The 277,675-nt window shown below is 40.3% G+C and overlaps 3 protein-coding genes and 1 long non-coding RNA gene across 18 annotated transcripts; 3 read left to right on the top strand and 1 right to left on the bottom strand.

Moving 5' to 3' along the window:
- Positions 1 to 11,813: 11,813 nt before the first annotated feature.
- ZNG1A (Zn regulated GTPase metalloprotein activator 1A) lies at positions 11,814 to 30,272 on the bottom strand. Of its 4 annotated transcripts, none has more exons than XR_001331462.2 (15): positions 30,094 to 30,271; positions 28,933 to 29,019; positions 27,967 to 28,063; positions 26,731 to 26,822; positions 25,598 to 25,657; positions 24,505 to 24,542; positions 21,208 to 21,254; positions 20,387 to 20,473; positions 19,534 to 19,578; positions 17,861 to 17,917; positions 16,984 to 17,035; positions 15,080 to 15,148; positions 14,914 to 14,979; positions 12,986 to 13,093; positions 11,814 to 12,322 (listed from the first exon to the last, which is right to left on the bottom strand). XR_001331462.2 is itself a non-coding variant. In XM_005522707.3 (15 exons), exons 1-15 carry the CDS (start codon positions 30,203 to 30,205, stop codon positions 12,249 to 12,251), a joined length of 1,110 nt encoding a protein of 369 aa, XP_005522764.1. In that variant the 5' UTR covers positions 30,206 to 30,270; the 3' UTR covers positions 11,814 to 12,248. The 4 variants fall into 4 exon arrangements, 3 of the variants coding, with proteins under 3 accessions (XP_005522764.1, XP_014107865.1, XP_014107866.1); XM_005522707.3 differs by having other exon boundaries at positions 12,986 to 13,112; positions 30,094 to 30,270; XM_014252390.2 differs by lacking the exon at positions 12,986 to 13,093 and having other exon boundaries at positions 30,094 to 30,272.
- A 177-nt stretch (positions 30,273 to 30,449) lies between these two features.
- Positions 30,450 to 31,958, top strand: LOC148184505 (uncharacterized). Its single transcript, XR_015772436.1, has 3 exons — positions 30,450 to 30,689; positions 31,344 to 31,426; positions 31,849 to 31,958. It is a non-coding gene; the product is annotated as an uncharacterized LOC148184505 (long non-coding RNA).
- A 6,275-nt stretch (positions 31,959 to 38,233) lies between these two features.
- Positions 38,234 to 126,456, top strand: DOCK8 (dedicator of cytokinesis 8). 5 transcript variants are annotated; one of them, XR_001331457.2, is made up of 48 exons: positions 38,234 to 38,421; positions 56,257 to 56,359; positions 60,487 to 60,662; positions 63,676 to 63,747; positions 67,131 to 67,254; positions 67,978 to 68,187; positions 68,586 to 68,671; positions 69,911 to 69,977; positions 70,230 to 70,379; positions 70,998 to 71,078; positions 71,797 to 71,956; positions 72,576 to 72,715; positions 72,958 to 73,051; positions 74,210 to 74,372; positions 80,653 to 80,770; positions 82,455 to 82,525; positions 83,198 to 83,336; positions 84,905 to 85,006; positions 85,746 to 85,841; positions 86,893 to 87,127; positions 88,064 to 88,228; positions 89,932 to 90,107; positions 91,797 to 91,892; positions 92,853 to 92,948; positions 93,791 to 93,940; positions 96,261 to 96,374; positions 97,341 to 97,496; positions 100,186 to 100,325; positions 100,908 to 101,077; positions 102,387 to 102,532; positions 103,249 to 103,431; positions 104,042 to 104,177; positions 104,781 to 104,868; positions 106,547 to 106,643; positions 108,768 to 108,902; positions 110,854 to 111,006; positions 112,105 to 112,263; positions 113,034 to 113,134; positions 113,571 to 113,763; positions 116,743 to 116,886; positions 117,729 to 117,860; positions 119,370 to 119,504; positions 120,026 to 120,115; positions 120,547 to 120,783; positions 121,450 to 121,593; positions 122,348 to 122,519; positions 122,647 to 122,753; positions 123,619 to 123,637. XR_001331457.2 is itself a non-coding variant. In XM_005522706.3 (48 exons), exons 1-48 carry the CDS (start codon positions 38,369 to 38,371, stop codon positions 124,258 to 124,260), a joined length of 6,315 nt encoding a protein of 2,104 aa, XP_005522763.3. In that variant the 5' UTR covers positions 38,234 to 38,368; the 3' UTR covers positions 124,261 to 126,456. The 5 variants fall into 5 exon arrangements, 4 of the variants coding, with proteins under 4 accessions (XP_005522763.3, XP_014107768.2, XP_014107766.2 ...); XM_005522706.3 differs by lacking the exon at positions 122,348 to 122,519 and adding an exon at positions 124,197 to 126,456 and having other exon boundaries at positions 123,619 to 123,786; XM_014252293.2 differs by lacking the exons at positions 38,234 to 38,421; positions 122,348 to 122,519 and adding exons at positions 49,719 to 49,783; positions 124,197 to 126,456 and having other exon boundaries at positions 60,506 to 60,662; positions 123,619 to 123,786.
- Positions 126,457 to 137,244: 10,788 nt separating this feature from the next.
- KANK1 (KN motif and ankyrin repeat domains 1) lies at positions 137,245 to 264,500 on the top strand. 8 transcript variants are annotated; one of them, XM_014252309.2, is made up of 13 exons: positions 137,245 to 137,364; positions 169,253 to 169,327; positions 214,885 to 215,001; positions 238,049 to 240,700; positions 249,775 to 249,993; positions 250,828 to 250,936; positions 251,947 to 252,156; positions 254,087 to 254,174; positions 256,842 to 257,061; positions 259,728 to 259,870; positions 260,423 to 260,623; positions 262,787 to 262,885; positions 263,508 to 264,500. In XM_014252309.2, the coding sequence occupies exons 3-13, from the start codon at positions 214,965 to 214,967 to the stop codon at positions 263,568 to 263,570; spliced, it is 4,041 nt and encodes a 1,346-aa protein (XP_014107784.1). In that variant the 5' UTR covers positions 137,245 to 137,364; positions 169,253 to 169,327; positions 214,885 to 214,964; the 3' UTR covers positions 263,571 to 264,500. The 8 variants fall into 8 exon arrangements, with proteins under 8 accessions (XP_014107784.1, XP_014107782.1, XP_087910258.1 ...); XM_014252307.2 differs by having other exon boundaries at positions 169,253 to 169,385; XM_088054132.1 differs by lacking the exon at positions 137,245 to 137,364 and adding an exon at positions 160,218 to 160,238 and having other exon boundaries at positions 169,253 to 169,385.
- The last annotated feature ends 13,175 nt before the right edge of the window (positions 264,501 to 277,675 follow it).

The raw sequence follows: 277,675 nt of genomic DNA, 5'->3' as shown, positions 1-277,675 counted from the left end.
GGTACCCTGGACACGGCGGCAGCACCCTCCGGCCGAGGGCAGCACCCGCACGGAGCGGAGAATCCAGGCTGGGGTGAGGCCGAACAGTGGTACTGTCCCAGGCGAGGAAACGGGAGCAGGCAACTAAAGAACGAACAAAGAGAATCGATTTTTTTTTTTCTTTTCTTTTTTTACTGTATGGCTCAAAACCAAGGTTTTGTATAGTAAGTAAACTTAAAAAAGGGCTTACTGACTCTGGTGTTTCTCTCCAGGCTCACTCTTTGTAAAGTCAACCGTGAAGGTGTCTTTCCATTCGATAAACAAAGGCATTTCATAGAGATGCAAGGTGAAGCTTAGTTCATGGGCATTCTGCTTCATTCTTGTTCATCCAGCTTAAATCAAATGCAGAGGTGGTGGCGCTAACGACTGTGAAAGATTCCTGACATTTACCAATATAAAGGCTGTGTTTATAGATGCCTGTGACTGTCAAACATCAGCTGAAATGTTCCATCCAAATGCTCTTTTTACACAGGGCCCACACAGCATTATTTTTCCCAGGACAAACTCTCTTGGTAGGAGAGCTGGGAAAAATAGTCATGTAACCTCGACGTGATTCTTGTGCTTAGGAAACCCCTGGTGTAGGCCTGCATTTAAGCAGGCAAAAAGAATTTTGTAAGGCATTTATCTCGTTTCTATGAAAGTCTGCTCATACAGCTCTTAGAAGGCCAGTGGAGTGTTATGGTTCAACAAAGCAAGGTGTTAACTGCAACGATAGGAGGTGGTCAGGCAAACGGGATAAAATCTTTTTGTCTTCTACAGCGTTCTAAGAGTTCATTCAGTAGTTCATTCACTAGGCCAGTAAGAGTCAGTGAGAGTCACCTGCTGAATGGTTACCAAAGAAACTCAGTCATGGTTTTGAGCCCTATTTCTGCAGGCTTTTTAGTCGTTCATAGCAGATAGAGTTTCTACAGATACATTTGTTTGGCAGGGATGACTGCAATCACAGTAAAACACTCTACATGCTATGGTAGGCAAGGCCCAACAGTTTAGTTTAAACAAAGTAATCTGTTTAAGCAGATAAAAGACTTCTAGCTCTGTTGGCAGAATACCTTTATAGTGGGCCATGTACTGCATTAGACAGTCAGAGCATGTACAGGAAAACAGTAATCTCATCTCTTAAGTTAGACCTCCTAGTCTGTAGTCATGATTGTGGCTTCCTATACTGATTCAGAATGTATTTTAAACAGCAAAAGGGAAAAATCTGCCCTGTTGAAACGCCAGTTCTCCTATCCCTGATATAAACAAGTTAAGCACAATTTAAATGAGGTAGCTGTATCTTAAATAATTTTGGGCACTGCCAGCAATGAAACCATGACATTGCATAGTGTGCATTAGTGAGAGTTGAAATAAAATCAGATAACTGCTATTTACCAGAGCAAGTACCCAACAAGGAAACAGCAACAAAGATGGAAAGCATTAGAAAGAACAGATAAGATCCAAGTAAAGGAAAACACATGACCAAAGTAAGAAGAAATGTGATAATCTTTGAAAAAAAGAATTGACTGCATTTTTCATATGGATAGAGGAATTGCATTGAGCATTTGGAAGAAAAATATATCAATTTTAATCAATTTTTAACACTCTGCAAACACTGACATTCTCAGAATGTATATCTTAAGAGCAACGATCAATGACAATTTTTCAGAGTTGCTTGTCTCCACCTGTGTAATTTATGTACAGTAATGAAAAACTGTGTTTTACAGTTTTTCAGGCTTTGCCCTGACAAAGGCACTACCAGAAGTGTAATGAGTTGTACTGAGCACTGAAAATTTTTTAGTTCAAACTCAAGCGCTGCTTCAGGTAAGTCCATCCAAAAGTTTATGTAACCCCTCTTTCATTATGATTCTTGTTATATTTTCCAAAACTGTGCCATAAAATCATGCTATTTCAGGTTTTGTTTAAAAAAGTAAAATACCAGCCATCACAGGAGCAGTGCAGAGGATGAGGAAATTAATGTATACAGCCTGAACATTTTAGTACAGAAGCTGAAGAAAAGGAACATTTTTTTTTTACTTTTTTAATTCAGTTCTTCAGTTTTCCAGCACCCTGATTAGCATTATGTTGATGCATTTATCCGTGGGTAAGTGCTTCAATTTCTGTTTTATAGCAACACAAGTTCCATATAAGCAGTCAGATGTCACTGAGAAGTGGAGATTTGTGTAAATGGCCATTACTGCAGTGCCTTAACTGCTGTGTATCTTCAACAAATGAATAATTATCAATTTGGGATGATATTAAAAGTCTGGAATGTCTTCTTGGGAAACAACAGCTAAATATATTCTTAGTATTACCAAACTGTGTTGTGAGTGAGTTTTTTAAAGGTTGTTAAAATAAAAACCAGCTTAATGGAGTGACAGGATACATGTTAAATTCATTCTGTTTCCAACTAAAACAATTAGCTTTCTGAAATGCCAATTTTAGAAACTTGGTTTGACATATGCAGTCTAGTTAAGGAACATTTTCACCCCCTACTTGGGTTCTTATTTGATTCTTAAAGCTTTTTAATTCCTGAGCCTTAAAATGTTTATCATAACTCATTTGTCTTGTGACAACATGGCAGTGTTAATTACTTTAAGAGCTGTATTTTTGTGTTTGCCCATCTTCTTTTTTTTTTTTCTTTTTTTAACCAGCATTGTACTGACACCTTTGTCCCTTTAGGTCCACTTTATTCATGCACTGAACTGGTAATTGGGTTGTTGCCTGTGTGGACTTGAAGGAAAGAAGTGTGTCCTATTGCAACAGAACCTTATAGCCCCAGTTACTTCTAATTCAGTTGACCTGGTGACCTGAAGTGTCCCCTCTACAGGATGGCAGAAAATACTAATGGATTTTCTTGAAGGTAGATTATGGAAGCCCAGCCCAGTTCTGATTTGATGCCAACACACAGGAAATTGCTGTGCTCATGACATTTCCTTTCTGTTAAGGAAAAGTATTTTGTATTGGTTTACAAATGTTGCAGAGGAATTGAACCAGTGCCATTAATTAAACAAGTTTTTGCCTTTAAGCTTACAATTCATCACTAGTATAATAACCTGAATTTCAGATGGAAATATATTTTTACAGTTGTTTCATGCAATATGTGTTCCAGATAGAAATGCAGTTCTCAAAATTAATTCAGCCATTCCCCATGGTGCCATGTTTTGAAGTTCAAATTCTCATCCTGCCAATGAGCTGGATACTCCAGTTCCTCTTATAGTTCAGTTACCATATGAAGAATAGCATGCACTTACTCTAAGTTGTTAACCTGAGCTATTGAAACAAAAGAATGTTGTAAAAATAAGATTTTAATTTATTTAAACTGCTCCAAAAAATACAATTCAGTTAATATATTGTTTTGCAGGTAAGAACAAAACCACTTTTAAACCACAGTGTTTCCAAATGAGGTATTTTCTGCTTCTTCTTCTTCTTAAACTTGCAATGATTTTGTTTGTTTTGAAATTAACTTAGGAGTTAAAAGACATTAAAAGAGAAAATAAAATTGAAAAATTGGTGAATATTTTGACTGATTTTATCTGTCTTCACAGATCTTTCAGTTCACAAATTAAATTTTTTCTATGTAAGCATTTCTGATACATTATAAAAGGCAGAGAAAATGTATATTTTTATAGGAAAGTTAGTTCCCTCATTGCAGAGTTTTATTGAGAAGTAGTATTAATGATCTCATTAATACCTGTCAAGTTCTTTTCTGGAAATTTTACTTAATCCCCAGAAAGGCTATATTTCACTACAGCTGCAAGTCTGTAATTACTGTAAAACAGAGTGATTGTTTTAAGGAACATTTTCACACAAACTTACATGCAAATTGATTTACAAATCCCCAACAAGAAAAATTGCCTGAAAACATATTTCTCATCATTTATAACTGATTTAGTGCTATGCCAGCAACTTATGATGTTGTGTAAGTCAAGTCTGACTTACAAAGTTGCCTGTTACTATCCATCTAATTAGGAAAAACAGGAAGGATGAAAAGGATTGAGAAAAGGAACCAGGGCAATCATCAATCATTAACCTAAAAGAGAAAGCAACTCTTATAAAAGGAACATCCTTCAAAATGTCCAAAGGATGCAGAAAGTTTATTCAAATAGTTTTGCCCACTCTCAAGTGAGTGATACTCTCTTTCTAACTGAAAATAGGTTAGTTAATCTTACTTTATGTAAAATTAAGTGTGCAGTCACCACAATCTTGCTAGACTGTATGACGGAGATAAATATGTTCTGCTTAACAAGCTGTTTGTACTGCCAAGTAAGCACCGTGTTGTCAGGGCCTAATTTAGCAGGAACTTATTTCATATACACTGTGGAAGCCTTACACTTCCATTTATGGTTATTTACCAGTTATGTCACCAGTTAAGAGTGGAAAATTTATCCATATGACTGTCATTTCAGCACATAATAAGCAAAGAATGAAACACAACTTTCCTACAGTTCCTACTGCTGCAGATCTGCACATTCCTGGTCTGATTTTCAGAGGTGCAAGAAATAGCTACTTCCACTGCATCCAATGAGAGGATATTGATCCTCTCAATATTACAAGGCCTTCTGGGCTGTAATGCTCGAATGACATCATGTTCTACAGTGATATACATCTTGCAGATATAGGTAGCAAAGGTTGTAGAAATACTGCTGTTTTTCTTGCTGTTCTAACAGATTAGTACATGAAAGAGACACTGAATTTATAGTAAAGATTTATTTTTCATCTATTTTAAAAGCCCATGATTTTAAACATTAAGTCAAAGCATATGGAAAGTTTAAAAACACAGAGAAAGAAGTGTTCCCACAACACCTCTTCACCAACATATCTGAAGGAAGATATGCAGTCAGCATAATGATTGCTAGAGGGATTCCTTACCTTATGTATAGTATAGTCTTCTACAGCAATAAAGCAAGGTAATAAAAGCAAAATGCCATCACTCTGCTTTGAGTTGTAGTATTCCTGAAAAGAAGTCAAAGCTAACTACTCAGGAGCACAACCACAGAAACATAAGCAAACAAACAAATAAAAAAGGAAGAATAAAGCAGCATAGAAATACAGCTCCTTCAAATGGAGGAGGATTTTAATAGCAGCTTTATTTCTGAGTATTTGGGAAAGACAGTATGTTTAGTCTCAGTTCAATGTACAAATTCACTGGCCTTTTAAAAAGCACTTTGAGACTTAAGGATTAAAAAGCCCTGTTTTAAGGAAGAGTCCCAGACAGAATTCCAGTGATTATTTAGTAAATGTCAACATCATGGTATTGATCACTTTGCACAGTTGCTTAATGGTATGCTTTGCAATTTTTTTGCACACACTGAAAAATATAGTTAGCTTCACCATGCCAGCTGTTTCTAACTCTGCCATTTAAGGGAATAATATTGGACAAAACACTTGAGATTTTTCTCTTTTTAAGAATTCTCTCTCTCATGTTAAGGGTCAAGTAATTTTTCAGCATACATAGTCTAAATTCTACCTGACAAATTTATTTTTCCAGGTAACTCTTTTTATCTTCTGACAATAGCTGATGAAGAAAATTTTTCTCAGCAGCATACTGTGTCTGTTAAGCAAGCTTTCCATAGTCAAATGAATCTGATTGTTTCTTCTGAAAGATTAGACAGATGTAAGAACAATTCCTTAAAATTATAAAAATAGGCCAGAAGAAACCTTTGACTAAGGTCCAGGGAAAAATCACAGAAAATGAGTCAAAGGTATAATTTCAGGATACCTCAAGGGATTTGGATCCAAGTCCTGGCTAGCAGCTGAGGACCTGCAGGTGCCACTGTGAGGTGTGGAAAGTGGTGGAGCAGCGCCTCCTGTGGGCGTATCTTCTCTTTCAGCCTTTATGGAGCTCTCTGCAGCCAAAGTCAGATTTATTTTTCTGTCTTGTAACATACCAAATCTTCTGGGTCATCTCTGAAGAGTTTGCTCTCACTTTTCACAACCTGAAAGCCAGGAAGGGTGGTTAGTTAAGGGATATCAATTAGTATGTACACCTTTGGAAAATTGTTGTCAGACGAATTAGCCTTTCTGTTTTGGCATGTCTTCCATTCTTGGTTTTCCCTGACCTTTCATCTGATTCTGCAGCCTACCACTGCAAAAATTAATCTGTCATTGAACTAGTTTGAACAAGTCTGTCTTATTTAGACCGCAGAAGAAGTAACTTTTAGAGAAGCAACATGCTGACTTAGTTATTCTGGAACTACCAGTGCTTTTTTCCAGGATGCTCCTTTTGCACAGAACTCAGAAGGGCTATTTCTACCTGCCTGTTTAACTGAGGGTGCTGGTTTGACTTGCTCTTTTTAACCTTTGTCTGTGGGGTTTTACTTTGGATCAGATTATGTTAATGATGCCAATTCCCATTCAGTCTTTCATGACTATATAATTAATCAGAAACACTGTCCAGCCTATAGCAACAGGAATACTTAGGGGGTGGGGGGAGGTAAAAAAAAAATCCCCAGCAAGCTAAAAATATATCATGAAGACAACACTTTGTACTCTGGCCACTCTTTTTGAATAACATGATTCAAGAGGAATAACATGATTAAAGTTATTCCTCTTCCTATGGTGGTGGGGCAGGAAAGCTGTAACTTACCTTCTCAGGCACTTTGATATCATAATTCAGTCTTGCAACTATGTCAGCAAAGTCCTCCATCAAAACCATGAAGTCAGTATTCTCTTATTTTTAGAAGAAAGAGGAAAAAATTTAAGGGGACGCCGGGGGGAATCTCACTCTGATTTTTGACTGAACCATCGCTCTAAAGGGATACAGATTTTTATTTCCCATTAAAATGTCTCCTTTATTATCTAGAAAAAAAAGTGTAAGTCCCAACATCTGATAGGATTTCCTAGAAGACTACATTTGCATCGTTGAACAGCTGACAGAGTTGCTAAAACAAATGTTACCACTAGATGACACCAAATACTCGTTTAATGTGACATTTTCCTACCTGTGAGTAGATCAGCTACTAGAAGGCAAAAACAAAGAAATGGAGCAGTTGGGATTAATCCTCTTTTGGAACAAATTCGGTTTCCCGTGGAAACAACAGCAGAGTTCTTCACTGAGTAAAATTTGCTTACTTATTGGATAGTAAAGTCTTTATTTCAGCTCAAGTAATATGCTGCTTTACAGTCTTAACTTTGAATTGTCCTCTAAGATATGACTTTCTGATGTTCCTGTTTGAGAACCAGAACTCAACAACTGTGTCAGTTTTCATTTCTATTCACCTTTTTCCAATTCCACTAAGGCAGGTGCGGATCCCGCAGGCATGTTTTCAGAAACAAGTAGCAGAACATTTACAAAGAAGCAAATAAAACCACTATGATTTAAGAAGTTTTGTTTATTCAGGCTGTGATTTATAAGCAAACTGATCTAGTTGAAAATATCCCTGTGCAGTGCAGGGGTTGGACTAGAGTCCAATCCGAACCACATATGAGTTTACAACTAACTACCAGGCCCTTTCATCTTGTTATGACATTAGAATGGCATTGTGTTGTTATATATTGTTAGCAGGTAATTGTAGTATAAATGTAGGGGTTTTTAATAAACTTTCTCCATAAGATGAGATTCAATGCTGTGGTTCTGAACAACCTCTTGTGAATTAAAACAAAATTCTGCACTGGTCAAGACAGAAAAATCTAGCCTTGTCTGTTGCATTGAAGTGGAATTATAAAAAAATACTGATTTTTACAGTTATAAGATCATTTTTAGCTGCTCATTCTGATTAAAAAGAAGCTTTAACATTTCAAGAAGAGTATAGAGAAAGCACTAAAGAAACCAAATAACAAATCAGCTGTGCTTGTAAATTGAAATTATTAAACTGAAAGAGATGCAACAGGTTTGAATCCTATTAAGAGAGCAATGTGAAATTAGTAGGTATTTCAGACTAGGCTGAGTGAGGACAGTAAGATCACTGGAAGCAATACAATAAAACCACACTTTAGACCAATATTTTAAAGTAAATGCAAATTACAAGTGTTTTACTTATTTCTTAATAGGCAATACACATCCACATCTTAGACTGCTTGACAGTTGATCTGTTTCAGGTGCATTCTTTTCTGAAAATTTCTGTGGATGTTGGTGTGTGCAGGACAGAGGCTAAGGTGCACTGGAGCCCTAATGCTTTGGGCAGGTGTTTTTGTGAAGCTGCTGGCCACAGTCAGACTTGGATTTCCTCTTTGTTCTCTTTGCCTGCATGTACATGGCTGGAAGAGCAAAAGACTATGTGCAGGGCATCGGGATGGGAACGTAGCCTTGCAGGATGCCACCGCCACTGCTAGTAACAGCCCGCAAGCTTTGCACTGAGTGTGCAGCACCTCAGGGCTGAGGGTTGCCACACCTGGTCTGGCCAGTCTTTTCCTGACCTGGCTGAAGCTCTGACTTCTTCAATTTATTTGTGACAGCAGTTTCTCTAACTGGCCAGGTATAAACTGTTAATTTGCTTTGCTTTTTTATCCTTGGAAGTTTTATTTTTTACAGCTAGTAGTAACAAGCTGCCATTCTGTGTAGGATGAGATATTTATGGCTTTAATGTAATGATGCAGCATAGGGAAACATGATGTATACAGTATCAGTGGCCTTGAGGAGTAGAGACAAGGATGTTTTGTAGAGGAGTACAGGCATAAGGGGTGGTAAGAAATCAGCACAGGCCTAGTACTGGAATCCCACTGCTATAAACAATTCACCTGCAATCAGTTAAAACCATGCAGACCTGGACCTGTATGTAGTGTATATAATGTACATATAATTTATATAACAAATTTGGATGCAATGTGAGGCTGTAGAGCAGTGCAGGATGAGCAAAGCATGGTTGCAAACAAAAAAAGTTCATGTGGACTGAGGGAGAAAAAAGGAACATGGACATCATTTGGGCCAATGCTCCTGGTAGGAGAGGAAATGCCCCACAAAGAGAGGCAGATGCTGTTGCTGTGAGCTCTGCAGGACAGCTGATGTTAGCAGTAGTAGTTCATTTAGGACAGCAGGTGGCTGGACCTAAAACCCCTAAAACCCTACCCATCCTGTCCCCTCTGATCACATCCTGCCTACAGGAGTTGGGATGGAACATGGACAACAACCTGCTCCAGCAGGCAGGAGATTATACATAAGGATTAAAAAGCAAGAATCTAGTAAAATACTACCAAAATTCAGAAGTGCCTACATTCTAAAGAGCATAAATTAAACCATGATTATCCATTCATCTTCCTGGGTAATTTGAGAAGATTAAACCCAAGAGTTGATATAAACCAATGGCACAAGAGTGCAAGGATATGATTTTTGTTAGTTTCAAGTTTAATGGAGCTCATAAAAACATGTGGAAAGTAGAGAACTGTGGAGAAAAATGCTGCTTTGTAAAGTCTATGTCTACAGATACTTGATATTCATGAAGGCACAGGAGTGATCAAATCATTGCAATTTGCCTCCAAGACAGAAACTCCTCTGCCTCTGCTAGGGAACAAAATGTGTGGGGTTTGTTGACAAGATCACTTCCTACCTAGAGCTTTGTGTCTCTTGGTGGAGGGACTGAAGCACCACTAGTGGGAGCTATCTGGATGGAAAGCAAGCCCAGGTCTAGATGACCATCACTTCTTCAGAGGTGTGGCTGTGCCCCTGTTGGTACCTGCATAGGGAGAACTGCTAATGGTTGTCTTCACCAGATCCCTCCCCACCCTAACCCTGGCTACCCCACGATCCACACCACTACCCCAAGACAGGACTAAGTGGTGTCTGCCTCTCCCTATCACCCTCCTCCACAACCTCACTTCAACCCAATTCCAGTTCCTTGGAGGCCATCCTTCACATGGACATACCTCCCAGTAACACAAGTATTACAGTAATTTCACAGCTTTTACAGAGCTGCCATTATCTTTCCTCCCCTTTTTGTTCTGGCATGATGCAAAGACAAGACGTAGCACTCCAGGTTGGGAACATAAGAACAGACCAGAAAAAGCTGGTTAAACAAATATCCAAGAAATGTAACCAGTGGTCTTCTTGGGGGATGAGGATAAAGATAAGGTCCTTGTCATGTTTCCAGTGTCATTACATTTGAACAGAATAGAGGACAAAGCACTAGGACATCCTGACAACCAGCAAGTGTACAAGCTCCTACCCTGCTCAGGAGCTGCTTGCTCTCCATCCCAGGGGATGCCTTGAAATATGCAGGCAGTTTTCAGAAGACAAGCAGAGACAAAGATGTGCATACTGACTAGTTTCTCTGACATTAGCACTGCAAGCAGTGCAGGGAAGGTCCTAGCAAGAATGGGTTAGTATCGACATGAGCTACATAAATCCAGCTGCAGAGATGCCCCTCTACAGCAACAAAAAAACCCCAGTACATTAACAGTCATTGTGGAAATTTTAAATGTGGTGGAGTGTGTGGTGGGTGAGCAAATATTTAAAAATAAGCATCTAAAATATTATTCTGTGTAAGCTATCCATGGCTTTTTCCCTTATGACTCCTGGTTGAAACTCTTAACTTTTTTTCAAATTGAAAGTTAGTAACACTTCCGAGATTAATAGCTCTAAAGAGAACAAAGTTCATCCATTACATGAGACATTTATAAGAGGTATTTTGATCACTTTTCCTGTGACAAATGGAAGCAAAACCAGCAAAAGTTATGTGTTATCCACAGATTTAAGTTTACATGATTACTCAATGAAAAACAGTGATGGCAATAATTTTACAAATTTTCATGTGTCATTTATGCAATCCAAACCAGTGTGAGAACATATACTAGTTTTAAAAATGAAGAGTTCTAATTGCTGAGGGAAACAGTCACAGCATGACTCAGCAATGCCAGTTCACTCAAATGTCACCAAGGTCTGCTAAACAGAAAGCAACAATGTGTAAGCAGACTGTTTTCTCTTTATACCGTGCTTTAGAGAAAAAATTAAGTCCTGAAAACTACTTCAAGCTATCTAAAACTACTTCTAATGTGATGAATGAAGTCATGCCTGCTGATGTATCTACTGGGAGACAAAAGAGCTCTATCTCAGCTAAGATACATGACTTAAATATTTTTATCAACTGAGACACCAGCTCTAGGCAGTGAAAGATTAATAAATGTCTCCATCCTCAGTTCTTTTGAAAATAAATTCCAAACTCATATATTCCAGTAGAAGCAAAGTGAAAAAATTTAAGACTGTTGATACTCGTTGAGGGAGAGACTGAGGGAATGGCCCTCTTTCTTTTCTTTTTAATGTTAGGTGTGAGACAAGTAACACACTCCTAGTACTGAAATTTCTACTTATTCAGACACATCATCAAGTATCCACAGCAAGCACTGTAGCTAAAAGTCCATCCTTCAGAACTGCATGTCCTAGAATTTTGTTTGCAAACATTTTTAATTCTACATTATCTTCTTGCATTGGCTCATTTTGCTTTCACACAGCTGTAGTCAAAATATCCCTCTAAAGCTAAGAGGTACTAGAGGATGTACAGGGCAGAAAGTTCAACTCTAAATTGTAATGAATAGAGAGATAGAAGCTGCAGACTAACTTTTCAAAATAGTGTCAGAACCCCATAACAAATCATACAGAACAGCCTGAACTCAGTGGGAATGTGCAGTCCCCAGTTCCCCAAATCCTGAACTGGCGGGGTCATGGCCTAGGAGATCGAAGAGTTCAGCTACATCTTTCAAACTGCTGTCTATGTGGCCAAAGACTGCATTCACAGCTTTAGTGGAGACAGCATTTACTGCATGTGATCTTGCGCCTCTGCTACCTGTGTATTTTTAGTTTCATTATACAACAGGTTTAGCAGAACCTGGGATGGTTGCATACATTCAAAAAATCACAAAGCAAGTGGAAAGAGATGGAAGGCAGTTTAATAGTAAACACTAGACATTTTGTACTGTGATTACATCACTGACAATAATCTCTATTGCTTTATTCCCAGTGGAAGAGAGTTAGCAAGAGAAAGCACTAGGCTTCAAATGTGTTTCCCAGATCCCTACAGTAATGCTTCACGTAGAACATAACAGCCTTTTGCCTATCTGCATTTCTGCACAGTTAAATGATGTTGCTGACACAGCTTCAGCCAAATCCAAAACAGTGTTTGATTCTAGACTGTTATAGCTAAACTTTAAGCAGTAGATCAGCTGGAATTTGGAAGACTTCAGGGTTTAACTATTGCATAAACTGCAAGAGGATAGAGAAACTACTACAGTCCATGCCACTCAGTCTCTTCTGTCATAAAATCCTTGCAGGATTATAACAGACATATAATTTTTATAGTTTTATGTCAACTGTTTCCTTGTTCTTCTCTCACAGTGGCTCTGAATACTTCCTTGATAATCTCCTTGTCCAAGTTCCTGCCTGTAAAGAAAAATAAAATATCTAACTGTATTTTACAGTGCATTACAAAAAACCACACACAAGTAGCTTCTGCTAACCTAAGAAAATGTTTATTATATCAAGCAGTAAAGAATAGCAGTATTAAAATTAAGGCAACAACAGACTGCAATAAGGGAAAGAGGAAAAAGTAGGTTATTTTTGGGAATAAAACACTTTGCAAAGCAAACAGAAATAAATAGAAAGCAGAAACATAGAACCTCAGCACTGCAAGCTTTTCAGAAACAAAACTGATTTAAAACATTTTAAAGCTGTAATAACCTTCCTTACAGTTACTAAGTATTTGATCAGACATGCAAACTATTCCCATCACCCAATTTATAATTACAGATTTTAAAAATAACATTAAATATGCCAACATAATTTATGAAAGTTTACTATGTTATTGAGTTAATATGATTTTTTTTTGGTGGCACTAATAGGGATAGTGTACACTCCTCTCAACTGCAATTTCGAACATCAGGAGGTTTTGATGGGTAAACCTTTGAAAGGGTTATGCTGAACATACTCACTGTACTTATTCTGGCCAGTTTAGCCTGATGGCTTTTCACTGGCCAAGTCAGAGGACTGTCTGTGAAAAAAACATCTTCTTAAACTCAAACATGGAAATATCTAATTTCCTCTTACCAATTAGGACCAGCCTGTTCATTCTCTTTTCATCTTTCCAAGCTACTGAAGTCTCTTCTAAGTCATAGAGCTCATGGACACCTTGGACTATCACTTGATGAGATTTGCCTTGAATAGATACCAGTCCCTTATCAGAAAAATAACTGTTAGGGTATATAAACAAAACTTTAAAAATGAAGTATGTAAGAGGGAAAACAAAACTTTCAATCTAGTTCAAGCAAGGGATAGTATCTCTAGCAATTATGCACTTGTTAGTCAAAATAAACATCAACATATCTACCTATAACATCCATTTTCACATATGCTTGTTAAAGGCTAAGAATTAGTTTTTACCATACTTTGCTTTCTGTTCCTCATTTGTCAGTACCTAGCCTGCTCAAGCAAAATTAAATGTAATCATCTATTATGTCTCTTTGAATACTTATATGGTGTTTGACATGGAAGTCCATGAAAGCCTACCTGCCAACAAAATTATGTAAAATAAACAAAAATGACTTCGCATTAGTCCAATTAAGCTCTTATGCTTAATATATTTACTATTCTGAAACAGAATCTCTGAATATTGGAGAAAGAATAAATACTTGTAAATGAAGTAAAACAACTAGAAACAGACTTAGAAAGGATTACGGTCAGTGTGAGTCCATTATCCCAATTATCAAAAGCTTTGGAAAAACAGTTTTCATCACTTCATAGTACAATGTTCTAAAATATTTTAGTGGAATGCATTTTCTAAAACGTATCTTATACTTTCTGGAAGTTCCCCCAGAATTTTCCTTAAACCAGGACACTTCTCCAAAGAAAGAAAGAGTTCAAAATATTTCATAAAATCGGTCTACATTTGACCTATTGGAATTCTATGACTATTATTGCCAAAAATGACTATGGGTAAAGATAAAATATAAATATAAAGCAACAAACTTTGGAGCCTGTTCTGTAATGAGTTGCCTGGAGTTCATTTGCTTTGGTGTATTTGTGACTGAGGGACAGCACACATCACAGGCCTCACATCTCATAAAGGATTAGTTTGATTACAGTGCTCAATATACCAAAAAACATACTCGTGCATGGCATTACTGCTTTTCAGGCAGCTTCAGATATGTGAGTGGCTACTTTCTTCTGTTTGTCAGGAAGGGAAAGACAAGGATACTCTAACTTTGTTGTTGAAAAAGCAAAAAGACAATTTTCCTTCCGATAAAACTAAAATAATTACATTGCTATCTATGATGGTCAAATGTTCTCAGGAAACAAACCAGAGCTTTACTTTCTTACATTTCTTACAGCCTGCCAAATGACTGACTTGATTCTTGTTTTTTCATTATTTACTTCACTGCTTGGTATAAGACAAATGAAAATAGATCCTGAATTGTCACCTATACTCCTCTCAAAACCAAGCAACTGAAAAACATATGAAGTGCCTATGAAGATGAATTCTTAAATGCATCTTAAAAATGCATCTTTAAAACTACAGCCGGACAATATTGTAAAAAGTTGTTAATTGTGGACCACAACTACAACTGCATTCCTGTATTAGCCAAATTGAATTTCTGCACATTATGGCAACAATTTTAAGTACACCTAGCAATCTATAGGATCCAATCTACATATATGAGATGGATGGTATCTTTCAAAGCAATGGAGGTGGAAAATGAAAAGTGATTTAACTATGGGTTGATTTTTAACCCTGCCACTGATGTCTGGGGACTGTACATCTGCCCTCCCCATTCAAAACAAGTAGGATCAATGTTTGCTCCTCTGCCAGCTCTTTCTGGGTCATTCATGGAATGACAACTTGCTACTCTCCATTTCTTCTGCTCTGCTACAGTGATCCAGCTGCACCTTTGATAGGTCCGTAACTGACAGCACACGGCACTTTTTTAGGTGTAAAGACAAAAAGCACAAAACTAAGAAGCTGATCATTTCTAACTAACCTTCAGTCTTATGACATCCATGGTGCACCCAGTCCTATCTTTCACGTTCTTCTCCCATAAAAGATTCTATGAAAATAAAAGTTGTTTCCATAAACAAAGTGGCATGGGATGAATTTCTATAAAAAGCCACAACGATTTTTAGAGTTGAAAGTGATGTATTACTTACCTGAATAAAGAGATTTAAGTTTTCTTCTTTTATATTCCCTGGAACTTCAAATGTTACTGTAATTATAGCCTGCAAACAGGAAGATACACTTATTATTAGCAAACTGAATAAACAACTTGTAACAATAATTTCAAAAAGTGTTCTTTATAACTTGGCAGCATAAAAAGGCAAGTATATGACAACCTCAAATTTAAAAAAATAATCTTTATTTCTGTTCTGCTCTAATTTGCTAAACTGAGCTCTACTTTTTGTTTCTGTTTTGGTATGCACTTATATGGCATACACAATGCTTTTAACAGAATAATGCTGTTAGCTGCTATCATGTAATTCTTTGCTGTAGAGACTACTATGATCAAGATTTCAAATATGGTTAAGAATGCTATTTTTTTGGCATAATAATCAACATAGTTTGATTATTTTTATAGTATTATTTTATATAAAGGGCAACCTGCACTTACCTCGTAAGAAAAACTGTTTATAAACAGACTATGTAGGAATAGATTCAGAAAATAAAGATGTCAAAGCAACCACCAGCTAACTCCTCAGGATCAGTTATCAAAAGAAAATTTGAAAATAAAACATAGTTTAAAATTAACAATTTACTTAAAGAAGATATGGGGGGTTTTTTGTCATTATAACTGCTCAGTGGTGTGGAAGAACAGAGAAAGAATTATTTCCTATAACGCTTTCAAATTACAACCTTCGGATGACTAGTCTAACCAAAGGAAAAAAAAATTAAAGCAACAAGCAGCAAATGTTTGTCTAATAACCAAGTAAACTTATCTAAACAACCAAGAGCTAACACTCTGAGCAGCTTCAGAACACAGCAGACCAAAGTTCACTGTGCTCCAGTGCAGTTTGTTTCTGTTGACCTTCAACACGAAGGTAGTAAGCACACTTTGTTGTACGAGGACTGCAGCCTACTGTGAGAAGTGTTCTGCCCTCATTTATGCCTCAAGTGTCTCAACAATAATCTTAAATATGTGGGTGTTAAACTAAACAGAGATACTAAAAATGAATTCTGTCAAATGGCTCTACACTACAAAATTAACAATGATCTGATTAATAATACAAGGATACTATAACTCATTTAGGAAGGCTTCTACTTAACATCTCTATCTACTTTAGGGATCTATTAAGATTCTGTAACTGAGGGTATTTAAGAATTTTGATTAAACTAAAACTATCAGCATTGTCATTGTAATTATAATAAAGCATGAACTGATTTTATATTTAATCTTTAGTTCCAAAATTAGATTATAATTACCTTTTCTTGTTTTCAAGACTAGCAACTTCACAGTTAAAATATGCAGTTCAAAAAGAAAAACACAGGCATTGTATGCATTGTATTTTAACCTGACAATTAAATTTAATTATAGAAACTTTCTGAAGGAAGCTCACTTTTCTAAGACACCTTAAAAAAATATAAGTTTTTACTTTTTTGCAGCCACTGAGGGGACTTGTGGCCTATGGATGAACCACACCCACCTAGGGACACCCCACGGAGGACTGTGACCCACAATTCAACCAGAGAGATTTTGTTTTGGACAGAAAACCTATAGGACTATACAGACAGGCTACAAATTCAGAACTTGTTTCTGCAAATACCTGAAAAAAATGTACTTCTATTTGGTTCAGTAATACTCCATGTGAATCAACAAATTACGTGACTGTCAGGAGCACTGGAAGCTTATAAGCTATTTTTGAAAGTGAGAATTAATATAGCCATTTAGAATCTATCTACAACAAAACAAATTCTTTTTGTGTAATCTAGGTTATCTCACAAATACTTTAGAACACATTACTCCCTAACTGAAACCTTCTGAAACTGTAACAAAATTAGCATGCAATATTGAACAGCCCTGTTATTGCAAAAACATCAAAGCAGTATTTTTGGTAACTACCTTATCTAGATGCGCATGTGTTGTCTTTACATGCTCAAGCTTTTCCTGCAAACTGAAAATAAATAAAGTTAAATAGTACATTTTAGTAGGATGAGCAAAATGCCATTATTTCAAGTTTATAAAATGCCAGTATTGCAGAGCGAAACTGAAATATCAAAGATAGACTATAAATCCAGAATAAACTTCAACAGTTAATTCAGTTTTAATCTCAAAATTGAAATGTTTAATTATATTTGTTTGATATAGTTAATTGTTTGTGTTAGAAAATTAGAGTTTTTCAAACAAAGATAATTACTGTCCTGATTTGCAGTATCTTCAGCATTAAAAACATTTATCCTTCAATGAACACAACACCCTTGATACTCCTTTGGGCAAAAAATGGCAAACTATGTTAAAGCAAGAAAGAAAAAATAAACCACTAGAATTTATCAAGTTAATAGATGTTGGTTTTTTAAAAAACTTTACAATTATTTGAAAATCAATAAGAAAATGTACAAAGACTCTTGCTTGAGAGAATGAAACCTGTAACACTAATTAAAATATAGCTTCCACTTCTCAGCTGTAAAGCGCAATTCCATGCAGTGTGCCTGCTAACTTAAAACAGATACCCTCTACTCAATAAAGGAACTTGGGAACTTCTTCCATCTAATATTACCACTTTTATTATAATATTATCATAATACTAATTCTATCTAATATTACCACTAATAAAGCAATGATTTTTAAAATGTGACTGTCCTGGTCTAGACAGGACAGACTAAACTAGAATTTCTAACAGAAACTCAGATGAACATTCAAGCCAGGACTTCAGTGTGTCTGTTTCATACACAGATATTTTTGATATTTTTTCTAATAGAAGACAAAATTATCACCATACCTTACTCCAGATAAACTGTCAAAAGCATGCAGGTCCAAGACATTAGAGAGATCAACTCTAAAGAGAGGGGAAAAAAAGAAAGCTTTGTATTTTTGATGCATTTAAATGTCAGGTTTTAATGGTGTTCACTGAAGCTTATGTTTCTCTTCTTGTCTATCAGAATTAGTACTTAGCCTTACTTTTGGATATCCAGTGGTTGGTACTGTCTTCTACAAAGAAATGCTGTATTTATTTACACAATAATATGTAAGCACAGAAACAAAATTTTTAAAAATACAGTAAAATACAAGGTATTTCCAAAAATATGAGAAAATCCCTTTTACTGGATGCCCAAATAATATTTTCCCTAATGGGAAAAGGAAGCCTCTCAAGGCAGACACAAACTCCTGGAATATAGGAAACTTATACTGACACACTGTTAGCACACAAAACTGAAACAACTTTATGAGGCAAGCACTACTATGAGGAATTTCAACTCTACAATTTGAAACAGACAAATGAAAAATACAATACAGAATAGGCAGTACTGATCATATCTCCTTACAAGAATGGCTACCTATAAACTTGCATATGAAACTTCTCTTCACAAAGCAATACAGACTACAGATTTCACTGCTAAATAACAACTGTTAGCTTTTCAGCCGCAGTTAATAATATGTGGCTAAATAAAAAGAACATGAGAGGTGAAAAAACCCACCTCTGGAATACAACCAGAATCATTAAACTTTTACATTCAACAGTAGTTGTACCAAGCAGTTTCTAAGACGAAAGACTTTCAATGGAGTAAGAAACAATTCCTGTGTAAAATTCATGACCAGCTGAGTTTCAGTTGCTCTCAGCAGTGTTCTAAAAAATCACATAGAACCCTGCCTTTTAAATGTGGGCTTTTGAAGGACTACCCCCATCTTAAAAAGGGTATGTAATCAAATAACATGCCAATAAATTAATTTTGTGCTTATTTCACACTTGGAATGTTTAATAACAGAAGAATATTTACAAATAACAAAGAGCTGTCATTAAGGACTGAATCTGAGGCCCACTTAATCTCACATCCATAATATAGTGCTAGCTGGCATCAGACACCATACAATATGCAAAGAGATCACATGTATCTCCCCCTAATGGACATCTAAAACACAAATCATGTAGTTTGGTATCTTCTTCAAAATTAGTCCTATCTGATCACCCAACAACATCAAGTATTTTTCTCTACAATTTCCAGCTATATTTGACAATACTTTTAAAAAGCCAAGTATACTTTGTTAAGGTTATGAGTTACCTTCCCTTTAAATCTGCTTAAATAAAAAACCTATACTTTACGAACATTGACCACCACAATCTAATAACTGATGCACAAATCAGTCCTAGCAGTTTGGAAGATGACACTGCTTGGTAAGAGGGTTGGACAAGATGACCCACTGTGCTCTCTTCCAACCTCACTCATTCTGTGATTCTGTGATATGAACACTAGCAAATAAAAATATAAACTAAAAATACACTTTTACTTCCTGAAAAAAAAAAAAATTCTAAATGCTTATTCTTAAAATAAATATTGGATTAAATATTTCTAATTCAGTAGTTTTTTCAGTTTAATAAAGCTGATTTAATAGAGCACTTTAAACTGTCACAAAAGAAGCAGGATCTAGTACCTAGTAATAGTGGCCATTTAATACCTTGATCTTTGCGACTCTAGAATTTTAACAAGTCCATTTATTGACCTAAAATAAAACAGAATTAGATGAATTAGAATTAATTAGATGAAAATACAACTGTGATATATTGTTCAAATATGTTAACCATGGATAGGATCATGTGAAATAGCACCCCAACTCTGTTACCAGTTTGTTAAATACGTATCAGATATGGACTGAGATACTTGATTTCCACTAACAGCTGGGAAATCTCACAAGTTCTGACAAGATACCACCAGTGAGAACAGCATTTTCCTATCCAAAGCTATTCATGATACACTCTGCTCAGCCTAAGCATTTTTATTTTCATATTTCAAACAATTAATACAGTCACAAGGTATTTAAAATTTTTCATTTTTAATTTGGTTTATCATGGTATTGATAAAGAGTAATGTCTTCAATCATTAATTTGATTCAGACCATTGGTTCTTCTGCTCCATGAAAACTGTTTGGGACTTCCTCCATATATCTTTGCATTTTCTAGTGAACTCATATTTACTGAGTGAATTCGTATTTTTTTTCCACTTCTGCTAAGTCTCAAGAATGGCAACAGCTGCACAGAAATGCAAAAACATAAACACTCAAAACAAAGGCCTTTCCTTAGTAAGTAACATCAAATCTTAAACAGATAGACAAAATGCTAAGATTGTTTAAGCACATAGAAGTACTAGAATACTTTTAGCAAGAGGCAGTCTCTTTTCCTTTATAAGCTTATCTATCTGTATCAATCTATTAGTGAGATGAAATTTCTATTCTAACAGCAGTAAAGAAGTAACTATGTTTAAATTAATTTTTCAGGCAGTACAGTGTTACAGATATGCCAAAAGTTTCATACCTTACAGATGTTCTGACTTTATTCAATTCTTCCTCTGAAACCAAGTCTGTTTTATTGATGATTATAAGATCAGCCAATGCAACCTGCCTATATATTAAGGAAAAAACAATAGAAAAAGACATCACTAACAAACAAATACTTTATCTATAAGGCAGAAACATCATCTCACCCATGTCCCCTAAAGATAGTATGAGCATTGTTAGTACAGAAGGAAAAGCATTAATCCAACTAGAACACCATGGAGAATGATTAAAGTACTACTAACTTCTCCTCAGTATCTTCTTCTTTGCCCTAACATATCAAATGAAGGCTTGCTAGATTCTTTTATTTCAGGGTTGATTTGTTTGTTTGTTTGTTGGTGTCTTTTAAGTCATCTAATCCAAGATTCTTAGTGATGTAACAACTTTACAAATCCCTATTTGTCTTGCATGTGGTCCTTGTAATGTGATACTTGAAGTCTTTCCTTTATGAAGGCTTCAACTGTTACAACTACCCTTAATTATTCTGCCTCCACATTTATTAAAAAGTATTCGTCTATCCCCAGTTCTGCTTCAAGCAGGAGAGATCCCAACATGAAACCTTTAATTCCACCAACACAGGTGCTTCTCATTCAATTAAATAAAATCCCCTCACTATTAAAATAGAAGAGTCAGTTCTTGGCAGAAAGACCAAATGAAGCATGAAGCTACTTTTCCATATTTTACCTCATTACACCAATCTAACTCAGTTTAAGCAAAGCAGGAGAAAAAAGCCCTATAAAAGAACCCGTTTCCAATGAACTTTTATACAGTGCAATTGCTAACTTGATTCTACATCCATACCGAGATGCTTCATTGATAAGGCCTTCTGGTTTCTCCTCTGTCAAGTGCTAAACAAAAATTAAAAGAACTGGATTAATTCCAAAAATTAATTTAAATTAATTTGCAATTAAAGAAAGCCAAACCCAATTCAGTTGAGGTCTGTTTTTCAATAAAGTATTGAGGAAGATGGCATCTAGAATCTTTCTTGTAAGTGATGGTGAGAAAGTACATTTATACATTCACTATTTATAATTTATAAGATTTATAATTACCTTAAAGAAAATCTTCTAATTAATTTTATTATTAGAATGCTAAATTGGGAGTTGGGAAACTTTCCAGTATTTATTTTAATTATTTTTCAGCTTTACAATGAAGTAAGAAAGTCACCATGACATACAGTAACTATGAAAAAATATATCTGGAAAAAAAATGAAAGCTCAGTGATTTTACAAATGAGAGCAAACTCAACTAACAAAACACAGGCTAGGCTTGCAATACATAATTTCATATATGTAACTTCACACTCTTTTTCTCTGGAAGACTGTACAAGACAAACTGTACTTTGATAGTAAAAACTGGTAACTTTTTCCAGGTTTTATGAATAAACCACTGCTCTTTGGCAAGTTGTCCAAAATCAGGAGCTACAGGACTCTCAGTATCATCTCCACTTATCTGCCCAAGCTAATATCTTTACAGAAGAATTAGTGAAAGGGAAAAAAATACCTGCATCTCAAGCAGCAGCGTAATGTTTAGGAACTCAAAGCCTTACTTAACTTAGGCACATCAAAAGACTACACTGAAGCAGCAAAGGTCTAGCTACAAGTTATTTTCTGCCCACTCTGCTATGGAGGCAGCAATCTCTAGGAGAGAAATGTCACAGACATCTGGAGGAAGTAAAACTTCAAACTGATGTTGGTTGTAATATTAGTAAGAACTTGCCACTTATGCTTACATCTCTAGGAAGGTTAGAGTCCTGTGCATTCCTTCATCAGCTCTAAATGTATCAGGAATATTACTTTAAAATTTCAGTTTCAAGTTACAGAAATACCAAATTAAAAGTTGAATCAATTGTCATAGGAAATTATATAGATTTCTAAAAACCTAGGATTTTTTTTTTATTGGAATTATCAGGCATCTAACAGTATTTTACTAGAATAACAAAAATAAGTTATTGCATACTTTAAGTCTATAATGTAAAAAGAAACAAAACTATTCCTGATGGCGCACAACCTAAGCAGAGCATAACAACAAGATTTCTCTCAGGAACCTCTCCTCTGACCTTTTCTTTGTAATCCTCTGTGTACTGATTCTATTCAATTAATGTTTAGGTTTCTTGCCCTGAAAAGAACAACTGTCAGTAGTCCAGGTGTGAGGTCCTGCAAGCTGAGGACTGAAACTTCAAGCTATCCAAATATTTCCCCTCGATTAAAGAAATTAGTACTTCAGATTACTGTGTGACAAATCTGTTAGACTGATAACCCATGGTATCAATTACCACTTCAGTTTCAATTTGGCTGACTGGTCATGAGGATGTTTGTCAGTTTTTCTTGTGAAAAGAAAAGTTGGTTCATTGAAGCATGACATACTTAAATTGCTGTTCATTATCTCAATGTCATTAGTTGCATGGCTTTCAAAATTCTTTGAATAATAAGCAGCTGTTGAGGTCAGGCTTTGCAACCAGAGGAACTAAACAAGTTAGCAAGTCCTTTTATACAAAGCCAAAGTCATTTACTTAGTACACAATTGAGGAAGTCTGAAGTTCCTACTATTCTGAGTAGATGTCAGTGTTTTACAGGTTTACTGATTAGATAATGTATGTTTTCATCGAGCTGCCAAAGGTAAGAGTAGATAGAAAATTTGAATGTTTCAAAATATTTCTGTGTTGTTTATGTTATATTAAAGTCCAATATTTTAAAAAATTAATTTAAAATTTATTTAAAATAATTTTCAAACAGTAATAATTCAGTGCTGCTGTGTGCAACACAATTATATTTGATCTAAGACAATAATTCAGCACTGCATGAAGAACAACATTTTTGCAAGGGATAAACACATGTGAATTAGTGTGAGGGAACCCAACTGAAAAGGGACTGTCCTAAAACATGGTATGACTTCTTGCGATGGTTGAGCTGATTTAGAAGACTGCTCCTGCTCGGAAGGGCAAATCAATCCCTTCCCCTCACTCTTCTACCAACTCCTCCACAAAAATTATTGCAGAACACAATGAATCCAACTTGCAAAACTGTATTGCTATGAGGCTAGGTTTGTCCTGTTCCAGTCCAACACAAATCAATGAGAGGACAGGACTGCTACCCTTTTGGCAAATCAGCTATTAAGTAAGCACAAATGAAAGGAGAAACCTAAGTAATCCAAACAAAAAAAAATCTTGAACAGGAAGAATCACTCTCTTATTTTTAAACCACTGTTCTTCAGTTCTCTGAGCCATCTGCAACCATTGTAAATGCGGAAGTATTGAAAACACTTCCACAGCATGGAATTTTTATATGATGAAGGCATTTTGTCTAATGGCCACTTTTTTTTGAATCCTGCAATAATCAATACCCAATCAAAGCAGTAACCTCCTAAGTTATTAAGTTGCAAATAGTTATATATACCCACCTATTACAAAAAAAAACCAACCAAACAAAAAAACCCCAAAACACAAACGAACAAACAAACAAAAATAAAAAGCTGAACTATTTAATCACAATTTTTGCTGACCCAAGCTCACTGTTCTATATGTCTGCTCTTACATTATACCATTATACTTTATATACAGGTTACTCTAATAACTGCTCCTTTTGTCTGCTTCCATATAACATTTTAATGTGAAGCAGTACTAGGACACCTGTGCTTTCATTTCTCCTCACCACAGCTGCCATTACATTAGTACCCTTCCCAGTCTGAGCCCTAACTCAGTTCTTACCACACTGGTGTAAGACATCTTGTTCTCTTCTTTCAATAACACAGACCAATAACCAATTTCTCCATTGTTTTTACAGCAATCCAAACGCCTACTTGGATTAAAAGCAAGATTCCTGAGTAAAGAGATAGAATTAAAAAGCCATGTACTTTGCAGCCTGGCAACTCTTGTCAGGCATTTTGCTGTGCCTGCAAGACTCTGAATTCCTGCAAATATCAGTACTTCCTTGTGCCCATTCAAAACACAGTAATAATGAAATACATCCTCATTCAATGTAAAAGTAACAGCTATTCTTCAAATTAATTAATCCACATGAACATTACTGCAATAGCTGTTCTAATGCTGGAGTTTTAAACCATCTAGTAACAAATCTGGTGACTTATATAGCAACTTACCTGCAATCCATGCTTTGCATCAACAACAGACACAATACCTAAAAGATAATATTAAAATGGAATAGAAATGGGCTGGAATGAGCTGACAGTTTAACAGCTTGCAAGCCTCCTGTACAAAGGTAAAAATATCAGCACATTTACAACTAGTTATAATAAATTGGAAGCATTGAAAATATCTGAACATTAAACTTGTTACCTAAATATTTTTTTTATTCACTGTCATATCTGTGGTAGTAAAATGTCTACCGAACCAGGTGAGAGATAAATTTCTGCAAGTAGATGCCTCATCTTCCACAAAAGGAAATTGGCTGAGGTATGCTTTGACAGAATATTGAAACAAATTAAGGGACTGACTGACATATGCAGCCATTCTGATGGTAAATGACCAGGAATTTGCAAGTCTCTGGCAGAAACATAGGAAGCTCCTTCTTATTGAACTCAACGTTTCCTTTCTTGGCTACACGGATATTACACAGACTGACCAAAACATTAGTAGGACATTTTTTTAAGCCAGGAAGTATTTTTTTTTTCCTACATTAAAAAAAAATCACACTTTAACTATATATAGTGATGATTTATCTTTCAGTAATCTCAGGTTTTTATTGGAACACAGCAAATATTAGACCCAACAAGTATAATAGGTGAAGAAAGCAGAAAACAAAAGGCAGAAAAATCCAGGTGTTGACAAGTTATATATTCAGAAAAATAGGAAACCCTTTAGGAAACACTGCATTGCAGGAGAAAGAGGGGAAGGAAGAAAGAGATAAAAAGCATGTTGTAATGTTAGGCCTAAATGAAGTTTTATAACATCTAGCTAAGGAGATTCCTCCCCCCGCTTACATCACAATCAAGAGCTGTCCATATCTGATCCCTTAGAAAAGCATTACACAACTTTTGTTGGATTTAGCAAGATGAAACATCTCACCAATCACCAGAATAAGGGATACCTCTGTCATCAAATCTGGCAGTGTGAAAACCAAGCGCATACACTTCTTAATATTTTCTGAAATTTACCTTAAAGCACCAAGAATACATTACTCTAAATCCAGACATGAAATGCCAGTACACAAGAAAATAAGCTTGCACTTCTTACCATCAAGATAGATGTCACTTCCCAGCTCAGAATCAACCCAGAACATGGAGGCCACAGCTCCTAAGAAATGCAGTATATATACCATTTCAAAATTGAGATTTTTCCAGTAAACTACCAGCACTGAGGTATTTCATAGAAAAACTGTATTTGTAGTGCTAACAATAAGATCAGTAACTAAAGCCACTTCAACACCTAAAACTGTCCACCTGAAGTGATATAATGAAGTCCTTCAAACACCGCTCTGTATCAGACTCAAATACCTGACAGCTGTTCTAGTGCTTACTCGTGCAAGATATAGCAGGGACCACAACATGAAATCATTTTCTGGTATCTATTGATTTTTTTTTCAAAAAAGCTTAATAGTTTTCCAATTTCACTCAAACAGAATTTGTGTGTAACACAGGCCAAATCAATGTCCTGTCTTTTGAAGAAAATTACTTTATAATGACAACTATTTTGCAGCTTTGAGCTGGAAAGCACCAGTCTCCAAAAGGAGAAACAATCAAATTTCTGATAAGAATTTCCTTCCCCCTCCATCTACAACAGATTTTTAATGTGGATGGTTTAGAGAGAACTGTTTTCAATAGCTATTCCTAACTCAAGTTTAAACACCTTTCTATAACAAATATTACTAAAGAGCACAGTAGGATTTTGTAAAATCTATTACTGCTCTTTATGAAGAATGTACTAGTCTACTTCACAGTATATTTTATGACTTCACAAAATGTAAGGTCTATCACAATCAGTGTAAGAATACAACAGATGCTAACTATTTAGACTTTAAAAGGAGGAATGTAGAACATCAAAAGTTTACTGAAAACTGCTAGTTTCATAGTATGCTTCTCTTTGCTAAGCCCACTGTCTTCTCGAAATGGAAATATATTTTAGCTGCATTTCTGCTAAGCTTTAGATTCAATTTAAAGCAAATTCAACGAACAGAACCCAACCAAACACACAACCTCGTATTTGCACCTTAACCAATTCATTAGAGTCTATACAACTATCAAAGCATAGATGCCTGACAACTCACCACTTTATTTTACAACTGTCAAAGTGAATTAACTGGTAAGCAAATAAGCAGTTCATAAAACCAGAATAATTATCATGGTTATGAAAACTGTAAAGTGAACTACCTGGATCTGCCAAACCAGTTGTTTCTAACAATATATAGTCAAATTTTCCTCTCCTTTGCATCAGGTTCTCAATTGCTTTCACACCATTGTCCCTGGAAGAAAAAACAAACTTGAGAACAGAGAAAATAAACTAAAGTATGTATTTAAATGTATCTTCTAATGCAGAACACAGTGACAGTATCATCAAAGCAAAGTTCTGAAGCAGGACACTTGCAGACTTACAGTCTACAATGAAAATTTAGTTATCCACTGATATAATATTAGGCAAATTTTAGTTTTCTGTTTCATTTTAGTCTGAAAATAGTATTTGCCTAATCTCTAAGGTGATTTAAAAATTTGTTTTCAAACAGTGAACAACCTGTAAAGGACAGTAGGGCTGTGCAGATATATGACTATTTGGTTTGGCAGCTGATATTACAGAGGTAAGGGGTGAGGTTAAGCATATTGCCTTGCCTTTTTGCCTCACCTACACCAAGATGAACATGTGCCATTTACTTAAATTAGAGCTGATGAAGTCAGCCTGAAGCAGAAATGTCTAGCATTTATATGAGAAACCAATGTATATAAAACATACTAGCAAGACAGCATTCCTTATACCCCAGAAAAACAATCCAATAAGATCTTCTGTTTTCCACTTACTGCCTATTACTATTTAAGATCAGTTCTCCCAAATTTTCAGGAGAAACAGGCCATAACTCTTATTTACAAACTTAGCACAAACAATTCAGCATTGAAACAAACAGGGTAAAAAACATGTCAAAGAAACAAATATTCTCTTGCTTTTTAACATGATCATCAGCTTATAGATTTGGATATTGTGTTTCATTAGGTCACAAAAGGTTTTCCATTCATCCTTTTTGATGAATACAATATTGCAGTAGTAACCAATGTACAAGGAAAGAAGCAAAGTTAAGTATTTTGTGAAGAAACAGTTTACCTGAATCTTCAGCTCCCTATATGGAAACATAAAGTACTAACAATAGAGGGACACCACTGCAGTGGTGCATAAGCTGGTATTTAGATTACTTTTCTGAAAGACACCAAGTCCAAATCCAGTAAGGCAGCAATAGGAAATAAATTTTTACCTCCGAAATTCCAATTGTTGTTTCATCTGACAAAAGAAGTCTCAATCAATTTTTACCATCAGTTTCAGGAATCAAATCCTGGCTGTCTTCTCCCTTCCTCAATTCCCCACAAAATCCACTGCTAAGAACTTGTACAATAGTCCTTACTTACTTTACTGAACAGCACAAGCAGCCATTTCTGAGCTCCAGCCATTCTTCATAGAGTTCTCCCCCTTGACTGATTGCCAGAGATTTCTCCAAGGCACTTCCTGAAAATACAAGTACTGCTATATTTTTGTATATTTTGTATACATCTACAATCTTGCATGACAATGCCTGTAGGAAAGAGGTATGTGGATTACACTCCTCTCCTCTGATCATGTGTCTGACATGTTCTTAAGAAATCTGTATTTTCCATTTTGAGAAATTTAAAAGCCAAGACAAAGATGATTCCACAAAGATCAAACCCTACTGGATGATAGGACATTGTAAATGCCACAAACTCTGCTAAAAGAAAGGGACGCCAGCCTCTGCCTCCATATCAAATAAAGGCTTTGTCTGTACATTTTATTTTAAGCTCCGTGACCAGAAAAGCAACAAGAATCTTTGTTGATGAAAACAAACAAACAACCCCCCACCAACACAGTGTCAACTGTAAACAATGTAAGCTTCTGACTATGGTATGGATATTAAATTATAACTAGAAATTATAGCTAAAAATCCTGAAAGCAAAAAGTTCAAAGAACCATAGTCATCAAGCACACATCTCCCCATTTTCGTGGTCCAGGATAATTTGTGATCTGCAAATGGCTGAGGGGAAAGGAAATAAAAGAAAATGTCACTTAGCATCATATTAATTTCCATTTGCTTGAAACTGAGTGGGACAAATGGAGCTATAGCTTCCAACAGGGTGATATATTTATTTTCTTTAATCTGAGGGCCCGCATTTATGTGCAAAACAAATTAATGCATGTCACTATTTTATGAAAACCAGCAAAAAGATCTTCTGCCCTTCTGAAGTCTGAGGTACATTAATAATTTTGGTCATAGGTTTAAAATTACAACAGTCTTGGTTTCCAGCAGCTTATTGTACTTGTCATTTTGTGGCAAAAAGAAAGGTTTCTGCATGTTTACATACCTTCTCCGAATTCATTCAGAATAACTGCAATTCTTTTATTATGCTGTTCTGTCAGTATGTAATTTAGAAGAGTTGTTTTTCCAGCTCCTAGAACACAGACCACATTTATATTAAAATGTAAAAAAAACCCCACATAAATTTTCAAATAAAAAACTAAATACTGTTATGCATGCACATGTACACTTCAAGCAAAGCTCTTCTAAATAGGAGTTTTCATTCTAATATCCTACATTTCATAATAGTGATGTAGAATTTTATTAGATTTGTAGATATATTTGACCCCATAGAACTAGCAGGACATTAAATCTCAGTCTTAAATGACCAATTGTTTTTCCATTCATTAAGTGTCAGTACTTGATAAACTTACAAGTTCCCTACTAGCTGGGCTGTCTTTTCCTACAGAACTAACTTTTATGCTTCTCTTAACAAAAGGCACACTTAATCTTCTCCCTCTTACTGCCTTTTCTGACCAGTTCTGCCATCAGTTAACCACGGATGTGCTACAACTGCCTCTAAATGGGGCACTGCTAAAAAACTTGTTCACAACCCTTGCAACACCAGCTTAGGAGCAGTTTCATCCCATTCACAAGATGACAGAATTGTCAAGGGTGGAAGGGATCTCTGGAGATCGTCTGGTCCCACACAGGTGACCACTAGAACTAGGAAACCTTCCTTACTTGTGCTAATGATTTTTTCTGCAACGGTGTGATGTATACAAAGTAACAACTTTCATAGCAGTGATGGCGATCCTAAATGTAACAAGATCCTTACTGTCCATAACAGCGTAGCACTGTAACTCTACTGGTTGAGGGGTACTGGAAAAACGCCGAATCTCACGTTTTTCTGACTGCACTGCAGTCTGCATTTAACTGAGCCAAATAGTCTGCACTATTCTGACGTTAAGTGGGCAAGAGCCGTTTATCAATCGTGACCTGAACGAAGCGGCCCCTGAAAGCAGCGTGGTAAAAGCACCAAAGGGTGCTTAAACTGCTGCTCACACTGGCCCTGCAAACCCACTGGAGCGGCCGGAGGGCCCCGCGCTGCTCACCCGGCCTGTGGGCGCAGGCCCCCGGCCTGCAGCCCTGGCCCCGCAGCAGTCCGCCCGCCCGGGCCTTCCCTGTCTGCACGTAGCGCCTCCCGCGCGCTACTCCCGCTCCTCACCTAAGTACCCCGTGATGATCGTCACGGGGATCTTCCTGCTGGGGTTGGCATCGGTCTGCTCCGCGGCGTCGGCGCCTATCGGAACCAGGTCGGGACAGTCTTCGTCCTCCATGAGCGCGGACGGCCGCAACCGGCAACCCCCCCTTGGCGTCACAGTCCTGACGTCACCGGAGTGACGTCAACGGGTGGCGTCACGCACCGCCGCGCGTCGGCCCCAAGGGCACCTCCCCCGCACGGCGTTCTGCGCAGGCGCAGCTCGGGGGTGCGGGGCGGGGCGGTCTCAATAAAGGAAATTTTGTTTCGGGAAGTGCCGGCGTGTGTGGGGAGGGAGCTCAGTGCTTGTGTACCCTGTAACAGCGTCGGCGGAGAGCACGTGGCACAGCAGTGTGTCAATTGGTTCTTGAATGTCTCCGGTGGGGGAGACTCTACACCCTCTTGGGGCAGTTGTTCCAGTGGTCAGTCACATGCGTGGTAAAAGTTCTTCCTCATGTTCAGGTGGAGCTTCATCAATTTCTGCGTGTTGCCTCTTGTCCTCTTGCCTGGCACTACTGACAGGAGCCTGGCTCCATCCTTTTGACACCCTCATTCAGACACGGGTAAGCAGTGATGAGATCCACCCAAGGGGTCGTTTCTTCTTGAGTCTAAACAGGCCCAGCTCGCTCAGCCTTTCCTCCTAAGAGAAACACTCCTTTAATCACCTCTCTTGCTCTCCGTTGGAGCTGCTCCAGGAGCTCCATGTGTCTGTCTCTTGTCCTGAGGAACCCAGAAGTGGACACAGCACTCCAGGTGTGCCTCATCAGGGCTGAGTACAAGGGGAGGATCTTCCTTCTGTGACCTGCTGGCAATGCTCTTCCTAATGTCCCCCAGGATCCCACTGGCCTTCTTGGCCACCAGGACACACTGCTGGCTCATGGGCAGCTTGTTGTCCACCAGGACCACCAGGTCCTTCTCCAAGCTGCCCCCCAGCAGGTCAGCCCCAAGCCTGGTTCAGACCCACAGGATTACTGAAGGAGTCCCAGTGTGAATTACAAGCAGAGTGCAGGGTGCGTGTATGTGATTATTTATCCATAATCAAATATTCAGCAAGGTGAATGCTGGCTTTCTCTGCTCTCCATTAGGGACTGTGAGGGGGCACATATGATGTGTAAGACACAAATACAGTTAATTTTAACAGTGTTATGTGCTCCCCAGCTTTTGGTGGGCCATAGGTTTAGCAAACGGGTAACACGTGTTCCATTTCACCATGTCAGAAGGTGTAAATGTAGCAGCATTGGGAAGACACAGTGAAGAGATTGGCCTGATGCACGCTGATACATGCACACCCAAAACCCAGGTGGGTTTCTCTCCTCTCAAAATAAGGTTAAGTAGCAGTGGTTTGGGTACAGTTATGGTAAAGTATGCTGGGCTTTATCTTGTCTGTCCATCTATTATTGCCTTGTATGGCAATAAATGTACTTGGTATTTGTTCTTGACTCTTCCTATACTTCTGTAGGTCAAAATATTTCATACTGATCATATGATGATATTCCGCTCTAAATAGCTGGCTTCTCCTTTAGTCATTCTGATTTTAACAAGCATGTGAAAGTCTGGTTTAAGAAACGATAAAATAATTTATTTAATCCATCGATTCAGCTTATCCTTGGAGATACAACCCTATTTATTCCAATAGAAATACCCACAGTATACAGGCTGTTGATTTCTAGAGTTTTAGGACCAATGCATTATAAAATGCATCTTTTTGCATTCTTATTTCAGTGACTCAGATGATTGTCTTGTATGATGCATCCTATTTTAGAGGAAAAGTCTAATCAGCTTTTCAAAGCTGTATCTGCTACAACCCTGCCTGATGGTAGATGTTCTTGCTGTCTTGGAGCTGCACAGCTTTATAAAATTTTGTTATTAAGGTATTGATTTAAAAAAAGTACAAGATTGTGTAAAAGAGGAAAAAGTCAGAAAGGCATTGGGAATGAGCAGTTTTACATTGCAGTGCATATTAAGAAATGGGTGTAAGTTGTCTTTCAAAGTGAGACATATTTGTAATACTGAAATTTCAGTTACATGTCAGTGAGACATCTGGTATTTGGAAAGAAAGGTGATTAAACCACTGTCACAGTTCCGTAAGTGGTTCTGCTTTTCATCAGCTCACATAACACTGCTTATTACTCTTTTCTTTTGAACAAAATTAGCTAAAACAAATACTATGGTTTCTGGGTTTTCTTTTGGTTTCTTTAAAGTTTATATTTAAATACTAGAATTTTGCTGTAAGTGTTAGCTGTCCTTTCATTTCTGCTCAACCATGTAATAAAGTCTGCTTTAGATAGATGTAAAACCTGCATATTTTAGTGTGGTGGCAGCCAAATGAGCATAGCAAACTTAAATCTGGGTGGCACAGTTGAAGCGTTTTATTCTAAGATATTTGTAGACAAGACATACAACATCAGAAAGCAGTGAAGTGTTGCTGGGTACCAGGAAGTTTTATTTAATTATTACTTTAGTTGGCTGCACTTTAAATAACTTACTCCCTTCCCTAATACTGAAGATCTCAGTGCAAGCAAAGCTGTTTTAATGGTGGACTAAAGTGTTTAAGGCTTTAGAGGTGAATTATAGAAGAAGGCTATAACAAGAAAATAAGGAAGAGCATTACAACGGGATTCCTGATACAATAGCAAGGGGAGCATGATCTGAGCAAAACAGCAGAAGAAAATCATTGGCATTTCAAGAGTATGTTGAATATGAGTCTTAAAGCACAATAGGCCTGTGAGATGGAGGTTCCTGTATGATACTGCAAGTCAGTATAGTACAATATAGTTCAGCAGCTCAGAGAAAGGAATTGCAAATTCATACAATGATACCAGTTAACCTGCAAAACAATGACACGGATAGTAAATTCAATTTTGTAATCTGAAAATATAAACTGGCAGGCAGATGCATAGCTTCAGTCAGTATGATTTGCCTATTCCCCAGGGTACATTGACTTGTTTCTTCTCTTTTATCTGTTTAACTATTCCTGTATTAAGTTATTTTTATTTTCTTATCTATGCTTGCATTGGCAGTTTCTCCTAACAAGACAACCTTCTTTTTCTTTGAAGAATGCAGATTATTCACATGTCATTAGATCTTATTTCAGCCAGTGCACCTGCTTTTTAATACTGCTACTTTTTGTGGCTTATGTTCTCAATATGCTGTTATAATGTGAAACTTAGGAACATTGGAAAAAAGGTATGTTTTATGGTCAGAATTTAAATATCAGACCTTATCTAGCAAGCTGCTTTGTTGTATATAAGAAAATTATGTCAGGAAGGGAAAATTTTATAAGTGTTGTCTCTGCTATAGTTTTGTTCACTGTGAAGATGAGCAAAGGAACATTTCTGTCTGAGAAACTCTGATGTGAATCTGGCTAGTAGCATTTGTATTCCTCCAGAAGAAGTTGCAGACAAATGGAAAAAGAAGATATGCTTTCACATAGACGGGTTTTCTTCTAAAAAAAGGCTGCAAAGTGATCTAAGTTCCCTTTCTTCTGTTTCACCAACACAAAAATGAAACTTAAATCTAGGAGTGACTTTATTTTTTTTTAAGAGAGTTCAGTATTTAATTGCAAATCTATTTAAAGCATTAATAGGAATAATGGAAAATTACACTCATTTTTCTGAAGTTTAGCCTACTAAATTTCATATACCATTTCATATACCTTTTGTTTAAAGCACTTTTGACTACATTTCTTGTATTTTACTGACTAAAGTTGAGATCTGTGCCAGAAAAAACACTAAACTTGATGGCATGCCAACTTCCTTTAAGGAGCTAGTGTCTAGCTGCACTGGCTACATTCCACTCTTCCGATGTGGTAGGAATATTTTAATAATAATATTAATATTAATAGTAGTGAATATTAACAGGCATTTTGTGTTTCTGGCAGGTATTGCAAACTGATATCTCAGTTTTCCTCTTGGTGTGAGCCTCCAGATATTCTTACAGAGTATTCAAATCACATTTATTCATTAATGAAGTCATATACCACTGGTGTTTTTTGCCAAGGATGCAAACTTAACATTATAAAAGATATTGAGAAAACTCACACAGATCTAACTCAACTGCTGGTTGATCAGCAAAGGTACATCCTCTACAAATAAGCAGGTGACACTTAAGCAGGGCTTTGTTGGGATACAGGCCATGATTGTGGTGGGATATGAAGTTGTGTTTAACAGTGTTCGTGGTGCCTTGATACGCAATCATGCAGTAGAATTCCTCACAGGGATACCACTGCCAGTGAAGCAGAAAAAAAATGTTTGAAAATGTGTGCCTTAAATGCCAATATGTCAATCACTGTTTCTTCCAGTGTTTCTTTAATCCCAGCCTGCAAACACCTTCAAAACAATTTGCAGCGTATCCATGCTGCCCAGGCACCCATACAGAACCTGTGCTGACATTGCCACCACTCAGCTGTTCGTTGTGGCTGGGTCTGCATCTCCTCAGCCTGCCCAGGTACAGCACCAAGCCAGCCGTGGACCCAACACCTCCCAGTCAGGTGCAGAAGGAAGACCAAGTAATGGTGAGAGCATTTGACACCTAAGAAAAATTATAGGGAAGCATAGCTTATGACATTCTACAGCTGAGGTGGTGAAGCAATGATTAGGACTACCATTAGGGATGCATGAGTGTGAGACAGGAGGATGGAGATAAGGAATGGGGAATACAAGCATGGTTTCCACCGTATCTAATAGAAAACCTAATAGCAGCTGCTGACCCCAAGCAAGCTAGGTTTGGAAAACAACGGTTTGTTCCAAATTGCACTGTTTACTTTAATTTTGATTTTTTTGATGGCCTCACTGTAACATGGTTTGATGTAACTTTTTTAACCCTCTGACTGGAAAGATCTTGCCGTACTTCTTGTTATAAAGGAGTGTTTAGACATCATTACTTTGTATTGGTAGGTTGGTTTGTTGCAGGAGTTCAAATAATAGTGTTTGTTTAGCAAAAAACTGGAGCACTCATACTGACAATACTGAATTGGATAAGAAAATCTAAAACAATTACTTCACCAGCTTCTCATCTGGTAGTGCTCCAATGAGTGAAAGCTGTGCAGTCTTCATAAAAATCCATTATTTTTTCTTTTTTTCCTTCAAAAATGGCAATGTAACTGCTGACATAATAGATGAAAGGAGTTGCTGCTCCTATGCCGAAGTAGGGTTCTGATAATACAGTTCATCCAGAAAGTGGGCACCTAAGTGTTTGTTCTGTATCTACTGGATGTGTGTGCTGGTTTTGGCTGGTTTGGCTGGTTTTGGAAGAATAAATTTTCTTCATGGTAGTTGGTATAGGGCTATATTTTAGATTTGTGCTGGAGGAAGTATTGATAACACAGGGATGTTCTTGTTATTGCTGAGCTGCATTTGCATAGCATCAAGGTGTTTTCTGTCTCTTACCCCAAACCACCAGTAAGGAGGCTGGCGGGGGGGGCACATGGAGTTGTGAGGGGACACAGCCAGGACAGCTGACCCCAGCTGACCACTGGAATATCCCAGACCACATGGCATCATGCTCAGAAAACTGAAAGAAATATAATGTGTAAATATATAGAAATATATATAAATTATATGTATTATGATACACATAAATAAATATATATAAATATATAATATATATTTATAGAGATAGCTGTGGGGAAGAACAAAAAAAGGGGAGTCTTTCAGACTGATGATATTTGTCTTCCCAAGTCACATTACCCATGCTGGAACCCTGCTTTCCTGGGCTCCGGCTGAACATTCACCTGCCTGTGGGAAGCAGTGACTGAATTCCTTGTTTTGCTTTGCTTGTGTGCGCAGCCTTTGTTTTCCCTATTAAACCGGCTTTTTCTCAACCCACAAGTTTTCTCACTTTTATCCTTCCAGTTCTCTCTTCCCTATCCCACTGGATCAGAGTGTGGGACATAGTTGCCCGCTGGGATTAAACCATGAGAGCATCCTCTCTCTCAGTGTATATATATGCTAGCCAAAACTTTAAAGTTTTGGAAACTTAAATTTTGTGTGTCTCCTCGGAGATTTTTTTCCTGCACTTGGCAAAACATTTTTGAGCAATCCTTTGTCCGTGTTTATGGAGAATATATGAAGCTGTAAAATAAGCAGTTGTATAATTAATAAATGGATGTATTTGTGCACGTTAGTTTGTAATCTGCATTTGTGCTAGCTCTGTTTCTATAGCAAGATTTAGCAATCAAGGAAGGTCCTTATTTCATGCCACATGAGCTATTAAAATGAAGCCTGGACTCTTTTTTGTAGCTTCAATGAGGTAGTGTCTTGCCAGACCCACTATCTATGGCAATAAATTTTTCTTGTAACCAATACATTTTGGACCACAGCTAGTATCAGTGATTTGTAACTAAGTGATATTTAAGTTCAAGTTACATGTAGGTAAGTAGCTTTAGCTTTATCTTGGTGAGGTAAAGACAGGATGGGTGTGGTGGGTAAGTTCCATGCAATAAAGTGCCCAATTTATTCTTCCCAAAGCAAATATTTGTTAGGTAACAACATCCTATTAATAGTAGATTTTAATATTTTCTCTCGTAAGTTTCTCTGAACTATTTCAGGTCTTGTTCTGCTGAAGATCCTTGTAGGCTTTTTTCCAAAAACATACCCATATTTGTTTCAATTTTTTAATTTTTATTTTAGTCTGTTTTCTTTTTCTTAAACCTCTTTGGCATCTGAACATCTCCCCAGGGGCCCTTAGCCAGAGGTTAATCAAGAGGTTAACATTTATATTTGAGACCACACAGTACTCTAAAGAATGGTGAATCCTACAGAGAAAAATATAATTGTTGGTAGAACAATTTTAGGCCCTCACTGTTTGACAATTGTCTATTCCTTGCCTCATATCCCACTGTTTTCTTCTAGATTCCCTCCAGGTTACTAGGAATGGAGAGATAAGCTATGACTGCCTTTCAATGGGTGAATCCTAATGTTGTTGCCATCAAAGCACAGATTTAATAAAAACAAGACAACCTAAAACTGAATTGCCTCTACTACCTCAGAGTTCATCCGTAGAAACCATGTTTGGGTTTTGTTTCCCCTTTCAAATGAAAGGTGAGTTCTCCTTATCTGCAGAAGCAGTGAAAACTGCATCAAGGCAAGAAAGAAAAAATACCAGTCAGGAAACATAATTTTGTAACACAACCACGAGATAATTAATTAAAATAGCCTTTTTAAAGAGCTGAGCAGTAAGTACTGGTGAATAGAACAGCAGTGCCAAGCTTTGTGCCAGGTTGAGCTGGTATCTGGTGTTGGTACCTGTGCGTTTTTCTTACACAGCTTAGATGTAAGAGAAACATAGATCCTGGGTGCACAGGTGTACTGGCAAAATATCTCAGGTAAAGAGCTGACGTGTATTTACCTCTTGCAACTTGCTGTCCCTACTTTCCCGACCAGTTCCATCCATGCGCTAGTGGGGCCGAAGGAAGGTCCCTGGCTATCTCTGATGTCTGTGGGCAGTGGGTGCGGTTCTGCCCTGCACCAAGCAGCCCTACTCAGTCCTGCCCCGCCCGATCCTGCCTGGCCCGGCCCGGCGGCCCCGCCTGCTCCGCCTGGCAGGACGGGCTGGATCCTGGGCACCCGGGGCTAGCCCGGCTACGGCGGTGGCCAGCAGTGCGCAGTGGTGTCCGCTGCTTCCTCGCCCGCCCCCGCAGAGCAGCGTTTGACCCCCGGCGGGTGTGTATATGTGTGTGGCGTGTGGTGGGGCGGAGGCAGAGGCGTCTGAGACTCGCACTGCCTTGTCCAAAAGAAAAAGGGTTGTGAGGGATGCTCATGGATTCCCGCAACCATGCGCGATCAAACGTACACGGTGCGTTCCCTTCCTGTCTGTGCCTATGCGCTTGCCTTCCCCGCTGCTTCCCTCCAAAATGCCCCCAGGGCGGCTCGGGGTTTGCCTCTGAAGAGGGAGGGGAAGCTGCTGCTCCCCGTGGGCTCCCCGGCCGGCGCGGACAGCTGGTGGAAGCCTCCAGGAAGGCGCAGGACTCCCGGCACACCGGGCTGAGCGCTGCTGGCGGTGGGGCAGACGAGGCAGGGGGAGCAGTGTGCTGTGCACTAGGGCAGATCCCTCCCACTCCGGTCAATTTCGGTGAGGAAGGTGAAATGCGGAAGTTGCCACCCAGAACTGTCAGTGGATCAGTCGGGTTTTTAGCCCGGAGCACGCAATTAAGAAAAATAAATAAATGAAATAAATCCGCCCTTGGTGCGTACAGCCAGTCTCGGTCCTCGTCGGCAGCCGACACCCACGGCTGCTCGCCCGTATGGCGACATTACCTGCCGCAGACAGGAGGGCGTTCGCCCTGAAGATCAACAGGTAAGCGGCTTTCCTCGCACCCGGTACCTATCGCTCGCCAGTCTCAGCCTGGCCAAGACAAGCGGCCGGGGTTGGGCGGGACGGCTCCTCCCCTGGAGACCCCCGGGGCGGGGAGCCATCTGACAGCTCCAGATAGCCCGGCTGGCCAACCTTCGGCCGGCACCGCTCCTGCAGCAGCTGCTGACCCGGGCTCCACTTCTTCTGTAAGGTTTGCTTGATGAAAGGTCCTCAGACGAAGCCGGCTGTGGGTCAGTGTCCTCTGGCAGGGATGTCAAGTCTCACCCCAGGACCCCTGTTCTAGTCCCCCATGTGTTCTGTCCGAATAAATTCCGAATTCTTTGGAGGGGCTGCTCGCTGGCGACGGGGCGGGGAATGGGGTTCCTCTTCATAAGAAGTGGCAAAATTACCTGATCCCTCTAAATTAGCACTCCTGACAAACTAGGAGTTTATGTTCTAGGGCGTCAATACTGCAATTATATACATCCCTGGGATTTTATTAATTTTTTTTTCATTCTTTCATCTATGAAAAGGAAAAGTCCCCCAGTGACTGAAAATATATCTACCTCCTACATTCCCTCCCTAAACCAAATAAATTAGAGTTCAGCTGTTGGAACACCATACTCTTGAGGCTAAACTTGCTGTCTGATGGACTTCAGTGTTTTTTCCCAGGGAAGTGCTGACTCTCAGTTTGTCTGTACTGTGGGGTGGCAGTAAGAAACCAAGACAATTATTTTCATATTGTTAGGTTGAAGGAAAAAACAGGCCTTCTTTTCAAGAGTTGTCATCTGAGACAAAAACTGTGTTTCCAGGGTGTTGATGTAAGTGCCAGGTAGCTGAGTTTGCTGACACATAAAAGAACAAATAGCATAATGGTAACATAAACTGAGGATAAATCTCTATGCCAGAGAGAAAAGTATACAGAGAAACTCCACCTCCTCAGCAATTTGTTGGAAGACATGGGATTTGCAGTCAGGGAGGATAAAATTAGCTCCTCTGTGATGTGCCTTTCTCATGGCAGAATATGCATCAATGTACCTTTCTGTACCCTTTGGGAATTTATTTTAAATTTATGGTGGATTATTCCCAAGAGTGAGACACCATATTTGGAAACCATCAGATGAGTAGTTCATGAGAGGATCATGCCACAATTCCTGATCATTTGGAGACTTGCTTGAACAGAAATCATAACTAGCTGATGTTTACAGAGTTTGAGTTATTTTCTTTCTTCCTATTTTTAGGGTCAGATTTTTGGCAGCTTTCCCTAGCTTTGGTGATGGTCACTGTTCATCTCTATGACTAAAGCCTTACAAAGCAGTAGAGTCATTACAATTAGTTCAGCTTCATTTCACAAAGGTTCACAAAAGTTTTGCTAGTAAGAACTGTTGTGAAATTAAATTACTGTTTTAATTTTTAAAAATTTCTTTTTCTTTTGAATCAATAGTGAAATAAGTCAGTATTTTTCATAGCAAGTAAAATGTTGAAATATATTATCAAAATATTCTGAATATGATTCTGATATGAGTGTGCCCTTTTATTTTGTGAGCATGGATATTTTCTTTTACACTTACACTTTACTCTCTGAGTATAGTAGATATTTTCTAGAAGGAAATTTTGTTTCCCTTTCTTGAAAAGGAGCAGGACATCTTTATGTGCCTTCAATGCAATTTGTACTGGTGACAGAAGAGTGATAGATCTTTGCAAGAAGCATTTTTAATGTGGTAGTTTGGATTTTTTTTAAAGTAATTTTCAAAATCAGAGGAATAATAGGTCAGTGTGTTTAGTTCATTGTACACAAAAGACTAATTTACAGCTGTAAAATTTTGTTTCTTTCTCTTCAGAGTTCCTGACTTCTTCAAAATGCAACTTGTAGTAATAGTTGAACATTACTGACAAGACAACATATTCAGGACATATAGTACAATTATATAGTGCAATATAATGTATTGCCTCTATAATTACTTTGCATTCACTACAAATTTGCATGCAAAACTCTCCCCTTTTTTATTCACTCTTTCTCTTGCCAGTGCTTTATGTAAGCTGTACATTGTTTTTATGAGGAGCAGCAGAATTTTAGGCTCTGTTCTGCCTGAACATCAAGCATGTCCCTGCTACTGACACAAGGTGTACCCTGTTGTGTTTGGTGAGCCATGACAGATATCTGACCAACCTGTGAACTCCGTTCTGTAAAAAATTAGCAATAACATGATATTATACAAAATGTCTTGGTGGTCTCATTATGATTTAGATTTAGTGTGAGTTCATGAGCACTGGAGTTGCAGCTGTTTCAGGAACAGCTAGTACCTGACAAGCAACACATTTGCTTAGAGCTAGGTCAGATTTTAAAAACAGGCCTTCAAATGCCTTCAAACACCTTCAAACTCTTGTATGCAACCTGCCCACGTAACCATGTTTTCCTATCACTTTATTCTTCCTTCCACCCATCTGGTGTCTATTGCCCCAACCTGTTGCTTCCTGCCTTTTTTAATCCTGCAAAGACTTGCACATGTTTTTCATGCATGTATGTGAGTAGTTCCTTCTTCTTTAATAGGATAGGTTTTATGAATATTGATATTCATTTCCTATGTAGAAATAAAGGAACAAATTTTTAGTGTCCCTCAAGTTAGGCAGCTAGAAGTCAGCATGGGACACAAAAAGCCGCTTCCTCCATGCTGAGCTTAATTCAAGATAGTAATTAGAAGATATCTGGATTGTGCAATGTGTGTCTACTTTCCAATTACAGTATTTATATACAGGAATCAAGGAAGTTAAAAATAATTTTGTAAACCACTGAGAAGAAAACAACTCACTATTGCTAGAAATGTGAGGTTTAATATGTACCAGCTGAGCAGTGTATGTTTGAGAGACCAGAAAAACTGAATTTTAATCAGTTTGTCTCAGCAGTTAGAATAAACATGTGTTAGGATAAACACAATATTAACAGAAAATATATTCTATTTCTATTATTTTTGGTTAGCTAGTGCAGTTTACTGTCTTATCTTTCACATAGGTCTTGCAGTGGTAATTGTTTGTTTTGACTTCAAGTGAAGAAAATTGTTCTTCGAGCACCTAGCTGGGGCCATTGTCACCAATGTTCTACATTCAAAACATTTCAACACACAAATTACAAAACAGAAGGTTATAAAGAACAGCAATAACAAAAACAGGTCCCTAACATATCACATAACTTTCAGTCATGTGACTCTTGCAATTAAAAATCCTCCCAACAGGCATACTCCTCAACTGCCTCTACAGACAACTGTTGTCTGAATTTCACAAGTATTACAAAATGAATTTTCAACATTCATTTCTGTAATTTCATTTCCTTGTCCCTGAAATTGCCCAGTTGTGAAACAAACTTAGCTTTTCCTGTTATAGTTTTAAGAAATGCACTTAAGTGATGAGTTTATTTGCACAGACTTATGTTAAAGAACAACAAACTCACACTACCAACATTAAAGGAAACATTTAGCTAAAGATTTCAGTTTTTAAAAAGTTTACATTACAAGTCATACTCATATGGAATTCTCCAGTTGTATCAGGAATTTAATTTTACATTAATGATGAAAATACATTTAATTTTTTCTTTTTACCTGGAATGGAAAGGTCAGCTTAAATCATATACTGTATAGAGTGTCAGGTCTGAAGATTCATGAGAATTGAGAGCCTAAATGGCAAAGGCTGTTGTGGAATAGTCAAGCACAAAAACTCTTAATTTCCAATACACTGATAGTAGATTTCTGCTCAATGCAACCCCTTTATGGGGCTAAGGCTATCATCTTTGGATTGAATTTCAATAAAACCCTTGTTATATGTATATAATAAGATTTTTTTTTAATTAAAAATTTAATTTTTTATAAATATAAATTTAAAATTTTATAAATTTTTAATTACTTAAAAGCATTGACCAGACTCCATTGTATACACCAGGCTATTTATTTCCACTATTTTTTCTTTTCAAACATTAAATATATAAAAGAAGCCCCAGAGAGGACCTCAGTATTTTGTATGTACAATAGATTTATGTAGTAAATATAAAAATCTAGCTTATACAAACATATATATGTGAAATGGTAGTGGTTTTGTATTTATATAATATTCTGTAATGCAGAATATTAAATGTAACAGATTAAAGAGAAAAAATTAATATGTATATATTTCATATGTTAGGTATAGCAATGTTAGATAACAGTTCATAGCAAATGGTTATATTTTTCTAAGACTTCCACAGAAATAAAAGAGATTATTCTTTTAAATCCCTGGGACAATTACACGGAGTTTGCATGCATAGGTTATAAAGATTGGGTTTGCATCTTAGGTCCCTAAAAAGGATTGCATTGTAAGGTACCTTCAATGATCATGTAGTTCCAAACCCCCTGTTATTGGCAGAGATATCTTTCACCAAATCAGGTTTTTCAGAGCCCCAGCAAACCTGGCTTTGAACATTTCCAGTGATGAGGCAGCCACAGCTTCTCTGAGCAACCTGTGTGTTGTGAGAGGATTCACTTTCTCCCTTGTCCTGTCACTACAGGCTCTTTTAAAAAGTCCCTCCCCATATTTCCTGCAGGTCCCTTTTAGGTACTGGAAGATACTGGATCTTCCAGTGCCTTCTATTCTCCAGGCTGAACAAATCCAACTCTCAGTCCATCTTCACAGGAGAGGTTCTTCAACTCTCCTCTGGACTCACTTCAAGGGTTCTGTTTCCTACCTGTGCTGGGACCCCAGAGCTGATGCAGCACTGCAGTGGGGTCTCAGCAGAGCAGAGCAGAGGGGCAGAATCCCCTCCCTGGCCCTGCTGCCCACGCTGCTCTGGATGCAGCCCAGGACACGTTTGGCTCTCTGGGCTGGGAGTGCCCATGGTTGGGTCATGTCCAGTTTTTTGTTCATCAGTACCCTCAAACTGTTCTCAATTCATTCATCTCTCAATCTGGGTGGTTGCCCTGAACATATTCAATGTCTTGTACTTGGTCCTGTTGAATTTCATCAGATTCATATGAGCCAGCTTCTCAAATCTGTCAGGGTCCCTTCCATGAAGCTAATCAAGTGAAGTATTCAGCTTGATGGTGCACTCAGCCCCACCATGTGTGTCATTAAATGAAGTTATTAAGTAGTATTGCTCCCTCTACTTACCCTTGAGGAGCAGCTCTAATTATTTATTTACATTTTGGATATTGCACATTCACTGCAGATCAAGCAAGAAAACTATCAAACCAGTTCCAGCTAAGAGTCCACCTGTTAAATACATGTCTCTCCAATTTAGAGACAAGAAAGCTGTGGAGCACCATACAGAAATTCAGGTGTGTAACACCAAGTGCTCTTCTCACATCCACTGATGCAGTCACTTCATTGTAGAAGGCATCTGGATGAGTCCAGCACAATCTGCCCTAGGTGAAGTCACCTTGGCTGTCTTTAATCACCTATCTGTATTCCATGTGCTTCATTATAACTTTCAGGAGAATCTGTTGCATGATCTTACCCAGCACTGAGGTAAGGCTGACTAGCACTGCTCCTGGATACTGGTTTTGTTTCCAAACTGTTTAATCTGGCTATAGGAAATAGATACTGGAGTATACAAGACTATCACTATACTTCTTTTTTTCTTTCATTCAATTTTTTCTATTTCTTCAGTTGACTACAACATGTGTTTCTTCCCAGTTGTCCACAGCATTTATCTCCCATTTCTGGTTTACAGGGACAGATTAAACTGATCAATGTATCTGCTCAATCCTTTCACAGAATCACACAACAGTTGAGGTTGGAAAGGTCTGGAGGTTATCTTGGTCAACCCTTCTGCTCAAGCAGGGCCATTTAGACCCAGCTGCCTATGATCTTGTCCAGTTGGATTTTGAAGGCCTCCAAGGTGGCAGACTCTACAATTTCTTTGAGCAACCTGTGCCAGGGCTCAGTCACCCTCATGGGAAAAAGATGCTTCACATGGAATCTCCCGAGTTCCAGGTCATGCCCATTGCCTCTAGTCCTGTCACTGAGAACCACTAAGAAAAGCCTGGTTCTTCTTTACTCTGTCCCTTCAGGTATTTGTATAAACGGATAAGATCTCCCTGAGCCTTCCTTTCTCCAGGCTGAACAGTCCCAGCTGCCTCAGTCTTTTCCCCACTGGAGTGATGCTCTGGTCATTCCTTCATCATCATCTTAGTCACCCTTGGCTGGTCTCTCTCCATGTCTCTCTTCCACTGAGAAGCCCAGACTTGGGCAGAGAAGTGAGGCATGTCTCACCAGCATTGAGCAGATGGCAAGGATCAGGTGCTTCAACCAGCTGGCAATACTCTGCCCAGCACACCCTGGCATAACATCTGGCTTTTTTGCAACCAGGACATATTGCTGGCTCATGTTCAACTTTGTGGAAGTTATAGTCTCCTAGAACCAGTGTAGTCTTGGTCCTCTAGGACCTCTGTGCTTTCCTGCAAAGCTGTTACCAAGCTAAGTGCCTTCCAGCACATATGGGTGCATGGAGATGATCCAGGTGCAGGGCTTTGCAGTTGTTGAACTTCACAAGGTATCCATCAGTCCATTTCTCCAGCCCACTGTGTTCCCTCTGAATGACAACACGAGCCTCTGGTGCATCAAGAAGGTCATGCTGCACTCTCCTCCCATTTCTGTGTCATCAGCAAACTTGCTGAGGGTACACTCTGCCCTGTCATCCAGATCATTAATGAAGATGTTAATCAGGATTGGATCCAGTATTGACCCCTGAGTTTTACTGCTAGTTCATATTCTCTAGCTAGACTTCTTGCCGCTGATAATCACCAACTGTTCAGGAAATTTTCAGTCCAACTCACTGCTCATCCAGCTCATACTTCACCAGCTATAGACATTATTCCTTTAGACAGATGAAGAACCCCATGTCTTTACTCCAAGCTATTTTTTTTCCTAGCTTGTGGCATCATTGTCTTGATGTCTTCTGCATTTTTATTCAGCATAAGGAATAGATTGTGCATGGCTCTAAAGCAGGTAAAGAGAGAAGGCAGAGAAGACAGGGTGCTCTGCAACTTCATATGCTACTCATAAAGACCAGTCCTCTACACATAGATGCTTTACCTTCCATCTGCCCACTGTTTGAAATCAAGGCAGTTTGAGGGAGCAGAAGAGATAAAAAGGACTTGATACCATGGTTTCATCCCTGCTGTATCAGTTATAAGTGCTCACAGCATGTGAACAACTAAATAGTTATTAAAAGCCTCAGATGGCTCTTTCCCTAGGTATATTGACCTGTGTGTCATATTCTGGGACATTTTTATAGGTACTCCTCCTATAAGGAAGAGATGCAAACTAGCAGAAGTGGCTTGTAAATCAGTTACAAGAGTAAGCTGAAGAAGAAAGCAACATCATATGTTTAGATTGTGTCATAGGGTAATAATTGATATTTTTGTTTAAAATTCCCATAAGCATCTCCTCATTTTTCAAAGGTAAGATTATTCAGGATGATGCCTTTACTACATTTGGCATCATAGTATCTATAACAAAGACTAAAAGCCCTTTCTTCTGACATACTCTGCAAAAAATTGCAACATTTCATGCCTAAAATATATGTAACTTTTAGGAAGCGGAGAAGAAATAGCAAGAAAATGCCCTCATAACTACTTTTCAGAGGGTTCTGGTGCCTTAGGTTATTGACAGTGACTTACTTTTGGTTTTTATTGATTACCCTTTCTGGAGTTGTCTGCCTGCCATACAACCAAGGTGATAGTAGCCACTTAAGTAGGAGGTTGATGACAAACACAGGCCCACCCAGCCATGTATCTGTGAAAAATTACAAGTGAGGAAAGATAGGCACCATAATACAAATGTATACACTTTATCAGCTCGTAGGCAGCTGTAGAAACTGAGTCTCTAGTGAACAGTCATTGGTCATGCGAGCAGAATACTGTTGTTTCAGTTGAGACAGATGTTATTGACAGCTAGGGAGATCTCTAACTGCAAACTTCATACTCAAATAGGGTTTAAAATATAACCTTCTGTTTTCTGTTACAGTTGTGTAAGTGTAGTATTTTACAGCACTCACATATCTGTGCAATCACTGACCTCAGGTGTAATAATCCCTGTTATATAGAGCAATAGGATTTTTGCTTTTTCTCTGGGAGATGGCTGCTGAGCTTGAAATAGACTGAGCAGAAAAGCTCAGAAAAGCATTTTAACATAATTTTTTAAGATCTTATGTCCCTCCAGACTTCAGACATGCATGTGCATGGTGAAACCTAGCCTGCAATTTATGATGAGGTTCTTTTCTTTTATACAGTCAAGGAAATACTAAGCTTACCAAAAGAAAATGTAAATACAGATAAGAAACATTTTTATGTCCACCAAGTCCTGTGTATGAGTATTTCTTTTTCATTGCTCCAAGCAGCTGTCATTTTCACATGAAGTGAAAACCAGCAAGAAATAAATATTTAATGTTGTATTTTATACCTTCTACCATTTTCAGGTTTTATAATCATTAAAAATTACAGTTAGTGAGAATGAGTCTATGTAGTTGTCCTTTTTCTCTGTTCTGACTTGACTAATTTTTAAAATTTGATTTGAGAAACCCAAACCAGACTTTACCATTGTATGTAGCAGTAGTCAAAAGGGTAGTCTGTGAATTTGCTTATTTGATATCACAATTACAGTAAAAGCTTGCCATCATAAATGCAGTTACAGAAAAATAGGCCCAGGCCTAATCAGCTCTTGAGCCAAGTTCATACAAAAAATCCCCAATACCTTTCCTTACGAGTTTTGTAGAATTATGCTTGCATATATACTTGCATATTATATGATGAATCACAGTTTTCTGAGCTTTGGTAATAACGGAGATCTTTTATAAGGGAGTCAGCACACCTGGACTCAGTATTCTTCCCCAAAGTCAAGTAAACTGGGTTAGATAACAGCATGTATTATTTCAGTTTTCACATGATCTGAGCCTTACAAAGGTAATAGTATCAAGACCTCATGTTTAGAACATTGAGTAAAATGTAGCATTTCTCCAAGCTTGAAATTTTCCAGATATTTCAGTTTGTAATTTATGATATAAAATGTCTTGCATAATCCACATGTGTTTGTAAGAGTGTGTGATAATGAAATTTGTATATGGGAAGATAACCAGAAGATACGAAAATACATTATTTTTAATAATAATTTTTAATATATGCCAAATTCTGTGAACATTCTTATTTTTAAGACTGTGACCAAAAGATCCAGCTTTTGAACATATCTTAGATACTGCTTTGGCTCCTGCTGAAGTCAAATCAAAATTCCCTGTTCTAGAAATAGCATTAACTCTTCATGTGCTTGAAAGTGGGCCAATTTTATTTTTCAGACAAATTGTCCTAGTAATTTGTCCTACTTTTTCTAGTTCAACTTAGCTCTAAAGAAAAAAAACTTGTTCTAAGAAGTGTCTGGAAAAAAAAAATCCTCATGTTTTTCCTTACCAGAAAAGTCATACTGAAGCTCCACAAATCTGTGTTCTTAGGAAATTGCATCCCAAAATATTAATACAAATTATTTTTCCCAGTTCTGTCCCATTTGCCTTATTTCCTCCTCTGGCCTTTCATGTAGTCAGTATTAAAGACCTTTTTATGAATATCTTATGAATTTATTTGAAATTGACAGGCACATTTTTTGCTGATTGATAAAAATAACAACTTTGACCTTGATTAGAAAAAAGAAGCAATCCTATAGGAGCAAAAAGAAAAATTTCCCTTGAATAACATGTACACAGTCTTTATTTTAATATTATTTATTATTGTTGTTAATGTCTGACTTTTCCCACTTAGTATCAATAATTGTTTCTTAGTAAAAAAGTGAAAACAAAGCACAAGAACTATTAAACTTGGTACAGGTTTTACAAAATGATCAGTATTATAGTAGCATTTTCTTAGTGAAGCGTTTTGGATGCTCAGATAATACACATTAGCTGGAATATAAGTCTTTGCACTTTTTCATAATCACTTTGTTTTGAATTGGTGTTTTGAAGTGCAGCAAAAACAAAAATCTAGAAGAGTAAACTAACATTATTCTATTACTTTCAAAAGACAGTATAAAGAGAGAGTGGCACATACAATTATTATTGACCTTGAAATTGCCATTATCATTGTTATTGTAAAGAATGTAAGCTTTTGGAAGATTTTGTAACAGTTTAGGAAAAAAAAAATTAAAAGCTATGCCCCAACTACTAAGTTTTGCAATGGACTATAGACCTGTGTGGTAAAAACAAAAAGTATTTCTTCAGACATCTCAGTCAACAGAAAATAATAAGGCACCAATGTGACCTTTAGTACTTCAAGCAGAGAGTGTTCTGAGCCAAACACAGAAAATTGTCTGTAGATAAGCTGAGGTTAATCCATTCAGAATGAAAGTACATATTTGTGTACATATTGCTGTGTCCTGGTAGATATTAAGGCAATGGGGATGACAAAAGAATTCTGGTGTTTAGATATGTATTTTTCTTCTGTTAGCATCATTAATTAGCATCAAATGAGATATTAATTACAATTTTTCTGTTGCATATATAAACTATCATGACCAGTCTAAGTCTATAATAGGATGACAGATGACATTGATTTAAACTTTCTGCTTTTCTGGAGGTACCACCAAATTAAATCTTACACCTAAAACCACATTCATTGCAAGAGCCAACCAGTCAAAAATGCATACACATTATCTTCTCAAATGTTGTATCATAGCTATTCCTATTATCCATACAGAGATTAAAAAATGAATAAAAACATTATTTCATCAGGACCAAATCGGAGGTTTTTGGTTTCTTTGCATGGCCAGGATTAGAAAATTATTTTTATCAGCGCTCATGTCTCTTCCCGAGGGAGAGACAGCAAAACAGAAAGGCAGAGAAAAACCTTCACTGAATAAATATCACACATGACCTGGGAAAGAAATAAAAATTGAGATCTTTCCCTTTTTACTTTGTAACAAGCAATGTTATGTGAAAAAAATCATGTGACAGCATAATGAAGTCAACAGTTTCCTCTTCTAGATTTTTTTCTTTCTTCCCACACCATCCCTTGTAAGAAGATTGTTGTTAAATTTCAACCAACTTGAATAGGATCTTTATTGCTTTAGTTGATACAGAGTCTTAATGTGGTAGACCCCAAAGTGGGTGTGTGCCAGAGGGTGTACAGTCTACCTGAGCCAACATGGGAACAGCAGCAGTTCAGATCGACCCTGCTGTAAGCAGTGGCTAACAAAGGGGAGCTCTGGTGCCTTAAGGACTAATTAGAAACTTAGAAGAAAAACAGGCAGTTCCACTAGCAGTAAGAACACGAGATCTAAGTGAGATTCCCATATTTGCTAGTTAAAGATCTGGATCATTGCCCAGAGCTTTGTGTGCGTTTGCATGTGGGAGTGAAAGAGAGCGGTAGGTAATTGTTACAGTTTTCTCTTCTAGAGCTTTTTGGTTGCTTGTTTTCTGTTCTAACAAGAGAAGTTTCATCTCAGCTTCATAAAAACTAGTTGTGAATTTTCTTTGTCAGTGTCAGATGAAAGGGATTACTCTTCAGGGTAACCAAGACTGAATATTTTACCTGTTAACTAGAAGTTTTCACTGGTTTTTTTTTTAATGATTCTGCTATCCAATTACATTTAAGTGTCAATGTTTCTGTCTTTGGGGATAATTCTTGCACTCTCTATTTATTTGTTTATTTCTTTTCATATTTCCTTGCTGTCTAATTGCGTATGCAGCATGTCTTCCAGAAGACAACTTCAGTCTTCTGGAAGGGCTTGTAAGGTTGTTAAGGATTACGCTTTCTGCCTCCCCTCTAACAGTAAGTAACTTCGGAGAACCTCATCCAGTAGGCATGTGAAGCATACTTTTAAAATTAGTTTTTTTCTTATGAAGATTCTGATTTTCAGTTAATAGGTGTTCAGTTAAAGCTGTTCTCTCTCTCTTCTATTTTGAAATTGTTTGCCACAGTTTAAATTTTCATATTATGTGCATACTAACAAAATACCCATTGTGCCTGCTTTTAAATTACATATTTCAAAGACATATGTCATTGAGCAGAATTTACAGTGAAACTGCAGAACCTGCTTTATGCGTTATAAGGGTTCATATAATTTTAATTATACACCAGCAATGTTTGGCCATAGATCTAACATATGTTAAAGGAAGAAAAGAAATGGCTGTTTTATCTTCCTTTCCTGATACCTCATCTGGGCCCAACTAATAACCCAAACCTCCAAGCTCACAATCCCTCAATGAGCTCTGTCCTAAGAAACATTCCTGAATTTGACCTACAAGATGATTTTCGTTTTAAGAACCTCCCGGTGTAGTCTGTCACTTTGGTTACACAGTTAATATATTATGCAAACTGTATGCTTTGCATTGGAGAGTATTTGTGAAATACAAACTATGTCTCAGCTGTTTGCTAGCAATTGCTGGAGGTTTATTTCTACCTGTGGGACAGACACTGGTGAAATTGAGATTGAGAAGCACTAGTTTGGGGTTTGGGGTTTGTTTTGGTTGGTTGTTTTTATTTGGCTACCCTCCAGTCCTGTCTGGGTGGATCAGGAAGTCTGGTGAGTTCCAGCTTTTTCAAGAATTGCACCAGAGAAGTATGTCATCGTCATTCAGGGGCCAAGACATCACAGACTGGAAAAACCAATTCCAATTTGTGTTATTTTGCTCTGACACTGTGGTTCAGCCAAGGACCTAAAGTGCTGAAAATCCTTAGTATGCTGTCATCTACCATCCTTCTACAAGTTTACACTCTTTCTACATGCCAAGTGAATGTTGACAAACTGTGACTTCAGCACTGATCTTTGTGGAAAAGTCTCCACCAAATCTACACATTTTTTTCAGCTAGTGAAAAGGAAGAGCTATCAATATAAGTGATCAGTAGAGCTGTTAACACTGCTGAGTCACACTGGTCTTTGAAAGGGTTGCAGTTGCCCAGATGCTGTTTTCCAGGTAGTTCAGGGACATTGCAAATGGGCTTTTGTCACTATGCAATCACGAGATGGCTGCTTAGAATCACGGAATGGTTTGGGCCAGAAAGTGCCTTAAAGGTCATCTAGATCCTCTTCATGGGCAGGGACACCTTTCAATAGGCCAGGTTGCCCAAAACTGCATCCAACAAGTCCTGGAGCACTTCCAAGGTCAGGACATCCACAACTTCTCTGAGCGACCTGTTCCAGTACTTCATCACCCTCTGTGTAAAGAATTTCTTCCTAACATCTAATCTAAATCTCTCCTCCATAAACTTACAACTATTGCCCCTTTGTCCTATGACTATTTGCCTGTAGAAAAAGTCACAACCCCTCTTTTTGAAATGTTCCATTTAGGAAGTAAAAGGCTGTGATGAGGTCTCCCCAGAGACTTCTCCAGGCTGAGCAATTCCAGGTCACTCAGCCTTTGTAGGAGAGATGCTGCAGAGTCCTCTGATCATCTCCAGGACTCTCTTTTGGACCTGCTACAGCAGGTGCATGTTTATCATGTGCTGAGGACCCCAGACCTGGATTCAGTAACCTGGGCAGGTCGCAGTAGAGCAGAGTACAGAGGAAAAATCCCCCTCCCTCAGCCTACTGGCAACAGTTCTTTGGATGGAGCCCAGTATGCAGTTGACTTTATATGCTGTGAGCACACACTGCTCACAGCTCACTGGGTCATGTCCAGCTTTTCATCCAGGAGAACCCCCAGGCCCTTCTCCACAGGGCTGCTCTCAATGAGTTCTTCTCTCAGGCTGTACTCATAACTGGGATTGCCCTGACCCAGAGGCAGCACACTTGGACTTGTTGAACCTCATGAGATTCCCATGCCTACTACTTAAGTTTGTCTGGGTCCCTCTGGATGGTATCCCTTCCTTCTGTTGTGTTAACTGTACTGCTCAGCTTTGTGTCATCTGCAAGCCTGCTGAGGGAGCACTGTTCATGCCATGGTGAAGATACAGAAGAGCACAGACAGAGCCCTGAGGAACACCATTCCTCATCAGCCTCTTCCTGGAGGGTCCACAAGAGCCATTGACAGCAACTCACTGGCTGTGCCCATCCAGCAAATTCCTTATTCACTGAATAGTCTATCCGTCATATCCATGCCTCTCCAATTTGGAGATAACCTGTCACATGGGATAATGTCACAGAAACCTAGGTACATGACATCAGTAAGTCTTTTATTGTTGACCATTGCAGACATTGTTCTGCTGCTGTTGCAATGGGAAATTTCTTCCTAATACTTTACTTTTTAAGCTTTCTTGCTTCAATTTAAGCACACTGCTTATTCCTCTTCCCTCTAGGGACACAAACTGTTCACCATTTTCTTTATCTATTGCTATCTTTTACATAGTCAAGGACAACTGCTGTCTCCTGTCAGTGTTCCTTTTTGTGACACAACTGTTTTTTTCAGTCTTTCCTCCCCCAGACTTTTTCAGTCTTTCACTCTTTCATCCTTGCCAAAATTTTTAGCCTTCTGACTGCTATCTTTTGAAGCCTTTTGTCCTGGTGTGACTAAAATTGATTGCATCTTTTTCTATGTTGTTACAAGTGTGTACATTAGCCCAAGTATATCTCATTGACTTATATTAACAGAAATAGCATCAGTTTCTCCTCACCTGTGGTAGTTTTACTAGTAAGTGTCCCAGTATACTCTCCCAGTGTCTCTTCTGTGTCATGGCTATTTCTTTTGATAGTTAATTTCACTTTTTGTATTTCTGCAGTTGGTTTTTTTTCTTCCTAAGTTTAGAGGCTTACATTTATTTTTATTGAATCTAGCTGTGGTGATTTCAGACTGTTTCTAAAATATTCACAATTCCACCTGGGTTGTGATCCCCAGATTTTAGTCCTATGTTATCTATATCATCATCCATGTTGTAAAATAAAGTAGGGACTGGAATAGATTGAGGAAAAATTTCCTCTCATAGTAAAATTTCCTTGCAATCTTCTTTTGAACTAATGAGGATCATGTTTTGAATATGTTTTATTTACCAGCTGTGAGCTCTTTTGGAACCAGCTGTGATGATTCCATGTAGCCGCTCTCTCTGCTTATAGGAATGTCATGAGGGACAGTATCAAAAGCCTCATTGAGCCAGTTAAACTATCACAGAAAAGCATTAGATTGGTTTTATGTGACCGCCCTTAGATAAATCCATATTGTCTGTTCATCATCTCCTAATAATTGCCAATAATATACCAATAATTGCAAAACTTTTTGGAACAGAATTTACTGCAGTCCACATTTTCTAATTGCCCACCATACACTTCATCATAAGACTATTAATAAACAGGCATGTCTAAGGTGATGTACATTTTAATGTTAAATGCAATTCCATTGTCTCCTTGCTTCAACTGAATGTAAGCCACAGAACTCTTTCTCAGATTTTTCAGTGACTGCTTTGCATTTATCCTTAAGCACTTGCCTTCTTTCCATGTTTTTAGCACATGGGTAGACTATAGTTGCAGTCAAGTATGACTGAAAAGCTTTCCTCAGAATTAGACAGGCCTGTTGCACACACAAGAAGGGTAGAAGTATAGCCAGGCATAGATGGACTGTAGCCTCCACAAAAGCTAAGACATGACACACACCAAATGACTGTGAACTACCATTTTCCTGAGGGTACATCAGTAGTGCCCAAGGCAGCTCTTTGATCAGAAAATGGGCGAGTCACAGACAACAGCCATTCTGACATTATGAAAGAGCCATCTAGTAGCACCTCTGTTTCTACCTTAGTTCCCAAGTTTTCCAAAGTTTCCAAGCAGATCTCTGACTTTTATATCCACCTTTCCTCCATGTTGGTGTGATTAGCTTGTGCCTTTGGTTCTTTTAGCAGTTGGGACTTTATCTAATCCTAACAAATCTAGGCAATAATTTCTGAGTTGGTTCAAACAAATTTTGCTGTCTTCTGTTATCCGTACTGTACTTTCTTCCTTTAGTCATTGCAAAACTGTGAAGTCAATCAAATGAACTATTCTTATCTGAAAGTCACCATTTCAGATTACAAGGTCTGTCATCCATTGGACAGATTTAGTTTGCAAGTTCTTTCTATTGATGAGACATTGGAACTGATGTCACCATCTCAAGAACTGATGCTCTTGAGAACTGCAGTTGCTCTCAATTAGCTACAGGCTTTTACCAGACAGCAAGTTTGGCCCTTCATACATATATGTGCTTCCTCTTATAATTTCCTCTTTGAAGCAGCTGATAACCCTATATTGGATGTAATTTAAAGATATATCACTGTTTACACCAGCAACTTCTGCAGTAGACCACAGCATAGTTTTTACATCTGCTGCTACGTCTACTATTTCCATCAGTAACAGATGCTTCTGCAGGGTAGAAGTAAAATAATAATTTTGAATAATTTGAGTTTTGTACATGCATTCATTATCAGACATTATTTGCAGTGGGAAATTGAGTAACAATAACCCTGATACATAAGCAGCTTTTCTTTCTAAAATAGGTTAAAATAATCTACAGAATGCACAGACTACATCACTTTCCTTACATGGTTTCTTGCTTATGAAATCATTGAATAGCCTTTAAAATATCTCAGTTTTAATTTTTGGAATACCACTGATGAGTAGGAAATCCTCCTCCAAATGGATCTCTTTACTTTCTCTATAATTCTGGCTTTTTTCTGTCTGTGATTGCTGCTGCCTTCAGATTGGAGCAACATCAAATTCACACCTGGCATGGCCTTTTGACCTAAAAGCAACTACTCTCATCCATGAGATTTATTTTCTATATCAGGCCTAATATCTCTAATATTTTCAGTACCTTCTGTCAGGTGCCTGGTGCTTCACATGAAGAGAAATGTATTAAGTGAAATTCAGGGTTTTGTCATGCTCAAAAAAGCAGTAGTATGTGTCACAGAATAGGTACAGTAGTCACAAGGAATCAAGAGGCCGCAAAGCAGATAAGGTGCAGGCAAAACTGTCCTGTGGCATCTGGTAATTCTAAGATGCCTATTAATGCTTGCTGAAGTTGAAAGTTGAAATGTGGAAGGGAGTATCTTCTTACCTCTGTATTTTCCTTTTTCCATTTGACTTCCCTGGTGGGCTGCAGGCTATTATTTTTTCTTGGAATCCGCTTAACTGCATCTTGTTTTAAAAGTCTTGTCCTGAACCCTTATGGTGAAATATAGTGTAGGTGTTTTGTTACCGTTTCATGGCTGATAATTCTTAAACTGATTATTCTAAATCATATTAAACATTAATTGATTAGTTTCCATGAAAAATGACCACGCTATTCTGCTGTATTTTTAGACTGCATATATTATTATCACTCTGGGATTTCTGAAGAATTAAATTCTGGGACCTCACTGCTTCCATAGCAATCAGTTAATTAGCACTTAAGTTTTTTCCTCAATTGTTTAGCTGATACAGTAGGAAGATTTTTTAATTCCTTCTTTGGTTTGCCTTAGGCTTTTTACAGCAAACTGCATTAGTAGTGTAAGTCTGGGCTTACACTGTTCTGTGAGTGATCTCATCTTGTTTTTACCCCTTGATCAATTAAAATATTTGCTTACATGATTTTTATTTTTCTTTCTCTGCTTTATTATTGTATTTTTGCTTTGTAGAAGTGAATCTGCAAGTGTTTCTATGAAGGTTGCCGTCACACTTTACTTAAGGCTGAAGTTATTTTTTCTTGCATAGCATTTCCCAGTTGTGAGAGCTGCAATATAATGATAAAAATCCGTTAGAAGAGAGACAGAATCTTAGTTATATAGGACTGCAAATGTTTTATGAGATTTGCATCAGCTACAAAGCAAGAGGAGTTAGACCATTATCAAAATGTATTTCTAAACACTGGGACAGGAGAGTAAATTGGCTAAATGCTGGCATTTGGAAATTATACAGGGATAATTGTAATTATAAGGATTTTTCTCTGCTTATTTAAAGGCACTCCTCTGCAGAAATAAGAAAGCAATTTACTCTCCAACCAGGCTTTGCACAGTTCTGCCAACGAAGCCTAAGTACCCCTGGCTTTTCTACATTTCATCTGGTAAGTTCTGAGTTTATCTTCTTTACAGATGTTTGGCATGTACATTGCTTAATGGTTTTAGGGTAAATTAAATTATCTTCTAAATTGTCTCGTTTTCCACTGGCTTCTACCTGAAACTGTTAAAAAATACTCTCTGGTGAGCTGAGGAAATGATTCCTTTGAGAAACATGAGAATGTTCCTTGGAGCCTGGAATAGACAGTCCCTCTACATATTACTATGAATCAAAGTTAATCAATAAGTGTTGGAGTATATTACATTCTTTCCCTGATGGAAACATTCAACTTCTTCAAGTAAATGCTTTGTGTGGTAGCCAGTCTTCTTCCCCCAGTTTCATATACTGAGCATGATTCCATGTGGTCTGAAATATCCTGTGGTCAGCTGGGGTCGATTGTCCTGGCTGTGTCCTCTCCCAGCTTCTTGTGCATCTCTAGTCTTTTTGCTGGTGGTGTGGTATGAGGAGTAGAAAAGGCCTTGGCTCCTTGTAAGCACTGCTCAGCTGTAATGAAAACAAATTTTATTATCAACACTGTTTCCAGCACAAATCAAAAACATAGCCCCATAATATTTACTACGAAGAAAAATCAACTGTATCCATGCCAAAAACAGCACAAATCAATGAATAAAGAGAAAAAAAAGAAAGTTAGAGTTTTGACTTAATACAGTTTCTAGAGCTAGCAGTACGGGCAACATGCTGAGTGATTTCTGGAGCAGCAGAATGTGCATGTTAAGTGATAAATCCTGAAGTGTGTCCCAATTGGCATAGATATAATTGAGTCAACTGCTAACGTGTCTCCGAATCATCTTCAGCCTTCCACGTGTAATTACCCCCTAAAGAAATTATGACAGTGCCCTTATGACAAAGGGAAAAAATGTCAGATGCTTTTATTGCCTTTCAGGAGGATGAGTATTCTGCAAACATACTATGCCGTAAATGAAACTGACTATGATTTTGGTACTGTCCCTGTCCCTACCCTTTTAATTTTTGATTCTTTTTGTGAGGCCTGATAAGTAGAAGCAGGAAGAGTCTTTGTGCACCAGTGATTGTGAAAATCTAGATGCAAGTGGTTGCTTCCTGTGTCAGGGCCTCCCGCCACTACTCACTTCCTTAATCTGAAGCGCTGTGATCTTTAACTTGTTCCTGGTGGTTACTCAGCCTGACGAGACCAGGTCCCTTCATCTGCATGCCAGCAACCGCTTGTTCTACCAAAAAACTTGGTAGCATTTCATTTACCAAGTGTTACGCCGTAGCTGCCATTTTGTGTGTGCTGTCACAATCTACATGCCTCTAATTCATCATCCTTAAAAAGGTATGTTTGCAGTGATGATTTGTGGCATTTTATGTAGAAAACTGTTTTGCACAATTTTATGGTATGTGAAAAGGAGTGCTGGCTTCTTATTTAAGCCGTTTTCTCTGTTTCCTTTCAAAAGTTGCACCAGCTGTTAGGGAGATCATTTCCCTCCACCCGCATTTACTTCTTATACTATCTCTTTTTCATTTGTGTCTAATTTACAATATTCAAAAGCTCATATTTCTAGTGGTTAAAGGTTATTGTTAACACTCGAACTAGCAAAAGAGGACATGATGAAATGCAATGGACTTGACCTGTCAGAATGGAGAAGTGTGACTTCTGAAAGGAAGTGCAATGGTTAATCAAAAATTAGATTGTATTAAGTAAAACTATTTTGCATGTAAAACATTGTATCTTCAGCAACTGAAAAGACATTGTATGCCTTTGTATACTTTAAGCTGTGTTTTACTTTAATCTTCTGTGAATTGCATTTAGTTAGTAGATCTAATTATATGCTATATATATTTATATTTATTCTATATTATTTATTTTTATATATATATATTTAGATCTAAAAATCTCTGTGTAGACCTATTTATGTGTCTATATACTAACATGCTAGGCTTTACCCACTGATGGTGCAGTAAGTGGGCTTCAAACATATTCTGATAATTAATAAAAAAATGTTTACTCATAACTGTTGATCCGACATGTTCAGCACTACACTCTGTGCAAACAAGAGACTGTGCCTCATAATATGATGGTCTTGCTGGTAATGTTAAGTTTTCCCTTTGGCTAAAAAGAGCAAAAAAAGGGAAAAGATTTTTCCCGGAGGCATTTTTGATACGTCAATGGCTTAAACGTACAATGAGCTCAGAGACTGTGTTTAGGCAGAAGCCAATATAGTCTCCCTATAAAAGGGGAACCTGGGGTAAGGAGTCACACTTGGTTGGGTTCAAAGGTCTCTACTAAAATATTTGCAGCAGTGTGTACCACATCTGGGTTTTTTTCAGAACTTTAAATTGGCTTGCTTCTCCTAGATGTTTTCGGCACATTTCTTCCAAATACGCTTCATTTTCTGCAAGATATTTCTGGATTTTTGTTATCTGAAAAACTTCTTCAAATGTATTTCCAGAACATTAAAAAGGTCCAAAGCTTGTATTTACTATTAATTGTTTTTAACACATTTTCTTGTCTCCCATGGCTGATGTTGCACATTAAGTATGAGCCATTTTAGTTCAGAGTTACTGGAGCTTTGTCATTGTTGAGCCTCTATGCATGTTTCAGAAACTGAGAAATTTCTTATTGTCCCAATCAGCTACAATTCTTAATGTTGTAGATATAATAATGGTATGCACTGGTGTCACTTCGTGCTCTGGTAAAATTCCTGTTGACTTCCATGAAAGCCTTGCATGAGGAGGCCTCAGTATTAATGAGGAAAGACTTGTTGATTTTGACCCACAGATTTTTTCTGTGCAGAAGAACACTGGAGTATAAGGAGGATAGCTGAAGAACATTGGATGAAACAACAGGCAGATTAAAATTGAAATAAAGGCGTGTTGATACCAGGGACATTGGGTTACTTCTTTTCTCCACAACACATCAACAGCACTGCAGATGTGTTTTTTGCCGGCAGCTTCAGAAGACAGCCTTGTGAAAGATACCTGGGCTAATCATTGCAATGCAATCCTTACCCTTTACAGAAAGGAGGATTTATTAGCTGGTTTTTGCTAGAATTCTTCTCACAGTAAATAAGTTGTTCCAGTGCTCTTATTCTAATGCAACTAGTTTTCTTACAGTGATGAGGTATCATCAGCCTTTCTGGAGCATACATAAAATAAACTATAGATTTTCTAAAGCTGTAGTGTTTAGATCTACTTTTTACTTGTCAAGAAAATGAATGATAAGAGATTCTAGTTTCTGTACTCAGCTGGACAAATATTGTATTCCTAAAGATATACAGGGTATTTTTATTTGCTACCTAGCAAGTAAAATGATTTTCAGTTTTGTCTGCATGTAGAATAGCATACACTTTTAATATGTGAAATCACATTTATTTATATCTAGAACATCTCTAGGTACCAAATCAAAGAAGAATTTCAGACTCTGCTTTTGACACTAAACAGATAAAAAGCAGACAGTTTTAATGGCGTGAATGAGTCGTGGAGCATGTACTTGTTTAATTTTGTTCTGAGTGGGCCTTCTGTTTAAGAATGGCTAATTAAATGTAATGAGATACAATTGCTGTCTATCTAGGTGCAATGCTATGCACTGTAGAAATGGGAAATATCTAAGGTGTGCAGTAATAACTTCACTAGTTCCATGTAATCTTTTGCAAAAGCACTGTACAAACCCTTGAGAAATGTGACAAATTAACTCCAATAGTACAAAACCCAGTAACATTCAGAGATGAAAAGTAGTATTTTTTTCTGATTTGGAGTATACAGTATCCTCAACTTTGTTTGCAGTAGGAAGCACAGAGCATTTCTAATTTTGTCTTTAAGGCACAGGACCTCAAATGACTGCATCTTCATGATGGCAGCAGCCACAATGCTTACAGCTGGTCCTTAGCTGCGTAACTTGGAGTAACTTCCAAGACTTGGCCTTGTTACTCCTAGTGTGTTTTGTCTGCTGTCTCCTGCCCACTGGCATTGCCTGTCACTGCCATTTCGGTCACCTCCCTTATATCCTGTCTTGTTTTTAGGTTAGAAGTTTAGATGTTTGTTTCTGATGTGCAATAAGTAATGGGATAAGTACAATAGTTTAATAAATAAACCTGAATTACACCATCAAGAACCTTCTGTTGCTAAAATACATGCTTCTTTATTTCTCATTAGCCTTCCTTTTATGATGCAGTAGACCCAGTAGATTTTGAAGGCTTCCTGATGACGCAGCTGAACAACTTGGACTTAGATCTAGCACAAGAACTTGGGGACTTTCCTGAAGATGATCTGGATGTTGTCTTTACACCCAAAGAGTGCAGGACTTTGCAACCCTCTGTGCCAGAAGATGGGTAAGGAGAATTTCCGTCCCTCCAAAATGCTGCAAAAATATTTAGTTTTGAATAGTTAAAAATAGTTTTGAAGATGTTGATCCAATGTCACTGTGTCACCCATCCAGCCATTTTACAGTTCCTGAACTTTAAATGTTTGAACTTTGCCACTGGCTCTGTTAGGCTTGTTTGCACACCTAAAATTATTCAAGTGCTTATACAACTTCCTAAGCTTGGTATCGGCAGAAGTGAGGTAGGCATCGACTAGGAAGAAGAGTGAAGAGGGACAGGAGAATGGCATGAAAAATAATTTTTGCAGCTGTGATGCCAGAGATGAAAGTTGATTCTGATCGTTTAACAAGCACAGTATTGAGGCTTGGGGTGGGGGGGAGGGGCGGTTTGGGTTTTTTGCCGCAGCTGTGTGTTACATGGCATTAATCAGATCACTAAGAATCTCTTTCTCAGTACCTGTCTTGCTTAAATGGGAGGAAATGGTTCATTCTTCACAAGTTTTAGGAAGGGGGTGAGTCTTAATTTCTAGTGTAGAAATCACACGTGGTTTTAGGCCGACATTGATGAAATAATTACCCTGTTTTCAACAGCTTAAATTAAATAGGAAGCATGACACTGGTGCTCAGTGGTCCTGCAAATATTTATGTCTTGAAAAACATATTTATGTTTTGAAAAACAGGCACGCAATGAGCAAAAGGACTTTTAAGAATGAGAAAGTTCATTGGAGAGTTTTCTGATGTGGTATTAGAAAGTCTGTGCATTGCATACTAAATACTCTTCAGGGACTGTTTCACTGTAAATGGTACCTTTAAGTAAATCTTCAAAGGCCTGTTGAGTTTTGCAAGACTCAGTAACAGTGAGATAAATGTGAAGTCAGCTCCATTTAGCCCCAAACTGCTACATTTGCAGAGATGGCTAACTATACAATGTGCTTGGGATGGAGCGCTGGCTCCTTACAGTGTTTCCAGGGAATGAACAGCACAGCTATATTCAGTGCTGTGCTGAACCTCCATTGAGAGGGACAAATGAGCTTAGTTATGGGGTCTTGGCTCACAGGGTCCCCCCTTGTGTCCCTGCAAAAGTTGCTACAGGCTGCTCTAATTTTTACCAGCCAGCTGTTCAAACTAGAGCCCTATGAAACAGCCGTATTTGTTTGGTGTTTTCTGTCCGAAGTACCAAATGCAATGAGGCTAAGCAGGAAACTCACATTGTGTGATTTTTGCCGGATGTAGACTAGCTGAGAACCCTCTTGCTAAGCAAGTTTTCAGTGTACAAGTTTCTTCTTGGCTCAGTGCTTCTCTCAAATAGTTCAAGAGAACAAATACAGTAGAGATGAAATGCCATGCTAGGTTACCTGAGAACTCTTTGAATCACACAGCTTCTAAGGAATTTTCTAATATTTGGACAAAAGGTGATTTTCACTTGAAGTTACTCATAGAAAAAGTCCCAATCTTTACAAGGTATTCTTGTTTTTATGTGGATTTGAGAGAGAGAGAGTGGATGTGGGAGACAATGAATGTTTTTTTTTCTTGAAATAATCTTTTATTTAAATGATGGACAAACGTACTGAATTAATTATTCAGCTTTTGAAATTACATCTAAAATGAGGCCATTTCTTACCTATTTCCAAGATTACTTCCCACTATGCCTGGTGTTTAAAACAGTAGTTACCTATTTGTTTATCCAGTAGGAGACCATGCAGGCTCATGCTGTACAATCAGTTATAAGCCTGATTTGCACCACAAAGTTATTAAGTGTTTTATAAGGAGTTTGTGACAAAGCTCAAATAGTCGATACCAGCAAATATGCTTTCAGCAGATTTTTTTAGGCATCAGCTTGCCACTTAGCCATTCACATTGCTATCATTGATAGCGTTTTTACAGAAAATCCTGGTTACAGGTGCCAGGATGTGTTAGGGAAGATGAGAACACAGGAGGGGCATGCACCAAGGATTGGCCTGCAGGCAATGCAGTCTTTGATGTCTCTGTGCACTGACAGCAGGAAACAGGTACCACTGACCAAACTGGGTTAATGTGCTGCCTGCCAGCAGACACACCTCCCGCCTGAACCAGAGGCAGGAACCACCAGAAGCAGGGGCATGCAACAGCCTGGCATCAGCCAAGGTTCTGTCCCACCATGCACACACAAACCCAAATCAGCTCTTAGCCAGCCCTGGTAACCAGTTGCAAATCGCTTAAGAGTTCTATGTGGAAAGTGCTAAAAATTATCATACTTTTCACCTGTTCCTGTATTGAATGTGTATCCTACCTACCCTTTTACTCACTTGGATTGGAAGATGTTACAAATTATTTTGGAAAAGGTCATTAGAAAAATTAAGAATAGGGACAGGGGAATTATGCCACAGCATCATGATATGAAGTTCATGGACATTGTCCATGGCTGAAAGGCTGCAGTTCCAAATAGTACCCAGTCTATCAAGGAACACTCACATCCCCGTTCATTAAAGTGGACTTATTTGAAAAACAGGAAATAAAATTATAATATATTCTTAGAACTTAAAGCTTTGGTATGCTCTCTGATCAAAAGCTTAGTGTCTCTTTTTTAGATTTCTCTTTGTTTTTGTGAGAAAGGGAAAAATTCACATATATAAAAACTAGCTATTTGCAAGAGTCCAGGAGCTGAGATCTCTAAAAAGATATTTCTGTATGTTGAGACTTATTATCAAGTTTTGAAAATCACAAGGTTGGTTATGTTGTATAATTTATTTAATTTTACTATATTTTATTGCAACATCACTCTTATATTTCTAAATAGATAGTATGGCAAGAAGTTACCTCTATTAAATGTATGTTTGTATGTTTATCAGCACATTACCAAAAATCTGCATTAGGGAATTAATGCAGTACAGAGAATTTTTTTGAACCTCAAACAATAGTTTAGCAGTAAAATAAGTACACAGGAGAGGACTAACAGAGAGGCCTTTATATGACTAGCATGTTTTGATAAATTTGTTTTCCTGAAAGTGTGACTTAGGAGCTGAAATATGTTGCTTTTTCTGCAGGGTTGAACTGGACTCACATGTCAAAGACTGTGTTCAGACTTACATCCGTGAGTGGCTGATTGTTAATCGAAAGTAAGTGACATCAAACTAAATAAAATTAAAATACATTGCATCTTACTTATCAGAGATGAGATGTTTGCTGCTATAAGTAATCCTAAATTATAATTATTTTAGTCAGCGATTAAAGATAAGAACTGACTTTTCAGTAGTATAAATAACTGTGTTGTTTTGTTTGAGATGGTGTGCATTGCCAAATACTGTTGTATCTGCTTCTTAATTGTCAGGCACTCTGGGAATGGATGGGAAGTTGACGGGAAGAAATTTGCAGCAACCCTCTGTAATGATGATTTATCTTAATCAGGAAAACTAGTACTTTTTGATCCCACTAAAAGGAAAGATAACAGGGATAAAGATTATATTTGCATGCTTTTCTCCTATTCATGCCCTGAAAATTCAGAATGACTTGATTTCCAAATGTGTCTGAAAACTCAAGGATTATGGACTTTCCCAGCAGTGATTGAGTGTATTCATGGGATTATCAGTGTTATACCCAAATTTACTATTTTACATCAGTAAATGATTTCTGCACGTGAGGTCAGTGTAATTCAACACACAGAGTTGGGCCTGTAGTCATTATAAGTGATTCATTTCCTCTGATTAATTTTTATTCTATTATATTATATTATATTATATTATATTATATTATATTATATTATATTATATTATATTATATTATATTATATTATATTTCTTATGTAAAATGTGAAGGGAACACTCAGTCAGTGCTCTCTGTTACAGGGATGTCTGTTCCCAGACTCTTAGGGGAGTCTGTGAGATGTCTTGCCTCCTTCCCCATCACCTCATCCTGTTCTTCAGAAAGAGGTCTTTGGAGCTCTGTTTTTTCTGTAGCACTTCCTCTTCATGCACTTCTGCACTCAGGCCCAGCTTTTGAAAACTTTTTTCAGCTTTTGAAAAGCAGAAGAAGAAGAAACTGGTTGTTGAGTGCTGACACATTTGCTGCCACTTTGCTGTGCCCCTTCACTCTCCCTTGTTACTCTTTGTTTTTCTGACACGACATGCATCAGCCGCCAGTGCCTTATGGGTTTACAATGGTGATTGTAGAGGAACTTGCACTGCTTAACTATGCAGCTTGTGCTCCTCAGTGGAGCAAATGCTGAGAGTTATTAAGAGACTTCCTCCAGGGGTGCTGATGAAACTGAATTCTCAGAACTGCTCTGCAGTGAGTCACTAAAAGTAGGCTAGTGGGTTTTGTGGGGTCTCCTCCTGCACCACTCAGAGCAGAGGCACTAGCTCTTGCACACAGTGCTGTTTCTGAGCATGCTGTAAAGAGCCAGCATGCAGCTTTGTGCACAGAAGGGAGTGAGCAGTAAAGTAGGTGAGGTGAAAAATAGAACATAGCTATCTTTGCATTTATGTGTGCTGGTAGAAATGCGAATGGAGCCAGAGAAACACACATATGTGGAAAGTTTTGTTATTTTACTATTTCATTCATTCAGGTGAGGTAAATTTGTATTCAACATCTTTATTGAGCAGTTGACTCTGTGGTAAACATGATCGTGGACTCTGCCAGAGGTCTGAGCTTTGGTAGCTGTGGCTAACGATGCAAGCAAGTTATTAAAAATTGCAAAGAACAAAACACTACCATATAAACCGCAGTGTCACATAAACCAGTGATAGATTGTTATTGGGAATCTTATGCTATGCTTGGACAGGTTTTTTTTCCAAAACAGGGATGGGGGGAAGAAAAGATACTAAGAGAGAAGTGAGAAAAAAGTAATTATAGAAGGCTTTCAGTTGTTTTGAGAAAGGCTGGAAAAACTATAGTTGGCTACTTAACAGATGTTATAGAACAGGTTGCTGAATATATTGTCTGGTGAGCTATGGGTGAGAGAAGCGTGTGAGTTATCTATTTGATCTATTCATGAACGTGAAGGTTCCAAACAGGAGACTGAGGACTCTCCAGTGGGTGGCACGAGCAGATGTCGTTCTCGGGCCCCAGGGTAGAGAGGTATGTGACAGAAAAGCTGGGCACAGCTGGAGTCCATGTGGCCTTTCAGGAGACCAAATGGGAAGCTTGTGCTGTGCCTGTTCCTCCTTTCAGTTGTCCTTTGTTCTTTTTCCTCATCTAATTTTTCTAATTCAGTGTGTGCTCATTAAATTGACATGTGTATTAAGACCATGTTTTGCCACTTGGTGAGTTTTAATTGCTATAATGCTTTTAAAAATAAATAAACAAGGTAAATAAATTTTCCAGGAGTACTTTAGGGGAAAGACATCTCTAGTGTAGCTTTCACACCACAGAGAAAATGTGAACTCAGGTACATAAATTTCTCCATTAATCATTTGTTTGCCACCAGAGGTAGTGAAAAAAAATCTGTACAACCTCTTTTGGATTCTTAAATGTCTTAAAGTCATACAGAATTTCTGCCTTCCATTCTGGATGATTACAGTGGTTCCAAAACAAGGTCACATCCAAGGAGAGCTGGGATTGTCTTTTTATGACCACTTTTCATTGCAGTGAACTGGCAAACTATTAAAATACAAACAATTAAAATTAAAACACATCAGAGCATATAATTCAGTTACTCCCAAAATGTAATAAAAAGGTGTCTCCCTGATCAATAATTGCTTACTGTGTCTTCTTTATGAAAGTACTCAGATATTCAGTCATTTCTTTGTTAGTGTCACAGAAAGAAAAATGGATGAAGCAGGATTTTGTAAAAGAAGGAGGTTGATTGCAAAAGGACAGTCACAGGACTTAGCAAATTGCATGCTAAAGTGAAAGAAACAGAGCTCTGGATGCATCTAACACCTTTTCTTCAGGGTACCTGCTGGCTTTTTTTCTATCTGCCTCTAAAACATAACTTGAAATTTCAGGAGAATTTTTCAAAGCTGCCAGCCTGAAGGGTTGAATTGTGGCATAGAAATAGCCCTATTCAAAATCAGGCAGTTTTTTGGAAGATGTAGATTGTTGTATGAATTGTTATCTGTATTAACTTGGGATACTAGCTAGGTCCAGGATAAGAGCAGTAAGAGCTTTGATGTATATAACTGAAGAAGCCAGCCAAGAGATAAGTGATCCTGATCCATTTTCTTAAGGTCGCTGAAATAATCACCATGATGAGGAAGGAGATCAGAGCAGATTTTGTACTTAGGTCAGGTTTCCCTGCTGTCTCAGGCTTATACTCTACAGAAAAATAATCTGAATTACTTTTTTTCCTTTTAAACTGTTTTTAATATACATTATAGAGTTGCAACAGTGCTTTAAAACACATTAAAGTTGTGAAATGTCACATTTTTACATAAAAGCTGTGCTACACTGCTTTTTGCAGAGCAATCTTCTCAATTTTTAAATAAATTTTAATTTGTCTTTTCCATTTTATTTTCCTTTAACGCCTCCTCATGTTATCCTGACTTGGGCTTCTCCAAAAAAGAAACCAAGGGAATTCAGATACTTGGAGCCTGAAAAACAAGGGATCCCGAAAAGATTTTCACAAAACACTTCAAAAACAAACATTTGAATCGGAAACATTGGATTCTGGCAATGCAACTTTTCAGGTACATTTTCTTCACTTTGGGAAAGGTGATCAAATACAGGAGCTTCTCTCAAAAGAAGCATCTGGTGTGATGTAATCTTGAATGTTGTGTGCAGTTTTGGTCACTGGAATATATGAGAGATATAAAGCTATTGGGCAGCATCCAAAGGAGGGACACAAAGATGGTGAAGGACCTTGTAAAGGTGAAGCTTTATGAGAAGTGGCTGAAGTCACTTGGTCTGTTCAGCCTGAAGGAGAGCACACTGAGGGGGAGACCTCATTGCAGTCTATGTTTTCCTTGTTAGGCAAAGAGCAGGGGCAGGCACTGATCTCTTCTCTGTGGTGAAGAGTGACAGGACCTGAGGAGTTGTGTAAGGGAGGTTTCAGCTGGATATTTGAGAAAAGTTCTTCACACAGAGGGTGGCTGGGCACTGGAACAGGCTTCCCAGGGCAGTGGTCACAGTCCCAAGCCTGACAGAGCTCAAGGAGTGTTTGGACAATGCTCCCAGGCACATGGTGTGATTCTTGTGTCCTGTGCAGGGCCAGGAGCTGGACTCTGTGATCCTAGTGGGTCCCTTCCAGCTCAGCATGTTCCGTGATGCTGTGATCCATGATGGCATCAAGCAGAGCACCATGCTCACCCTCAGGCTTCATGGCAGAGAAGCATTAAGATCCCCTCTGCAGATCACCAAGAGCCATTCTGTGGCCACAAGCCACAGCTCAACATTTTCTTGTTTTCCAACAGGTGGGGCCCCAGCATGTGCACGCTGTCCCGGAGGAGGCCTCGAGGACTCCGGCCTGCTCCGACCTGGAGCTGCGCAGCCTGCAGCCGGACCCCCGGCTGGAGCACCTGCTGCGGCACGTCAGCGCAGAGGAGTTCGAGAGGCTGAACGAGGAGGCACGCCGCACAAACAGGCACCCTGAGCTCCTCGCCCTCTACCCCTCCGTGGATGAGGTGAGAGGGAGGCCAGCTGTCCTGCTAGTCTTTCCCAGCTGGCTGTGCCAGCACGCCTGAGGTTAAAGCTGCACCTCAGTAGAAAAACACTACGCTGCTCTCAGTGTGGGCCAAGGCACATGCTGGTGATACGGCTATGTCACGGTGTCACCTTCCATAGTAGCTTGTTCTTGGAGCCCACAACTGTAAATATTTGGTGTAAATGCCAGATAGGGGTCAGGAATGTAAATATTCAGAAATAATAAATCTATTTTATTTCATCTCTGGAGACATTAACTGCCCACTGAGTGAAGGAAGATGCTAGTCTGTAACAGTGGCTTGGCTACTGTCACATAAATGTTTTAATCGAGTGTGTAAATTTACAGTTCTTTTAATTGAGTATGACTGTTTAATGATAGGAAGATGCAGTGGAGATACGGCCAGTGCCAGATCGCCCAAAAGAACATCTGGGCAACAGGATTTTGGTGAAACTGCAGACTCTGAAGTAAGTAATCCTTCACAAGCATTGCTCACCATTTCTGAATTCACAACAGTGTACTGCTGCACACCTTGTTAAACCACTGCAGGTGCCCTGTACAGCACCATTCACTGGTCAAGTGTTCTTTCTTAGTGTAGCAGAAAATTATTTCTATCCATCTTTACAGAAGTCTTTAATTTGCCGGGATGAAAAGGAGTTGGGAGTGAACCCAGATTATATATATTAAAATAAAATAAAATAAAATTTAAAAATAAAAGAAAAAGAAAAAGGAAAAAAAGAAGAAAAAAAAAAAGGCGATTGATGTTCTGTCAAGTCCTACACTCCTGAACTTTCATTGTGGTTTAACCCCAACCAGCAGCTAAGACCCTCACAGCCATTCACTCACTCCTCCACCAACAGGGTGGAGGAGAGAATCAGAAAAGTAAATCTGGAGAGCTCATGGGTTGAGACAGACATTTTAATAGGGAAAGCAAGTGGCGCAAGTGGCACAAGTGGCACAAGACAAGCTAAGGAAAGCAAGGAATTAACTCACAGGTTTCCAAGGGCACGTAGGTGTTCATCCATCTCCAGGAGCACAAGTCCACACATGATGTGGATTGGGAAGACAAACACCATCACTCCGGATTTCCCTGCCTTGCTCCTTTTGCCCCCCATTTATATTCCGAGCATGGTGCCACATGATCTGGAATATCCCTTTGGTCATTTGGGGTCACCTGTCCTGTCTGTGTCTCCTCCCAGTCTCCCACACAACCCAGTCTCCTCACTAGTGGGAGGAGTACCAATAGCAGAAAAGTCCTTAGTTTTGGGTAAGCCCTGCTCAGCAACAGCAAAAACATCTTTATATTATCAACCCTGTGTTCAGCACAAATCCAGAACCCTAGCCCCACTCTGAAGAAAATTAATTCTCCCCCAGCCAAAGCCAGAACAACTTGATAAACAGAAAAAAAAAAAAAAAAGCAACATATGATAAGTTTTAACTGATCTCTGAGACCACCTTCCTGTCCAATTTAGAAAATACATTGCATGCACTTTACTACCCTTCTTTTCCTCTTGAAATCATCTAATATAATGCACTAATAAAAAAAAAATCTTTAAGACTTTGAGAGAACTGAAGTCTGGAGCTAAGTATTTCTCTGCATTTTTTAATGAAAGTGCCAGTCAAAATATAACTCTTCCATTTTTTTTATTATACATAGCCATAGAAGCACAGTATCAATCAGTGTCTTGTGTGGCTTTCCCCAACAGGTTTGATATAGAGATAGAACCTTTGTTTGCATGCATAGCTCTCTATGACATAAAGGAAAGAAAAAAGGTAAGTGTGTATACAATATTTTTGTTCAGTTGGTCTGGGTTTTTATCTCAGGAGCAATAAATTAGGAAAATTTACAAAAAACTTACTACTGTTTTACATATGCAGTCTGATCAAGGCTTCTTGTTATGCAATCAGTCACATGCTTCCAATTATTTACTTTATAGTTGTAGTTACAACTTTTGACTTGTTTTAAAATAAAACTTGAAGCATTTTTGCTTTACAATATATTTTAATCCCTTCTTTCTTTTCAAGATCTCAGAAAATTTTCATTGCGACCTCAATTCTGACTCATTAAGAGGATTCTTGCGTTCTCATACACCCTCCATTGACTTGTCTACTCAGGCAAGATCAGCAGTATTTTCTGTTACTTATCCCTCATCAGATATATACCTGGTAATAAAGGTATGTTACAGTGCTGCTTTGACACCATTCTGCCCGTTCCCAGCTGTTCCTTTTGCCTGAGTTCACAGAACTGACAAACATGGCTTTTGTCTAGATGAGATGAATTATGATGGTTTTTAATAGCAGTATGTGAGCAGGTGTCCAGTGGTATATCTCATTCTCAGCTAAGAAGTTATATTAGTGTCTTGTGTACAGTTCTACTAAGTACATAGAATTTCTTATCTTTGCCTAAGGGAAATTAAAAATATAGTGAAATAAGGCACTTTTAAAAATTTTATTTACATTCTGTGGAGGTATTTTGGCATTGGTTTAGTGCTCTTTACATAATTTTGTTTGCTTAATTCTGAAACTGAGTTAGTCTGAACCACTTCTTTTGGAATGTGTTAATTATCATGATTTCAGTGAAAATGCAATAGCAAGTGATTTACATATATATTTTATGCTTTCTAACAGATGGAAAACTAGAAGGTTTAGTATCAGTTACTTCATAAAGACAGTTTTAAGACATTATATACAACTATATATCTAGGCGAGTTCTTTCAAATTGCGAGAGAAACAACACGTTACTATTTGGATGACATTTTTTCTTTAATTGTCTTATTTTACTTCTTTTTGTAGATAGAAAAAGTACTTCAGCAAGGAGAAATCGGAGATTGTGCAGAACCCTACATGGTTCTTAAAGAAAGTGAGGCTGGCAAGGTAAGTAAATAACTGTAAAGAATATTTAGATTAAAAAATGCATGATAAAAACAAACAACAAAGAAAGAGCAGACCCTTTGAAACAGGATGGAATGCCAAAAACACTGGAGGGTAAGCCAGTTAAATCATCCATGGTGCAAGCAGTTTGATGTCTGTGACTGACAGAAAGAAATTAGGAGAAGGCAAGGTGCATTCTTGTTACTGACCTCTTTGGAAATCAATACTGACAGAGTCTTGAGTCATGAAGCAGACAGGGACAAGCAAAGGAGGTAACTGAAAGGCATAGTTAACAGAAATACTTGTACCTCAGAGACATGCTATTGATTTGGATGGGCAGACAGCCTATTGTAGTGTGCAGCTGTCCAGTTCAGTACTGTTGTCCATAGATAATGTGAGTTCTGTTCAAGGAATTCATGATCATTTACCTCCCTGGAACAGACTGAGAGTGTTTGCTGGGCTTCCACATGTCTCACCTTCAGAATATTGCTTTCAATAATCTATTTTATTTTCTGTATCTGATGAAAGAAGTAGAACCTGCTAACATTTCATGATGATTATTATTCTGGATCTGATGATTACTACAAAACTATTTTCTAATATGAGAGATACCAATGCAAATTATTTACTGAACTGTAAATACGTAACTTACGTTTTTTGTCTATGGTAGAATTGCAATAACTGATTACTTTTGAAACAGAGATTATTTTCTTTGTCTCAGACAAAAGAAAAGATTGAAAAACTGAAAGCACAAGCTGAATCCTTTTGTCAGAGGTTGGGGAAATACAGAATGCCATTTGCCTGGATTCCTATAAGCCTAACTAATTTCTTCAACCTTTCTACGCTTGAACGAGAAATACAAGAAGCTGAAGGTTTAAACGGTACTTGTCTAACTTTTCTAAGTAAGGCAAAATTACTCTTCAGTAGAACTGGATATAGGAAACAATGTTATTCACTCTGGCATCAAAAGTGAATCACAGATTTAAAGTCATGTCTTGTCACCTTTCCTTTCCAGTCCTACAAACACTTACAAATTAATTGTGCTCACTGTGTTGTCTCTGCACATTTATTTTTATGTCTTTTTTTGTCTCTTTTAAGATCATATTCTTTCATGGTTTAGGTCCAGTTTTCATTGAACACTGGCTTTGTTGAAGTAAAATTCCCTTTGCTCCATGGATTTAGCAAGCAATAGTGAGCAGTCAAGATACCAAACATCTCAGTTTTGTAGGCAGGACCATTGTTCAATGTGCTTTAATGTGCCATGAACTAAAAATTTAAATAAACTTCTGCTCTGCAGCAGAAGTAATGGAACTTCAATAGGTGTGTCCTAGTATTCCAGTATTTCACATAGTCTGAAATAAAAGAAGCAGAATGTTTTCGGTGCTCTATCCTCTGATGTTGGTGAGATGTTTCTGTGGTTTTCTAGTGTATTCTGAGAAACTTTTTACTACAGCAAAAAGCAAAAAACAAGATGGTAATGCATTTAATTTCCCTTTGAAGGGAAAGGATCCAGTAGTGACAAGAAGGCAACATTGCTGCAGGGAAGAAGGCTTTCTGAGAGAAGTTTCAGCTCAGAGGACAGCTATCCAGCATCAAACTTCAAAACAATCTCTCTGACCCTTGGCACCTTCTTTAAACAGGTACTCTTTAGAACAGGATTCTCTTTAGTTCTGATTTCATAAGACATTTTTTATCTATGTAATATGAATTGTGCTGGGAAAAGCTACCAGTTATAATTGTGTGGGGACAGAGGATAACTGCAGTCAAGTAAATAGTAGCCCACTTGCTTTGGATGCCTCAAGGACATGGTTCACTCATGAACTTTTTCTCCGTGTTATGGAGTACTGTTGAAAGGTACTGATTTTTGTCTTTCTCTTGGTAGGAAGGAGACAGGCTCAGTGATGAAGATCTGTTTAAATTTTTAGCAGATTTTAAAAGATCATCTTCCTTGCAAAGAAGAATTAAGACTTTACCAGGTACATATTTAATTTTGGATGGAAGTCTTACGTGCATTTTTCTCCCCTAAATTGTTTTGTAAATTCCAACCCCAAAATATATTTTACTTGAGTTTAAAGCCTATAATATGTGCCATTGCGGAACTTCCTGGGTTTCTAGTATCTACCTGAACACAGATGCTTTTGAATTTTTTTTTTTTTTTCTGCATGAATGAGTATGGAGATTTAGATTTAGCTTGATATTTTTTTAATTATTTGCTTTTCTCCCTAATTTACAGAGTGCCTACTGGATATCTTTTGTTATTATTCAAACTGTTTGAAGTCAGTTCTTCAAAGCAAATTTGTAGGATCCTTGCTACTTCCCTGCAATGCTTTGAAATAGTACATATTTTATAGGGAGAAATTAAAATGTGTACACATTTCATCTTAGCTTGATATTAGGGTTAGCATTAGTTAACAAAGTAGAGAAGTACATGCAGTGTTTAGCTACTGTCAAACACCTGACCAGCTTAATTTTTCTTTTTTAAGTAAATTACAGTTCAACCTCTTCTTCATTGTGGAGGAACCTTAAAAAATATGAACTGAGGGCAAAGCTGTTCTTCATTTCTAGTTGAGTGCCAGAAATTACAAGTCTGAGTTCCACAAACAGTTTTAACTTATCACAGCAGAGAATTTAAATTGAAAGTCTGTTTATCCTGGGGTAAATGTTATCAGTATTAGCTGTGTAACTGCTCACCACAGAAAGCATAGCTTTCCTGGTGGGTGGTGTCTACTTTGGCAGAGATTAATCTGAGCAGAATCTGAGGGGGAGGTGGAGTAAGAGAGAACTGTATGAGACAGCACACCTTTTGTTTGTCTCCCAGACAAATTTGTTACTTGTGTGTGAAAGACACTAGAACACCTGACAGCATATAATATTCCTTCTTTCTTTCTATTTCCTTTGAAACATTACAGGGTAGACATAAGGAGCTATGTGTTTCCCTGACTGTGAAGGGATGTGTGCAGGCTGCTTACTCTGTATCGTTCTGTACCTAAGCTTTCCTTCTCATCCAGCCCAAGAACCGGTCGTTTCTTTCTGCACTGTTGCTATGTAACCTTACATATTGTTTTAATTTTTCTTTTATTATGCACTCATCATTTTTTGTATTTTTGCTAAGATTTTGTGATTTAATTGTAAAGGAACACTTAAGGTGGAGATTTCCCCAGCTCCAGAAAACATTGGTTATTGTCTGACACCAGAACTACTCCCAGTGAAGCCATTTTCAGAAAACCGCAATCGCCCTCACAAAGAAGTTTTGGAATTCCCAGTTAGAGAAGTGTATGTTCCCCACACCATTTATAGGTAAGAAATAACATATATTTTTATAATTTCTTTAAAAAATGTGATTCAATTTTTTTTTCGGAAATAGAAGCTAAACTAACTATTCTAAAAATAGAAAATATTTTTTAAAAAAGGCTAAAGACATTGTGTTGGGCTGATGATTTAATATTCCTAGCCATTACAAGATAAGATACCTGCAGGATATTCCATAATGTGCTTGCTAATCTAATTGTGTTGTCTTTTGAAAAGTTTTCTATAACATAAAAAAACCCCAAACTTTAACAACTGTCATTGACTTGGCATCTATCTATCTATCTGGCTGGCTGTCTATCTATCTATCTATCTATCTATCTATCTATCTATCTATCTATCTATCTATCTATCTATCCTCCCTTTTTTTGGTTTTTGTTTGGTTTTGGGGTTCTTTTTCCAGTAGATTTCATTTTCATTTTTAACACTTCTGGTAAATGTTTATGCTCAGTTGTTGCTATTGTTAATTTGGAGTTACTCCTGGGCTCTGCCACAATTCAGTGGTATTCAATCTCCTGAGGGCAGCTCACAGCACCAGTACACTAAAATGCAGAGTTATGGTACTTCTGGCTTCTCTGTGTATCAAAGATAGAATTGGATGGTGGTAGAACTTCAGTGCAAACTTTCCTATAGAGAAAGTACTTTTTATAGAATTGAAAGTGGAAATGTGAATGAACATGAGTGAAGATGCCTTTTTTTAGTTTAATGAAAAAAATAAGACAGGATTTTAACTTTCCTACTTGTTGTCTGGCCCCAGTAAGTGTCAATTCCAATGTTCAGTCTTGCCCTGTCTAAAAGCATGCTTCTGACCAAAAACCATTAGCAACTGCTGTGTTTCTGAGCTGCAGCAACAGATGAGTCTGCACAGAATATTCTCTCTTTAAATCTCATCAGGTTCTCACTTCTGCAGCCAGACATAGCGAATATCAAAGCCACCATGCCGAAAATTAATTTGTGCTTCTCCTAAAGCAAATTTGAGTGTCTCCACATTATCCTTCTGTTGCCACAGTGTCTGTATTGAATATGTACATCCACATTAGAGGAAATACTCGGTGTCACTCAACAGTCACAGTCTTTCAGCAAGAGTTCACACCTTACATGCTTAAACCCTTTCTTTAGTCTCTGTTTTGATTTTCACCCTAAGTTAAAGTCATGGCAACAAAACGTAGGACAAAACAAAGTAGGATTTGTTCAGCCTAACTTGTAATAATGAAGACAACATCTATAAAAAATAGTTGCCTTCATTAATCTATACCTGAATTAGTGAATCAATGGTATGATATGCATAGTTAGGTGATGTATGCCAATGAACATCAAGTCCAGCTGTAGCATGGCACTGACAAGTCCACCACTAAACCATGTACTGTCCCAGGCAGTACATCTACATGTGACTTCACAACTTCCCTGGATAGCCTGCCAATATTTAACAACCCTTTGATGAAGAAATATTTCTTAATATCCAATTTAAACCTCCCCTGGAGCAACATGAGGCTGTTTCCTTTTGTCCTATTGCTTGCTACTTGGGAGAAGAGGCCAGCCCTCATCTAGCTACACCATCCTTGCAGGCAGTTGTAGAAAGTGGTAAAGCCACCCTGAGCCTCCTTTTCTCCAGGGTAAACAACCCCAACTCCCTTAGCTGCTCCTCAGGGCTTGTGCTCCAGACCCTTTCCCAGCTCTGTTGCCTTCTCTGGACACACTCCAGCACCTCAATGTCCTTCTTGGAGTGAGGGTTTCAGTAATGAACACACAGTTCAAGGTGCTGCCTCCCCAGCCCTGAGTACAGGTGACAATCCCTGCCCTGCTCCTGCTGGCCACACTATTGCTGGCACAGGCCAGGATGCCGTTGGCCTCCTTGGCCACCTGGGCACTGCTGGCTCCTGTTCAGCTGCTGTCACCAGCACCCCCAGGGCCTTTTCCTCTGGGCAGCTTTCCAGCCACTCTGCCCCAGCCTGTGGCACTGCCTGGGGCTGTTGTGACCCAAGGGCAGGACCCAGCTCTGGGCCTTGTTGAACCTCACAGCACGGCCTTGGCCCATGATCCAGCCTGTCCAGACCCCTCGATGGAGCCCAATGATCCTTTACTTGATTTAACTGTCATGCAATTCTTGTTGCATTCTCCACATAGTGACTACTATTTTAAGTCTGAGATTAACCCATGAAGAGTAACTCTGAATTCTAATAGAGAAAAAATGTTTCATGTTATTTTATTTCCTTTCTTCTAATCTGAATAGTAGAATAATCTTATTTTATTTGAGCAATTTGATAACATTTAGTCATGGCTTGCTAGTGCTTTCAAGGTGATTTAATATTTTCTAATTTTCAGATATAAGTCTGCAAACCATTTTTTTTTACCACTGCTATACATGTAGACACTGGGACAGAAGGTTGTCAAAGGTATTTCAGAGGGATGGAATTAATTTTTTTTCTTTTATTTTTTTGGGTAATGGCTTTTTACTTTGTGATAGGAAAAGTGGAGCCTTCTGTTATAGTCTTTGAACTCAGGTCTTGCAAGCTTTTTTTTTACTGGTGTAATGCCATTATTTTAAATGATGCTATTTTTGATTTATGCCAGTGAGATCAGCCAGCCCACTTTCTTTGTGCACTGTGAAATTGAGCACTTCTTTTTGTTGTGTACTTACATTTCTTTAATAAAAATATTTCCCTGAAAATGTCAAAACATTCCAAGATTTACTTCTTTCATACCCCTCTATTTTTAATAGGAAAAATCATATAATTTAAAGTTTGTTTGTCATTTTATTTTCTCATTAAATGTAAATGAAAATGATGCTGTTTACTGCCACTATGAAATGTTGGTGCTGAAGAAGATGGATTTGTCACATCGCTTCAGCAGTAACTCAGCTTAACCAGGCACAGGAAATCCTGTCTGTGATAAGGGTAGTACCTAACGTTTAGGGGGTTTTTGGAGGAAGGGGAAAAAAAACCTTTTCTTTGTGGTTTCATTTAATTTAATTGCAAACCACTTAGTGATGTTCTCAGACTTGCTGTTTTCTGCAGTGTGAGCTAGAGGCCTGTGCTTTGGTGGTAATCATTCTACCCCATCCTTGAATAGTTCTGGGTGAGGAAAAGTTATTGATGAATAATGGTGTCTCACTCCTGTTATTGCTCTCACAGCGTTATTTACTCCTCTTTGCCTCTCTGCCCGTGGAATCCAGAGAGAGCATGTCTACTATATGTGAGTCTTCTACAAGCCCTTTGGTTTAGTTTTAGATCTATCTACCAATTCTTCAGATGATTCAAAATTTTAGCAACATGAGAAAAATCATTCAAACTATTTTCCAAATTATCCATCCTAAAATATAGAATATATGACTCATACACATCCTCTTGAATGTGGCATGTTGAAGTTCTGTCACTATGCCATTTTCCTAGTCAATGGCTGACTGGAATGGGTTTCCATGTTTGGTTAAGTATTTGTGATGTGCTTTTTAGTTTTTAATCATTTTTTTCCCAAGGATTCCCCACCAAAATTGTGAAAGAAGCAACAAATACTGAAACCTATAACTAATGGATACATCAGCTTTTGTTTCTGATTTTTAAAACGTAAGTTTTAAATGTCAGAGTTAACTTATACATCACTCCTCACCTACAGAACATTCCTGGTTTGTTTCAGTAGGGACTACTTGCACATAGGTTGAGTTTTGCTGTGTATGGAATTTTCATCACAGTCATCAATGAAGATGCCTAATATTCATAAAAACTTTTAGATGCACTTGTTGACACCTTACGCAAGGTGTAATCTAGCAAAGACAAGGATTCTTTTATGTGCACATATGCACAAGCAGTATTAACAAACACTAAATAAGAACGGCCACAGACTTGAAACTCTGAATAGATTTTATTTTGGCAGAGGATAGGTTGTGTTGCTTTGCCTATGGGAAGTGATTAAATCACTTGGGCTAAGCCCCATGAAAGTGTAGGAAGGTCCACAAATTTGCATGAGAATTGTCACATGGTGTCTTGTGCCAGGCTAGGGAGACCCTTAGCTTTCCCAGCAGGTAACTGATTCCAGAATAGTCTCATCACTCTTCTGGGTCATTCTCTGACCCACAGAGGCTGTTGGCATCTGTGCCTCACCCAGGATTCTGCTGACCTTTGGGGCTGCATTCTCAGTAGCACCGAGTGTTTTCTGCCATGGCTTTTGTAGACTCAATGCTGTCCATTGAACAGCTCTTTGGTTTTTTAAGCACATCTGACTGTATCTGGAGGTAGAGTCCTGCACTTTCTGCAGGGGGAGAGAGAGCAGAAATATAATCACACTGACGAGAAGTATTTGCTGTGACATGTTGCTATAATAGTTCTGCTCAGTGCAGAACCTTGGGGTAGATGCAAAGCCTTCTGAAGCCCACCACATCCTTATGGACATCCCAGCTGTCTCACCCATGTCATCTTCCTGCTTTAGATGTCTGCCATCACTTTCATCTCTGCAGGATATCTAGAGTCAGCATTTGCCTCTATTCTTCCTCAGTGCTGATGGTTTTAATACACATGTAAGCAAGATCCCTAAAACTGCTTCAGCATAAATGGCACAAGCTTTAGCTTTTCAGTTCAGTACTTGCTGGAATAATACTTCCTTGGCTGTGTAGTCAGCAGAGAGCTCTCTGTGTTTTTGCATATCTTTCATCTCAAGTCATATCTAGAAATAAAATCCAGTGCTCAGGTACATTATATAGATTTGTGACATCTTGTCCTAGGCTTCAGATTAATGAAGCAATTGATTGTATTATTCAGCCTTCCGTACATGTATTTCTTCACTTCTGGCAGATGTAGTATTGACAATATCCTTCATTTAATATGTCAGACCCCCAGGTATAATTCAGTAGAGGTTACCTATATATTTTGCTCTTTCACTTAGCTTCTCTTAACATCATCTGTGAGAGAATTTGGCAAAGCAAAACTTGGACATAAGGTAGTAAGGAAGAGAATGCATTAGTGTGACAGGCAGAAGTACCATTCTGAATGAAGGGAAAGGCAAGTCACAAGCTATTTATTTTACTAAGGCATGCCATGTGCCATGTAGCACATGTTGGTTGAAAAGAGTAGCTTGGACTGTGTAATTGAGCAGTACTGTCATGTTGTGACACATGGAAATCAGGAGAATAAACCAGTTTTCCAGGTCTTGGGATACACTAAGTGGAAAATGGAAGATGTCTGACTTAATGACAATATTCTCCAAGGCTGCTTGACTTTTTCAGCTAACAGTGGTACTGAGGAGATACCTGTGATAAGGACAGTGCAATTCTGTGTGCAGCTTCTGCCACAAATGAGAAGAAATAATGAAAGTCCATGAGTAGTCATCATTGTTTCTCACTGAAAGCCAGAAGGTTTTCTCCAATATTTGTCTTATTCCTCACATCCAGAGGACAAACAGTGAGAATCCTGTATCAGACTGAGAAAACAAGACACTAAATAGACATAATCATGATTCCAGAATCTGTGTATAATCCAGGTCTACCTGAAATCTCAGATTTGCCATATACTTCTCCAGTATATGGAGAATATTTGCAAACTGCCACAATATTTGGAGTATATTTGCCATATACTTCTCCAGACTAAAATACTTCTGTTAATATTTTGACTCTTCTATTGGAATTATGCATCAGAAGACCACCTATGCTGCCAAATTTCCCATAGAAATTAAAGGTGCTCTTTATATTTAGTTATATGTTCATGTACAGAAGCTAGTAAACAGCAAAGTATTCTATATTTCAAAGCATTTTTCATATTCATTAGTAATAAGAGGTAGCTTATAGAATTATTGTTTCAAATTTTCTCATTTGTATTTACTCAGATTCATTGATACTGTCTTTTGGTTTGTAAAACCTAGAAATACATGCCCTTTTTTTTGCTATAAACTATGAATGTATGATCTTCAGTTGTTGATTTCCTTGTTTTTATCACCTCCGAGTGATTCTTTCCTCCTTCCAAAATCTGATTATTCACATCTGAGAAAGGACCTACTTTCTTGAGAGATTCTTGCTTTTCATTACATCAAAGATGTAATAGTTTTTAATAGATAATAGTTTTTAATAGAACATAGTGTAGGTGAAACCTTAAACATAGGATGTTCTGTGTGTCACACCAAGAAATTACCTTTTCTTTGTGGACTTCTGAAACTGAGTTATGACAAATCTTTCATTGTCTAGGTGTGAAGGACAGGGAGAGGAATGAACAAGATGCTAATTTGTGACCTTAATTTTCAAACAGGAATGCTTGCCATTTACTCATTTTATTCTTCCTTATCTTTCTTTCAGAAATCTCCTCTATGTTTACCCTCAGAGACTGAATTTTGCTAACAGACTGGCTTCTGCAAGGAACATTACCATCAAGATCCAATTTATGTGTGGTGAAGACCCATCCTGTGCAATGCCAGTAATAAATGCTGAGATTTCTTAGCAGGCTTTTGTATACATGCATTCCCAAGAAATCTGTGAAAAGAGAAGTCATTATTTACTTCCCATCACCACAGTTTTTAGTGGGGCCTTAGGAAGCCTAACACAGAGAGCTTGAGAAGCTTTCATTCTCATCCTAAGGCAGGGCCATACTCCTTGCCCACAACAAAAAAGACTTGTGATTCTAGTGGAACCAGAGGCATATTGCTCTCTCTTACCTAAATTTTCCTACCTTCTTTTCAGAAGAATGACATAATATTACATCAGCATGCTGCTGGAGTTTCTAAGGGTAAAATTCACAGAGCTTCAGAGACCTTTTAAGAATGATGTAGTCTATTTTCCAGGATAACTCCTCTGCATGCACTGTGTTTACACAAGTGCTCAGGTATTATACTGGAACGTGAAAGTTGGGATCTTCATTGCCTGAACATGAAAAGATGCCCAATCATGCAGTAGGTAGAGCTTTCCATGTTTGAAACACACTGTGTATTAGGGCATATGAGTACACTACTAGCAGAGCAGACAGTCCTATCTATGTTTAAGTTATTCAGCATCTCTCACTCTAAGATCCTCTATTCAGCTTTACCAAGCTTTAGAGGTTTGGCTTGAAGTGTTCTAACCCAGATGTCTGCTTCAGCCCAAATGTTTCTAAATATTTTTCAAGACAATGTTGTTGGCTACTTGAGGATGACATAGAGACACCTTCTGTGATTTTATGTGTTGGAGAAGGAAAACAATGAGTGGAAGTATTACTTTGAGGAAACATTGGTCCAGAAATCTGCTGGACCAAGGACTATCACCCAACCATCTTTTATCAGTGTGCTGACATTGTTTAGTATATACTTCACAGCCTTGCTTCACATAACCTGTGGACCTGAAATCAGAGCATTGGCAGTGTTTTCCAAGCCACATTTCTTCCAGAGCTAGAGCTGTGCCATGTGAACGTAACATCTTATTTTACACAATACTGCACTGTTGGTTTCCTTGAACTCTGCCTGTGTTATGATTAAGTTTTGACAAATGGTTAGGACAGACACATTTTGTCTGTCTTTCCTCTCCACTGTAAGTGACCTTCCTCTCAATGCATATATATAAACTTGCACAGTGCAGAGATTCTTGTCTAAGCTCATCTCCCAGGCATCCCTTTAAATTATTTGATTTCAAGACCTTACCGTGGACCTATGTCTTAGGAAAGCCTACCTAGCATGAGAAATGCCTATTTCTCTTCGCTGACTTTAGAGGAACTTTGGACCTCTAAGGTAAGGTGAGATGTATCTCACCCTAAATGAGAAGGCTGCAACTGAAAAACAAAACTTCTAAAAATACTTTTTATTTAATGTTTTAGTGCTTAGATACAGACAGAGTGACTACATGTAACTGGCTTACTATAACTTTTTTCCTATGATTTCTAGGTTTTTAGCTCATGACTAAAGAATGCAATGTGAGGTAGTCAGTGACTCTAGAAATAGCTCTGCTCCATTTTCCTGGTGTTTTACCCTGAATGGAGTGTGGGAAGGTGCTTAGTAATATGACATTTATGCCAACAAGCTAAGATAAAATTGAAGAGTCATTTTAAGTCTTCAGATACTGTCTTAAAATTTATAAAGGATGACAACAAGTAAATGCTGTAGTCCTGATTGAAGTTACTTTTCTTTTTAATGTAGGTAATTTTTGGGAAATCTTCAGGTCCAGAATTTGTCCAAGAAATATACACAGCTATCACATATCATAATAAGTAAGTGTTGTTACTATTCATACAACCTGAGAAGTATTAATCATGACCTCCTTACATAATTGTTACCCTATATAGTTCATCAAGGAATGTAATTTTTAATATTTATCTTTTGTGCAATTTATCCTATCTAATTCACATTGCTACATTCATTTGCATAAGTGACTGTTGTATAAGCGACTGTTGCTTTCTTGTTTGAAGCTTTATAGTAGTTAAGAATATTCCTACTATGAAGATTAAGGAGCGGGAGCTGGAAGCAGCACAGCTTTTAAGATCATTCACTTCAATGAATTTGTAGATCCAAAAGAGCTGAAGGCACATTCTCATTCTCATGAATGAGAACTTGAAATTTAGGATTTGCAGATTACTTATGCAAGAATCCAAAACAGAGACTGAAGCCTAGAGACAGGTGGAAGCTGAAACTGTCCAGGTGATACTGTCTGTTTTCTTCTGGTTCAAAGCTGTAGATTGTTCATAAATATAACTTCCAGGTTCATAATTCATAAAAATATTTCAAATTTACAAAAATGTGTTTGTGTATATATGTATGCTTTGTTTAACTCAGCTGTTTTCAGGATTTATCTGGTTTTATAACCATAGCATCTAAAATCCAAATTTGTCTCTTGCTCAGTCCTATACTTATATTGGGAGTGTGCTTGGCATGTTTTTCAACAGATCCCCTGACTTTTATGAAGAAGTGAAAATTAAGCTGCCAGCAAAACTCACAGAGAAACACCATCTACTATTCACATTCTATCACATCAGCTGCCAACCAAAGCAAGGAGCATCTGTTGAAACCCTCCTAGGGTATTCAGTAAGTTCCATGTGATGCATAAGAGTGGGTGTGTGTGGGTGCGTGTTTGCGTGTGTCTATGTGTGTCCCATGCAAACAGACTCTGCTTGTCAAGAATCTTGTCATATATTCCCTTTCTGGTTATGGCAATACAGCAAAGCCAGTGGAAGGTCTTAGTGTGAATTCATAGAAACTAGATGCCACTTGAGGTGTGTTACATCCTCATCCTATAATTTAATATTAACTGTCTTTGAACTTAATGAATTCACCTAATTCAACTGAAATATGCACCTAAATATCTGCAACAACAGTGCTTTATAGCACATAATCTTATTCTGCTACATTATATTGATTGCAAAAAAACCCCCTAAAACATATGTAATTACAATTATTACTGTTACCATGTTCATACATGAGGTAACAGCTAACATAATATTTAAATTAGCATTTAAATATTCGTAATTTAATTAATTAATTAGCATATAAATATTTAAATTAGCATTAGCATTTTCTTTTTAAATGGCACCTAATTTCTGTTCTAAATTGTCTTTTATCTCCATAAAAATTTAAAAAACAGAAAGAGTCTAACAGCTAAAATGTTATTCTCTTGCCTTCTTTATCCTCATGTTGAAACCAGCATGTCTTAGGTTAAGAAACACATGTTGTAGCATAGTCTCTCTGACCTTTTACTTTATCAAACAGTATTTTTAACTGGAGAGATTTTAATATAAAAGGAAAGAATTGAAGATGATGATGCTTCAGATTTGAAAATATCCTAGAGGTGTGGTCAGCAATTGAGCTGTGGAGTCAGACAAGTGCTTTCCCTGTGTTCTTGCTGTGAAGTCTGGGAGGCCGTTGTGTTTGTGTATTTTTGCTTGTTTGCTTGTTTGCTTCTTTGTTGGCTTTTGGGGTTTTTAAACCACAATACTGAGAATCATTTCAAATGCACTTTCTTTTATGGACAGTTATAGTCCCACCAATGTCAGTGGGATTGTAAATAAATGAGTTAGTTCAGGACCAAGATTTGACATAGATGAGGACTTAATTTACAAGTTACTGTTCACCTAAATACAAAATGTTTCTGTGATATTCAAATGCCCAACCTCTTTCAGAGTTGAATAAAAAATTAAATGTGTCCAAATATCAATGCAGGGATATGACAAGTCAGTCTGGCATGGTGACCACAAGGAAGATTTTGAATTTAATCCCAGCAAAACTTTAGCTGTTGATTTGCTTCAATACCAAGAATCAGTGTATTCAGGATACATAAATTTTTAAATAAAAACATGTATTCCACTAAATCCTTCTGGTAGGATTTATTAGAAAAATGTGTGTCACACATGAGAAGCTCTGTGTTTGTTTTCTTCAAAAGAGATGGTTTGTAAAGCAGTCTTGTACATTTTTCTACAGTAGCTATCAGCTATCTTTGAATTTAAAATACAAAGAAATTACTGTTGAATGGGTTAGAGCAGAGAAGCTTGGGTCAATATCTCATTTGTTGTTTGTTGACTGTATCTAACAAATTAAATAAATGGGTCTAATCATATATCATCAGGAATATTGCTGTGTTTTCTCTTCATTTGTTTCAGTGGCTGCCAATTCTATTAAACGATCGCCTTCAAACTGGACATTATAGTCTTCCTGTTGCATTGGACAAACTGCCTTTACACTATTCAATTCACTCTCCTGAGGTAACAAACAAAATTATTAAAAGACAGTATTTTCCTAGTGTAGGAGAACAGCATAAGTGTTTCACAAACTGACATTGCTGTCTGCTAGTAGGAAGTGCCTCCTGTTTGTTCTTCAAAAGTGGAAAGTCTGGAGAAAAATGTTATAGTTGTTGTGGTTGTTGTTTTTATTGTCACTGGTATTATTATTTTATATCATTATACTGTTTTCTTAGAAGTTAGCTATGCAAGCAAATTCTTGTGAATTGTCTAATCAGGGATACATTTGTTTAGAGAGTGTCAAGGCAATAATTCGATTTCTTGCATAGGATAATTTGTTCTTTTTTTGTGGCTTTGTGGGAGGGAGAATAGAAATGGAATCAGGTTACTGGAGCAGAAAACCCTGGCCTCTCAGTAAATATGGCATGTAGGAAACTTGTCCAGAGGGTTTAAACTTTACCACAAAGGCACTAAATGCCTTTGGCAATGCTTTGACAAGGAAATTTTAGCCTTAACAATATCCCATCAGAAGATGTGTATTTACATGGTCTGAAATTCTCTCTAAATTTCACTATTCAGCGCATCAGCTTCTGTTCCAATGTCTGTGAGAACAAGGAGATGCTTAGCTGTCATCCTCTGTGTGGCACTGAATTTGGTCTAAAATTAAGTGAATAGTGGGAATATTCTGTAGACTGTCATGTAAATAGACTTCCTGTTTGAGCATTAAAAGGAAGATGATTCCCATATTTTTTTTCTGCCACAGAAAATTCCATCTCAGACACCACCTATAAAGTGGGTTGAAGGACACAAGGGCGTTTTCATTGTTGAAGTTCAAGCTGTGTCGTCTGTTCACACCCAGGTAATGCATCAGAAGTAATACACAGCTGTAGTTTCATTTCAAGATACATTCAGATGTCCAGGACAATTTAGCAGGTTTATGAAACTGAGGTGTTTAAGCCCAGACAGTTAAAAAAATAAAAAGTTAGGAGCTATGGAAATAAGCTACTATCTTCTGTGTATGAAATCCTTTGGTGAAATTAAATCTATTGGTAGAAGTGAACAAATGAGTGCTCTTGGCAGCAAATCACATTGAGCTATAGGGACCCTGGTGTCCTCTCAGTTCAGCAGGCTGTGGTTGAAAGTTGCTGGCAGGGCACAGGGCCTGTTTCTGCAGTCTGCATTTTCTGTTCTTCAAGGCTATTTCAGACAATGTGTCCAATTCTCCAAAGACATAGCACCTCCCTGCCTCCATGGACAGGTTATACACCGTCTGTATGTGTTAAGCAGCTCACTTGTCAATGCCATGTGCTTTGGGGACACAAGCTTAGTGCTGAGAGACCTCAGTTATTCTGGTTATTTAAATGCCATAGGAAATTGGATCTTTGTCCGTCTTGCTAAGATGCTGGTTTGAAGCAGATTGGTTTTGTTTGGTTTCTGTTGCTTTTCAGTGGCTCTTACCCCTTATCCCATTCTAGTTAATCCTGGTAAATATATCCTAACAGCTGAAGGCCCTGTGTTTGAAGCACATCTATTACCCCTTTGCAGCATGTTTTTTAAACACAAGTAGGACATACTCATATGGCACATAACTTGTATGTAGCTGGAACTCAGGTGTGAGTAGCAGAGGACTATAGATCTATGATGTGACAGAGTTTTATCAGATAGAAGGAAAAGTCTTTTCATTTAATGAAGCAATCAGTTTAGTGAGGGCAATACCAGTCTGAATTTGAGCGAGATGAATAGGAGCAAACAAAACACTGTGACAGCTGCTTTACAAGTTGATCACTCAGAGCAGCCACTACTGAAAGCCAGAAGGGTAAAAATCTTTTCTTTCATCCCATGAGGTACTTTTCCTAGCTAGCAACAGCCTGAAATATATTGACTTTGTTAACTGTGCACTGTATTTGCAGGACAACCACCTGGAGAAGTTCTTTACCTTATGCCATTCTCTGGAAAGTCAAGTGACATTCCCCATTCGAGTGATGGATCAGAAGATTACAGAGGCTTCACTGGAGCATGAATTGAAACTCAGCATTATCTGTTTGAATTCTTCACGCCTTGAACCTCTTGTCTTATTTTTGCATTTGGTACTTGATAAACTTTTCCAGCTGGCTGTACAGCCTATGGTGATAGCTGGCCAGACAGGTACTTACTGGTTCATGGTCTTCAAGAAGCTTTGCAAGCAACCTAGAAATGTGGGGGAAATAGTTGCTAAAATATTCAGGCCTGTATTTAGTATTTAGGGTAGCACACTTCAGAAAGAGTTGTGCTGCTCTGAGACAGAGTTTCACTGCACAATTTAATCAGGTTTAACTGACTTGATGCTTTTTTCTCCTTTCCCCCTACATAAAGACTCTTAGTCTCTGGTTGGGAAGTACATTAAATTGTAGTAATTTACTTATCTGAAAATATATGTCAGAAAGTGGGTTCAACTTTGTTTGGAATTGAGTTGTTTTGCGAGTAAAACACCAGCAAAATCATTATCCTACAACTGACACTGCTGTCTGCACCATATCCTCTGCCCAAACATCTTTAGACAGAGTTGGGTGAGCAGAAAAACAGAGAATATAATACTAAAGACTGATTTTTTGTTTTGCTGAGGTGCCAGTTGCCTGTAACATATGTTTAGCTCAGAATTTTGGCATGCTTGAAGACAGTGGTGTAGTTAGTTTCCTATCTGGTTCAGATAATCAACACTCATCATCCATTACAATATTTGTGCTAAAGCCTGCTAATTTGTATTTGTCTGTTGCTGGAGAGTAATGAGTCTTAGCATTCTGTGAGAAGATATTTTGTGTGAAGGCTGCTAGAAATGTAATTAGCAGTTACAGTCTGCATTTATGTAGCACAAAGTGACAGAATAACAGTGATTAGATTGAAAGTCAGTGGGCCTGCTGAAGAGTGTTGTTTGGCCTATGTAGACTTTGGGTCTGGTCAGGCATAGCAATTACTGTCTGAAACTCTGAATTTATTCAGAACTGAATGGAACCTGGTAAGATTAGTTGTTGATACAAAGAATGTCCTTACTTAATTATGTTATAGCCTTCAGTACTGACTCTAATTCTTGCCTTTGTTTCACAGCCAACTTCTCACAGTTTGCCTTTGAGTCTGTGGTTGCAATAGTGAATAGTCTCCACAACAGCAAAGAGCTGAGCAAGGATCAGCATGGGAGGAACTGCCTTCTGGCATCTTATGTGTACTATGTATTTCGTCTGCCAGACGCACAAAGAGAAGTGGTCAAACCAGGTACTGTTGATGCAAGGGTTGCAAAAGTATTTTTTTTCTTGATACCTGCTGTTGAGCATGGCAATTTTGAGAGAAGGACTTCAGGCACTAACCTGTAAGATAGCAAATTTCTCAGACCCAAACTGCATACCATTTAAGCACTACACTGTTCTGATATACCATTTTTCTCGGAGGTTGGTCAGGAATATCAGTGCTGCAAAGAGCAATATGGACTTGCTCCTCATAATCTTCATCCCTCAGTTGTTAATTTAAGATGAAGGGTTGAGGTGAGAGGTTTCCACAGCTACAGGCAATGTTGTAGCTTTGTGAAGAATTGGAAGAATTTTGTTTGTGAGTTAAAATGGCCTTAAGACACCAATTTTTTACTGACCTGTACATCAGTAAATTACTTTCCATGTGAAGTAACCTACTGCCAAGTGGTATAGGGCCAAGCTCACCCAGTATCTCCCTTGCATTAAGGATGTCATTGGAGGATAAAATGTTGTAGGACCCGCAGGTTAAGACAGGTGACCCTTCTCCTCTTCTCAACCCTGTGAGGGCATACCTGGAGTACTGTGTCCAGCTCTAAACTCCACAGTACAAGAGAGACATGAACATGTTGGACAGAGACGAGCCAAGGGCCACAAAAATGATAAAGGGTCTGGAACGTCTCTTCAGCAGAGAGGCTGAGATAGCTGGGCTCTTCAGCCTGGAGAAAAGAAGCCTCAGGAAGGATCTTCAGTACTCAAAGAGCTGAAGGGAGAGTTCAAAGAACACAGAGCCTGGCTGTTTCCAGTGGCATCCAGTGATAAGATCAGAGGCAATGGGCACACACTGAAACAGAACATAAGAAAGCACTTCCTCTGAGGGTGACTGAGCACTGGTACAGGTTGGCCAGAGAGGTTGCCAAGCCTGTCACCTTGGCAATAGTAGAAAGCCACCTGGTTGTAGTCCCAGGCAGCTGACTCAAGGTGACCCTGCTTGAGCAGCGGGGTTGGACTAGATGGCCTTCAGTGGGCCCTTCCAACCTCAACCATTCTGTTATTCTGTTGCAATCATTATCCTAAAGGCTATAGGATTCGCTTGTTTAATTGGTGTATGTTAAATTACCAGAAACAGCTGTGCTGTGGGAGCTAAGATACGTAAAGCCTTTTTCTCTTTTGAATATTAATTTAAATCCCCCTTGAGGGACATTTAAACTGATGTTGAGATATCCTAAAATCTGTGAACTCACATACACTTGGGAATTCTTTATCCTGAAAAACTAAGGTCTGTGGTGAAACTAAAAACTAGATATTGCTTAGTGAAAATCCTGATGGCAATGCTCCCTGCTTCCTTGGATACTTCAAACATAGTTTTAAATCATATGTGTTGAAGGTGGAATTTTGTGTTTAGGCCTGTGAATATTTTCTTAATCTACAGCAAATTAAAAAGAGCTGATGGGAAGAAAGAGCTATTGTAATAGTGCTGCTACTTTGTTAGCCCTATTAATCTTTTGGTGCTGCTTGTGCACCACCCTGATTGAGCTGTTGACTGGGATAATATCTGTAACTTGTCATTCCATGCCTGTGTAGATTGTTAATGAAGCAGTTGGTAGTGGGTTCTTCAGGAGCTTTATTCTTTTCAAAATGCTGATGTTATAACACCACTGAACAAAACTGGCTTGAATCTCATGTTTGTCTCATATATATGTCATTTAGTCTTAAAACATCTCACTGTGGCAGGTGGAGGCAGCAGTGCCGTTTCGACGGAATCTCGTTATTACACCTTTGGGCGCACTTCTGCAGTGTCTGTTGGAAGTAAACTCCTGCAGAGCCGAGTGATAAGCTGCAGCAATCCTGACATCACTGTTACACAAACTGCTACTGATGAGGAGGTCAAAAGCATCATGTCATCCAAGGTAAGAGAACAAAGTCAAATATCTGAAGAATGGTATGGCTCAAAACCTAATAATCTAGATTTTGTCTTTGAGGGTTGGATTTGCTTCTTGTAAATGCTCTGTATCACCAGAAGCATTTTCTGTTTATCTGATTTGGCATAGATACCTGCTAAATCTCACTGCTAAATTCTGATGTTTCTTAGCAATGAAGAGCAAGAGGTGAGAACTCTACCTCTTGTTTGTGGCTTAGACACTCCACTGAAGCATTTGCTTTTTTGGATGTGCCTCACTGTCCTGTTATTCCAGATATTTAAGTTCTGTTCACATCTGGTGACCTGGTCTGGTCCAAGTTGCAGAGTCAGTGCAGTGCAGACCTTTCTTCCTTATTTTGCTTGTTGTTAAAGTTTACTATTTAAAAAAAGAAAAAAAAAAAAGTAGTTAATTATGTGACAGCAGCCCCATAGCTTTATATCAGCCACAATGCAGATGCCATGTGCATAATTTGCACCTGGGTCTTTCCAAATACTTAATTCAACCACAGAGTGAAATACAAGCTTCTTCATTCTCATCCACTGCTGCATATACCACCAATGGCTCGCAGGACAGAAAGGTCAACAACATCGAAGAGGAAGGATTTTGCTTCCCTGATTGGCACCAGGTGCTTGCTGATCTACAGCATTCCAGCCCATCTCAGAGCTTTATGAGCAAGGTTGTGTGCAGCTTTGGGGAAACCAAAACCTAGAGTTCACCACTCAGCTGGAGCTGGGAAGCTATGCCTCTGGCAAAAACAGGACTTTTTCCCTGTGCAAGGAGCCTGCTGCTAGTTGGAGCCCTGGCAGAGCTCTACAGCAGTACATCTGTTGAGGTCTGAACCGTGTTCGCCCCTCGCTTTTCTTTGAGTGTTATATATATGTAAAATATTGCTTCTCAAGTAGGTTATTTTCAGAAATACTTTTAAGTATTTTCTCTATTGAATGAGCATGTGCTTTTCCGTTTAAAATTAATAGGTACTGGTCTTCAGCTAATTAAACCAGAACTAGTAAGATAGGCTTTGACAATTTATTTGATTTGTTCGTGGGCATATATATCCATCCATAGCAATTTTTAATAACGTAGATTTGAATTTTATGACTTTCACTCTAATGTACTGTGTCCTAGGGAAAAAAAAACCCCAAAAAAAACCACAACAAACCAGAGCTCAAGGCATTCTTCCAAATTAATACAAAATTAAAATGTTTGATATTACAGCTTCATCACATTGGTAAATATAGCAATTTACAGTTAGTTACTGCCGTTTTCATTGCCTCTTAAATCGGCATAACTTTTAATGGAAAGAAGACTTCAAGGGGCTAATTACTTTCGGTGCAGAGCCAGGGATAAACTTACACCTTTTGAAGGGTGAATCGTATCCTCCGAAGTACAGCTGCAGTGCTGTCATTGGGCAGGTGATGGCAGTGCTGGCGTTTGCACCCTGCTGCTGCTGCTGCTGCTGCTGCTGCTGCTGCTGCTGTCGCTGCTGTCAGGGGGTCTTCGGCCTTGAGTGGGCAGGGGGATGGGGAAAAAGGAAAGAGAACTGTTTAGATCATTGTCTGTGCATACCTTAAAAGAAACCCAAACAAACCCCCTGCTGCGGGTGATTTCTTCTCTGTTGATTAGATTAAGTTACTTTTGAATTTACTGCTATGTATTTCTTCCATCTGCGTCCCCCAGCCTACGGATCACAGCTCCAGTCGGATGTCTTACTACGTTGAAGGAACAAATGACATGTCAGGCCTTTGTGCAAGCACAAGACCATCCAATAAAAAGGTAGGCTGTGGCTGAGCACGAGGGAGCTCCTTACAGAACCTGGAGTGCCCTGAGGTAGTGCTGGCAATTAGCGCTTCTAAATGTGGAGAGGGAAGCAACAGAACAAAATATCAACCAGTTTTATCAAACAAGGAATTAGTGATGAGATATTGAATCAGTGGATAAACATTACTCAAACTTTTTTGCTTCTGCTTCAGAGTGTTTAGATTCTTTATTCAGAACAGATTTAGGCAAGTAGCAGCCTGTCTGGATCCTCCCTTTGCTCTCATTCTTGAAGTCTTAGAGCCTCCGTCCTTTTCCACTGCTATTTACCCTTGGATACATATCTTTACATGTTACAGTAAACTCCATTCAAAAATATTTGCCTCCTCTTTCTTCTGTAAATAATTATTTTCTTTGTTCCTTTTGGTAGCTTTTAGAACCAAGCTTTTTATAGTCCATTTTTGAACTTCCTAAAAGTTTAGAGAATTGGGGTTGTTTGTCTTGTGTTCAGATCTCATCCTAAAAAGTACTGTCTCCAACCACAAATGTCTGTACAAGGTCTGCTGTGGTTATTGCTCTGTCCTTCTCTTCTACCACAGAGTCAAACTTACTTCTACCTTCTCTCAGAATAACATGGTGGATGTGCTGAACAAAAACACTTAGCAGGTAGTGGGAAACATGACTGCTCCCTATAGTGCATGCAGACCAATGACCTGAGAATGGTCCAAAGGCATTTCCCTCTTCAGTTATCCATGGCTCTGGATCCCCAGAAAAATGGGTCTCAAAGTCTGTTTGCCAGCAGCATTCTTTAGATGTCATTTTGGTCAAATCTGCCTTCTGATCTTACAAAAATGCCCCGACATCCCCATCCACCTGCTCACCCTCCAGTATGGGGAAGTTTCCCACAGGGAAGATGTTGAAAATTAAAGATAAGTTGATTGAAAAGCTGTTTGCCAACAGTATCTGTTTATTATGCAGCATTTCCATGAAGAACTGGCATTGCAGATGGTGGTCAGCACGGGCATGGTGAGAGAATCAGTTTTCAAGTATGCCTGGTTCTTCTTTGAGCTCCTGGTAAGACTCAACAGTGATATTTTGCCCTACCAGTGGGCAGGCAATTTTTTAAAAATTTATTTTATTTAATTTTATTTTATTTAATTAGTTAATGGTGGCATGTAGTAGGTACTCCAGGCACAGATTCAGTTGGGTGATGACTTCTTCAGTTATTCAGCCCTGTGTAAAGGAGAGATCTCAAATAATGAAAGATCTCTCATAAAGAATTCTTTGTATTCACCCTCCTTCCTCACTATGGCAGTGATGACAAAGTTCTGCATGGACTACATGAGCAGTAGTCCACAGCTTGCAAAAGACTGAGAGACACTCATCAACCAAGCCCTTCCTTTTCGGTGAATATCTGTTCCTGTCTTTTCAATTTTGTTAACAACATGGGAGCAGTGACAAAACTCCACAGACTCACAGTTCTACGGAGCCCTGTGGTGATGCATGTCAGTGGAAAAAATGTCCTGATTTCCACTGTCACCATGTAAGTAATGCAGCATTAGGTCAAGAAATAAGAATTCCACAAGTGTCACTCTCTGTCTGTCTTCATGAAGGGCAAAAGTGGCAAGCAGCAGCATTTCAGAACTGCAGACACAAGGGGTTGAAGGAGGGTGATTCTCATTTCAGGTACTGAGAGTAGCCAACTGCATGAATATGAACAAGAATCAATGTCTGTCTGTATTTGAGTCTTATAGCCTCTGTTGTCATTGCCATGTAGGATTTATCATATCATTTCTGAGAAAATGGGTGATTAAATTCAGGGAAAAAGAAGTAGGAAATCTTATTCTTACAAACAAAGCATATTTCCCCTCCAGTGTGGGCATTATTTTAGCTTTTTTTTTTTTTCTGCTTTGCAGATAAAGAGTATGGCTCAGTATGTTCACAACATGGAGAAGCAAGATAACCCACGAAGAAGCCGGTTCTCCGATCGTTTCAAAGATGATATTACCACTATAGTTAGTGTGATTACTTCAGAGATTGCTGCACTTGTAGTCAAACCACCCAAAGTAAGTAGATGATATAAGCACTGTGGATCCTTGCTACTCATCTTGTGTTACACTGAGCTGCACTTAATCTTATTTCCATATCAGCAGTGTCACTAGAATTAGTCTAATATTCTCACATGGACCTTAAGTAAGAGTTGTGACAGTGTAAAGGGCAGTCTTGTGCTCTCTTGGCAGACTGTTTTTGTTCATCTCAGTTCCTCAGCCTGCTTCTCAGTGTGGCTGCAGTGTGCAAGAACAGAATTCCCTTTCCTATTGACAAAAAAGGCTGGACATCCATTTTCAGTTCTAGTAATGCTTTATGCCATGTTAGCCAGCACATCAGACTGCAGCCCCAGCAGGACTTCTTCCTTTTATCCCCCTTTGCACTTACCCTCTATCCTACTGCATTGTGTTTAATTCCTCATTTGACTTCTCTGTAGCAGCGGGATATGCCATAGGAAGGTAGTGCTCCTCACATGAGTGTTGCAAAAGCCAGCCACGTGTGATTTAACCCTTGATCTCTTTAAAGAGAAGAAAAGCCATTTGAAAATTGAAGACAAGAAATAAGCCCTAAGTCCCATGAAATTCTTTCTACTTTTAACAAATTGCACTGATACAACAGATTATAAAGTTGAAAGGATCACAAAGAATAATTTATGTTTTAACATTGCTAATGTCACCCTATATCATTGATGCCCCTTTGCACTGGCCACTGGAAAAAGCTAAGGCGCTGAGTGACTCTTGTTCAGTTGTTGTAACTAACTTGTTTCCGTGCCCCAAAGCTGCCAAATGCACTGTGCTAGGCCAGGAGAGCTGGCCTGCCAGGTCACTTTTCAACAAGCTCAGTTTCCCAATCCACTTCTCAAAGTGCTGTTGAGGATCAGAAACTGGGAAAGGGAAAGACCAGAAAAACTGGGGCAGAGAATGACAGAAGAGATTGTCACTGTCCACCAGAAGTTTGTTCTTGAAGCTTTACATTGAAGCTCAATCCATTGGTGTGCTTCTGTGATAGCCACGTGCAGAGAAATAATTTCCACAGAAATGCTTACCTTAGCTATCAGTGACTTTTTGTTTTTAATTACATTGGGAAATAAAAATTTGTTACATTACAAATGCTTTAATAGAATTGTAGGCTTTTCAAATAAATCAGTGTTTATAGCTTCTTCACAAGAAATACAAAGATTTTTGTGGGTCGTTAATTTAATTCTCATTTTGATGGAATGAGCGTATAGAACCAGATTGGGTGTGAAAATTCCACTGTTGTGTTTTTGGAATTAGGGCCATTGGTTAGGTGTACAGAATAGTACAGGCAATGTCTGTCTGATTTTTAAATCCAAGAAGTGATAATTGATGTTTCAATACATGGCTGAGCATGTCAGATTGCCCTGGATTTTTACAGTGATATGTCTGGCATATGCTTGCCTGCCCTATAAGGTAGCTTATTCTTCACCGTAGAAAAATGTTTTCCAGTGCAAATTCCAGATTGTAGGCAATATATATATTTCTGAACAGCAGCAAAAAGCTTGAAAAATGACAAACTGAATTGTAACCACCCTGAGGTGCTGCACACCTGTTCTCACTAGTCAGAGTTGTCAGTACAGGCAATATTTTTCTCAGTCATCTTCTGTCAGTTTTGAGCATTAAATGTGCAGATCCCTCAGGCATCTTCACTAATTCCTCTTGGTGAACTACATAGGCTACTGGGAGTTTGTGACTTAAATTGGTATGTTTGAAGCAACTGTAGCTTCATTTTAGAGGGCACATGAAGTTCTTTGTGATTCTTACTGGAGGCTGTGTATCTCTGGTTATCAGGCCAATTCCAAGCATACGAGAGCTTAGCTGCTGGATGGTGAACTCCACAGATTTATCTTACCAGTATTTTGTTACTATCAGTTTTACACTTAAAATTCCATCATCCATCAGCATTCCATCAGCAAAGCTGGTGCAGGTTTTTCTTAATATTTTATGTATTTTAAGTTCCTAAACCAGCATTCTCTGATGTTCAATAGGAAAAAAAGTCATATGCAGTAGTGCAGCCAATAGGCAATTCAAAACAGGTCTCAAATTCCATTTCTATGTTATCAGCCCAAAAGAGTGCACAAATGAACTGTTCATCCATACCATGACATTTCTCTGTGAAACAGTTGAAATAATTTACAGAAGTGATTCTGTGCAATTTTAACAAGATCATGTGAACTTGAGAACTGAAACAATCTTGTCCTGTATTTTCCCTGAGATGGTTCTGGGAGCTGACACCTGCACTATTTTTCATGATTCTAAAAAGTCTCCCACCTTTATGTGAGGTTTATACATCATAACTGGTGTTTTTGCTTTTTTAAAGGAAAGTGAACAAGCAGAAAAAATTAATATCAGCTTGGCATTTTTCTTGTATGATCTTCTTTCTTTAATGGATCGAGGATTTGTGTTTAATCTCATCAAACATTACTGTAATCAGGTAGGCACCATGCATGATTTGGATTCCATTTGGCTTATGTGTTTTGTTCTGTTTGATTAGTTTATGCATCAAGATCCTTCGAGTTGTGTTAAAGGTCCAGGTAAATCTCCTATTTCCTATTGCATATGCAATGATTTTAAAACCTTTTTTGATTTGTTATCTGCAGGAAAAAAATTAATGGAGGTAAAGACTCTTTCAGAAATGTCATAGCTTGCTCTGCTGCAAAACATCCATGGAACCACTTTTCTTCCCTTGCTTTTTTATTTCCCTTAGCAGTAGGGTCTGCAGATAGTACACATGAACTTTCTGACTCTTCCTGCTGAGTGCTGAGGGCAATATTTATATTTCAGGGAGCCACTCAAAATAATACATCTATCTTCTTGCTTTACAAGTCTGAAAATTAAAAATAAATGGTGATGCAGGATGTTGTTATGAACTAATTTTGTATGTGATGGTGAGCATTTTCCTCCTGTTTTTTGACCTGTATGTGTAAAGGTACGTATCAGGTATCTCCACAAATTTCTTCACCTATGTCATTGTTGGTAAGGGAAATTACTAGGCTGTTGATGTCCTGTGTTGCTTAGCAGGACATTTTATGAGTTTGCCACAGAGTCAGAAAAGTTCAGGTTTTTTTTAATTTTTGTCTTCTGCAAAAGACAAAAATATTGTATATGTCTGTTTTGGGAGAAAAGAAAGAAATAATTTGTTATCTCTTGGGAAGTTGGTAAGTCAGCTGGGGAGCAGGGAGAGAGACACCATCGCTGTCAGACAAAGAGCAGCTAATGTATGGAAACTAGTTAGGTACAGTGAGCATTTTAATGCACACAGGGCTAGTGTTTATGTCATTTTCAGAATGCAGGATATTTCACTACATGGTAATTTAAATAATACTATTTAATATTAAATACTTAATACTAAATAACTAAATAGCCCATCACTTGACACGTTTTTGTTTATCTTTCCTAGCTTTCAAACAAGCTGAATTCACTCTCCACCCTGATTTCCATGAGACTTGAGTTCCTGAGAATTCTCTGCAGCCATGAGCATTACCTCAATCTGAACCTCTTCTTCATGAAATCCACATCTGCTCCACCATCTCCCTCTCCCTCCTTGTCCTCCCAGGTGATTGTTCATTAGATAGGTACTGCATGAATGTCACATGAGGCACATGTAGAAAAATACTTACATTGCTCTGTATTCAAATACTTCAGTTAGAGTCAGCCACTGTTGTATCAGGAAGAAAAATTTCCTGCTTGGGAAAAAGGGACAGAAGAGGAAAGGCTGCAGGGGTACTACTGCAAAACTGCATCTACAGGAGTTAAAGCTGAACGTGACACAGACACGTGCTCCCCTGGAAACACACACACCGAAAATGACTGTTGAGGCAGATGCACAAAGTCTAAAAGGAACACAGCTCTGAATGCCAGTTTACAGGCACACCCTTATCCCATCCACATATAACCACAAATATGTGTTTCAATATCTGCTTTGGAGAATTATGTCACGCAGCAGTGCATGCTTTCTGTGTATTTGCCTTCTAATGGAATATCTTACTTCCCAGGTGGAAGTAGATGGTACCACTAAGTTAGTGACTAATACACAGCAATTTTCAATAGCCTGGAATTGTGAATTTTTGTTGAGCCTTCATGTTGCTTAAAATAGGATTATTGTGCTTTCTTTTTCCAATAGCAGGGTTCTTTCTTCAGGTTTTCTCCCCACCACAGTAGTACAGATCATGTTATATCTTTGTCCATGATTTCTCTGTGTTTTTTTGAACAATGTTCTCCTTTTTATTTGAACTTTATTGTTTTGTGTGTGGAAACACTAAGGTATCCTTAGTAGACCATGCAATCTTCATCATATCTCATTTCTCCAGAAATTTTTCCACACATGGTCTGATATCGACACGGCTCTAGACTTCCTTAATGTCAGGACCTCCCATGATCTTCGTGACCACAGAATTCATAAACACATCAAAAAAATAAATTGTTGACTGGCACACAACACACTGTTTTGCCAGTCTTGTGCCCTTCTCCTCTACATTCTCTGGAGATGGTTTCTTGTTCTTCTACAATGGGGCAAACCTATTGAAGGCTGCTCACATGTCTGTTTTCCACCTCAATGTCTTGAAGAGGTCAGGACTGGGTTGAAGCATTTCAGTGCAATGCTCCATAATTGCTGCAATGCTTGAAGGCAAGGGGATGGAATTGAAAGTAAAAATGATGGGAAGGTACAAAAACAGTCTGAGTAATGGAGCAGTTCAAGTTCCTGGTTTCTTTTTTGAGTATCATTGCCAAGGAATTGATTGGATGCTAATATCTGCTACATCTCATAACCTAATTAGGATTGACACAGGTTCATAATAGTAAATAGTATTTTCTAGAGATTTTTCCTGGTCCTAAAATCAAAGCATCAAAGTCTTAGAGTCAGATGTCACAATACGTTTGGTTAATACTAATCCTGGATGCCAAAGAGCTAGAAATATGACTCTTCTGCTTATGGGGAGAAAAAATATCAGCATAGCTCTTGTAACTAGTTTTAGCAAGTCAGAGCTTGGCTGACACCAGTTTAATTAATTTTTCCTTCAAGCAATATCATCAACTCTTTTCTCCTTTAGGAGTAACCTAAATGTGCAACCTGTGCAAATCAATAAGGCTTTTGTGGCCTTTGCATGATTTAATGTACTAGCTGTCCACCCTTGCAGTAATTTTGATCTGTCTGCAGGAGTGCTGCCCAGCTTGAGTTACACTTGCAATAGAAATATGGGCTTGTGAATAAATCTTTTGAAATTTTTTGGGAGAAGCCAAGCTCACTTAACTGGATGCTCTTCACTTTGACATTATTTCACACAAACATAGTACAGCCAGTGCCTGGTTTTTTAAGGTTGAATGGGAGTGGGCCAAAGCATATGCATCCCAAATATGGGGTTGCTAAGAGACACGAGGTTCATTTGACCCAATATAGTCGAAGATAGCTGCCACTGTGTGGTATACTGTGTTTGGGCTCTGGGACTATTCCCAGGTGACTGACAGAAATATTGAAAGGAATACTGAAGAATATAGATTAAAAGCAAAATTTTATGAGTGTTCCAGTAGCTGCAGTGGGGAGTAGAGTCTAAGACTTATGCTCACCTGAGCAAGGGACAAAAACATTCCAGGTGACCTGTGGCACATACCTGTGATTGGAGAAGCTAAGAAGTTCACAGCACGTAAACAGCAGCAACTTTCCATTCTTGGGCTGGCTGTATATCAGCCACAGCCATAAGTTAGATCAGTTTGAAGGCTGGTCTAAATTATGCCAGCTGCCAGCAAGCTCAGCCAAGGTTTTCCGGGCCAAAAGGAAACACTGTCCACATGTCTTTCCTGACCTTATTTCCATATTAGACATGGATGCTGAAGAACTCACAGTGAACAACTTTTGACACCAAAGTCCCTCTTAATGTAGAGGCACTTTATTGCTCTGTGATAGCTAATGGCGGCTCTGCAACAATAAGAACAAGAATGGAGAAAATTTTGACTTTGTGTCCTGTCCAAACTAATGAATACAGGGTAGGAATTTTATATCTCCAAAAGTGTAAAATTAGTTGCTCACACAGAATTGAAAGGATGAGATTGCATCCTAGCAAGCAACTCATTTGAAATACGATGCTTTTCATTTCACATACAAATGTCTTCCTCCAAAATGTCCAACCTTCTTTCAAAGTCTGTGGGGTTCCTCTGGTAGAGATTTTCTGTTAGACTTTGACTGTGATCTCTTTAAGAAACATTGGTTTCAGTGATCATTCTTTAACACTTCAAATATATTTCTGCAGAACTCCAGCTCCTGCTCTAGTTTCCAGGACCAGAAAATCACTAGTATGTTTGACCTCTCAGCCGAATACCGTCAGCAGCACTTCCTGACTGGCTTACTTTTCACTGAATTGGCAGCAGCACTGGACGCAGACAGTGAGGGGTACGTACCCTAATTTGTGGATTTTAGAATGGGATCAGGTCACACTGTTACTCTTGGCAAGGCCATAGTTTGACTCCAGGACAGTCCTGCTTCCCCCAGTCTTTTCAGTGAGTCACTCTGTAATATAGCAATGACCCAGTCATGGTTTTAGCTGAAGTAGGTTCCTCCCAGTGAATAAAAATATAGTATTTGTGGTGGTAGTGTTGGCTGAATACACAAATGGAAAACACAAAATTTCAGTTGCTCTTCTCTTTAAAATGCTTCTGTCTTTGTCTGAACTTAAGTGTTTAGCTAAACTTTGACTGGAGTTTGATGCTTTTCCTTAAGCATCTCTCTTTACCACAATGATTTTTTTATGGGAAGTTTGAATGATTTGGGTGCTCTTTGATTGTGGTAAAGTGGATTCAAGATTTAAGCAAGAAACATGAATCTCTGCTCAGAATCAAAGAGATTATCTATCAAGTGCATATTGGTGTTTATTATTTGTTTCTTTCACCTCCTTTCTATTTATTAAATCCTTGAGTTATAAGTGATTTGTGCATGATCCATGAATGGAACTCATGGATGGTTTCTTTGTAACAGGATTAGCAAGGTGCAAAGAAAAGCTGTCAGTGCTATCCTTAGCCTGCTGAGTTCCCATGACCTAGACCCACGTTGCTCCAAAAAGGAGGTGAAGATTAAAATTGCAGCTCTTTACCTCCCCTTGGTTGGTATAATTTTGGATTCAGTACCGCAACTCCATGATTTTACAAGTAAGACTTCTTGCCTTTGAATTTTTCAATATCTAAGAGGGACTTGCCTAATAATGTATCAAACATAAGAGATTAGTCTAGTAAGGCTGAATATTCTTTACTTTAAATTAAGCTGGATTTTTACGGACAGGAAAAACTTCAGTGTCCTCACTTCATGAGGAAGTGGTAGACCAGAGATATGTCTCTAAGTACTCCTGCATGTCTCTTAGTGTAAGTTTTATGACCTTCTAAATTAAGCCTGCAGGGTCTGCAAAAAATATTTAGTTCTAGATACACTTAATAGTAGTGAAAATACTGTTAGTGATACTGACATCATGTTACACCACAATTATAGAAATTTGATTGTATTCTCTTTTTCTATTGCTTTTTTACTGCTATTAACATGGTATCAAAATTAATTAATTAAAGGTATAAACTTTGAAGAGTATATTTTTGTCACTGGTTCTGAAAATATTTCACATTTAAATGTCTTAACAAAAAACTTACTAATATGAAAGTGTTATTTATCTCTTTCAATTGGGTACAGTGAAAGCATTTACTTTACACTGGCTAATTAGATCTCACACCATTCTTTTAATCTAAATATTATTCTTATACCATAGATGGAAAGAATTATTATGAAGAAGCCCAGGTGTATGAATATGCCTAGGTTTTAGAGTGTCTTCCATTGAGAATCTGTCACAAGAAGTTGTGATTCCCTTCTGAACACATGGAATCCAGCTGATCACTCAGATTCTCTGAAAAACAGACCTTGCAAAACACAAAATGGATGCTCAGAATCAGACAAGAGTTTTGCAAAACTTAGGTATAAATAACTTCATTTGCTGAAAGTGATGTCAAGAACCAGCAGGGAATAGAAGCAGTTAGGTGCCTGAAATAAAATTTGTCTTTAAGTCAGCAGGCAATACTGGATTTGTCAGCTCTTAGCAGCCTTACGTACTTTGTTGAATATTACCAAATCCATGTCTCTTTTCTGTGCTTATCCTCTTGACTGAAATGAACTAGAACTGGGTGGTTCCAAGTCTTACAAAGGACTGGCTTGGCTTTGAACTTCAGACATAATCTCATGTTTGCTACCAACTTTTATGTATTTTATGTATTTGAATAATTTGGCAGTCTTTGCAGATGGCTGCAATTTCTCTCACTAATGCTGTGCCTCCTTCACTGCTTGGTACATCTACCAGACAAACAATCCCAGGGATGGAGGTGCCAATTGTTTTGCTGGGTTACAGACTGATGGAAAACTGTGACATGTGAGCAGAAGCAACTGGATTGCTCCTGATGGTCCAATGAGATATTTCAAATTTAGTTTCAGATATCCGGAGCGGAAAGGGACGTACGGGAAACCCAGAAGAAGAACAAGAGTCCTCAGGTGCAATCAACCAAAACGTGGCCCTTGCCATTGCAGGGAATCAATTCAACATCAGGAACTCTGGAATATCTCTGGCATCACTGGTGTGTTCACTGTTATGCCAATCTCCTTGCTTCTATCTGTTTTCATCTTCCTTTTTTTCTTCTTTTTTCCATCCTTGCCACTAATAGCTACAGTCATGATAAATTGCATTTTGTTTCCTTCATCCCCAACAGATCCCTCATAGTCCTTCTGTCATCTTCTCCTATTCTCTTTTAGATATTTAATTGCTATTTTACCATACATTGTTCACTTTTTTCTCCCACATGCCTATCTCCATTTCCACACCAAACCTAGACTCATTTCCAGATCTGGATTTCCAGATCCAGATCCAGTTGTGTCAGCCCAACAGTTCCAGTCTTACCTGAATCCATGGATCCAGGATTCAGATGCTTCTTTTTCTCTATGTGTGATCTTTCCTCATATGGTGCTTTTTTACCTTCTATGCAATTTGGCTGACACAACTGCATGGCAGGAGGGAAGCAAATAGTAGAAACTTCTTCTACATTTTAGTAAGGATATTATTATACAAGATGTATCAAACTGATGCTTCTCTTAGTCTTTCACTTGCATTCAACTGATCTTTTCTCTAATTATGCATATAATCAAAATTACAATAACTATCACCTGGATGAGGTCAAATTTACTGAATTCCAGTCCTGAGATTCTATTCCAATGAAATTTAAAGATTAGTTCACCCAAATTACCTTCCTCTCCTTTTTTTTTCCTTTCAAGTGACATTTACTTTATATGTTCCTAGCCCTACAGACAGAGTGCCACATTAGGTCCTGATACTACTCGCAACCTTTTGATCTGTTTCCTCTGGATCATGAAAAATGCTGACCAGAACCTAATACAGAAATGGGTTGCAGACCTTCCATCCATGCAGCTGAACAGGATTTTAGACCTCCTCTTCATTTGTGTTTCATGCTTTGAATATAAGGTAAGTGAAACAAAGCATTGTTTTGTTGTCCTGGTTTGGATCAATGTTTTTACTTAAATTCCAGCTGTACAGGGGAAATTTGTTATTGACAGTTGTTAAATTAGCACTTTTCTTATCTAGACAAATTAGTTCAGGTAAAATAACTGACAATAGCCTTCAAGCAAAATGGTGCCAAAACTTTCAGGAATTCCTATGAAGGTGTCCTAAGTAGTTTAATTTTTTTCTTTCACCTTGGTATTTGAAAGAATTATGCCAACAGCTCCTGTAAGTACTGGACAGGACACTAAGGATGACTCTTTATTTAAGAGCAGGGACTTGATGTCAGCACTCTTCTCTCCAAGATGGTTTATCTTAAATGGACTAAATAACCTTCTCTCTGAACTTCAATTTCTTTCTCTGTAGTACTGAACTACATCTTTGTTTCTATTAGCATTACATATTCTACCTCTTTCCTCATTTGCAACATTTATACACTTTATGTATTAGTCATATTCATTGCTTTCTGCCCCTGCTACAGGTCTCTCCTGTTGTATCTCATTCTGGAGGTATAATTTGATCCCACAATCAAAAATGGAGGCATTGGTGTTGATTACTTTAACTTTACTTTCAGGGCAAGCAAAGCTCAGATAAAGTTAGCACCCAAGCCCTCCAGAAATCACGAGATGTGAAAGCTCGATTAGAAGAGGCTTTACTGAGAGGAGAAGGAGCCAGAGGAGAAATGATGAAGCGCTGCAGAATACCAGCTGGTACTTCATACCCTTGTCCCCCCATGCCTTTTGAGAGGAGCTCAAGTGGCTGTAGACATAAATGAGCTTCTTGGGTTTGTGCACACTATCCATTTTCATCCTTGTCCATTTCGCTCCCTTTTCATCCACAGTCCATTCCTTTGCAGACCATTCTAGGTTTTGCATGGGTGAAAATATCATCAGGTTTCAACTATCCCAGGTGTAGCTAGGACTGAGCTCTTCTCATGTGAATAATATGAAGCTGAGAAAGAAATTTCAAGATGGTCTAAAAAGTTCTGTTAGGGACTAATCAAGAACCAAGAAATAGTATCAAAACAATTGTTAAAAACAAATTGTTCATAGCAAAAAAGTTTGCTTCATTTAATAAATGGATAATCTGTGGGCTGGATTTTGTAGGGCTGTGTAGAGATTAAGCTAGTTAATGCTCTAAAAATCCTCGTTAAAAAAAAAGGTGAGTCTTTTTACTAGAACCCTGAACCTGTAAGTTGAATGGTTTTAGTTCTGACAGACTGCTACAGAAATATATCTCTTTCTTTTGGTGAGCTATCAGACTTCAGGTGTTCCCTTTTGTTTTAATCCCTCTGACATATACTGCACTCTTAGGGAATGACAGATCAGCAGGGGTAAATGAAAATTTGCGCTGGAGAAAGGAGCAGACACAGTGGCGGCAGGCAAATGAGAGACAAGATAAGTAAGTAATTTAATTAATGCATATTGCTTTTATTAGAACCAAGCTGCTTGGGGTTTTTATGTTTTGTTCTTGCTCCTAGGATATTTTATTACAAAATCAGTAGTTTCAATCCTTTCCCTCTTCTGTCAAAGAGAAAGAAAAAGAAAATGTTTATGTAGCAGAAATATCCAACTGTTGCTATGACACAACAAATACTAGAAGGAGAATTTTAAATAGCTATCTACACATTTTTTTCCTTCTTATTAATGGTGTGGCAAACATTAGTTAGTGATAGGGTCATATCAAATACACCACAGAGTCTTGATACCTTTATTTTGGTGTTGCTCTTGGCTCCTGAGTATATACAGTGGTATATGTTTTGCCACATTAAATCAACTAAGCTAGGTTTGACATGCTGTGTTAATACAGAGAAGCTTGTTAGCTGGAAGTCAGGGAAGATAATGCTTTGAGTTTTTGCAGCAGTCACATGTTTCATGCCAGAGAAGATCCAGTCAGCATGGTTAACGTACAAAGCTCAGTGGTTGCTGGAAATGGTCCAAACGCCTGTAAAGTTCATTAAATTTGTACCAGTCTTACTCTTATTGGAATTTCTGCCCTTATTACAGCACTGAGGTTTTTGTCCCTTCTGGCTTTTGTAGCTTTGAGTCATTGTAGTTAATAACCATATGACTTCCCTGATTTCCTTTCTTAGCCCTCCTCAGAATTATCTGTTTGTGCACTAAAGGATGGCTCTTTGCTCCTCTGGTTTTATTTTTGGGTAAATGAATGTTGCAGAGCAGCTACATGTTTTGAAGCCACTCAGAAGCATGATTGTAAGGGTGTTGCTCCAGCCACAGAAATGCAGCTTAGGAACTTTGGCTGAAGTCAGAGGATCTTTAATCTCAAGCTCTAGAAAGCAGCCTCTAGCCAGGAAACAGCACCTTTTTGAGCAGCTTTGGAAAAAGAAAAATGCCTCTTTGTGTTTCTGGCATAGAAGGGATGTGTGAAAATGCAATTTTGTAGTAGTTGCTCCTACACTTATTCAGCTGCAGAGGAACTGTGTTCCAGACTTTGCCCTTAGGTCTCAGTTAAGAAGGTATTATGTGTTGCCTTACCACTATCTCCTGTCTTTTATCAAAATTTCAGTTCTCTCTTAGACAGCCTGGGACACTGCTGTATGGACCTGCTGTCTTTTGTTGTCAACAGTCTCAGGAATCAACATTTTAAATTGCCTACACTAAACAATGCTTCTATAGCACTGAAGCAATTTCCATTTTGGTCTAGTCTATGCTTTTACTTTTTTTTTAATGGAATTGTCAGATCAATTATCCATTATTCAATTTGGGGTTTTGTGTGCTACAGGCAATGCATTCAGAAATTACAGCATAGTTTACTGAACAATTGAACATTATATTAAGTAGCCATTATGTAGATGACTATTAAGGAAGAAAAGCATCTATCCAAACTGTCTAGAGGCCTAGTTTTCAAAAGTCCCTTTTCTGACTGCTCTTCTATGATAGCAGCTTTCCTAATTTAAATCCATAGTTTTTAAGAAGCACTTCTGAACACTGTTGTCATTTTTTGCTCTTGTGGGATCATTCAGAATGGTATGCATTTGTATTCTGCCTCTGTTTAAACAGTAGGTCATCTAACACTTGGGATACCCTCTGCTTGCTTTAATTAGAACTCCTCTTTGCAGAACAAAAGCTGAGCTAGACCAAGAAGCTCTGATCAGTGGAAACCTGGCAACTGAAGCTAACCTGATCATTCTTGATATGCAAGAGAACATCATTCAGGTAAGAAACAGTAGAGGTAGCTTAGTACCAAACCTTGCTCCCTCAGAAACTAGTGGAAGCAAGATTATTTTTTCCTTTTGTTTCTTAGACAATGCAAAATATTTTGAGATCTTCTGTAAACTTTTTTATAGCCTTGAATAGAAAAAAATTCATAGGTAGCAAGGTGTCGTGGTTTTAAACCAATAACTAAGAAAATTACTTATTTCTTGCTGTGAGATATGGATTAGAACAAGAGCAAAACAGGCATAAAACTTAAAAGGAAAAAAAAAGAAAAGTTTATTGACAAACTACAGTAAGAACACCAGAATAAACTTCCAGAAAAACCTTTTCATCCCTTGTCTACCCACTATTCCCTTGTTCACATGACAAAAGAGACAAAAACTTTGGAACTTTGATGGTTAAAACAGTCCCAATTCTTGCTACAGTCTTTTCACCAGTCTTCATAGAGAAACAGAAGTTTCTTCCTGTTAATTTATGGAGTTTCTCACAAGAAAAACTATTTTTGTTATAGTTTTCCATTGCTCTAATGTTAGCTGCCCAGAGCTGCTGTTATTAGAGCCCACTCCTCCCATTTTCACATCACTCTCAAGTGTGTATGGGCCATGAGTCTAGGGATGGGATTTTTAAGGATAAGTTATTCAAAGGCAAAAAGTCTTCTTCATCTGTTTCTGTGAGCTTCACTAGAAAACAGTTTTCTCATTGCCTCTCAAGGCTTCAAATCTTCCAGCACTTCACTGTACCATAATTACTCTACCTTTTTACTCAAAATTTACACTTTGAACACTCTATTCCTCCCTATTTACTGTCATGAATTAAAGGAGTGTTTTCAAGACCTTATTGTCCATTTCCATAGTTTTAAGAGAAAGATATTTCAGCTTAATTAAAGCATCTTCTTAATTCTCTACCTTTTCTGAAGCTTCTTTTCTTTCCTGTCACTGGTAGTTTATAAAGTCTCTTTTCATGTTGATCACTCTCTTTTTCTCTGTCTGGATAAAAAGATTAATCCGCAAGTCTCATCTGGGTAATGAAAGAGTTAAAATCTTGCCCAGGCTGTTGTAGGTAGTTCTGTGGCCTCGGCCGGTGCAGGAGCTGGAGCCATCTGCGATGGAAAGCTCCTCATGGCTGCTCTGGAGAGTGTAGGCGCCGCGCCCAGCCCGCTGCAGGTCTAGAGCCTCTCTCCTTCTTCACTCAGCAGTTTCTTTTCTGAATTTAGTTACAGCAAAAAAAAACCTGCAGCCGAGCCAGAGATCGGCTCGGCCCGGCCCGGCCGGAGCCCGGAGAAAACCCCCTCCACAGGGCCCGCATCCCCCGGCCGGGAGACGCTGGGCCCAGCCCAGTCCCCGCCCGGCCGCACGGCCTGGGCAGGGAACGGGAGGCCTGGAGCTCTGCTGCCCTTCCCAGCCAGGAAACAAAGAGAACCAAGAGAGCTCTGGTTTTACACTTTAAGGTAGGGTTCACAAGTTGATCCCATTTTTCAATGGCCTAAACTGCTGTCAATTCTCAGCAATGACCGATAATTGGTCAGGAGAAAAGACTCCAGGCAGTTCCCAGCAACTTAAACTTTCTTAAAGGTAAAGTAACTCCATGACACAAGGAGAAGACTTCATGCTTGAAAACCTGTTAGTAGAAAAGCATTTATCTGCTAGACTTCTGTTGTACTGGACATTATTTTCACATGACATCACTCATAGCATCTAGTCTTCCCACTGCTTTGGTTGTGGGTTTGATCAGAACATACAGGAAGTCTGTTTAGCCTAGATGCTCAGGATATCAAGAATACAAAGGAAAGGATGGTGCTTGCCCGCCACAGGATCAGTTCCTAACCCAAATTATACATGAAGGATTGGAAAGAACAGAAATGGAGCTTCAAAAATCACTGCAGAAGCTGACTGAGGATTGGATGCTAAGAGTCTTGGGAAGTTGGAAAATGTTTGGGACATTTCTCCCTCTGTCTTCTTGGTCACTACAAAAGTGCCTTGAAAATTCTCTGTAGCTGATGTTAAAAATGAGGAAACTCTAAACTCCTGAATGTCTCATGGGCAGGGGAACAGAACTTCAATTCCTGTGTGTCAATTCATTGCTGAATTACCTCATAGAGTTATTGTTTTTCTCCTTCCTATGTAGGCGAGCTTTGCAGCAGAATGCAGAGATAATCTCTTGGGAGGAGTTTTGAAGGTCCTGGTAAATTCTCTTGGCTATGATCAGAGCACCACTTACCTGACTCATTGCTTTGCCACACTCAGAGCACTCATTGCCAAGGTATGCTCTTGTTATACTTCTATTTTCATACTTCCAGTCAAATTAATAGAACAGCATTTCTACAGCAGAGCTGTGTGCATCCACTTACCACTCTTCTGTGACATTTATTAAATGTATTTTGCATTTGTAAATACAAAAAACCCTATACTATCTGTAGGGTTGTTGCAGGATTTCAATGTTTGCATCAGTTGTAAGGTTATTTCACTGGCCACACAAGATGGAATAATTAAATATGAATAATCTTGTGGGTTTAGCAGTCTACTCTTAAACATATAAGATCTACTAATAAAAAGGTGGCCAATTCCACACAATTTATTTTAAATACATTCTGATTTTAATTAGGAGTCTTAATGCCAAGAACTGCACAAGAATTCCATAACATCAAATTTAAATTTTTATATTAGTAAGACTAGTTTCCAATCAGATGGGCAGCAGAGAAATAAAAACTCATGAGACATTGAGGGCATCATTCTAGGTTTCTATTTCTAAGACAGGTTTCAAAATTCTGAGTACATTCTAAAACCTTGACAGTTTTCATCTTTGTTCTGCCTGAAAACTAAGCCAAATCTCTCTTCCATTTCTGTGTCACCAGTAAAAAAACTCCAGATCAGAAAAAACAAGAGCAACAACAAAAAACAAAACAAAACACTACCAAACAAACCCTAACAAAACAAAAAAACCACAAACTGCAAAACCTATATGAGGACAGAAATTGACCCAAAGTATTTTTTTATATTTTTATATTATTTATTTTTATATTATATTTTTTGTAATAGAGGTCATAATGGGTTGGGCGCTTTATAAGGACTCTAAAATCTTTTTAAGATTCATTCTCTTGCAAAGAAAAGCTACTCCACTAAGGAAGAATCCATGAAATGTTTATTTTCCCTAAACTATTCTAAAATACAAATAAGAAACAGGATACTCCTGTCCAGTTAAAGCCTGTCTGCTCTTAAATGCAGGTTCACTGACAAAGCCTAATTACAGGGTAGATATCTGAATAGTTATGAAACTAATAATTATGTTTTCATTTTACTTTATCTTTAAAACCTAACTTTCAATTACAGTAATGAATTTTGTTAAGCAATTGTTATTCTCATTGAAATAGATCCTATAGTTAAGCTGACTTGGTTCTGTAATTCATTAAGCAATCATTCCAATTATTTCTATTACACTGTAGGCATATAGATGTTATTTTCCAAATAAAAGTGATATAACCCTGTGCCAGTAGACTTTTAGTATAAATTAAACACAAAACAGTGAGATAATAGACTGAAGAAAAGCTGAGAACTGGGAAATGGGTCTGCAAATTGGACAGACTATCGTATGTTCACTCACACACCTTAATCAGCCCTGTGTATCTACATATGGTACATCTGTGCTATCTCTGCTGGAAGTTTCTGTGGGCAGACGTTCTGCCCCCTGAGTTTATTGCCTACTATGTGCATTGTGAAGACACTGTAAAGGAGGATATGGCCTGAAAGCTTGGCAGTGGAAGTTTTGTGACACACCACAGGAGGAAGAACATGTTGGAGGCCTGTGGAAGGCTAGGGTGTTGATGCAAAGAACTAAAAATTGCTCCATATACTTAAGGAAGTATTTGCATACTTCATCAGTCATTATTTATTCTGAAAACAGCAAATCTTCATGTTTCTTAGAATTTTGCAGTATTTGATGTTTTCAAAAACTCCTGGAGCCATCATACTCTGTGTCTATTCTATCTCTTTCTCTTTTTCAAAACAATTTTCAATCCCTTCTTTCCTGTAGAAAATCTTAAAATGGAATCTACAGCATTACAGGAATCAGAAGTCTGAATAAAAAGAAGTATAAAATGTAGGGTTTTTTTTAAACTTTAGACTTTCTCTAAGCCTTGTGATTTTTGTGCACAAAGATAATGATGTGTTAATGGCTCAAAATGACAGTAATAAATGTTTTCTTCTCTTTCCCTTAGTTTGGAGATTTGCTGTTTGAAGAGGAGGTTGAACAGTGTGCTGACCTGTGTCAAAGAGTTCTCCATCACTGCAGCAGCAGCATAGACGTTACACGGACTCAAGCCTGTGCCACTCTTTATCTCCTCATGAGATATAGCTTCAGCTCTACCAGTGTAAGATTTTGACAGCAGCAGTATATTTTGTGCCACCTTTTTTGTGATCAATTGAAACAAAGACTGAAGTTGCAACAGCAGGTGGAATGCATCCACAGTCACCTGGTCTGCTGTTTCACACATTTGAGCCAAGAGAAGTGCTAAAAATGTAGGGGGAAAGTAGCTTTAATTGTTGTTCATTGCTTTGATTCAGGAAATGTGACTTGTCCTGCAATATCTGTAAATGCAGCTTCAGACAGAACAGCATTAGGCCTCTGACAGCAAAGATTATATAATGCATAAGCAATACTCTTCATGTTGTCTTTTTTCATTCATTACTGTGTCAGAACTACTCAGTCTAGTTCCATTCTAATGCAATTGCAACATCAGTAAAATTCCTGTATGCTCGTATTGATAGGAATTCCTCACCATCTCCTTGGTCTCTCTTAGGACTAGACTCTGATTTTTATCACACATGTGGAGTAAAATACATACATTATGCATATAGATTAATAATGTTCTAGCACAAAAAGATATGCATTAACATTTTGGATAGCATCTGATCTTGTACAGAATTTCCTTCACTACTTACTCCTTTAAAAGCCGTGGGTATGTAAAAAGTGTAAGCTCTGCAGAAGGAAAATGTACTGCAGACACACCATCATCATCAGGGTGTAGTGCATCACTAATTGAATTTCCCAGAGGCCTTTTGCTTCCCAGATTTGTTTCCAGAATGTTATTCCAGTCATTCTTCCTCATCTATTCTTGTGTGTAGTCTGATCCACACACCCACTGGCCTGTGCAAAGGGGGAAAAGGGGTGCTTCTGGCTTTCTCCTGTCTCAAGTAAGCATGCATATTTCCAGGAACATTCTAGCATCAAAGTACATACATGTCAGAATTAGGGATCTTTGGCTTAAGTAAGTAAAACGTGATTTGGTAAAACATGTTTTTGCTAAAATATGATTAGGCTGGATGCACCAGAGGCCAGTTATGTGAGCCGTGAGTCTACTGCACTCAGTCTGGGCAGGAGAAAGTGGGTTTGCTTCATAGAGGAGAGAAATATGTGAACTGCAGTGCAGCCATCATTCTTTCATGTTTTTCTTTTTTTCTTCTGGAAGAATTTTTCAAGAGTGAAGATGCAGGTGACCATGTCGCTAGCTTCTCTGGTTGGAAAATCACCCGAGTTTAATGAGGAATTCCTTCGACGATCCTTGAGAACCATCTTGGCCTATGCAGAGGAAGATACAGATATGCAGGCAACGCCATTTCCCATTCAGGTTAAATCTTTTGTGGCATCTGTGGCTTTTATCAGGAGCTTTCACATAGGATCATGCTTGAAGCGAGTTCTAGATCTTGGTTTTCCAAAGTAATGAAAATAAGGATGAAGAGGTTATTGCACGAGTTTACGTCTAGCACAAAAATAAGTGGGGAAGAAGTAGATATTATTCCATAAAATAAACTCTTAAGAACTTCCCATGAAATCACATTACAGGAGAATCATCTCTAGGTTTTGAGTGCAGCTTTCTCTTAGACCCCAGCAGGAACTATGCCCTTTAAGAGTTTTTCAAAATGGAATTTGATTCATGTTTTCAGACATGAAAGTACCATCCAGGAAGTTTCTCTCTCTTTGCCAACTTGTAAGGTGTCATCAGCAATAGTGAAAAACATTTCAGACAACTGTCAAATACTTTGTTAAAATTCTTAGAGTAACTCAGGTTGTGCTGAAGACTTACAAAAACATCTGGTTTCAAGATCAAAGATCAATTAAAGCTGAACTCCATTAGCACATTTGATTTTTTCATTCAGAAATAAATAGATCAAAGGATTTCAGCTAGTTTTGGTTAATTAAGTATGTGTGTATAAGATTTGCTATGTCAGCTGTCTTTGAACACATTTGAATTACATAGAACTGGAGAAAACATCCTGACATTTCCTTGGGTAAAAGAGACTTAAAGAGAGTAACATCATCTGATGCAGATGCTGTTGTTTTTCCAGAAGGACAAAATAAACACCTGAGAATTTCACATTGATCTTTGCATTACTTCAGGTAGAGGAACTACTGTGTAATCTGAACAGCATCCTGTCAGATACAGTGAAAATGAGGGAATTTCAGGAAGATCCAGAGATGCTGATGGACCTCATGTACAGGTGAATCCATTTAGAATTGCTACTAAGAAAATTCTGCAGTGAGGTGAGCTGAACTATGCATTTTAGGGACAACCTGTGACAAACTCTCTCTCTATCTGTTCTATTCCCTCTTTAGCAGACCTGGTCTGTCTGAGGAGCCTCAGGCTGCAGTAGTGAGCACATTGCAGCGCAGCTTCTGGAAGGTGGACATAGATTAGGGCAAGGATGAGAGTCAGGAACATTGAAGAGTCCTGGATGCAGCAGTTTTTCTTTCCTTATAGTCCCTCTGTCTCCTGCCCAGCGCTGCCTAACCATTTATTTTGCTTTCTGTTTAATGAATCATATAGAATAAAGACAGAGATGTCTTCTTCCATTCAACCCAGGGGACAAATTATAAAGATACTTTTGTTATTTGAGAAGTGGTCATTCACACCTGCTTTCTGGCCTGTGTTTTCAGAATTGCAAAAGGATACCAGACATCACCGGACTTGAGGCTGACTTGGCTGCAGAACATGGCAGAGAAGCACACCAAGAGGAAGTGCTACACCGAAGCAGCCATGTGTCTGGTCCATGCCGCGGCGCTGGTGGCGGAGTACCTGAGCATGCTTGAGGATCGGAACTATCTCCCTGTGGGCAGTGTCACTTTTCAGGTAAAAGGCTTCGACCTGGCATGAGGCAATTCTGGTGTTTATGTTTCTTCTTCTGCTAAGCAAAGAAGAGGGGCAGGTATGGGGCGGATGTTACAATGGCAGTCTCCAGCTTCTATTTCCAGCAGTTTGATACTGTAATCTCTTATTTCCTAAGTAAAACCCCTCTATTATGGCAGGCTTTTCCTAGGGCTGTTACTTGTCAACTGTGACAGATGTGTCTTTCAAACTTCTTTCTAATAATCTAGATAATTGGAGCTGCTCAGTTCTTTCAGGCATGTTCTCCAATCCTTTGACTGCCCTCAAGTTACTAACAAAACCCTTTATCTGACAGCACAATTTTGAATTTCAGTTTGCTCAAATAATAGTAAGTAACTATACTAACCCTTTACATTTTTACATCGGCTTTCAAGAAAAGGTTTTCTATTCTTTACAAACAGGTTTGTGTTTGGTAGCACCTGTGAAGATCTTATTCAGATGACCTTCTTAAAAGAGGGAAACACTATGCAGACTGGCTTGGCATTACCTGTAGTCACAGGTCTCACTCACTGACTCTTTCTGTGATCATTTATTCATTTGGACTAGATATGAGATCAGCTAATATTGGTGATATGCATTTAGTTGTGGAATTGAGGGTGAATTATCACCCAAATGTGAATAAAAATATTATTCTGGATGAGTGGAAGTATTATCTCCTTTTTACAGATGAGTAAAATGAGTCAGCAAAGGATCAAATCAGTTCTGATTCTGATCTTCTGCAGTAAGTCTGTTAGCATCCAGAAAACTGACAGTAGAGTAATACTTTTCCTTATGTTGTACCAGACAAAATACTTCCCTCTATGCAATCAAAACTACCCCTTAAAATCAGCATGGGGTCACTTTCCATGGAATTCCCTTTGAGCTTAATTCATGTTTACACTAAATCCTCTTCACAAGCAGTAAAGCAGAGTTAGTGAGAGTATGAAGTGCATAGGGACTGACTTTAAAGCCCCTTTGTGTTAACACAGACAAGTACTTGGTGTGTGTGTTTACCTGCTGAGGTACAGGGCTCAGCAGCAGCCTAATTTGCCTGTGCTATTTGCAGGCTATGCTGGCCTTATTTAACATGGTGATAAGGGCTAGGGATCGCAGGGGTTCTTAAGTTTACAGAAATATTTATTTTCCTTAGTGAAAACGAGGCCTGTGAAATTCAATATATATCCTATATATAAAATACATGGTGATTTACGTATTGTCTTTAATATACAGGGGATATGTAAAATTCTTCAATATGAAGGGTAGATCAAGGCTAAAGCTGGGTGAGGCATGACCACTTTGCAAAAGATCATGCAAGCCCCAGGAGTATGTCAGGCTCTCTCCTCTTAGAGTGCACAGACTGCAAAACATGGAAATACATTCCTGTCTTTAGTTATTAGAGGATTAAAGATGAAAAAGGGGTAATTGGTGTCCATGACTTTCTCATTATTTTTGTATGTAAATCAGTTCTCTAGACTCTCTTTTCTTTGCTACAAAAGGAAAATAAAAATTAAAAAAATAAAATTAAACAAATTTTTTTAAAAAAAATTTAAAAAAAAAATTAAAAAAGAAAACAGTCCTTAATGGCTACTGTTACTGAAATGGCTGTTACAGAAAAGGAAAACCAGAAATTAATCTGCATGGCTTGTGAGTTTCTGCAGGTATGTGCCAGTGAACATAAGTCTGGTTGAAGTCACTCTCTTCAATGAGACTGGTTGGTAAAAAGTGGCATAGGTGTGCTAAATGTGCTGTAGTTCTTCCTCTGGCCAAAATTCAGATGTATTCTTAACTCCTGTGAATGCTGTTCTGAGGCTGTGCTCACCCTTCCAGTGGTGCTGACGTGATGTGCAGACTAGGCAGTGTGATGGCAGCATGGTTGGAGTAAATTTCACCCGTGGAGAAATAAATAAATCCATAAAACCCAGGGGGGAAAGCCCAATGCTGCTAGTGGTGTGCAGTGCCAATTCTTTATCTGAAATCTGATCAATAGTAACAGCCCTCAGTGTCTCTGCTATTTTATAAAGATGCCTTTAAGGACTCAGCTAGCTAGCCAGCTGGCATCCATCCCACATGCAGACAGATTGTCATTGCCAGTTTCTGCTGAAGTGAGATACTATTAATTTAACTCCTCTTAATTAATAGAAAATTGAAGTTTAGCCTTTCTGCTGCCGTTGAAAGTTACATATGCCAGTCCCATACTATATGTAAACATATTTCACTGTTATTTTGCACATGTTTCTTCACATTATAAAATTTTTAATGTTGATGCCACCCAGTGTAATTTATTCAAAGTCCTGAAGAATTGTAGACATGTTATTTCATGGTCCAGAATCTCAAAATCTTCACCTAGTTTTATTTAAATGCACAGTGAGATCCATAACGTTGACAAGAAACTGAGTAAATTCTGCAGGATTAAAGTGTAGTATGGCAGAGGATGAACCAAGAAGAAGCAATCAATTATTGTGGTTTTTGGAGAGATATTGTCTGTGTCCTCTTCTGCTTGGAAAAGGTGAATAAAAACCTGAAAGTTCAATTTATTCAAGCAGGTGGCAGAAGGTCTGGAGTGCAGTTTGGAATTTCCCAGCTTTTCCAGTGGGAAGGTGCCAGCACTAGGAAGGGGACATTGCTTGTGACCCTAGTAGTAATGAGAATTGAGCTCACTGCAGCTCCATGGAAATCCAGCCACCAGAGAAGAGCTAGTTTGACACCTAGAGGAGTCTGCATTTTAAACCTGAGGCTAGAAAGAAAATTCGTGATTCTTGCAGTGAAACTCCTGATCTGCCATCTATGGAGATTTATGATGTTACTCTTAACTTCTAAAAAAGAATGTAACTGTGTCCCCTGGTTGTACCTGAAAAAACTCATTCCTCTTCCCATTATGTAAATATGTTCAAACAATGTCTTCCTCAATCTTTGTGATGTACTGTTGATTTAGGTTTTTTATTTCTGTGCTCTGATGTATTTTAGAACATTTCATCCAATGTGCTGGAGGAATCTGCTGTTTCAGATGATGTTTTGTCTCCAGATGAAGATGGCATATGTTCTGGGAGGTATTTCTCAGAAAGTGGACTGGTAGGGCTCCTGGAACAAGCTGCAGAGCTCTTCAGCACGGTGAGTGAGGACCAGAATCACCAAGAGGGAATGGATAGTGGGCCACCTAAGCCAGATCCACAGCTTCATTTCCTGTGCATGAGGAAGCAATGTGGCACTGCTAAACTAGGCATCACAGACCTGCCACACTCCAAATAACAAGAGGACACATTTTTGGCTGTCCAAATAATGCCTCAGTCAGATTGATTAATTTTTTCAGCCTAGCTCAGCCACATACCCACTTCTACTGTGCAGACCACAGGCAATATCAACAGAAAGTGATTGTCTCAGGAGGATCCAAGACTTTCAGTTGGTATTATCACGGGATAGTACATTTAAGAAAAAGATCTTGCATAAAGTATGTATTTTAGGAGGTATGTGAGAGTTACTTCCATACTTTTACACAGCATACAACCATGAACCTCATAATCTACACTCACTATGCAAGGACTTATACATCTCTAAAAATATCACTTGGGTTCCTTTGTCCAGACACAGCTGTGATTGCCCTGAACTATACATGACAAACAAATCCATTTCCTACTGCTAACCTGCATTTCTAGTTCTTGTGGCCCTGAGGCAGAAACCATGGCTTTACACAGGAATTTGGGCTTGAGAGCCCAACAGATCAACAGATCAGAGATCCAAATTACATCCAGTTTATTGTTTGCTGTTCAGAACTTCCCATTTACTATTGCTAGTTTTCAGTACACCTAAGCAAGCAACATAGCAGATTAACAGATGAGTCCCATAAATCCCCTTTACAGCCAAGCCATTGATGGAGATATAGTTTCTTTTCAGAGTGCATGAAGACTTTTCTTTTTCTTTTCTTCCTCTTTTTTTTTTTTTTTTAATATTCAAAGGGAGGTTTGTATGAAACTGTGAATGAAGTGTACAAAATTGTCATCCCCATACTGGAAGCACATCGAGACTTCAGGAAGCTTACCTTGACACACAGCAAGCTACAGAAGGCCTTTGACAGCATTATTAATAAGGTACTTAGGAGGCAAGGCACTAGCAAGACACATTGCTGGGTTGCACTATTTGTTTAAGACTGATGTTCATAAAACTGTTGATGTGTGTATTTGGTTTGTGTGGCCAGTTTGATAGTGGAGGGCAAGGGTTAAAAGGGTGATGTCAATGAGAAACTGCTACAAACTCTATCCATGTCCAACAGAGCCAATGCCAGCTGCTGGCCAAGGCTGGGCCCATGGGATCATCCCAGTGGCTGCACCTCTGGGATTATACGTTTAAACAGGGGAAAAAAGTTACTGGCCAGATGTAATTGTGCTCTGAGGAGAGACAAGTGGAAAATATGTGAGAGCAACAGCTCTGCAGACACCAAGGTCAGTGGAGAAGGAGGAGCCAGAGGTGGAGGTGCCAGAGCAGAGATTCCCCTGCAGCCCATGGTGCAGACCATGGTGAGACAGTTGTGGCCCTGCAGCTCATGGAGACCCACTCCTCTCCCTGAGCAGTTGGAGAAACATATGATGAAATTACCATATCCCCCATTTCCCATCTCTGCACCACTGGAAGAGAAGATGCAGAGCTCTCTCTAGAAAAAAGGGGAAAAGATGTTTTTAAAATTTGTTTTACTTCTTGTTATCTTGTTCTGAGTTTGATTGGTAATAAATTCAGTTGGCTTCCCCAAGTCCAGTGTGTTTTGCCCATGATGGTAACCAATTTGTTGGTTTTTTTGATTTTGTTTGATTTTTTTTTTTAGTTTGTTTGATCACTCTCTACCCTTATGTCAGCTCATGAACCATTCACTGTCTCTCTCCTGTCCAGTTGCAGGGTGGGATAATACAGTGGCTTTGGTGGGTACCTGGCATCCTGCCATGATCAACTCACCAGAATTTGAAATAGCTCCATTTCCTTTTTCAAACAAAAGCTCCCATCTGCTTTGGTCTGCCTACATAGCATACAGTGTAAAAAGGCTCTCCATACAAAAAAGCAAGGATGAATGTAAAATGGGTTTAGCTGAACACATCTGTGTCCTCCTGGCCACATCTGTTTAACAAAAATAACTTTATTGTCAATTCACTAGTGTTTTTGGTTATAAAACAAAAGAAATATGAAAACCTGTCAAAATTCTCAGCACTCCTACTTTCCCTTCTTTTTCTTCAGAAGAGCCTTATTGCTGAGCCTAGTCAGTTTCAAATTTGTATAAATTCTCATTGCAAAATTTTAATTTTGTTTCATGTATTCAAATGAATTAAAAAATAATAAGGTTTTTACCTTAATAATAATAATTTTGTTTTGTAGAACCTCCTTCATAGTCAGCTTAAATTTTAAACCGGATTGCAGTCAAATGTCCCCTTAGTTTGTATGCTTTCTCTCCTGTGCTTCATCAGCACTGATGGTATGTGGAAGTGGCTTTGAAATGGGGAAAATGTAGGACTAGTGGATTTTCTTATTACATTAGTTAGGGGGAAAAAAGGCAAACAAATGCTACAATGTCCATATAAAGCAATTGTAAATTTCCTCTTCTTTTTATCTATTAGGGTCAAAAGCGAATGTTTGGAACTTACTTCCGTGTAGGTTTCTATGGATCCAAATTTGGGGACTTGGATGAACAGGAATTTGTTTATAAGGAGCCTGCAATTACAAAACTCCCTGAGATTTCTCACAGATTAGAGGTAAGGAAAAACATTTTGTTAATGTGATCTCAAATGGCATATTATACTTTTCAATGAACCCACACACTCCTAATATTATTATTGCTACCTAAAAAATCAGTAACATGCTAATTTGTACCATAGATTATTTCCTTAGTGCATATCATTTCCACACTATCACTTTTTAAAGCATAATGATTAAGTGATCCATTCTTTCAAGTCTATGTCTCTTACAAGCAGGCCCGTAATACATTGAGTGATTTTGAGCATGTCAGATATTTGCTTTGGTATCTTTTCAGCTTTTTTTAATAGAATTGCTATGTTCCCTTCTGATTGTTTTACCTCAGCTTCTGTGATTTTCTGAGCAACTCACAGTGATCTTTGTCAGCAGATGCCTTACCCTAGCTAGCTGTGGTTTGTGGAGCAGTATACTGACTGTACAAAGCCCAGAAATCATCATGGTTGTCAAATCCTTTCTCCTAGAATTGCATTAGCATTGCATTAAGGACTAAAATTTTGGGATAATTCTGTTTCCTTTCTAGGGATTTTATGGCCAGTGTTTTGGGGAGGATGCTGTGGAAGTGATTAAGGATTCTGCTCCTGTAGACAAAAGAAAGCTGGATCCCAATAAGGTGGGGAAGAGTATTACTGAGAGGGTTGAGTGCTTTGTCACACAAGAGAAATGAGGAGAGAAGGTCCCTGTTGCAACTTTTATGCTGAAACATTAAGGCAATAAAAGAAACTGCCCAACTTGGTATCTCTGTGCCCAGTGGTATTAAAGCCCTGTGACAGGCTTATCATGGTAGCTTGTCACAGAGTATAGAAATTAAAAGTCCTGATCTCTAGTCCTTGCCCTGGTTCTGATCCCCAGGGTTAAGCTGTGCCCTCCTAGATGCAAGTTTTGTTAGCTCTGAATAAGAAAATTACCCCTGAAGGATTTCCATCTGTGTGCTTTTCCAGACCATCCTTAGCCAATGTGTACTATGGGATACTTCACATGTGACATTCCTTTTACATTCCTTGGGTTGTAAAGTGCTGTAATGATTCTTCCCTCTTTTTTTAGGCATACATACAAATTACTTTTGTGGAGCCCTATTTTGATGAGTATGAGATGAAGGACAGAGTTACCTACTTTGAGAAGAACTTCAACATCTGTCGGTTCATGTACACTACACCTTTCACCATGGATGGGCGTCCCAGAGGAGAACTTAGTGAGCAATACAAGAGGAACACCATCTTAACCACAATGCATGCTTTTCCCTACATCAAAACAAGAATCAGTGTCATCCAAAGAGAAGAGGTAATTGGGTTTTGAAGACAGATCTGATCTAATTTCTCAAAGACTGAGGGAGTCTCTGGGTGGGAAGATTTCCAAATTTATGCTTGGCAGAAAAAAAAAGAAAGTGGAGTTTCTCAATGTCTCAAGAGACATTGCTCTTGTAAATAGGAGTATCACAGAAGGGATAGACAAGGCAAGATAGAGATTTACTATGGAGAAGAGATGATAGCAAGTGTACATTCTTCTTTTGACTTCCTATCTTTAATGCTGTGTAGGAGCATATGTGGAGCTGTTTGAAGCGATACTCCTAGCTGATAAAGCAGAAGTAGCATAGGAGTACAGTCAGAGAATTAGATTGGCTTAGGGCTGGTTTAGAGACAAGGAAGCTTTTTACTGTAAAAAGTGCAACACCATTTCAGGCATGAAGTAACTTAGAATAAGAATGAATTTATGTGAACAGGAGGTCTGATTCACACCCTATTCCTGCAAATGACAAGATGTCTAAGAGCTTTGGATCAGATGCGCCGTCTACCAAGATGACCATCTACCAAGTTAGATTGAACAGTGTTCCTGGGTTTCACAACTAGTGCTTTTGAAACAGGAGAATGATAGTGATATTGGATTTAGAACAGGTCAGCTGCATGCATGATTTGGGTAATGAACCATCTTTTCTTCCCTTTCCCTTAGTTTATTTTAACCCCAATTGAAGTTGCTATTGAAGATATGCGTAAAAAAACACAGGAACTAACTGCAGCCACTAACCAAGAACCACCAGATGCCAAAATGCTCCAGATGGTTTTGCAGGGCTCAGTTGGAGCCACTGTAAATCAGGTAAGGGATTCAAATAAGCCAGATGAAGCATATTTTTCTCACTGCATTCTTTTTTGCACTTGTATTTCTTGCACTGAAGGAAGTACATCTACTCAGACACATTTAGTCATTTTGTGTATTTAAACTTCATGCCTTGATATTTAGTTACTGTATACTGCTCATTAGCTATGCTTTTGGTGAACATGTTCATGGGAAGCACTGTCCCGGCTGTAGGTGCAGAAACTCACAGAAGCCTTGTGAATGCATCCAAGGATTTTTAATTTCTAACATGCTAGCCATCTCAGCCATTTTGTTTATTCCAGATGCATCCTTGGGGAATGGGATTAATAATAACAATTCTCCTGTGGAACCACCACAAACTCAATTTCATGGAAGTTAAGTCAATACATGAAGTCAAGAACTGAGTTCCCCAAAATAAAGCTGAGATGCCATAGGTATAACATAAACATACACACTAACAAAAAAAAACCTCGGGCAATTAAAAAAAATTAAAGCGGAATGATGAATACATGGCTGAGCAAAAACTTAATAACATAACATAACATGTTAATAGCATAACACAATTTCACACAGCTCAGGTTTTTTTACTGAAAGCCTAAATACTCTCAGTTTCTCCAGATTCATCTCCAACCAGAGCATCTATTATGAAATAATGTATTGTTGTAAGCAAAGATTGATCTTTTTCAGCACTGGGCTTATTGCCTGAAGGTCATGTAACACACACACAAGAGCTGTGTTTCTCTAATATAACCAGGTTTGTCACTAGCGGTGTCCCAGCTCCTCTCTGCTGAGCAGAATTTGTTCCCTTTGTTGTGGGACTGGAGGAGGAATAATAAACAGGAGAGGATGAGATATGATGGGCAAAAACTTCTGCTTGCCAAAGGAAGTATTCTGGGAGAAAGGGAGCTAAAATCCATCCTGTTATGGTAACTGTGCATAGTTTTGTTTTCTTTCATAACTGAAGTCATTAAATAGCAAACAGCTTTAAACAAATACGTGTTGTTTTCAGTCTAAGCAGGTGGGTTTGACATTTTCCTGTGTTATTTCTATAAGGGACCACTAGAGGTAGCGCAAGTGTTCCTGGCTGAAATTCCGGCAGACCCCAAACTTTATCGACATCACAACAAGCTGAGGTTATGCTTCAAAGAGTTTATAATGAGGTCAGTAAAACAAAATTGAAATGCTGAATTGCATCAATACATTCAATATTAGCAATAATGCAACGATAATATAACTGAGTAATTACCTATGCAAGTTAGCATCACGAATCCTGGCATCTCACACTTGAAACACTTGGACCATACTTGTTATTTCTGCTTCACATGAATGCCTAGGTAGACATTGCATTCTCAAAGGGAAGAAATGTTAACATTCTAAATTAATAATGTATAAATGAAGATCTTTAATTTGTTTTGTCTTTTGACATCTTGTAGAAATCAAACATTTCAGACTATTGCCTTGATTTAATTTTTAATAAAATTACATTCTTATGTTGAAAGCTGTTCTTAAGAAAACCACATCTGTCAAGCAGACACAGTGGTAGTGGCAGACACAAGTCCTTTGTTTTAGATACGTTTGTAAATCTCAACAAGCCTATTCACATATGGAGATACTCATCTCCTTAGTCCAGACTATCCTCCTTGCTGAAGGGTGAGTTTGACTTAAATAAAAACAAGTCTTATGCAGAAGGTACAGATTCTAAGTATTGCTATTGCAAATTTATCTGTTTAAACAGTAAGTAGGCAGATAGCTCAGTATTCTGCAGTCATTAAATTTGCTTTTTATTAGTTCACTCATGGTTTCCTACTATCTAAAAAAAAAAAAAAAAAAATTACAATTTATGTACTTGGAAAAAACAGAGCTTTCTTATTAACTCATTATCACTTTAGTCTTGACAAGTTACCAGAGGAATGCCTAGACTAAAGGAACTGGCTCTTGTCCATTTAAATTACCTGAGACAAAATGAGGGAGTTAAACAGAAGTATTTTATATATATTGTGTCTTTTTTTCTTTCCTTTTGCCTAGGTGTGGTGAAGCAGTGGAGAAAAACAAGCACCTTATTACTGCTGACCAGCGGGAATATCATCAGGAGCTCAAAAGAAACTACATCAAACTGAAGGAGAACCTTAGACCCATGATTGAGAGGAAGATCCCAGAGCTGTACAAACCTGTAGTGAAAGTCCACAGCATAAGGTATAGTTAGGGCAGGGTTATCTCTTGTGGCTATGCAAAAATATGCCATTTTTTGTAAGGGAGAAAGGGAGTTTTACTGGCAGTGAAAACCAAGCTGGAATATGCATTTCCAACTCCATTACTGATGAAAGAAATCTGCTGACTTCCACTGGAGATGATTGTAGTGTTAGCTGTGTTTCTCAAGCTCTGCATTCTGGGGGTAGAGGATTTATGTAATTTTATTGCATTGTTAGATAAGATTTCCCCCTCACCCTAACAAAGTTGCTGGAAACATCTTGTGATTTTTCAATCTTTTAAGCCAGAAAGGAAATAGAACAAGCTATCTTCAGCTGAGCACCTTTTCACAAGACAGGTATTTCTTTGATTGTTTTTCATTTGCCAGCTCTATTTATGAATCTGTTTCATTGCAGGGAATCTTTTCGTAACCACAGTTTTAGGAAATATGATGCTCAGACTTCTTCCCAAAGCACCTAAGAGCTAGTTGCTTTGGCCAAGGAAGATCTTCATGCTGCAAGAAGTGATGGAGTATTTATTCCACATCTATGAAAATCAGAAATCTCTCACAAGACAGTATGTGCACTTTCTGGACAGCATGCAGAAAAGCATTTACACAAGATCACTGAATGAAAACTAGGGGATAAATCCAAATCAAGCACATATCACGAGGGCTTGGAAAGGAAGGGGATGCTTTTTAGATACTTTTGTATATATTGTGCAATAATGGCCTAATGCAGAGGGGTGGGCCTTAGAGTGGTCAGTGGCATGAAGTCAGTCATGTAACAGACATGGAACTTCGTGTGGTTTGATTGAGGTGAATCCAAACAACATGTCCAAGAAATAAAACAAATTATATGTGTTTATGGTCCTTTTCCAAGACAGCACTTATCCATGTGGTTTTGGCAATGAAGCGCATTCTGCAAGTTATTCACATGCTTAAATTTTGTCTTAATGAGGTTAACATGGTTACCTGCACAGTGTTTGCTGAGCTGGCACTCTAGGGAAGGATAATTTCCTCAGTCAGTTTCTGAGCAGATTCTCTGTCATGGTCCTTAACTGCAGGGAGTTCTGCGCAAATTTTCTCAACCAAAGCATGAAAATCAAGAAGTAGTAATAAATAGTTCTTATAGATCTTCTAAATGTTTTTCTGCATATAGGGACATGCAGTATAGTGACTTGACATGCAGTTAGTAATCTGACAGTTTTAGCACAGCGAACAAGTAATGGTTTAAAAAGAAGATGCTAAGCTATGAGTGATTCTTTATTACATAAAGCTCTTACGTAGATAACCTTATCCAAAATTAACTATGGAAGCTCACAATGGGGATTTCCTGAAAATCACTTGACTCAGGCTTTACTGCAGCTTAAGAGAAATTAGCACATAATTTATAATACCTAGTGCTTAGTGTTTTTTGAGTCCTTAGAAAATAGCTTACTGAATAATCTTTACACCACTTCTCTGAAGTATGGAAATGTTATTACAATTTTGCAGATGAGGATGCAAAGAGAAGAGAGAAATTAGGACTTTGGATCTCATTTAGGACTTTTGGAACTCCTTTAGGGAGGCAGTGGAAGAGCTACAATTTTTATTGGGATTATGCTTGCCACGTAATGTTTGTGTTTTGAAACAAAGATCCATGAAAGTGTCCTAAATATTACTTCCTCTCCTGCACCTCTTCAATGTTTTGGAAATGATAATTTAATGCTGATTAAAGAAACCAATTCCATTTGCCAAGCACAAAATTTAATGTTAATATTCAAGGAAATGGTTGGGTTTTTTTCCTTTATACTTCATTTTAGAAAATTACAGTGCTTTCTATACTACAGAAACTTTCTCAGAGCTGATGCCGTATGTTTCTAAAGGCAAGTCCTCTTTAATCCAAAAGTGTAAGGGAGATCGAGGCAGTTGCTTTTAGTGGAAACATTTTGACTTTTTACAGTCACCTGCAGCCATGCCATTTGATAATATGAATATTCCAAGCACTTAATTGACATTTGTGTCATATTTTGAATGTGCTTTTTAGAAGATTCACACAGATGATCAAACAAGATATGGAAATAGGTGAAATAAACCCTGTAGTTACACAACACTTACAGTGTAAGAAAATAATTTCCCTCCTCATTCATAGTATTGTTAAATGAAATAATCAGGAATAAGTGCTCCCTGTCTTTGAAGTGAGCACATCCAAAGCACATAAGCAAATGGTATAAAAAAGTTTTGAAGCTATGATATCTCAGCCTATCAGAACCTAGCCCTTTATCTATTGTTTTTAACTGCCAGTTGAGGAGAAAGGTCAGAATACTGTCATCTATCAAACCCACAATTCAGCATCACTGTTTACAAGATACTTATCCTTTAGAGCCTAGCTAACAGAAACCTCAGGTAAATAAAACCCCTAACAGGTGTACAATATACTAGATTAAAGTAATGAAGTGGTTCCTTGAACTGAAATAATACTCAGGATAATATGAATGCTGACGGACTCTTCACTCCCATTTTACAATCTGAGCACCTCGCAATCGAATGGCCAGTCTTGCCCTCAGTTTGCATTTCACATTGTCCCTTCTACAAATGGAACATGGCTTGTACATTTCTTTCAAGAGCTGAACTATGTGAAACGAATTTTCTACCTTACAATATTCATTTTGCAATAAAGCGACTGTTTCACAGCATGTTTATAAGTGCCTTTGTGTTGCATCTTATACCTCAATAGAAGGCAGCTGAAAAGAAAATTTCAGTAGGAAGAACATTTGCTTGTAGAAGCATCATTTAGCAAAAAAATACATTTATTTGGGCAGAAGATGTGTTGGTCTGTCTTTAGGATAAATTGTGCCTATTGCAGGGATTACAAGCAACAAGTTGCTTCCCAGCTTCTCTTTTTCATTCAGTGTATGTGAAAAATGAGAGTGGTGCTCTCCTTTCTTCCTCTGGTCTGTAGCTGTAGAGCAGAAATATACCTGATTCCTGAATTCAGCATCTAGGTGATTCAAGACTAGGGAGAGTTTTGTGTGTCCAAACTAGGTAGATCCGGGGCCAAACTGCTGGGGCTGTCAAAGGGGAAGCAGATAAGCACTACACCATCCTTGACATTTAGCTGGGAGTACACCAGAGCTCACTCACCCCTTGTATTTACCACTAGCAAGCACCAGCTCTAAGGAGCACACTGCTGAATTTGGCACAGCAATCCTGTAGCTCAGCACGAGTGTCTCTCTGTTGTCAGGTCAGCCATGCCCCATCCTGTGGCAGCACACAAGTGGCAAGGTGGTGACCAGCAGCCTCAGGTCTGTGCACAGGAGAGCTCAGCTGGTCCAGACCAGGTGTCAGCACATGCTTGCACATCTGGCAGACATAAGGAGTCTGTGCTGGCTATGAGAAGGCCAACAATAATGCTCGGACATGTAAATGTCAGCGCATTTTGAAAGCATTTGAACAGTCAAGGTCGCTGCTTTTGGTCAGCAGTATGGATCTCACATGGGCAGCCCTAACACTGGATCTCCTGGTTTTCAGAACAGCATCTATACAGGGAGCACACCTTTCATGCTACATGAATGAAACCACAACATGAGGAGGTGATGGACTCAACAGGCATGACCATGAATAGGAGTAACCAACTTTGTGCTGGGTACAGAGAAAAGCAGTGTGGTCACTTAAAACTGGCGGGTTGTTTGACCTCTCCTAGGAAGCTGAATGCTTTCTCGTTATGATTCCCAACAATTTTGAGGGCTTGGAAAAGCGAAAGCAAACATTCAAACTCTTTTTTGTTGTTTTTCTTTTTGGCTGTTGGATGTATCATTGTCTCAAATATTTCAGAAAGGGCAATTAAAGCTTAGCACAGAGCCAGCTAGGACTCTTTTAGGTGTTTCAATCTCTGAAAGCAATGCTTGTTATGAAAATGAAGCACACAATAACAGTGTTTTACTGGGATTTACTCTACGACACTGCTGATGCCTTCTGATAGAGAGGAACACACACAAGGAGTGCTCATTTGGTGTTGCTATTGGTGCTGAATTTAGGAGTGGGGGTACTTTGAGGAGTTGCTGGCTGACTATGTTTTAACCATCTTTTAAACTGGTTAAAATAAGTGATTAAAAAATAATCAACAGGTCTTGAATAAGTTGTCTCAGGCTGGGTAACACTCCAGTCTAATCAATGCAGTGAAAGGAGAAGGACCCCTGTGGGAAAAGTCCCTTTTGATAATATGAATAAAGAAAATGCACTCTCACAGTAAAACTCAGTTTGTGTTCTGGAAAGCTACAGTAAATTTTGGCATTCATTGAGCACTTCACATAGTAATATGCTTCTGTAACTCTTTATGTCCTTACTGAGGAATTAGTTTAAATTACTCATTTTCATTCAAAACCAGACTGTTTTGCAACTGTTCAAGAATTAAAAAACTAACTTTAAAGATTTTTGAAAACAATGTTATCAATCAATATTGGTCAGTAAAAGATCCTGAAAACATCAAACAAAGTGTTTAGCAGATCAAACCAAGCAAACTAAGCCCCAGAAGATGCTCAATAATAACTTCCATAAGAATACTTTAGAAAGTCTTGGAAGTTATAACATTTTGTTCAGCTTGTCTGTTCTAAGCAATTTGATGCTTTGCACCCTTCGAAACAAAATTTTCTCTTTAGGAAAAAAAAAATTGTGTTTTACTTTTCTTTATAAGTTTCTCTTCATGAATTTAAAAGATACCTAAATCATTACACACCCTTTTTTCTTTGTTCTTTTTATGTTCTATGTCTTGTTACAGAAATAAGGTTTTTCACTATCAGCCTTTATTCATGGAATATTTCTACATATGCAACTATTGATAGGATGCAAATTACAAAAGAAAACTAAATAATCAAAGGGACAAGGTATTTCAGCTGGATGGCAAGAGGACTACATCTTGTGCATTTAATAAACATGTGTAAAACGACTGGAAGGAAAGATTTCCTATCACACATTTCTGACTTTCCCAAATGTGAACAAAATATGTGCGAATTTCTTTTCCCCAAGAAGAGTTCAGTGGAAACAAGCAAACAAAAAACCAAACAAAAGTAGGCTTAGCACTGTTGTTACATCTAGAATTTGAAAGTGCCATAAAACCATCTTAAAACCTTAAGAACCTCAAGCAAACAAGTGTTTCTGGACTTAATATATAGTGAAGAAAAGAAGTATGCCCAAAAGCCCTATCCCTTCCTTTATTTGCAGGTCAGCTTTTGAGAGACGGACAGTCCCTTCTCAAGTATCAAAAAAAGGTTGGAAGTGCTCCAAAGAGTGTGTTCCTTTTTGTGTTAAGGCATAAAAGTAAAAAAAAAAAAAACCACCATAAAATTCAAAATTCAAGGGCTCAAATCTAAACCCTTAAGGAGACATTTTTCCCAGAGGAAGAAAGGAGAGAGGAAGGTTCTGTGAGCAAGATCAACTTTACAAAAATTTAAGTTGATAGCACTTGCCTCAGAGGCTGAAGATTTGTTAGCAGCCTGGAAGGATGGCATCTTTGCGGTACTTCATACCACCAGCTTTTAACATCAGGAAAATAATATTAAATCAACAGTGTCTGAAATATTTCAAAGAGGTTGGTTTATGTAAGAAGCCTCAACCATTGATTGAACTCAGAAGAGCAAAATTTTTGTAATCTGTGGCAGATTAAGGAGCATATACGATGTGTGAAAAGGATTGCTCAACTCAGATTGTAGGAAACTTTACAATCCTTTGCCCCCAAGGCCCACTGCAGTTTAGGACAAAGGCTTCAGCTGAGTAAAAGAAATCCATCCATTAACAAGCAATCAGAGAGGAAAAGATCAGAACACCAACACTGCTGGTAACAAAAGAAGCAGTACTTTAATAGGGCAGGGTAAACTGCTGAATGCTTCTCACTTTCTAGACCATGTGGAGCACTCAGCACCAAACTGAGGACTGTTGTGCACTATTGGCAGCTGTCAGGCAAAAAGAAATCAAAATATTTAAAGAAATCAAAATATTTAAACAAATAAATAAAAGATAGAAAAAACTATTTTTTTCCCTAATAAAAACATTCTTATTTTTTGTGGGGCTTTTGTGGATTTAGTGGGCTGGGTTTGTTTGTTGATTAGATAGGTTTTGTTTTGTTTCATTTTGTTTTGATTTTTTTTTAATACTGACTTCCTGGATTTTGCTAGTTTACTCCAAGAACTGGGAAACCGCAAAAGCAGCTGCAAAAGGCACACTGCTTTCACATCCCTCCTTTGAAGGAGGCGGAATAAACTTGGGATTGCTGCTTCCAGGGGAGGAGTCAGGCTGTTTAGGAGAAGTACCACAGCCCTGCACATCTCCTGCAGTAATGGGAACCAAGAGTGACCACTGGTTCCACATCCAATGCACAAAAGGGGTGCTGTGGATGGAATTACATAGCTTGAAAATAAAGTCACAGACAGGTATAGTCTGAGGAAACAGAAGGCATTGCACCATGTCCTATTATTTCCAGTACTTTTGGTTCACTGGTAATTTTCTGTATTGCTGATTGGTGGAGGATGCACCCAAATGTACCTCCCAGTGGCTTTGCAGTTCTGGGACCCTGCTCACAAGGCAGGCACCATCACTGGGGTACTGGCCCTGCAGCACCAACTGCTGTGAGAGCACTCAGTGTTTCCATGGAGAAGAAAATCCTCCTAGAAAGGCTACCTGGGCCTTCCTACAATGTTGATCATTCCCACAGCCTGGTAAGGAAAGGCATTTAACACAACGTACTTGTGTTTGCAAAACTGGAACTTGCTTAATCCTCTGTTTAACTTCAGCAGTTTCATTTCAAGCTCCCATCCCTGCTCTCCCTGACACTGCTGTAAGTCACCCCTTGCCCAAGATCCCTTTACCTGATTACTGTGAACCTATGTGTGGTTTGAGTTGGACAATCCAGTGTGCAAGGGAGTGTCCACAAAAGAAAGCAGAAAGCTTCCCAAACTCAACAAGTCATTTGGATTTGGGGATTAACTTATATTTTTTAATCCTCAGCAGTGCTCTGCACTAAGAAGGTACCAAAGTTAATTCCCTGCATCCAGGGAGAACTGCATTGAACTGTATTGAAAACTGTGACTCTTCATGTGTTGCAGGGTTGTCTGAGACAGTGAGAGGATACCTGTATCCATACAACAACTGCCAGGTCCCAGATGAAGCATCTGGCTACCAAAATAAAGCAATGGTTTATTTTAATGGATGAATCTGTACTTACTGTCTGTACCTGGTTGTGTTGGCAGTAGGTACATCTGAAGGCTGAAGGCTTACACTGCTAGTCAGTCATGAGCTCATTGAAACACAAATACAGTGTTGGGACACCAGGCATGTTGTACCCCTGCTGGTGCAACAGCCACTATTGGATGCTTGAGGATGAAAAATCTTTGTGATTATGAGAGGATCTACAGCCACAACCATTGCTATAAAGGACAGATTAATCAGCATTTGCAGAACATGCATTTAAAGAACAGATAAACTGTCCCCAGCCTCTGCAAAGCAGCTTCACACTGATATCTTCTAAATAGGAGCAAAAGACCCTTTGTCTTCTTCAGCTTGATCTCTAGTCAAGATGAGACCTTTAGTGTTGAGAGCCACCATTAAAGGGCCATGAGATGGGCCCTTATTTGTTAAGTCAGTCAGCAGGTGAGAAAAACAGAAGATGGGTCTACCACCCTTCTCAACAAAATGCCCAAGTACATCAAGTTTTTTCTTTCATTTTTACAGTTAAGGCCCTCAATATCCTAATCACGTTTCTTACAAAAAAAAAAGATACCATGCCTCTAGGTTAAAATTCACTTGTGAATTTGAAACTAGAACGAAGGTTGAGAAACCCCATTCTAAGAGGACAGTTGTCCAATGAATTTGATGAAATCAAATCCTCACTTGTACAAAGTAAACAAATTTGTCCATCCGGAAGAGAATGCTACATCCTACCTATATCCTACCTATCTCCACAATTAAGGAGAAACTCCTCCAGTGACCCATGTATGAGGGAAACAAATGGTGGGTTCATTAGTTTCCTCACTCTGCCATTGTTTGGCATGAACATGCACAAATTTAGGATTGCATCAAATTAGTCCAACTCTGGGAGTTGATTTTATAAATTTCTTGTTCCAGCAAGAAATTGCTGATTGTTTTTCTTTCCTGCTTTCTTCCTTCAGCTCTTGTTTTGCCTTTTACTATAGGTCTCAAGTTTGCTTCTGGGGTGCTGCAAAATATTTTTCTCCCTGCCCTGGCAGGTACCCTGTGAATATCCAGCCTCATTCAGGCCAGCTCTGCCTCTCATGAGCTGTCATGCAGATGTGCTCATCTGTCCCAGCACAGGCGTCCAAGTAGCCCTTTGGTGATAAATTTTAGGTTTCAGCAAGATTCTCCAATGTAGTTCAAAACCCCAGTTGCTGTATGCACATATCCATTAGGGAAATTATTTTATTAATCTCTCAGATGAAGCATCACGGCCTTTTGCAGGGATTGAGCTTGGTTGTACAACTTCATTATACTGATGATACAACTATATTAAACTGCAGTGGCCTCCTCGTCCTGCTCAAAAATAAGGGCCTGGGACCTCTGGGGAATCAAGCATTCTTTAAAATATCTCAGGGATAAAGGTTTGGTGGCAACTTTTTCCTCTGTTGTATTAGAGTCGCTCAAACCTCGGGGAACCTATTTTGACACTTCTTCTCCAAAGATAAGGGGAAAGGCAAGTGCTACATTTCATCTAGTGAATGATTTCTGGAGTTGCATTCTTGTGCATTCATGCACAAATCAAGAACTCTGTTCTGCCTCAAATATCCATAGGCCTAATGGTGAGATCCAAGACAACGTGTGGCAAACAGCAGCACGTACCCTCCAGCACTGAAAACTCTGATGATGGAAAAACAGGTGCACAGCTGCATTTTTTCATTTCACTATGGACTCTCAGGCAAGCATACGGAATTTTTTCCATGCTACCACTGATGTGAGCCCTGAACTAGGGTGGAAAAAATGCCCTGCCCTCTTTTGTGTTTGTGTGACATCCCTCCTTTGCAGATGGGGCTCTGTAGAAACCAGCCATGCAGTGTGAATTGCCAGTGGTGTCCTGTGCTGAGAAGAGAGACAGAATGTGCATCTACTGAAACTGCTTCATGCATAAAAGCAAGTCAGGAGAGCAGATGCACAAGAGAGAAAAAGTTGGGCCTTTGCAGCTCTCTTACTCTGCCTCTCAGCTGCCATGCCCACTGTATGGGGTCATTCACACCAGTGCCATGGTGTGTGCATTTATTTATTTATCCACAAAATTACCCACAGCTTTTCACTGTGGTGTGCAGAATACTCATGAGCAAACGTTCAGTATTTTTTAAACAGGGTTTTATTTAATTCCTTAGCCTTCTATCCAGCTCTGGCATTGGCAGCTGCTCGGCAGTAAGCAGCACTTGGAAGTGTCCTTCAGAGGCAGAGGTGCACCAGAAGTCTTTGATGGGGATACTCCAGCAGCACAGCCCTGCCCTGCTTAGCCCCTCCCTGTCTGACTCCCCAAAGGCAGGGAGGAATTGGGGACAGGGGTGGGAGGGACACTCTGTTCTGGTCATGCTTAGGTGGGTGCTTGAACACCACTTCCTACTTGCCAAATCTTCCTTTTGGATAAAAAACAAATACGTGTTTTTTTCAGGTAAGTGTTATTTCTAGATGGACAAAATAAGGCATGGGAAAACATTACCATTTCCTGTGGAAAGAACATTCCAACTTTTTGTTTTGCTTGGCAATACCAGAATTATTATTTTTTAAAATTTTCATAGGATTTTTTTTTTATACGTCAGGGCTGTTTGCACTATCCCTACAAATCAAATGAAGTTTGCTGTGGCTTAAGGGGCTTCCCTGGAGCTGTGAGTCTTGTGGAACTGACAGCATCCTATTCTATGAGGTTGGAAAAAGGTGGGAGAAGGGAAATTATGCAATTTATGAGTTAGGGTGCTGAGGAGCTGCTTGCTGTGGAGCCATAGATGTACACTGCAATCTGAGGAAGACCTAAGGCAATTCATCTAAGATAACTGTGACCTCTACAGTGCCAGCAAAGCAAAAAATTGCTGCCAAATACAGCAGCAGAGGGAATGTCTGATCCCCCTCCTTTCCACACTTTCACAAAAGCCATGGGCCACTGCTGGGAACAGAGTTGATGCAACTTGCCTCTAAATTTAGCCCGTAGATCACTTGCACTCAGGTGCACTTGCAGCACAGAGGATGCTGATGTGACTGACCCAATGTCTCCTGAGTAAGCTGTGTGAGATGTCCAACACAAAACAGATTTCAGGCATGGGAAGTGTTATATTCCAGAAGGATGGCAAATCCATGAGAGCTCACTCTGCCTGAGACTCTGCTCAACCCACTGTGGAAGGGAAGGATGATTTCTCTTAAGTCCTTCTTGTTTTTAACCCTATGCTCTATGTGCATTGGGTTTATCTCTATTGTGAGAAATCTGAAATGTCTGTCAAAGCATACCACAATGTTTATCTGGACCAGATAATGGAAAAATACAATGAGTTCTCTCTCTTCAAAGTGTTACTTTTACTTACTTCCAGACATGCCACTTACTATTTGCTATTCACAGACATGGGGCATCTGCCTTTTTGAAGGAAATAGGTGGATTTGGGCTGCTTTTTTTTTTTTTTTTTTTTGGGTGGTAGGGGCTTTTTCTCAAAATCTTTAATAGTCCAGTCTTCCTACCTGACAGAGCAGATCCCAGATAAAAAACACTCCAGGCAGCTAGAAAAGCTCTGCAAAAGCACCTGTTCCCAGCTCAGTGTCACTTGCTGGTGCTTAGGCTGAGCGAGGCAACACTCCCACTCCTGCCCCAGGCAGGAGCAGGCATCTCTGATGGTGACAAAGCCAGCACCAGTGACCAGCTGGGAAGGAGGAGCCTGCTCCTCATGGCTCACTGCTGTGGAAGAGTAGCAACACACTCACATCTTTATCCCCTTTTCTCCCAGAGGCTTTGGCTGGGTTAATTTAGACAGAGACAAGTTTCTCTCTTTGGTGCTCGACAGGGTGGGGTCTATGTCCCCTCTCACAGGCTTCCCAATATGGATGTGCAGGGCAGATGGAGCAGATTGGCAGGTGCTTACTGGCCCTCCTCACTTGGTGCTCACCTATGCACCCCTCTGCCCCATCCGGCAGATCCCCAGGCTCCCAGTTAGTGCACTTTGGAAGCCGTCTGCAGGGCCAGACAAGCCCCAAGGAGCCGAAGGGTGAACCAAGACCTACTGGTTTTAATTGCACCATCAGAGGAAAAGCCCCATCCAGTGCATGACCACACTGAAAGGCTTCTGTCATTCTTTCGTAGGTGATGCAATAATTGACTTCTTTATTTAATTTCACTTGTTTTAACTGTCAAGAACTGGCAGCTCTTGAAAGAAAGGATTAAGTGGGAGAAGTGGAAAGAGTCCTATCTGCCTGTCTACACTGCTGTAGTCTGAGTGCTTTCATTCTGTTTGTACAGTTTCTGGTACAACATGGTCCTGACCCAACTATTCTGATGAATAAGTTGATGGTAAGAAGTTGTTTGCTAGTCTGAAAAGACTTTCTTTTTGATTGTTAATATAAAAAATGGTAAGTGGTGCTCACTGTTATCTTGATTACTTCTTTCATCAGTACCCCCTTTTTTTAGAGTTGGTAATTCAGCCATAAAAAAAATACCCTCTGCACGGGAAGTTAGCAGTCAGGATTAGTAACTATTAACATCTTAAAGAGCTACAGGGCCTGTTTGCAAATTTGGACTGCCAATATGTGAGTTTGAATTAAAATGTAGAAAAAATGCATTTCTTTTAATAAAAGCTCTGTGGTTTGAGAGGTGGTTTACACCAACGTCATAACAGCTTTACTTAGAAAAATACTTGATGTGATTTAATCTCTAAAATGTTTTAATGGCTTCAGAGATATCAGAAGAAATACTGGAAATGATTTAGATGGAAATGTCACTGAGCCTATTAGCTTTTTATAGAATGAGAAAACCCTAAGATTTTCTGTCCACCATTACTTGAGTGTGGTCCACAGGGAGAAAAAAAAAAAAAAAAAAAAAAGAGATTTTCAAATTTCCTTATTATCCTTTTTGGGCCATTCTGGAACCAATATTCATTGAGAGAAATGCCGGTGGTCTCCATTCATGAACTACAGGTATCATATCTCGGAAAAAAAAAAAAAAAGCTGGAAATGTGCAGAGCTTTGGGAGAATTAACCAGGGAAAGGCAGAAGAAAAGCAGAGGAATAACACAGAAAGAAGGAAATGAGAAGGGATCAGAAGATGCCAGCATATGATAGCACACTACACATAAAACCAGAAAAAGCAAGGAGTGATGCACCACAGCTGCATCCTTTTGCTCTGTGAAGTAACTCACAATAATCACCTTGCAGGGTCCTATATCCAGAGCTGGAAAAGAAAACCAGACATTGTTTTCTGTACACTCCTGAATGCTGAGTTTCCTGCATCTTCCTTACTCCTGGGCTGTGGATTCTGATTTGGATTTGGGAGGGACTGTCCTGTGAAACCCTTCCTGGCATCATCACAAAGCCTCTGAATCATTTGCTCCTGGAGACATTGGAGCCCTGGGGCAATGGAGATAGCGCTTGAGATAAGAGTGGGAGGAGTGAAAGAAACCACCCATCAATCCATTCCGAATATTCAAACCCTTAAGCGAAAAAAATTCAAGGAGCACAAAAACAGGAACTACTGTATCCTTTCACAGATGAAAAGGCTTTAGAGATGGCCTGTTCTGGCCATCTGGCCAGTAAAAATCAAGGCACAAGTCAATAAACTTTGCTTCTAAGCTGAGGTTCGCAAAACAATGCAGAGGGAGCTAATGCCCGTTTTGCTCTTTGAAAGCCTTTCCGAAGAGCCCATCCAACCCAGTGCAGCCGGAGGGCACATTCTGCGAGGCTCCAACATGAAAAAACCGATTCACGTGAGAGCCTCCACTGGGGAATCCCAATCCCTTGGCACTGGACTGTGCACCGGCCTTAGACAGGTATCGGATCTGACCCCATTTATCGGATGTGGTGGGGCAACACTTCTTTTGTGGGCTTCGAACCAGTCCCTCCAACCTGCGCATATCGCGGACTCCGCTTGGGTTAGTCCCCTGCAGATTTTCCCAAGGATGCTGAATTTCCAGGCGCAGCCTCGACGGTAACTCTACTCTCCCTGACAAACTGCTCCCGCATCCCGGGGAGCCGCCGAGGCGCGCTCTTAAGCGGGGAGCGAGAAAACTCCTCTCTGCTGCCGCTGGCGCTCGCACTCCAGCGCCAAGCCGGGGCTGCCCCGCCACGCCGTGCGCCCCCCGAGCCCGCCCCACCCTGCCCCGTCCCGGCCAGGATGGCAGGATGCGGGGCCGGGCAGAGGGGCAGGATGGCAGGATCCGGGGGCAGGAGCCCGCAGCGCCGGGCCGGGGCGGGAGGGGGGCCGGAGCCGCGCTGTTTTTGGGCAGCGCGCAGCCGCAGGGCGCCCGCCGCCGGCTACAAAGCGCGGCCGGAGCGCTCCTCGGAGTCGCGGAGCGGCGGCAGGGAGGGAAATAGTGGGGGCTGAAGTTTTGCGGGGTCACGGGAGCCCACCCCACTTCCTCGCCGGGACGCGGAGCCCGGAGGTGAGCGGCGGCGGATGCGGTGGGATGGGGCTGGACGTGGGCGCTCGGGAGAGAGGCAAGCGTAGCGGCGGTGAGGCTGCTGCCACCCCTCTCGTCGAGAGGAGCAGCGCAGTTCCCCCCGGCCCCGGGGAGCTCCTGGGTCCGTCGGGAGCGGACGGCCAGCCACGGCGCTGCCCCGCTGGCAGGAGCACGGCGGACCGGGGTGTGAGCGTGTCGCGAAGAGTTGTTGGTATCTCCCGTTTTGAGGAAAAAGGCTTGAATTATGCCAAACGGGGCGCGTATTCCGTACATCGCCGCATGCCGCCCGCTCTCGGAGCAGCGGAGACGTCGCTGCCTGCGCCCCGCGGCCGGGGTGACCCCGCCGGGCCCCGGGAAGCGCTGCCGGCTGCGGGGGAAAGCACCTGGGCAGGGGAGAGGAGCGGGTGGAATGGGTCACATGTGCCAACAGCGTTCACCGTTGCTTTGTTTAAGTGGACCGTCACTAAGTTGTGAGCCGGCACTTCAAAAGAGGAGAGAATTTTTTTGGGTAGGGGGATGGGATAAGGGGAAGGTCTTGGGCTTTGATGATCAGTACATGAAAGTGCCTTTGGCTGCTCTTCACGAATCTCAAAAAAAATAATTCCAGCTCACAAAGTCTTAAAAGATATCCTGAAGTGTTTCAAAGCAGTCTTAATTTTTCTGAACCGACGTTGTGGGACCCAATAGCTTGATACACATTTACGTGTAAAAACCGATTCAGACATAATTGTAAGCCTCAGTAATGACAGCGACTTTCTTGTGTTGCACATAAGGCCAAGCTGTTTAACTTTTCTTGCATCAATGTTTTAAGGTCAGGCATAGTGTGCTTTTTGTTAAATCAAATCTCTCAAACATTTAAGTAGCAGCAAAGCCCGTTTGGCAGTTCAGTAGCATAGTTGCCAACCTTGTATCTTGGCAAGCCATAAAAGATACCGTGACAATTTGTTGATTAAACATATCAGCTGTATCTTACCCTTTTATTTCACCCCTCTGTCAGAGCGACTGGGTCTTATTAAAGGATATGTGGGTGTCTGTTGTGAAGGAAGGAAAATATGAGAAAAGTGAGAGGGGGCTGATTGGGTTAATATGAATTTTAGAAAGGCCAAACTAATTTAGTAAGTGTTCATGATGTTCAGAGAAAGGCCTGACATTTTTGTTCAGGTGGTGTTTCAAGTCCTTAGAAGTGCTGCTTGGATCTTCAAGTCCAGAGTCAGCTTTCCAAAGGGAGTGGGTGCCAGCAGGGCTCAGTGGTGCTGCCTGGCAGGAGTAGGGCTGCACCCAATCCATGCTGCAAGCAGTATCTTTGAAGCCTTGTCTCGCTTCTGTCTGGGAACATCTGCCAGATATTAGTGACTAGGTGAAATGGGATTCCACCCCAAAACTGCCTCCTCAACAGAAGCTATTGTCATGTGGAGGGACAGCCTGTGTCCTTCCTCCCCTGGTTTTGTGTGAGACAGGTTGCAGCTCTGGTGCGTGAAGGTGTGGGGAGATGGGGTGTGGAAACTTGCATTCCACGTGGTGCTGAGTGTGGGTCACACCAGCACCAGGGGCAGCAGCACAACCCCAGGTTATGGCAGAGTGCAGCTTGGGCTGAAGGATAGGTGGATACAGGCTCTTCTGTGCCTCAAAAGTCTGTGGCTTTGCTGACCACGTGTCTAATGGAATTTGATGTTATATTTGACTCTGTTTCATTTGTCTAACATCACAGTGTGGTTTGTCCCTTTGTATTGCTAGTGATCTAACTAGAAGGAAATTCAGATTGTAAAGTGTGTTTTAGTGACAAATTCTGTAGCACTCTAGCCCATATGGGAGTGCCTGGTGTCTTAGTTTTTAAACTTGTGCACACCTGCTTTCTTTTAAGATTGGGCTTTACTTTAAAATTTCACTGGGGAAAGCTTTGTCCTTTGATTGAGAACTGAATGTGAACTGGTTTTATATGTCAGTTCAGTGTGTCTTTAAAAATCCCACCTCCTTGGGAGAACCAGCCGTGGAGGTATTTCTCGTAGCACAAATTACTTCAGTTTGAGGTGAATTGGTGCAGTAGTATCTGTTTGCCTTTTCTCACTGGCAGTGCTCTTAGGTTTGTAAGGTTCTGGTACAGCTTGTTGTCTCAATTTCTGCAGTGCCCTTCATGTCTAAATAATAGATGCTGAAAGTGAAATGAAGACGTCCCGATGAAGAGTCAATTTCACAAATGATGCAGAGCTACTGCAAAGAACTGTCAGGAATGGGCATCTGATCGTGCTTTTAGTTGCTAAAGCATTAGTTGTTTACTGAGGAGTGTTGCAGATTTTCTTGTGTTGTCAGCACCTGTTGAAGTGGTAGGTCATGGAGAAGAAGGGCTTTTTTCCTAGTCATTTAGCTAATGGAATTGACTAATGGGCCAAAGGAGGGTGTTTCAGGCGTCGTTGCTTGTACTGTTTATCCATCTAAATTATCCTCTGCACTTTAGAAAGGAAAGAAACATTGTACTTGGAAAGTGGCTTGAAAGCTTGTGTGTGTGTGTGTGCACGAGTATGAATTTTATCTAAAATTTTTGTGGGTTGTGTCAAGATGACAAGTGTTAAGCAGATGACTAGGTTTTCATGTTGTAATGATGAGGAGGAGTTCATGTGGAATTGCAACAAGAACTAGCAATGAACTACTTCCAAAAAATCATGATTCACATAACTTCTTAAGGATGGAGTAAATGTAGTTTACAGATGACTTGAAATGCCAGCTGTAATTTTTTACAGAATTTATTTGAGAAGTCTTTTGTTTGAGCTATATAAAAAAATACCTAAAAATCACATTGTATTTCTATGAACCTTATGTATATAACCATATTTCACAAGCCTTTATGAAATAAAAATATTCATGAGCATTATTAAATAAGTTCATCTTGACTAGAGATTGAGATTTATGGTAAGGTTTATAATGTATCTGGGTCTAGTGGGAAATAATTAATTTTAAGTATCTTAATAGTATCTGCTTGCATGGTTGAATAATTGGTTGTGCTGTAAAAAGGCATTTAGGCATCTCAAGGGAAACTATTTAGGCTTGTCAGCTCTGACACTCCACTCTTGTCTCTCGCTCCCATCATAAAGGCTATATATTGAGGGGAAATAACATGAAAATTAGACTACTGTTCCCAGCTATCAAAAGAATGGTACCTGAAGAGAAATAAATAAGTGTCAGGAATGAACAATTGCCATAATTTATTTTCTTTTTTTTTTTTTTTTTTTTTCAGTTTATGTATTTTCCTAGCAGTGTTGTGTTGTGAGTTATGCTTGTAAGGTATGTCTAGTGTGTTCTCTAATTCTGAATTCTACCCATGTATTTTATTTTGGGAAACTGTATCTGTAGTCATGACAGTGGTGTTGAGACTTGTGGTTAAATCTGAATAATGATCCAGGCCATACTTATATTTGTACTTCACCAAGAGTTCCCTGGCAAGCTCCAGGTAGCAGAAAGATCTATGTGTGATAGTCACTTTTTCACATTTAAGGGTGTAGTTGCCCATGGTGAGGAGAAAATGAAATAGCTTGCAATGTGCCATAGTGAATATGGGAAATGCTTTCTGAGCTTTGATAGTAATGAAAAAAAAATTGTCATTCAGGAGGGATGGTAAGAGCATCTGATCTCTCAGGCTGCCACAGACTCTGGGGCTCTTAACCCTGTATTAAGCCCAATGACTAGTTTGGTTAATGCATAACTTAGCAGTTATGCATCCTGTTGGACTTAAAGCACTCCCACAGGCTTCCCTTGTCAGTTAATGCCAATTTTGTGTCTTTCTGAGCTCAAAAATGTGTTTCTGATTTTTAATTAGAGGTATTCTGGTGAAGGACAGCTCACAATTAAACATGAGTCATGAATACGTGTTTTCAATGTCCCTTTAATTCTTTAGAGGAGTGAGTAGACTGAAGACAGGAGTCTGACAAGATCAGTTGGAACTTAATTGTGGATAAGCACTGTCAAACTGAGTCTGGTCTTTTCAAAAGCCAAACTGCTGTGCACATACTTTTCTGGTGTATGGACTCCTTATTGCACACAGGAGCCAAAAGTAGACCCAGGTATCTGCCCTGACAGGTTGGAGGTTGTAACCACCTTTCCCTAAAACAAGGCATTTGCAGAAAATGTTCTGCTGAAGGTGATGGTGGGAGGATGTTGGGCACTGGGGATGTCCCAGCCTGCTTTGGGGCTTAGGGATGGTGCCTGTGTCCCATTCCTCACACAGGAGCTGTCCTGGAGCACTGGGATGTTGCTGTGTCACACACAGAGCTCAAGCCAAGGCAGTATCAGTGAAAGAAGTCTCCTACGTGCATAATATGTCTGTTTTTCCATCTTCTCTGCATCTGTGTATGCAGTGAGCTGCAGGTTGCTTTTTGTGGTGTTTGGTGGTGGTTGGTGCCCAGGAGGGCAGTGGAGGCACCTCACTGTTTCTTGGACAAAGGTTTGTGACACCACGTTTATGGGATGGATGGGTGGTCTGTGCTGGCCTGGTGATGTATTAGGCCTGCTTCATCATGTGCTAGTGCTCTGAAGTAGAGGATGTTCACCCTGCCTGTAGATGCCCTAAACTGCTGGTTTCAGAAATCCCAAAGGATTTACTGATGACTTCTTGGCTATCTATGCCTTTCCTCATCCTGGGGACCTTACTTTTTCTTACTGCTCTGCCGTCTGCTGGGTCCAGAGTCCAGTGAATTTACATGAAACAGTAGTGCCCTGGCAGGAGCAGGTTATGCTGCTGCTGAGGTTTCCAAGGAGATGCAAACAGTCAAAATGTTGGTAACTGGACAAGGCAGTAGCAGATAGTAGCAGATGCTTTGGGTTGAGAAGTTCTGTACCTGAGATTTTTATCAAATGTGAGTCCCCATACATCTAGTAAGACTGATCAGGGCTAGTCAGTCCTGTATGTCTTGTATGGGTCAATAATTAAAATTTACTTTTAAACCCTAAGTCCATGGATTTTTTTCCCTACTTTTTTACTATGTCAAGTAGTATTCCTGAGTTTAGCTCCAGATAGGGCTGTTACCCGCACAAATGATCAGTCCTTCTCTTGGTCTCACTGAGCTGATAGCCTTTACAGCTGCTGTGCACTGACAATGAGTTCTGTAGCATGTGTGCACACATTTCAGCCTCCTAATTGTATGGCTTGATCAACACTTCTTGACTTTATAAGGATAAACACTGATTTAGCATTTATGCACCATTCATTATTTTACATAACCCACCAGCCCTTTCCAAATAATGTAGTTTGGTCTGTTAAACATTGAACTGTCTTTCTGAAGCCTCTTTCATGATTTACAAGTACTTCCAATCCCTTCCCAATTCTGCAGTGTCATTATTAAGGGGGAATCCTCCCCTTAATCCTGCCCAGATTGACTCAGGTAATTTTGCACCACGGATTGCAGAGTGGCACCAGGAATGTTTCCATTTTATTCGGCACCCGTACCGATCTCCACACCTCCTGGCTGTTTCCTGTTGACGCTGCCTGTGCCACTGGGGCTTTACAAGGGCTGTAGGCAGGCAGTAAAACCTGTGCGTGGCTGAAAGCAGCGAGCTCTTCCCTTGCACTTTTGCTGCCACCTTCTTTCTGTTGGTGCTAATATTAATGTGGCTGTGAGACAAAACAGATTGGAAGACTGATCTGGCTGGAAGCAGACGTGCTAGAATGCCTCCCTCCCCTCACCCCTGGCTATTTGATGTGTGCACAGTGTTCCACGGGGCTGTGCCAACATAGCATGAGAGGGTGGGAAGCCTCAGCAGTAGGACAGGGATGTGTCAGAAACTAACAGGCATGAAATCATGGTGCTGTGATTGTCTCCTGAGCCTGTGAGCAGTTGGAAATCCCTGTGATGTGTTTTAAACTTTGGTCCATTAGAACCTCTTCAGTAGATGATGATCAGAAGCACTGATCATCAAAGCCCTGCTTTGTGGGTCGGACTGGGAGACCTCCTTGCCTTGTGTTTTCTACAAATCATGTCACCAGCCTGCAACCTGTTAGTCTCAAAGATGAGGAGTTTAGTTTAAAACAATTATCTCCCCTGAGCTATTCTGATCCTCTATTTATTTATTTTTTATTTATTTTTGCCACATCTGTGTTCCCATTTAATGGCTGGAAATCTTCCCTGAAGTGAGCCCATGTCAGAGGTTGAATGTGTTTGTTTAGGTGCATAAACATGGCTTTGCATGGTGGGGCTTCCATCGCAGTGTTTTCATTCACTTCATGAGCTGTTAAATGAGAAAAGGATGGTGCTAATTCCTGAGCTGTTTGGGAACAGCTGTGTCAAAAAGCCCCCAAGGACCTCAAACAATAGTGAACTCTCTGCGAATGATGCACTTTCCATCTCTGTCTCAGCATATCGCGATGCAGAGGATCTCTGAGAGCTATACCAGACTAAACTAGCTTGGATAGCAGAAGAAAGATACATGCATGAGTGTTTTATGTGGCTCTTCAGTGTTTCTCCAGAGGGAATTTGCCAGGAAGTGCAGAGACTGGGGAAAGAAATATTTGGATTCAGACAAGGGAGATTTTTCTCTATTTATGTAGACACTTCTGAGTGTTTTATAATTAGAATATGAAAAGTAACAAAGGACAGTCAAGATACTGATCGTGAGACAAGAGCTGGGGCACTTGTGCTTAGTTATTAAGTGAAACAATCTTGCAGAATTTTTCTCCCAATTTCCAGACTTCCAACAGAAGAGAAATTGGAATGAATGAGTTGATAGTGCTTCTCAGTTTTGCAGCTGGGCAAACACAATTTAAAGTTGCGGATATTTTCTGACCAGTGCTTTGTTATTACCCCACCTGTTAGTAGACAGGTTGTTCTGTTTCAATTCTTCGGAAACCTTTGCAGTGTTAGTAGACTGATACATTAAGATAAAATCTACTTCTCACAGCAGTTCAGTTTTTGGAGGGCTGCACTAGAGCAGAGCCTTGCTTTTTTTCTCCCCAGGGTGTATCTACCTCAATAGATATAACAAAATACGTGTTCTGAGAATATGTTTAGTTTAGCTGACTCTTCAGAGTAGAAACTGGTGTTTCTATCAGGGGCTAATCCTACTGTGGTGGGGGTTGGTTTGTTTGTTTGTTTTGTTTTGTTTTTAGGGAGTGTGCTTTAGTGGGTAATGACTCATAGGTTGGAATCTGACTTTTCACACCAATTACACAGATACACTCAGATGTATCTGCCATTCTGCAGTAGATAACTTCAGTGTGCGTTGTTTACATTTCAGATACCAAACCAGTGTGAAAATCAGGCTGTTCATTCATTGCGACCTGTCATGTAGCTGAGTGTTGAGTGCAGATCCCTTCAGGCTCCATTAGCAGGAGTTAACTTTGTAATTGGGTTTCTGGGGCAAACAGGGACAGGAAGCAGAAGTAATTTGGCAGGCCAGGCTTAGCTTTTTTGTTCTGTGTGGTGTAAGTGTACAGGAGAGTAGAAGTAAAAGATGGATGCAGAATGACTGGAGAGATCCTAACAGAGCAGAGGACAGTTGTGAAAACTTGATCTGGATGTTACGGAGTATTGCGCAGCTTAACCAAGGTGGGACTTTACAGCTATATTGCAGCAGAATTTCTATAGCCTCCTGTGATTTTTAGAGCCCTTCTCTTGCTGCTCCGTATTTTTCATCTGTCTATCTGGCAGTACCACTTTGTCTTGTAGAGTCTAGCAACAGAAAATAGGCTTACTGCACGAAAAGCAGCTGTCACTATTCGGTTTTGAAACTACTTCACAATGAAGTTAATAGACATGTAAGTTTTGAAGGTGCTCTAAACTCTGTTCATAATACGTTTTTGCGTTCATAAACGGTTTTGCACAAACAAACCAAAAGAAAGGGGGGGGGGGGGGAGGAATCCAAACCAAACTGTAAAATGCTAGGGTTCCTGAGCAGGGGAGACAGGTTTTGGGCTTCTTCTTCCATTTTTTAGGGCATTGAAAGTCATCCGGCTCTTTTCAGGTGTTCAATCTGGATTTACAGGAACGTGATTAGAATTAAGGTGCTTTATGGTAGTTTTTTGAAAAACACACTTCACATTTTTCAAATAATAACTTCATTTTTAAAACAATAGTCTTTTCCCCAGACTAATCATAAGACTTGGAAAATGCAATACAAGAAGAGATTTTTAGCTTAAGGTCCGTTCCTTCCTGATATGTGGGACTGAACTTGTCCTTAAATCTTAAAGTTGCTGCTTTTTTTTCCTGTGATGATAAGCTCTTGAAGGGTTTTCTTTCCTCAGATGAATGCTGGTCTTACTCTGGCATCACTGACCATTTTCTCAACTTACATTTTTACCAGCAGGCTGCTCAGGCATCTTTCTGTGCAATAACAAGTCAGTAACATTTGAAATGAGATAGAATCACCTGCAAGACCAAGGTTGAAATGTCTCTGAAACAAGGAGCTGCTGGAAATGATGTAGGCATGATAGCTGCAGTTTATGCATCTTGTCAGCATAAATGAACCAGGTTGACTAACTTGCTGTATGCTTCTCACATGGGCTGCTTTAGGCATGGGTTTATTTCAAGTAGACAAGGGTTCTGATGTGTGTAGTGGAAGTTGCCTTGGTCCTGATCCCATCTGTGATTTAGCACTGAGTCTTTGTCTCCTTTGTGCTTTTATTGCAGTTTCTCATCCCATCACTACTGCTGCTTGTGCCCACTGTCGTGTTTTTAAGCAATGTTGCAGGATCACATCAACGAAGTGGCTGCCTGGAGTCCTCTCACTGAGGAAATTTAAGGAAAACAAACCCCTCTTTGTATCTGTGCACACATCATGACTGTCACGAGTTACGCGGTAGGCGTGCTAAGGAGTGCAGTCAGTGCTCACTCCGGCAGTGGGAGGTACACCTCCTGGGAGGCTGCTGCTCCAGCCAGATAGCCACCACTCAGTCACTCAGTGGTTGGACTGGGATGTGGGGATCAAGAAAATGTGGTCGAAATCTATGGAGTTCTTCAAGAATCTTGTAAATAAGCAGTTGACAGAGTCTTGTTCACATTGTAAGGGGTTGTTGGTTTTGGCTGAAGCAGACTTGAGAGGGTTTCAGGGCTGTTACCTGTAGCAATTCCATCTTTTGTTAGCCTGGGGGAGAGAAGGTTTGTGCATGTACAGCTGAATACTAAATCCTCTGGCTCAGGAAGTATTAAGTGCATGGATTTATTAATCTTCACACTGGTATAGTTTTCGTGCCAGCAGCTAGCCAAAAAACCAGGAGGGCCTGCAGTTTGTTTTAGCTGCTAAAGATAAATGACAGTTTTATTGCAAGCTACATTTGAAAGTTTGTTTCTACAAGCACGGGGTGACTGGGACAGGAAGGGACCTTTGTTATTTTGCAGCCTGTAGTTGAGACTTTTGACCCCTCCAGAGACTGCACCCCCCACCCAGAAGGGAGCCCTACAACTCCTCAGCAACCCCAGCTGCCTCTTGGTCTTCTTGTGTTGTTCCCCTGTACCCCCTCCCATCCCTCTCTCCCAGGCAGCAAAGCCCCCTGGCCCCCACTCCGCATTGCTCGCATTCCCGAGCTCTGCGTGCGCACAGTGGGATGAGGGAGGTGGCTAAGCTGGTCCTCTGCTCTGCTGAGGAAGCCACTGTTGTGAAAACAGCCTGCCTGCTCCTCTCTTCCCTTTTTATCCATCAGAGCCCCCCTGCCCACATAGCTCACATTCCTGAGCCGGATTTCATTTGAGAGGGTGATTTGCTTTGGAGGCTGTTCCTGCTTGGTAAAAAAGTCTCCTTGTGGCTTCCATCTTCATGGAAGAGTAGCGGTTTATGTCCCCTGGTTTAACACGCTTGGTGGCTGTTCTGGGTGGTTCACGGTCTCTGTGGTGACTGCAAGTGGGTGAGATGGCAGGTGGATGCAGCAGTGAGGAGATTGTGTAGTCAGGAGCCAGAGGTTTGACTGTGCATGGGCTGATGGAGAGTGTTGGGGTCTTGGAGTAGGCACCACTGGAGCTGGTGTCTGACTAATGTGTGGGGAGGAAGTTTCATTGCAATTTCAGTTAAAAGACTGTTCCTCCCCACCTCTCCCTTCAAGCAACTTGCTAATTTGCATCAGAAAAGTGAGCCAGGGTTGTCTCCTTACTGTGTTTCAGAAAATAACAATTGTCTCCAACTCTGAGTGAAAATGAGACGATTTATGCGTTGCTTTATGCATACAACTGTTAATTCAACTACCTAATACTCTTTTACCACAATGTCCAGCTAGTCTTTCATCAGTGCTGAGAGAGTCTCATTGCAAGGAGGAGGACTGTCTGGCCTGTGATACTGGTGTTGCCCTGTGGAAGAACCAGCTGGATATGTAAGGCACTTTCCCACACAAATCCTGTCTTCACAAACAGTGGGCTGTTTCCCCTGTCTCACTACTGCTAAGCCAGAGATTCTTTGAGCAAATGAAAAATAGCGATAATGTATTTACACACAGCTAGGAGCACTAACAATTTTCTGTCGGCCAACAGCAATTTTGTATCTATATTAAAGTTTAGACAAATTTGCCTGTTGGAGGTGGGGCATCTCATCACTTCGATTTGATGCAGAAGCCACAAGGCTGCCCTGACATTCCTGTATAAAGTTACTGTAAATAGATGTGTGACCAATGTATATGTACCATAGGTTAAAAGCAGTAGTTACCCCATATGTGCTTTTTCTCCCTCCTTTCTGGACCTTTGTGTAAAACCCAGAGTATTACAGAGACTGCAGGAGAGGCCAGAGCAAGGGATAGAGTCTGTATTCTGTACTGCCTCGAGATTCATGGCTGCTGTGTTGCAAAATCATCCTGTTTAATGCTCTTGCTCTGAATGGAAAAGCCTCTTGTGGCTGGCTAAACTCTGGAAAAGCATTAGGCCCAAGGAGGAAGGTTTACCTTCCTTTGTCAAGTAAAATCTTCCCTTGGACCGATGCTTGAACAGTTAGGTTGGGCTGTGTTTGGCATGCCAGAATCCAGCTATTTTTTTGCCAAAACTGAGGTAAGCTCCAGATAGAATTTAACATGTGTTATCTCTCAATGAATTACATAAAAGGACTTGCTAAACCATGTCTAGACTGCAAAGACCTGGATTTGGCTGAATCTAATTAAAGCAGTGGTGGCTTTCAGGTACGGATTTAACTGCAGTATGTTATCCTGGCTTTTGCTAGAAAGAGGCTGACCATGGCTGAGGTGGTTTTGGCTTGAATACAGAGGTAAATTCAAGTCAGATACCTGAAATGGTACTTCTGCCTGTTTCGCCTGCCACGCAGAGAACATCACGTGCCCAGAGCAGAATAGCCAAGCAGCTCATGGTGATACGGGTTTCAGCACAGTCTTCTCAGAAAAATTGAAATCAACTTCCTGCTGGTTTTGAAGAATTAGGTGAATAATTCTGAGAGTTACCAGAAAGTTTCTGACTGCATTGCAGAGATACGAAGAGGCTGAAGATATCCCTGCTAGAAGCACTGGTTTTGATACTGTAGGTTAAACATGTTCAATGCACAGCCCTAACTAGTCTGTGCTGGCCAGACATCCTCATGACTAAGCTTGTGAGTTCATTGCCCATCTGTGCCCATTGCCTCATCTTAACTCAGGTTGATTACCAGCTGCTTATTGATTAAGAGGGATTAGGGGAGTCCTGGATGTCTTACACAGCTGGTTTCTCCCATCTCTGAGTAAGTCACTGAGTGGAAGTTGTGGTGTTGCCCATGGATCTCTCTGGAGATATTCAGGGTAGGTTTTACTGGAGTACAAAGAAGCATAATGTAACTCCTGGCTTCTGGTAGTTTTACCTCGTGGCCTTGAACGTTTGCCCAGACATGTCTGTGAAGCATCTTGGCTGTTCTCATGCTTTTGCTATTCCTCTGTCTCAGCTCTCCGGACTCCTTTTATTTCCTGTAACTTTTCTTTCTAGTGCACACTTTGTTCAGTGCCCATCAAGTCATGCCTGCTCCTCCTCTTTCACCCTGCCCCTGAATGCTTGCTCTGTTCAATCAAAGTCTCTAAGACAATACAGAAAAGGGGAGGTCACCAAGAAAATGGAAGAAATAAAAGGGAGAAGTGAAAGAGCTGTCTCTGACAGAATTCAGGCTCCTCTGTCTAATCTGACAAGTATAACTTTTTCTTGAGAAACTGTCCTTTGCTTTACATTTTCAGCCTGTCATCAAATTTCTGCTAGTTTTAAACTCTGTCTCAGGGGTAATGAGCCAGTAGTGCACTTCCTTTTCTTGGTCATTGGAAGTGGTGGGGAGGGAAAAAAGGACACAGCTGCCTCTCACTGTAACACAGCAGCGGTGGGTGACTGCCATGACTTTTTAGGCTGTTTCAGTCTTACAAAATGTTCTAGTTTGGAAATGAAAAGAAGATATACTGGGCTATTGTTGGTACCAAGTTCAAGGCTCAGCTTTGCAAAGAAAGTTTGTGTAGCTAATAAAAGGTATACATACTACTTCTTGGCAGAGAGAACTTTTTCTGGCAAGGAATGCTGGCATGACCTTGTTTTGTCCCTTAGTGTCTGAGAACTCACATTTTTCTTGTCTTCTCAGCAGACTACAACCTGGGATAAACCACATAGTGGCTAGAGGTCACAGCACAAATTATTAAAGTGCCACACTTGCTTAAGTGAGTACTCTTGTTTGCTGCAGGAATCTGGTCTTTTCTTAGCTGTGAACACTCTTCTAGGCTGATTTATGTTTGATTTTTTTTAATATTTTTTTTTAACAGATCTCTTGATTTCCTTTCACTGTTAACGTGTTAATTCACAGCTGGCTGTTACAGGACTGCATACGTTCTGGAACAGGAATAGCCCCAGTCTGTGTTGGGACTATTCCTGTATCAATTATATTTTCTGCTGTGGAAAGAAGGCTTTTGTGCTGCATGATGAATTTGCAATTCATCTTGGATGGCCCAGCCAGGACTCAAGTTGGATGGTGCTGATGGACAAGGTGATTAGTGCTGATCTTGAAGATGGAGTTACAGGCAAAGAGGTTCCTAGCTTCATGGCTTCTTACCATGAAAAAAGAGGAAATACTTGTCTTCCTAAGCTAACATGTTGAGCTTCTCTCTGATCTAGTAATTCTCCATTAGATCCATCCATTTCCTTAATTCCTTCTTGAAAACTTCATTTTGGGTAATTTTTTCATTTTTATTTTTTTCTATTTTTTTTTCAGAATGAAGGAAAACCCTTCTTACTTCTATTGGAAGTGACAGAAGTTGCATCAGAGCCTGGATGGGTTTTCTTGTAGATGAGTTTGTATTCTCTAAGGCCCTGGCATTTATCAGCCCTTGTTCACGATGGAAGTTGCGGGTCACTGGGATATTTTAACTCCTGACCTAATAGCATGTGAGCCCGGTTTGCTCAATTCCCTGTTTGGTCAGCAGCTGTGGAGCTGCTGGGAGCTTGGCTGGCCTTGGCTGCCTGTCCCACACAGAGCTGGCTGGCTGCTGGCATTAGCCTCGTCTGCCGGCCAGTGTGACCGGCGGGCAGGGACAGGAGGCTGCCAAGTGGAAATGCTGTCAGTGCTGTCGGCCCACGGGCAGGGCTGGGTGGCACAGTCTGCCCAGCTTATGGGAGGAGAAGGGAGATGTGAGTGCTCAGCTCACGCTGTGAAAACCAAGCCGGCTGAGCCTGCGGTGGAAGCTGCTGGCTGCGGAGCTCGTACCTGTTTCCTTGTGTTCGCTGAAGTGTAATTGTAAACAGCTGTTTCCCACTCTCTTTGTAGGGCTTTCCTTGGTGTTCCTTTTAACCCAGATTTTTCCTTCAGTTTGCCAGTTACTTATAACTCCTAATTCCGGTTTAATGACTTTTTTGTGTCTGAGGATTGTACTTTATTTGCATCACAACGGAGCCCTGTGAAAGGCTTGCAGTAATGTCAGCCCTGGATCTAGTGTTAGGCAGTTCAGAGTGCCAGGAATGAGTTTTATCAAGTTGGTCCCTTTGTGCTGCAAGTTTGAAGATACTGATCTCGTTGGAAGTAGGCAGGTGGCAGGTCAGGCAGCACATCTGAGAGTTGCCTGCCCAGAAAACTTACTTTAGTGAGAAAGAATAGAAAAGTAACAAGTCTGTCACAAGGACAGATTTCAGGAGTTCAGTTTTATGACATCTCTGGTAAAAGTAAGTTAATAAGCACCAAGATACCGAGAGCATCTCAAGGGTTAGGCAGTCTCTTTTATTTTGTGTCTTATGTCCTATTGATTAAATGAGGTTGTAGAACAAATTTCTCAAAACCTGGTAATAAAACACATCGGTTAAAATGAGGCTGAAGTTTGGAAGAAATGATTTTGTTTTGTGGACTGTTTCTTTCAACACCTTGGATTAATAATGTTTGGGTTTTGTTGGTTTTTATTTTTTTTTTCAATTAAGAGTTCATCATACCAGAACTATGTAGCAAAATATGCTTCTAATCTGCATCCCCCCAAGCTGCATTTCTTTTTAATTGCAAAGTGTTCTATTTGCCAGTAGAAGCACAGGAAAATATTAATAACTGAGAGACTATCTGATAAAGAATGTTGAAAGAAGTCTGCTAGTATCAGGACTTTTTTTTATGGTTACGAGAAACTGTGAATGCTTCATTTTAGTAGGAAAAAGGAGATGACTCCTCAGCTCTGCCTTCACTTTTCCCAGCTGCTGTCTCAGATCTTTGTTAAGCTCTTTTTTTTTCTTTCCTCTCACTCAGCTCAGACCCAAAGGTTTTGAGTGGGTCATTGCATTTGGAAATTTTTCTAAACAACCTTTGGAGAACAAAATGAAAATAAATAAATTAAAAAAAAACAAAACAAAAAAACTCCTAAGACACAACACCCCCAGCTGTAGTACATCCAACAAGTTTTGCAATATGTCAGTACTGCCAAAGTGTCCTGCAGCCACTTGCTTTCCTTTTGGTGAGTTTTGATGGATCCCTATTCTGTTAGCTTGCTTCAGATAGAGGTAGCATGAGAAGGAATCGCCATTCCAGAAGGAACTTGCATGCTGTGAATGCAAATAGTCCGTTTGCTCCCCTCCCACCACCTAAATCTTTCCTCCCAGGCTTTGTGGGATTTAGTGCCAGCTCACAACACAAGTGTGACAGCTGGTTGGTGTCCAAAGTCCTTTTTGTTGTTTCAGCTTTAATCAGGAAATGATTTGTCAGAGGATCAAAGCGCTCTTGGGTGAATTAACTTTTTTTTGCCAAACTGTGGGTTTGATGCATATGTAAATATTGTCTGATATTTATTGGGACGGAGAGGTCCTTGCACAGGAATGATTTTTGGCTATTACCCAAATAGAACTGTGGTTGGCACTGCTAATTTTACAGAGCAGCCTGCATGGACTGTTAGAGATCACATTTGGAAGTTAGATCAGGTATGCCGGAAAGTTGCAGGCACATGGCAGAAGATCTCTTAGCTCATCTCCTGATACAATTCTGAAAGCAGCAAGCAAGCTTCCGGTATTGACAGTGACTTCTGTCTTTGCCTCCTCTGTTTCTGAAATGCACTTGCATGTTACTTGGCACTGCATTGGCCTTTGGAGGCTTTGTGATGCTGTGGAGATGTGACTTCGCTGCTCTCAGGGCTTCTGGGAGGGGCAGGGTTTATGGGTGCTCATCGTGCCGTGCAAAAATGCAGTGATGTAAGACCACCCCCTGGGCAGGAACTGTTCACAGCTTGTGTGTCTGTGTTTACAAGTATTTTATTGGAAATGCCATGCTGTGGGAGAGGAGTGAGATAAGGGGTGAGTGAGATCCTGTGCCTGGGATCCCTTTGTTCCCTGGAACACAGGTAGGGTGCTGCTCCTGGGACAGGTGTGTACTTGTCTGTGCCGGTGGGAGAAGCATGAGCATCAGGCACCAGGTGGAGGTGGTCTTCAGGTGGGGAATGTGTTCTGTGAGGAAATAAAGCTGAGTAAGGTTGTGTTGATGCCTGAGAAGGTGGGAGGGGGGAGGTCAGGGTGCAAGGCAGTGAGGTAGTGGCTGGGTAACATCACTTTTTAGAAGCTGTTAAATAAAGCTTCTTTTGCATGGGGGTGCTGAGTCCTTTGTCCAGGAAAGCACACAGCTCTAGATGACTATTTGAGACAGCAGTCCCATTATGAAGGATGGACACGTTCTTGTCAATATTTAGGAACAGGTTGGGTTTTTTTTCTATAAAAATTGTATCTGGGTGAAACATACCCAAAACTGAAGTACATGGTTTTTCCCTGCTCTCTGATTTGAAGTGCCATGTTTCTCAGTCACCCTAAAGTAATTCCCCACCTGATATATGCACACATACCCTCTCTGGGCAGAAAGGCCAGGCCCTGCTCTCCAGAAACGAATGGATGATGCATTGCATGGTGGCTCAGCTGCCAGTGTCTCTCATGTATCTGGAGATACCTGAACTGACACCCCTTCTTGACTCTGAATGGAAGGAAAGGAAGGTATGGAAATCTGGGGTGGCAAACCCTGTTCTGCTGCTGCAGTGCCTTTGGGGATGTGAAAGGCTTGTGCTGCAGCACTGTGTAGCTTGAAGGAAGGGGGGGTTGTGCTCTGGATGGGGGGAGAAGAAAATTGGTGGTACATGGTGAACTCTGGGCTATTGGTTTTGTGTTTGTCTGGTACACCTGAGGGCAAAATGGAAAGAAATGCATGGTGTCAGAATACCTGATGGATGTGAGAAGAGTTGGACTGAGGCACACAGAAAAGACATAAAGTGAGATGTTAATCAGTAACAAGCTGAGTCATCTTGCAGGAGCTTGCAATGCCAAGTAGAGATGTACACAGCTTGAAAGGGAGGAATGTGCACAAGTGTGTTTGTCCCAAGTACAGGACTCGCCCTCATTCTCACACACAAAAATGGGGTATTTTATTGCTTTTGAGAAGAAGTAACATTGTAGTAGGAAATGTGTGCCCCTGCTTTTGTTCTTTATAATGCTCTTCTTGGATGGAATAGCCTTGGTGTGAAATGCCTGGTACTCAGCCAGAGAGCAGCTGCTTACCCAGCCTGCCTTCTGAACATCAGTATTCTTGATCCTGCTGCATCTTCAGGGTCTTTTAAATTACCTCTTCCTGATTTCTTGTCAAAAGAAAGACTTCAAGCCAGTCAGTTTGTCGGAGAGGAGCTTGAAGAGAGGACTCATTAACCTAGAATGGTGTATCTTACAATGAAGGTCTCTGCTTTAAAGGGAAAGAAAACAAAACAAATAGCATTCCTATTGTTTGCCCAGCACAAAGTCTGGTTTGTTTCGAGGTACTCTCTGGTTCTTGACATTTTAATTTTCTTACTGTTGGCTCTGAATTGCTCACCTGAGACTGAGCTACAGGTGTCTTCAGGTTCAAACGAAGTAGAACATTCTTGCTTCTCAGATTTCAATGAAATTTATGTGCTGTAGGACCAGAAACTATAATTTTATTTTTTTTTTCCCCCAGGGGAAAATAGGTGGCTGAAAATTGCTGTGTGGGTGGGTAAAAAGAAAAGGATGGGGACAAAGGGATGAAAAATCTGTGTGAGAAAACACAGCTGGCTAGGCTGCACATCTCCAATGCATTGAGCTCTGTGTATCTAGAGGGTGATAACACACACACAAAAAAAGGATGGTTTCCATTGCCTGTGTTTGTCCAGTTGGCCCAGTTGTACACATGCAGTTGTGAAGACCTGGTCTTGGTGCTCCAGCTTCACTCTGGGTAAAGCAAGGATGAAGAGAAGTAGTGCTGGGAGTTACTAATGTAACTGGAAAAGGGCAGTAAGATTAGAGCTTACTTCGCGTGTGGCACAAATTTATAGCTTGCCCTTCCTCATTAAAAAAAAACAAAACCAACCTAAAACCACAAAATATTAATTTAAATAACTACATGGTCTTTGTCCTAGCTAAAATGAGGGACATCTCAATCAAATGGGAGGAAAAGGAGAAATGTATGTTGGATTATTGAGTCTTTGTTCAGGCAGGTGGATGTTTTCTTTACGGTTTCAATGATTGTGGTGTCCCTTTGCCACTACCATATGCTACAGATGAGTGCAGAGAATACTTGACATCCAGATGTATCTGCCTAATGACAGCCTGGAGTTTTGACTTTTGCTATTGGAACTTCTGTTTGTTTGCATTGTGATAATGCTAACAGAGCAGTCTTCACAGAATGCCTAGGATCCATAGTGTGAAAAGTGTGCTGAACTCTTTTCTGTAGTGTTTTACCATTGTTTCTTCTGTGTGGCTTATCTCTTGTTTTAGTGCTATATCCAAGCAGGTTTTTTTAGCCTTTGATTCAAGATAAATGACACTTAGAGTCTTACTTCCTTGGTTTTAAAGTGTGATACCTACCCATGTCTTAAACTGGCATGTCACTGGCAACTGCATTGTGGTCCTGCCCTTACAGCAAGGCATCTCTACCCTGTTGCAACTTGTTCAGAAATTGTTTATTTCAGGGAAAGTCCTTCAATTAAGAGATAAGAGATCTCATTATACGTTTGGAAGCATCTATGCCTTTGGCATGCTGACCTCCCACCAAACTCAGCGTGCAGGATAAGGTGGTGCCCTGGAAATTAGGCAGGAGCATGGTGCTTTACTGACACATTTTTCTCGCTGCTGATAGAGAAAATCTTGAATTATTGTGTCTTTTTAATTGCATTTTTGAAAACAAATGAAGTCCGTTCTTCAAATGCAATCAATTGCTTATTCCTAGATGAGCAGGTGCCTTGCAGCTAGAAGCTTTGTGATGCCTGGGTGAGGAGGAATTAATTAGCAGCCTTCTTACTAGGTGGTGGTGTCCTCTTTCACTGTTCTCAGATTGCAAAGGGTAAGAATGAGAAAAAAACCTGATTATCTCTTTTCATGATTTGATGCTGGTCCCCCCAGACAGCTTATGCCAAGCATTCTGGGCAGAGTTCAGTTAAAGTTTCCAGCCCACAGGGCCTTTGCAGAGCTGGGTGTTGCCATTCCCACCTCACACACTTGGCCCGTCTGCTGTCCTTCGGCTGGTGCCGTCCTTGTCGGTCACTGCTGGGAGGTGCTGGGGACAAGGGGCAGGACTGCTGCGGTATGAAGGACGAGAATCAGCATTGCCACTGCGGGCTGCAGCTTTCCTTGTGCCCATCAGGTTTCACCAGGGAGTTACTGTGGCTCAAGGGTTTAAAATTTTGGCTTTCTCCAAACCCTCCCTCTCTGTGTGGAACTTCACTGTTACAATAAGAAGTCGCCTTTCCATTGGCTTTATTTTGTTCACTAAACATTGCTCTAAGAAAGCAAGTCTTTAATTACTGTTTTGGTAAGCATGGATGTTTGTTGAGAATAAAACATTATAGTTGTGGTAGAAGCTGTTTCGTGGCAGTGTACCTTTGAGTGTATCTACATATTCCTCGCTTTCCAAACTCCCTGAAACTTGTTAGTACTATTGTTGCAGGAATTTTTTTTTTTGTTTATAGTACAGCAGTATTAGCACTGTAGCGGGTACAGGCTACTACTCTTGACCCCTGGAGTTTCTGTGGAGGTCACAATGGAGGAGCTGGCATTCCTGCTTTAATTACATTGCAGCAGAATATCCATGCTGGTTTTCCCAAAAGATTAACAGAATGATACTGCACTGCTTTGAAATGTGATCTCAGAGCATCTAGCTCTCAGGACAGCTTCTTTCATGTTTAACACATGCATGGATTTTGTGTATTTTTAAATGACTAATTACTATGCCTTGGAGTAAAATGTGAATGGTAGTTTATCACACTGGTTGTTTGCTATTGCTTTTGTCTTTCTTACCAGAAGCTTTCAGTGCTCTCCTGTGGAGTAGCAGTGAATAGAAAGCCTTTGTTTCCCTGGTAATATTTTGAGGTAGCTAAACTGCACCTATTATGCAGTTGCTGTAATGTATGGTGAGGTACAGCTCTACAGATCTGAAAAATAAACACATAGAAAATTGTACAGTGTTTAGGCTTGATAGACTGCAAAGATGCCTGCAGAATTGCAGTGAAACTGAAGGCACAGATGTTGGTGTCCTAGGACTTTGGGGAAAGCATACTAAAAAGGAACTAGCACCTGTGTCTGTCCCTCCTTATATACAGCTTGGCTCCCGGAGTAAGTGCCTTCTTGGCTCCAGTCCAGCTATGCTGTGAAATGTGGTGTCAAAGTATCTGCTCTGTTATGACCAACTGGTTTATTGGTCGTGGGCCCTGGCATGGTCTACAGAGCAGGGACGTTTTGTAGGTGCCCCTGTTTCATACAGTGTCTGCGGTTTTCTCTGTGCTCTTGGCCTGTGGTGGTGCCAGTGTACCTCAGGATGATTTGTCTTTGTCTTAACTTCTGTGTGCTAAGAGCACTTCCAAACCAGACTGCACCTCTGGGGAAAAATGTGAACATAATCTGTTTTCACTGCTGTTTCCCCCCAAAGCAGTTTAGTCTCCAGTCATTCGAGAAATAGTCTCTCTTTTAATAATGATACAAGGCTCTTTTTTTCCTTCTTTCTCTCAGAACTTGAGTACTGAGAAGGAAGACTGAAACACTTGTTTATGCACCTGAATTACCCCTCCTCCTTTTTACCCCAAATCCTCACGTGCATACCGACAGGCTATACATGACAACATTTTTTTGGATGGAAGCCCACAATAATACTGTTTTCTCTCTGTCACTGCTGATGAAAGTGTCAAGAAGACACTCGCTGCAGGGCAGAGCAGGGAGGTGTTCATGTTTCTAGTTCGTACTCCAGATGTTTATGCAATGTGCCTAAGCTTGCTGTGGAATACAAAATATTTGTGAAAGGCCCCCAGGTCTATCCATAGATAAGCTAATTGTCCAGGTTTTCTGAACAAAGCAGGAGAGAGAGCTTAACTGGCAAGCTCTAATTAGCTCTGTTCTCTAGCAACTCTTTCCCAGGAGAATGACATGGGGAAGGTTGTTATCAAATGACTAAACTGGAATTTTAAAACTATTATGTTGACTTTTCCCTTTATTTGTGTTTACTGGAATAGCAAATACTGAAACAGACTGGAGAAATTCCTGCGCTGGCAATTAAATTATTGCAACCAACATTTGATACAAACTCAGAAGAGAGGAGACTTTTTCCTCTCTTTACCACAAGCCACTTTTGTATGACTTAAAGCATTTTCATTGCATATCTCAGACCTTTTGAATAGATATTTTAGGTGAGGCTTAAGATGGTCTTTCTGTCATCTCTTTTTTAGTTTATATGGAAGAGGGAGACAATCTTCAAAATAAAGCTGTCCACATTTTTCACACATGTGTAAGAAAGTGCGCAGGTTTACACTCTGCATAAAACATTGTTTACAAAAACATATTTAAAACTTATCAAAAAAAATCTCCAGCATGTTCTGGTTATATGGTCAAAATAACTTAACACTGACCAATTTTCCTACACTGAGATTTCAAATACATGTGGAAAATACTGCCCTGAAGTTTTATTTTATATGAGGATACTGTGTTAACTTTTGTTCCCTGACATACATGGTTTCCCAGCATAAAGGGAAAACACATTGTTGATACTACAAAATTTAACTTAAAATATCAAGAGGTGCTTCACTGTGTGCATGGCTACAATTTCCAAAGTTTTGGAAGTATATTGTGATGAACTAGAGATGCAGGGAGCTGGACTACTTGAAAAACAAAACAGAAGAATTATTCCAGAATTATTGATGTATCTTTGCTGGAACAGTGTTCCAGATGCATGCATTGTCCCTAATGCCTGTGGAATTAGCTGAAATGAATACCTGTATTCCACATGTATTTGTGTCAAGCACCAAGAGTGAAATGGGCTGAATCAAGAATGCTGGAAGTTTGATTGTAGCAAGGGATTAGTGAGGTCAGTTGCCCAGAACAGCAATATGTAAATGTTGGTATCAAAAGAAGTTTGGGGGAAATTTGGTTCAGAACAGCTATAGATATTGCTGCATCTGACTTGGTCAGGAATGCAGCTAGGTCTTGATTTTGAGGAATATGAGAACTTAGCTAGAGAAGACTTTTATTTGACATGTGTGTGCAGTTCTGTCTTGTGAGCAGCATTTTCTCCCTCTTCAGAAAAAACTGCATTTTGTGTTATTAGCCTTAAAAAGTACCAAAAGCCTTAAAAGTACTGAAAATATTGTGTATTTCACAGCTCCAGCTATGAATAATGGCTTGTAGTATTTAATTTTTCTTGTGGTTGTGCCACCCAAAACTTGAAAGGTGAATGCTGCTTTATCCTTGAAGGGAAGGTAGGGTTAAATGCAGAGGACGGTGTGCTTGGCCTGAAGGGGGAACCGACATAAGCACAGGCAGCTGTGGTGTGAGCCACGGATGTCTTTGGAGTCAGGAGCAAGCATGGTCTCTTTTCTTCATGCTTCATCTGCCTGTTTACCTTCCAGTGGGTTTTTATCCCATCCAGCCCTATGGATGGTCTGAATCTGCCGAAGGTCCCTGGGTTTGCTGAGGAGCAGGCAGGCACCACACAGCTGTGTGGGGCAGCATTCTGCAGGAATGGGTGGATGGTAAATGATGTGGTTGGTACTACATCAGGCATCTTCAGAAGTGCCGTATGAATGGATGCAATGGGTTTGTGGGATTGACGGAAAACAAAATTACAGTATTGTCAGTCGTGGGGCAGAAAGCTCAAAATTCATGGTTTAGCCTGCTGAAGTCTTGGCTTTGAGTTGGCAGCACTGACATTTTATCTTGGTAACATGTGCACAGTTAAATCCAGAAAAAATTTCTCTCAAAGAAATTTTGTTCTCCTGAGACCTCATGAAAAATCTTTGTAATTGATGGCTGGGATATGATCTTAGCCTGGAGTGTCAGTGTGACTTTTCCACTCATATTGGTTTACGGATGAAAGAATGTGTGGCGAATACCCAGAGTAATTATGCATGTTTCTAATGTTTCAGCTTGAATAATACCGCCCACCTTCCCAGAGAGGTCAAGTTACTGTTTCAGGCATTGCAGTTAAATAATGTACAGTGTGCCAGGGAGAAACGGTGGACTAACAGCCCTGTAAGTTTTTAATACTGGTTTTTTTGGTTTTGTTTTTTTTTTTTTCTCTTTCAGGAAATAGTGAAATCAGATCAGGTTTGTGTCACTGGGTTGGTTTTGGATTTACGATCTAATGGACTATTTAAAATATATCTAAATGGGAGTGTACTTGTGGCTTTAAATGGTGATTTGTTTTTGAATAGCAGTACTTAATGTCGAAGGAGTATTAAAGTGTATGTGTGTGTGCCTGGTGGTGTCTCTTTATGGTGCACAAACTGTTTGCAAAGTGCTGCAACAACCCGAACAGCTGCACACAAGTCAAGTTCTGCTTGGCAGAAGCAGTGGTGGGATGACAATTGGTGATTTTTCATCCATGGTGACCTGGAGTACCTGCAAGCACGCTGAGATGATAAAGCAGTGTTGCAAAGCTTGTGCTGACCTCTTCATCTGCATTTCCATTCTGTGCTCTCCCTCCCCTGCCTTTTGCTGGCTGCCCTTGCAAGTGAGAACCTACAACTTTTCAGGCAGAATTGGTTGAGGTTCACATTGCTTAGTGACCTTCATGTTTTATGCACTGTGTGGGTAGACAGAACTTTTGCATCTACGTGACATTTTTTAGTGCTTCAAGGGAAACATACAGTGACAATCACACTGTGTACCCCTGTGTTTTCCCCCAATCTATTTTGAAAGATTGTTGTTTGACTACAGCCTTAATGTCTGTGAGCTGGAGCATGAAAATCTAGTGTTTAAGGTTTTGGAGAGGAGTGGTAGTGTTCTGTAAGTGGGGAGAAGAGAGAGAGTGTATTAATATTGTAAGGAGAGTCTCACTACTAATTTTTGGCAGAAAGGACAGGAATATTGGTGGGTGAGAGGCTGGAAATGATCCAGCCATGGGCACTCCCAGCCCAGAGAGCCAAACGTGTCCTGGGCTGCATCCAGAGCAGCGTGGGCAGCAGGGCCAGGGAGGGGATTCTGCCCCTCTGCTCTGCTCTGCTGAGACCCCACTGCAGTGCTGCATCAGCTCTGGGGTCCCTGCACAGGAAGGACATGGAAATGTTGGAGTGAGTCCAGAGGAGGGACATGAAGCTGATGAGAGGGATGAAGCACCTCTTCTATCAGGAAAGGCTGAGACAATTGGATTTTTTTCAGCCTAGAAAGGAGAAGTTTTAGGGGTGATCTAATTTTGGCCTTCCAGTACTTGAAGGGAACCTACAAGAAAGATAAAGAGAGACTTTTTACAAGAGCATGTAGTGATAGGAATAGGGGCATGGATTCAAACTGAAAGAGAGTAGGTTTAGATTAGGTATTGCAAAGGGATTCTTTACTGTAAAGGTGGTGGAACAGATTGCCCAGAAAAGCTATGGATGCCCCATCCCTGAAAATGTTCAAGGCCAGGCTGGATGGAGATTGGAACAAGCTGGTCTAGTGGAAAGTGTCCCTCCCCATGGCAGGGGGTTTGGGACTAGATCTTTAATGTCCCTTCCAAGACAAACCATTTTATGACTCCAAAAATACTGCCATTTGTGTGTGCTGCCTTTAGTAGAGTTCCTGATCGACACCATTGCTGAATATGCAAGCCATAGATTAGTTTCAGAAGAGAACAACATCCTGACCAGCATTGCCTGTGCCCTGCTCATCTTCCCCTTATCTTCCTTACGCTAGGATAAACTGCTTTCTTTCTTATGGACACTGACAAATGTTTTACTGTGATTGGGTTTGAAGTTTAATTGGGGAAAGCTGTTGTGTTGAGAGCTGGTGGTGGAACTCTGAGGAATAATCTGTCCTTTTCCTTGGAGGCCATATATTTGGTGATTTAATTTTCCTGGTCACTGAATCCTTGTAAATGCTTTTTTTGTCTACCATCTCTCATCTAAAATTTTGGTTTATTGTTTTGTCTAGAACATGGTGCTCTTGAAGGCATAGGAACATACAGTAGTTTTTCTGGATTAGTTTGCTTCACAGGAGGTAAATTCAAAAGGACCTTATTTTTAGCTCTTCAAGTAATTGTTCAAAACACCTGATGAGACAGCTGTCGTATCTGTTTTTTTTTCTTTTTGCACAAGGGAAACAGTATTGCTGTGAGTGGTCCTCAGCAATATGTGACTTTTGAGGACCCTTCTTGCAGTTTGCTGCAGTGAGGACCGTGCCACCCAGTAGCACTGTGCAGCTTGGGGTTCATAAATTCATTGTGTTTTCAGAGCTGTAGGCTGAAAATATGATAGAGATTTTTTCTCATCTTGGTTCAGTGCCATAATTTCCACAGAGCTCTTAGTAGGAGTGTGTGGAGAGTGTTGAGGATCATTCCCAAACAGAGCTGGATTTTGAACACTAGTCTACCACAGCCCTTCCAAAATTCCCATCCTTTAGGAGTATAAACTTCAGAATATCACTAGGAAGATGGTTTTAAGATCCACTTGAAAATCCCTAAAAGCAGGTAAGTAACATGCATATGGAAAGCCCAAGCTGCAAAGAAGTGGCCCGGTCCAGGGTTTGACTTGGTGCCAGAGGAAGATGTGAGCTCTGTTGCTGATTTGCATTCTGACTTGAAGTCTCAGGATGTTGCCTGTCCCTAAGTAAGGGGAGCTTCAGCCTTCAGATATGGAGATGGATGTGTGAGGGACAGGAATTCCCTAAGAAACAGGTTTGTGGCATGCTTCTAGAGCAGAGCAGCTGCCTGTTGTTAGCTGTAGCTTTGTTACACCCATGAAGATCTGTAGTGATGACTGACATCTGGGGAATGTTTTCATATTCTGTTAAGATGGGGAAAGAGCACAAAGAGGAGTTTTTACAGATATTTGCTTTTGTCACTTGAACTCTAGCAACAAACATTTTTGGGGATCATATAGATTATTAGTGTTTCAGATCAGCTGTTCCTAGAGATAATGTCTGTCAATTCTGTATCTTTAACTGAATTTTAAAGGCTAAGTTTTTAAGTGAAATATCTTCTGCTGTTTAAAAGTTTCCAGGCCCCTTTCCCTCCCTTCCTCTGCTTGTCCAGCTGAGATGGTACCAGAGGAGAAAGCAAGTGGCTCTCCTCAGGAGCATCGTGTGTCTCAGCCACAGGTGAGAGGCTGCCTCAGCTGGGAACAAGGCAAGCAGGGTAATGTTTTTATGATCCCTCTGCAGTTCCTTTTCATTGCAAGACAAAAAAAATACCTTCATGCCCTTTCCTAATCTATGCTTGCCTTAAGGAAGCAAGCACAGATTCATTGTGTCTGTTGTTGCTTATCGGCAGTATTTTATGATACAGTGATGTAAACAAGCAAAGGATATTACTGGATAAGATATGTAGTACAGGATATAACTGGTGTGTGGAGGAAAGTTAAAAGGAGAAGATAGGAAGCTTGAGGGTCTTTCCAGTTTTCCTTCTTTCTTTTAACCACTTTTTTAGGTAACTTCACACTTCAGCTTCTGTTGTGATGCCCTCTTCTCCTTCCATTCCATACCTAGCATCAAGTTTTGCCTTGTAAAATACATCCTGCTTTGGAGCCATAGAAAATACACTATGTTTTTAAATCTGGCCTAAGATTTGATAGCTTAGGTTTGCAGTCAGAGAACAAAGAATTATATCTGCCTACATATGGGCATGTGTGGAAAAAATAGTCCTCATAAACAAAACCTGGGTGTATTAATGACTTTATCTCCTCAGTCATACACTGGGTATGAAGACCTATATAGGTAAAGTCCAAGGGTAGCAGTCTCCCTGCAGATGGGAGAAAAGAAAGTTCTGGATCAATTCTAGTAGTCAGTGAGGCTTCATCTCTGGCAGCAGCCTTGGTTATTGGAGTGGATGTTTGTTCTGTTTCTTTTTAGAACTTTGCCCATTTCTGGTTAAGCCTCAGATCTCTGCCTGCCAGCTGAAGATGTCCACTGCAGCGGTGGTTGTGTCATTGTATTGTTTGTCCTACCAAGCAAAGGTCACCTCTCACAAAGCCCAGTGTGAGCTCCACAGTTTCTGTAGGGAAGGTTCTGGAGGAGGAAGTAGAACATGTATCTGACCTCTGAGTGTCCACTGAATACTGAGTTAACTTCACCTGACCTGGCAGCTATGGCTATTAAGATTCAGTGCACGTTTGTATGGCTTGCTGGGTTTTGTCACCATCTTGACTAGTTTTTGTTGTTTGGAGACTGAAGTGTTCACCTGTATTGTCACTTTTACTGTGTACAATTCACAGTCAGTTTTTTACCCACAGTGTGGGTAAAAAAAAGTATTTTGAAGGAGAGAGCCTTTTGTTAGGCAGTGTTAAACTCATGTGCACCATATATTTTGACAACATTTGTGAATATTTTTGAAATGGGTTGGGTAGCAAATGTGCCTTTAATGACACCTTTCTATTTTTCATGAGCTGAAGTATTTGTAAGTGTGAAAACTGCTACTTTAAGATCTATTTATCAAATGCAATTTAATTTCTCTTAAGTGAATTATTATCCTTTTTATGGGGTTTTAGTCATCTGTGCTGCATCTGGCAGACTTATTTGAGTATTTGTCCCCACTGCTGAGACCATGAAAATCTCAAGGACTCCTGATACTGTTTAATCAATGTGTTCTCCCTGTCTCAAGGCAAAGCCCTCTGTTAGACAGTTGTCCCTGTGCTCTTTCTACAAGAAACAGCCTACGTGTTGAAACCAGTCACCAGCCTCTGTGGTACAAGACCAAGGTGAAGCTGCCCTTCCTTGTGCTGTGACCTCTGTGTGAAACTGACAGACACGTGAGAAGCCAGCCTTGCCCACCAGCTTCCAGCTGAGCTGCTGTATCCCATTTACCTGCAACATGAGCTATCTCAAGTAAATCCTGAGTTCATGGGACTGTGTTTTGCAGAAGGTCTGTGTCTGTGGAGAGAGGCTCATTTTTAAATAAGTGTTTGTGGAGAGGAGAAGGAGAGAACTGGATAGGGGCTCTTCAGAATCTGAAATTGTCTGTTCTGCATGGCAGTAAAATACTTCCATGACTTTGGCTGGTTTGTGCCACAGGGAATGGCCCTCCTGTGTCTTTTCATTCTTTATCGTGGACAAGTGTGAGGCTGTGTTCTGCTGCAGGATGTGTGGTGTATCAGGTGTTCCCCTTCCCTGCTGCTCTCTGGTTGCTCAGAAGCCAGTTCCTGTTGGGACTGGGTGATTTAAGCTACTGCTGAGTACATTATTCCTTACTGTTTGTGTTTTAACAAGTCAAAAGAAGATCAAAGTCCATTTGCAGTATGTGAAGAGCATGTCTTGGTACCAAGAGGTGGCATCAGGTACAGTAGATAAAATTTTCTGGCTTTAGTCCAGAACTTGTTTTATCTCCAGAAAGTGGAAAGCAAAGTTGCTTTGGCAACAGTTTAACTGCCACCCTACTAACAATCCCACAGTTGCCTTCTACTTGGAGCTTACTAAATGGAGAAGTTTACACTAGTGCTAGAGGGTTTCTCCTTGGTCTGTTTCAAATGTGTCTGTTAAAGTGTGTTGCAAATTGCCACAGCTGACATCACCAGTGACAATCACCATTATCATTACACATAGCTCCTCTGAGATGCTTTTCTTCCGGGGCCCAGCAGACCTCTCACATTCCTCCTCCTAGCAGCTGAGGATGCTCAGTAATTGCTTGTTGATTATTTTATTGTTTGGCAAGAATTGGTGCAGCGTTTGTGTGCTGTAGATGGTAGATTTCAATAAAACACAGAGGTTCTGAGAGGAAACACCCCTCTGTGGAGGGCTCGTCTTTGGTGTATGGCTCTTCCATGTGAAAGAGACTGCTTGGGGTGGGAGGCGGGTATCAAAATGGCAATTCATCAACACTGGGAGATTGCCGAGGCAGAGCAGTCATGTTACTGTGGTCCCTGCCCGGATTAATTAGTGTCTCTGAAGGGGTAATTAGCATGGTGCTTTGTGCCACCCAGACATAGCCTTAGTTATTTCCTTTAGTAATTATGGGAACTTATGTCAGTGAAATGCACCAAGGCTGAATAGTGCTTTTGACTACTTAAAGGCTTTCTGCCCCAAAATGTAGAACATATTCACGAGGAAATAGTGCCTTCACCACTGGAAATGTTACATCAAAACCCCTGTGCTGCACAGGACATCACCTTGCTGCTGACTTAGCAGTGCTTGTTGGACACAATGTCTGAGGCACAGCTCAATAAGCTATCCAGGCATGTCCTTGTAGTTGAGGGGGCTGGTGTTTTTTCAGGCCAGCATAAATTCCTCTTTAGATAAGTGAATCAGGCTGCTGTCTGCTGGAGGGAAGTGTGTGTGTTGGAGGAGTGTGTGGGCAGAGGTGTTGAACGGTGTTAGAGTGGAAAAGGAGAGAAGATGGAATACATGTGTTACCCATCTGTAGGGAACTTGCCAGGCTAGTGAAGTGTGCTGTGAAACATGTGGACCTTTTGTTAAAAATTGTTGACACCATGTCTTTGGGGCTTTAAGGAGTGAGTATCTGTTACATAGCAAGTTTAGCTTAAATGGAAGATGTTATGAAGGTTAAAAGTTTATGTAAAAAGTACAACTTTATCAGTAAACACACTCCTGTTGTATATTCAATATCTCAGCTTAACTGTTTGACTATGTTTGTTTTCATTTCTGCTTTTCTCTCCTTGTGCTTAATACTCAGTTATGCTAATCACTGAGTAAATTTTCTGGCTGGAAATGAAATAAGGTTGCCCTTTGTGAGGCAGTTTAGAAGAACAATTACTTTTTTATGTGAGATACATAGATCCATTTTGTACAGATTAAAATTTTGCTTAGTGTTACATATATTCTTTTTAAATACCCATTGTAACAGAATGTTTTCTAATGTTTGGTGTTATTAATACCTGTTAGGTGTGGTTTGTTCTCCCCTTAAGGGAAAAAATGGGTATACGGTGTACTGTTTTTCATTTTAGTCTTGATTGCATGTGTAGGAGTCAGATGATTGTGTACACATGCATGATGTGATTTGTTTGGGGTAAAAAGTGAAACTGAAGCATTCTTTCCCTCTGGTGTGGAAAACAGTAAGATATGTGGTAAGTCTTAGCTCCCAAAGGAATTCTGACTTTTGTAATGTTTGACAAAAAGGAGCAATTCCTCCAACGTTGTTACTAGTTCATCTTGGGGCTCAAGCCCTGTTCTGGTTGTACCCTTTGGTGTTGAACAGTGTTTTCAGGCTGATTTGGAATAGCTGTGGGTATAAATGCTCTTCAGAGAGTACCTGGTAGGGAGCTTATGTTAGCTATGGGACAATGAGCAGAATGTGAAATCTGATGGAAAAAAGATAATCCATGAGAAACACCTGAATGATCTTGACTCCATTGATACAGGGACATGTGGCAGCATGGGTTTGAAAGTCAGATTTTTGGGTCCTTGAACAGTGGCCCGGGGTGTATAACTATTGACTGCACATCTGGAAGGTGCTGTACTGCTTTATACAGAAGTGTAGTGGAGGAAGTTATAGAGAAAAGCAATGACTGTGGTACTTCCTATAATGTGTGAATATAGAGCTCCAAGGATATGATTTGTTTCCCATAATCTCAAGTTTCCTTCTGCGATTACAGTCTTCATTATTATGTAAATGGAGACGTTTGTAATCTGTTTAGCTAAAAGTAAATGTATTGAGAAAGTGTTAGAAAGAGGAGGGGGGAAGAAATTTACTGCCATTTCCTTGGAGTAACTTAAGAACACTGAATACTAATTTAAAGCTCATCTAAGCTTGGGGCTTCTGGATTTCTGATTTTTTAACAAATGTAGGTGCCCAACTTAGTTTCCCCCTCCACTCCTTCCAAAGATAGGGTCCCATGTAGTTTCCCTTCAAATGCTACTTTTTAGTTTAGTTTATGAAGATAATTAACCCTTATGAGGCTTTTTTTAAGGATTTGTGAACAGTGTAGGATTAGAACAATGTATTTGTCTGTGTATGCACATTGGCCTGTGACATGCTTTCAGTGCTAGGGTTTTTTTATTACTTTATAATAAAAACTCTAATTTTTACCTGGTATGCTTTGTTTGCACTTCATTAGGCCCCTATCTCTGTAGTTTTACAAACTAGGACAGAGGTCACTTTGTATGTTTGCACCAATGCTTTAGGGAAGTACTTGACAATCTGGATGATAAGAAGTGTCTTTTACCTGAAAATAATCTTTAAAACTCTGTTGAGTAACCATGCTGGATATAGGCAAGTTTTTCTGCTTGCCCACCATGCCATAGCTGTCAAATGTCAGAGTGGTGTTGTGCAGCTGTTACGCATCAGCACCGCCTCAGGGCACAGCTGGCTTGGACTGTACCTGTGAGTGGCTGTGAGGCAGGATATCTCAGTGCTAGGAACCCTGTCCTGTGTGTGTGTGGATATGCCTCCAGTTCGGGGAAGTTTGCTCATTTGGGGCATTAAACACACCACATGGGTTGTAGCTGCTGAAAAACAGGTATCTAAACCTTAGTGGTGGGGACATCTTTGTTGAATTTCTGCAGAGGAAGAGAGCTGCCGATAGGTATAGGCATGAACACTGCTGCAGCTGGAGTGTCTTTATTCCGTGTGGGTCGAGTGCTTGCAAGATGAAAATTCTGAGAAAAACCTATCCAGGGAAATGAGCCAAGTCCATCTGTAAATGGACTTTTCCTGTACTTCATAAGCTACTTCCATGTCTCTTCCACATACATCAGGATCATAGCTTATAATGTGCTAATTCTTACCTCACATGGGTTTCTGATGCATTTCCCAGTTCAAACTAATCTGGGTTACAAACGTTTACTGCTATGTTTCTGTAGCTGGTGTGGCTGGTGTATCCTGACATGCCTGGAGCTTTGTTTCTGTGCATTCACATGGACTGTTGTTTGAACAAAGATTTAAATTGGGAAGGCAGGATGACACAGCTATTGCAAGATTCATGCTTTCTCCCCACGGTGCTGTAGCCAAAATGTGCTTGAGCATTTCTCCTTGGAAACAAAAAATAATTTAGCCTTTTAATTTTGTGGTAATTTCTTTATTGTTCAGCAGCCTGACTCTACCAGGCATCAGCAGTTTTAAGCACAAGATATATTGCACAACATATGCAATGTCTAATTGGTGCTTTTAATTTCTCTTCTTGTAGGATGGCTCTCAGGTTCCTGAATGTGGTTTCAAATGCTGACACACTGAATTAGCTGAATCTGCTGCATTCTTTCAGGTATTTAAAAAGGCCTAAAGGAAATTAGAGACTGGCACTTCCGTTACAGTCTTTTAAGGTAAGATACTGTTTCTTGTGCCAGGGCAGAGGGAAGAAGACAGATGTGGTCCCACAAGCTGTCCTACCCCCCCTCTTGGTCTCTAATCAACCTATTGTGGTTTAATCCAATACAGTCTCTTGATTTCTCACCAATGGGATGAGGGAAAGAATCAGAAGAGTAAAAGTGAAAAACTTGTGCACTGAGACAAAGGCAGGTTAATATGGAAAGTAAAAGCCATGCATGGAAGCAAGGCAAAACAAGGAATTAATTCACCACGTCCCATGAGCAGACAGGTGTTCAGCCATCTCAGGAAGGCCAGGCCCCAACACGCATAATGGTGACTTGGGAAGACAAACATCATCACTCCAAATGTTCCCTCTTCCTTCTTCCCTCTTCATATGCTAAGCATGATGCCATATGGTCTGCAATATCCCTTTGGTCAGCTGGGGTTATCTATCTTGGCTTTGTTCCCTCCCAATTCCTTGTGCACCCCTAGCCTCCTTTCTGATGGAGTGATATGAAGGGCAAAAAAGGCCTTGTCACTATGCGTGAACTCAGTGGTAACTTAAATGTCCATGTGTTCTCAATCCTGTTACTAGTGCAGATATAAAGCATAGCTTTTAATCAGCTATTGTGAGGAAAATGAACTCTACCCTAGTAAAAATCAGCACAAAATTACATGAACCTAAAGTCTTGTATTGGGCTGAGCTATCAGTATTTGCTGGTTATAAGCAAATACACTGACTTTAGTAAGACAAAATCCATGTAATTTGAAGAAACATTCATGAAGAAACAATTCATTTTCTTCTCCTTAATCGCTAATTCTGCACTCTTAAGTACTTGTGTATCTTTCCATTCACATGCCTTAGTTCTTCTATCTATGTATTGGAATTATTTAGTAGTAGTGGTCTTCAGTCCCTATAAAACACTGTGCTGAGATCAGTTCTCCATCAGGAAAAATAAGGCTATGAAGCTTAACATGACTGTAGCTAGAAAAATGATTGTTCTGCTTTGACTAGAGCTGCTGCTGGGATCTTTCATTAATTACCCATGTTTTCTACATTTTCATTTTACCTATGTTTTCAAATTCTTTTGGATTCATGGCTGCATTGTCAGCTGCACTGTAGTTCTGCTGCATTTTCTCAGCCACAGATCAGTCTAACAGAGAGTCAGCCCAGGACCATGTTTGTGCTGTGCCCTGTGAGCAGCCTGGCCTCTTACTGCTGCAGAGTTGTTACAGTGACCAGTGTAAGCACCCCAGCAGGACAGGGCTATATAGATTTATTTTTCTCTTTTTTGCGCAAAGATAATTTTAAGAGCAGCATTAAAGTGATGGGCCTGAATGAAATCTGTAAAAAAGGAAACCCAGATAAGTAAAGGCTGTGTAAAGGCTGTTTGCTATTGACTCCTGAATTGCCTCAGGTTTGACAGCCACTGTTTGAAGTGGAAGCAGAATCCTGTTTTTATTTACACTCAAGCGTGTCTGTCACCACCTGCCCACCTTATTACATGCACTGCACCTTGTTGCAGAGTTGGATGAGAAGTAAGACACACCTAAAATTGAACTCCTCTTTTGAAGAGGAAGGATTTACTCTCTTGACAATTGTGATTACCTCGGATGGCTAATTGCTTTTCTTGTGCTGTTTTGCAGCATTAATCAGAGCTCGAACAAGCAGTGGGGACAGATTGTTTGGCTTTTGACTGTGGAGTAAATCTGGTGCTTACAGATGTGGACTTGAATTGCTGCCAGCTTACAAGGCAGATAAAGGGCTCCTGAATGTAGTGATTCCAAAGACATGGAGACATCAGCTGGTTTTCCTCAAATTTTGAAACTCAGTAAATGTGGAAAAGCAGATCTCCTGCCATTTTTCATTAGTCCATTTAGGTGGGTAGGAGGTGTGTGTGTAGCTGGAAACACTCAAACTCCACTGACTCCCTCTTGCTCTGTTGTGTAAAAGCGGTTCAGAAAGGGGGCAGAGGGTTCTGCAGTAGATAATGATTGGGAAGCCTGTGTGCACTTCCTCTGCACATTTTGGATTGGCCCTGGGCTCTTGCTCATAGAGCAGTGTCTCTTCCTCCTTGCAGGATGCTGTCCTTCACCTGGGTGTACCTGGGCTCTTTCTCTTCTGAAGATTATCTTTTCACCAGGAAAAGCATTTGTATGTGGTTTTTATCTTTTCTGGTGGCAGAGAAGTGTTTTGATACAGACGGAAAACTGCTTAGAACAGGCAAAATAAGGAAACTTACTGTTGCTATGGCTAGGCTGGTTGCAGTTCCTGTGTGGCTGTGTGCTGCAGCCATGTCCTGGCTGTAGAAGTGCCAAGCATGGGTTTCTAAGTGAGAGAAATGTGTGCACATATGCCCAGAGGGGCTCTCAGGTTGCCTTTGCAGATCTCCAGACCTGCCAATGTGCTGCAGCAGGTGCCAGTAATGTAGAGCAGTCACAGCCTGCGGGTCCAGCGGGGTGCAGTGGGTGGCCCTGCGAGGCACAGGGTGGGAGGTGAGGGGAGGGTGCTGTAAGGAAAGACATGCAGAGAGAGAGAGGAAGAGTGTGACTGCAGAAAGGCTGGAAAATCCAGAGCAAACTTGTATCTGCTCTCAGGGAGCTGACAATAGGGACGATGGCTGGCTGCCTTGTAAAGCACAGGAGCACCAGGTACAGTCGCTGAGAAGTGGGCAGTGTCAGCTCTTGTTGCAAGGCTGTGGATATGGAGAGGAGCAGGATGAAGATACTTCCTTTTCAGGTGCTCAGGATGTAAGTACCCTCCAAGTTACAGGCAGACATACATTTATATGTACCTTTGCTTGTCGCTACATGGAGTGGCATGAGCTGTCCTGTTGGGCACTGGTGCTGGGCAATTACAGAGGGCAGGAGAGTGCAGGTATTACTGGCAAGAGCCATCAGCATAGGGATGTGCTCCCAATTAAAGCTCAGTACACAAGGTAGGGTTGCTAATTTAGCAAGTCTTGGGACAAGTGGGCTTAATTTCTCTCTGCATAACACAGAATTTGAAAACTGGGTGTGGTTTGATGGCACGTAACACAACATTTCATTGTGCTCAAGGCATTTTGCATTTGTACAGTTACTGATATCTTGAAATACTGATGTGAACACCTCAGTGCTTTTTTCCTCTGTTAAAAAGCCAGCTTGATACTGGTGTGATACACTCCATGGAGAGGGCCCAAGAGTATTTTGTCTGAACATTCATTGAATGTGATCTCTGTGCAGATTATTAAAGCACTGCACTTCTAATTGGATCACAGACTTCGGCAATGTGAGATGAGCAACAGACTTATTAAAATAAATTTCCATTTATAAAACCATGATTGCTTCATAGGGTTTGCCTGGGGTTTCTCAAAGCTGTAGCCTTGATTTAGCTTCGATTTTAGTAAAAAGAAAGGGTTTACTGCAATATCAAAAGACTCAAAACAGCATTTTCACTTTTCACAGCAGAAACAGCCTATTTAAGAGGGGAAAAACTCAGATAACCAACTTCATGAAGAAAGTCTTGCACTTCTGACATATCAAAATACAGACTGGTTGAAATACAGATGCTCAACAATCACCTTGCTTAGGTGATCCTTAAGCTGTAGTTGTTTTACACTTCTGTTTATCTTGAAATCTGGCCTTACTGAGTTCTCTGTGCTTGCTGGAGCAGTTAAATTGGAGTTTTACACACTGATTAGCTGGCTTCAGAGGGCCCTGATATACTTTCATGTGCAAGGGAGATCTGATTTTTGAGAAAATATGTGTATTTTCAGTGCAGTTAAGCTTTGCTCAAATCTGAACCACTGGAAAGATTGATTTTCTTCTCTCAACACCTGCACAATTAAATACAGTCACTTTTTTTATTTGACCAGGCATTTCCACTTGACTAACTTAAAACAGTTGTGGCTTAAGCTCTGGTTCTTTCATCTTTCCTCCCCTAATTTGTGGTTGTGCTTAAATATGCCACAAGGCCATCAAGCTGCCCCCCAACCATGCTGAGTTACAGCTTCCACCTTCCCACATTGTACAGAAGGATTTTTTCTGTGCCATCTCGTTATGCCAGTTGCCAGAGACACCTGGAGTGGTGCTCTGGGTATGAGAAGGTTGTCACAATGTCACCTCGTGCTTGCCAGTTTCTAGAGGGAGGCCAGCTGTGCAGGCTGACTCCTGCAGCAGGAGAAGCCTGCAGTGTGACCCAAACCCACCTCCTGGTGGTGCTGACATCCATCTTGTGGCTGGTTGCACCCGACTCCATGTCTGAAGCCAAGCTGAGGAGGGCCCAGGTGGACGTCCCACCTGTATATTGGTGACTGCTGGAGTCCAGGTAAAACTGTTGTATGTGCAGACTGTGTGTCTGCAGCCCGTGCTGCTGGTGGCCAGCACATGTGCTCCAGGCTCCCTGGTGCTTTCCTGCATTTCAGGTATTCAGGTGCTGGCAGCACTGTGGTTGGAAGTGGTGCTACTGACCCAGAGCAACTAACTTGTGCCATACCATATTTTGGCGAATTTGGTCTGTGGAAGGGACCCCACCCCTCACTTTTTTACTGGCACAATAAATGCTGCTGAGCTATTTCAATACAGTAACTAGTTCTTAATATTGCTGAAAGGCTTGTGTGCTTTTCTGATTTATATGACTTGTGAAGAATTAAAAAAAAATAAGTCTATTAATCTTTGGAACAACCTAAATGTAAAAAAAAGAAAAAATCCCGCCAAAGCGGTTTGGGTTTTAGTTCTTTTGGTGTCAGAACCTGACACCAATTCAGCAACTGTCAGGATGTTCTGAGAATGACAATCAGTTTTTAGTATAGAAAGTACATTCTCTTGTTTCATGTTTTAGTCTTAACAAATTCAGGGTTTTGAGTTGTTACTTACGTTTTTCTGTTTCCCCTCTTGCTGTTTCTCTGCATGTAAGGCACAAGGGTAACTCATCTTTCTTTCTGCTAAATGTACTGCTTTTTCATAGGAGAAGCTTTGTCCACTAGGAGCCATGTCTCAGCATGCTAATAAAACCCACTTTATGCCTTTAAAATGTTTATTCAAAGTGGCCTGGCTGGCTCACTTTAGCTGTGTGGGTGGACTGTCCTTGAATTTTGTCAACTGAATTTAGTACTGCACAATACCTAGTGATGGAAAACAGCTATAAATTGTCTGTGCGCAGCCATGCATTATTGATAAAGGGTAGAATAAGCTCTAAAATTTCTTTATTTGATGTTGTTAGTGCAACAACTGGCTGATTTGTTAAGACTTTTTCTCCTCCTATTGGCAGTAAAATATCTCTTCATTTTGAATTCTGAGTTTTTTGAATTTTGATTTGTATGGGGTTGAAAACTTGCTTTGTCTGCAGTGTTACTAAATGTAATGGAAATGTTTTCACAGAGTAGAAACAAACTTAAGTTAAGGGGACCTAAGCAAATAGTAACTTTGACTCCATGCTGAAGACAGGACTTTCCTAATTATCTCAAATATTTAGAAATAAAAAATAGAGCATAAAGTCTCACAGTACATTTAGAAGAAAAAAATGCTTTAATATACTTCATTTGGCACAGGCTTAGAGAAAATGCTTTACAGTGAGTTCAGTGTGCTTTGTAATTTCAGTATTCCTTCAAAGTTTATGAAAAAAATCTCAAGCCTTAAATCTGTTGTGCCTTTTTTCCTGTTGACACTTATGATGAGTAGAGACTCTACTGAATATAATTTGCATATAAAACTGTGCTGTAAACTAAGCAGTTCTTTCCCTGTAGTTGAACGAAGGTACAATGAACTGCTGAAAACTGGAAATTAATAAATATGTAAGTAAAAAAAAAAATAACTTGCCAGCAAAACTACAAGGCGCTTAGTCTTCCCAACAGATGTCCAGCGCTGAAACTTCTTTTTAAGCTATAATTTTTGGAATAGTAGCTTGCCAGAGGTTGTTATTGTAATACAGCTAAGGGAATGTACAATTTGTGCCAAGGAAATACTGTATTAGAATCATGAAATTTTATTTCCTTCTTTTGTTTGTAGATACATATCCTTTGGTAGAAGTATTACAGGCCTCTACAGATTTTTTTTGTCTTTGTAAAGGTGTCAGGATAGGGAATCCACAAATTATACTGATGTTTGTAATGGTTTCTTTTATTCCATAAGGAATTGGTGTACATTCGTTGAACTTTTCATATATTTGCAGTCTTTCAAGGTTAGAAGTCATTAAGTAATGAAGTAATTAAACAGGTTATGTTGTTGCAAACAGAAGGCGGGAAAACACGTGGGTGAAAGTACTAACATGACTGACAGAGGCTTGCTAGAGATTTACATCAAGAATGATGCATTCTTCAAAACTTCTTTATTTTCTGATGGAAATTGGGGAGTAAATCAAATGCAGTGGCTATGAGTGATTAAAATGCAAAACTTATGAATTCTTACTGACTTTGTAAATCTGACTCCTTTACTGTTAATATAAAATAATTTATCTTAAAGCAGTCTTAAGGCTGTGAATATTTAAATGAAAGCTACAGCTCTTGAAGAAGGTTATTTTGATATTCAACAACATTAATTTTGTGGCATGCATAGAAGGTTGTCATGGAAGAGGCACAGGAGATTTTTTCCATAGGTCATCTGATGGATCTGTGGTAATTCACTTGATAAGTCAAAATAGCAAATTTTGCTGTAGCTTAAATACTTACACAATTCAGATGTTACACAGTCATCTAAAATTTTTCTGCTGATAGAAGAGGATCCTTTGGTCTGATCCTACAAAAAATACAAACAGTGGGCATTTTCTTGCCTGTGATTTTGGTTTTGGAGCAACTGTGCAGCTGTATTTTTTTAGAGAAGGGCAGGCTTCAGCCATGTTACTACAGTTTTGTTTAGACAGTTTGGGAGTATGATTGTGTGTGTAATTTCTTCTGGAAACAAGTATACTTTGGTAGTGAAATACAATTTTGAAAATCCTTTGTTCCTGTTGTTTGTTTAAAAGAGCATCTTTCACTGTCATTGTTAGAAGCTACTGTAATGAAGAACTGTAAGATAAGGAAATACTCCAGAGTACAGTGGGGTTGGATTCTCCTCCACCCTTTCTTCAGGCAGTGCATGGATGGTGTTATTCAGATCTCTTCATTTACACCCCTGGAAGTCAATCAGAAGTAGTGGACATGAAGTAGTCTGACAAACACAAAAGACCTTTCATGCAATTTAACATTTATTTGAATCAAAGTAACAAAATATGCCTTAGTCCAGAAAGATTGAGTGACTTTTGGAAAGTTTCCTAGATTAGAATTATACTGTGCAAGTGACCCGAGTGTTGCTTGCTAACATTCAAAATTCTTGCCCTTTGGGAGGGGCATTGTGGAGGAAGGTGGGATGGATGAGGGGGTAAAGTGACCAGCTTCACGTGAGTGATCTCTGCAGGCCATGCTCAAAGTACAGGGACTGCTACGGATGTTGCAAGAACGTCATGATGTGAAAGGACCTGAAAGTAGTTGATTTAAAAACAAGTAAATAAAATATAAAAAGCTTAGTTTCTAAGGGAAACCAGAGACTTTTCCTAGCAGTCAGTATAAATGAAAAAGTGGTAGGGGAAAAGTGAGGCAGGTCACCTATGAGGAAAAGTTATCTGAAAATTTCGTGTTATTTTTAAGGTGGTATTTCCCATTCCTTTTCAAATGCATTCAAAGAGGATGTTAATTTTTTTTTTTCTTTCCAGCATAGGAATTAATGTGGGGGAAAATCCTTAAATTATTTTTGAAAGGCACTTTGTAAAATATTTGCTTTGTAAAAGCATAGGGCAGAAGAGTAAAGGACATGTTGCTGCAACCATCCGCATCCAGGAGTAACACCAAGTGCTTTGTCTCTGACAAAAGTTGCAGTATGTACTACTCTAAGGGAAAGAAAATGTCTTTCCCCCCTCCTGATATATAAAAAAAATGTGTTAAGCTTGTTTGGGTGGGACAAACTTCAGATGCCTCTTCCAGGTTTGATTAGTAGTATAAAACCTGTGTTGGTTCTAACACAGGTGCCTTGTGCTTCCATTACCTCAACCAGCCAGGCTGCAGGACACATTTGTTCGGTGAATCACAGAGACATCATCGTGCACAAAATCTCTTTTCTCCCTTTTGTTGTTACACTGTATTGTCCTCCACTAATTTGAAAGAGATGGGGAGTACAGTGAATTACCCCCTGATTCTGTTAAATTACTGTGTCAACAGTGCAGTTATCTGCTCTGAGAGGCTCCGAACTGGCAGAAACTGGTTAGTAATGAATTTGCCGAGAACTTTCAGCTATGAAAGTAATGAATTCTCTGCAAAACATGCTTTAAGTAGAGCTGTGTCCTTGCCTAATGTCTGTAACCCCGATAACTAATCATGTTTTGTCCTTCTGTAAGACTGTTAATAGATCTTTCCACAGTGAACTTGATGAGACCCTCTTTGCAAAATGCAGAGCACCTTTTAACCCTTCTTCTCCCAACAACCATTTTGTCTGGTAATGCTCATACAGTTTCCATGCAGTGTGGTGGTCGAGGCAGGTCACTATGTGTACAGAACACAGAGCCACAGGTTGCTCTTGTGTTTTCCTCCTGCTCCCCTTTTCCTTCTCCCTTTTGTGCTGCTCTTAATGAGGTGCTAGCACGGATTTTTTCAGTATATATCAAAGCAAACACATCTAAGATGGATGTAGTATGAATAACACATTGTTAGATATGCAGAATAATTGCTAGGTAGGGAAAAACTGAGTTATGTTGTATGGGAAAATGATTGCACCTCTGGCTAATTACAGAATAATTGAATGAGCAGCTATGTGTTGCCTCACTGCAAGCTTTAAGTATCTGAAACACGATCTGTTTTTTTAGTGTTGAAATTTGCTATGAAATAGAAAATTGAATGAATAAGATTTGGATCCAGTCTGATCCTCAACTGTTCTTCATGGTTCCTCACCCTTCCTTGTTCTGGTTTAACCTGGGATAGTCTATATAAAAGCAGTTTTGTTTGTGTTGTTTTATTGATTTTGTGCTAGAAAAATTGCATTCCTGAGAGATTTCTGTAGGGTGCCTATAGCAAAGGCAGTGCCGGCACATTGCAAGATACAGATTAGGCTGAAGAATTCAGTTTTAAAGGTACACTATGAATGACCAGGCTTAATGTGTCTTATACCCGAGGAATTTCACCTCCAACAGTTTTGAGGAACATACAACTTTAAGGAGCCTGTGGTTTACTTTGGAGTGAAGTCACAAGTCATTTCAGGTTTTGTTCCAGCTTTTTCTGTGCTCTTTGCTTTGAATATTTTGGCATCTTCTGTTGCCTTGCTTCCACAGCAGCCTCAGTAGAGTTGCAATAGCTATTATAAATTATCTTCCATGATAAAGGGTACAAGGTAAAGATGCACACTGTTGCTTCCCAAAGATCAGAATGACATTTCAGATGCTAACAATGTCATCAACATGCAAGACAAATCTGGGCACAGGCACTCAGGAGTTATTTTAGCTGAATGTAGCTGACAGTCCCTGGGGTATGAAAGGAAAATTTGTCCTTGGGTTTTTTAAAGACTAATAGTTACCATGTTGAAATATTCATCAAAAGCCTTGAAGTTAATTCTCTGATAAGTAAACCTGATAAGTAATGTTGCATTGTTGATTTTTCTGAACCAATTTTTAAACTTCAGCATACCTTAAAAAGGGTTGGTGAAAAATATGTTTTCCATTCCATTGCTGGAATGTGTCCATGATTCCCAAAGGGTAAAAGAGTTTCTGTGCCAAATTCAACAGAGTAGTAAGAGATCTTATTTTAAGTCTGTCCTCAGTGAAGGATGGATTATGGTTTATTCTGGACAAATGAGAAACTGTAGGAAAGAGGAAGGTATTTTTTGTGAGGTTACCCCTCATTTGTTGGAAATGCTGCTGCCCTAAACTTGTCTCTGTGTCATAGCACTTCAGGTTAATGGCTCCCTTCATTTTCCTTCAAATTCTAGCTCTCTCTGCTTTAAGAATAATAATAAAAAATAAAGATATATTTCAGAAAGATTGACAATGTTTTAAAGAGATAAGGAGAATCTGGGTGACTGCCTTTCAAAGTCAGTAACTGATGGCATTTCAGTTCAGGGAGGAGTTTGGCTTGGTTAATGCAACTTTACAGCAGAAGTATTCATCTCATTATTTTATGTGTCTGTATTTATTTAACTTCTGGCTGTGCATTTTGCTTGTAACTTTCCTTTTAGTTGTGACTGAGAGCAGACCAAGCAGGTAATCACAGGTTTAAATGCACAGCAGTGTGCCTTTGTTGAGGATTGTTAGCTGGACTTCTCTTAATTGAAAATGCATAGAAGTAAGAATCAGTAATGTATTTAAAATGGAAATCTTCTGTTGTACAACACAAAGCAATTTTTCTTTATGTTAAAAAGAAGGGGGCTACTAGGGCATTGTGTCCTTTGCTAGGTATCTGAAACAATTTGTGGTCTATCAGTGGTCAATGAGTAATTCTTCAAACTGTATTGTAAATAGGTTTTCTTTTAGACACCTAAGGAAAAAAAACCTCAGAAGTTCAAGGAATTTTGAAGGCAAAGGTGCCTTATAAACACAGGAGAACTTAGGGATATACACTGGCAATTAACTGGTCTGAAGAAGTTGAGAGAAAATGATTCACTCTGAAGCCATGACCACCTCTTCTGTGTTGGGTTTGCTCCTCAGAAGAGGAGTCATTTACTTTAGCTCATGCTAGCTCAGCATTAGTGGTGCTAACCTGCCTTTAAGGTGTTTTTTTTTATGTAAATTATGTAAATATTTCTGCATGTGCTTTAGAGATAGGCAATTGTTTGTTTTTTTTTTAATTTCAAGATTGTTAATGCATTGAGCAACAAAAGCTCTAATCCCAGATTTTGAAAGCAATTATTTCAGCTGTAAAGAGCTTTAAATGACTTTCATGCTTCCTCTTGTGTAGGTGATTAAGAGTTGCCTAACACAGTACTACAGAATCTTCTGTTCTTGGGTAGGGCACTTCTGAAAAGACTGAGAGTGATGGACCGATGATTCACCTAAGTCAGATATGAGCTGACCACAGCAGTTGTCACCCAGAGAACTCTACTCTGAACCTTGGTCCCCAAGTATGTTTGCCCTTCTTACAGAAGAAATTAATAACACAGGCAGGAGCACATAATGGGACAATATGAGGGTCTGGAAGAAGGGGATAGAAGGATGTGCAGGAGATAATAGGACTTAAGAGAGGACCACAAGCCCAAATACAGTTCCCCTTGTGAAATCTTTTGATGCAGTGTAAAGCTTGTAATGGTGTATTGATCATAGTGGAAAACCACTCTTCTGGGTAACTTGAGAATATTTTCATTGCTTGAAATAGAAGACTGAAGACAGTATATCTCAGAATTAGTCTGTAAGGAGGACAAGAAGAAAGAGGATCTGAAAGTGAATATTCTTCATATTCTTAATCCAGATTAACAGATTTAACCTTTATTTAGATCCAAGACTTATTTCATGTGTGCAGAAAATCACTGTGAAAAAGGCAGTGCCCATGAAGGCGTCTAAAGCTTTATTTGAATAAAGGGAGAGAGTCCAAAGGGGCATACCCCCATGGGGTTTGTCTCTCAGGGTTTTGGAGGGCACAGCCTCCTTTTATCCTAAAATCCTGGCCTCATGTTTCCCTCTTCATTTCCCCATTGCCTGATGTACTGGGAAGGTACAGCCTTCCCAAGCAGCATACCCCATATGCCCCCTTGAACCTGACATTTTACCCCAAGTTTCAGAAGTTCAGAGTGTCCGGGTCCTGGAATACAGTTTGTGTGGACCCGTTAGTCTGTTACCCTGAGGTTCAGGAGCCAGATTCTCTGGATTCTGTAACAGACTTGCAGCTTGGTACAGGCTGGTAGAGACATTTCAAAGATATTACCACCCATTCCTTCTGAAGACCCTCACCCACAGAATTGTTTGTAAAGACCTTAGCACACATCTTACTTGCTTATCTCCCACTCTACTATTTTTTTAAAATGCTGAAAAATGTTGAAAAAACAAAGTCAGAAGTAGTTCCCAGAGGTAAAGTATCATTTTGTGTCTCAGAAGTGACTTCTAGCCTTCCTCCTAATTTCTGAAAAAGATACAGTTGATGGGGTTTTTCCCTGATATTTACTTGGTGCAACTATTTTCAGACAAACCTGGGGAAATAGATTGATATTCTACTCAGGTAGATGGAGTACATTGTAAGTTTTTGGGTTTTTTTAAGAAAAAGTAAAGTATATCAAAACAGAGGTGATGGTGTCCTTTGTATGAATTTTTAGCAATCACCAAGACTCCTCCTCAAACAGGAACAACTGTCTCTCATCAGGTCAGGGAAGAATAGGGAAAAGAAAAAGAAAAAAGGTGTTTGAAGTTATGAAAGCTGTTCAGTTTGTCACTATAAATTCCAAATGTAAGTTGTGAGAATTTCTGTTTAGTAATGATGTGGTTAAAACTAATTTATAGTTTGAAATGTGTTGATATTCAGTTAATCTGTAGAACCTACAGCTGTTTTTGTTTGTAAACCTCAATAAATACTATGGTGGCACTAGAGGAATGAATAACTGGAAAAGCAAAACAAGCTTCAGTAAGAGCACAAGAACTTTGAAGATTTTATTTTTTGTTTTGCTGCATATGGGCTCTCCCTCATCACGAGAGGAAAGGGAAAGTAAAAGAAAGTTCTTGTGTTCTGTAATTTTTTTCTTCTGTTGTCCCTGTATATTCTGTAATCTGTCTTCCTTGTGTTTTCTCCAGTGAGTGCTTTATAGGAGAATTCTGATTCAGTAAGTGTATTTTATCATTAATATTGCTGCAGAATGTTATTTTGCCAGTGTTCCCATTGAGAAGCAGTGGCATAAACTGGATTAAATAAGTCAAGGGAACTGTCACTTAAAGAGCTGTATTGATGTTCTCTCCCTCTTAGTACACTGTACCACAGAACACGTGCAGGAAAGGAAGAGATGCAGACTTTAAGCAATCTTCTAGCATTTAGTAGATTTTTTTTCCCAAAACTGTTAATGTGTGGAGGTGTCCCTCTGCATCGTCCTGCTGAGGTTTACTGAGCTCCCTCAGCCCTATGTGCTGCAGAGACAGGGCAGCACTGACCTTGGAGAACAGCCTTGGCTGTGTGTTTTCAGTGAGTAGGGGGATGAGTGACCTCAGGTGGCAGTCCCTCAGCAGATGCCTGCTGGTCACATCACAAGTGATCACGTTTCTTGCAAGGCCGTGCGTGTTCTTGAGCTTATCAGTGAGACCTAGCAGTTGTACGTCCTACCCTAGTGACAACCTTATAGTTACTGAGGTTATGAAACATGCACCTTTCTTTAACGCTGGACTTAAAAACCAGAGTAGCCTTGCTTCCCCCTGCAAGTATTTAGCATGTGTTTTAGAGTAATATTTTTGGGCTGAGTAGGTATCACTCTTACTGAGTGCAGGAAGTACATTTTTGTACTGTGGTTTTGGGAGGCACAGATTGGGCTGGACAGATGTCACAGGAAGACAGGAATACTGGGAAAAGATTTTTCTTAACAGAAAATGGAAAAAGAAGTGATGTATGTGAATTCTGCAGACTGTCCTTTAGCTGGAGAGGTTTCCTAGTTTGAGTCAAGGTAGGACAGTTCTGCCCTGCAAGACAGGGAGAGCAAGATAAATGCATAGTTTGGAAAGTAAGTAATTCTAATTCAGCATGCTGCTCAGAAAACTAACCCGACAAAAGAGATTTCTTTACCATGTTAGTGAAATGAATCAATTGAGTAAGATTTGAAGGGAGAGCCTGGGTAATGAAAAAGACAGAACATCATGACAGTGCTAATTTACCTTAATTGTTTTCTGTTTTGATGTTCACTGTTAGTTTTTTTTTTCTTCACACAGAGGAATTCAGGGAAATATTGAGAGCTGGGTTTAAGTGTGCAATTGCAGAAGTCCATTTGATTCTTAAGCAATGAAGAGTGAAATGTAAAATTACTCAGTTTTATTTCAGGAGACAGTTGCTGTTAATGCTTCAGTCCATAAAAATAATGTCTTAGAGGAATGACCTTCAGGCACGTCAAAGAGCATGGGTACATTCTCTTGTTCATTTACTGTAACCGATAAAAACTGTTATTCATCAGACTACTGATAATCTTAGGCACCTGTGATCTTCTTTTCTCCTGTGTGATCAGGAAAAGCTAGAATACCTGCACAGGCTTTTCAGGCATCCCTGAGATACTGATAGCCATGAATATATCTATATTCTGATTGTTTTCCCTCCTGTTATGGGAAGCAAGAGATTTTGTTCTTGGCTCTAACACACTGCATGTAAAAACTTGCATATTTAGGAAGAAAATCTGCTTCTTCAGAGGAAACTATTGGTGTGCTTATGGCACTTAATGTGTGTGAGTCTGTTTTTCAAAATGGTACATTGTTGTGGAATTCAGGAGATTTTGAGGTGTCACAGTTCCCAAAGTCATGAACCCTGTAAAAGCTCTGTAGGAACAGAGTGCTATCCTCTGTGTGCTCTGTAAGATGATTTCAAGGCCTGGAATTGTGCTTGGGGCAGATGTGGCAGACAGTGTCCATTAGGTGGCTCTCGGTTATGGAAAATACATTTTCAACTACATGCAGGCTAATTTTAAAAGGCATTAGCTGTGTTTATATCCTGTGAGGCAATTAGAACAAAGAAAGAGGCCATGAATTCAGACCTTCTCAAAAGCTGGTGGGTTTTGCTATCCTGAATAGCTCTGCAAATACTGTCCTGTCTCTGTGTACTTCTGTTGTTGTGAAATCTTCTCTGTTGCAGGCTCCACAAGTGAGATAAGATGGAGGTGGCATTATTGTCTGTTAGAAGGCACTGCAAAATGATTATGCCATTTCATTATGAAAAATACCCTTTTCATTAGAAACTGAAAAGGTAGCAAGGTAACAAAAGCTCTTTGACTGCCTCTTAAGTGGAGCAAGTTCTTTAAAATCTGGTATAAAAAAGCAGGTGACACTCATACCTTTGAATGTGAGTACATGCTGGCACAACCACTGAGCAGACCAATCTGTCCCATTTCATTTTTTTGGCAATTAATCCTGGAAGATAAGAATTGCAATTCAGAAATGTTGGAATTACCGTAGGGACAGTTTATGCCTGATGGGTAGACTGATCTTTTGCACTGTCCTCCGTGCAAAGGGGACACTGCTGGAACTGCCTGTCACAGCACTGTGGGTACTGCCACAGGTACTGCTCTGGAGATTTGTGAGAGAAGGCAAGTAAGATAATGGCTGTATGTGATAGTCCTCTGCTTCCTGTGGCTACAGCAATACAGCACAGCCACAGACTTTATTTCTTCATCCCTCTGCAGTTTGGATATCTGTGCAAGCCCAGGGAGAATCCTTGGAAACATGGACTTGCCTTGACCCTGAAGTGCAAGGACAAACAGACCTTTGTGGGGGAACAGTGGAGGGAGGTAGGGCACAAATCTCCTGTTGGCTCCTTGCTGTCATCTTAAAGAGTAGGCACAAGGCAAAGGAGGTGGCAGATCTGACTGTTCATCTGCCTGATTAGCCTGTAGAAAGGCACCCAGGGGGGCCACCAGATTTAGGCAGAGTGGAGGGGCTGGAAAGACTACTTTCCACGGCCAGTGAGGTGAGCTGAGGTGTGTGCAGGACTCTGGAGTTAGACTGCTGCTGGCTGACTGTAAGGGGATGCCTTGCTGCCTGATTTGCTCTCTACCTGGACTAGGGAGCAGAGGTGGTGGTTTTCCTAGCAACTCACACACCAGTGCACAGTGACCTCACTTTTTGAAGGAGAAGTTGTGGAGGAAAAAGGGCCCTTTTTTCCTTTTGATCCACTTGTATCAAATAGCTTTCTGAAGGAAAGTAGGGCTGCTGGCTTGTGTTTCTGTACGGGAGGAGATAAGATTAAAAAAAACTGAGATACTAAGAATCACATATCAGTGGCAAAGTACAGACAAGCTACAAGGAATAGTGTTATTTATTGTGTACTTTGGTGCCTTACCAAGAGACTGTATGCAGATAAGTTTAACTGGTGTTTTTATTTCAGCCAACATGCACAGTTTATATCAGATGTGGTATGCACGATTCCCCATGTGACTTCTGTGACAGTACACACATGAGGACATCCTAGGGAGCACTGTCAGAATGGTTTCATTTCTACAAGACTGCTTGGGTACTCTAGCCTTATTTGATGCTCTTCATAGGATATATGGAAGTATAGTAAGTTTGCTGTACAACTTACTTAGTAGGTTAGTAATCAACAACTGTTCCATTGGTGGAATGTTCTTTTGTTAAGAGAGTTTTGTGTTAATGCCAGCAGTGTGGTTCTTCATGCTTGAAAGCATTTTCATAAATCTCCATTACAAGCCAGTCACCAGATGCATGTAACCCAGGAAGGAAACCAAAGACTTTAGGCTCACATGGATCATGGGAAAATTGGTCTAAACTGTCTAAAGAGGAAAGCAGTTTGGCAGTTCTAATGTGTTTGGGTGATTGAAACTCCTGGTTTCTTCTGTGTTTTCTACACTCTGTCCTTAATAAAAGAGAATTATTTTGGCTGAACTGTTATAGGTTTTAGATGACAGCAACAACAGATATGAGAGAAATCTCCATGTTGGTTTGCTGGTTTTTTTAAGTTTTTTTTTTTCTTTTATTAAGTTTTGGCATATGTATTTGTGTATCCAAGTTTTGAGTAATGAGATGTTATAAGTTGCATTTAAGCGCTTGTGTGTGCTTATATGCACACAATACAATATGTATATTGTATATAATATGTATACAATATGTGTATATTGGCTTCTTGATGAATTCTGTCAGTCTTTCTACTGTCTCCTGGTATTTATGCTTAAAAGCACAGCTTGCTTCCAAAATAATCACAGGTATTGAAACTTGGCTTTAAGGTTTCTGAAGCATGGTTCACTTGACAATGAAAGAAAGCATTAAAGGCAGTGATATATAATAAGAGAGTTCCCAGGGGATTCTAAGTCATCCATATCAATGCTGCCAGAAATGTTCTTGCTAGGGGGAGGAGGGGCGTGGGTGGCATTATTTATGGGGCACTGAGACAGCCTTAAACTAGAAGGAAATCAGAGGTATGCTGTAGTATTTGCCCTCAGTCCAGGAGCAGCCTGGATCCCGTCCTGGGAGTTAGACAAAGCCCTCTCTGGCACACCTGTGTGGCAGCAGTGCTGGGACCATCACAGCATTTCAGTATTCCTGGTGCTCTGAACAACAGCATGTCTCCAGCGAGCGTGGCAGCTGCTTGCTGGTGGGCACTTGGAATTGTGTGTCATCCTAGAGTCCTCTTCTGTGCTTGCCTGCAGAACAGGTCTGGGGGCCAGACAAGAGTTTTTATCACTGTGCAGTACTTGCTGTGTCTGAATGCAGCAGTTCCTGCTCTCCCCAAAGGCCTGCTGGCCTCCTTTGGCTGCAGTGGGGCGTAGCTTATGCTGTTACACTCATCTCTACAAGATGTTAGCCACCCAGCACCCAGGGTGAGCCACATGCTTCCATCTGTCTCTTTAGGGTTTTCTGCAACTCATGGCTATGTCTGGTCTATAGGATTGGAGTGTCCTTGGTCAGTCTTTCCAAAATGTACTGCATGAGTATTCAGATCCCCTAGAAAGATACTATACATGAATTGATCTATTAGCTGTCAAACACTTTGCAGGACTGACAGTTTTGACTAATGTGAAAAAATAGGATTGTTCTTAATCTAGTCTGCATTGGATTACTTAAAAAAAAAAGTGTTAATACTGCAGTGTTAATACTATACAAATCATTCTGCCTTGGCTTCAGTATCATATGCAAGAGTATTAGTCTAATTGTTTGGACGACTCATGAATCACTTTCCTGCTAGCCTCCTTGTCTCCTAGTACAGAAACCACAAGGGGTGAACTGGGCAGAAAGGTCAGCAGAGATGGAATTTATATGTCTGTACAGTAAGTGCAGTTACTGAAACCCACAAGTTCATCCGTGGCATTGGTGATGAGGACACAGCTGATGCCTGAGTGAGAGCTGTGCACTTTGTGCTACAAGTATGCTGCCCCTCTGCCTGCAGCTGGCAGGTGATGCAGTTTGGGATTCATGCATGTTCGTGGTAAAGCTGTGTGAACGGTTCTTAAAAAAAAATATGTTAAAGGCTTTGCTTTTTAAGTGTTAGTATATTCTGGGGAGAAAACTGCTCCGGAGTCTTGACTTTCCATTAGGGCTCTGCCCTTCCCTTGCTGAAAATCCTGGTGCCATGCAGTAGGTAGCTCAGCAGAGAAGAAGGTGCTGCATGAAATAATCAAGATATAAAACTTAGAGTGGAGAAAAGCCAAGAATGAACAAAGAAACCTTCAGAAATTCCCAGGAGTCTATGTGTGAGGAGGCTGAGCAGCCTCAGCAGTTTGGCAGCCAGCACCTCTGTTTTTCTCAAGAGCCAGGCTGCTTTAGGACTCAGCTATCAGGTAATATCAGTGTAAATCTGCATGAGTATGCCCTGAAGGTTGTTCTTGCTCTCTGCTCAACAGGACGGCCTCCTTTGCAAACACTGTTTTTCATAACATAGTGTGTATATAAATAATCATTATAATTAGAAAGGTGTGCAGATTTTCCTCTCCATCTCAGAAAAACAAATTTTCAGTACAGCTTGCTGTGGGAGTGAGAAGATCCTTTATTTCCTACTTTGTGATAATCTGTAGATCTGCCAGGTTTCTCTCAAATCTGTAGTTTAGGTTAGGCATTCCAAAATGCCCTATTAACACCCCCACAAACAAGATCTGTCTGTGGACACTTGCACAACCTGATGGAGAGCTAGTAAAATATTTCCATGCCTTTGAAATTTAGTTAGCAATTATGGATAAGTTTTGGCATGTGTCTGGAGATGGGATGCAGAGCTTGTGCCTTCTTTGAAATGTTGCTCCAAATTGTTTAGAAATGCTAAATGTTGATTTAAAAAAAAAAAAAAAAAAAAGGAAACCAGGAGGCCAGCTGTCTGGAAAGCTTTCAGAGAAGTGCAGGTATACTACATTATCCTCTTTCTAAGTTGCAGAGTTCAGCATGCATTTGTCCATAAAAGGATAAGGTTGAATACTTCAAAATTACAGAATCACTTCAAACCACTTTTGTTAAGTCTGCCACTAGTGGAAGAAATGATCTGAAGTGGTGCTTTCCCCCTGTCACTTTATTCTGTTTGGTTTATACAGGTGTATGTCTACTGGATCAGGTCAAGGTCCACAGGGTTCATCCTGTTTTTGACAGTGACCAGAGAAAAGTGCCCAGGGATTATAAGGGGTAGGCACATAGTACATTCCTAGAATATACCACTAATTACTAGCAATTTGTAGTCCAACACTTTCTTAAGCCACAAGAAGGTGTTTGTTTGTTTCAATAGCCTTTGGTGGATAAATATATCATATTTTTGTTCCATCTGGGGTTTTTAAGTACGGGTAATTTTTAGCACAGTCAATAACACTCTATGGCAAGGAGTGTCATGAACTACTTGGGTTATGTGGATGCACCTCATTTTATTTTTTCTTTTTATCCTGCCTGACACCCCTTAGTTTTTGCAAACTTGGGAAACATTTGCTTCCTGTAAATCTGTTCATAGTTTTCAAACCACATATTTAATGTATTTTTTAATTATGGAAGTTTTTTATTTTTCTGTCACATCAGTAAAAATTCATAGACTATCCTGAGTTGGAAGGTACCTACAAGGATCATTGAGTCCAACTCCTGGCCATGCACAGGACACCCCAGGAGTCACACCATGTGAGTGGTGACCTGAGAGTGTTGTCCAAAGGTCTCTTGGACTCTCAGGCTTGGTACTGTAACCATGTCCCTGGGGAGCCTGTTCCAGTGACCAACCACCCTCTGGGGGAAGAACCTTTGTTCTAACACCCAACCTAAACCTCCCCTGACACTCCAGGCCATTCCCTCAGGTGCTGTCACTGTCACCACAGAAGAAATCAGTGCCTGCCCCTGCTCTTCCCCTCACAAGGAGGCTCTAACTGCAATGAGGTCTTCCCTCAGTGTCCTCCAGGTTGAACTGACTAAGAGACCTCAGCCCCTCCTCATAAGGGTTCTTCTCAAGGCTCGTCACCATCCTCTTGGCCCTCCTTTGGACACTCCCCAATAGCTTTATATCTCTTTATCTCTCTCTTTTACTGTGGCACCCAGAGCTGTCTCCAGCACTCGAGGTGAGGCAGCCCCCAGCTCAGAGCAGAGCAGGACAATCCCCTCCCTTGCCTGGCTGATGCTGTGCCTGATGTCCCCAGGACACAGGTGGCCCTCCTGGCTGCCAGGGCACTGATGACTCGTGTTCAGCTTGCCTCAAACCAGGACCTAATGGTGCATTTCCAAGGGGCTTCTCTCCCAGCCTTTTCTGTCCTGGTCTGTCAGTACATCCAGGCTTGGCCTGTCCCAGGTGCTAGATGTGGCACCTGTCTTTATTATAAACTTCATGTCACTGGTGATTGCCCAGTCCTGCAATTTGCCTAGGTCTCTCTGTCTTCAACAGCTCTTCCCAATTTAGCATTGTCAGCAAACTTGCTCAGTATCCCTCTGAGTTCTGTCCCAAGTAATTTATGCAGATGTTGAAGAGCACTGCCCTAAGATGGAGCGCTGTGGAACCCCTCAGATGACAGATCATCAGCCTGATGCCGCCCCATCCACTGTAGCCCTTTGTGGACGGCCACTAAGCCAGTGCTGACCCATCACATGGTGTATCCAGAAGGATCCTCTAAGAGACAGTTTCAAAAACTTTATTGGATTCCAAACATCCCTCATCTTCCCTTGATCAGCTATGTGGATTGCCCTGTAATAAAAAAAAATAAAGTTTGACAAGCAGGATTTTTGCCCTGTGAACATGTTTCAGCTGTGACCAATGACTGTGCTGTCCTTCAGGTGTTTTTCAATACCTCACAGAGTAATCTCCAAAATTTTGTCAGTCACTGAAATGAGAGTGTGACAGGCCTGTAGTTTCCAGGCTCATCCTTCTTACCCTTCTTGGAAACTGGGACAATATTAGCAGCTTCCAGTCAATTGGGGCCTTTCCAGAGTCCCAAAACCATTCACAAATCGTTGAGAGAGGCCTTATAGTTGACATCAGCCAACTCATTAAATACTCTCTGAATCCCGTTAGGCCCCACAGATTTACAATGATCCAGCTGGAACAGCAGATCCCACAGAAGTTCATGTTTCTGTGATCATCTTCATACCACAGTAACTTCTGCACTACCTTTTGTTATTAATGTATTTTACAAAACTTTCTGTTATCCCCCATAGTACTGGCCAGCTTCAACTCCAATTGAGCTTTGGCCACACAAATTTTCTCCCTACAGTGGCAAGCAGCATCTTTATATCTCAAATAATAATTTTTTAAAAATTACTGAAATGCAAATTAGAGAATACTTAAAATGTGGTGTAGGGGAGTATATTGGTAGCATACGTTATTTTTCCTTCCTGCTCAATCTTGTGGCTCAATATTAGGAGAAATACTTGGGTTTTCCTTTCTGCTGTTGAAGGCTTTTTGCTAAACTGTAAATATATGATTGTGTAGCTTCTAGAATATTTTGAAGTATTTTGAGTATTTCTAGCATTGAATAAGAAGGAGGGGGACAGGAATCAAGGAGATCCTGTTCTGCTTCTGCATACAATAGCAGAGATTAAGGATTTTACATATTTAACAAAGACTTGCTTGCTTTATCATAGCATTTGGTAGTCATTGTTTTAGTGTAAGAGTGAAGGAGAATGTCTGACAGTGAAATTCCTCTCCTTCCTTGCAGCTCTGGTTTGATTTCTTAATTGCCATATCATCAGCAGCATCACTCCTCATCAGCTCTGCCTGCACATGGTGAGACCTGGGTTGCCAATCTGGTGAGCTGGCCAAGGAGTTGCCAAATCCTCCTTCCCTCCCAAACGACTGTTTCCCTTCCCACCAGCTTTATGATCAATCAGTTCTCAGTAGGACTTGTTTGGAGAATAAAATGTAACTGAGGAGTCGGCTTGGTACTAGGTGACCTGAGTACTGTCCCTCCAGATTGTGACCTGATGGGCTGTGGCTAGGCTGGTCCCAGGTACAGAGATGCAGGTAAAGTCTCCTAAATTCATTGTACCAGTAGACCACTGTGACTTTGAGAGAGACTGTAACAGATAACCACCATGGCCTTTACAGCTGCCACAACTAGTGTGGTGACTGCCTTCCGGACAGCTGCTGCTGTCATCTAAGTTACCATGGTGTCTTTGACTGGGTCATTAAGATACTTTTTGCGAAGTTCACAAAGGTGAAGCTTGGTGGGGTTTTTTTTGTTTTTGTTTTTTGGTTTTTTTTGTTGGTTGGTTGGTTTGTTGTTTTTTTTTGTTGGATAAAGGCTCAACTGTAGGTAATGGATCTAAGCAGTTTAAGACAAAGCTTTTCTGTTGCTGAAAGACAGTAGAAGGGCAGGTAGAAGTGACTGGTGTCTTATCCACACACAGCAAGTTGTAGTTTTTTGGTCACAAAGGTGACAGGATTTACCAGTCAGCTGTCTGTGCCATGGACTAGCTTACGAGCTACTACTTACTAGGTTTTTCTCTGCAGTGCAATCCATGCCTCTGGGAGCAGACTCTGTCCTATTGCCAAGCAAAAAAGCCTTGTAATTCCACTTGAAAGAGAGGTGCCAGACTGGAGCATGTCCACTGACTGCTGATCTTGCCTTTCTGAGATGTTTAGCGGTGCAAGTGAGCTAAGTGGCACAGACAGCAGCCGCGTTCCAGGGTGTACAAATACCTATGTGCCCCGTGGGATCCTCTCCAATGACTTTTAAGGAACAACAGAGAAACTAATATTTGATAAAAGTAGAGTCTCCTTCAGACTGTGCCAGTAAGTTAGTAAATAATTTGTTCTTTTAAGAAGCTTAAGACTTCACACCTGTGATTTTTGCAGACTGGTGGAACTTATTTCTTTATAGCAAAATTGAAAAAACTTTCCATTGTTTTGTGGGATGCTGTTTAGAGAGTGAGTATCATTGGGTCACTGCTCTCAATGTCTTCAGTCCCAAGGTGGGAAGTAAACTCATGCAGAGGGCTTGCTCTAAAGGAAAACCATTCTTTCACAGCAGGAAAAGCACTCGGATCTCACAGGGTTACTGAGTAATGTAACTGTGTTATTGTCCTGCTTGAGAGCCATGCATAGAGAGGCTTATTTAGACATCAGATCTTCTGGTATAATTTTTTTTGTGACTAATACAGTGCATAGAAAAATCACAAGTGAGCAGGCTGCTGACCTAAGGACTTTTTTTACTATTACAGGTAGTTTTTTTCTGATGCCATACAGAGGAAAGCATTAATTTGTGCACAAACATTCCTACTTTTCATGTAGAAAACCTCAGAATACTGAAAGCCAGATGTATTCTGGGTCCTGCAAAGGCATCACTTCACCTGAAGTGAAATGCAAGCATCATGGGTTATAAATGTCATGTAATTTGGGCATATCATCCAAGAGGCAGCTTTCATCATTTTCTTCATCAGCTTTATGAGCTGGTGGAGAAAGCTGGCAGGCTTCTGCAGTGGATAACTTGGAGCATTCACTAAGTTTTGACTCCAGGTCTTGGGAGGAGATCCATCTCTTCCCCTCCTGGACAGAGGAAGACCTCCACACCTAATATTAAAGGGCGAGCTAAATGCTAGAGACACAAACCAACCCATACTAAAACTATGCATCTTTTTTGGGTGCTAGACAGTGATGCCTTACTCAATGCCCAGTAGGCATTGATGTGATTATTAATATGGTTTATTTGCTCATCTTGCTGACCAGAAAGGTGGCTAAGCAGCTGGTGTGGAGCCCTCAGCATCCCTTGATGCTGCCCTGGCAGGGTGTAGAGCACCAAGGGAGCAGGGCTGTGTCCCACATCCCTGCCTTGCCCCCAGCAGGCAGATGGGCAGAAATTGACCCAAGGCTCGCTGCTCGTTCCTGTCCCTCTGTGCCCTCAGCAGCAGCGGCTCACAAGCCATTGCAGGAAGCAGAGAGCTGTGTAACCCTTGTCCTGTGCAGTTTGCTTTTGACAGCTATGACAGCCAGCAGAGCTTTGGCTTCAGATGTAGTGTAATGATTAGTGTAACACGCAAATAATAATTTTGTTGTAACATCTGCCATCCTCTCGGGGTGAGGCTGTGTGTTTTACCCGTGGGCTGACAGTTGCTGGATGGATTTCGTCAGGTTCCCAGACACACCCTGGTTTCTGTATAATTGATGTGCTTATTAAAAAGGGAACAGAAAAACCTCTTCTGTTCCCAATACCTGTTTGAATATTAAACTTTCATTTTGGTCTCTGAACAAGTGTTTTTTTGCAATGCTGATCTCACACCTTTGGCTATTATGGTCTGTAGTTACGAAAGTAGAAGATTTTTGTTGGCCATTGAAAATACGGGAGAAGTGTTTTGCAATTTTTTTTGCTTTTTGCTCCTTTGAATAGGAGAAACATGCTGAAAATCAGCTCCCTTAAAATCAGCACTTTCATCTTTTTCTTTTAAAAACTCCAACAACCCAGCTTCTTGCACTAGATGGCAGTGTGGATAGTTTAATAGGAAACTTTTTTTATTTAGAAAAATCCTAAGACTGATGATAGAAAGTATTCAACATTAACAAAAAAAAATCACTTTCTGGTGATGATAAAGTCACTTTTCATTGCTTGCCCACCACACATTTGTACTGGGGAAAAATGTGTATTCTGGGTCTGAAAAGTTTGTGTTGGAGGTGCCAGTTTTCAGAGTTGCAAATTATTGCATTATTCTCCTTTTAATTTCTTCTCTTACATCTCAGAAGAGCTGAGGTCCTGCAGGGTAGAGTGTTCATCTACACTCTTCTAAAGATGTGTTGCTGCTGTCCTACTGACACAAGCTTGAGGAGGATTCTGCTGAATGAAGAGGGACAATTACTAAATATTGAGAAGTATGCTAAAATGATTGGGTATGATTGCACATTATTGGGCAAGGGTTAGCAGTGGATGAATAGGTGTATCAAGTCATAGATATCTTGAAGAAACTTTATAAAATTATCAAAATTAGGTCATAATTAAGACAAATACAGCATCCTTCTATGTATGTGAAATATTAAACAGAGTAGGTAAACTTAGTTAAATCAGGATGCTTGTCCCACACCTGAGTGCCAATTTGAGGGTAAAATCCTGGTGAGCACCAGAAGTCTTTTATTGAAATCCAGTAGTGCTACTTTTCATTGAAAGAGATTGAAGGGCAGACCTGAACAGAGACATGGTATCTGAAGTTCTTCTCTGACTAAATGGTCAAGAACCTGTTGGATGCTGGGAAAAAATAACAGTCCCTATTCTGATGCATTTATGCCAAGGCATGGGTCTCTGAGAGGGTGGGGTTTGTGGCCCCACATTTTCCCTTTAGCAAGGCCTGTTTACTAGAAGAGAGAAGGGATTTTTCCTGGAAAGTCAGGTAATCAGTGGCAAATTTTAATTTGCATTTATTTTGAGTTAGGTAAAAAAAATCACTATTGCTATCTGGTTCTACTCAACTTGCACCTTAGGTTTTATTAGAAAATTAAATTAGAAAAAGTACCATCCAGGCATCTGTGCAAAAATTTGTTTAGGTGTGTAAAAGTATGTTTTCACCAAGTGTTTTGGCTCTCATACCTAATACAAATAAGAAATTAAGAAATTAAGATTAGTGATTTGAGACTGATTATCAGAAGGGTTTTAAGGTAAAGCTAATTATGCTGTTAGGGGAGAGAATTATTAAACTTTTAATTGCAAAGAGGTATCCAATACCCAGATGCTCCTACACTAAAGTGGCAGCATCTTTGCATGGCTTGTGCTGTCTGTATGAGATAAAAGTATAACAGATAAAATATTAATCATAATATTATATCATCATAAAAAACCCCCAGCCATTTAACAGTAGGAATAAATCTTGGCTTGCACATGTAATGCTATATGTGTCTATAAAACAAAACCTTTCAAATAAAAAATGCACCTTGTTTTTGCAAAAATACTGGGAAGCAAGTCTGGGAAAAATGAAATTATTTAATTCATGTTCTTAATGTAGTAAATACAAAATACATTTTATTTTTTTAAAATATATTAAATGTATTTAAATGTTTTAAATATTTCAAATATATTTAATATAAAAGTATTTTATCTTTAATGTCAGTTAAATAGAAATAAAATTGTAAGAATGCTGAACTTAACAAGCTTAGTTTTGTATTTGCAGGATCCATACTCTTTCCTTGTCTTGTTCAGATATATGCTAGTTAACACACTGCATTATTCCTTAATATGAATACAACTCAGTTTGTCCACAAATGTATGCTGTTGGAATGAGCAATTATTCTCTGTAGCCCATTGCTCTTTGCCTATTGTTTATTAAGCTTCATAATATAAAATTTCGTAGGCAGAAATTGCTCTGTGAGATAGGCAATTAGATACTCAGATGTAGATTACATTTCTTTCAAGCAGAGAGAACAAATTGGGTGACATTTACTTGCCCTCTCTAAATGATTGTAAGGGCCACTGCTGAGGATTGCTCTGCATTTCAGTGCCTTGACTGAAAATTTTCAGGATGCTGGTGCTCTGTCACAGCTGTGTCCTCCTAGACAGTGATTTGAAGTGTATCTGTGAGGAGACAAGGCAGCCAAAGGAGCCCAGACGTTATAAAGGAATTTCTTATACAATTGTTCTGCTTTGCCTGAGTAGCAAAGCTAGAGGACTGCATAAAACAATTACTGCTTGGACATGAAACTCTCATCTTGCTGCTCCAGGGGATCTTTGTGGTTGAAAGAGGGCCATCTTCTAAGTACAAGATAACTGAAAATGTAGACAAAGATTAGGCTCTTGCTGAAGATGCACGTTGCGTTTAAGCAGAGCTTGTGACTGACTGCAGCCTCAGCTAACCTTTCTGATGGCCCTGCAGGATGCTGGGCAGAGAGTTGGTACTAGTCTGTGGTTCTGCTGGTACCGGCTTGATTTCTCACCCCTGCTTCAGCTTCACTCTTAAATGTGTCTCTGCCACAATTCACAATCATGCTTGAAGCTGCCATCCCTCATTCTACTAATAAAATTGGAATTCTAGCCCTTCAAATAATGTCACTTTTTGCTTAACTGTTGAACTAATTAATGTTGTGGTTTAAACAAGGGCACAGTTGATGCAGCTGTCATGAGGAGATACTGTGTTATTTATTTTAAATGGATTTTGCTTAAGTGTAGAATAAGACAATCTATAGCCTTATCTTGTTTTAAAATAGATAATGAGGTTAGTGCCACAACAAATTATGTGGTTAGATTAGTGTACATGTATCTATATGTCCAGCCATCCTTCTAAAATGAACAATCAGTGATAAGTTTCAGAGCAAAAGTTAGGAAAGATGTTCCGAGTAAAGAGAATGCAGCTGGTTTGGAACATTTCCAAGTTTGAAAAAAAAACCAAACAAAAAACCGTGGAGAAAAGATGCTTCCATTTTCACCTCATACAAAGCATCTGTTTTCTCTGCCTGTCTTGTATTTGAAAAGGATAACAAAACTAGTAGGCATTACTTTTTTTTTCTCCTCTCCTTTTTTTTAGCAAAAATAAATAAAAATACACATCCTTTATGTTTTGTTTCTCTTTCATGATCTCCTCTACCAGGACATTATTGGTACTGTATGCAGTATAGGGGAATATTTCCAGATGACCATTTCCCTGAGGGTGCTTATTAAGAATTACTGCTTTTTATTTCACGCTGTGGTACTAAACAAACAAATAAATAGAAAACTCAACCCCTCCATCCAGCTGGGAGTTACAGATGACCTTAAAAGTGAGCTAGCAGTGCCAATGAAAAGACTGTGGTCTACCAAATACAAATGGAAATGCATACATGCTATAATATAAAAGTTACAGAAAATTGAGTAATAACTGGTTTACATTATGCTGTAACCACTGGGCTGAATGTGCTTGAAGTCAAGTATATTTCTGTGAGTAAGAGAAGAGGAATTTGTTGACAGGAACAATTGTTAAATGTCTGCCTTCACTAGGGGCAAAAGGAAGCTCAATTTGTGCAGCTGCATCTCACTGGAAAAGATTGGGTTATTGCAAAGAAAACTCTGCCCAGTACTCTCAGCATGGTTTTTTAGAAAATTGTCTTGATTACATACTGGTTGAATTAGTTTGAACTGAGAGAGGAACTTACAGCTTCCTGAAGAACTGAGATTTGTAGTCCTTTTATCTGTTGATTATTCATTATTTGTCAGTAAATAAGATTGATGTTACTGCCAGGTTTTACACTGGTCTTAGCCAGTTCTGTTCTCAATAGTTTAAGTTCTGCTGAAAAACTTGTATTTTCCAGGTACAACAAAAAATAGACATACCTTCTTCTTTTCTGTATTGAGTCTTGGACTACTTAATGGAAAATGGTCAAACCTTGCAAAATGCTAGAGGTATCTGCAGCTGAAAGGGTGCGTCAGTACTGTGAATGCTGTGGCCAGAGAGGCTGACCAAACTTAGGAAGTGAGTAGCAAAGTTAGAGTTTACAACTTTGAATTCTTTGTGTGAGAGAAATTTTGTCTGAAAATTCTGGTTTCACTTAATGAGGGTCAGTGATTCAGTCAACTTCTGGGCAATTGAACCATTTTCAGAGTGGGTTACACACCAAGAAACAGACGCACGTGTATGAGGTCAGCCATGGTGTTCTCGTGGGAGCTCTCAGCAACTGCTCTGAACCTGGGCTCAACTCTGCCGTGAATTTACTGAAACAGCTGCTTATCAGTTGGCATGGGTCACTGCTTTCACATTTTTACTGCTGTTGCCTGGGAAAGTTGGGCGTTTGTGCATCCTGTGCTTGCCTATTGTTAATATTCCCTCTGACAATCTGCAAAATAGGGGGGAATAACAATACCTTGTGCTTGCTGTTAGCTTTCAGTTTATCAGCTCCCCGTATCCCCTGGAATAAAGCTAAAGGAAATGGCTGGGCTGCAGAACTGGTCTGGAGGGCAGGAATGGGGCAGCCCAGGCTTTGGTTTGGGGCATACGGATGCTGCCTTTAGCAGGTCTCAGTGCTGCAGGCTGGTCTGGGCAATAAATTGCTCAATTACTAAATTGGCAGTGTCTCCTTGTGGGTGTTTTTGCTGCTGTTTTCACTCTCTTAATGGGCCTGTGGTGAGATCTTAACCATCTTGCAGGAGCAAAGGCAAGGCACTGCAAACTAGCAGCACTGCAGACCACAAGCTGTGTGGGAGCAGCCGCCATCGCCTGTGAAACTTGCTCCCTACGTCTTAGGAGGTTTACAAATCATGGTATTTGTGTCAAAATTCAGAGGCTTTTAGGACTGTTAAAGTGTAGCAGGCTCACCTAGCACATTACTAGCCTAGCAGTTTCAGTAGATTCCTGCCTTTTGAAATCCAAACGGGGTCCTCGCTGTTCCATTAAATCTTGCTGTTAGCTGACTAGTCTCCATATTCGGATAGAAGATGTTCCTGGCAAAAATAGCATATCTCTTGGCTTGCAACATATCTCCCTATCCTGTTTTCCTTTGAATTGCATTGGTTGGAAATATTAGGTGGTCTGCTGCAGCACCTGTGGTGTGGGGGCAGGAGCTACAGTACTGCCAAGAGCAGAGGTTTTTCCCTGTTTACACCCATATAGAGACAGAAATTTTCTGACAAAAGTTTGCTAAAAGCAGCACTAGGATGCCACAAGTCATTGTAATGCATTTTGATTTTGTAATATGCATAAGTAACAGTTATTTAATCAACAGATCTGGCAAGATCAAGAACAGGACTGATTAGGACATGAAGAATAGACGGCGAATAAATACAATCAATAAATAATCTCATCTGGGATTAGAGGTTGGTGTGAGAGAGTTGGCAGGAAATAATTAAAACATATTCGCTGGGAAATTTGTTTATCTTTTATTCCTGTTATTTATTCCTCCTACTTTTCACTAATGCAAATTTCCGCCCATGCTGTAACTATGAGCTGGTGCAAAACACAGCTGGCCCTGAGGGATAGTAAGAAGCACGATGTTTATTCCCCCCACTGCTCCCTTTAGTGGTTGCTCTGCAGAGGTATGCACTGCTATGCCCACTGATGATTTTAGCCAATTTGGGAATGAGCTGTGTAGGTTCCACCTGATTGGGAGCAGAAACCAAATGCCTTGATACGAAAGCTGAAAAAAAAAAAAAAAAAAGTAATTGCTTTATAGTGTCCCACAAATAGGTTTTAAGTGTTGTGGTTTGAATGTTAGAAGTGAATTTTTACTGTCATTAATCACTGTTTGGATGCTGAAGAGGGCGACATGGTAAGCTTTTTAATGAAGTAACTTTTTGGAACTGTGAAACTTTGTTTAAAAAGAAAAAAAAGCTAATTTTTGTTGAAAATGTGATCACCCCAATGGTGATCACATTGGAGTAACTTCTGTTCTTGTGGAAACCATCTTTTGTTCTGAAATCATCCAAATCTGAATCATTCTGAAATCTCATTCTGAGGTGCTACTTTTCTTTGGGTTCAGGTTTTTCTACGTTCCTTTATACACAGAATAAAGGTTGTGCAGCTGCCACTCGGTGATACCATGCAGGATTGCAGTTGCACTGTGAAGAGTGTGTCCCATTTTTGGAGAGAGGATGGTGTTCAGTAGCCCAGCTGGATTTTGTTAAGATGAGCTCTGTTCAGTAGCAGCAGTTCGTACTGACAAGACCAGTGCTTCTCAGTGCTGCAGAGGAAAGAGCTCAGGAATCTGTCATGCTCATCGTGAGTGATAATGTGCATGAGCACAGTGGCTCATTGAACATGCTTTCCTACAGTACTTTGCTCTGCTCTTGATGAATGGATGCAACTAATAACGTTTCTGAAGGGCTGCCCACGTATCTTCGAGCTGCTTCTCGTCTCTGATTTTATTCTGCCCGCCCTTCAGAAATAGGCAAATGGAGTCATGTGGACTTTCTAAATAACTACAAAGCTCAGTCTGCAACAGTTATTTTTCTGGGACTTATGCCTTTACAGTTGTTCACAGGAGGTAGAAATTAATTATGTTTTTAGACAGCAGTTGTCTCCATCATGAGTCAACTCTATCTTGCAGTATTTATCAACGCTTTTTAATAAGATTAAATTTATATTTACAGATAACATTCATATGCACAGAGCAGCAGCGATTCCTAAAGGATTTTTTTAAAAGGTGTTATCATCATTGTTGCTTTGAATGCTATTTTGTTCTTGCAGCAACGTAAATACACATTCATCTCATGGGAGGGGCTGGCTGGTGTCTTCACAGGCCTAGAGAGTGTAGGGAGTGATTTCTGCTGTTCTGTCCCACCTTGCCTCAAAAACCTAGGTGCTGCTGAGAACGAACAAAATGTTCTCTCCACAGTTGCATTCCTTCTGCCACTGTTCACTGCTGCCAAGTCAATAAAATGAAAGTGGAATTTTTTTTAAGCTTTTTTCTTTTTTTTTTTCTTTTCTCACCTTTAATGCTTTTTGGTTTCTGAGCAAAGAGCTGCTGGCGCCAAATGCCAAACGTTATACCTGTTCAGGTTTTGCCTTCCCACATTGCCGTGCTAATTGGCACTTTTGGGAATGCTTGTTCCTGCAGCTTTTTTTTGAGCATAGCAGCTGCTTGTAAAATCTTTCATGGGGGGAGTAGATGGAGTAGTGTTGACACACAGAGCTGTGTTTATTTCTGTATGAGCTAAAATCTGCCCAGCTCCAAAATACTGTCCAGCCACAATGGGAGCACCACCAGAGCAGCTGTAGGTCACCTTATGTATGGAGTCAGGGTTTATGTGTCTGTCCTGTGACAAGGCCAGCTGCCTCAAGCTCTCAGCAGAGAGGTAAGCACCATGAAGAGCAGTGCATTTGTGGGTGTCGCTGAGCTGATAGGGAGATGATGGTGGGAGGCACCCTGAAAACCTTGATTCATCTCTATAGCTCTTGTGTGAGAGGCCAACTCCTACTTGAGATAAAAATCTCATTAGTTATGGACCAAGAAATACTGCTGTTGAAGAGTGATGCTAAGAAATATGTTTCAACTGTTTTTTATGCTACTCCTTTCCCTGCAGCTGGGAGCAGACTAGATCACAGAGGGATGTTCACATACCTTGCAGCTCTGGTAGTCCGTGCTGTAATTTGATTATCAGCAGTTCTCCAAGTAAGCTCTGAAAGTCCTTTTCTGCTTCTGCAAGTCCTGCAGTGAGCTCCCTAAGGAAAATGAAGGACGAATACCGTTGAAAATCTGCAGTCTACTTTTTGTGCTGCAGTGTCTAAGCTAAGTTAACCCTTCCTATTTCTATCACACTTTTTCAAGAATGTATTCTGATATCTGAGTTATAACACAATAAAATAATCTTGATTTTATTATGTTACTTTGCAGTATGTTAAGCTCACATGTATTTACAAAAACTACAACAAAAAAAAGAGCCACCCAGCACAAATTTTGGTAACAATCATAGCTGCCTGGTTATTATGCTACAGCGACTGTTGATGTGTGATTTATGCACCAAAAAACAAACACCACAATTCTCTTAAAATCAGCTGAGAGCTGGTTCTAATAAAGCAGAGATATACATGCAAAGGTTTGAGGTCTTATGCTGCAGCTACAAGACTTCAGTTAAGGATAAAATTTGCAGCCATCCACTTCTTTATTCACTCTGAGCAGGAAGCATAGTTCACAGTGTATAAGTTGGTGTGACTTGGCACATCAATTTGTAAAGTGCATGTTGCCCAGTAAGGCTTAACCAAATTTTAGACATGTCCACGTTTAACATTTGCTTTCCTAATTTTGGTGGGCATGGAGACAATGTAAACTGGGTAAGTTTTGTTGCTTGAATACCATTTAGCTTTCTTAAAGTTGGCCCTTAAAGCACATGCCTTACTTGACAGTTGCTGTTGAAAATAGTGTTCGTCTATGTGCCCTCAAAGGCTCATGTGCCTGAGCTATCATATGATGAATTCAGCTATGTCTACAAGGAAACTAATGCTGATTTTTGGCCTTTAAGAATTTCATGGTGATGTGCAACCTAGCTAGTATTTTCCTTCTTTGAAAGGTCCTATTTTCATACAATTATCTTTCAGGGTCATGGCATTAGGTAAGAAGCGTACCAATGTCCTCAGATAACTCAAAATAATTTTCATTTGGGTTTGTATTTCTTCCCCCAGTTATGAATGTGCTATAAAATAATTAATCTATAGCAAAGATAAAGCATTTGAATTGTAATACTCCATTGCATACATAAATGCAGTCAGCTTTTTAAATCATATTTTTGAAATAATAATTCACATAGCGTTCATTTCACTTCTTCAGGTTTGTCTTCCGCAAGCTTAGCATCATTTGCATGTTTCTTCTCTTTTCACTTTACATTTTTCTGGTGAAGCAGACATACTGTGTTGGAAATATTGTCTGGTTTGCAAGCAAGTATTTTGTGCTGCCAGTTCTGTTCTGGTAGAGGTAAACTGAAGCAGTTTTTGTGCCTGTACTTGTGTAGTCTTTGAAAATCAGATCACATTCTTCTCAACAAGGTGTTTCCCCAGCTTAAGTGATTGCAGAGAGCTTCCCACCTTGATGGCAACCTTCCACCCCGAAAGAGGAAATGCTTTTATGAATAGGGAAATACAGAATATTTCTAAATACTGTGCAATTGAGTATCTTATATCTATTATTGTCCCTATTGCTTAATGGAAAAGGAGTATGCCATTTGTATAAGCATGTATATACAAGATATGTGATGACATTTAGATGTAGGAAATGGAAAATTAACTGTTTACCTAAAGAAAATTTTGCCTGCTTATATGTTTTCAGCTTTTGAAACTTCATTGCAGACTAACATCAGCATCAGCCTTCATTCTGTTAGTTTTCCTGGCAACATTTTGATACTGGATATACATTATCAGAAACAAAGGGCAAAACATGGATTAATAATTAGCAACATGTATGTCCACAGTGATTCTGTTGTAACCTGTGTGCTTGCTTTTGCTATTGTATTGAGGAGAGGGGGAAAGAAAAGGTCGTTCAATACAGCAGAGAAGAGCAAAAAGTAAACACTAGTATTTCCTCATATGGTGATTAAATAGCTTTAGAAACGTAAGAAATTAAAAGGAGGAGGAGGAGGACTTGCAAAAGTCTTTAGTCCTGTCGTGCGGTGGTGCTTTGTAATGATTTTGGTTGTCTGGTGTCTTCCCTTGCAGTAAAAATATAGAGAAGTGTACAATTCCCATTGCTCACTTTTAGGCAGTGGATGTGTTGCTCCAAGAAATGGGAGCAGATAAAATTAGGGCTGATTAGCCCCAAATGAGGTACATAGATCCTCGGTGACAGAACAGTAAGCAGCTCCTCCAAGTAAGTACAGTAGGAAAAAAGGAAATTCAGCATATTTTGAGAAAGAAACTAGTCCTCTCCTATAAGAACTTTTCTCAAGATTTAAAATCAGTAAAAGATTAGCTGTATCGCTAAAAAGGATTATTTTTAGGCTTTGTGAGGAAATTACAGTGGCTCCAGATGGGATCCTTAAGTTCTGCTCAGACTGAAAAAACAGAACCTAAATCTTAAAAAATTTTCCTTTTAATCTGAGACAGCCCTTATTCAAATTCAGCTGCTGTCTTCTGGATTATGCACTGAATGAGGGAAAAAGGGGACAGGTATAAATAAATTGTGCGTTTTCTGTTTTGCCGCTCTTGCAAGAAGATAGATGGATGTGCTTTTAAGCTCTGTATTGATTTGTTCGCTGTGGCTGTGTGTTTATCAGGAATCTGTGAGTACTGGGGCTGGGGAGAGCTCAAAGTGTATGGCTCGGCTTTCTGGGGAAGCACCATGTGGATGAAAATAATGAGAACAAAGAAAGTGCCCCTCTGCTAGGACCTTTGTGGTATGGTTTCAGGAGGGCATTGATAATTGTACAGCAGCTTATTCTGCTCTTGAGATAATAATACAAGTGAATATGAAAGCCATTCTTTTGTTACTAAGAACATCTGAATTAGTTTCAGTTTTATTTACACCACATAGTTTCCTGCTTAGGACTCGCTTTCTGTGAAGAAACACATGAATCACATTGATGATGCATTGTTTCAGTGACAGGCCTGTTGCTCTTCAGAAGCTTAAGTTCTTTCTTTTTCTACCAGAATTTGGTTTGCTGTGCAAGATGCACTGCCATCCGTTTATCTGTTTGCTCATATGGTGACAAACAAAAACATTCCTTATTTTGCTATTTATTTATTAACAGTCTACTATCTAACAAGAGATCAACTAAAAATACTAAAGGTAATATATTTATGGATCTCCATAGAAATTTATATTTTTTGCGAATTATGGTGGACTCAGTCCACTGTCTTGGAGTTACAACAGGGTGTGTGTTTCAGATCCATACACCATTTGGGGAATTACGGATTGGATTCTAACTTGAATTATATCTTGTTGTAAGATATAGATGGCCCCTTGTTTGTTATTGTTTCAGCTCATGTCAGCGCTGAGACACAGTTTTGGCTGACAGACAATGTGAATGAAGGCTGAGTTTATTTGGATGTGCCTGGCAGAAATGAGAGTCAGCACTGCCAGCCACGATGCTGCACATGGCAGTTGCACCACACACGTCCCAGCAGCCTGTCAGCACCTCTGCTTCTTGGCACCCTGTGGCACAGCAGCGGTGTGCCTCATGCCAGTTGCCAGACGCAGGGCTTTAGATTAGAATTTTCAGGGGAGAGACATAATTCATTGAGTCCTGGCATCCTAAGGTGAAAAGTTCTTGTGCAGTAAGTTGATCACCACACTTTTGTCTGCACTGGACTCTCTTGCTACTGTACATCTGTTTGAAAAAGATGGGAAGAATGAGCATGAGAAGATGCTGTGAATAATTAATGCAAGTGTTAGTTCACTCTCTCACTGAGAAGGAGGAAGACAGGTTATGTGAACTCTATGCTGAGTTTCAATTACCCTGATTAAATTACAAAGTCCCAGAGCACTAGGAACAGATTGTTTCAATGTTGGTTTGATTAGGCTGCAGAGGGGAACATCCCTTGTGAGGGACAAGTGCATTGCCCCAACTTGTGGTCCCCTCCTTTGGGTGGGTAAGTTTCCTGCAGGTGTCCACATGTAGCAAAATGCTTTTGGCTGCATGCAATACAGAGGCTGAGTGACACTTGCCTGACAAGCTGACAAGTCTGTCTCTGTGAGCTGTTGAGCAGGAAGAGTTCGGAGATTCCCAGCTAGACTGGCTCCATCATGCTCTGCTGCAGCTGCTGCCAGATGGTCTCCAGCTGATTCATGCCAGCTCCAAATCGAAGTGTTAGCATGGTTTGGTGACTCTGCATGCTCAATAACAAGAGGCCATATGGCATCTGGTGGGGCAACTGGCAGGTTTTGCTGCTGTGATATCCTGCCTCCTTCCTGCCAGTGTATGCAGGCTTGCAGTCCATGGGCTGTGGTGTGGACAAATGGTGGCTTTGGAGGCAGTACCAGAGAAACCTCCTCACCCCTGGAATGAACATTGAAAACCTCACAAGAAATGGTTTGTGGCTTAGGGAGGAGGTAAAAATAATTGTGCACACATGCTAGCTGTTTCTGAGGGATGCTGTGTGAGGGAGTGAGAAGGGACAGCAGCCTGGAGGATGTCTTCTGGAGTGTGTTCCCTGGTGATGCTGAAGCTGTGGGGTTGTGGTCTCAATAGAAAAGTTGTGATAAGTAGAGTCCCCTTGTATTCCTGAAGGGTCACTTCAAGCAGCTTGAGGAGAAATGGGCCCATTATATTGTGGATATAGTCTAGCACTTAGGGGATAGATGTTGGCAGTGTGGGCTATAGACAGGTCTAATGGAGAGTGAGACTTTTAAGACCTCTCTTGTAAATTGGTAGATGAAAAGCAAGAGCCTGGCCCTTGCAATATTGTCTCCTTGCCCCTACAACTTTCCACTTTCATTGTGGAAAAAGCCTATCATTTCTCTGTTCATGTAAGATTGATACCACAGTCCACAGTACCCATATTAGTAGTAAAAAAAAGGAAGAGATACCAGGATTTGGACGTTATTGTGGGGGGGGAAGCAGTACTTAGGGCACAAAACTGATCTGCTGGAACTTTCTCAGGTAAAGATACACCTTCAGCTGAGGTCACAGTTACATGAGCAAATGCTGCTAGACAAAAGTATTTGTCTTTGAACTTGCCAACTGTCCCATATCATTGCCCTTTTGTCATATCAGATTTGTGGTTGGTCTAGTTATGTATAGTATCTCAGACCTAAAATCAGAGGAGCAGACAAACTGAGATTTGACTGTCTGCCTCTAAATATGTTTCATGCTTGTGCCATTATATATGCAATGTCACTGAAGACTAAATACTTGGGTATTTTATAGAAGAGTTAGATTTCTCTGTTTATCAGAGTCTGTGCCTTAAAATACTTGCAGTTTATCTTAGATGCAAAGTTAAAACAAGATCACAGTCCATTTCATAAACTGTTTGTAAACATCCTTTTTTGGTTTGTTCATCTTATCCTTCAAGTTTACCTCCCTGTAAATTTGAATAAGTGAATTAATTTTAAGTTATTGTAATCTGCATATGTGTTTTTCCAACTGTTGTTCAACTTTTAGTGCTTAAAGATAGAGTGGAAAGGATGCTGTGTTTTGTCCTGCCCCATTGAGTGAACAGATATGATGGACAGTTTATGCACATGCTGTGGAGAGGAAGCTAGAACTGTTTCTTGTCCCAGGCAGAGCAGTTCCAGGGTTTTCAGCTCTGGGAGGCCACAGGTATGCTACAGCTGGATGCATGCAGCATCCCCAACACGCAGTCATTCCTCTCCAACTTTTTGGAAACCTTTTTTTTTGTTATTCGTGCTGGATTTCAGTCTTTGTCAGCAGATGAAAATGCTGCTCAGCATATGTTTCATCTCCTTCTTAGAGACTGAACTATTTCAAGCCATGGAAGTCTCATCCCTCCTGCTTTTCCATAAGAAAAATGTGGGTAACCCGTTTGCATCCTTTGGGCTCCCTGTCACAGCAAGCATTACGACCCATAGCAATATCATACTGACTTGAATTCGTGTATTTTTATTTGACTCATTATTCACTGGCATAAATAAAAGGGAGTGTCTTCTACATCACCCATTAGGAATTTCAGGTATAAAAAAGAACTTGTTTTTTTCTACTGTGGATTGCCTTTCTTTTTCTAGTTGATTGTTTTTTCTCTAATATAAACAGAAATGGGTTTCTGAGCTGCAGCACTATGCCATCTTCTGAAGGTGTGTTTTTTTCTTCTGTAATGTAACGTGATGACAATGATGTTGTCAGGAACGATTTCCAAAAGAGATGGGTGGTCTGAGAATGCTTGTGGGCTGTGGGGGGTCTTGCAGCACTGTGTGATGGGTGTCATCCAAACATACCTGTCTGTTTAGGCTCACATCACATGAGTGAAGATCATGTTCTTGCACATCAGACAAGGGTCACCAAGTCATCAGACTGTAGCCCAGTTCTGTATCGACAGGATATCCTCCTTATTACAAGTGACAAAAGCATGCCAACTATGATTTACAGAATCCATACAAAGGTGTGATTTTACTAATGAATGGTGATTTTACTAATGAATGTTCTTACTATCTCCTGATAGAAAGAACCTAGCAAGAGCTGCCACTTGTGGCTGACAAGTGAGTGTGCTGGATCTCTCAGAACAGGCGTGGTTACCATAAGTCCACTAGGCTGACCTGATGTATTTTGGGATACTTGGGAGGGCTGTGTCCAACCTCTGGGCTATGCTAGAGAAAGCTGCTTGTGCTTGCAGGTAAGTTCTGTTTTGTCTTAACTGATTCACAAGAATTACTGGAACTGAGGTTTACTTCCCACAAATTAGCTAGTTGTGAGAGCCAAGCTTGGTTACACAAAAAAAAAATTGAATGTACCTTACCCCAATTTTTATGATTGTTCTTGCAAACAACTTTTTAGTAAGATGCTGTTCATGACCAGGATCTTCCACATGGTGACTATACATGAAAGGGCACAAAAAGGGCAAAGTAAAATGAGCTGGGGATAAAATGAGCTGAGTATTGCCTATGAGCTGGGAGAGAAGATTATAGTTCATAAAATTGCAAAGGGTGTGGTTTGAATCTGAATCTGAAAAAGCTGAATCTGCACTGATTTTGACCAAATCCTGCAATGCAAGAATTTGGTGGCAGTAAAATTTCTGAATCATCAGTTTAAAACAAGAAAAAAGTAGGTGGTAGGTATTGACAGCCTGGGACTTCGTGCCCCACAGCAGAAGCAGGTGGCATCAGCAGGATCAGAGAGAGGGTAGTAAAAGTCACAGGCAATTTGTGTGAATATTAAAATTGCATAGTAAGAACATACCTTTAAATATTCCCTATCCAATAATTGTTGATGCTGGGAGAATACAGAAGCATGGAGTCATCATAAGGCATTTTTACTCTCCTTAAATAATATCTGCTGTTGCTACTGTTGAAAACAAGGTAGTCTGGATGGATCATTTGTCTGCCTCTACAGAATGCTTGTTATGTTTGTTTCTGCTGGGTACTATTTTGAAATCCTTTTGCTGTTTCTTTTTCCTTTCCCAGCAAGTCAGTGAGTGGCTTGTGCGGAACAGCTGATTTCTCTTCCGAATCCTCCAGAAAAAACTGTGATAACTCCTTGTGGAAGGGAAACTAAAACTCAGCAGCTGATGGTAGACTATTTCTGTTATTGCTAGCAAATGTAGAAACTCGTAACATTTGTGTGATATTTCGAGTGGCCATAAGGACCCAGTACCTTTGAAATATTTTCACATATATCCATTTTCTGTACTGAAAGCTGCCCAGTAAAGCCCCGCTCCTATACAGTAGGTAGGTGGCTTGGGAGAGTGAAGCAGAAGGTTTGTAGAAGCTCAGCTCAGGTGGTAAGAAGACCATTTTCAAGTATTTAGAAGAAAGTCCCTCAGACCCCTAGATTACTGAAGGTTGTACATTTATTCTCTCCCTGCAGCAATAACAAGGTGGGCAGACAAGCTTAATGCAAGTGTGCTTAAGATAGCAGCTGGGGGGAGAAGACAATTGAGAAAATCCTCATGAAACTGGTTGTTTATTTCCAACACAGCTTGAGAATTGGAGCCTGGAACTGCATTAGCTCAGACTTTGGGGTTCAAAAGAAACAAAGCTTAGAGTTAGGTCTGATTTTTTGCTGTTGTTTTTGTCAGGAGGGAAGCATTTGCTCTGGGTAGGAGCACTCTGACTGTTCTTTTCTTTAGCTTGCTGACTCAGGTCCCAGAGTTTCTGAGCCATCACTCTCTTCTTAACAGAGCTTAGCTCAGCTTTTGCCTGGAGCTCTGCTGTAAAGAAAGACCTTTTTACAGACCAGTGCCATAAGTGGAGGGAGTGAGGAAGCCAGGCAGGTAAATTCATGCTGACCGTAGCCATATCTTGTTAATTAACTTGCTTGTTGAAAGGATTTACAAGGCTTCTTTTGTTCTCATCACACTGCAGATTCTGCAGAAAAAATCCAAAAACCTAGTGAGAGGTGACTTCTTTTGATTGACTTCTTAAATATTGTCCAAAATAAATCACCTGTCATACTGCATATAGTAAAAATAGTCTCTGTCTTGTGATGGAGAGACTGAACCACAACTGACTGCTGCCTGAGAGATGCTGCAGGAAACACTGGTCCCTGGGATTTTTAGTTCTGCATTTTAGGGTGGCCTAGCTAGTGATTTATTTTGTTCAGTTAGTGAGACTTGAACCGCAACTTGCATAATTTTGCTTGTGATTTGGATGCAATGTTAGAAAGACATTTGCTCTAGAAATTATACGAATGGGTGAATTGTTGCATGATTAAATAATTAAGTGAAATCTAAAATCACTCACAATTTACCTTTATCTCAAAATTGATTACTCCGTGTCTGACCTGAAATAAAAAAAATCCTTATATGCCTGCATTCTTGCTTGGTTTTCGCCTTTAATTCTAAAATAGCATATATAAAGAAAAGGTATTTCTTTCTCCCTTACAAATGTTGCCTTTGAGTTTATTTGCCACTCATTTTGATAAACACAAAGATAAGAAGAACACAGCCAAAGTAGGACTAAGATTGAAAAGAAAGTATCAGTGAGATACAGTCATTACCCCAGCACAGATACCAACCACAGAGCAACTCCCCACATACTTTCTCTTTTGCTGTTGTTGGCTTCAGACCTTGCTTCATTTAAATTGCACCTGGCATACCTGGTACATATAGGTTGCAGACATTCCTGTTTCCTGTAGAGAAGCACAAATTTGAAAAGTGCTTGCCACTCTACCTGAGCAGGAGGCATTCCTAGTGCCAATTTCTTCTCGCAGCTAGAGAAATTACCATCCGTGTTTTCAGATGGGTTTTGCATGTATCTTGTCTCTTGTTTCCAAATGTTATCAGCGTCTTGCAGAATGAAACTGGGCAAGTTCTACTGCCAGGACAACCCAGATGTGAGCGGGAAGTCTCGGGCAGAAGTCTTGTTGCACTGATGTATAGCAGGAATGGAGCAGTACTAGTTCTTCTTGAGTATTGCAGCCTGTGGGTCGACTTGCTCTGTCAAACCCTTCTACCCCAGACCTATTTAATCACCACTTTGCACTTGCAGGATAGGATTGCAGAGCTGGTTTTTCTCCTGGAACCATTCCCTGACTACATCCATATGAACAATTGGGAGCCAGTACCATTGAATCCTTCACAGTTCTGACATACAGTCCTCCCACTTTGAATCCAGATCTTAAAAAAGGAAATTGTATTGTCTGAGCCACATTCACCCTGTGAGTGGTTCAAAATCTGGTGGTGATCTGGAGCTTGTTTGGAGTGATTGATATGCCTGTTTGCTCTTAAGTATCTGTGTGTACCATGAAAAAAAATAAGTTACGTACACATCTCTTTAGCCTAAAGCCTCCTTGCCTGGGAAGCCAGAATCTGATTTCTTGAATCCCACAAACCAGTCTGTGTCACATTGCCACATGTGACCTCAGCCCTGGACAGGAGGACTTTCAGGATGCTTTTCTGGGTTAAGAGCTGAGTTATAGTTCTCTTCTAATTACTGTGTGCCAACATGCTGTTCTACAACTGCTCTTAGACCAAACCTCCACTGTTTTCTATCTTAAGTGTCTCCTGCAAACATCAGACTGAAGTGCAAGTCTGGATTTTCTACAAGGTCTGTGACTCTTGAGGCTTCTGCATTTCTGTAGTTCTGCTGTGTGGATGCCAGAAGTGATCTATATGTACTCAGATACTTCTGGTGCTGAAACACCAGAATAGGTGTCAGTGACCTAGCAAGACACGGCATGAAAGAGGAGCAAGGTTCTTTTCCCTTGTGACTACGACAGCATTAGGACATAGGCTTTATGTTCAGCCTAAAAAACTGTCATTCCAGAAAAACCTGTAAAAGCTGGGGTGTCATGAATGCCTGTAGAAACTGAGGATCACGTGTGTTTAAGGTTTCTGCTATTGAACCTCAGGGTGGAAGAGAGTTTGAATATCTGATGCAAAACGCTTTAAACAACGACTTCATTGAGCAATAACTCTTCATACAGCTAGTCCCTGCTTGTTTTGCATTCATTTGCCCTAGGATCTGTAAATCACAGTATTCACAGGCAAGCATGGGTTGAGCATGTAAAAACACATAGGCAAAGAGTTGAAGAGTTGGGAATGGAATATACAAGTTCCTCTACTAATTTTCTTGTGTGTAAGATGTCTCTACCAGAGAATGTGCTTTGCTGTAGAGGAGGTGTGTTTTCCTCCTCTCTCTATTCTAGCTGGCCTCTGGTATTTTGCTGTGTCTTGCCCACATGAGAGACTTGTGTCCAAATGCAGCTTCTGGGGTGTGTGCAGCTGAGGAATCACATGTGGCACATTCTAAAAACGATCCAGGTATGTGTTGGTGCAATTTCAGGAATTCAGTTTCCGATGTATGGCTCAAAGCACGTTTCAACAAAATTCTCTTCTTCCGTGAGTTTGCTGAGCTAGATCAGATTTTTTCTGTACTTGAAGAGCTGTTTAATAGGCAGATTTTCAATTCCTTCTACATTTGATCTAAACAACAAACAAACAAACAAAAAATAACACAGGAATCAGTTCTTTCACTTAGCAAACAAATTATTTGATCCTGTAGTTTTCTCTCTTTTTTTCCTTCTGTTTTTGCCGATTTTGCTGAATCCAAATTTGTTTCCTGAATTATTTTATTAATCCTCACTTAAGTTTTGAATCAGCAAGTGAGTTTGCATAGCTCTGAAACTAATAGAAGCATACCCACAAGGCAGTTAGTACCAGGTCAACTGCATCTCTTCAAGCCACAACAAAATGTAGATCTTAGTCCTTGTTTAGATTTTCAGCACTGTTTGTATTAACTTTATGTCAATTGTCACCTCAGTTACACTTGTTTCTTGCTATTGGGAAGCTCTCCTCATTTGTGCCTGTGAATGGTGACTAGTGTTTTTAACAGATTTCACTTTTAAACCCATGATGAGGCACGCCACGGTCGGGCCTCATTTTTGTGGTTGCCCACTTGTATTCATGACTGCACTGCACCTAAAAGAGATGTGGTCCCCCAGGATCCCCTCCCATCCACCTGTCCATATCCATCCCTGGGTGCAGGCTCCCAGGTCTTCCCTTGTACAGTGTAATGAAAGCAGGGAAGCATACCTGTTTTTACAGTGTTACTGAGAAAGCACAGATCTATGCTGAACAAATTAGAAGTGGGTAAATAAATTCAGTTTTCTTTACCCTTAGTTACACTGATAGAGATTGATGCCCTGCTAAGTGCAGCCTGTGCTGACACAGTGGCTATCCTGAGCTTCAGGACATGTCCTGAACTTCACATGGAAGCTGCCAATAATTTTTCAGTAAGTATTCACTGTGGCTCAGTAAAAATTGCCTGTCTTCAGCTTAACACATAACTATATAGCAAGCAAAGATGGGAGTGATGCTTTAAAAACTCTCTGTTTGAAAGGAAGTAGTTAGTATTTTCTTAAAAGCTCCCAGATTTAAAACTTCTATTCTGGCTGCAAACTTTGCCAGCACCATGGTTTTTTTGGGGTTTTTTTGGTTTTTATTATTTTTTTTTTATGGGCCATGCTCGATTGTTTCAGAAATTTGATAATTATCGTTAGGCCTGGAATCTTGTGATAGGCCTCTGTACATCATGGCCTGTGTTGGATTCCTGCCTTATATTGCTGTTCTTAGCCTTTTATACAGTCTTTATAGCAGCTTCATTGCTCTGCCCTTCACTGAACAAGAGATGGTAAATGTCAGTGTATATGGCAGGGCTAGGGGAGGAGGAATTGCAATGAAGCTTTCTGCATTTTTGGAAAATTGGTATCAGGACTGTACTAAAAATGAAGGCATTTGTGTTCTTGAAGGAGAAAGCAAAAGCTGTATTAGCTTGTGTGATGGAGCTCTGTCAGCTTTTAAAAACAGCCAGCTTCTCTATCAGTGTATGTCTGACTCAAATTCACATGGTGCCTGTGCTCATTAATTTCTTGATTTCCTTTTACTTTTCTAATCTGCTTAGCTTTTAAATACTTCCCTGCACATACTGTGAGAGCTAAATCAAATATAATTGGAAAAATGTGACTGGTTTCTTAAGTTGTCAGCCCAAGTCAGATGGGGGTCAGCAAAGCAGGGTGTTCTTCATACACCTAAGCTCCACCTATCTGAGTCAACAAAATGAAATGCTTTTGAACTGTAGAAAACTCAAAGCAGAATCAGGAAGAGGTATCTCTGTAGCCCCAGATGGGTCAGATCTTCTGCTGAAGATGAGTCGTGATCAGGCTGCTCACTGCACTGAAGGTGGGCAGGGAAGGAGGGGCAGGAGCCCTGCTGCAGAGCCAGCTAGGTAGCCACAGAACTGCTGCTGCTTTGGCCTCTGCCTCTCATTTGGCTTCGTCCCAGCAGCCACCCACCCAGGGGGACAGTGCCTTTTTTCTGTACCTGCAGCCTGAGCTTCAGACAAGTGCTTCTTATTGGTTCAACCTGCCATGTGTGGGCTGGGAGAACACTTAACACCCAGAGAACCCATTGCTGCTGGAACTTGCAGTGGAGAGGTCTTGTAGTCAGATGAGCACGGATAAAATCAGATGGCATTCATGGTCCCCCCACCCTGCCAGCTTCCACACTGTAGCTGTTGGTGTCTAGGTTTGTCAGGCAGAGATGCCTGCTCTGGCTGCACCTGAGGGTTCTGCCCTCACCTCCCCAGGGAGACATCTGAGCTCAGAAACTGCCATTGGTCCCCCACTTACTGGTACAGTGCTTCTGTAGTTGCTCTCCACCTAAAAAATATTGTCTTCATAAGATGTTGAGTAATCTAGAACTTTATGCACATGCCAGAAAATGTGAGGAATCTGCGGTGGTACAGGAATGTTTAGAGAACATCTGCAAAAAAGTTGAGGGCAGGCCAGAAAAACAAAGGCCAATTGCAGATTCAGCTAGTTACATCCTCAGTGACGAAAGATCTGGAGGTTGTCAGAGAACCACAGCTCAGCTTCGGTCACTTGGACACCTTTGGGGTTTGTGATAGCTAGGATGCTGATTTAAGAGGAGCATGCTACTGCTGTGCTAAAGTTTGCATTGAAGATGAGACTTTAAATACTCAGAAATGCCTACTGTTTAATGTACCTAACTTCTTAAAACTACATGTGTTTTTTTAACTGCTTTTTACTTGTTTGTTCCAGGTTGCATGTCTGGTTGGACTTGATGCATGGCATTTGCATGACACCAAGCAGCCTAGCTGTGGATGTGTCACTGAGCAAACATGGCCTACCCAGCAAATACTAACGGCAGTGCTACAGGTAACTAAAGGGAACGCTTTCCCCCTTTGGATTATTAATTAAAAAAATTCTTACATTGTGCGAGCAGGAAAAGGAAGTAATGGCAGTTTAAATACTGAAAAACAGTTTCCTGGTAGATCAGAGCCTGTCTGTTCTCCCCCCTCCCCCCTCCCCCATCCCCCACCCCAGTAATCTTTTAAATATTTATAGTGTGCAAAGTAGTTTGGGAAGACTTAAGGGCTGACACTCAGTCATTCAGCATGCAGTGTGCTCTGCTCTCAAGGGGCTCACTCTAGACTCTGGGAGGCCTAGGGCTTTGCTGCACGATCACGTGGCTGTTAAACTGAGTCTGCAATAATTTGTGAGATTAACCAGCCCTTAATGCATCAAATGCCCAGCCCTTCCTGGTCACCCTTACTGCTCAGTCTAATTTTTGTTGCTTGCTTAAAAGCATAAAAACATTCCTCAAACAATGTCCTGAAGGAGGTGTTCACTTTTTTGTTATTTTTAAGAAGTTCCCAAATTGTCTGTTTTGGTTGCCTGATACTCTGTGAAATGGATTGCTTGGCATGTTCAAAGGTTGCTGAGGAGGGCTGGCAGGTTGTTGGGGGGCAGAAATTGCAGAACAACTGATAACAAACAGCACAGCAGCAGTGTTCCTCCTGCGCTTATGTCAATATTTTCCTCTTCTGATCACTGCACAAACATAGTTTTAGCCAGCTGAGGCTGCTACAGTAGGATTACATGGAAAATTTCAAGTGCATGGCAGGAGCTTGTAGGTTGCTCACTGTGTTCACTGTAGAATTATTCTAATTAGAGCATGGGATTAAAACATTTTATGTGCAGAATATTAGAAATATGGAGTGCCATTATGTGCAGTTTATGCAAAGCAAGAAGTCTTTTTTAAAGGTTAGTGAAAGTTGAATTAAGTCTTTGGAATTACTGTTATCTGTTGATGATTTAAGGTTAAATTTACCAATATTGTTAAATCTTGAGACCACTAAAGTAAGATATTTCTATTCCCTTCCCCCACCCCCTTTTTATATAATTAGAAGTATATTCTTTAAGATAAAAACCATATCCTTTTGTAACCTTTAGTAGTCCTTTTGAGAATGTGGACTGCAAAACCTCTGCTGTGTGTGTGACTTAACTGTAGCTGCCTAAACATCCCCCCCCCCATATAACCTGACTTTTATTTTTAATATGTCTTTAACTTAAGTCATGCAGAAAAATTTCATCTGCTTACAAGGAAAGAAAAATTGTGCATGGAGTGTTACTGATTGGTTTACTAATTTTTTTTTTTTCCTCCCTGCAGTAGAATCAGTCTACTGAAAAAGTTGGTGGGCTGATGTGTAAGTCTGAAAGAAGCTAAGTGCTTATACTGGGGGATGTGTTAATGCAAGACAAAGTTTTAGTTCCAGGATTGCTATGCAAACAAGGCTCCTTGCAGGATAAAGCTGTTTGTTCCCTTATTGGTAGAAAGACGCTGTAATAAATTACAAGTATTTAATTCAGAGCTAAATTGGACAACATTTTGCAGATACTGTCAGGACTTGTTGGCTTTGCAAACCCTTGAGGCCGGTGTTCTAACATGCAGCTATGTACGCCTGTGTCTCCAAATCCTCAGCAGTTCATAGCAGACAGAATATTGGGTGGCAGATACCTGTGATTTGTTGTGCTGCTGTGCTGCCTGGGAGAGAATGCCTTTGGATGAGCAGGAACTGATCTGGGCGTTGGAGGTATTGAAGCAAGTTTAATTGCATGGAGCTCTAAGAGTGGAAAGACAAACTTCAGGGGTGGTGTTTTCTGCCCTCTGAATCAATCAGCAGCAGGAAAAAGAACTAGAAAGACTTGTTAGGGACTACTAAGCCTCATTTATGTTACTTGAATATTTTGGCAAGTCTGACCACATGTTCAGCTTCATTCAAGTATGAAGTGACTAAGAAGCAGTGGTTTGCTTTGGTTAACTCGAGAATGTGAGTACTTGCACTATCAAAAAATTATGCCTATGTGCCATTTCGGTAATTTTTTTCAGTGTACAAGCCTATATGGACTACTGCTGCTGCAGATGAAATCTGTAGAGGAATGCTTGAATTTGGAACTTGTTTCCAGGAAAGGCTGTTTTGCATTTGTATAGAGATTGTTTTTTAAGGGATATTTATGGGAAATACATTTGCTGTAAATATTTTAGTGAGTGTGTATAGGAGATAAACTACAAAGCAAATGATGACTTTATCATGAAAGCAACTATTATAAGTTTCTCTGTCTCTTGCCTATCTCAAAAAGACATGAACCTTAAATGTGAATAAATGACAGACACTGTGATTTGTACTTCAGTGCTGTTTGTCAATAGTTCCATTTGCTGCTGACTTAAAAATTTTATCACTCTGTTCACAGTTTTATTGCACATAGGTCTTGTAGTGAACTGTATTTCTTTGGGCTGCAAGCTTATTCATTTTTATCCATTTTGGAAGTTGCTTTTGTGCCTTCATCCTGATTATTTTGGACTAGCCTGTCAAAGCTGTCCCATCTCTTCAGGAAAGAGCTGAATAAATTGGTGCTTGCAGAAAAATTTGCTTTTTTTTATTTTATTTTATTTTGTCTGGTGTTGGTTATAGGTGCTGGATAACTGTTTAGAGTCTTCCCTGGTGGCATGTAAGCTCACTGCTCAGTCCAGTAAACTCACCAGGGTTAAGGAGTGTAGTGCAAGTCCAGAGCACGCTGTGCAGTCAGTCATCCAAGAAGCTGCCTCAGGAGCTGGGAAATGCCCTCAGTCTGTGGGGAGCTATTGGGAGTCTGCAGTTGGTTTGGTGCATGATACAAATTAACTTCTCTTTGCACTGTACAAGAAAAAAAATAAATGAGGTGATTGTTTCTCTAAATAGTATTAGTGTCTCCATTAACTGCTGGGTGAAACTTCCAGTAATTGTTAGCTTCTGTGCTTGCTAGGACTGATGCATAATTCATCTATTTAATGAGGCTCTGCTAACATTTTTGTACTGATATCTGTAGAAATGTCTTCTAGTCAGCTACAAAAAGCACAATGCACAAGGAGAAAACTTACAGGGCAGTTTTAGCCCTGGATGGATTTTCATTCTATTCACTAACGAGCTGTTTGTGAAAACTTTCTTTTCAAAACACGTGTTCTGAAAGGCACTGCATGGAATAAGGTTCCAGTCTAATTCTATTTATTCTGATGTGGAAAACAATGAAGCAACAAAACAAACATAGAAGACTGATTTAAAAAAAAGATAAATGTTTAAAAACTGTATTTGTCACTAACCATAATAAAAACATGCTTTATTTGACTTCCCTAAGCACCTCATTCTCTATATCTAGACACTGCAGAATTGTTAGTCATTTCTTAACAGACATAAAAAAGCATTTCCAGTTTTCTTGAGTAGGATGGGCTGCAGGGGTCAGTATAGGAAGGCTGTTGCACTAACTCTTTCTTTACTTTTGCCATAAAACAAATGCATATTATTTTCTGTACTCAGTGCTGGAGATTTCCCTGCTCTTTTCTCTTTCTTCCCTTCTGTTTGTGCCTTCTCCTCATTCTAGTGTATGGATTTATGTTTTCATGCCTTCCTATTCCTTTTTTAACATGCTTCTCTACATACAGAAGCACATCATCCTGCACACATTAATTTGAACTGTTTCCCTGCATATTTAACTCCACACCATGCTTTAGATTCCTGCACAATTCTTAAAGCAGTGGCATTGTAGCACCTGAAAATCATTTTCACTGTTAGTCTCCTTGCACCTATAAAGCAAGGAACTGCTGTGATAGCCAGTCTGCAGTTGTCAAGTGTCTTTGATCACAGTGTACTCTTTTCACTCCCTGCTGATCTGGGCATCCACCTCCATTCCCTGCAGCAAGCCAGGGCTGTGGGACCACAGGTGGTTTGATGAGAGATACAAATTGTAGCTGGACCACTGTTTCCTCTGCAGCAGCCTGGCATCCTTTAGTTATTTTATATGTGCACAGTTATACTGGAGCACCCTGTGGGCTTCTGGTCAGATCTGAGCAGTTTTCTTGACTCCAACATGAAGTTGTAACTATACACCAGTTAGTCAGAGAATGAGGCCATTGCAAAAAGCTGCTGCCTGGTGAATTAATGTTGTTTGAGATACTAACGTCAGCATGACTCAAAGACCAAATGTTTAATAAATGTGTTTTCCATCTGCTGGTATATAAATGCTTAAGCAACTGTTGCAAAGTATTACGAAAACCCCAGTTAACTTATTAACCCTTTTAACTGAGGCCAGTAAATGGAACACTTACTTTTATTTGGAGCAAATGTTTTCATCACACACATCCTCTGCATTGATTTGTAACAACTCTTACCAAAGATTTGTAGACACACTTTTCTTTCAGTTACTGTATTATTTGATTTACAGCCTCTCATTTGATTCTATTTTCCTCATTCATTTTAGGCAATATGCATGGAATTTTGCATTATTTCTAGCCTCATGATGTAAATACAGTCTGAGCAGAAAATGTGCACCAGAACATTACCGCTGTTACTAACTTTAGCAGAATATCCACTGTTCTTCATCACAGGCCATCAATCTGGGAACTTACAGACCTAAGTGAGTTAGCAGTTCAAAGTGTTTGATTGCTAGGTAGTAGTCCATCTGCTGGAGCCCTTCCTCCCAAAGCCTTCCTCCTGAGTATTGCAGGTGCCTGCCACGGGAGCCCAGCTGCCTGCTGCTCTCGCTGCTTCTGCACGGTGGCTGTCACCCAGGTATCACTGCAGTGCTTCTGACACACCAAGCTCTGCGCTCAGCAGCCTCTGAGTTTACTTTGTTTAGCAGATGCAGGATTCAGGAGAGTTTGTATTTTTAGCAAATCCTTTAGCAAGGACAATTTGTTTGAGTCAGAACTGTTTGATGACTGACTAAACCTATTCCTCCTCTACCATGCTCCCTGCTCCAAGCCAGCTTCCAATAACTTTCAGAATTAATGGAGATGGGTGTATGCCCAAGGTGTGTTTTGGTAGCTGGTGAAAGCCTCTTGCCATCAGGAGAGCCTGCTCAATTGACCTGCAGTCTTGAGCTTTTGGGATGGGCAGAAGGCTGTCACTGGGATCCAGCTCCTGCCTCACCCACAAGTGATCCTATGAGTCACTCTGGTGGTGCCCAGTATTTAAAAACAAGCTAGGGTGGGACCCTGAAGTCTGTGGGGAGAAGGGTGAGTGAACCTCCAGTGATTTCACATAATCTCTATCACAAGTCATATCAAAATTTTCATCAGTATGCCATAGTACATTCACTGATGCCAGATCTGCCTTAAGGACAGATGGCTGGAGCTGAAGCACGTGATCTCATGAGTGCCAGCTTTTTACTTGAATTAGTAATTGCTTCTGCAACTGCTAGTTGATGACTGTAATCCAAGGGTTCCTCTGCAGCAGAAAGCTTAAAAATGCAATGACTTATATTTGCCCAACCTAAAAGCCTTTATGAGACTGCAGAGTACAGGGACCATGCATCTTAATTTCTTCTTTTACTCAGGACTTGTTGCCCAAAGAACATGCTACAGGCCTGATTTTGGATTCCAGTGGAAATGTAGGGATCAGGAAGAAGTTAGAAAGGATACATTAAATAAATACAGTGTAATTGGAAGTTTCAGGACATAGGAGTCTGCTCTGGGTAGCCCAGTCCTTAGAAATGGAAGTTGCATTGTTGTGGTGGGAAAGAGATGGCCCAAGATACAAAGCCATTATATGTAGATGCTAATGCTCTGCAGGAGGACAAAGTGGCCTTGAGAAAAAGAAGATATTTAATTGATCTGTCTTTTCATCTGAGATTACTGCAGCTGTGTCTTCTTCTAGATTATCTTCTGCAGCTGCCCAGATTCTTGCGTCTCACCTAGGAGGAGTACTGTGTTCATCCTCTCTGATGAAAGTTTGCTCATGGAGCAATGCAGGCTTTCCTTCTCTGAGCTGATGTGATGCACTTGTGTGGGCAGCACCTGGATGCTCTTGTGTGGCCTGCTGCTGCTCCCTGTGGAAATACATGCCCTTTGCACCCTAGGAGGCAGATAAGGGTGTTCATCATATGTCTTTAAAGTTTTCTAGGGACTCATCAGGCATGTCTTGCTGTTTGTGGTACCATGGAGCCTTACGGAATTTACTGAACTGAGATTAACAGTGATGAAACTAAGTTCTTGTGGTGGAAGCCACTGCTTTGCACTGTCTGGTGGCAGCTGGGGTGAGGGTAAGGAGCAAGAACCAGAAGCAGGGCAGGCACATGTCACAGGAAAAACACCAAGAATAAACTTTTTCCAGACTTGAAAAATTCTCTTCATTGTCTACCTTTCCCCACTTACAAGACACACAATTCAGTATTTTCCCCAAACTATTCTACAGTATTCCTCACTTCCCAGATTCTTCTGCAGAAAGCAGGCAATGAATAATGCATGTGAATCTCCTCCCTGTGGGAAGGGAAGATATTTTGTTCCCTTTAGAAGTATATGGTCCCTCAGGAAAATTACTTGGATGGAAATAGCCTGATGACAGTTGGTTGTCCTTCTGCTTGCAAACACGTGAGTATCTGCATTTAGATATGTTCCTTACAAAAGGGTTACTACTGGAGCAGAGGTCCTTGAGAAGCTTCTTGTAGTTGCCACCTCTCGTCCACCTCTTCTGAGCCATTTGTAAGGCTTTGTATTGGAGATGACAGAAGGGCAGCCCTTCCTGTATTGTGTTTTCACAGCACTTTTAGAGGCTGAGGGAGCACTTGGATTTCCCACGTTGGCATTGCTGCTGTATCTCCATTTCCTTCCTCTGGTAACATGACTCCCCTTGGTAGCAAAGTACTATTCCTGCCAGGATGTCTCAGTGTAACCACCTCTGAGCTTTGGGACAGCAGCATGCTTGTGTTGTCCATCCTCACTTTTTTTTTTCCTGCCATTCCCTCCTCTGTTTTCATCCAGAAATTACACTTACCACATTGGCAGAAAGCAGTGGTTGACCTCTGCTGTGGGATATAGGTGGGGATGTCTGTGAGGAATTAGCAGATCAACCGGGTCAGTCAAGAGCTCTCCTGCTCCATATCTCTCTAAAACTTTTTAGAGCATATTCTCTTGAGAATTTTCTTCTTCTGATTCTTCGCATGTGCTTTGACAAAACAAAATGCTCAGAAACTTGGAGAGGTAGGTAAGTCTAGTCATACTCTCACATTTTCTGTCTGTCCTTCCCTACCTTTTGCAAAGCCTTCTTACCTGTAGAACCCTACCCCTTCTCACAGTCCATCCCTTTATTTTGCCCAATGTCTCCTCCCTAGTTATCTTGCACTGTAATTAATGTTTTATGTAACTGTTTGCTCTTTTTAAAAATAAAATATTCCTGTATCTTTTTTCTTTATAACACTATGCTGATTTCCCTCAACATATAAGGGCCTGTCTGTGATACTTTTGTATTGCCCTTCAGTATTTGTTTGAAAGTTGGGGGGGGGGGGCAAGGGGGGAAGACAGACTTTTTAATATCTGTGTTTGAAGGTTTGGTCAGATCAGGGTGAGGATCAAATTACCTGATAATTGGGAACAGACTGTACTCCCTATGTAAAGCAGACATCCCTTGTCTGGAGTAGTCTCTTACTGCTGAGGGGCATGTTGTTGATGTACTCCTAGCCCCTTCCCTACCCTTGCTTCACACAGCCAACCTCTCTGCCTGGAGCACTGTCATATGGTTTGCAGATCAGATAATAGAAAGGAAACACTTGTGCAACTCTGCTGCTGTTACTGGAATTTCAGGTCTAATACTAGCAAATAGGTCAAATTTTAACACTTCATGTACACTGCTTTGTAAATCTAAATGTGCAGCTTTAAAAAAAAACAGTACAGTGCAAGAAAATACAGTAAAGCACATGGCCATGGTTGAAAAAAGTGGACTAATATTTGCATATGATACAGGCATAAAGACAAGATCAGGGCAGTCAGTTTCAAGGACTTCCCAATATCACCAGGGCTTTTTTACTTCAGAAAATCCGTGGCTAAGTCCTTTCTCCCCTCCCTCCAGCAGAACTATGATTCTTTAATTTTGGATATATTTTTCCATATCTTAAGTTACAAAGTTAAAAAAAGGTATTCCTGTCTAGAATCATTCTCTTCTGCTCCTGTTGTCTGTTTTTTGTATGTGGAGACAGATTGCTGTTACATTGCTTTTAAGATTGTCAGGACCTGTGTGTGCTTACATGGCCGTGCATCCACTGCATCGCCCTTTAGACTTTCACCATTCTCCTTCATCATCATTAGTTACAGTCCTGTTCCCTTCCTCTATCTCAGACAGTGTGTCTGTTATCCAGCATGCTTGTCCTTCCCTTTTTGCTCCCTAATGCTCAGTGCCTTTTTCCAATGCTCTGTTTCTCCCCAGGGATGCACAGGGACTTCTCCATGCCTGTACCTTGAACAGGTACCCTGTACGCTACGGACTGATACCCAACCCTCCTCTGCCTCTACTTCCTCACAGCCCATTTTCAGTGCTGTGGAAAATGCACTGTTGGCAGTTCTGAGAAAATTACTTACCTGTCCCTCTGCAGAGAAAAGTTGTAAGACTACAACTCTGCAAACATAAATATGGCTCAGCCAGACTATCTCAGCCCACAGAGCAAGACACCACCATAGCAGCAGGAGAGACATCTCTCTGTGAAACTGTGCAGCATCTTCTCATCCAATCCAGCTTTACTGTCCATTGTCAATCCTGCTACTGTGTGATGTACTGCATGCACTGTTTATCAATCACATGGCACATTAATGGGACATGTATTCTTGCCCATGAGTCCCATGAAGCAGGTCTTGGTTAACTGACCTGATGTCCTTCTCTGACAAGGTGACTTGCTTAGTGGATAAGGGAAAGGTTGTTTCTGCCTGGACTAAGTAAGGCTTTTGACACTGTTTCCCACAGCATTCTCCTGGGGAGATTGGCTGCTCATGGCTCAGTGGCTTTACCCACTGCTCGCTGGGTAAAAAGCCATCGATGGCTAGGCCTTGAGACTGGTGGTGGATAGAGTTACATCCAGCTGGTGGCTGAGCTCCCCAGGGCTCAGTAGTGGGACCAGTTCTGTTTAAAGTCTTTCTGGATGATCTGGACGAGGCCATATCAAGGGCACTCCTACACAGTTTAGAGACAACACCAACTCCAGCAAGGGTGTTGATCTGTTGGAAGGCAGGCAGGCTCTGGACAGGCTGGATCAATGGGACAAGGCCGTGCTATGAGGTTCAACAAGACAAAGTCCAGGTTCTGCCCTTGGGCCACAACAGCCCCAGGCAGTGCCACAGGCTGGGGCAGAGTGGCTGGAAAGCTGCCCAGAGGAAAAGGCCCTGGGGGTGCTGGTGACAGCAGCTGAACAGGAGCCAGCAGTGCCCAGGTGGCCAAGGAGGCCAATGGCATCCTGGCCTGTGCCAGCAATAGTGTGGCCAACAGGAGCAGGGCAGGGATTGTCCTCCTATACTCAGCATTGGGGAGGCCGCACCTCAAATCATCTGTTCAGTTTTGGGCCTCTCACTCCAAGAAGGACATGGAGCTGCAGGGAGACCAGAGAAAGGCAACAGAGCTGGAGAAGGGTCTGGAACACCAGTCGTTTAAGGGACAGCTGAGGGAGCTGGGCTTGTTTGGCCTGGAGAAGAGGAGGGACCTCAGAGGGACCTTATCAACAGCCTGAAAGGAGGGTGTAGTCAGGTGGCGGTCAGCGTCTTCTCCCAGGCAACAAGTGACAGGATGAGAGGGAGAGGCCTCAATTTGTGACAGAGAAGGTTAATAGGAAAAATTTCTTCACCAAAATGGTTGCCAAGTGTGGAACAGGCTTCTCAGGGAGGTGGTGGAAATGCCATCGCTGAAGCTGTTTTAAAGACGTGGAGATGCAGTGCCTGGGAACAGACATGTTCTAGTGGTGAACTTGAAGTGCTGAGTTTATGGTTGCTGATCTTAAAGGTCTTTTCCAATCTAAAAATTTCTGTGATTCTATGATTCTAAGGAAAAAAAAAAAAATCCACCAGATATGAAGGCTTGAATGGTCTGCTTGCTCTCACAACAAAACTTCTTAGCATAAGCTTTCCCAAGTAGTCATTATGGGAGAACAGCAGGGATCGTTACTTACCTGAGGACACACAAAATACCAAGTAGTTGAAGTTCATTCTGTGTGATGCCAAACCAGATGGACACTTAACAATAAAATGGGGTGCATTTATCAGTTGCACCTGAAAACAAACATTTGACACTGTTACTTAAAACCCTGAACCACCCCATCTTGGGAAGTTTCTGAGTTGCAGGTTTGTGTACACCAAGGGGAGAAATTTTGCTGTATGTTTGCTTCCTTCTTATTCTGTTCCAGAGGCATCTGCTGGGGAGGAGATGGCTGGGCCAGATCAATTTCATGTCTGACCTCAATGGCTAGCAGGTTTTAAATCATTCTGTGGAAACCAGCTGCCAAATTCTTGAAGGCTGTCAAGAAAAAAAAACCAAAATAGCACACACCCACTCTCTCACAAATTAAAATTGAGAAGAACTCCATATCCAACCTGCATCAAAATGCAGCACCTGCTTTTGGGGATTGGAACATAAACCTGACCGTGGTGGATATGGCGGAGCTCTGTGCTGCCCTGAACTGGATCACTGTAATCGGGCAGATTATTTCATTGTTTCCAAGCAGAGCCACTCCATTGCTGAGGAAATGGTCTGTTGGACGCATGTGTTTTAAAGAGCTGTGTTTCATCCATCGCCTTTCACAGATCCATTGTGCCCTCTCTGCCTCTTGTTTTCAAAAGGGGTGTGAAACAACCTGCTTTTTAGATAAGAATTTATCAGCTGGATGGCTGCCCATACACCAAACCTTACATTCACTCTGCTTCAGACCAAGTCAGGTTTTTTGGTCGCTGGGGAGCTGCGTTCTGACCTCAGTTTTGTTTCTATTGCAAACAGTAGCCAAATTAGTTTATTTGACATTTTAATGGTTTCAAAGGCCAAGAAAATAAATACATATATGCTCTTTGCCTTTAGGTTTTGCTAGTACTAACCCAGACATGTGCCTGCACATTTGAATTGCTGGAAAAGGGATGATGTGCTGATATATACTATGGGTTATTACATGCACTCATGAGGTCTTTTCAGGCTGCTGAGTTAACAGAGTTTTGAGGACAGTCCACTCAAGGTGTATGACTTGATGAAGTGCCTGTTCAAATGTCAAGCCCTCAAAACCGCAGAGTAATGATAAACAGATGGAACATGTGGAGACAGCTGCTAAAATCTGTTCTTCTCTAAACAGGATATCATGCTGTCTTTTTTTAGAAAAACTAAACCATACAATGTTAAGATATTTTTTTTTTCCCTCTGAGCAGAATCCTAACTCTTGAGAAGAATGTTCTGGCCATTCTCTTCACTTCCCCATTCCAAGTGTCACGTTTGTTTTCACAACAGAAAACTGGATGGCTATTTTAATGATCTCCCCTGCCTGGTGTGAAGAACCTGCTGATGGAGCTAGAGATACCCAGTGCTGCTGTGCACTGCTTATTCTCACCTGGCTGTTTGAAAGACAGGGCTTGAAAAGCAGCAAGCACAAGCGGTGGCTGTAGGCCAGGCAGTGTTTCAAGGGCTAAAGTTTTGATTTTTTTCTTGAATTGAAAACATGGGTTGAGTGTCAGATGCCCTAGAGTTTTTCTGTCTTCTAGCAAAAACTTCAAGCCATGCTTAGGAACTGTTCCCAAATAATATTTTATTGAAGAGCTGCTTTTCTTCATGCATAGGGTGGTTAGAGCACAGACCAAACCAAGTTCATTTAAAATTCAATACCTTTGTGGTCCGTAGATGAAACAAGTTGGGTTCTTCAGACTTTCATTGTGAGCTCATGGTTTATATTGGATACATAAATTACTTGTAATTCAAGGAAATAATTTAAAATTACCTAGAGGGGAGAACCTACTTCAGAGTCCAAAAGCTGATGCCTGGAAGTATTGTATATTACTTTTCTTCATATTAAATGCCACTGAAACTATCAAAACATTCAGGAAACACTTTTATTGGAAGTCTGCAATTTTAGCTGAAGGCATTGTGGAGGGCTTGGACCCTTGCTCCTGCTGTTTCAGCACAAGATCATACGTCTGAAGCACAGCGCTTCCAATCTGCAATAAACTTGGAAATTGTTTTGAGAATTCATGTTTCCCCCCTCCCTCCCTTTTTTTTAACCGTTCTTGAGAATCTGCATGGAAAACATGGAAGTAAAGTTATTTTCCTCTAGTCCTGTGAAGTCTTAGGACTTTTGCCCTTGTTAAATGAGTCTGCCACCTTTTAACAGCAATTGTAAGCAGAGGTGAAGAGAGATGGAGCTGAGGGCTTTAAGGCTCTTTTTGTGTTGCTGAGAAGTGAGTCTTCTTGCATCTAGAATGCCAGTTGTCCTTACTTGAGTTAATACTTGGTGGTGTGTGAAAACAAAACTTAATATGGAAAAATTGTGCATTGTTTTCAAAGTGCTTTTACTAGCATGAAGGATATCTTGCATGTTTTGGCTGTGTTGCAGAAAAAAAGAAAACATATACTAAAAGTTTTTATTTTTATCCCTCAAATTATAACCTGCATTTGAGAAGCATAAATAAAACTAGATTGAATGTAACACAGACAAAATTGGAAGCAGTGGTGGTTACAACAGGGGTAATTGTTCTGTGCAAATTATATCAATGAACCTTTCTGTGCTCTCAGTCCACATGTGGGAGTGAGAAGTAAGAGTGGTGGGTGGGGGTGAAGGGCTTGGGGAGAAAGGGAGAACACAGGGTGGGAGAGAAGTGACCTGAACTTATAATTCCCTTTTGGGAATTACATCTGTCTTCAAAAAAAAAAAAACAACAAAAAACAAAAAAAAAAAAAAAACACTACAAAAAGAAAAAAAAACCCAAAAAAACAACAGAAACCCAACATCATTTCACTGTGTCACTTGGTACAGTTCCTTTTGTCCTGCTGCCCATGTAATGTACTTTAACCCTTGGGGAACCAGAGGCATTACACAGCATGTGAAGTGCTGTGAAGGAAACCGCTGGCGCTGGGCTGGTCTGGCTGCCGGGCTGGGACTGTCTCAGGAAATTCCAAATGAGTATAAATAAATGCTCTGTAGCAACCACTGGGCTCCCTGCCTGCTGATGTGTCAGGACTGTGCAGTCCCTTTAAGGCAAAGGAAAGCGTGCTTCAGACTTAATTTACTGAAAAGCTGAACACAGTAACATCCAGGGGTTTGCTTCTCGTGTATCGTGGATCGGTGAGTGACACACTCGAATGGGAATGGGCTTTGGCTCTGCCAAAACCAGCCCTTGATGTTCTGACAGGATATTATGTTGGGATGGGTAGAGGTTTTTTTTCATGTTTTTAATGGTGCTGGGTCAGTCGGGTTGTCTCACAAGTGCTGCCATCTGAAGGGAGCTTGCACTTGGGGTTTCAGGCACCTCTGGTAGCCTCTTTGTTTTTGTCCTTATATATAGAGTAGCTTGTTTCCTTCAACAAGCCCAGGTTTTCTGATGGAGGATTGGTGTTGTGAAAGCTCTAGTAAAGGGAGTGGGGCTGTGCATTTATTTGCTGCAAAGCATCACTTCAAAAACAGAAAGGTGGCAGTTTCCCTCAAAGTTGCTAATTTTAAATATTTTTCATAGACTTTTAATTATAAACCACTGGTCTTAGTTATTCAGAATGGAAGTGGAAAATTAATTCTAATAATGACCTTTCCCAAATTTAATCTGGTGATTGCTTTTTTAACTTTTTTGAGAAAATCAGTTTGTTGTTCTGAACAATTTTAAATGCAGAGGAAAAGCTTTCAATTTTTTTGCAAATGCAAATTGCTTAGGCTTTTGAAGTTTGGAGAGCAATACACATCTCATAGGAGGCAGTACTAGATTAATATAAAGAAGGGGAGGAGGGAACAATTCCCAGTATTTGAAATATCATACTGATTATGCAGCATAAACCATATTTCTTATGGAGGCAAGCATGTGACAAAATAATGTCCTTCCAGGACTCATAAAAACAAATATTTGTTGAATCATTCTTGCAGAAGACAATTCTTCCATTTTTTCCACTCTGTGCACAGCTGTACGACAAAACTGAAACTGTAAATCAGTTTTAATACTCCACAGCAGGTTTATATCCCAGGAGTCCAGGTTCTTTCCTGATGATTATTCCTGTTACAATAGCCCTATGTATCTGTTCTGCACTTCACACCTCTTCAGAGATTTATAAGCACAGAAAGGTAATGACATTATAAATCCAAATATTTTGGTTTTGTGATTCAGTTGTTCTTGGATCGAAAGTTAATACAGCATTCCTTGCTTGAGCTTTAGGAGGTAACACTGATACTTTTAGTACCTTTGTGTTAAAAGACATTTTCAGGCAAATACCCAGTTTACATCCATGACTTCTTTGGGGAGATAATCTGGATAAGAAAGAAAGAAAGAGAAGAATTTGTGAGTTTGCTCCTTTCTTTGCTTTACCAGCATTTGACCTGAGTTTTGTGAAGCCCATCTTCCTATGTGGATTCAAGCCCTGGACTTTGTAATTATTTTTTCCTTTGTCACTTTTACTGTGACCATGAAGTAGTGTAAAGCAACAGGGGATGATGTACTGTTGATGGAAGAGTGGAGCAGATGTGCCACATTTTCAAGGGTTGGCAAGGGAGGTCGGGGAACTGTGGCGTTTCTCCTGTGTCACAGAGGACAGCAAGGTGCTTCACCGACACTGGGAGCCAACCTCATGTCCATGATCTGCTTTCCATGTAAGACAGGCTGTTTCCTTCTCAGTTATATTGCTTGACATGGCATTAATGGGGCATTGGTGGAGGATGATTTGGGAAGCACATCCGTGACATGCAACTAAGGCTGTTTCTGACTTGCCTGGCAGTGGACCTGCTGGTCATGCTCAAAGCCACAGGACACCCCACAGGTGGACTTGTGACAGCAATTTGCTGAAGTAGCCACTGTTTTCAGTTGTTTCTGTCCAGAGGTGGCAGTGCTGTTGGTACCAGGAGCAGTCACCACCATGGTTTCTGCCCTGCTCTTCCTTGCAGGTGGGGCACGTAGCAGACTAAACTAATGACTGTATCCCTTCCTACCCATACCCTGCTTCCTGCCAGTCATAGTTTGACTGCCCTTGGGATTTGTGAGTCAGAAACTGGGATGGAGGCAAAACAGCCTAGCCTCTTAGTTTTTGTGGTTAATGGCCTTGAGGTGGTGCACACACAAGATGGATGTCCCAGCACAAAACTGCCAGATACTGAGCTGTTCCAAGTATGTTGAAAAGGTGATTTATTATCAGCTTCAAATAAGGGAGTTGTCAATAATATAAAGCAGATTTTGTGAATTTTGATAGGGGGGCATTTTGCAGTCACTCTCATGATGGTCGTGCTTTTTACTTCCCCAGGAACATATTTCTTATAAAAAAGATAATCTCTTTATTCAGGGTTAATTAATTTGCACAACTTTCTTACAGTATGTATTTTGCAGTTCAAATTAACTTCTGTTTGAGCTGCAAGTTTTCAGTTCACATATTCTAGAAGTAAAAGTTTTAGACATTGAAAGGTCTGGAGAGGGTTAAGAGGTGTGGTTTTGGAAGGTGGTTTTGCTTTCAGCTCACAGAAATAACTTCTAGCTGTGGGTGTATGATGTTCAGATAGAAATTCTGTAAGTAAGTCTTTTTTCTGCCATGTGAACGAAAACTGGTGTAAAAAAAGGTAACATGACCTTGAAAGACCCTGTTCTAACAGCAAAATGGCTATTCACTACATATATGCTCCTTCAATTAGCTGGCTGGCAAGCATTCTGAGCATTTTCTACATGATACCAAAATGCTCTGTCATAGATGGAAAACATGTATCAAAGAGAAGAATAAAAGCTAGAGTCTCTTCTTAACCTCTACAAGGTTCAGAAATAGTTCTGTGGTTGAGGAATTGACCCCTGAGGAGGAAGTGATGGTGGGACATGCAGACTTGTACATCCATTTGATCACTAGTACCAAAGTGAGAGCTGGCCAGTCAGTCTCACTTCAGTGCAAAGTAAGATCATGGAGAAGATCCTCCTGAGAATTATGTACATGAAAAATAAGGATGTCGTTGCTGACAGCCACCATGGCTTCACTCAGGGCACATCATGCCTGACAAATGTGGGGGCCTTCTGTGGTGGGGTTACAGTAAATGGTGGGATGAGGGAAAATCGAACAACATCACCTACCTGGACTTGTGCAAAGCATTTTACACTGTCTCGCACAACATCCTTCTCTCTAAACCGGAGAGACGTGGATTTGATGGTTGTGCAGAGAATGGGCTGGATATTTGCACTCAAAGCAGTTGGGCTCAGCAGCTCAATGTCCAAATGAAGATCAGTGACCCCTCATCTGGGTCAGTATTGGGACTGGTGCTGTTTTAATGTCTTTACTGGTGATGTGATCAGTGGTAGAACCCTCAGCACATTTGCCAGTGATACCAAGCCATGTGGTCAGCACTCCAGAGGGCAGAGACGCCATCCAGAAGGACTGACAGGCTTGAGAGGTGGGCCTGTGTCCTCAAGTACAACAAGGCCAAGTGTTGTACAAGGTTCTGGGTTGGGGCAGTCCTGAGCACAAATACAGACTGAGTAGAGAATGGACTGAGAGCAGCCTAGGGGAGAAGGACTTGGGGATACTGTTAGGCAAGAAGCTCTAAATAACCCAGCAGTGTGTATTTGCAGCCCAGAAAGCCAACTGCATCTTGGGCTGCATCCACAGAAATGTGACCAACAGCTCAAGGGAGGTGATTGTCTGCCTTTTCTCCACTCTTGTGAGACCCTGTCTGGATTACTGTGTCCAAGTCTGGATCCCCCAGCATAAGAGGGATGTGGACCTGCTGGAGTGAGTTCAGAGGAGGGTCATTAAGATGATCAGAGAGCTGGAGCATCTCTCCTATGAAGACAGGCTGAGGGAGTGTGAGTTGCTCAGCCTGGAGAAGTAAAGCCTCCAGGGAGATCTTCCAGCAACATTCTTAGCACCTGCGGGGAGGCCTGCAAGAAAGCTGGAGAAGCACTTTTTCTGAGGGCACATAGTGATGCTTTCAATGCTATTTGCATTGTGGCTGTGATTTTTTTTTTTTCCTATTGCTGTAATCATCCTATTTCAAGAAACAGCACAGTATTTAAGGAGCAGATCAATTCTTAAAATTCCTCCTTTTGCCAGTGTTACATGGTAAATGGGCCATCTTAGCCCAGTGCCCTGGTATTTATGTTGCCAGTGCAAGCAAAGCACAGCAGCCATCTGAACCATCTCTCTTCAACTCATGCTGCTTATGTTCTTTGACTTAAGGTACTGTCCTTAATTCACATCTCTACAGCTTAACCACTGCAAATATCTGAGCTGAATCATCTACATTGTGAAATAAAAACCTGTTTAAGTTGTGTAGCTTACTCCCTTCTCTGTTACTATAAGGGAAGTTGCTATCCCCCATTTTCTGATTACAACCCTCACCCTAAGTACTGAGTATTTAGATGCCAGATTTAAAAGTCAGCCCTCCAGCTGGGGCACTGACACATAAATTTTGAAAAGTAACCTAAAAACGATATATAAATGTTTTCCCGGTTTTCTACTTCTCATTTTTCTTTCAGATTAAATTTGCAGCAAACATTTTACAGTGGAGATTTATTTGTTTGGTAAAATGTGCAGTAAATGCTCCTCTGTAACAGGAGAACCTTCCATCCCTGTAAGTGTGGGTTTGGTAGCAGGGTCTGTTATTTCTCTCTTGCTGGGGTGTTCTGGTTTGGACTGCAGTACCCCATACCCAAGAGCATCAAGTGCATCAGGAGTTAAATCATATTTGCTTGGAGTGTAACTGTAGCTGAGTACGAGCAAAACAGATTACCTTCCTTACAAGGCAGTATTTATTGGTTAGTTTTGCATGGCAGAAAAAGAGATGAAGGTGTTACCAGCCACATCCACAGTACAGTGCAGCGTTCTGGGCACTTGTGCACTTGTGCAGTGTTCTTGTACAAGCAGAGCTGGGCTATCCCCAGCACCACAACCTAGTGCTGCAGGAAGGGTGGCTAAGGCCAGCACCCAGCACCAGGGTATGATCATGAGCAGCCTGGTGGTTTGACTGCTGTGCTCTGGTGCCTTTCCTCCTTGTAGAAGATGAACAGCTAGCTGGGGCAGTGTGCACTCCACACTTGTGGTGTGCTTCACACTGCCACTTTGTGCTTTAACTGCAAAGAGAAAAATAAAACACTTGATGCTCCTGCTGTGTCTGGAAAAGTACAGAAATTACATGCTGTTTCTGTAAGGCTTTCTCTCTAGGTTCTTGGAATAAAAAAAACCAAACAAATCTTTTAGGTCTACTGTTTAGTTTTTGGACTTTTCCCCACCAGCACTTTTGGAAACAATAGGGACCTAGATGGAACTGTTGCGGAGCAAGTAGTTTCATGGCAGCTTCTCTATATTGCTAGCCAAGAGAAAACTGATAAGAGTGTGGAATGTTAAGGTCTATTTTCCAAAAGGTTTTATTGTGGTTGTTTTGTTTAACATATATTCAAATCCCAACACTTGATAAAGGGAATGAAATTTTGCTTTTTTTTTAAAAAAAAAAAAAAGTGCTTGGCCTCAGTTTTGGATCTTTTCAGAAGGTGAGGTTGATATTTATATATGGTAAAGTGAAGAAAAAGAAAAGAACTAAAGTAGTATTTTGGATGCTGGGGTATAGAAGGGGAAAATTCACCAATTTATTTGCTCTTGTAGTAAGGAACCAAAAAGTCAGAACTTTTTTTTAAGATTCATTTTCCTGCCCGGGTAAGCTTTCAGATTGAAGTTGAACGTATAAAAATACTGATTTGACTCAATTTATGCCAACTATTGCCTCTGTATTTTTTTTTTCTTTGCAACATTCTTTAACAATTGTCTTACGCCATAACTCTGGAAGGAGACTGTTATTCATAACAATATTTCCATGAAAAATACTACTTCAGTAGCAGTCAGATACAGAATAAAAATGTTAGAGCAGGTATCATAGCCAGATGGGGAGAGCAGGCTTAACATGTGATATCTGTATTTTTCAAGGCACCTCAGACTTTCAGTGTTGAAAATAGGTCTTCAGTTGCTTCTCTTTGCTCTTCTTGGACCCTCCAAGACAGCTCTACAATAAAGGTTTTCTAGTTTGCAGAGCCAGTACACGATGTGTGCCCACATTTCCCTTGCTTTAGTCTTCCTGAGAAGTATTGTAGCACAGAAACTAAATATTCTATTCTTTTTCCAATTCTCCTGGTCTGAAAGCTGCCATGGTTAGTGTGGACTCAGGTAGAGCTGACTCAATATTTTAATATACTGATGTTCTTGTGTAGTGCACTGGATAGGATGGAATTTAACAGAAGTTGGCAAGACTGAAATGTTTGGACAGAGCCAGCCCCAGCAGTACAGAAAGTGAGAATTGAGGAGTACATTTTTTAAATGCTGCTTGTGTCCTGCCCCTGGTTATCCTGTAGCAGGGAGTGGGAAATGAAGTCTTTGTGTACTTCTGGAGAAATGCATTAATAATGACAGTACCACAGCGAGGTCTCTATGCTTCACAGAGTGTTCTGCTGCTCTGGTACTGGCTTTAAAACATGATGTGTTTGTGTCTCATTGCATTTGGACTTGATGATCTTAAAGGTCTTTTCCAACCTTCCTTTTCTATGAAGAGTGTCTGCAGCATTTGTACGGACAAAAGTGTATGTGTTTGTGCATCTGCACATCTGATTAATATTTGCCTGATGAACTACAGAAGCTAGGGAATAGTTCTAACTTTAGCAGTGTCCATGATACTGGCCAAGGATGAGACGAGGAGACTAACACTGTACTGTGTGGTATTTATTGCAATACTTGTATGTGTGTGGGCATAGGAATCTTTGGCTCACTTGAGGCCTTTGGGCATGAAGGGACACTGCTTCCTCTGAGGTTAATCTGGGGTACCTGCTGGTGTAGCATTTGGTACTCACCCACCACAGCTACGAAGTAAATGTATCCATAGTTCATCCGCAACCTAAGGGCTGAAAAGGGCAGCACCCTTACCAGGTGTTTATTAATTCCATTTTTATTAGATTTTTTCCCCCTTTTGGAGCCAACAAAACCATTTTTATTACTTTAAAACAGATTCCATTTTGTTTTGTTTCGCGTTTAACAGGCACGCCCATTTTGGCCCTTTCTCTAAGACAACAAAATGCACAAAGGCTTGGCACAGCTCCTGCATGCTGCATCAGTCTTGTCTTGGTGGTAGTGGATTGCATGCCCGATCCTCTTTTGTCTTAACGTATCAAGGAGCATCTTCAGGGATCAGCTGGGATCACATTTGTGGAATGTTCACGGTGTTGTTTTAAGGAAAAGCAGTAGGTAGGCACCCAGCTCCACGCACCGTCTCATGCCACATGCAAACTGACTCCTGGCAGTGCTGCCAGCTTAAGCTGAGGACCAGAGATAGTCACTGTGAAGACACTGAGCTGTCTGCACATGTTGTGGAGAAGTTTAGTGAGGGATTCAGTGTCAGTGTGATTGTTTCCTTATTACTATTTATTTTTTATAGGTTTCTGTTGAGCAATCTGGTATGAAGCATGAAGCACAAAATACATAAAAGATCCCAGTTTGACTCTCATGACTGAACAGGAGATTTGCATGTCTTTTAGAGGATTTATGAATATTTTTCCAAAGATGCATTAATTCTTAAGTCCTAGGCCCTTCAAAGAGGAAGAGTCTGTTCTTCCCAATCCAACGCTTATGCATTCTTCCCAAAGACATTCTAGAGAAACTGATTTCACTGGTGTGGCGATGGGAAAATTGGAGATGTTGCTGGGTAGGAAGACAAGGCCCAAGACAAGCAAAGGAAATGAACTGGGGAAAATATAACAACAGGTAAAACTGATGGAGCTTGAATTTACATGGGCTGGGTAAAAAGTAACTAGAACCAAACCTGAGATGAGGGGTGAAAAGTATAGCCAGATTTTGGTCTATAATTGGTAGTGCAAGCAAATGGATGTGAATAGAGAAAATGGTTGACAAATCCAAAGTATGAGAAGAAGGTAAAAAGAATCCAGAAAGGTACAGGGAATGAGGGATAAGGAGAGAGTGGGCACAAACCTAGGGTGAAGGTGGGACCAGCATAGGGTGTGGACCTATGGGGTGTGGAAAAAAGAGTTGTTTGTCTGCAGGGAACAGAGCCAGCATGAGAATCTGGGAACAGTGTACTGACTTCAGGGAGGAAGAGGAGTAATTCAGAGAATATGCTCTCATTCTCTCCGTGGCAGTGGGAGTCCTGGAGATTTTTCCCGTGCCTGACATTGAGGCAGTCCTACTGGGTAGAACTGAGCTGTATGTCCTCATGTGTCTGAAGTGTTTTTCTATGCATGTATTTTTGCTTCCAGTGGTATTTAGATGGCTATTTTGGGTGTATCTGTAAGTAAATACCACACCATGCTGACACTCTCTGGTCTTTCAGCAGAAACATGTGGTCCGGGGGGGTTGTTTGTGTCCGTCGAACCGTCTGTCTACACTGCAGAACGGAGGTACTAAGGCGACCTAGTCGGCCGCACTGCTGTGGTTCTGACATGTGCCTGTCTGTGTCTGTGCCTCCATCCTGTTCTTCTCCCGAACCGGGGATGGCAGGTTCTTCTGAGCAGCGTCCTGCTCCCAGCTATAGCTCGGGATGTCCTGTGGTAGCTAAAAGCATGACGGATCGCCATGAAAGCAGTTACACCGTTTGCAGGCAAAGCTATTCTCAAGTATGCCAAGGAGACTGGAAAAACAGGAGCTTCACAGCCCCCTCCCCCCGCCCGCCGAAAACCTTTTCAGTACAACATTAAGTCACTTCCTGTAGTTGCAGTAAGTCGAGAGCTTTTTTTCCCTCCTCTCTGCCCGCTGCCTCCTGCTTCCCTGAGGCTTATATTCCTTTAAGAAGACGCGGTCCCGGCGGTCTCCTTTTAGAAGCGAAGGGAGCGCCGAGCCCGCGGCCGGCGGAGGGGCAGCGCGGCGGGCGGAGCGCGGCCGAGCACGGCTCTTCCTTAAGGGGTGAAGCAGGAGCGAGCCGCGGGGAGGCAGGGCTCCGGCGTGTGACACATGAAGCTGGGACAGCCATACGTGGCTGGAAAATTTGCAGTGTGGGGGCAGAGGCATGTGGCTAAGTCAGGTAACCGGAAAGCCGGCTTTTATTATTCCCCAGAGCATAACTTGCAATAGTTGTTTTTCCGTGTTTGTTTTTTTTTTTTCTTTTTTTTTTTCTTTTTCTTTATTTGTATTTTTTCCTCCTGCCAAGTATGAGGCCAGGAGGAGCAGGCTGCATGGCAGTGCTGCATATAAGTACACAGCCTGAGAAAACCCAGCAGATGTATTGAACTTTTTATTTAGATTGCTTCAGGAACAGGTGAGTCCTGCATCTGGAGGGCAGGTGGGTGCACTTTTCGTATGATGCCTGTCCCTGAGCAGTGGGGTTCGGGACCCTGCTGGAAGGGGTCTTGCTGCCTGTCGTGGTGGTGGGAGCTTCTAAGAGTTTAAAATGAAAGAGGCAGAGGTGCTGGTGAAAGTAGTATGAGCTGAGGTGAGAGCAGATTGGTGGTGCTGCTGTTGCAGCAGCAGTTCCCCAGGAACAGCGCTGCAGAGCTGTGTAAAGTCTAATGGCATCAGTTGCATAAGGAGCGGGGTCAGAGTTCCCATCGCCTGCTTGAATGCACCCTCTAGAGAAGCTGGTCTCCAGATGATTCGTGTGGTATGTTGTAATCCTGTGGTCTTTACGTGATAACATAGCACATGTGAAAGCTTGGTGAGGCATGGGAAGACTGGAAGGATTTGAGCAAGGACACACTGGCTGTGCCCCTTCATTAACAGACACTATCTGTGTGTATGTATGTGTTCACATTTATGTGGGTATGCACTTACCAGCATCTGAAAACCCCCTGATTAACTTCTAAAAAGTTAATCAGGATTTAGTGTTAAGGGTCAGTCAGTGGAAAGTTGGTCTGTTTGCTGAGCTGCTGCGGCAGTTTCTGCTCCGGCGTGCAGTGAGCACCCGTCTTTCTACGCTTGTGCATGAGGATGTAGTTTACTGAATGCTGATTTTGTTTCTTGTTTTCCAGGAAAAGAGGAAGTTACTATAAATGGAGAAGATGAAAAAGAACGGAAAGACCCCTATTTTGTGGAAACACCTTATGGCTACCAGCTAGATTTGGATTTTCTGAAGTACGTGGATGATATACAAAAGGGGAATACCATTAAGAAACTAAATATTCGAAAGAGGAGGAAAGCTGTACCAGCCTCCGTGGTTACCAAGAACTCTGGTGGCCAGTGCAGTGGCTGGACCTCCACAGAGTCTCTTTCTTCTTCAAACAGTGATGAGAACAAGCAGCCTTTGGCAACGAGGAGTCAAGTAACCTTGTCCGTCCCTGCAAAGCCCTCCGTTTCCTTTGAAGTATCTCCTACCTACTTAACTGTCCCAGAGCATAAACAGCTTCCTCCTCCCTCCCCCCAGCCTCTTCGGCACAACCTCCTTGTAACAAAAACCCTCATGGAAACACGGAGACGACTGGAGCAGGAGAGGATGATGCAGGTCACACCTGGAGATGTCCGCAGGCCTCGACTTTCCAGCTTTGGAGGCATGGGCTCCACAAGCTCCCTCCCCTCTTTTGTGGGATCCAGTGGGTACAGTCACACGTCTCAGCACCTGCAGAATGGGTATCAGGGGAACGGCGACTATGGTGCCTGTTTCAGCTCCTCACTGGGCAGTTCCATTCGTCACAGCCCCATGAGCTCGGGAATATCCACACCGGTCACCAACGTGAGCCCGGTGCATCTGCAGCACATCAGGGAGCAAATGGCAGTTGCTCTCAAGCGTCTCAAGGAGCTTGAGGAGCAAGTCAAGACTATTCCTGTGCTGCAGGTCAAAATTTCAGTGTTGCAGGAGGAGAAGAGGCACATGATGGCTGAACTCAAAAACCACAGGAAAGCCAATCAAAGTGACGCATACGGTTTCAGAAAGCGATCCTATAGTGCAGGAAATGCAGAGCAGTGGGAACACATGTCTCAAGTGAGAAGAGGTGGAGAACTGTATATAGATTGTGAGGAAGAGATGGAGAGTGTGGAGCAGAGCTCTCAGAGGATAGAGGAGTTCCGGCAGCTAACTGCTGAGATGCAAGCCTTGGAGAAAAAAATCCAAGACAGCAACTATGAAAGTCCAGCAAACCTTCAGGTGAACAGAGAAAGCCTGACAAAAGAAGCCCGATCTATTGCTGTGGGTGCTGATGAGAACATGAATGATGTCATTATATATAACAGATCTGCAAGGCAGCACAAAGAAGTAGCTGTGGGAACAGAGAAAGAAATGAGGGAGTGTGGAGTTGGGGTGACAGAGGCCATGCTTGGATTGTCTACAGAGGTTGAGAAAGAGATAGAGCTTCAGCAGCAGACCATTGAAGCCCTTAAGGAGAAGATTTACAGACTAGAGGTTCAGTTAAAGGAAACCACCCATGATAGGGAAATGACCAAATTAAAACAAGAGTTGCAGGCGGCTGGGTCTAGAAAAAAGGCGGATAAAGCTGTGATGGCTCAGCCCCATGTTGTCAGTAGGATGGTGGAGGCTGTCATACAAATGAGAGACCAAATGGTGGGAGACCACGTGGACGTTGCTGATTCGTCAGTGGGAAACCATCTGCAGACAAGCAGTGTTGGCACCTCCTGCAGACCTGCCATGCAGAGCAAGGCTGTGGGCCCTGAGCTGCTGATGAGCCGATGGCTGGTGAGGGAGAGGGCACAGGTGCAAGATCAGGGTACAGGGAGGTCCATGGAGCTGTGTGATAAGTCAGTGGGCACAGAGACAAGCGTCTGTGAGACAGGCATCAACACAGAGGAGCTGTCAGAGGTGCCGAGCCCTTGCCATCCGGCACGGGCGGTTGGAGCAGTGAGGTCTGTGGGCTGCGGGGACTGCTCGGTGAATGTGGTGGTTTGTGTGCCCAAGGAACACGTGTCCCGTGAAACAGCCACAGAGGCTGTGCCCAGGACAGAGGCAATGGTGATGGCAGTGCCTTCCACAGCTAGCCAGCAAACCAGCACTGCTTTGGAGATGGTGAGCCAGTGCACCAGCACGGAGGTGGCCTGCCTGGCAGACTGTGGGACTAACACCACCCTGAGCAGCTGTGATAAGCAGACCAGCACGGACAGTGTGGAGCTGCGGAGTGTGGCAGTAGGGGATGGCCGGGTGAAAGACATACACGCATCTGCCAAGATGCGCTCGGTTGGAGTGGGCACCGTGCTCTCTAGCCACCCTGGCTTTGAAAAGCCTTCTGCAATAAAAACCAGAGACTGTGGCATTGGACAGATAAGTGTTTATGAGAACTACCTGGTTGGTCTGAAAATGAGGAGCATTGCCTGTGGACCCCCTCCGTTGCCAGTTGTCCCAGCTGGCACTAGGAGCATAGGTGTTGGGGGAGAGTCTGTGTGCAACCCAGTCAGTGGTCAGTTGGAGAGCCCGCTGCCTCCATCTGAGCTGAGGACAGGCTTGGATCACTACATTGAACGTGTGCAGAAGCTGCTGCAGGAACAGCAGATGCTGCTTGCTGAAAATTACAGTGAATTGGCAGAAGCCTTTGGGGAGCCCCACTCCCAGATTGGATCTCTCAATTCACAACTCATCAGCACCCTCACCTCCATAAATTCTGTCATGAAATACGCCAGTACAGAGGAGCTGCGGAGCCTGGACCTTCAGAAGCAGTGCGTGGAGAGAAGCACCCCACCAGGTAAGCCCAACGTCGGGGTGCACATCTGGTGCATTGTTTGGCTCTTTCCCAGGGCTGCAGATCAGTTGTCTACTGGGCTCTCTGTTAGTCTGGAAGCCACTGTGTAGCCCTCCCCAAGGAAACACAGAGCATAGCGTTGCTGTTGAATGTGCCCATTGGGTATTCCATCCAACCCATCGCTGTTAAAAAGCAGATGTGGTTTTCTCTCTCTTGGTCCACCAGGCTCTCAAGGTCCTGATGATGATGCTGCCATGGCTCTGACCATGCATGACAGGTGTCTAAAATTTTGAGAGCTTTAACCACTGTGTAGCATGCTAACTTAATGTTACAACTTTAGGAGTATTTGAGGTTGATGCCCATGGGTTTGGAATTTTAAACTTGGCGTGCATGTTTTTGAAAACAACAGTCAGATTTGACAGAGCTGAAAGTCACATACAGTGTTGGTATAAAACTGACTTGTTTCCACAGACATTTGCCTGGATTTTGTAGTGTTTCTTCCAAAGGCACATTGCCTTTGTTCCTTGTGCTGCTCAGACAGAGAGCTGTGGGGTGCTTTCCCCATTCCAGCAGGGCTGATTGCTTTATAATAGGCAACTCCAGAGCACTTCACAGAAACCACATCTTGGGCTCTCTCTGTTCCAGTAATTGTTTGTCATAATCCCTAGCTACAACCTCGTGTTCAAAAGGCCTAATTACTGCTGGAGGTTTTGGCGACACTCAGGAAAAGCAAGAATTGTGATTTAAACACTCCTTGTCTTTTATTTATTGATTTTAAAATATAGACAATTATTTGAGAGATTTCTTTATTCCCTGGGGTAGAGTTGATTACTTTTGTTTTTATTTTTTTTAATGTGTCTGATAGTCTAGTTTAAAACTTAGCCATTTCATTTTTTTCTAATACCTTATTGATGAATCCAACCACATCACTATTACATTTATGAACAGTGGCTTCCTGGAAACCAATATATAATGTCTGGCGGTGACTGTTAGATACTTTATTCTTGCTCCTGCCATGCACTGACTGAAACAAGAGGTTAAGGAGCTGGGAAAAACAGGTGCAAATGCATCTGTCTTGTAGATGCTGAATTGGGAAAAAAACCCTGAGTATGTACTATTTAATGTCAGCATAATGTTATTGGCTAGTCCAAATAATTATATAAAGCTCTTGCAGCTTGCTTACTCTCTTAAAATTTACCTATTTTTGTTAAAATGCAGCTTGGTAAATCTGATTTTTCCAGTTTTGATGTGCTAAATAGAATGAGCTGAGGTAAAAGGTTTATGTTCCCATAGTGAAGTAATAAGCAACATTTATGTAGCGGTAAGGAAAACATACAATATTCTGTCTGCACACGTGCAACATGATACTATATAAGCAATAATATTGTCTTTCTGGTATGCACTTTATATTCCTGTCTTCTTACAAGTAGTGATAGGATTATTATTATTGTTGTTGTTATTATTATTATCATCATCATCATTATAATTATTATAATAATAATCATTATTATTAAAATAATAACAATAACAATAACAATAACAATAATAATAATAATAATAATAATAATAATATCTAGCAGACATCAAAAGTGTCTGTAAAAACAGTGAACCAGAGTTATCAGCAGCTATAAATCCTTAATTCCTTTCTCAGCTTTTACTGCACAGTATCAAATTTGTAGTCAAGAGGCTTGAAAGCATTTAGACACAGGTGGAGCAACAGATCATATTTAGTAAAGATTTTCGTAGTTGGATTCGGATTTCACATTCCTGATAAAATTATTCTGGAATAATTTTATTTTAACTTGTAATGCCATTATCTTTAGCTGTGGGTGATGAGTGTAAAATTTCTTTATTTTTAGTCCCTGGTGAGGCATGCCTGGACTGCATACATAAATCAAGCTATGGTCTATAACAGTTTAGACCCATGGAGAATTAGAGTGGAAGAGAGGTCTTAAGCCTGAAATGTTACCCCATTAACTTTGAAAATACTGCATTTAATACATTTATCTGCTGCCCTTTCATATGGTTTTACACATCATGTGTTACATATTCCTATAGAAGTTTTTTTTACTGAATGAAGCACTAACTTGAATAGTTCTGTAATCACAGGAAAGCTGGAGCCTGCTGAGCTGGACACAGGGTGGCAGTTTTCATCTCTAGACACCTTAGACCACTGAGATGATCTCTGAACCAAGGCTATTAGCAATTGGTGTTTTGCTTATTGCAAAATAACCACCTTCCCTTTTGTGACTGGGCAACTCCTATTAACATTTACATATGTACTGTCTTTCAGAAGGCCTAGTGACCTTAGGGAGTTCAAACCCACAGGCCAGACGAGCACATTTCCACTCTGCAAAGTCATGTTAGCTGGCCTTGGCAGCCTGTGTGTCCAGCTTATCCATGTGGATGTGGGTCACAAACCTAGATGTAAACTGATCCATATTCTTAGACCAGACAGCATATAGGAAACCTAAAGGGAGGCAAGTGCATTCATCTCTTCTGTTTGTTGCACTAGATTTTTAAAGAATTTTCAGGATGTTATATTAGAATACTCATATGGTATGTTTTTCAAGATAATAGCCAGAAGCCTAATGTCACTTGTATGGGTTTTAATTACATGGACTTTTCACAAGTTTAGGTGTCTGTCTTTCACTGGCAGGGAGTTTTCAAGAATGGTATTTAAAAACAACTGATCTGCCATTGCGCTGAAAGATTACCTAAGCATATTTGACCTGAAACTGTGTTGCCATTTTGCCTCAGTCATCTTCAGATATCAGTTTTATTGTCACATTTTAGAACAAACCTGAGTTTCACAGTGCATTACACTACTTAGTCATCATGAGGAGTGAGGCAGCTTTTTGAGTTAAAACTTAAAGGAGTGAAAGAGAATGGGAACCATGTGGTGTCAGAAAGTCTAGAGGACAAGGAAATCTTGATGTGCCATCTGGTGGAAAATCTCCTAAGGTTTTCAACTTTTAAGTTTTAACTGGAGCTGGGGAAGCAGACTGAGGGACAATGTAAAGACCAAAAGAAGGATGGTGATGTGAGAAGCCCCTGCTTCTCCAAAAGTGGTGTGTAGGACTAATGAGGTAGGGTGAACATGGTCATCTTCTGTGTTGCCAGCTGTAGTGCAGGAAATTGGAGAAAGCTGTTTTTCTTTGCAGCTCTTGTGCTTGATAGACCTTTGTCTTGAGGACTGTGTAGTTTGACAGGTTAGTAACTTCTGACAGCATGGACCATGCTATTGCAGTTGAAGACTCAGGGCTTGCTTGAGGCTCAGAAGCCTGTGCTGATGTGGCACAGGTATGGTGGTGATCCTGCAAAGCTGTGGGTTGCTACAAATCACAGTGGTTGTGCCTATGTCTAGGCAATAGACGAGAAGGAAGTCCTCAGCTCCAGCTGCCACAGATGCATGCCTTAATCACCAGGTTAAGTCTCTGTCCAGACGTTCTTGCTTGTGTAGCAAACAGGATCCATCCATCAGTCTGCTGGGAGGAAGGTGACTGACATATGTGCAGTATTTTCCACATTCCCTGGAAGGCAGTGTATGATGCAAAACAGCCATGCAGATGGTCCCACCTGAGCACTACATGAGTACTGCTTATTTGTGTCTGGTTGGTGTCTCAAGAGTAAAGTGCCTCCTCTGCATGTTTCTTGTGGCAGGTGGTTTCTGCTACTTGTGACAACAAAAATTCAAAAATGGTTCTGACCTCCATAAACCTCTTCAAAGAGGTACCTTCCCTGGTCATATGTTAAAACAAGGTTATTCCCGTTGTTATTATTAACATTATAGTATCTGCTGGTTTGGTTCAAGGGTAGCACTGCATGTAGTGTTTGGATCTCAAAGCTGCTCTGTCTCTTGGTTTCTGCTTCAGTTAGCAAAGACCATAATTTGCCACAGTATAGATTATTTTTCCTTTCAAATTTATTGCTGCTTAGAGCATGGCAGTCTGCAGCCTGTTAAGCTGTCTGTTAGATAGAGCCCCAGTTCTCTTCCTATGGTGTGGCACAGGGATATAATGTTCAGGCACTGAGCTCTGTTTAGAGTTCAGCTCCCATGGTAACAGGCATAGCTACGAATATTAAATAGCAAAAGATTCCCCTTTTTCCAAGGAAGTCTTGTCATACTTCAGCAACAATTAAGCATCAGCTGATGAAATCAAATCCACATGAATGAGAAAGAAAGAAGTACTCCAAGCTGACCTTCCTACTCTGCCCAGCATCATGAGATGCTTTGATCCACACTCCAAAGGATGGCTTTCACCAAGCTTCATGCAGAGTTTTCTTGGAAAAGAGAGCATTTCATAAATAAGATGATCAGCTACTTCAATGATGTGTGATCTTTTGTGGTCAGTCATGTTTAATGAAAAGAATTGGTTTTAACTTTCAGTTTCAACAAACTGGATTCACAATCTAATTTGGCGATGGAAAGCAGCTTCTCAGCACAGAGAAAATGCTTTAAATGAAAGTAAAAATGAGACTGTTCCTGCTGTCCTCTTACTAGAGCCTCCATCCTATTAGGAGAAGTGTTTCCCTGGAGCTGAATGATAGTTCAACATCTCTCTATGCCTGGGCCCCAAGAGAATCTGCCTTCTGTCAGTTTATTGTGTAAAAACCTCATGTGTGGCAAATTTTTTGTTTTGAAATTTTAAATTCACTGACTTTAACCTGGAATGGCTCAAAAGTACTTTTTATAATGAAACTACACTCTAGTCTTGTGAAGGTACTACATTTGTCAGTTGGATGGATTATTATCAATCTTTGTAAATGTTTAAACATAACATGTTTGCTCATTACTGCCTTTTTATGTACCTTAGTAGAATGTTTTTTTTCTTCAACAGTTCTGATAAGTAGACCAAGTTGAAAAGTGGATTTAAATAATTTGTATTTTAAAAATAACTTTTTAGGCATAAAGATTTAAAAAGACAGGAGGGCAGTGTTTTGATTGAAATAATTTTGTAATGAGTTTATTGTTACTGTGAAGAAATCATGCAGTGTGAAAGAGAAGTATTTCCTTGCTATATATGCTGCAGACAGTATTTGTGCACTGTCTTTAGTGGGGAATGTATCATTTGTATCACTGACCATTATAAACATACTGTGCAAATAAATGCTTGCACTGACCAAAAGGTTAAAAATAAAATCTTTGTGCAGCTACCGCATAGTAGGTTTGTGAACTTTTTAAAGCTAGAAGCCTGTGGTGTTGCAGCCAGAGAGCTAGGTTCTCATCCTCATGCTATTTAATCCCCCAGCCTTGTTTGCACTTCTCTTGATTTCAGTGGGATAAAAGTATTGTCAAGCTAAATTGTTTTTATGATAATACTTAGGTTTGCTTCCATCAAACTAAATGGAAATTTTCAAAAGCAGGTGAAGGCCAGACTTCCATTCCCATGAGTTCATCACAAATTCAAAATAATCTGTTGAGTTCCTTGAACCAGCTAACAGCATGAATACTTGTGCTATCATGAGTGTGAGGGAAAGTCTGCAGTTAGGAAGGAAAATTGCGTCCTAATAACAGTAGACAGATATTATAGGTGCCAGAAATGGCATGGATAATCTGTTGCTGCTCTGTAGCAGCTTTGCTGACACCCTACTTTAAATTGGTGAGATTTTCAAAAGAAGCACAAGTGATTTATGAGAGGAGATTCCTTATAAAAAATAGGTGCTCTCATTCCTTCAAACCACTGGAGCTAAACCCCTGAAGATGCTTCAATCGCTTGTTACCCTCTGAAACTGATGAGAACAGCTTTAGCAGAAATGTTTATGTGCAGTTGAAATTAGCAAGTTTTTTTTTTGTTTTGTTGTGTCATACTTTTGTCTCTGAATTACTCCTGAACTACTCCAAAGTCCTCTATTATGTTGCAAAATACCTTAGAAATTCTTCACAGCTCCCTGCTGTTGTTTGCTATTCTATATCAATACTTAGAAACTTATGTCAAGTTTGCAGTATTTGCCTGGAACAGTAAGCTAAGGAATATCATCAGGGCAAGCCTGCCTGAGGGTCTCTGGAGGCAGTACCTAAATACTGAACTGTTGGCAGATTTGCTGTCAGTGCTGTGCACCACAACCTGGAGAAGGATTTTGCTCAAGCATACTTGAGATCTCTGTGAAGTGAGAGGAAAAGTCTGTTTTAAGATCTGTGTAGACTGGTGGTGATCTTCAGCCAGCGCTTGATTTCCACACAGGAGAGATGTGCGCTACCTCCAGCCCCAAGAGTGGCCCTGCAGTTCTGTTGGAGGAAGAAGGAACTCGGTTTCTTTTGGCTTTTTGGTTTGCACAGCAGAAGATTAATCCATTAAATTGTGGACCGTAATGTTGGGTGGCACAGCTCTTTCCTTTGTCTGTTCTTCTCTGTGATTGGACTCGGTGATCTGCAAGTGTTCATGTTTACTGTCTTGAAAATGGGAAGGCCTGGGAGCTGATATTAAATGATAATTAATGGCTTGCAGCATTAATACTGGGTTGGACCCAAAGCTCGCTTTCCCTCATCATTGGGTACTGTGCATGTAGTACGTGTAGACATCTAAGAGCTTTGCAGGGAGAACGAGTGCACTGACAGGTTTGCCTAATGCACATTTATTGTCTCTTTGCCCTCGAGTCTTGATGTCATCCTCTTTTGTCAGGTGCCAGGGGCCAGCTGAGCAGAGCTCTTCTTCTTTATCGGAAGGCATGGACATCATGCCCTAGATCCTGAATTCAGTGTGGTGCTTCTCAGCCAATGATGCATGTACCAAAGAGGGAATCCACTGAAATCATGTTGCATCAGTGGCAGGTTCAGGAGAGGCTGTGAGTCAGGGGAGAGAAGTCTACTACAGTCCTTCTTTCTGTCTGTCCTACCCTGCAGCTCCCTCCCCTGCCTGTCCCAGGGCAGTTGGGAGACACATGGGGAAATTGAGGCTCAGGCTTTGAGCTGATGACAAGGGTTCACCAGGTGCTGCTGTTGGTTCACCTCAGGCTTTGAGCCCCACTTTGCACTGCCAGAGTCCTGCCCTCAGCTCTGACATGCGCAGGGCCACCTATGCCCCCAGACACATCATGGTTGTCACAGCTGCTTTTGTAGGAGAACTGTGATGTCTGGCAGAGGATGCAGACAGTTCTGCTGAAAGCAAACCTGAGCATCTTTCGAATCTTTGCATATCCCTGGGTGCTTCAGAGGTTTCCTTCACCCCTTCCCATGCCCTCAGAGGCCAGTCTGGAGTAGAAGGGATGACCTGGTAAAACCAGCCTAGGCAGTCACTACCAGCTGCGGCTGGAAGTGGTTACTGTGCTTGATACTCTATAATTGTACCTGTCACATCTCCAAGCAAGCAAAGAGACAGCTCCCTTGTTTTTCAGCTAAAGGAGTTTTAAAAATCATTGTTTTTGCCTTGGTGTTCTATCATCTTGGCAGCCCTCTTCTCCTCAGCTGTTGGATGAAGGATGATGGTTGTTTTTGGGAAGAGACCTGACCGAAGTCAGTCAGTGCTGCAAAGGGGGGAGCAAGGGCAGGACTTCCCTGTTGCTTTTCATGGGTGTTAGGTGCTCAGGCATGTCTCCAGAAGGGTTGCTCCTATCCAGTGGGCCCTGGAAATCTGCCACCTTCTTACACACACACACACACACACACACACACATTTCACTCTTAAGATAAAGCTTTTTTTCTGTGCTTGTGGTGACATGACTGTTGATACTGCAGGAAAGCTGTGTGCTTTTTCCTGCAGACAGCTTCCCTTGTAAGCTGGAGAAGCTATAAGCCGTGGTAGAACCGGGCAATAGGCCTCACTGCTGGAGAAGGGTGCTTTGGGAAATGCATGTGCAGTGAGACTTGGTTGGGAACTCGGAGACTTGGGTGGGCATGGGTGCAAAAAGAAGGAAGCTGCTGGGAAGTGACAGTATTTGGAAAAATCAGCTTTGTTATGTCCTGTTGTAGGAAAAATTTACTGAGTTGAAGTAACAAAGGGGAAAGGCAGTCTAACAAGCAGCTTGCTAGACAGAGATGTAGTTGTGTGTCTAAAAATTAATGTTTGGAATTTACCTTGCTGCAGTGTGTTAGCATCCTGTGCAGTGCTACTCATATTTGAATGAGAAGGCTTTGCCTTAATTCTTGATAGATAAAAAGACAAAAAACAATATGGAGGCACACATCATTGAAGCAAGAAAGAAGTGGGGGAAAAAAGTGATAGTGTTTAAAGCAAGTTAAATTTCAGGGGTTTTTTCCTTGAATGCTAACAAGATCACTTAGGGAGGCATATCTGTGTAAAAAAACACTCAGTGTGTTCCACAAACTAAAACATTTGTGCAGATTTGTACAGAAGTTGTAATAGCACAGCTGGAGTAACTCCAGAGGAATCTGGAAGTCTGTGCGTAATTAACACTGCCTTTTGAATACACAGTGGGAAAAAGTGAGTGAACGCCAGCAAATCAGTGAGGGGAAGAAAGTACAACCCAAACATTTGGAATTTGGTTTAAATACAACTACTAGCTAAGTATGATCCTGACAAAAAAAAAAAGAAAGAAGGAAATGTAGTGTGTGGGAGTTCATTGCAGTTGTCTCATAACTGGGCAAAGCACATAGCTTTCAGAATTAGTTTGTGTACTGGAAAAAAAAGGAAAATTTCCTGAAAAATTTCTGCTTTCATGGAAAATGACATTCCCAATAAAACAAGTACAACAGAAAGGTTACTGTTTTTGCAGAAAGAACTGTCACAGCCTGTGAACGTGCTGTGCTCTTCAGGCATAACATCAAGGAGCAGCTCAGTGAGCTCACCCTGACCAGGGTGGCAGGAGCTGAGGTCACTGCTCATACTCAAAGAGAAAGAAAATGAAGGACCATTCCTTTCATGCATTTTAAAGCAAATATCTTTATAGCTTATCTTTGTATTGTATGTCTTTATCAGAAGAAAATATCACAGCCTTTTTTTTTTGTTTTCTGAAAACTATCAGAGTCTTTTTTTCCTATTAGGTCCTCAGAAAAGAGTATTTTAAAGGACGAGCATTGCCCTTTTTTCCAGTTTGGTTTTGCTTTTCTTGTGGATCGCAGTGTTGATGGAAATATTTTCATTTGACTCCTCTGTGATGCCTGCTGTCTTCTTTGGCAGGTGCTACTTTGGAGTACATCCCTCATGGGCAACTTGCAAACACGCACTTGACTTCAAATTTGCGAACGCTGAAACTGGAGCCAGACACCGTGCCTGCTCAGGAGGAGAGGAAGACTCCTCTGGTGGAAGCTGCTCGGGGAAGAAAGTCTTTTTCTTCTCAGGATAAAGCTCTTGCTCCAATTAACCTGACAGATGATCAGCTTGCCTCAGGTCTCTATGGTAATAACTGGCTCACATTCACCTTTCATCATGCTGGTGGAGTCTGAATATGAAATAGAGTTAAAGAAGGTTTTCAATATTCTCAAATATACAAGAGGCGGGAAAAGATGTGGCTGAGGAGAGGGTCACAGTGTGACACCGTGTGTCTGCAGGTAGTGGTTAAGTTTTAAATGGCAGATTGTAGCACATCAGTGAAATGCCATTTAGTGTCTTCCTAAGAAAAATCTACTGAAAGATAATGGGTTAATAATGATTTTTAAAATACTTAATTTTTCATGCATGTTTTACTTGTCCTTTGCATAGAGATTTAAAAGTTGTTTTAATGAATACTAAATCTAAAAGACCATCCTTGATTGAACCTACCTAACCTGTTGAATAGTTTGTTAAAGATGCTGTAGGTATTGTTCAACATGCTGTCTGTATTTATATGTTTGTTTTGTCAAGGAGCTGCTGCTCTCTGACACTAAGAATTAAGATTTTGTTAATGGAATAACCGATTTCAGTGTTAGAAGTTTTTCACAAATAGCAAAGAAAAACAAAAAGCCCATGTCTTTTCTGAAAGTTTCCTGAAGCATGAAGATTAGCAGCATGTTGTAAGATGGAAAAGCTAGGCTTAGCTAGTTTTCCAGAGCTGATTTTGAACCTGTTCATTTCCAATGTGCATGTCAAACCATGACTGTACGTATATTAGAAAACCCAGCTTCAGATGGTAAATTACACAGAGAGCTGTTAAAAAAGAGAGAGTTATTTTGAAAAATCAGCTATAATGCTGCTCCATTCAAAGATGGCTATGTATTTATACTGATACGTGTGCTGTATCTCTCTTTCTAACAGTATGTACGAATAATGAGAACACACTCAAATCTATCATGAAGAAAAGAGATGGGAAGAAGGATTTAAGCAACACCAAGAAGAACCTGCAGTTTGTTGGCATTAATGGCGGGTAAGAGACCTGTCTCCAAAACATCTGTTACTGTAGCACTTTTCAAAGTGGCAAGAAGAAAAGGAACCCAGGAACACATCCATAGGTTTGGCCTGTCCTTCAGGCTGAGGTGCCACTGCTGAATGTAAGGATCAGAAGGAAGAATTGGACAGCTGGGCTCCTCTTAATCCTCTTGTGCTTTCAGGTCATACATGGCATCAATTTCAAATACTTGTACATTAGATTATTGCCACTTATTTACCACAGGAAAGTGAAACAACCTCTGACAGCCATGGGGACATTTCTCAGGCAACGCTTTAGTAAGGAAAACTTGTATATATCTTTGGTAGCTGACAAGCACAGCATTATATTATTAAACAATACAGTAAGAGATGCCATTGCCCTGGAGTTAATTTTTCTGGCTTTGTGTTAAATATATACAGAGACCTTCCTATACAAATATAGAAGACAGTATGGAAAATTGTCTTATTTTAAAATATTACTTGCCCTTGCAGAATGTTGCAAAGACCTCTAAAATGGTTTCATCAAATTGTTTACATATAGCTTTTCTAGCCCTTTCCTCACATTGGTTTTTCTTTAGTACAAATACTTTGTGTGGTATATAGGCTAAATATCCCACTTACTTAATTTCCTACATATTAGCTGAAGGTATCTTTATATATGGTGAGGGAAAGTTACTGTAGGTTTGTTACCTTTCCTGCTTATATCTGCCTAGTAAGGCGATACAATTTACTCTGAACAAAGTAATTTCATTTTGGGTATAAGGCAAGGTCTAACAAAAAGTTAAGACTTACATTTAAAAGAGGTTGTTCCTCTTTTATTACACACTGTGTACATAATACTGACAGTGTCATTTGCCAGTAACACTGAGTTCAGTGAGTAGAAGCGGTGTCTGAGAGAGGACACAGCTTTTGCAGGACATTTTTCCACTTGCGCCAGTGCAAGCAGGTACTGACCACTGCTGGACAGCACTGAGCAAGCACCTCTGCCCCTGCCTGTTCTCCCCACAGGTATGAGACCACATCCAGTGATGACTCCAGCTCCGAGGAGAGCTCCTCCTCAGACTCAGAGGAGGAGTGTGAGAGCCATGAGTACCCCTGCGACCAGCACACAGAGGAGAAGCAGCCCACACCCCACCCTGCGGAGGTCTGTGCCGTGGGGGCAGAAAAGGACAGTCCCCTCCCAGAGTGTGAGGCCGAGGAGGTGGAAATCAGAGAGAGGTAGGCTGCCCACCCTCTCCAGAGTGTGCCTTTGAGGAGGTCACTTCTGCCTCGTGTCATGTGGCAAGCTGTGTGGGCTGTGCTTGTGGAGAAAGCATCAGCACTGGCCAGCTGCTGCCCATTTCCCTCCTCCTCAAGTGGGTAGCCAGAGGCAGTTTCATGGCAAAATAACTGTGTGTGAGCAGGAAGAAAGTGTCAGAGGGTATCCTTTCCAGCAGCTGACGCAAATGACTTTAAATGATTCATTTACAGCAAGACCCTGGTGGCTTCTCCAGCAGAGGTTCTCAGGTCACAGCTGGCACTCACTTGGGAGCAGGCAATGCCTTGTTAACGTCCTGGTCTGTAAAACAGTCAGTAAGCAAAATTAATTAATCTTCAGCCATGCACACCAGGTCAGCAGCCTGCTGGGAGTGCATCTTGATTTGCACTTCCACAGCATCTCAGCCATGGCACAGTAAGATGATGGAGTACAGCGCTGAGGACACTGTCCACCCTGAAATCATGTGCTTCATATGATATGAGACTGTATACTGCAATACACTTTCAAGGCTGCCGTCACACACGTGTTCAACAGGTCAAGCTTTAGGGTACCTTTCAAATCATTGTGTAAGAGGTAGGATGTGACAGACAAGGCTGTGCTTTTTTAGCATATGGAAAACAGTAAGGTGGTGAGTTTTTACTGATTCTTCATTAGCAAAAGGAAGTATAAACTGAGACAGTGAAAGGATATCTTGCAGATAATGGGTTTGCCAGTGTGCTAATTTGGAAAATTATGTAGGTACAATAATAACTGTAAAAGAGCTAAAACAAAATTAATGTCATGTTTCACTGGAGATGTGGCTTAGCATCAAGTTATGTGTAATTGTCAGCTGTTAAATAAAAGAGATGCAGAAATTAATAATTAAGAACTTGGAGGCCCTAGAGCTGTATGTTTTGAAGAGCCCTGAGCTTACTTTATACAGTATTGTAGGATAGCCTGTTGTTTGACAGATGGCATAAAAAGATGGGCAGTTTCTCAAAAGAGCTCTCTAATTTATATTTACAGTAGTGATTGGGAAGAAGAGCAGCAGAACACCTTAGATAGCCATGTGTACTTAAAAAGGAGCATGTTCTTTGCAAGCTGACTGCCCTGGCGATGCCCTCTGAGGGCACATGGCCATGTTTGGCCATGGTCCATGCAATGGTGGGGAATTTTGCTGTTCTGATGGCACTAACAGGTGGCTTGTAATCAAAGAGAGCTAAAATGCCCATCTTACACACATGAGTGTGTTAGCTTCTCTGCTTTTTGGGAGACTTTTCTGGAAAAATTGCCATTATTCTTTGTGCAGGTTGTAGGCAAGAATGGTTGGCCACATCCGGGTATGTCATGTGGCACAAGCCTTGACCTTATATTTGGCCTACCACTGAGTTTTGAAATTTGTAATGACAAGGGAGTAGAAGCGTAAAAATTAGAGAGGGCTAGAGAAGAGAGCAAATTTCCAGAGTGGGTGGGATAAGAAAGGCTAGTTCCAGTGAGTGGGAGATGGCAGGGAGGCACCTCTTGAGCTGTTTCTCACTGCTTAATTCTGTTTCCATCACAACTACTGGCATTTCTCCTTGTCAATCAAGTAATCAAAGCACATAGCATATGTGTGCTCTGCAGTCATACAGCAATAGGTGAGAATTCCCACTAGAAGGGTTTCCAAGACTTAGAGCACAAAAGTGATGTATTTCCCACTCTCCATCCCTACTGCTCTTCCCACACACATCTCCATTCATTCTGAAGGGAGTGTGTGTGAGAAGAGCTGCCAGAGTGGCTTCTGCATGGTGGGAGCAGATGGCTTTCCTGGAAACTCTAATTTCCAGACAACTTTCAGAAAAACAAATGTTTCTATACTGAAATGCTAAGATAAATATTGAAACATGCCACGTATTTTGCTGTCTCCCTCAGGTATGAGCTAAGTGAAAAGATGCTTTCTGCCTGTAACCTGCTGAGGAACAACATTGATGATCCCAAGGCGTTAACCAACAAAGATGTGGTAAGCAATACAGGTGAAAATTTTCTCTTGAGATGCAATAGAAAAACTTAAGGGAGAGGTTACTTCTGGTTTTACAGGACCAGCACCACAGTGGCTAGGCAGAAGAGGACTTGATCTTTCCTGCAAGAGCCACAAAGCTCTTTCTATCAGGACACCTTCATCCAGAGAATATACTTGTGCTTTGTGTGATTCAGTGTTGTTGTCCCAAGGCACACACATGAAAACAGTAACATGAAAGTACAGTTCCAACAAACCTGTGCATTCCTGAGTTATTCCTGTTTTGTTTTTTTTTTTTTGTTCAGCACTGCTGTGGGCAGCTCTCAGGCTTCACATTAGGAGACTGCAGTGACTGAAGAGCCTGTTGCTTCCTATGAAAAAATCTCAGAGACTGTTCTGAAACACTAGGTGATCTGCCTTCTAAGCACAGGGCTGCTGTTTGTCTAGTTTACTGCACTGGTGGTTTTTATCAGTGCTGCAGAGAGTAAGGAGGATTCATTGTTAATACTGCAGAAATACTCAAGTCTCAAGAAATAAAATTACATTTGCCTTATTGGAAATGCCTTACATAGAGATTGCCTACACTACTCCTTGAGGGCAATCTGAAACCAAAAGAATACTGCTTAATGATATGAAATTGATTTTCCCATTTGTTACACTTGTGCAGTGATATAAAAGGCAACAATTCAGTGTCATTCTCCTCTACCACAGAACATCTGCAGCTTCTTAAAGACAATAATGTTGCTGTCTGTATGACACAGTAATACTGTCTGTGTCCAGTTCTGACATCTGTGGTCCAGGGAATGTTTCGAAAGGTTGTTTCATACAATTGTGACATATAGTTTTTTAATTCTGTGTTTATCCTTCAGGACTAGTTCAGGCATTCAAACAACAAATGCTTTAGGCCCTCTTGGAGTTGAAAGTGTCACAAATGGCAAAACCAGATGAAGATCTCTGCCTTGGAAGTGTAATTTGAATTTTTCTTTCTTGTGCCTAAACTGTTTTGCAGCACAAGCAGTGGTTTGTAGGTGGAAGCTGCAGACTAATCAGCTCTTGTCCTCTGTCTGTCTGCTAATAAAAAAGTCTTGTCCAAACAGGTTAAATGTCAGTATAGCTAAGGATCTGTGTAAGTTGTCCCAGCCTCTTTCAATACACTCAGCTCTTGTAGCTGCTGTTTACACCAGAAAGAGCTGTGGACTGCACCTTTTTGAATGTGATAGATTAACTGAATTTAAAAAGTGAGTTGTTTATTTAATAATGTGTGATACTGTGACTAAAAATAGTTTCTTAGTGGTATTTTGCACTCAGTATGGCCTGAAATAAATAAAAAAAAAAGTTCTGTGGTGTCAGTTTATGGCCACCTTTGCATTTTAACTCTATGTTCACAGAATACATACATCATATTCTAGTACTACTGATGTAAAATATTCTGTTGAAGTCTTTATGAAATACAGATACATAGGTAGCACTGGTGTGTGTAGATTATTTTCTCTTTGCCAAACACAGAGCACCTCTAAAGCTACTGGTGTGTTCTCCCTAGAGACTAGATAAACTTTCAGAGTGTCTTCTCTGGAAAATTGCCTTTAAATTTACTGGCCACCTTGCAGAGAAGGGTTTATGAGAAAGATGTGGGTCCTTCCAGGTTAGAGAAAGTGTCTCAAAGTCAGAGCTGGTGGTGTCTGTGAAAACCTTGGCTCACAGTGAGATCTGCTCTACCTACCTTGTCACAACAGACAAGTCACCTGGCCTGAGAGGCTCCTGCTCCCCCACTCTCAGTCCATACCCATGGGAAAGTTTATCCTGAATATGTAGCCTGCATCTTCTCATTACAACTCAAATCTCTTATTACTACAGCCAGCCAGCCTTCAGGTGAAGAACAGGTTCTTCCTTATTTTCCTTTTTTTTCTGCAACAAATGTTACACAGTTTGCCCAGCGGTTCTTTTCAGCAGAGCGTCTCCAGTCCTCCTTGTCTGTCCAGTGGGTCAGATTTCTTTGATGTCTGTTCATCCTTGCTGCTTATCTCTGAAAGTGTTTCAATTAAATATTTTGTGTTCTTCTGTGATCAGAGCAGACAAAATAGTCCAAGTATTGTCTTCACAGTACTAGGCAGAAAGAAGGGACTTCACTACATGGCATGCAAGCTATAAATCTGTTTGTTCACCCTAAAACAGTATTTACCTTTTACATTACAATGTGTTATGAGTTTGTAATCATCTATAATGGTCAGGTTGTCTTCTTCAGAACTGCTGTCCAGCCAATTCTCATATAGCTTGTGCATTTGAAAATTAGTGCCTCAGAACTGGGCTTAAATGACTTAGCATGCTGTTGTTTTAAGTCCAGTGTAAAGGTCTTAGTTTATCAGTGATTTATAAACGTAATGAAGTATTTAATGGAAATCGTTACGCAAGGCTTTTCTTCTGCTCACCAGTATTTGATAATCATTATTCTGGGAGTATTCTCACCCTAAAATTCTGCGCCCTCAGAGGTGGAAGTCAGGTGTTTTAAAGCAGGCTTCAGTCAGAGGGTAAGCTTCAGTCTGTACATCTTGTTTGTGATGTGAATACTTTCTTCTCACAATGGACTGAAAAACACTTGACCTGCATTGCTGACTTATGAGATGGAAAACCTTTTAAATAGATTGTCCAATTTTTCTGTCTTGGTTTCGGCAGAGGTTTTGTTTAAATACCATCCAGCATGAGTGGTTTCGTGTCTCAAGTCAGAAGTCAGCTGTCCCTGAAATGGTTGGCGACTACATAACTGCTTTTGAAGAGATTTCTCCTGCTGTCCTCAGACATATCATCAACATGGCAGATGGAAATGGAAACACAGCTCTGCATTACAGTGTCTCACATTCTAACTTTGAAATTGTGAAGCTTCTTCTGGATGCAAGTAAGTTTGCTTTATTTTCTTTTTAAATTATTCTTGGTTTTGCAATTCTCATGGGTGAAATTCATGATGGACTAGAGGCCAAGTTTGGTCTTCTTCCAGCAGGTGTTTTAACTATTAACAGTTACATGGTGGCTGACTTAGGTAGTCTAGAATCTTTGTTTCTAGTACTAGCTTTGGAGGTGATGCTTCTTGAAGAAGTTAAAAAACCACTTAAGTAAATTATATACAGAGTTGAGATAGATAGTTAGATTCCTGACTGTTGGACTGTAGTCCCAAGTTCAGCAGTGCCAGTCTCCAGCAGTTTTCTCTGGAGGCAGCACAGCTGCTGCTCAGCACTTTGTAGGGTGGTGATAGGGAAAGATGCATTGAGGTATAAATACCATCTTAAACACAAACTAGGCTAGCTTTGTCTAGAGCAGGGCAGAAGTTTTTTCTGGCCATCACATTGACTCATCTAGGTTACTTCCCTGAGAAACTGCAGCAATATGGCATTCTGTCACAAAGGCCATTTTCCTAGTCCATAAGCAATCTGATGCTGTTTCACGTGATTGCTTTTGTTGCTTACTTTTCTTGATCCTCTTGCAACACATGTGCAGAAAGGGTAGTGGCAAAGGGGAGACTCTGGAGGATATGCTCCCCACATTCAGTGTGCCAGATGGCATCCAGCAGAAGGTATCACACCTTGAAATTGGTCCCAAGCTGGATGTTTAATCTGTTTAATCCTAGTTTTGCTCTCTGAGTAAAGTTTGTTTCTCTAAACTAGTTAAAAAAACCTGTCACAGCTGGTTGTGAAAGCTTAACTAGGCCAATGACATGTCTGGAGTGTAAGCTAAGCAATATTCATAAATCCAGAAGGGTAGCATCAGATAAACAAGGATATGAATGATAAAAATCTCAGTTTTGATAACTTAGCACATGTGTCACACATACAGAGACGTCCTCAAGAGGAAAGTGAGCACTTTGAAATCTCTGGTTGTTTTGAAGGCAGTCTGTGTTTGGGAAGAGTGAGTCACAGCAGGGGAATGCAGGGAATGTCAGGAGCGTGAACGGGCCAGGCTGGCTCTGCAGCACAGTGTGGTGGGAGGGAGCTGCCCCTCTGCTTCCCTAGGTGTCTCAGAAGAGCAGGAACATGCTCATCTCTTGCTGGAAGTCAGCTCTCCAGTAGGTTATGGCAGCTAGTGTATGCCTATAAGCACGAGGAGAGTAACCTGTAAAGTGTAACAATCATGACTAGTTCCAGCAAGTTCTCTCTGCAGGAGATGACTGCTTATGGCAGAACTTGGGAAATATTTGCAAATAAGTAGAATCCATCAGGTTTCAACAATCTTCCTCTGGACTGTCACAGAATGGTCACTGTGGTCAGTTTTGCAGTGTGGTTATATCACAGGCAGATTCTTAGACCAAGAAGTCTGTGTCTGTACTTGGTGAGAAGAGTGGACAAGATGAGATGAGCAAATCCTCCACAGCATGAAGCAGAGTCACCAAGAGGCCAAAAGAAGAACAGCTTCCCTCATTAGCCGTAGAGAAAAGGAGTTAAATGTGACCTCAGAAAACACACTGCTGGAATAGTCTTGTCAGAGTAGGAGCACACCACTTCTAAAAGTTATTCATTACTCAGGATGTAATGCATGTAGCAGAGTGTTGTGTTCTCTTGCTTCAGTGGCTTCACAGAAATGATCTCTGAAAGCGGTATTGGTCTACTGGTTATAAGATATCATCACTGATGTCCATTTAACATGAAAAAAATTGCAGTATATGCACTTGAATTGTATCTGAAATGTTCTTTTGACTGAAAAAATAAAGATCCTTTGACCATAAGTCTGAAGAATTTCCTAAACCATTTTTGCTTGTTAAGATATCTGTGGTGCAATTTAACCTCTAGTCTACAGATAGTGTCTGTGTGAATCTGAGTCTCTGCTTTCCAATATGATGAGCACACTGAAGACCCTGCTGCCCAGTAAACCAATAAGGACTGCTGAATTTCTGTAGGATTTTAGGAACAAAGACAGACTGGAGGCAGGGTTTGAACAAAAAGGAGAACACTTATCAGTTGCTGGCACTGACCAAAGGACTTGCCTGTAGTTGTTCCCAGAGCAATTTTGTTTGTGGTCAAATACACTGTAGAACTGGCAGCAGTCTTTAATTTAAAGGGGTATTTTTTGGCAGCTCCAAAACATATTGAAGTCCGCTTGCAGATTTTTAAAGTAACACTAATTGCAGGAAAATGCTTGTGCTGAAGAGAAATATCTTTTCCATTGACCATGTTGCTGGACCACTTCTATTCTGCAGTATGGATGCCCTTGGAAGAAGAGCTTAAGGACTCTCCCGATAGTGTTTCTGAATATCATGTTAAATTTCAGACCACTTGCTTTTACATAAGGAAAAAATAATGCACAAATAATGTCCTAAATGATAACATATAAAATATCTTTGTGCTCTCTCGTGTCTAACACTTAGTACAAAATAATTCTTTTTTTCTCTGGCTCAAGAGCTCCTCTGTTAATTTTTTTCTTCTCTGCTTTCCCTTGAATTGCATCCATTATGAAAGCAGTTGCTACTTTTTTCTTTTTATAGGCTGCTCTACTGACAGTTTATTCAGTTGATTAGCACAATTACTGCTTTTTTGGGTTCTTGCTTTCTGAAGAAATTATGTCATCCCTCTGCAGATGTCTGTAATGTAAATCATCAGAACAAGGCTGGTTATACCCCCATCATGCTTGCTGCGCTTGCAGCTGTGGAAGCAGAGAAGGACATGAGGATAGTAGAGGAACTGTTCAGCTGTGGGGACGTGAATGCTAAAGCCAGCCAGGTCAGTCAAATGGTTCACGAGGCACAGTTCTCACTACTGTAATCCTGTGCCTTTTTATTGTTCCTTCCATGCTCCCATCCCTGCTCTTACTGGTTCAAATGTTGCAGTCATTTGCTTTCATCATCTGTGGGGTTTTTATGTATGCTTTTGATTGCTATATACAAAATGGAACTGTGGAAGAACAGATGAGCCTCAGGTCCAGATCTCTTCTAGAAATGAAGGTTGATCATTGCGTGAAAGAATTATTACAGAATTTTGGGCAGCATTTACAAATTCTTCAGCATTCAGCTCCTTTGAAAAAACTACAGATGTCTGAAAATAGATTGGATATCTTCCATTAATTCACATAAATAGTTATGTGAATGGGGGATATATGATCCACAAAAGGTATTTAAATAATGGCAATCAAAGCATTGAGAGTACTGTTTAAAATAACAATTTTTCTTTTCCCCTGCAGAAAAAACACAGAGTAAAAAAAAAAAAAAAAAGCATTTATGCTTTGTCACTGTTTGTCTCGGTAGTTATTTGGGCTTTCCTCTTCTCTCCCTGCAGGCTGGTCAGACTGCACTGATGCTAGCTGTGAGTCATGGCCGGATAGACATGGTTAAAGCTTTATTGGCCTGTGGTGCAGATGTCAATATCCAGGATGATGAGGGCTCTACAGCGCTGATGTGCGCTAGTGAGCATGGACACGTGGAGATTGTTAAGCTTCTGCTGGCTCAGCCTGGGTGTAACAGCACCCTGGAGGACAATGTGAGTTGCCTTTCAGTGCTTCTGAAATGTGCTTCGTGGATATCTGACTCAGAGTGCCAGAGTACCAGCCACATGAATCTTCTGCTTAATTGGTAGCAAATGCTGTGATTATTTGGCTAGTATTTTTACTTTTCTAAAAGACTACCTGGTAGCAATTTCTGTGGTTAGCCATAGGTGTTTAGTGGCCAGAACACAAAAAAACATTTGTTAGCTCATGTAAAATATCTTTCCCTCTCACTTTCCTTCCCCCTTTCAAAGGAGGTTTTCAGTTAGGACCTTACCTGGTGACACTGTGTTGCTTTTCTGTGCCTGTGGCGAACATCAGCCCTACAATTCTTTTGAAAGCATGTTCACACTATTCTTACACCATGACTTTTGAGACAATAGGCTCAGTCTTATGTGTGAAGCTACATTGTCCTGACAATAAATGGATACAGACTGTGACTACAGTGCCAAGTGAGACAACCTGCGTATTTTTTTGCAGGGATCATTGCAGACTATGCTGTCAGCAACAATTCGATCTATAGATATCTCAAGCTTGAAGACATTGACTTAGCTTTTTTCTTGACACTGCTTTGTTCTTGTTAACATTTCTTGCATACTTTTCCTTTCTTCATATTGCTTTACCACTGAACACTGAAATGCAGCCTGGGTTTGGGATTTGGGAAGGTGGTGGGTGGTTGTTTGTTGAAGCTGTTGCAGTGAGGCAAGGACATAATTTCTCTACATTTACCCACGTGCTGCAGGGGACAGCTCAGTTTCTCATAGTGCTAACAATGTGGAAAATCTGTCCAGAGAGGAAAATGTAAGAGGACCTCAGTCTAACAAAAACTTTGAGGAGCAATCTAGATTATTGCTGCTTGGATGCTGTTAGCACTATCAGATATGAAATCAATAATTACAGTCTTTAAGGGGACATGATACTTAACTATTCCTGTGGCCACTTTGATAGTTTCCCAAGCACCATTTGACTGCTGCTTATTTACAGATTTGTCTGTGCTGTGGGATTGAGATTTTTAGCATTCCCCTAGCTATTCTGAGTGTCACAGTGATGCTTTTCCAGTCTGCGTGATCAGTCATAAGCTGAGCATCATCTTGCTAACATGTGTCGCAGTGATTCAGCACCTCTCTTTAAGAACTTGTGTTGACTGGAGAGTGTTAGCTGTGCATTTATCATGCCTTATTGCATTGGAGTAGACAGCTCTTTCTAGCTCCCTGTCCAGGACAATTAGATTTATGTGTAATTGCTCTCTTTAGTCCCATAAGAAGACTTTCCTTGTGGGTGCTGTACATTGTGTCCCATGCTGGAAAAAGGGTTTACCACTTAAAAACTGGTGCCAACCGTTCCAATACCAGTGCTACAGCAGTGGCTGGAATGTGTGCTCCATCCCTGTGAGACATTTCAAATCCTGGCATTATTGTAGAGACTTCTGTGTGCAAGAGCCAAAAGCCAGGCAGTGAACCAAGCACCAAGTTCACATCATAGGTTGCCTGACATCTGTGTCTTCCTGGACCAAACATGTTCCAAAGGAAAAACAGCAGATCGGTAAAATACTCTCAGCTAAAGCACTTTTTGCTTCTAGAACCCTCAATAGCTGTGGTTTCTGAAAGCCTTGGCATCTTCTGAAAAACAGAGGTGGCAGTATTTGACTAGGAAAGTCCATTTGTTTGTATTTAGACTTTCATCAAGGAGCATTTGGAATTATGAATGCAATTTCTCTTAGTGTTGATGGGAGCTATACCACAACAATTATAATTTAAACATAGCAATTACCATTATACTTGACTAGCATTTTCCCCTCCCTTATCATCTCTTCTACTTGTTACTGACATTGTAGTTTCTCTGAGATAGCTCAATCTTCTGGTCTTACACAGCACTACATGTAACATTACTGTGATAATAGTGTGCTCATTCTTCCACAGCAATAATCGAGACTCCTTGTTTAGAGAAATTATGAGGCTTTGACAATTGGACTACCTCATAAAACAGCAGTGCAAGGCTTAAAACAAAAGAAATTAAACAAGACTCTAAATTAACCTGTCTGTATGAGCAGTATGGCCTCCACTTAATACCTTCGCCTCTCTGTGGGCTGATGGGGCTTTTGAGAGAGCTGTTAAAGCATACAAGCACTAATTTTCTTGTTTCTTCCTTTCTTGTTTCAGGATGGCAGCACAGCACTTTCAATAGCCCTGGAAGCTGGACATAAGGACATAGCGGTTCTCCTCTACGCCCACGTCAACTTTTCCAAAACCCAGTCACCGGTTAGTACACAGTCTCTTGCAGGTTATGTTTTAACTTGATGTTGTTGAACATAATGGTGAAATGTAAACAAAAAATTTACTCCCTGGCAGCTGTACAGCAGTACAGCGCGTGAAATTATGAGTTCATTCTCAAGACAATTTCTTGCTGTTAAGTGGAATGTACTTTTTAAAGTACATGTTGACTGCACAAGGTTGAAGCCTGGCTGAGGGACAGTTCCTGCTTCTCATGCTAATTACCAAGGGGTACAGATAGCTCACTAGCAAGGTTCACAGATTCGGACTAGTGTGCAGAGGTGGTATTGTATCATTTTAATTGTAATTGTCGACATGGAAACTGAAACATAGCTGTTCTAGGTGTTGGCAGGTATCCGCCTCTGCTCTAGCCCTGACTCACTCTCCTGATAAAGTGCTGCTAAATACCTCACTGTCTAAACAATATGCCCTTACAGTTAGTAGGCTGTATGATAGCTGGCACTTTCCTTCCTAAAATTTAAAAAAAAAAAAGAAATTATCTGTACAATTAAAGGTAAGGAATTGAACAGAGTAACTCTTGACTGTTGTGTTTTCTATCAGCTGGCTGGAATAATTTCTCTTTGATTAACTGTTCTTTCTTCTTTTTTAGGGCACTCCTAGGCTTAGCAGAAGGACATCTCCTGGTCCCACCCACAGAGCCACATTTGAGTAGTAGTGCATAAATATCTGTAAAAAATCTCTATGCCATCTTTAAGCTGCTAAATGTCACTGTTTTACTGAGACAGATACTGAATGTAATTGTCTTGTGCCTGAACTCACCAGCGAAGTCAAAGCAGAGATCTAGTTTTAAGGGTAGAAAACTGTAAACTTGAAGCAAGCATATAGTTAAGTAGTGCTCTGTGGAGAACCTTAGCCAGAACTGTTCTTTTGCTCACATACTCATCTTTCTGTACACTGGCATAAATCCTGTTTTTCTTTGTTGTAGATTATCCTTCCTTATGTTATGTGCTGACTAAGAGTTCTAAAGCTATCCATGCAGGGGTGTCCCAGTGGCTTATTTTTAGTGATTCTAAAACATATATACTATGCATAGACTTCATCACAGTAAACTTTTCATAAATTTCATTCCAACATGATTTTCATGTTTTAATTACTTTGAAATTCGGAAGTTGGAGTTGCTTATGTAGTCAGCTCCATGGATCTTGAGCTGGTGGGTGAGTGGGTAGGTATTGGGGATAGAGCCTCTTGTCAGGTCTGAAGTTCACTAAATAAGTTGTTGCTAATTGGGGATAATGTATAACTTTTTATATAAAAGATACTAGTATCTATAAAATTTACTCACACAGTATTTTCAACATTTTATATTCCTTAATAATTAAAACCTACATGAAGAATTACATGTCCTGTTACCATATTTTTATTAACTGTTTCAGTCTATAAGCTCCATACATGTTTATTGGAGAATAAAATTAGAGGTACCAGCTGTATATTCCCCTTGAGTGGAATTGAGTGTAGTTCTTGGTGCGTATTTATGGAATGCTATTACCTTGTCACATTCACTTTAGTCAAGTGTATTGAAATGTTTGAAGTGCCTTAGACTCTTGCCATATTTTCAGAATAAAATTTCACTATGCTGTTTTACTCCTCTCTTGTTTTACTTGTGATTTGTCATCATCTAGAAATGCTGCACTTTACAGCTGCAGCAGGAAAACAAGCTAAATTGGTAAATCAAGGCAGGGAGGAGTGGACAGTGCCCATATGAGGTTCTTCCTGCTGACTGGAAAAACTTAGCCTAAGATGATCGGCCTTTGATTGTCTTGCACAGGCTGCACCCTTTGCTGTTTGGTTAAGAAGTGATCTCTCTCAGCTGTGTGAAGCATCCTGGGGAGGTTTTGAAGGGCTGTATTCAAGCAGTTTACTTGAACTGAAAAGTAGTTAGCTGAAGTAAAAGCCTTTGAGCTTTATCGTAAAAACAGTCCTGGCAACTTGGTGAATTTTGGATGGCATGGAAGCAAGTCCTAAGCTAGTGCCTGTGTATCCTTGTCAGTTCTGAGCTACCTGATGAGACAAATACACCTTAATGCCTTCCTTCAAGGGATGTGAATAGTCCTGTTACTCTCTGTCCTTTGTCTTTCTCTCCCTAATTCCTTACCAAAAGGTTTTTCCTACACAGTCCTTTTGAAACAGGGACCCACTGAAGCCATTCTCACTTGGCCTGCATTGACTTGGTGACTTAGCATGCCAAGAAGTCTCTGTGAGCCAGACATAGTTTGCCCCAGCACTGCAGGTGTGATAACCAGTGCCAGCCTAGTACTCCAGTTCTTGGAGTATCTCCTGGGCGAGGGGCAGCTGAAGTATCTCTGCCAGGGGAGACATAGCATAGTGGTCCCAAACAAGCCCCCTGCCCCTTGACATCAGTCAGTTTTTACTCTTGCACCTCTCTGGCCAACTTCTCACTCTTCACTTAGCATCTGTTAATGTGTTTATGTTCTCTCACCTGGATCCTACATGCTAGGCATAGAGGCACATCACCCAGCAAGCCAAATTACTGTGAAAATAAGGTCTGACACAAGACTGATAGCAAAGAGCAGCAGCAGCAGCAGCTGCAAACAACCAACCAAATGAAAAAAAAAAACCACCACCAGAAAAATAAATGTCCTTCACTTTACTTTGCCATCTGTCAGGAGTCAGTGGGTGCAGGCTGTCCTGTGTAGCAGGGTTCTGCACACAGGCATCCACCCAATAAGCTGAGATTGTGTAACACATAGTACACAACAGCAGTGCAAGCTTCCCAATGAATTCCTCATTCACTTAAGATCTGGGTGGTTTTATCATTAAACAGAATTAGTGCAAGTTGGATCTCCCAGGCTTGGGCATGGTAAGAGTTGCTTTTGAGCCTTTTTCAGATCTGTTGATCTGCCATCTCCTGCCCCAGTTTGAACAACTGTCTAGAAAGCAAAGTCAAGATAATATTTTCTTGTCTTCGTGAGTTTAAAATACATACTCGAGGACTCAAGATAAACAAATCAAGCTGAAGAAGTGGAGAAAATGGATGACTGCTTTAATCTTTCTCCAGAACTTAATCTAATTTTACAGAAAACCCAGTTCACTTACTTAACACATGCTTGTCTGAATCTCATGGATTAAATTCTTGTTTAGCAGAGAAACATGCTGCCAGAACAGAATTTGTAGATCAAAGAGGTTTCTAATTTCAGTTTTACCAATAATGTAATTTTTATTTAGCATTGGGTTGACCAAAACTAGATTACTTGTGCTTTTTTAAGGGAGTTAGTGATCACACATTTCATTCTGGCTTGTATATAATTACAGTGGTTTTAGGTAATCTTTAGAGGAGCAGGGAGTAGGACTTTCTGTGTCTGTTCTAACTTGAGATATGCTGTGATTCTGTGACACTATGATGGCAGCTTTAAAAGTATGTAGATTATGCTCCAAAGTCCGACTTTGATGAAGAGTATGCTGAGCTATCTGATAACGTCCTCTTCAGTAGTGCCTCTGTATTGCTGTAGGAAATAGGTTAATTAGTAACATGTCTAATAGGTCTTTGCCCCAAAAATAGTTTTTAAACTATGATCTCTGTTGCTGTGGTACTGAGCTTCATTTGCACATGCTATTTATACGTAATGTAGCCTAACCCCCTCTTTGTACATAATGCAGCTGAAAAATGAATGTGAAATGCCCATGAATAATAGCTTTCCAGAGCAGAGGGACTGGACTGTTATTTTCCATGTAGGAACAGATTCCTGTCTTTCCCTCCACAAATTAATGGTAGTACTGGGCATGATGGGACTCCTGGATGTGCAGCTATCATAGAAGGGTTTAAATCAATTAGTCCAGTAGTTTAGGTGACTAATGACACAGGGAGAATCACCAAAATTACTTTAATACTTTTTTTTTACCTGCAACAAAAGCATAAGGAGAGTAATGTAGAATAAACATTCCTTCATTTTTTTCTTTTGTTTTCTCCCCCCCCCCCAGTCCTGAATACAATTGGTATATCAGAAATTAAAACATTTTCTAAGTGACAGAAATCTGTACAGGAATCTGACCACCCTAACACCATACAAGTGTCAGACTATGCAACTTAGAGTGCCTGGATTTATTTAGGTGCCATTTACCTTCTTTCAGTAAGCAAAAGAGACTAAACGCCTAGAGCTTCAAAAAATGTTAGATGAAGCTGTGGACTTTGCATTTCTGTGCAATGTTCAGTTTTGTCCCAGAAGCTCATTTTTCTGGGCTAAAATGCCTTGTTAAAAAAAGTGACCCCAGTTTTAGCTGTATGATGAAGTAGGCTACTGTGGTATGCCATATCAGGAAAATTGCCAAAAGGAACCAAAGTTTTGGATGTGTTAGTGAATATAGGTAAAAAGAACAAAATTAGTATGACTATTGTACTAAAGTACTGAATGTAATTTCTAGTTGAAAATCCTATTATGGTAGACCTAATGAATTAAGCACTTAAAAAAATAAGAAGTGAAAAATAAGAATAAGTACTTCCTTTAGAATTTCATTCTCTTAAATGGTTCTCCCAGCTCCAAGAGGTGACACCTGAAACAGTTCATACTGTGGAAGTTGTGCCCTTCCCCAGGAAATAGTTAAGAGGCTCCCAAAAGTGTTTGTATCCACTGATGCCCTCTGCAAGCCAAGTTTAATTCCACCTACTAATGCCGGATGGCATTTATCACTGGTGCTGGGATTAAGGGGTTTACCATGCATACCAGCTCTGACCTGAGCTCCCCCTACGCACTCTCACTGGCATTTGTTTTTCAGGTCAGATAATGATTGACTCTCGGTATATCCAAGAATGATGTTGTCATCACCTTTGAACTCTGTCAGTGAATATATATGAGATTGGCACTTTTTCAAGATTGTAAAATATGTCTCAGTCTTTTCCCAGTTACATTGTCATACATTATGTGAGTCTGTCACTTTAAAGGTGAGATTTACTGGTAAGGAATTTTACATTATGGAAATTAGCCAACAAAATATTTATTTAAAGTCAACAACTGAAGAAAGTGATTTTTGAAAGACATACTTTCAGAGGTTTTGTCTTCTTGATACAGCTGGAAGAACTCAAGTTATTCTATAAATAGCTTTTTAGTCCATTTCTCCTGGTGTCTCATACTTTTGGCTGGGAAGTCTGTCTGTTAGAAGTCCAGTTCAACCATGGTGTGAATTAATGCAAGCCTTGGCATCAATCCCTAACACACAGCACTAGCTGTTTCCTGTAAGGGAAGCAGCCCAAACATTACAGGCTCTTCCTGCCTTTGAAAGACACCAGCAAAGCTGGCCAAAACAGCATTCATGCTCTTACTGCAGCTGCAGACAGCTCTCCTCAGTGGACTGTGCCTACATGCAGATCTATAAACTTCATCCCTTCCTGCTCTTCTGTGGGCACCCAGGTGTGTTAACTACAAACATCTCCTCACTAAAAAGAAATGCTTTCAGTGGTTCAGTTCAAATGGTGATGGTTGGGCCTGTCTCTGAAACCCTGCTGTGGGACAAAGGACAGAAGTAAGGGGCCAAGGAGCAATGTTGGAAGAGCTGCAAGGAGGATTTTGCACTAAATGCAATGGAAATGGCCATTCTAAATGCATTTAGAAATGGCCACAGTGAGATTAGAGGAAAGGGGTACCCAGTTTCAGGTTTGTTTTGTATTTCAGTTTGGAATTGTGAAAGCATTAGCTTTTACTACCCACAACTTAATGCAATGCCTGGGGAAGTAAATTTAAAAATTCCTGCCTTACTTCACTTTGGCTGTAGTATCATTGTGCACACATACACTGAACAGAAGTGCCTGGTTAAAGCTGAGCCACCTGGTTGGTTTTAGTTTGTGTAACATCATCCAGTATTTCAGTACCTTGAATACCACTGGACAGTAAAGTGCTGTTGAAAGACCTGCAGAATTTCATGCTACTCGCACAAATATTTGGGAACGTCTCTCTAAGAAACTAATTTTTTTTTGTTGATGGTTTTTTGTTTTTCAAAGATGATTCTAACAACTTAAAGTTGTTTGTAAAAGAGTACATCTGTTTTCCTGCCAGGTTGTTAGGCAACAAAAGCAAAGTACGTAAGTGAGTCATGCTCAAAGTAGTGTTGTCTTACGGCTGTATACATCTGTGGTGGGTTGATTCTGGCTGAACACCAGATGCGCACCAAAACAACTTAATCACTCCCCTCCTCTGATGGTCGAGGAGAGAGAGAAAAGTCTGGTGGGTTGAGATAAGGGCAGGGAGAGATAACTCACCAATTACTGTCACAGGGAAAACAGAGAGATTAGTTTAAATTAGTGCCAATCAAACTAGAATAGAATAATAAGAAAATAACCCCCAAATCTTAAAACACCTTCCCTCACCCATTTCTTCTTCCTAGGCCCGAATTCACTATTGAATTCTCTGCCTCCTCCCTATCAGCAGCACAGGAGGTCTGGAATGAGGGTTGTAGTTAGTACATTAATTTGCTTCTGCTGCTTCTCCTTTGTCTTACCTTTATCGAGCATTGGGATCTATCCCACGGGAGACAGTCCTCCACAAATTCACCATTAATCCTTCCAATAGTCTGCAGTTCTTCACTCCAGTGTGGGTCTCCCACAGGATCACAAGTTCTGCCAACAAACCTGTTCCAGCATGGGCTCGTCTTTCCATGATACACAGGTCCTGCCAGGAGACTGCTCCACAGTGGGCTTCCAACAGGGTCACAGCCTCCCTCCTGTATCCACCTGCTCTGCCATGGGGTCCTGCACAGGCTGCAGGTAGATCTTGGCTCCACCATGGACCTCCATGGGCTGGAGGGGCACAGCTGCCTCACCATGGGCTGCAGGGGAATCTCAGTTCTAGCACCTTGAGCACTTCCTCCCCATCCTTCTACACTAACCCTAGTGTTTGCAGAGCTGTTTCTCTCAAATATTATCACTCATCTCTTCCGGCTGCTGTTGCTGAACAGCTTTTCCCCTTCTTATACATATTATGCTCGAAGAGCTATCACCATCATTGTTGGGCTTGGCCTTGGCTAGCAGTGGGTAGGTCTTGGAGCCACTGGTACTGGCTTGGTTGGATGTGAGGGAAGAGTCTGGCATCTTCTCACATAAGCACCCTGCTAGTACCCCTGCTACCAAAACCTGGCCATATAAACCCAGTAAAACAAACCTTTATCAATATATCAGATGGTTTCTTACTATAGGTGATTAATGAATTCTCAAAACTTTTGTTGTTCGTGTTCTGTTTCCTTAACTATTTTTAATTCTTCCTGTTGAAAGAAAAAGCATGTTTCCACACACCAAAACTCCCACCCTATGCATCATCCCTGAAGAGATCTCAGGAATGAGAGGGTCATTAGGAACACAGGAGTCTTTAGGCAGTTGGTACCAGCTGTGAGTACTTCACCTAGGGCCTTACAGCAAGTGGGGACACTGCAGGCAAGCTTGATTGACCTTTCTTTATCGTTTTATCCACCAGTGCTTTGCTACTTCACCCTGTGACACTGGGTGAGTGGTAGCCATTCCTCTTGAGAACCATATCTGTGAATGTTTGGTTAGCCAACACCAGAAGAAATAAAATGCCTTTTTAAATATTTCTTGCAATACAAAAATGCCCTTCAAAGACTTCTATGCAGAGACCTGTAAATAAGGGCCTCATTATACTTAAGCACAGTAAGATTAAATACATTCAGCCATGAATGACAAACCTCAATGTCCATGTGCTCCAAACACCATTACAATCATTTACAGCATTATTATTTAGATAACATGAAGAGTAACATTTTTTTCAAAGCTGTGTATATGCTTTGAAATCTCTAAATGCTGATCTGAATGTAAGTAACAAAGAGGTATTTCTAGGAGATGTAACGGTAATATTTTTTTTTCAGTCTTTCATTTAATGGTTTCAGCACTGCTGCAGAAAGAGCCCTTGCTGTGTTCTCTAGAGCTTTGGCTAGCTGCAGAGCTGGAAGGGTAGCTCAGGCTCTCCCAGTAATGCTGTGCTGCTCACTGAACCACATTATCTAAACTGAGGTGAAGACATGAGATTTGATTTGCATGAGATTCCATTTGTCATGGTGGAATAGGCAGATTAGGAAAAATCCTCCTCTACTTCCCGCCTATGGTATCCCACCTTTCTTTGAGGCATGAAAAGCCACCTGCTGTGTCTGGCAATCATCCAGCAGCACCCCTGCATTGCTCTTGGGCATTTTCTGGGGCTGGAAAGGCAACTTTTCCCAAGCGGGAGTAAGACTTGGAGTCAGACAGTTACAATCCCTCGGTACTGAGCAGGAAGGGGCTGGCCCTGGAAATGGTTTGCCCCCACTCCACCACCATGCACTTATTCTTGCAAATTTATCATGAGAATTTTCCAGTCCAACCAGATACATCTGTTCAGAAGCCCTTTATTGTGGCAGCTTAATCTGCATCACTCGCCTAGCAGGAGGAGCAAGAAGCATGTTAATGCCTTCTGCAGTGGAAGCTGATTTGGGAGAATTGTGAGCAGAAAAGCTGTACAAAGAGATTGGGAGAGATTAGAAACACAGTATGACAAAATGAGGCTTGTTTTAGCAAAACCAGATTGAAGCAACTGAGGAAAAATATTATGAATTTGTGGGCACTACAGAGAGTTAGAAATCTGTAATGCTGAAAGAGAACTTCCCAGAGAGCTGCTTAAACGAGAATTGGCAGTGTGATGAGAACAAAAAAATGGTCTGTGCATTTTTTGTCCATTTCAGATGCAGCGGAGGCGCCTGACACATTACATGAAGATGTAATGCAACTTGACACCATTTACAGTCAGTGTGTCCCAGCAGACAGGTCCAAAGTCTGCCACTCTCAATAGAACAAACAACAGCGGCTAAGAAGTTAGAAGCTGAAAATAAGGAAGAAGTTTTAAAGGGTAGGCTTGTTTTGATAAGAGATAAATCCTGTAAATAAGTAACTTAGAACATCTCACATTATATGAATGCTGAAATAATAAACCATGTGGATGGTTTGCAAAGAGACAGGCAAAGAGATACAGAAAGTTCTCTAGGTTAGTTCTGCAAAACCAGATTTTTGTTCTTGGGAATTTTGGGTGAGTTTTTAAATTAATATTGAGTTTGTTTCCATCTTTGTCTCATATGGCAACTGCCTATTCTGGCCTTCACACAGCTCCTATTTGGTCAGAATAGAAAGAATTGAAAACAAAGAAGAAACACATGCATTTGAAAATGGGTATGTGTATGAGTTTCTGAAAACACACTGTAGATATGACTGTGAATGCCTCCTTTAAGTAGGGTGAACAAAATCTAGTGCCTTCCCACTATGCCCTGTAGATCTGATGGACAGCCCAGCTGCAACCTAACAGATGCTGGCTGCTCCCCCTCCCTGGTCTGCCTCAGCCTCCCCCGTGATTTTCTGTGGAGTGGGGAGACCTCTGCAGACAGGATAAATCCAACATTGCTGCAGGCATGCAGAGGCAGACAACTAGATTCTCGGACCAGTTAGTTACAGAGGTTTGTTGGGGTTTGGGGTTTTGTTTATGCGTCTCTTTTTGGGGTTGGGGTTTTGTTTGTTTGCTTTAGTATTCCGGTATTATTTCATTCATTCTTCCTCTTTTAATAATCCCCTTTCAACTGCTAACATATCAGGGCTACATGTACAACCTGATGCATGCAAATCTTGGTCTCAAGTATTTTCTCTAATTTAACGTTGAATTAGTAGCCCACTGCACTATAGGTATAGGCAAAGGTATACATACCTTTGAAAGGAGGGATGTATGTGTCAGTGTGTGTAATTTCCACTTTATTCCTCAAGTTTCTTTTGAAAAAAGATAGGTGGGATCTCACTGCACATAAGAATAAATAGCTACTCAAAGTTGGTGTGTGTTCTTCAGCCAGAGGACCAAACATCAGCAAGCTGATGGGCCATAAAGCAGAGTGAGTATCCAGGCAGGTATTTAAGGTATATATCATTCAGGCAGTAGAACACAGTGAGTCACGCAGAGAGGAATTATGGGCTATTATGTTTATAAGAGAGACTCAGGCAATACTAGAGGTGTACCCTACTTACCTTAGGTGCCTAATGAACAATATTCCTAAATGTCATTATTGTGAATGCACAGAAACTGCCTTCTAGTGAAAAGGCAATCTCCATGCCTTGGTTTCTTGAAAACAGGTAAGAGAAAATAATGACTTAAACAACCATGCAGAGAAGATACTCTTTGTTCTCAATCTCATCATGTGTTATCTGCTACAATTTCAAACTCTGAGGATATTTAACAATATTTTACTCAGACAATGGGAATATTTTCATGCATTTATCTGGGATTATTGAGCTGAGCTCAGAACACCTTTATTCTGGCACCTGCAAATACCTCTGTTTGCATACAAATGACAGAAAATTAAGCTAATTAGTTTTTATACAATGTTTCCTTCACCTTCCAAGGTATCTCAGTGTCTAGACAAAGCCAGCCTAATTAAAATTAATAGCTTGACAGCTGAAATAATTTGTAACAGCGTGTCATCTTCCTTACCAGCTTCTCACCAATAGTATAAGACAAACTCAATTACTCTTAATTACCAAATGTGCATATATGATGTACAGAGATCATTGACCCCGACACTGCTGACCGACACACAAGTGATAGAAGAAAAGTGTTGCCTAAGGAAGCCAAATAAATGCTCTGATTATCTGTATCTTGATAGCACTAAGTAAAGCTTTGCTTGATAGGCATTCGTTTCCTGGGACCCAGATCTCGCAGGTCCTTTCTCTGAATTGGATTCCTAGCATGGAGGTGGGTTGGACACACAAACCCTTGAAGGCAGAAAGACCCAATGCACTGTCTGTAGCATTTGGAGAATGTAGCATTTGGAGAACCTCTGAACTGCCCACTTGCTCTGGGGGCTCTGGGGCATGCAGAGTGGAATGGGAGAGGCCCTAGGGGAAGAGAAGCTGGCTGACAGCAAAGAAAAAAGCATCTTTCCCATGCTAGGAGATGCAAAAGGTCAGCAGTTCACATCAAGTCATTTCACAGCATGGCTGACTAAGTAATCATCATTTGACTTTGATTAAAATATTTTAATCAAAAATTAGAAGAGCTCAGCTGTTTCTGGAGGTGATGCCTTAAGTTTTAACTTTCATATTTTCCAGATTCTGTACTGCATTGGTACATAACTCTGAACTCCATATAAAAAATTAGGAAGTTCCCTTCACAGTTTAGTTAGACAAAACAATCATTTTCCAGCCCAAGAACCATGGGGACACCATTGCAGCTTCAGGCCCAAGAAGTATAAACAATGGTGAATTGAGGAAAGCAATATGAGAAGATGTGACTTCATAACCTGAAGCTGTAATTGGACAATTAACCCCAAAATGTAAGTAGACCAAAACATATAAAAGAGTGAAAAAGTGTGACCTGTCATCCATCTTGTGTCTCTCTTGGGTCCAGCTTGGGCAGAGCCACATCCAGGCTCTTGTACTGCCCAAGGTGTATCCTTTGAAGACCTTTTAATAAATACCTACTTTATTCCTTTAGCACTGTCTAGCCTCTGCTCCAGGTAGCCTCTGAAGGCATCAGAGGCAATTCTGACACCCCTGCCCTGCTCAGTGGATCTGGAAGGTTTTCTACAGGAAACAGCAAGAAAGGCGGGGGGAAGAGCAGCACAACACTTTGCTCTCAAGTATCTGTGCTACACTCACTGATTTCAATGGGAAGTCTCACAGAATGCTCTCCTGAGAGCAGTATATTATGTGAAAAATATTTAGGTTTAAGGAAAAAAAAAATATGAAAATAAATCAGAAGAGATATTGTAACAATAACTTTGCTTCTATTGAGCATCAGAATTAGGAGCAACAAATAGTAATAACAAATAAAAAAACTGGATGGATAGTAAATTGACATAGCAAAACCTATACTTCCATTACCTCAACTGTAACCATCCTTCAGAACTACAGAGTTTCAACATTTTTAAGTTTCTGAAGATCAAGAATGCAAAATAATAAAAACTTGAACCATTTAGAGAATGCATAGATAATAAAGCAAGTGGTTTATAATTTGAAATGATCTATTTCTTCCTTTAAATATCAATTAGTTTGCTCAGTCAAGTGGAAATTTAACTGTATCCATTAAAACATTAAAAACCATAAATAAAAAATTAGCAATTAATTGTGTTGCCTATTTTTAAGACATTGGAGCTTAGTTTTTCATATTCTGGCAGTCTATCAAACTCAGCTCCATTACAGATGTCTTAGAATTGAATTGATGATGATATTCAGAACTAAGGGCATTCTCTTCAGTAGCCCTACCCTGATGAAAGAGCTCAAATGTATAGATGGCTTATGCGACTCTATCATTCTTACTGTGTGAATTAGGAATGTTAGAAATGTCAGCTTAATGAGTCATGCAACAGTCTTCAATGTTCTAAGTCACTGGATCCAATTAATTTTCAAGTGTGCCTAAAATGAACAATGAATGCTGAGAAGAAGCAGTTCAGTGGTTTTCTCCACATTCACTTTTTAACTTCTATTTTATACGATGGACCTAATAATGCTTTCAAACAGTCATACAAGTCAATTATTAACAATGATTGAAATTTCCAAGGACCTAACAGTGTTTTTTCCTTAGCCTTTACGTCTGCAATGAAATTATTCCAATTTGCTTGAAAAAATGAGGAAAGGAAGAATGCAGGTGTTAGTGTAAAAAATGGTAATCTTTTTCCCCTTCTTTATGCATGTTATTAGTAAAACTAGTCAGAGCGGAAACATGATAAACATACACATTTTTTAAACATCTCCATTCTATTTCCTTCACTGAACTTGAAAACTGCTTTGGTTTTGTATTATATTTGGCATAATGTAACAACACGAATTTTGTTTCCAGTGAATCCTGTTATTATTGAGCCATGCAGGCCAATCTCATTGGCTGGGCTCACAGCCATGAAGAGGAAGAGCCATTTGTTGTAACAGGCAGGGCTTTCTTTATTTTTATGTAATTTTTACCATAGCCTTGATGTTTGGACCTTTAAACTCCAGATTCTGATTAGTGTGTATCTTACAAACAAATATTTCTGCTCATGCACACATCACTGGTGGCTCTTCTAAGTTGTGGCTCATCTGAAGTTATTGATGTGAAGGTTCTTTTTCCCCATGCTTATTGGGGAAAACAAGCAGAATAAACAGAGTATGGATAAACACTCTGCTTCAGTGGCCATTAAGGCATGTCACCTGCTGTGGAGGGCCTGTTCTCCACCTTGGGATATATGTGATGCTGTTCCCTGACCCCTGCCAACATTCCTTCTTGCACCCTTTGGAGAAGGGTCCCCCGACACCTTGTCTTCCCAGTGTATATGGATTTGTGCCAAGAGAAAACAACATGACCTGAGGGTGCTGAAGAGTACACAATTTGTCCCACCTTGCTAAAAAACAGTGGACTTTGAAAGCAGAGATGGGCATGGCAGCTTTTTCATTTTTGGCAAGCTGCAGACCACCACCCCAGGTACTCCTCATTCTCACTTGAGGAAAGGCATCAAATAGCCAAATGGTGGCAGCACTATAAATTGCTTTAGTTGTTCACTCAGTGAGAGTGAACTCACCCAGGCACCAGAGGAAAAAAATTTAAAATGCCAAACCCCACCCCCCAAGAAACAAGCATGCAAACAATCAAACAACAACAACAAAAAACCAAACAAAACAAACCAAAACAAAAACCAAAACAAAACACAAAAAAACCACAAAGATAAAAAAAAAATTAAAACCCAAACCAAAAACCCCATGAGCCGCAGAGGAAAAAGGAGTTTGAGAGCCAAGTACCACATTAAAACTCCTTATCCCTAAATGCCCATGCCACAGAAACATTTTTGGGGCAAGGAGGACTGGAGCACTTAAAATTCTTAGTCTGAATGAAAGATTCAGTTTGACTGAAATGACTTTCAGCAAAAGCCACCAGTGGTTTATCAGATCTCACTGACTGGGAGTAATGCTCCTGGTGCCTACACTCTATATTAATCGTCACAGAGAAGTGTCTGAGAGGGCAGTTGTAAGGCTGTCTTTAAAATCTTGTAAATACTGAGCATTTCAAGGCAAGGTTTGGGTTCAGATATATGTCCAATAAAAAGTCTTTTCCTTCTGTTGTGGTGTAGGCAGTTCAAGACCTGCAGGTAGTATAGTCTGAAAATAGAAACTGTTAGAAACATAAATATAGAGCTGGGGGGAAAAAACAACCCAAAAACCTATATGCTGTCAGAAAGCATCAAGAAAATCCCCTGCTTTGAATACAAAACTTTGCCTGGGTGATCGTGTTTTAGAAGTCAAGTGACAAAACTTCAGCTTCCCTGTAAGTTAAAGGAGGACTAAAATAAGGAATGAATGAAAGAGGATGACACACATGTACAAATTAAAGTAAAAAAAAAAAAAAAAACGCACAGCTTATTTATGCCACCTACTGGATTTCTCTTGAAGTATCTTTTCAAATGTTTTAGTTGTGATGGTATCTGTCACTCCAGCAAATAGGCTTGCATGGGAGACTACTCACACAAGTAAACCAGCTGAAATCCAGATGATGACTCACATGAGTAAACGTGTGTGCAGACTGACATAGCTGGAGGAGTAGAGCTGAGGGTAGCTCTACATCTGTTTATTCTGCTAAGCTGATGGCTCTATGGCAGCCCAGACATCCAAAGCTGCAGGCAAGCACTCAAGTTCAACACTGAGGAGCTTCCCAGCTCCTATCAGTGCCTCAGGGAATGTGCTGGCATGGTTTCCCTCCTTTGCTTGACTCCCTCCGGCTGTCTTTGATATTTTGTTCAAAATGTCCACAGTGTTTATGGACATGACAATGTCTT

The sequence above is a fragment of the Pseudopodoces humilis genome, chromosome 4, assembly GCF_049639895.1.
Source record: "Pseudopodoces humilis isolate 2021_Gansu_Grassland_sample_001 chromosome 4, ASM4963989v1, whole genome shotgun sequence".
NCBI classification, from domain to species: domain Eukaryota; kingdom Metazoa; phylum Chordata; class Aves; order Passeriformes; family Paridae; genus Pseudopodoces; species Pseudopodoces humilis.
This window is presented reverse-complemented; position numbering and strand designations above follow the sequence as displayed.

Excerpts from the sequence above, each read along its gene's own strand:
- ZNG1A (XM_005522707.3), bottom strand. The coding sequence starts at position 30,205 with ATGGAGGACGAAGACTGTCCCGACCTGGTTCCGATAGGCGCCGACGCC. Across the intron at positions 17,918-19,533 it reads CTAGAGTCGCAAAGATCAAG|AGTTGATCTCTCTAATGTCT; the intron begins GTATTAAATGGC and ends CCCTCTCTTTAG. Across the intron at positions 14,980-15,079 it reads ACTTAAATCTCTTTATTCAG|AATCTTTTATGGGAGAAGAA; the intron begins GTAAGTAATACA and ends TTATTTTCATAG.
- DOCK8 (XM_005522706.3), top strand. The coding sequence starts at position 38,369 with ATGGCGACATTACCTGCCGCAGACAGGAGGGCGTTCGCCCTGAAGATC. Across the intron at positions 112,264-113,033 it reads CAACGCCATTTCCCATTCAG|GTAGAGGAACTACTGTGTAA; the intron begins GTTAAATCTTTT and ends GCATTACTTCAG. Across the intron at positions 117,861-119,369 it reads TTGACAGCATTATTAATAAG|GGTCAAAAGCGAATGTTTGG; the intron begins GTACTTAGGAGG and ends TTTATCTATTAG.
- KANK1 (XM_005522705.3), top strand. The coding sequence starts at position 237,036 with ATGAAGCTGGGACAGCCATACGTGGCTGGAAAATTTGCAGTGTGGGGG. Across the intron at positions 252,157-254,086 it reads GAGGTGGAAATCAGAGAGAG|GTATGAGCTAAGTGAAAAGA; the intron begins GTAGGCTGCCCA and ends TGTCTCCCTCAG. Across the intron at positions 257,062-259,727 it reads GAAGCTTCTTCTGGATGCAA|ATGTCTGTAATGTAAATCAT; the intron begins GTAAGTTTGCTT and ends ATCCCTCTGCAG.